At 42.9% G+C, this 288,358-nt stretch overlaps 4 protein-coding genes and 1 pseudogene across 7 annotated transcripts; all 5 read right to left on the reverse strand.

Moving 5' to 3' along the window:
- Positions 1-2,949: 2,949 nt before the first annotated feature.
- LOC139311779 (alpha-2-macroglobulin-like) lies at positions 2,950-81,833 on the reverse strand. Of its 4 annotated transcripts, none has more exons than XM_070936287.1 (37): positions 81,695-81,833; positions 70,361-70,544; positions 67,504-67,669; positions 62,891-62,943; positions 62,371-62,391; positions 60,957-61,125; positions 59,215-59,299; positions 56,153-56,270; positions 53,445-53,543; positions 51,266-51,380; positions 49,556-49,665; positions 48,108-48,269; positions 44,544-44,768; positions 41,773-41,836; positions 40,453-40,595; positions 40,083-40,232; positions 38,414-38,596; positions 36,059-36,131; positions 32,919-33,147; positions 30,951-31,242; positions 29,562-29,691; positions 28,285-28,406; positions 26,313-26,364; positions 25,461-25,544; positions 23,149-23,325; positions 21,178-21,259; positions 20,483-20,639; positions 19,136-19,210; positions 17,002-17,167; positions 14,584-14,810; positions 13,418-13,630; positions 9,462-9,589; positions 8,720-8,810; positions 7,406-7,474; positions 6,202-6,304; positions 3,979-4,020; positions 2,950-3,212 (listed from the first exon to the last, which is right to left on the reverse strand). In XM_070936287.1, the coding sequence occupies exons 1-37, from the start codon at positions 81,784-81,786 to the stop codon at positions 3,184-3,186; spliced, it is 4,680 nt and encodes a 1,559-aa protein (XP_070792388.1). In that variant the 5' UTR covers positions 81,787-81,833; the 3' UTR covers positions 2,950-3,183. The 4 variants fall into 4 exon arrangements, with proteins under 4 accessions (XP_070792388.1, XP_070792389.1, XP_070792391.1 ...); XM_070936288.1 differs by having other exon boundaries at positions 38,414-38,581; positions 81,695-81,832; XM_070936290.1 differs by lacking the exon at positions 53,445-53,543 and having other exon boundaries at positions 38,414-38,581; positions 81,695-81,832.
- Positions 81,834-94,383: 12,550 nt separating this feature from the next.
- Positions 94,384-177,568, reverse strand: LOC139311780 (alpha-2-macroglobulin-like). The gene is made up of 35 exons (XM_070936291.1): positions 177,444-177,568; positions 177,145-177,310; positions 166,238-166,290; positions 165,716-165,736; positions 164,074-164,242; positions 162,885-162,969; positions 158,163-158,280; positions 157,111-157,225; positions 155,588-155,697; positions 153,700-153,861; positions 152,439-152,663; positions 142,987-143,050; positions 141,670-141,815; positions 141,030-141,179; positions 139,134-139,295; positions 136,732-136,795; positions 133,786-134,002; positions 130,048-130,339; positions 127,855-127,981; positions 126,506-126,627; positions 125,753-125,804; positions 124,633-124,713; positions 123,595-123,777; positions 120,264-120,348; positions 112,951-113,107; positions 111,073-111,147; positions 108,747-108,912; positions 106,725-106,951; positions 103,015-103,227; positions 98,546-98,673; positions 98,170-98,260; positions 97,104-97,172; positions 95,888-95,990; positions 95,232-95,273; positions 94,384-94,645 (listed from the first exon to the last, which is right to left on the reverse strand). Exons 1-35 carry the CDS (start codon positions 177,561-177,563, stop codon positions 94,617-94,619), a joined length of 4,389 nt encoding a protein of 1,462 aa, XP_070792392.1. The 5' UTR covers positions 177,564-177,568; the 3' UTR covers positions 94,384-94,616.
- A 14,439-nt stretch (positions 177,569-192,007) lies between these two features.
- On the reverse strand, positions 192,008-202,047 carry LOC139309879 (zinc finger protein 420-like; annotated as a pseudogene).
- A 1,399-nt stretch (positions 202,048-203,446) lies between these two features.
- LOC139309880 (zinc finger protein 852-like) lies at positions 203,447-206,782 on the reverse strand. The gene is made up of 3 exons (XM_070934074.1): positions 206,719-206,782; positions 206,191-206,290; positions 203,447-204,206 (listed from the first exon to the last, which is right to left on the reverse strand). The coding sequence occupies exon 3, from the start codon at positions 204,170-204,172 to the stop codon at positions 203,447-203,449; it is 726 nt and encodes a 241-aa protein (XP_070790175.1). The 5' UTR covers positions 204,173-204,206; positions 206,191-206,290; positions 206,719-206,782.
- Positions 206,783-215,220: 8,438 nt separating this feature from the next.
- On the reverse strand, positions 215,221-230,089 carry LOC139311781 (major histocompatibility complex class I-related gene protein-like). Its single transcript, XM_070936293.1, has 6 exons — positions 229,912-230,089; positions 226,089-226,364; positions 218,929-219,204; positions 217,780-218,064; positions 217,333-217,413; positions 215,221-215,306 (listed from the first exon to the last, which is right to left on the reverse strand). Exons 1-6 carry the CDS (start codon positions 230,087-230,089, stop codon positions 215,221-215,223), a joined length of 1,182 nt encoding a protein of 393 aa, XP_070792394.1.
- Positions 230,090-288,358: the final 58,269 nt, after the last annotated feature.

Here is a 288,358-nt window from a genome sequence, read left to right on the forward strand (position 1 = left end):
GGCTCTCCTAGCTATCACTGCCACCTAAAGGACTTTCTTCCAAAAAGAAAAAAAAAATCCTCACAATATTTTTAAACTTCCTGCTGTGGAACGTGGTGACTCATGTGGTTAGGACGCTGGATTGACAATTTGCAAGCCCATGTTTGAGACCGGAATGCTGCTGTGTGACTGGATGAGCTCCCGTCTTTTGCTCCAGCTCCTGCCGACCTATTAGTTCAAAAGCATGCAAACATGAATAGATAAATAGGTACCATTTTGATGGGCTCATTAATGAGCACATGAAAGGAGCCCCCAACTGGGCAACCCCCAGGGAATGGTGATGTAGCTGGCTAATCCTTTCATCACAGAAGCGCCTCAGTGCTTCTGTTGCATAGTATAACTTCTTGTTCTGCAGCCGTCAAGTCTCATTGGTCACCCTCGGAGTTAAGGAAGCTGTTTTTCTTTTCTTTTTTCTTTATGCTTTGAAAACAGTGACTAGCTTATGCTAGATCAAGGGGTTCGTCCAGGTCACCTGCTATATTTCGTTTCACAGTAAGCAAAGATCCATAAGCCATTTGGCTCCTATGCTCCATTCCCTCTACTTCATGAAGGGCTTATTTTTTCTGCATATGCACTGATGGAGCAATGAAAGGATGGACTTTGGGTTTTGGGTTTTTTTTTAAAGCCATCTGAAATCAATAAGACTAACCCCAACTGGCAGTTTCCCGACAGCACTTGTGTGCCAGCCAAAGAACTTGGGGACAATTTATTTTTTCCGACCTTGCACCTTCAGACCTGTTGCACACAACTCTACCTTCTTCGATTAAAAAACATTAAAAACTGGAGATATGGGGGACAAGTTGTTAAGCAAATCATGCAGTTGTTAAATGAATCTACTTTTCCCCCATTGACTTTGCTTGTCAGAAGCCAGCTGGGAAGGTTACAAATGGTGATCATATGATCCCAGGACAATGCAACTGTCGCGAATATGAGCCAAGCATCCGAAATTTGATCATATGACCATGGGGATGCTACAACGGTCATAAGTGTGAAAAATGGTCATGTCCCTCTTTTCAGTGCCATTGTAACCTCGAACAGTCACTAAATGAAATGTTGTAAATCAAGGATTACCTGTAAAGAGATTACACAGTCAGAAAAAGAGAAAAAGAGAGGAAAAAATATATTGGAAATAGCAGTATAAATATATTTGAGAAGGTCCCACTCTCTTTGTACACATTTTCAAGTCTTTCTTCTGGATTTTTTAAAAGTGCCTGCAGATGCCTGGGCACTCTGTGTGTGTGTGTGTGTATGTGTGTGTGCCAGATTTTTTTTATAAAACAAAGTCTATCTTCTTTTTTTTAAAAAAAACTTTCTTTGCTGTCACTTCACTGACTTTCCTCATTTCAATCTAACTGTCAACATTCCGACTAATGAACCCAACCAAAGCAAGCACGACTGAGACAATCCAATCTCTGAATTCAAAACTTCATTCATTTTGAGTACATCATTTGGCACTGATTAAGGCAAAACCAGTTCTAGCTAATTCCCACACAAACCCACATAACTAAAGTATAGGATTCTCCCTCCTCCCATTAGTGCAGGTTACATTGTCCAATTGAGTCTCATTGCACTGTTGTGAGAAAAAGTCTTTGGCTTTGGCAAACACCTGCTGAAGTGTCCTTGGCTCTCACGCTCGTCTTCTTGATATCTGGAGCCTACATTCCATCTCCCCCTTCCTTCCTCCCTGATTCATTGGCAAGCCAAGAAGCGATAATGGTTGCAACAGCAAAAGCTCGCTTTGAATCTTGACACCAACCCTACAGTGGTATCTTATTACTGGGGGGAATGGGGGAAGCCAATGACAAATGTGCACTGCAATGTCCTAATGTCAATTCTGTAACTTAGAGACATGTGTCTAACATCAGTCAGAGAAAGAAACTTACGAAGGGCCCACCCTGATGGATGAAAGGGTTAAAAAGTGGCAGTGGGAGATTTATACCTTCAGACTTGCAAGACTCTATTAATATAGCATTACAATAAAGTAGAATAACAGAGTCATAGAAGATGTTATTATATTTCTCCTCAGACCTGCTTTTCTTTGTTTAAACATGTATAATAACAAAATAACATAGAAATTTCGAAAGGACCTTGTAGGTCATCTAATCCAACCCCCTATACCATTTCTGATAAGTAGCTGGTCACTCTCTTCTTGAAAGCCTCTGGTGATGAAGCACCCACAACTTCTGAAGGCAAGCTGTTCCACTGGTTGATTGTTCTCACTCTCAGAAAATTTCTCCTTATTTCTAGATTGAAACTCTCTTTGAACAGTTTCCATCCATTGTTCCTTGTCTGGCCTTCAGGTACTTTGGAAAATAGGTTGACCTCCCTCCTCTCTGTGACAGCCCCTCAAATACTGGAATACTGCTATCATGTCATCCCTGGTCCTTCTCTTCACTAGACTAGCCATGCCCAGTTCCTGCAACTGTTCTTCGTATGTTTTCACTTCCAGCCCCGATCATCTTTGTTGCTCTTCTCTGCACTCGTTCCAGAGTCTCAACATCCTTTTTATAGAGTGCTGGCCAAAACTGAATGCAGTATTCTAGGTGAGATGTAACTCATCTAGCTGTATTGCCTGTCCGGTTTAATTGGATGGGCTGACACTTCTTTTTCCTTAAATTATGGACTTTTTTTTACTATTGTACACATAGCAAAGAATTGTAGAATACTCAGTGGGAAAAAGCTGTCCAGCATTTGTAAGATATAGAAGTATTTGAGACACCCAATTGAACATAAAACTACATTTTTATTTTTACCTAAGAAAAGATCTCCCTGTTCCCCACCCCAAACTTAAGTCTTCAGCACTGCAGCATGCCATTTGGATTGCTGCCAGGACTGGTGAAAACACACATTTAATTCTCCTTTGGAAAATAATGAATAAGGTGCCCAGGTAGGAGAAGAAAAACAAAGAAATTGCCTTGGTTCTGAAAATTATTATTTATTTGTTCAGTTTCTATAGCCGCCCATTTCAGTCAATGACTCTCGGTGGCTTACAGTTCAAAAAAATATGTTACGATCAAAATATTGAAAACAGTTTAGTATTGAGCATTTATAATATGTTCGTACATAAAATCACGTTCCTCCTTAGTTTCCAGGAAATTCATTCTTTCTGAGCATGTGCTATTCCAGAAAACATGGCCTGAATCCTTATGCGTTATAGACTTCCTTGATATCATCTGTCATGGAGGAAAAGTTAGAAAATAGGTAAGAAACTAAGAAAGGTTCAGATCAACTGGTAAAAAACAAAGTTTAGGTGGGCATGAGGCAGAATGCCCAAATGAAATCACCTCTTCCCCATTTTCCCCATACACAAACCAAATGGACAAATTGTCATCCAGAAAGAAGCCAAAGAACTAACTATAGGTGGTCCTTGACATACGACCACAATTGAGCCCAAAATTTCTGTTGCTAAGTGAGTTAAGTGAGTTTTATGGCCTTTCTTGCCACAGTTGTTAAGTGAATCACTGCAGTTGTTAAATTAGTAATATGGTTGTAAAGTGAATCTGGCTTCCCCATTGATTTTGCTCATCGGAAGACCGCAAAAGGTGATCACATGACCCCAGGACACTGCAACCGTCATAAATATGAGCCAGTTGCCAGGAGTCCGAATTTTAATCACGTGACCATGGGGATGCTGCAGTAGTCATAAGGGTAAAAAACGATAATAAGTCACTGTTTTCTGTGCCATTGTAACTTTGAGCAGTCATCAAACGAATGGTTTTGGACCAGTGGTGAGATTCAAGTAATTTAACAACCGGTTCTCTGCCCTAATGATTCCTTCCAACAACCAGTTTGCCAAACTGCTCAGAAAGTTAACAACCGGTTCTCCCGAAGTGGTGCGAACTGGTTGAATCCCACCACTGTTTTGGACTCAATTATGGTCATAAATTGAGGAGTACATGTACCTAAAAACATTTGAGCCAATGGCAACTCATGCTTTACCTGAACTGCAGGGGGCAGTGTACTCGGCTGTTGCAAATTCATCTGGAACACAAAAAAGGAAAGTTTGTCAGGGCTGAAGTGTCTCTCTCAGTGGTGGGTTGCTCCCGGTTCGGCCGAACTGGTAGCGGTGAAGCTATTACATCACCGAACTGGTTCTCTTTCTTCGGGAGCTGGGCCCTCCCTCCCGCATTTTTCCGACCTTATATTTCTTCTTTTTTTGCCCAGCTGAGAGGTGCGGCAGAGCGGATTGCTGCACCTCAGCTGGGCAGATTCGCAACGTGCTTGTGCAAAGCGCGCAACTGAAGAGGCGATAGCGCACAAAGTGCGCACACAAAGAGAACCGGTAGTAAAGCCGGTTAGAACCCACCCCTGGTCTCTCTCCTCGACTTTGCTCTTCATCATATGGTTCATGATACTGACTTAGCTCCAGGAGTACAAAGGGCTTCTTACCCAGCCTGTTGTTAAATCTTGGTCAATGATCCACCCAGCGATGCAGTTGCAGACAAACAGCACAACCCACAGGGACTGGTGTCTGAATCGCAACTGCCAACTTTTATTTTTTGATACACACACCCTCCCTTTCCAGGTGGTTCTCTCCAAAGCATTCTCAGCGATGCAAATTTTTAAAAAAAAAAAACCCTACAAGGGATAGATGAATTGCCTAGAGAAGCTCTGTTCCACTCGCCCACTCTAGGGTCCCACTTCCCAGCCAGCAGCCCGATAGCATAAAACAACTCTTGCCTTCAGAAATCATCACTGGAGGTTTTTAAGAAGAGACTAGACAGTCCTGCTTCAGCAGGGGGTTAGACTAGAAGACTTCCAAGGTCCCTTCCTATTCTATTCTATTCTATTCTATTCTATTCTATTCTATTCTATTCTATTCTATTCTATTCTATTCTATTCCTGTTAAGGATATTGTTGTTGTGTTACCAACCAGCAGAGTGTAGAGCACAGAGAAACGTTGCTGAGAGCAATGAATAAGAGATGTGCAAACTGGTTTATCAAAAGTTTACTTTATAGTGAAAAAACAATCTCATAGTCTTTAAATCAATCCAAGTCTTTGCCAGTTAAATCAGTCCAGTGATACAAAAACTCTTCTTACCACACAAACAGTAGTTGGTTAGAATAACAAACTCACTCTGGTTCACAAACCACGATGGTAGCAGATCCATCCAACGATGATAGCACAATGGTAGCAACTCCACACACTATGGTAACTTATCATCAACTGAATACGTTACAGTACCTTCCTTAAATACGTTTACAACCAGTGATTATCTAATTACAGCATGACTCAGCATTACAATGAATCAGCAGTAAAACTTTAAAGTCACACAATACATATTCATATTAAAATCACAGAACACATATATTGCCTGGACAACTTGTTAGGCTCAAACCATATCCTAACAATTCCCATTCCCATTCCCATTCCATTCTAACCCTTGTTGGTTTGGACTTAATCATGATGCATGGAAATGCCTGAGCTGGGTTGTGAAACACAAGGTTGTTTTTAAAGTAAAACAACAAAATGCAAACCAGTCTGGGGACGGTGATTGTCCTTTAATTTTACACACAGTTTCAAATGTTGTGCAAGAAGAAATTTATCTGGTTAAAAATCCTGACATCTCCCCAAGGATCAGTTGTATTTTTCCCACCAAGTAGTGTTTTAAGGCAGCGATCCCCAACCTTTCCAGTGGGGGAGAGGGAAACCGGGCTGTGCGAGCAGTGGCCCAGCATGTGCACACGCACACACATACCGAGTTTTCCCGAAAATAAGACCCCGTCTTATATTTTTTTGAACCCTGAAATAAGCACTTGGCCTAATTGCCATGCGCTCAAAAAGCCCGATTGGGCTTATTATCAGAGGATTATTTGGAGGGGGGGGAACATGTTAGCTTAACTTGTGTGAGTTAAGCTGCATGTGCGTGTCCGCCGGCCCGCCACTCATGTAAATTGAGCTGCACACGCACTGATGTGTGCCAGCCCGCTGCTCACACAACCACAGTTTTGAATAGGCCATGGCCTGGTACTGGGCCATAGCCAGGGGGTTGGGGACCCCTGCTGTAAGGGCCAAACATATGCCCATCTTCAACAAAACTGAAAGCCGTTAATTTTGCCCCTTTTTGAGCCCTAAATCTCCCAAAGCAAAAGGAAGAAAAAATGCCGAGCAACCACATTTTGAAAAATAATTAAACAAGCTGATTGGAACTACCTTCTTACCAGTTTCATAGTAATCATAGACTTTCACCAAGGCAGGCTTCAGGCCCCGGACGGGTGTCTCCTGCTCCACTGTAAAGGAGAAAGTCTGGATTGTGTTGCGTACCTGCAGAGAAAAGTTGACTATGAGATTACAACAAGACGGAGAGCTTCTGCAGGCAACATATTGGAGAGCCCTTTTTGTTCTCTGACCTTGGTTGTTTGGATTTAGCTTGGTCTGAGCTACATATGAGCTACATACATCTTTAGAACCCTGAACTACATATATTTCCTTCTATTGGAGACATCACACTAGCAGGGATCTTAGAAAAGCCTAGATGTATTTTGACCATGTCTACCATAGGAGTGAGAAATCAAGCACTACTACAGGACAATGTCCACGGAAAAGAAACAGACTTAATAAAAGAGGAGGTGAAGTTGTGCTACGTATAAAAAAATAATTACAACTCTATAGAAATACAACAGAAGTCACTAAAGAAAAAGACTGGCTCCAGTAATCTCTTAACTATATCCTGTAGGGAGATGTCCAAGCTCTTTCAGCATCCTTAGGCTGAAAGGGAAAGGCCTAAAGTATACTAGCAGGGAAAGGATGGGCCTTGTAGTCCAATCTTTCTAAAGCCTTCAATCTTGCTTTTAATTTGTCTCTTAAAGCTGTGAGGGTTTCTTGTTCTCCTTGAACAGACGGAAGGCAAAAAAATTCTGAAGCTAGAAGAGGTATTTGAGGTCATTCAGTCCACCCCCTTGAACACAAATGTTATTTGAGCATCCTTAGGCCAAGAAGATATTGTCTATTATTTAATAGCGAGGGAATTCTAGAATTCTAGTAGAAATATTCTGATGATGTAGTGGAACTAAGCAGCATCATGACATATGAGTTTGTTCACATAGAATGGGATTTCTCAAGCTTATTGGCCAAGGAATTCTGGGGTTTGAAGTCCATGCATCTTGAAGTCACCAAGGTTGAGAAACCCCAACATATGAAAATATACCTGTTGTGTAGAGAGGGGAAGCTGTCATTGACCAGAAGTAGAGGATGTGGCACATTGTGGCAGCCACTTGAAAAAACTCAGCCCATAATAAGCTTGTGACTCCTTGCTTCCAAGAAAAATAAGGACAAGGAGAAAGGAAGGTGTCCTGCCCTGCATTTTATCCCTTTGATTGAATGATTTTGTTCCCTATTTGGGCTCCTCTCCTTATCCTTACTCACCTCATCCAAGTATAGCAGGACATGATTGATGTTCACTTCACTCCTCTTGATCTGACCTTGCTTTTCCAGCTTCAGGGGTGAAAACATTTGAAAAATGGAAAGAGCTTTAGTAACGTTTATAGTCATACTGTTGAACTAGGTGGCCATAGAAACAGAGTTAGAAGTGATCTTGTAAGTCACCAAGTTAAACCTCCTGCTCAGTAAAGAATCCACCACGAAGTTATGGCTAACTTTGGATTGTATGGAAAGTTGCAATATTTCATAACATGAGAAAGAATGGCAACTGCTATTTTCATTGGAGAAAATATCAATATTCAACAAATCTGTTTTAGCATTCTTAATCCCCATTTCGTATTACAGTTGTAGTTCTCGATTTACAACCAGCTGCTTAGCAACCATTCAAGGTTATGACAGACCTCTCCAGGGCCACTTACAACCTGGACTCAAAGATCTGATGATTGCCTTCCACCTATGGTCATGTGATCACATTTTAGGTGCTTGGCAACCATCTGCCTTTCTGGCTCTTGGAAGCATCCCACAGTCATGTGACCACAATTTACAATGGTTTTTACCAGAAACCAGCATTTACTTCCGGTTTCCACCAAAAAAACCCCAAATTGTAGAAAATAATGCACTGAATGCTCATACGAAAAACGGTTGTTAAAAGATACATACTTATTCATATGTATATATACACACATATATGTAAAAGGGGAGAATTTACTGCTTTTTCTTTTCTTTTTTTCAGTGCCCAGCTAGGATGGATCCTACATGTTAAATTTATTTGATCACTTTTTTCTCCTTTCTTTGTATGCTATTTTGTTGTTAGTGTTGAATGTATGCTTCTGTTTTGCTTTGTTTTTCTGTTTCGTATTTCACCTTTTTATGATAAAACAATATATACACTGCTCAAAAAAATAAAGGGAACACAAGCAGAAGACATCCAAGATCTGAATGAATGAAATAGCCTTATTAAATACTTTGTTCGTTACATACAGTAGTTTTGTGTTCCCTTTAGTTGTTTGAGCAGTGTATAAACTACTGTATGTAAAGAACAAAGTATTTAATAAGGCTATTTCATTCATTCAGATCTCGGATGTCTTCTGCTTGTGTTCCCTTTATTTTTTTGAGCAGTATATATAAAAAGAAAGAAAAAAGGTAAAATTAGGTGCAGTCAAATCTTGATCCATTTAGCGACCGGTACAACATGCGACCATAATTCCAAGTTTGATTGCAGTCATAGGTCGAGAATTCCCTGCATCAAGAAATACGGCACTGAAGGTTTAGCGGAAAAGGGAACCTGGGAAAAAATACCTTTTTTACACTGGATTTCACCGGGATGTATCCAGATAGCATCTTAATCTGGACAATTGCCATATTGGAAACCAGACGTTGGCCAGTGTAACTGAGAAACCAAGAAAGGAAAGAAGACATTAAAGCAACAGATGCATAGCTGGAGGCAAAATGCTGCATGCAGGTTCATAAAAGCTTGGCCGTGCCCTCAGGGCCTCCATCCAATGTTGCCATTGAATGGAATTTCTGGAATGCAGAACTGTGGCCTTTCAGAAGGTGGGGAAAGCTGAGTATCAGCCTTTGGACCCTCAGACATACAGATAAACAGAGTTGGAAGGTCATATAGGTCATCTAGTCCAACCCCCCCCCTCAAGCAGACCCTACACCATTTTTGACAGATGGCAGTCCAGTCTCTTCTTGAAAGCTTCCAGTGATGAAGCTCCCACAACTTCCGAAGCCAAGCTGTTCCATTGATTGATTGTTCTCACTCTCAGAAAATTTCTCCTTATTTCCAGGTTGAATCTCTCCTTATTCAATTTCCATCCATTGTTCTTTGTCTGGCCTTCAGGTGCTTTGGAAAATAGCTCGACGCTTTCCTCTCTGTGGCCTCAAGTATTGGAACACTGCTATCATGTCTCCCCTGGTCCTTCTCTTCACCAGACTAGCAACATCCAGTTCCTGCAACATGGTCCATCCTTGGAGGAGATGTGCTTGTATCTGTTCAAGGAAGCGAGGCTCAGCATCGATCTAAGAAAGAGATTACCTGACATTCATGGCAATGTCAAAAGTGATGTGAGCTTTGATTCCTGTGCAAGTCTCCGGAACAGTCTGCACATCCAGCCTAAATGGTGCATCTTCTTGCCTCAAAGGGACATTGTATTTCAAGGCGGTCTGGAATGGAAAGGCCATCATTTGGGGATGTTCAACACTCCCGTGACAGAAGGAGGTTTAAAACAAGTGGGATACATAAAAGTGCGAGAAAAATCTGTATTCAAATAGACACACTGATCTAGAGGATTTAAAGATTAATATACAATCGAGACTAGAGGCTTTTCTTTGGGGATTTGATGAGCAAACAGTTGGGGAAAAAGTCATGGAACTTTGTTGTTGTACATGGTAACTGCAGCTAGATCATTGTATGCACAAAGACGGAAAGATTCAGCACCCCCACAATGGAGGAATGGTTGGTGAAGAGGATGGAATTCACTGAGATGGCCAAATTGACTTACCTGATCAGAGAAAAGACAAATATCTATGTTTATTGCTGACCAGAAACTCCTAATGGACTTTTCATTTATTTTATTATTTTATCTGTAAAGGTAAAGGTTTCCCCTTTCTAGTCATGTTCAACTCTAGGGGGTGATGCTCATCTCTGTTTCTTAGCCAAGTGAGTCAGCTTGTCTAAATATTTCCATGATCATGTGGCCAGCATGACTATATGCTGAAGCATACAGAACACTGTTACATTCCCACCCAAATTACCTATTTACCTACTTCAGTGGTGGGTTGCCCCCAGTTCAGACCGGTTCACAAGAACTGGTAGTAAAACCAGCAGAAGGCCCTGCCCACCACCCCGGATGTCATCATCAGCGATCTGCGCATGCTCAGAAGCAAGGCATGTGCGCTTGCTTCGCTCATGCGCGCGTGCAATCCCATTGCGAACCAGTGGTAAAGGTAAGTAGAACCCACCCCTGATCTACTTGCAATTTCATGCTTTTGAATTGCTAAGTGGGCAGGAGCTGAGGCAAGAACGGGAACTCACCCATCATGCAGCCCTAGGTTCTTGAACCCAGGCCATCAGCTTTCAAGCTGACAAGCTCAACGTCTTTAACACTGAGCCATCATGCCCCTTTATTTGTATCCTGCCTTTCTTATTGTACAAATGAAATAGAAAAAATGAACATAATCTATGGTTTTGATGATTAGACATAATAGATTATAAAAAGAAGAGAGTTATGTTATAACCGTGGAGTAAGAGGTGTATTTATGGTTTTAATTATAACTGCTGTAAAGAAGTTCAGAAACTACTATTTCTTTTTATTTTTCTTTTACTTATTTATTTCTTGCAGCTTTAGCTTTCCTTTGATTTCTTATTTTTCTTACTTTGTATTATTTATTTATTTATTTATTTATTTATTTTTCATATTTCTATGCCGCCCAACTCTCTGAGGACTCTGGGTGGCTTACAACAAGGACAGTATGAATTTATTTAAATATTTCTATAGCTCCCCATCTTACATCAAACTCTAGCCAGCTCCTAACCAACAATTGAAACATCACTAATAAAACAATATTTTTATATATAAATGGGTTTTCTATCGAAGCAACCTGGTCTACATATATATATACATACATACAAAATTTAAAAGTAGAATAAAATCAAATTAAATAATTTTGGCCCCGACAAATTTAAAACCCCAAACTTTTAAAACCAATTTAAAATTGAATGTATAAAATACTAAAAGATATTTAAAAATTAAAAATCTTTTATAAAAGAGGGAGAAAATTAGGCCAGGCCCGCCTGGTGAAATAGTAAGGTCTTTAAAGCGCGGCGGAAGGTGCGCAGATCCGGGATCCTCCGTATCTCTGGGGGGAGCTCGTTCCAGATAGTAGGTGCCCCCACAGAGAAGGCTCTCCCCCTGGGGGCCGCCAGTCGGCATAGTTTGGCTGACGGCACCCGGAGGAGCCGCTCTCTATGGGAGCGTACTGGCCGGTGGGAGGCTATTGGTGGTAGTAGGCGGTCCCGCAAGTACCCAGGTCCTAAGCCATGGAGCGCTTTAAAGATGGTAACCAAAACCTTGAAGCGCACCCGGAAGACCACCGGGAGCCAGTGCAGCTCGCGCAGGAGGGGTGTTACATGGGAACGCCATGTCGCTCCCATTACCACCCACGCGGCCGCACTCTGCACCAGTTGGAGCCTCCGGGTGCTCCTCAAGGGGAGCCCCATGTAGAGAGCATTGCCATAGTCCAGGCGGGAGGTGACAAGGGCATGAGTGACTGTGCATAACGAGTCCCGATCCAGAAAGGGACGCAACTGGCGAATCAGGCGAACCTGATGAAAAATCCTCCCGGTCACGGCTGTCAAGTGCTCTTCTAAAGACAGCCGTGAATCCAGGAGCACGCCCAAGTTGCGAGCCCTCTCCGTGGGGGCCAATGATTCGCCCCCAATAGTCAGTGATGGTGTCAACTGACTATATCGGGACGTCGGAAACCACAGCCACTCGGTCTTGGATGGGTTGAGCCTGATATATATTAATCCTTTTGTCCACATCATACTACCCCAATATTTGGGGGGAAAGCCAGGTCTTCAGTGCTTTTCAGAAGGCTACGAGGGTAGAGGCCTGCTAAACGTCATGGGGAAGAGTGCTCCATTGGGCAGGGATTGCCACAGAAAAGGCACACTTCCTAGATCCCAAAGGTTGGCAAAGTTTAAGGAATGGAACTAGGAGTGTGTTCACCTTATCTGATCTGGTAGAATGAGTAGATGTCCTTAGGGAGAGACAGTCCCACAGATAGCCTGGCCCTGTGCCCTGTAGGGCTTTAAAGCTAATAAACCTTTTCATCTTTTGCAATGTTTATAATATTGTTCTATCACGATTTTAACATTTTTAATCCTAAATTACTCTGAATTTAATGTTTTTTTTTAATTGATTAAATTGTGCCGAGGGATGCTCCTTGATGCTCTCTGAGCTTGGTTGTTTTCTTGCAGATGTTTCATTCCCCAAACTTGGTAACATCATCAGTGATAGTAAGGAGTGGGGTTTTCTCTCAGTTTATATTGTAGTTGCTCGCCCTGTCAGAGTGGACTGGGGAGTTCTTTGGTTGAACTGTTTACTGTTAACTTTATGGGCAGTTTCTTGATTGGGACATTGTTTACTTCTTGTTTGTTGGTCTGATATTAATCTTGATATGCTCTTCTGGGTGTTGTTTGCTTTTTGTTCCCCTTCTGGGAACAAAATTAAATTGCACATCGCCCAGAGCCTTCTCCGAGGAGAGGGTAGTTAACTATGAAATATAAACATTCTGCGGCATTCTGGACCAGTTGTAGCTTCCAAATGGTCTTCAAGGGCAGCTCCATGTAAAGCACATTGCAGTAATCCAAACAGAAGAAGGAAATCTCCTGGGACAAGTGTTTCATTCATGTGTACAATTTAGTTGCTAGCAGCTCCCAAAAGACCCTGGGTGGGGGTGGGGGGGGTCTTGCTCGGCTAGTGTAAACCACCCCATCCTTTTCTGAAGATGTGTTCCCTAAAACACCAGTCTCTGATCATTTTTCTTCCCCAGTGCTTTTGTCCCTCCCTCTCTTCTCATGTCTCCTATATTTCATAACTGACATTTGGAATTCATTCCCTCAAGACCTGGTGATGGTGATTAACTTGAATGGCTTCTAAAGCAGGATTGGATGCATCCACAGGTCTCTCAAGTTATTTCTAAAATCAGGACAGCAGGGCCCCAAGTGCCAGATTGTGGGAGAATTATAAATTCTGTCTCCTGCATGTCATGGCTGGCTGCCATAAGAAGCAAAATGCTGATCTTAAATGGCCTAATCTGGCCTGGCAGCTCTTATGTTCTCAAAGATGTTCTCCATCCCTTATTTAACTTGCTGACTTTTCTTCATGCCTTTTCTTCTCAACTTGCATTCCCATACGTCCATTGGGAACCCAAAATAGATCATCGCTAGGCAGCAACACTGGTCTCTTCTCTCACCAGGGCACTCACCTGCATAAAGATGCAACCGGTCACCTCAGCCTTGTAGTTCCCTGGCACTTGGGGCAGATCCTGGCACTGGAGCAGCAGAGAGTTATTGCTGTCCACATGGAATTCTGCCAGGACAGCATCTCCTGAACTCAAGGTCGCTCTGGCATCGATGCCATCCTTCGAATAAGTAACTGTCCTGTATTGGGAGAGGGCCTGGAGAGCCACCACCGTATCCTGCAAGAGAAAGCAAAACTAAAATGGAATGGAAAAGAATGGAATGTCTATGGAGAGTCTCAGTCATTCATGTCATGGTTGTCCAAAAGGTGCTTTTTTCAAAAGGCAACTGGACTTTCTGGTTTTTCTTTGAAGATGTTTTGTGTCTCATCCAAGAAGCTTCTTCACCTCTTTCCCACCATCCAGAGATGAAGAAGCTTCTTCTTCTTCTTCTTCTTTTTTGCTTCAATTTATATGCCGCCCTTCTCCGGAGACTCAGGGCGGCTTACAATGCGTTAAGCAATAGCCTTCATACTTTTGTATATTTATACAAAGTCAGCTGATTGCCCCCACAATCTGGGTCCTCATTTCACCTACCTTTGAAAGGATGGAAGGCTGAGTCAACCTTGAGCCTGGTGAGATTTGAACTTGCAGTAATTGCAAGCAGCAGTTTATTTTTATATATATATATAACAACTATATATAGTTGTTAATAACAGTGCTTTAGTCCACTGTACTACAGGCATTCTTGGACGAGAAGTTAAACATCTTCAAACAAAAACCAAAAAGTCCAATTGCCTCTTGAAAAAAGCATCTTTGGGACAGGAGTGGAGTGGAGTGGAATGGAACAAAATAGAATAGAATAGAGCTGGAAGGGACCTCAAAGGTTTACTAGTCCATCCCCCTGCTTAAGCAAGAGAACCTATGTCATTTCAGACAAGTGACTGTCCAGTCTCTTCTTAAAAGCCTCCAGTGATGGAGCGCCCACGATTTCTGAAGGCAAGCTGTTCCACTGGTTAATTGCCCTCACTGTTAGGAAGTTATCTCTCTTGAATGACACACCTCAGCTGGAAATCCTGGGAATTGAGATTCAGCACATCTGGAGGCCATACCAAGACATATCAAATCACATCAGATTCATTTCCAGTTGCTCCTTCCTACATCCTCTGAGAATTTGTGAGTAGCGAACATACCTGTGTAGAGGAGTATCCTCCATTGGAATTCTGTTGTTTGAGCAACCATTTGACAATGGCAGTTGCTATCGTTAATTCTTCCTGGGACGGAGGCAGTTTGTTGGTGAGGAAAGCAAGGAGCCCGTAGGAGGTCATCTCTACCTCAGCAGAGGGAGCACGCAAGTAGAGTGGAAAATCAGATCTCTGCTTTGGCTTCCCAGGCCTCTCCCAGTGGATGGAGCCATCCTCTTCAAAGAGAGAAATTAACTTTGGGTTACACAAACAGTCCAAGCACCATCAGAGATATATCAAGTTACAACTGGTATCTGTACAAAAACATTTGGCCTTTCTGGTGTCAAGCCCTATGCAACTGGGCAACAGGAGAAGCACATTACAAGTAGTCTTCAACATACAACTGGTTATTTAACAATTGTTCAAAGTTATGACAAATCTCCCCAGAGCTACTTATGACCCGTTTTTGGAGTTACAATATTCAACTTGCGACCACAATTGAGCCCAAAATGTATGTTGCTAAGTGAGAAATTTGTTAAGTGAGGTTTGTTAAGTGTGAAAAATGGTCATGTCACTTTTTTCTGTGCCATTATAACAACGAACAAAGCGAACTGTTGTAAGTCGAGGACTAAGCAAACTGTTGTAAGTTGAAGATTACCTGTACTCATGCACACCTCTGTGGTCATGTGATCATATTTTGGGCGCCTGGCAACCGACTCACCAATATGACTGTTTGCAGCATCCTGCAGTCATGGAGCATGATTAATGATAGCTTTTGCCAGGTACTAGCATTTTTACTTCCAGTTTCTAGCAAAAAACTAGAAAATGGATTCTCTTAACAATCGCCATGTTTACTTAATGACTGTCATAACAAAATGATTATAACTTTGAATCCAGTCACCTGATGCCTCAATTTATGTCTGCAATGGCTTATAATCATGATTCTGGGTTAAATTACAGCCGTAAGTAGCAAGACTTCAATGACCCTCAAGCCAATAAACCACCTCATTACCATCATGATAAAGGGCAATAAGATGTTGAGTATTAATATGATGCCAATATGATGGGAATCATTCCATGATGGTCAGAATGCATATTATCTCCAGCTCATCTGCCCATTGATGTAAGGATCTGCCTTGGCTATCTTATCAGGAAAGCATGACTCTTGAAACAATTGGCATTTCAGAGAAGGCGGGCAGAGTCTGAAATTTGTGCGGGAATTTTTCCCTTCAGACCCCACTCCAATGCCCCATCTTCACTAGTAGCCAATAGGATGCCGCAAAGGTATTTTGAGAACTCTGAGGTGGGATGGTGATAGTCGTTCTTCCTGGGGATACTGCGACCTTGGTAATAGTCTGGAACCAGCTGTGAGGGAGTCCATCCTGACACTCCAGTCCCCATCCCTAATTCCCATCCAGATACAGCAAAAGCGAAAGCATTCAAAGCATTCACCTCATGAAATATCCCTCCTCCCCTTTGGAATGGCAGCATTCCAGCAGGGACCTGACAACTGATTTCCTTCCAGTGGTCATTAGTTAATTATGTGTGGAATCAGCATATGCTTCCATCCTTATATAGTGAGTTATATAAGGCAGCAAATACATTTAATAAATAAATAAAATATTTATTGTAGGTATGAAAAAAACTTGGGGCCATCATGATAAAGGGCTATAAGATGTTGAGTGTTAATATGATACTAATGTGAGACACCCAATTCATTCCATGATGGCCAGAAGGAATATCTTCTCCGGCTCATCTGCCCACTTATTTCCTTCCAGTGGTCATTAATTAGTTATTCATGGAATCAGTGTATGCCTCCATCCTTATGTACTGAAATGGACAACAAATATATTTAATAAATAAATAAATACAAACCTGTATTAAAAACGCTTGGTGTCAGCCCTGAAACCATTTTGGGAGCATCTTCAGGGTTGCCACAGCGAGGCTGGTGGAGCTGTGGGAACGTGAGGAGGGAGATAGAGATAGCTGGGGGGGATGTGTAGCCAAAATAACATTGTTTCCCATGGGAGCTAAGGACATTGCTACCAGGTGTTGGAGGGGCTTGGACAAAAGCCAGCTGGAGTTGGGACTGCAACCTGATTGGACCATGTGATGGATGTGTGACCTGGGAGAAAGAACTTTGGGTTTTGATTTGGGTGGGGAAAACCTTGGGTCCTTCAGAGTCGGGTTTTCACCAGCTGTGCCAATATGCCATTCCTAATAAATTCATACTTTGAGGAAACTCTAGGCCTCAAGGTTTTGATTGCTTCTGGTTTATTACTTGGAACTCTACACTTGGGGCTATAGGCACTTTTCTTGACCGGGGGTCCAATGAACATTATTCTTTGCATGCCAATAAGGTTTGTTGCACATCTCCAATTTCTTCGATGTCTACCTGATTTTTATAACAAAGAGCTCATTTCTCACCGTCCTTCACAGCTACTTTTAGAAGGGAGTCCAACATTTCTTGCCTCTTCTCCTCTTTCCCTGCCAAAGCAAAAGTGTATGCTAACAAAGCCCGGAGATAAATGTGGATCTCTTTTGCTTCAGTTGCCTTCTCCAAGCAAAGCAAAGCATTTTGCACCACAGAATGCTGCAGAGAAGAAGACGTTTAATGGAAGTCAATATAGCAGTATACAAAGCATATTCATCTTTACCCTATATTACCAGTGTCATCATCATTTGCAATAAAGCAGAAGCGAAAGTTAATCACCACTTGGAAATGAAATGTTTGAAGAAAGGTGCCGGAGTGACCAGAAGGGATAAAATAAAAAATGAGATGATAAGAGAAAGAAGTAGAATAGATCCAGTCTTAAACTACATGCAAAAACAGCAAGTTAAGTGGTCTACTCACTTAGAGAAAACGTTTTGGGATTCTATACCATACAAAGCATATACAAAAAGAGAAGGCCAAAGAATACAAGGCAGAACCAGAGAGACAACATCAAAGGCACAAAACAACAGCATCAAATAACAGTGATTGATGTCGCCAAAAGTACAAAAGCCAGAACTTTGTATCTCCCTCAACACTTGAAATGGAGAAAGGAGGAGGAGGAGGAAGTATTGTCCTTCTCCCACCAGTTAATTTGTAATCTAAATTGGTCAGGAGGAAAGTTCCTGAAGAGGAGATTGTGATAAGAAACACAGGATCTCAGCAAAGCCCTGGGATGAAGTTGGCTTTATTATTCATTTAAGTTGTTAACTTAAACAGTCTTCACAAATTACACCAACAGCAAACTGATGGTCTAACTGATGCAAGCCAATTGTTATTTTCTTCCTCCCAATGAGCAGACAGAACCCAAAAGCTCAGGTTGAATGAAGAGCACAGAAACCTCAACCCTTGGGCTGCTCATCTCCGTATTTCTGCTGCCTGAGCCACTGCCAGCTACTTGCTCTTCCTACATGCTCCTATGTTTTTGTAACGAGGCTTAGCAGTTCCTCACTAGCTGAGGTCCAAGATGAGTGTGCTGGTGGATCAAGCATGAGGAGAAGGAGGAGCAGGGCAAATCAGGACTGATAATATAAGGATTCAGGAGATTGTTTTGTAAACAACCATCTGCAGACTCCTCCATTATCTGCAAAAAGAAGCTCTTCCTTTCCAGTTCACACAAAAGCCCTTAGAAAGGAAGTCAAAAAGTCTTCACCCTAATGTGTTGAAAGACAACATGATCCTAAAGTGAAAGCTGCTGATGTTGTCATAACCCTTTCCCTCTCCTATCAATAAATCTTGCTAAAGAACACTGTGAACATCTTGCTTGGAAGAATTACTTTGGTGCAGTCAGCCGCCAAGCGTCAGAGTGGCCATTAGGAGCCAAATATGAAGAAGTAAGTTAGGTCAGAATTGGTTAGATTGTTATTAGTGTATGGCATTGTTACTGTAGCCAGGAGACCACAATGCTATTGCAAAGTAGTAATTTGGCTTGCCAAAGTACCAGCCCTGTTATAGGACACGCTTGTGTGCTTCCCAAGGTGCGCTACAGGAGGATAACCTTGCTTTGCACCAAAGAGAAAGATGAACGGTTCTTCCTGCAGCGTCACCCAAACCCCCCCTCCCTTCCCGGAGCTGCCTCGCAAATAGACAGCACAACCGAAAAGGTTCAAAGCCATCAGGAATCTGATTGCCTGCACAGAGCACCAGTTTGTCTCCTTGCCGAAGTGGTACCTATCTATCTACTTGCATTAAACAGGCTTTTGAATTGTTAGGTGGACAGAAGCTAAGGCAAATGACGAGCTCATCTTGCCACATAGGGCTTCAGCTCAAACCACCAGAACTGAGACCATCTCTGACATTAAGCCACTGAGCACCATGCCTCTTAATTGATTGGAGAGAGAAAAGGACAGAATTGATTGAAGGAGGGATAAGGAAGAAGTAATTTGGCTTATTCAGCTTATACAATTACATTGGGTTCACCAGATGGCTTTACATGTGCAGTGAAGCTAGTCAGATGTGGTCTATTTCATTAGCCTAAATGATTGTAAACTCCATGACCAAGTGGGAACTTGAACATGGGTTTCCTCACTGCTAGTTTACTGCAATCATGGTTGCACTTGGCACACTTACGGTGGGAGGTAGCGGCACTTCCAGCAAAGCAATGGTGATATAAGTTGAAAGAGTGGTCTGGTCATCAACTCCCCCCTGCAGGAGAGAGACAGATATCAGCTGCACCTATTATACAAAGAACTTCCACCATCTTCTACCATTCCTCCATTCTTTCCATATCTATATTATATCTCCCTCCCAAGAAATCATGGAATCTTGGGAACTGAGCAATACAATGGTGCTTTTTCAGGAGGCAACTGGACTTCCTTGTCTTTTCTTTCGAAGACGTTTCGCTTCTCATCCAAAAAGCTTATTCGGCTCTGACTGGATGATGGGGAATGGAAGGATTTATACTCCTTGCAGACATTTGTATTCTTTTAGAGAGTTGTTGGGGCCACTAGGAGGTTTATCTGTATCCTCCGGGTCACCTGAGTAGTGCCAATGGGTGTGGAGTCTTCTTAACTGCAGGATGTTTTTCTGCCCTGTGTCCCTTCCCTGTTGAAGACAGGTGCAGACTGTTGAGGATGAATCTGTGCTGTCTGCATCTCAAACTGAAGCGCAAACGGTTCTTGTAGTCTGCAATTTTTCTGGAAACCCATTCATACTCCTGCACCATTCAAAGGATGTTCATCCCAAAGTGAGTAGCTAAATATCTGTGTTTTCAAAGAAAAAGAAGGCAGTCCACTTGCCTCCTGAAAAAGCACCCTTGGGCACTACTGAAGATATTCTGTCAGTTTTTCGTGTAAAACATTTAATCCTGACTGCTGAATATTCATGAGTCTTTCTGTTTTGTCAATGCTGTCCTTGTTCATCAACAGAAAGACAACACATATTTTTTTCCAGATTAGAAATCCAGAGTAATTCCCAATCATTCTCTATGTGGCCAAACCAATTCAATCTGGATCAATCTTCAATTCACATTCCTTCTTGAGCTCATTCGTTTAATGATGGTCCAAAGCTACAACAATCTTGGAGAAACCAGATTTCAGTGCATCCTTGAAATTAACGACTCTCACACCAACCCTACAATCCCATGAACACAATTTGGGCACTTGGCAACTGGCTTGCTTTTACGACAGTTGCATAGTCTTGTGTGATCACAATATGCAACCTTCCTGACCAGTTTTGGACAAAAAAAAAAGTGAACTGGGGAAACCAGATTCACTTAACAACCATGGTGATTCGTTTAACAAGTACGGTAAAAATGGTCGTAAAATCAGGTCGATCATGTGATGACTTGTTTAGTGGCTATCTCATTTAAGGTCCAAAATTCCAGCCCCAATTGTGGTTGCAAGTCAAGTATTCCCAATATACCCAACTCTCATTTCGAAAGATATGTCGCCATTTTCTCCCACCCGCCTCTTGTACCTTGAGGGCATTGTTAAAAAGAGATCCGGTACTCCGAAAGCATCCAGTATTCTCCTGCCTTAGTGTCAGCGAGTTCTGGGCATCGTTGATGTGCTTGTCTTCCACAAAGATTATGGATCTCGCCCGAGCAAAAGATTTCAGTACAAAAGCCGTCAGCCTATAAAACAGCCCAGAGCAAAGGAGAATCTCATTTTTCTTTTTCTAGTTCCCAAGCTCCTACAATCTTTGGCTATCTTGGGATTGAAGAACCCATTGAAAGAAGGAAGGAAAGTTAGGAGGGCAGCTATAACTAGGCAGTCAAAGCCCCCCTTTTCACCAGCAATGTGATGATTGCACAGTTATAGGCAATTATCTTCACTATTTAACCATTCCTGAGTATGCTTCCACTTGGTATGGTTATCGTGTTTCTCTTCAATCTGTAAAACCAACCCCACCCCCACAGACAAGCAAGACACCAGAATATAAACTGACAGTAAACACCACTCCTTACCAGAACTGATGATATTACCTTGTCAGGGTAAAGAAAAGTCTGCAAGAAAAACAAGCAAGCTCAGAGAGCCCCACGGACCCTTCACGTCAACCCTGAGCTACAAATATTCTCCTTTATGGCTCTTGAATTTTCTGAATGTTGATTTGGTTAGTCCATCACCATAGAAAGTTTGAGAAACGTGACCTTAGGAACAAAGAAATCTTACCAAGTGTTCCCTTCCTCTGAACCTTTTCCAAAAGCGCTGTAAGAACCATCGGGATGCTTGTAGTTCAGTTGCCTTTGATAGCCTGAAGTGGAAGAGGAAATTTAGAGGTGAGCTGAGCAGCATGTGCGTTTCCAAACCCAAGTGAAATATTCCGTTCAAATTCGTGATTCATTTCCAAAAGTCAGTTTGACTTAGAAATTGAGCCAAACTTGCTTTGAATCTCCAAATTAAATTTGGAATATTATTCAGTATGCTTGACTACACCACGACCTCTTCCAAAGGTTCCCTTTATGATCCCATCCTGGATACTCATGGGAACAGTGGATAAATTAATTAAAAAGATCTATAAGTTTTTACTAGGCATTGAACTGGAGGAGGAACAAGTAAAGGAAACAATGATAGCCTGGGCAAAGAATTTTGGACATTCAATAGATCTAGATAAATGGCAACAGCTATGGGGAAAGGAATTATAAATTAACAATGTCCACTGCATATAAGGAAAATCAATATAAAATGTTTTATAGATGGCATATGCCCCCTGAGAAACTGGCAAAAATGTTTAAAGATAAATCAGCTAAATGTTGGAAATGTCGCCAGTTACCAGGTTCTTATTACTATATGTAGTGGACATGTCCAGAAGCAAAAAATTATTGGAATACAATTAAGATATGGCTGGAAGAAATGATACAACAACGTATTGATTTAAAACCAGAACTGTTCCTATTGGGTATCCTGCCAGAAAAAATTAGCAAAGAAAATATCTATTTGATTATACATGTAATAACGGCTGCAAGGATTGTTTATGCACAACACTGGAAAGCAGAGAGAATACCTTTGGAAGGAGAAGTAATAAAAAAAAATTAGATTGTACAGAAATGAATAGATTGACTTTGATGATTAAAGAGAAGATTCAGAATACTTCATATGGAATCAATTTTACTATTGGTTAGAAAAGAAATACAAATAAGTAAATTAATAGTTATATATAAAAATGCCATAATCAGAATATTTTGTTGGTGATGAATTGTTGTAATTGATTCGATGAGAACGAAGACAGAATAAATAACAAAAAGAAGAACGATTGGAGACAACACCGAGATGTCACACGGAAGGAATGTCTGATGAAACAGTTCCTCTGTATATTGTACCACAGACGGCAGAAAGGTCTACGGGTGAGGAGAGTTCACATAGGTGCAATCCTATCCAGAGCCTCAGTCACCAATTACATTTATAACCCTCTTTTCTCTTTGCATAAACACTCAACATCACTTACATATTTAAATTGTAATTCATTCTAATTCTTCTACAACAGAACAATTAATCAGTGGAACAACTTGCTTCCATGAATGGTCCAACACTGGAAGTTTTTAAGAAGAGATTGGATAACCATTTGTCTGAAATGGTACAGGGTTTCCTGCTTGAGCAGGGGGTTGGACTAGAAGATCTCCAAGGTCCCTTCCAACTCTGTTATTCTATTCTCTGCTACTGCAGGACAACTGGATTGTCCAGAAGAGCAAGCCATTGAGCAATATTTCATTCATTCATTCATTTGATTGTAATCCTTCATTTACTACTTTTTTATAAGGAATTCAAAAGGGCAAATATACATCATACTCCTTCCTTGTTTTATCTTCCCCCATAACACTTTTCTATTTTTCCTAACCAACCTTTTGAGGTGAGGTGAGCCAAAAGAGAGTGACTAAAATCATTCAGTCGTTCTTTCATGCTCAGGCAGTACTAGAACTCACAGTCTCCTGGTTTCTAGGTCAGCGTACACCAAAAGGTTCTCTATATTACTAATGTCTCTTGTTCCCAACATCTGGAAAGGTTCCAAGTGTCTCAGTCAGTCTAATCTGTTCAATTTACAACCTCCTCTATCAATACCAGTGACTGATCTGTCGAGTGAGCCTTTGAAAGTTCCCAACTGCAGTAGAGAAAAAGAGAGGAAAATTCCTGTGAGATGCTTCTCACCAGCCTCTAAGTATCCGACGGCCTTGGATTTGATCTCCTCTGTCAGTTGTCCAGTCTTTTTGAGATAGTTCAGGATGTAGATATTGGGGGCAAAGAGGGCCATGTTCTGCTCCCCACAGCCATACGGCATCTTGAGAAGCTGATGGAGGTTCTTTATTGCTCCTCCTAAAATGTCTCCTGAGAAAGGGAAAGAAGAGGACATATAATAGAAAGGATCATGCCAACTTTGATTCCCCCCTCAAAAGATGTCACTGTTTGAATATCCAGAGAAATCTACCCAGCCTTGTGTCAGGTCCCTGCTAGAACGCTGTTATTCTGAGGGAGAAGGGATTGTCATCTGAGGCAAGATTCTTTGCATGCTTTTGCTTTTGCTGTAATGAGTGGGATTTAGGGAAGGGGACCAAGTCGACATGATGGATGTCTCCCAGCCAGTTCTAGCCTATTACCAAGGTCACAACGTCCTGAGGATGAACCGTTATCAACCTAACACCTCAGAGTTCTCAAAACACTTTTGAGGCACTGTATTGGCTACTGGTGGACCGGGGGTGGGGTTTGAATGGGAAGAATAGCTTAATGCTTTGAGTGGGAACTTCTGATTCCACCTGAACTCTGTGCAATCACTTTCTCTCCGTAAAAGTTCCTTTTGAAATGCCAATTGTTTCAAGAGTCATGCTTTCCTAAAGAGATAGCTGAGGAAGGTCCTTACATTTAATCCGATGCCCTAAAACTGCCAACCATAGTGACTATCCAACATGCTGGAATACAGGTAGTCCTCAATCTACAACCATAATTGAGTCCAAAATTTATGTTGCTGAGCTAAGTGAATTTTGCCCTTTTCATGACATTTCTTGCCAGAATTGTTAAGTGAATCAGTGCCGGGGTTGGCTTAGAAAGCACCCAGCTCAGGCTTAATGTAAAACTGTCAATCATGGACCATACAGGTAATCTTTGGTTTATGACCACAATTGTGCCCAAAATTTCCATTGATAAATGAGATATTTTCGTGCCACAGTTGTTAAGTGAATCACTGCAGTTCTTAAGTTAGTAACATGGTTGTTAAGTGATTCTGTCCTCTCCATTGATTTTGCTTGTCAGAAGGTCGCAAAAGCTGAACACACGACCCCAGGGCACTGCAACTATCATAAATATGACTCAGTTGCCAATCTTTTGAATTGTGATAAATGCATGGCACAACATAGGATAACGAACACATCAGGACTTGTTTCAGAAGTCCATCTGCATTTAAAAGACACACCAGTGGTGGGTTCCTCCCGATTCGGCCCAATTCCGCCGAGCGAGTAGCGGTGACGATATGACATCACTGAACTGGTTCTGCCCCCCCGCCCCTCCCACCCATTATTCTTACCTTTTATTTGGCCCCACCCCCAATCTATTGCTGCCTCCTGAGTCCCAGCTGATGGGCTATAAGGAAAAAAACTGTTTAAACTCTTGCCACGGGGCTTCAAAGGGCCGCCCTACAACTGATCAGTGTTAAAAAGTGGTTTGGTGGTAGACCGGTGCCTCCAAAAACAAATGAGTAGACCGGTGCCTGCAAAAATAAATGGGTAGACCAGTGCCTGCAAAAATACATGAGTAGACCAGTGCCTGCAAAAATAAATGGGTAGACGGGTACAGCTCTGCAAGCAGTTAAAAGCCTGGTAGACCAGTACCTCTGCCAAATCCTAAAGAATTGTCACATGACCATCAAGCCACCCCCACGAAATAAGCCACGCCCACAGAACCGGTAGTAAAAAAATTTAGAACCCACTCCTGAGACACATGCCACTCTTTTGAAGACAACAAAGTCCATATTTTGGACAGAGAGGACCACTGGTTTGAAAGAGGGGTCAAAGAGGCCATCTGTGTCAAAATTGAACATCCCTCTCTCAACAGAGGGGAAGGGATACAACATCAGCTATCTCCAGTCTACAACACAGTCCTTTCAACAATTCTGCAAGAAGGCTCCACACCAATTTGTACCACTCAGGTGACCCTGATGTCACAGATAAACATCCAGGTAACCTTAACAACCTGCTAAAAGGATGCAAATAACAAGCTGTCTGCAAGAAGTATAAATCTTTCCATCCCCCACCATCCAGTCAGAGCTGAAGAAGTTTCTTAGATGAGAAGCGAAACATCTTCAAAGAAAAACCAGAAAATCCAGTTGCCTCTTGAAAAAGCACCTTTGTGGTAAATCAAGGACTACTTGTATATGGAATTGGAGCAGCTTCCAGATTGACCCAGGGACCTTATATGGGAGTACCCAAGGACAGAATTGATTTCCAAAATGAGTACCATGGTATCTCACTTACCCAGCACACAAAAGGAGGCCCTGGCTGAGCCTTCTACAACATTCTCCGGTAACATCAGAGGAAAAGATTTGGACTCGGGTTTTCCTATAAAAGAGAAACAACACTTTGATCATGGAGTTAGTTTTCTAACTCGACTCTTGATACACGTTCTGCTTAGAAGGTTGAGCTGCAATAGGGATTTTAGCAGGAATCAAATTGTTCAAGAGACCACATCCAATATTTATATCCTTTCCCCACTCCTTCCTCTCATCTAGGCTTTCATGAATGCCTGAGTTGGGGAGGTGGTGATCTTTTGATGGAGGGTTTTTTTTTAAAGAGCATTTAGAGTAAGTTAATATCTGTGTCTACATGTCAAATCTGCCATTCTTCGTGGAAGAAGGGGGGTGGGATTTGGAGTTGCCACATTTAGTTATTTTCCTATGTGTCCTAAGTATCCAATTTCTTACCTGATCCTCTTTGTATAAACTTTATCCTGATTTATAACCATTGCCTGGCACCAGGAATGCCTGGAGAATTCTCACACCTCGGGAAATGAAAGGGAAGGGGGTGGGGAACAAGTGGATTGTAAGATGACCCTGAGAAGCTCTTCATATCTGTTTCTCAGAGAGGTTGGTGCAATTCGTATTCACACAGCAGATTGGTTGGAATCCACATTGGAAGGTGGGAAGGGGGTTCCTAATTTCCTTTATCCTGAACTGCATGCCCTGAGGGACCCCAGAGCCTGCTTTGAGTTTTGACTTGCGTTCATCCCTTTCAATAAAAGGTTCCTTTTTGAAATACAAAATTCTCGAGAGTTCGTACTTTCTTGGAAGTGGGGGAGAAGCTGGTCCTTACACTACATGGGCAACGTACCTGGTGCACAGAGAAGAGAGTTGAACACCACTTCTTTCTCTATCCCTTCAGGCTTCACAGGAACAGGAAAGGAAAGAAAATGGGAGAGATAAACAGGAGTGTTAGAATCATTTAGAAAAATCGCTGTGGACATAACATTTGAGTTAAGTAGACGAGCACCAAGAGGAAATGCAGAGTGAGTGTTCTGCCAGTGAAAACGAGAGGTGAACCATCAAGAGGAGCATTTAGAATTCATATCACTGGATAGGTCAACACAGAATTGCTTTGTATTGTTTCCTAACAAGATAATTTCTGAGAATGAAGGTTCGCTCTCCGAGCTTGTGGTTTCTTTTCTGAATGTTTCATTACCAGGCTAGGTAACATCTTCAGTGGAGTTTAGGGGAGTTTTGTTACCCAGCCTGGTAGTTTCATTAACCAATCAACCCACAAGCTCGGAGAACAAACCTTCATCCTCATCCTACACCCGAGGATGTCCACCACTATTGCAAAGGTAATATCTGTTTTCAGTTTGAGATTGATACCCCTGCTGTAGAGCAATCTGCTATGAGTCTTTTCAAATGCACCATGTTCTTGCACTGCCCTCAGTCTGAATTTCTTGTTTCTTTTTTTTTTTTTTTTAAATTTTTTATTGTAAACAAACATACACATATAGACATAAACATTAAAACAAACTAGACATAAACTAACTATACAATGAAATCAAGTCGCATGACTTGAACTTTGAAAGTAGAGCTACTTCGGTAATTATATATCAATATATCTATATATATTATCTTTCATCTTGTATCAATGTTTATATAACGATATTTCCTGTTATTTACTTATTTTTGTAGTATTGGGTGGTAATCTCTTATTTCGTGTCTTTTTTATCTAACCATTTGTACCATTCTTGCCAAATTAAGTAAAAGTCTGTATCTTCTTTTCCTTGTATTTCTTTGGTCAATTTGTCCATTTCTGCACATTCCATTTTTATTTTACTTTTTAAAGTTTTTAATTTTACTTTATTCTTTTTAACGTCTCAAAAAAAAATAATTCTAGAATCCTCTAGTTTAGGGGTGTCAAACTCAATTTCATTGAGGGCTGCATCAGGGTTGTGTTTGACCTCAGGGGGCAGGGGTGGGCATGGCTGTGGTGGGTGTGGCCAGCTCAACATCACTCATGTCGGGGGGGCCTGCAGTGGCCCGAGCGCTCTGCCAGTGAAAAAAGGCTCCCAACCTCTCTTTTTGTCTACAACAACTGCCTACAATCCTCTGCAAGCGAAAAGAGAGCTCAGGAAGGCTGTGTATGACTCTCGTGAGCTCTGTTTTTACTGGCAGAGGCACCACGGGCCAGTCCTTCGTGTTTCCAGGGCGGCCCCGCAGGCCAGATCTAAACACCCCGTGGGCCGGATCTGGGCCCCAGGCCTTGAGTTTGACACCTCTGCTTTAGTTTTTTATCCACCTTTTCCCCCCAATGATTGCAAATCTCTTCCATTCCCTCTCTTAAATTAGTCAGTTTCCCGTTAACTGATAAAGTTATATTCTTCCTAATTCCTCAAACTTTTTATGTAAAATCTGGACTAATCCTTTTTTCTGTCATTTGCTGGCTTTCTAAAAAGATCCCCTTTTTGTTGTAGACATTTCTGTCGCTTTGGTTGCCTTTCTTATACTAGCCATGCTTTCTATTGTAAAATTTGTAATCCAAAGGAGAAAAAAGCGAAAAACGCGAGGGGGGGTAGAGTTAAACGGGTCACTGACAAGAACCCTTCAGATCTTGCCAGACTTCTCCCAAGGAGCAGCACTCAAGAGCTCAGATAGGTGATCTCACAGCTTCTTTTCTTGACCTGGAAAACTCTACTAAGTGGGATAAATAGCTGACTCTTGGTATTTTCCTCAGAATCATCTCTGACATTTAGCACAGATATCCACCATCACTTTACACAGCAGTCTGTGTCGTCTCATTACCCAGCCTGGGTTTAAAGCATCCCACATACCTCAACTAATAATGACTTGATCACGACGTCTTTGTTTCCAATGGTGGGCACTTCCACTACTTCATTCCCGCAGAGCTGATTTGAGGTCACAGCCTCTGCACTTGCTGTGAGGTTTATCTCCCCTGGAACAAAAATGGTTCATCTTATTACAATATGCTACTTTTATATTGTAGATTGAGCACAGAGACCTTGCCAAGAGTATGGTTAGATAAGGGACAGCAGAGCCTGCAGCTGGATAGTGGGGAGATGCAAGAGGATCAGAAGAGACCCTCCCTAGTTTCACAGGATGTAAAGAAGACAGCGGGAGAATTGAACTTTCAGACTTGTACGACTGATATCAACCTTACTAGGTAGATCAGACAGGAAACACAACCTGATGCGCTAATTCTATTCTACCGTAAATCTACATTAGTAGAATCTTGCAAGTTTGAAAGTACAGATCTCCCACTGTCTCCTTTACAGCCCAGGAAACTAGAGAGGGTCTCTTCTGAGCCTCTTGCCCTGCCTTCTGTACACCTGTGGGTGATGCAGTCTCCTAGCTGACCGTTCCCTAGGCAGTGTCTCTTTGTCCAGTCTCCCAAGGTCTTTCTCACATTCTCTCGGCACTCCTTGACTGCCTGTGCTGGCTCTGGGTGAGTTATACACACACACACATGAGATGTGCATCAAACCCGGTTTAATTAAAGTTACATGACAGATCTTAGTAAATGCCGGATCTGCTGGAACGGAATAAAGTCAGAGCTGAGCGATCAACCGCTCCGCTCCATTTTATAGGTCTTCCGGTTCCTTACCGTCAGTGTCCTTCTCATTGCACTCAGCTGCTGTGTGGTCGGTTTGAATTCCCGCCTATCTATCCCGCTGTCACAGTCCCATGATGTCATTGGCTTGTTTCAAGGGTGTTCTCATTGTCGCCGAGGTGTTGGCTGTGCGATGTCTCGTCTGCCCACATTTCGCCTTCCCGAACCCCGCTAATTCCATCACTCCCACTGTGTATCATTGTCCTAATCGTATCTACCCCAGCCTGCCACCATCACCATCACCTGTGCCTAATATTATCATTAGCGACGTGGCCCTTTTTGATGTTCTGGCTGGCGCTATTCCCTGATGTTTCCCCCCATGTTCGGTGATGTCTCGAGGGATCCTTGACGCTCGACACATACATTACAATCCTTAGGAGGAAATGATATAATTAAAACTCTGCTCCTTGATTTACTTTACACATGGAGGGAAAAGATCATCTTCTAAGTAATGGCTCCACTATTAGAGTTACCACTTACCTAGAATTTTAGGGGTCATCATCCATGACACCGTTTTTCTTCCATTTGCACAGATACAATAGGAATCCCCCTCCTCTTTCTCCATAGGAGATGCCTCAAAGTCAGCAGAAGGAGTCAGAGATATTCTGACCTGTCCATTTGGAAAAAATAATAATTCAATGGGAAAGCTATACATCCCCACCGCAGTGCCGAGAAAAGCTCATAATCATCATTTCCCATGAGGCCCCTGTGAGCTTTTCAAAAGGCCCTGAAATCATTGTGTCTTCAGCAACATTGGGGATTCCCATGGGGAGCCTGCACAATGGTCATACTATGAGTAGATGAATGTTCTTCTCCCCCAATTTTGCTTTTATTTATTTGTTAAGTTTTTAACATCTGTGATAGTGTTTGAATATTTGTTTGTTTGTTTATTGGATTTTTATGCCACCATCTCCCCTATACACATACACATACATGCATACACATACACATATACATATATGAATGAATGAATGAATGAGATAATGTACAGCATGTTCAAAACTCTTATTCTAGTACTTGAGGTAGGAATCCAACAAGCTTCTCTTTGCTATTCTTGGTAAAATGGGCAATTAAAGAACTCAACAATGGGGATCAACCCCATTCTGGCTAATGGTAAAGTCAACCTTTAAGAGCCTTGATAGTACAGTGGTCTAAAGCACCCTGTTATTAAGACCAGCTGCCTGCAATTACTGCAGGTTCGAATCTCGCCAAGGCTCAAGGTTGACTCAGCCTTCCATCCTTTCTAAGGTAGGTAAATTGAGGACCCAGTTGTGGGGGCAATAAGCTGACTTTGTATAAATATACAAAAGTATGAAGGTTATTGCTTAATGCATTGTAAGCCGCTCTGAGTCTCCGGAGAAAGGCGGCATATAAATCAAATTAAAAAAAAAAAAAAAAAACCACAATCTTCTGGGTACAACCTACACTCCCTCTTTAAGTTCTAGTTCATTTCCCCATATACACTCATTACTGTCATGGCTGTAATTTTCCATAGAAAAGTATCTGCTAGAGTAGTATTTTTAAACTCAGCAACTTTAAATTGAGTGGACTTCAATTTGCTGGCTGGGGAATTCTGGAAGTTGAAGTTCAAACATCATAAAATCATCAAGCTTGAACTAATGTATTAAAGGAAAAGAAGTATGGAAAGCCAGTTCTCTGGCAAAAATCAGAGTGAGAGAAATACACAGCCATTTGTCCAGAATGATCTAGGTTCCTGCTAGAAGAGGGAGGTTGAACTGGAAGACCTCCAAGGTCTCTTCCAACTCTGTTATTCTGAATTGGAGCAAATAGACTGGGCAGAGAAAGAGGATCAAGTAGTTTCAAGAATACAAAGGGAAGGTCCCACAGTAGCTGTTAAACACTCCTTACCCGGATGCAGTAAGTCAGGTAGGAGAAGACGGTAGCCTTGAGTGGGAAGGCTTCTCCTCGCACCACGGAGTAAGGCAAGGTGAGTTCAATGAAGAAGGGCTGGAAGGCCTTCAGAAAAGCGGGCTGGGCCAGGCCAAAGCCTGTGTCTGCTGAAAGGCAGAAAGCTCCAGCTTTCCATTCGGTGATAGTGTCCGGGATGGTCACAGGAAGAGCAATCTCTTTGGGTTCTTCAGATACATCCCTCTTTCTATTAGACTGATGGACTTGAGAATGGCTGTTTCCTTGAGAACCACTGAGGGACACAAGAGAATAGAAAGTGAGGGAAGCTATCCACCACAGGTAGTCCTCGATTTACAACCATTTGTTTATTGACCACTCCACATTACAACAGCACTGAAAAAAGTGGCTTATGTCCATTTTTCACGCTTGCGGTCAAAATTTGGACACTTCGCAACTGGCTCATATTTATGACGTGGTGTCCCAGGGTCATGTGATCCCCTTTCGTGACCTTCAGACAAGCACTGGCAATAGGGACGCCAGATTCACTTAACAACCATGTCACTAACTAACAAGTTGTAAAATGGGGCAAAATTCACTTAACTGTCTTGCTTAGCAACAGAAATGTTGGGCTCACATTTATGACTGTTACAGTGTCCCAGGATCACATAATCACCTTCTGACAAGCAAAGTCAATGGGGAAGCCAGATTCACTTAACAACTGTGTTACTAATTTAACAACTGCAAAGACCCACTTAACAACATATATTTTGGGCTCAATTGTGGTCATACATTGAGGACTACTTGTATTTTTTTTAAAAAAAAAAATCAGTATTACAATCAAGATATCAGCTGCTTGTCTTCACTGTCTTTGAAGCTTGCTAGCAACTGCCATAACCAAGGAGAAGGGGGCGTCTGGGAAAGGAAGTTGTTATGACTCTGACCCCCGAGCCTGTCCTAACAGAGGGAGAGGACTCAGAAGGTGAAGAAGAGGATTTGGCAAGGCCTCCCTCTTCAGGATCCTCCTCTCTGGCAATGCCTCAGGTTTCCTCCGAAGGCCAAGAGATATGCCAGGAGCAAGGCACTTCGGAGCAGCCACAGATAGAGAGCGAGGGGGAAGAGTGTTGGCTGGATCCCAGACAGCATCAGAAGGATAAGCGTGCGCAGCAGAGAAAGAGGCATGGGCGGGCCAGAGATTGAGCTGAGTCACTGGACCACACCCCACAAGGGATAAAAGGGGGTGTGTCGGCTATTCAGGCCTTGTGACGGACAAATTGAAAAGCTCGGAAGTCATATCGTGTTTCTAGAACCCTGTTAGAATCTCTTTTTGGGTTTCTTCGGACTGGACTTTGACAATTCTTTACTTTGAAGAATTAATTTGATGTATCGGACTGAGGAGAAAAAACCTCCCTTAGTGAGTAAAATCTCTTGGCAAGCAGTTCATGGTTCACTGCCAAGACTGTTATCTTAAAGGAATTCCTGACCATTTGATTCATTAACTCCTGGCTGTCTGTTTGTGTGTGTGCATGCGACGGGGACAGAACAGAAGTGTACTGAAGGTGTGAAAGGATGCTATGGGAAATTGGGGAGTATGGACACTAACAGAGGTGCCATCTGTTAGCCATCTGCTGAGGCATCTGCTGAGCTTCAAGGACGCCAGACCTGGGAAAGGAATTTATACTGGCACCTGAAACACCGAGTTCCCAAAACATCGGAACAGAGCCTGATTGGGGATTGCTTTCAATATACAATTTTCGCACAATTTTTCTGTAGAGCTTGCCTCATCCATTCTGCCCTCAGCATCTCCAATAAAAATACCTTTTCTCTACAACCTATGGAGTCAAGAGTCTTTCTTTCCTAGGGAGTAGCTGGGGCCAGACTGACACAGGATGAATAGCCATGCCTGGAAGCTCCCCTAGGTTGGAGAAATTGGTCTCCAGGGGAATCTCTTAAACTGTCTCATCCACTTACTTTAAAATAACCAGGTCCCATATCCACGTTTCAGGAAAGAAGCGCCGAGGTGTCCTTTTAGGGGCAGCCTCAACCAGAGGAGTGGGAAGCCGTGGAAGAGCACTACCAACACCAAAAGCCACTCCAGGGGCTGCCATACCGCCAACTCCCGGGGGGGGAGCGAAACCCTGAGCACCAATACCTGGAGGCCCTCCAGGCATTAATGCACCTCCAGGCCTGAATTCCATCACTGTAACACAGAAAGAAAGCCATTTGATGAGTTGTAGTCAAAGGATACTAGTCCCTCCCCTCTCAGGTCCAGTTTTGGTCTTTGACTGCATAAATTCATGGCGGATGACTGGAGGCTTCCAGACAATTGGACAACGAGGGAACGATGTCCTAATTTCACCCCTGGAAGCCTCAACCTTTCCATTTTCTTTGTTTCATGGAACTCTGCACCAGAGTTCAAACCACCTGGGATGTTTACATCACTTGGGGAATCTCCCTGTAAACTCCACCCTCCTTGTGATGGTTACTATCAACCCCTCAATTAAAACAGTGTTGTTAGATGTCTAAGTATATTGACTCATGTTGTATGGCTGTGGTGTTGTTATTATCCTTTTCATATTTTCTACTGCCCGTTCTTATTGGCATCGTATTGTGATTATTATGTAAATGAAGATTCAATCATCCAGGCCAAAAGTATGTAAAAAAGGTCAAATCATGGCAACTAGACCAAAATATATTAAACGGAGAGATTTCATTACTCATCCAAGTAACTCCTGTCAAAATGAAAATTTTTGATTAGGCATAGAGTCAGAGAGTCATTGGATTGTACTAACTCTTGCAGGGGTTTCTCCCAAAAATAAAAGGCAATATGTAAATGAAGACTCAATCATCCGGAGCAAAAGTATGTAAAAAGGTTAAATCATGTCAAATGGACCAAAGTCCTACTCAATTACTCTTTGACTCTATGCCTAAACCAAAAGTTTCCTTGTGACAGAAGGAGTTAAACTTGGATGAGTAATGAAACATCTCAGTTTAGTAAACTTCGGTCCAGTTGCCATGATTTAACCTTTTTACCTATTATGATTATTATTACTCTGTTGCTTTGCTTGTTCATTGAGAGCTTTCATACCGGAGACAAATTCTTTGTGTGTCTAATCATACTTGGTCAAATGAAGTATTCTGTTCTGTTCTACTCCATTCCATTCTAATTAATATCAACCTCTCAATTCCTCCCCTCACTTAACCTCAGCACCTAATGTGATGCGATTGGGGGAAGGGAGGAACTCAGTTTCTGATAAGGTGGTGGCTCCAATTGGGTGATCAAAGTCACACCTCTTGATATTGGCAGACATAAAAAAGGGACAGACTTCACACATGCAGGTCTGCTTGCCATCTTGACTTTAAAAAAAATGTTTCCTCAAATATCTTTTTACTGAGGGTTTTTTTCTTAACACTAACCCTGTGAATTATATTTTGCTTAGCGGTGGGCTTTTTTAGCCTATTGATGCTTCAATGGGAGGAGAATCTATTGCTTTATATTTATTCATGATTTTGGTTTCTGCCGCTGCCCTCTGATACATGTCTCTGTACAAGTCAGGATTTGGGTCCTCAACAAGTCAGGAATAGCAATAGCATTTAGATTTATATACCGCTTCACAATGCTTTGCAGTCCTCTCTAAGCCGTTTACAAAGTCAGCCTCTTGCCCTCAACAATCTGGGTCCTCATTTTTCCCGACCTCAGAAGGATGGAAGGCTGAGTCAACCTTGAACTGGTCAGAATCGAATTGCTGGAAGTCAGCAGAATTAGCCTGCAATTCTGCATTCTAACCATTGCGCCACCACGGCTCTTCTCAATTGCTTGAGAGTTCAGGACAAAGGTTTGGGGACATCAAGAGAAAGTAAGTGGCATTGCCCATGTGGTGACATCATTTGTAACAATGACATGGTGCAGATAATGTGGATTCTAGGGTACAGAAAAATGAAACAACAGAGCTGGAAGGGACCTTGGAGGTCTTCTACCCGCTGCTGAAGCAGAAGATCCTACCTATACCATTTCAGACACGTGGTTGGCCAATCTCTTCTTTAAAATCTCCAGTGATGGAGAACCCACAACTTCTGAAGGCAAGCAGTTCCACTGGTTAATTGTGCTAACTGTTGGGAAAGAGCTCCTCATTTCTAGGTTGGTCCTCTCCTTGATTAGTTTTCATCCATTTTTTTAAAAAAAATTGATTTATATGCCATCCTTCTCCGGAGACTCAGGGCGGCTTACAATGCGCTAAGCAATATTGATTCTTGTCCTGCCCTCAGATGCTTTAGAGAATAGGTTGACCTCCCCCTTCTTCTCTATGGCAGCCCCTCAAATTTTGGAAGACAGCTATCATGTTAACCCAAGTCCTTCTTTTTTTTTTTTAATAGTTTTTATTAATAATAAAAAGAAAAAACAAAACCAACATAAATACATTGAAACAACATACAAAACGAACACACATCAATTCAGTCCAATGACTGACTCTTAGAAGATATTTACAACGGTGGGTTATTTTTCATATTTCTATTTGTATCAATATCTACAGTCGCCTATTTACTTAGTTATATATGTACATATATAGTCGACTCCTTATTTACTTCTATGCATTTCTATTAAATAGTCGAAAGTCATCTTATATTCCTATTTTTGCCTCCAGCCAGCTGTACCATCTTTGCCATACTAAATAGTAATCAGTATCATCTTTCTCTTGTATTTCTTTTGTGAGCTTATCCAATTCTGCACATTCTGTAATTTTAGCTATTATTTTGTCTTCTGTGGGTAGCTGTTCAGATTTCCAATGTTGGGCAAAGAGTATACGTGCTGCTGTGAGGATATGGATAATCAGATACTTTATTTCTTTGGTATATTGTGCTGTGATTATTCCCAATAAAAAGGTTTCCGGCCTCATTTCCACCCAAGTCCTTCTTTTCATTAGACTAGACATGGCCAATTCCTGCAACAAAGGAACACTCCCTCTCAGCCCTCTCAGTGGAACAGAGGAATTTGGGATCAAATCTCAACTATCGGGGTCTCCATCCATGAAAGAGTTCCAGCATCAATCCTGGAAGTAGCTCAATTGTAAAGATCCCTTTCCTTATCACTTTCTCCCCATTCCAGGTCTTACCGGGGATGAATCCTCCAGAGCAGAAACGCGGGTTACGTAGCTTGGTGTTGGTAAAAATGCTCAAGCCGAAGTCCTACCAGATAAAGCAAAGAGCCATTGAGGAACAGTCCTTTCTGCTCATGAAAAATGATGATCAATGTTTATTTTCAGTACATTCTAATATACCCAACCATAAGGAATATATTATTGGCCAAACTTTCTACAGTATTTTTTTTTTCATAATGCTGCATCCAGTGGTGGGATTCAACTAATTTAATAACCGGTTCTTCCTAATGACTGGGTGGGCATGGCTGAGGGGGGTCATGTGACTGAGTGGGCATGGCCAACTTGATGTCACTCACGGCAAGGTGGGGTGGCATAGGTGGGGCGGCATAGGTGGGCCGAAGCAGCAGTGGTGATAGCCGGATCCTTAGACTTACCTTTGTGTAGCAATAGCAATGGTGATTCTCTGATGCCTCATCTCTTGCTGGGTCTCGCTGCCCGACACTCAGGGTTTTTAAAAGGTTTTTGCAGCAGGAAACGGCGAGCAGCTACTTCTGGCCTTTGTTGGTGCAGCTGCGCACAACTCTGCCCTGAGACACTGGCCTGCCGCCGCCTCCTCTTTGCTGCTGCAAATGGCCTGCAGCTGCTGCCTCTTTGCCAGCACAAAGTCTGCAGCCGCTGCCTGTTTGCTGACGTGAACAGCCTTCCGCTACTACTGCCTTGGTTCAGCCCGGCAAAGAGGCGGTGGCAACGGTTTGGGCTGGCAAAGTGGTGGCAGCAGAGCATTTGTGCAGGCAAAGAGGCTGTGGCAGTTTGGGCCAGTAAAGAGGTGGGGGCTGTTCGCACTGGCAAAGAGGTGGCAGCAGGCCAGTTGCAACAGCAAAGAGGCAAAGGAAGGCTCACCAGGCAGGCAGGTAGGTAGCTGGGCCACGTGGGAGGCAGCGGAGAATGGCGAAGGATGGCTTGGCAGGGAACTGGGCCACGTGGGAGGCCGGGGCGAAAGCACGCAAGTGGGCCGGGCTGCAGTGGCCACGTGGTTGAGGCAAGCGAGTTAGCAACTGATGGAGCCAGAGAGCAGCAGTTGCTATGCCGTGGCCAAGGCGGGCAAGGTGAGATAAGTAGTGACTGGGAGGGGAGGGGCAGAGTGGGGCGATTAGCTGGTTCTCCAAACTGCACAAAAATTTAGCAACCAGTTTGCACGAACCAGTCCGAAGCAGCTGAATCCCACCTGTGGCTGCATCCTCTGTACATATTGCTGCCCATTTGGGTGGCACTTAAAGGAACAGACAAGGAACAGATGGAAATTGGCATCTGTTAGCCATCTATAGCCAGAAAGCCAATACTTCGATGGGTCTGTAGCAGAGAAGCAGTGGGAGAGAAGTCTTCGCATACAGATGTCAAATTCGATCGTGTCACATGATGTCTCGGCAAGTATCACGATGTTTATTTATTTATTTATTCAATTTATATGCCGCCCCTCTCCGAAGACCCAGGTTTTCCCCTTTGTGGAGCTGGGGTATGACGCATCCAGCCTGCGGGCCGCCAGTTTGACAGACCCGTCTTAGCTGGTGGCAGCTCTTGGCTGATAGCAATAGCAATAGCACTTAGAGTTATATACCGCTTCACAGTGCTTTACAGCTCTCACTGAGAGGTTTACAGAGTCAACCTATTTTCCCCAACAATCTGGGTCCTCATTTTACTGCTCTCGGAAGGATGGAATGCTGAGTCAACCTTGAGCTGCTCAGAATCAAACTCCTGGAGTAAACAGTGAGTTAGCCTGCAGTACTGCATTCTAACCACTGTGCCACTACAACTCTTAACTCTTGGTGCAGTGATCCATTTAACAACTGTAACAAGAAAAGTCATAAAATGGGGCAAAACTCACTTAACAAATGTCTCACTTAGCAATAGAATTTTGGGCCTCAATTATGGACATAAACTGAGGACAACTTATAAGGTCAGATTAAATCCCAGGGCAGATGATTAGAAATGACAAACCATTAAGAAAATAAGGAAAGTATATCACGAATGAAGGCGAATATACGTGTCCCAGGATAATGTTGCAGGATCCAAACTGATTTTGTCTTCCGAGCTTTCAGACTCATGCTGAAGCCCATCTTCAGGGAACATCCCTACCAGAATGTATGCTAGTTTCCTGAGGATGGGCTCCAGCATGAGACCAAGAGTTCGGAAGATGAAACCTCTGGTCCTGGTGACCAACCCAGATTGGATCCTGCAAGGAAACTATATCTCTATGGATCTGCCCAGGAAGATACCAGACGTCTACTTCAGCTCAGCAGAGAACCTACTAGGCATTTCTCCTTACCTAATGAGAGCATCTCCCATGTGGGGAATCATAGCTTTGATGCTTACCCTGAATATGTTGTAAGAATCCCCATCTCCAGGGAAAAAATTTGGTGGGACGACGCCAATGTTTTCAGCCCTGAATGGTTGTTCTGCAGGACAGGGATGAAGATTGGTTTCATCCAAAAAGAGGTCATCGGAGAAGATGTAATTCTTCTTGGGAAGGAAGTTGTAAACCTGAAACCAGAAAGGCTGCAACTGAGGATGGAGATTTGGGCTAGACTAGAGGAACTTCCTGCCCATTAAGCTATTAGCCAATGAAACAGACTGTGCATAGCAATAGCAGTTAGTAATGGCACTTAGACTTATAGTATGCATCTATGTTTGTGTTCTGTCCCCGTCTCCACACACACACAAACACAGTCAGCCGAGGGTTAAGAAAGCACTTGGCACGCACACAGGTTGTTATCTAAAACTTGGCAGCTATACGAGCATCGACTGCCAAGGGCTTTACTTCATCAGATAAACAGAAAATATATACAAATTGCAAATAGTCCAGTTCCAAACAAGAAACCTTTCGGCAGCTTTAACCGTTGTTCAAGTGACTAGCCAGAGTTAGTTTTTGTCCGTCACAGAGTCTTAAATGGCCACCACACTCTCTTATATAGTCTCTGGGGTGTGGTCCAGTGACTCAGCCTAATCCCTGGCACGCCTCCTCAACTGCTGCAACCGTTTATCATGCCTTCGTTGGTGTGGATCCAGGAATGACAGATCGCCTCCATCGCTCTCATCGGAGACACCTGGCTCCTGGCTAATCTCCTCTTCCTCGGCCGGCACTTGAGGCAGAGCCAGAGGGGAGGGGCCTGGAGAGGGAGGCCTGGCCGACTCCTCTTCTTCATGTTCGGAGCCTTCTTCCTCCGATGAGATAGGCTTGGAGGGCGGGACCACAACAGTTTGATGGAGAACCAGAATTTGGCTTCTTGGTCTGTGTCCTTCCCCAGTACTCTACCCTGGCTCTGGGACTCTTTGTCAACTTCAAAGGGAGATTTTGCTGATTGCAGCCATTGCCACTTTTCAGCTCCCATAATCAGGGGGGAGGATGTCAGTTCCACACAGCAACAAGAAATCGTTGCATGGGAACAAAGGTCATCTAACCAGATGTTCTATTAAGACTTGGACAGTTTTCATGATCTGCATTTATTGGGAGGGAGGGAAATTCTATTCTTTAATTATGTGAAAACTGTGGGAACTAGTTAGAGTTGGTTTTGCTTCAATCTGTGCAGACACGAGTACTCAATAAAGTTTAGTGTAAAGAGATTGGATCGTCTCAAGCTTGCTTGCTTGGTTGGGTTTTTCAATCGGAACTTTGACACTCTGAGAAGGGGACTGACTCAAACTTCCTCAGGAATTCTACTCCTAATCCATTACTTTCACTAGTATAACACACTATTCACATTATGGCAAAATCTCTGGGCTGTGATATTGGGCTACCCTCGGTCTACATGCTTTGTCCTTCTATTTTTCCTACATTTTCTTCCCCTAAAATTAATTTATGAACAATTTTCCTTGCTTCTCCTTCCCTGCAGTCCTCTCCTAGCAATTTAGTAGTGACCGCTATCTTCTGGTGTAAATTGTAAATAAACGGCTGCAAGTGATCATATTTGAAATACATCTCTATGGACAAGTAAATTTGGGATGAATCCAGCAGGAGCCCAAATGAAATGCAGTTGGAACTCACCTTCTCAGGGGAGAGCTCGGCTTCAGGTTTCAAGAGAAAGACACTCTGGTCAACGGCATGGATGGCACAGAGGGAACCGGGGGAAGCTGAAAGATGGAGTTGGGCTTTCTGGCCAGGCAGACCTTCTTGATCAGAGAACCACAGTTTGGCCTGTAAACATAAACTGGGTCTTTGAAAAAGCCACTTCCTCTTGGTGTGGAATGAATGGAAGGAGAAATTAATGGAATGAAATCATCCTTGTTGTTATGCATACTGTAACCTTGAGTTGCCCTCTGTGACTAACCTCAAGCCACAGTTGAGGCTCAATGGAACTATTGGCCAACTCCCCAAAAATAGACTTAAGTTTAGCCGATGTTTAGCACAACTTTACCTTGTTGGAGAAGCACTTTTCTACAGTGAAGTCTCTCGAGTCAGCAACGAGTTCTCCACTGGGCAAAATGGTATAGAGGAGCAAGCGGGTCTTGGGAGCAGTGTCGACATCCACCAAGAGATTCAAAAGGAAGTCCCCGTTGGCTTTTAAAGGATGAAATTCCCAGGTGGAAGAAAGAGAAAGAGAGATCAAAAGAGACATATAAATTTCATCAGACAGACAGACAGACAGACAGTCAGTCATATATGATGACAGATATAGACAGAGATGGATGGATGAATAGAGAGAGAGGGATGGATGGATGGATGGATGGCTGGATGGATGGAATTAGGTCCAGTTGAAATACATCAAACTTCACCAGAGTGACCACAACAGGCTGGGAAATGTGAGTCAAAAATGGATTGTTGAAGAATCATAAGCTGAAGGACTTCAGCTGCTGTCTTCTTTTCAGTTGTGAGGGCTTGCCTTCTCCTCCAGAATAAATTTTAGGTTTGTGGTGGCAATGATTAAGTCGGTGGTCCCACTTGTTTCAGGGATCCATGAAGCAGCAGGTGAATCTCCCTCCAGTAACATCTCCCACTGCACAGGAGAGCAACGGACATAAAACAGGCCCCATCGCACATGCCATGGAGTCCTTCAACCCTCTGCCATCCTAAAAACCTCAAATGCTGCCTCAAACCCATGAGTCAGTGCTGTTAATAGTGCCTTCCCATGGCTCTCCAGGGTTTCTGGAGACTCTGGGTTGGACTTGGGGCCTTCTGTGTACCAGGTGATTGGGAACTGCATCCCATTCTCTATCCTTCCTTCTTCCACCTTGCATGTTTTGGTTATCCTTGAAAACCAAGTCACATCCAGCATGCCAGCCTGCTGACTACAAGAGACTGAGCCCCTAAACTCCTCTGTGGGTCTCCGAGAAGGGTCTGTCCCAGAGGAAATGAAGAACAGGCATCTGGGCAGCCTTCTACCGTTGTTGCAAAGAGACATCCCTGTGATGCTCAGCAAAAAAATCAGGATGAAGGAAACGGCTGCAGAGATTTGGGAGAAATGGCCTGTTCCTACTGCTTGAGACCATCCCTTTCCTCTGCCCAATGGCAGAGCTGGCTGTGTGTGCCCACCTTCCATGCCCTGCCAGTGTGAAATGGGATACAGTGAACCCAGCTGTGAGTGGGAAAAGGAAGAGAGGTTTTTCAGACGTGCAAGGGGCACCCAGCATTCAGCAAGAGAGAACTGGAGCCCCATAGATGGAGTCACCCCAGGAACGTCTGGGAAGCTTTTTGCCAAGCAGGAGGGGGGAGTGTAATTTGAAGGGCGAACATTTACCTTTTCCCTGATCCACTGGCTGCCAGTGTGTCCCTGTTTGTATGATGTCCCCCTTAGCTTTGATCTGCATGGAAAGAAGAAATTTCTGCTAGATATGCTAGGGCTTGGAGAAATTGATTGATTGATTGATAACTCTAAGCACTGGCTGTCATGCTAGATATATGGACCCCTAGAATTGCAGAGCTGCAATTGCCTAGTTTAACCTTTTGAGAAGTGTGTAAGATTAAAGGTGCCTGGTGGCTCAGCAGACTGATAGCACTGATTAACACCAGCTGTCTGCAATTACTGTAAGTTCGAATCTCACCAGGCTCAAGGTTGACTCAGCCTTCCATCCTTTCTAAGGTGGGTAAATTGAGGACCCAGTTTGTGGGGGCAATAAGCTGACTTTATATAAAATATACAAAAGTATGAAGGCTATTGCTTAACGCATTGTAAGCCGCCCTGAGTCTCCGGAGAAGGGTGGCATATAAATCAAATTAAAAAAACAACAACAACAGAATAATAATTCACCTATGGGGTTGATCAGGAATCTGGTGAATTTGATGATTGCCTGAAGGGAACATATGTTGAGATGGCAAGGCTAAAATTCAGGCCTATGCAGGCCTTTGAGGCCATGGAAAATCCCAAAGGAAATGACTAGCCTGTGGATTAGGCATGTGACCAAAACTACAGAAGGTGTGCTTGACTATTTTTATAATTTGTATATTTCTATACCTTATCTGTTGTGTGCCAGTTTCCTCTTATGTAACCAAGCAAAAGCAAAGAAATGTATAAATATCTGCCTCACATTGTGTTCGGGATTCTCCACCTTTAGGGAGCACCCATCTTTATTCAGCTGAATAAACGTGTTTGGCTTATCAAGACAAATCCGGACTCAGTCTTTTATTTTTTCACCGAGTCACATCTGAAACCCTGCATAACAACGGAATTGCAGTACTTTAGTTAGCAGCTGCAAGATGTGGCTTGAGCAATTGTTCTGAAGTATGCAACTCGAGGCAGCGCCAAAGGAATTGAGGAGCTGAAATGTCACATCTAGTTGTATAATTTAACACAAGTTCTCCACTTCTAGGAAAAGGACTCCGTCTTAGAAAAACCAACACCCTGAAAATTTCCACTGTTATCCACCAGATGCTGCCACAGCATTACAGATACTTCATTATGTTTCTGCAAGATAAACTATAAATAGGGAGTTTCCAGATTACACGTAGTCCTCAATTTACGGACAATTTCTGTGTCTAAGTAAAATAGTTGTGAAGTGAGTTTTCCCCATTTTATGACCATTCTTGCCAGCGTTATTAAGTGAATCACTGAAGTTGTTAGTAACATGGTTGTTAAGTGAATCTGGCTTCCCCATTGACTTTGCATGTAAGAAGTTCACAACAGTGATTTCCTGCCCCGAGGACACTGTAACCGTCATAAATATGAATTGGTTACAAGGATCTGAATTTTAATCACATGAACGTAGGGATGCTGCAATGGTCAGAAGAGAAATGGTAATGGCACTTTTTTCAGTGTAAATATAACTTCAAATGGTCACTAAAGAAATGGTTGTAAGTCAAGTTCTGCCTGTACAATATATATAAATCGGTTAGCAAATGAATCCATTTTTTGGAATGAAATAATTCAAAAATTATCCAAACCTTAGCCCAGGGGTCTCCAATCCCAGGGCCCCAGCCCACTACTGGGCTTTGGACTATTCAGAACAGGGCCACGGAAGTGGCAGGCAAGCAAATGCTTGTGCGTATCCACACTTCCACGAACAGTGCGCAAACATGTACATGTATGTTCCTACTGTCTGAGCAGTGAGAGCCCATGCCTGCCACTTGTGTAAATGGAATTGCATGCACACTTGCCCACCGTTCACACGGAACCAGCTTCCCTACCCCCTCCCACCAGTCCACATAGCTGGAAAGGTTGGGGAACTCTGCCTTAGCATGTTAAGACACACATACACACATATTAATCATGATTAGTATTTTCTGTGAATACAGGTTTTGGATCTCTGGGCCTTTCCTAAGTAGAAATGCATCCATGCCATCCTTGAGTTTTCCAAAAACTAACTTGATATGAATCTGCTCTTCCCAGTAGGGATCCCCCTCCTTTCTCTGTGGCCTCTGTTTCAGCTCATTGCAATCACCTTCCAAAATCATTGAAAACCTAATAGATGTTACACTTCTTGAGCACAAATACAGTACTTTTAAGGAAACCTTGGACAGTGGCAGAAGAATAAGAGAAAACATTACTTGGACATAGTTTAACTGGGATAATCACAAGTTGGAAGAAAACACAAAAGTGTAGCTTTGGATCTCACTGCTGACTTTTGCTATAGTGGTTAAAAATACCAGCCCAGAAACTTGAAGGCCGTGAGTTCTAGTCTGGCATGAAGCCAAGGGAGAGTGTGGGTCAGTCCCTATTCTAGGAAGAAGATAGAGACAAACCTCTTCTGAAAATGTTACCAAGAAAACTGTAGGGAATTGTCCAAGTAGCCACTAGGAGCCAAGATGGATTTACACCAAAAAAGAAAAAAAAAAAGCCCAATCAGGAGGTTTGCTTTCCCAGATACACTCACCCTAACAAGAGTACAACTAAGGATGATTTAAGCGGGACTCACTCAAGGATCATGGGTAAACAAAGGCAGCCCTTGGGGCAGAGTGAAAAAGGGAAATTGCCTCAATATATTTATGTTGTGGTTCAGTGCACATTGGAGAAAGGCTGTTTAACAGAGCCAAGCAAACATGCCTTGTGAATGCAGCCATCACCTGAGGACTCACCATGTAATAGAAGACAATCTCGTCCTCGTTCTCATCACCTCGGTTAAGGATATAACGCACCCGAACCAGCTCACGGTGGCCACAACTTAATGTCTCTGACACAGGCTCGATATGTAGATAACTTCGGCTTGGAGAATAAAGCACGTGTGCCGTGTGAAATGCGTCAATGTGACGGGGTGTAACCCAGTGGATGCTACCACACCAAGATAAAACTTGATACGTAGCCTGAGAGGAAAAACACAGATTTAGAGGAATTAGGTGAGAGACTGGCTGAGAACATTTCATTGGCAAGGGCAAGAGACATGGGCAGTTCAAAAATGTGACAGATCAATAGATGATAGATGTTAAGATATATATATACAGTAGATATTCAGTAGATATAGATAGATGGATGGATGGATGAGAGAGAGAGGAGAGAGAGAGAGATGATATATAGATACCCTGTTTCCCCCAAAATAAGACATCCCTTGATAATAAGCCCAATCGGGCTTCTGAGTGCATGGCAATAAGGCCAAGCGCTTATTTCAGGGTTAAAAAAAAATAAAACAGGGTCTTATTTTCAGGGAAACATGATATATACTGGGGGTGTCAAACTCAAAGCCCAGGGGCCAGATTCGGCCTGTGGGGTGCTTATATCTGGGAGCCCGTTTTCGCTGGCAGAGTGCTCAGGTTACCACAGGTGCCCCTGACACGAGTGACGTTGAATGGGCCATGCCCACCCTGGCCACGTTTACCCCGGCCCGCCAAGTTCAAACACAACCCTGATGCAGCCCTCAGTGAAATTGAGTTTGACACCCCTGATATATACAGTGGTGGAATTCACTAGTTTGGGCGAGCCGGTTGTTAAATTACCCACCCCCGTCTATCAAAGTGGATCCTGGGTGCTGCGTTGCAATGAAGAAATGAGAACGGAGCGGCTCGCACGAGGGAAGCAGAAAGCCGCTTTCCCTCTTTCTTCTCCCTGCTCCTCCTTCCCTCGTGCCAGCCACTCCATTTCCCATTTCTCCATTGCAGTACAGTGCCCAGGATCTGCTTCGATAGCGGGGTGGTGGTGGTAATTTAACAACCTGTTCACCCAGAGTCAGGTTGGCTGTCGCAGGAGGCTCGTCCCACATATGCGGCAGAGCTGGAGGACACGGATGGCAAGTGAGATGAAAAGGGGGCTGTGAAGAATCAACTGCAAAAGTCGTGGCACACAGCAAAATGCTCTGTGGGAAAGGGGGGAGGGTTGGCTTAGAAAGCGCCCAGCCCAGGCTTAATGGAAAACTATCAACCATGGACCATACAAGTAGTCCTCGGCTTACAACCACAATTGAACCCAAAATTTCCATTGCAAAGGTAGTTAGTTTCATGCCACAGTTGTTATGTGAATCACTGTCGTTGTTAAGTTAGTAACACCTTCGTTAAGTGAATCTGGCTTCCTCGTTGACTTTGCCTGTCAGAAGTTTGCCAAAGAGATCACATGACCCCGGGATACTGCAACCGCCAGAAGTACAAGCCAGTTGCCAAGCGTCTGAATTTTGATCACAAAACCTTGGAGATGCTGCAACGGTCTCACTTTTTTCAGTGCCGTTGTAACTTTGAACAGTCACTAAATTGATGGTTGTAAATTGAGGACTACCTGTATATGGGCCATAAGGCTTAAAACTTCTCCTTTGCACAGATCTACAGCCAGGTTCCCCTGCATATCCATCTCCTTTTGCCTGTTTTCACTCTTCCTGCCCACATTTTTCTGCTTGGATGGGGGGATTGGATTAGATGACCTACAACCGTGATGGTGAACCTATGGCACGCGTGCCACAGGTGGCACGCAGAGCCATATTGGTGGGCATGCGAGTGTTGCCCAAACTCAGCTCCAGCATGCATGCGTGCGCTGGCCAGCTTATTTTTGGGCCTTCTGGGCTCACTGGAAGTTGGCAAACAGGCTGTTTCCGGCCTCTGGAGGGCCTCCGGTGAGGTGGGGAAGGCTGTTTTCATCCTCCCCAGGCTCCGAGAAAGCCTCTGGAGCCTGGGGAGGGCAAAATAAAGGCCTACCCTTCCCACCATGCTGTCACATGCCAAAAATGGGTAGGGAGCATGGGGGGATCGCGCACACATGCATGGGGGGGCAGGGTGCCTAGAATTATGGGTGTGGGCATGTGCGCACGTGATTACCCCACACTCCCCCAGCTTTTGGCACGCGATGGCAAAAGTTAGCCATCACTGACCTACAAGGTCCCTTCCAACTCTGTTAATCTGTTAAATTTTCCCAGTTTCCTATCTCAACGCTTGCAAATTTCCCCCACCATCACCACCACCTGTGCGTTTACCTCCCTACCCCCACCCTACTTAACCAGTGTAGGACTCAAAATCCAGTTTTTGGGGAGGGAAGATCCCGTACACCTCTTTTATCCAAAATCTAGAACTGAGCAGGGTCAGTTGTTCTGTTCCATATATGGACAGAAGACCACAAAGAAATCTTCAGGCCTGTGGGCTAGACTGGGAAGTTAAAAATCCATTTGGAATTAAAGCCACAGGGGACCTTTCCTACCCTGGAAATGACACGGTCATGCCTGTGCAGGGATCTCAATGGTTGTGATGACCTGCTGCAAGGCACGGAGGCAACACAGTCAGCTGATAGTTCAAATGGCCCCTTTATTGCTCCAATTTTCCCCCAAACATTTCTGGCAAGTCCCAGAGCACAGTGATCACACACACACACACACACACACACACACACACACACACACACACACCTCCAGCAGCCTCTGGCTGCAAGTAGTCCAGCACAACACTGTGAATACAACGGCTGCAAAGCAAGAAATCCAGCAGGGAATAAGTCAATGAGTCCAGGAAGCAAAGGAACAAGGCAATTAATCCAGGAAGCAAGAAATAAAGGAAGGAGTCCAGGAAAAATTCAAACGTCAGCAATGGCGCACAACACTTCATGAATTCAGTGTTTGTTCCTGACAAATGCCCCTCCCCACAGCATCTCCTTAAGTCTCAGTCACCAGGTGTGCTTTGTGAAGAGGGGCAGGGCACTCTCCTCCTGAGTCGTTGGGTCAGCCTGCGCTGTTCCTGCCTTCTCTCCACTCTCCATGCTCGAGGATCAGGAGAGGGTGGACCTTGCTCATCGCCTGAGCTGTTCACTGCTTAGCTTTTCTTGGTCATCCTGCCCCTTTTCCTCCCTGCCTAAAGCCGTCCCAGTCCAGAAAGGCCCTGGCCTAACTCAGCCTGCTCCTCCCCATATTCCTCCAAAGCCAATGAAGTTGATCCAGTTCTGGTTCATCTTCCTCCAGATTCAGGCTCCAACGGGGTCATGACATTGGTGACTTTTGAAAGGATAATATACAGGATATTTTTGGAGTTAAACAACAGAACGAGCAAGATGGGAACTCACCTTAAAGGAGAGAAAAAAGACAGCGACAATGAGCAAAGAGAGACAGAAAAAAAGAGGAAAAAAGTGGGGAAGCCCTAAGTAATTACCACTGCTGATGAGCTTTTGTCTGTGTGTGTGTGTGTGTGTGAGAGTGTAGAGAATGTGTATGTCATAAAATACAGCCATCACAAATCCAGGAGACTAACCATAAGAGGCAAAATTCCGTGTGTGGAATCAGTGGTTTCTATGGAAAATTGAGCTCTTCCCTCAGCATCCGTCACTTGATTGAGCTCCTGCTGTCTTGACGTTATCAAAACCCGCACTGTTTCATTGTGGATTGGCACCTCGTTGCTGTCCACCAGCTTCACCTGCATATGAAAAACCGCCACATTGACCCAACTGGTTGCGGCCAAATATTTCAGGATTTACCAATGCAATTTCTATTCTGCCTGTCTTCCAGGGACGCCAAGCTTCCCCATCAAGCCATTCTAATTTATTCCCCATCGCTACAACTCTGTGAAAAAGGGGAGACTAGCAAAAGGGACTTGAGCCTGGGAGTAGGTTCTGGGGCTGCGGCTGAGAAAGAAAGGGGACAAGCAAGGAGCCACTGGGAGATGGCGTTACAGGTTGATTTGACAAACGGACTCTTTGTTAGGGAAAAAGGGCTTTGGAAGCTTCAAAGCAGAGCATCCAGAGGGGATGATAGCAATAGCAAAAGCACTTCTATACTGCCCCATAATGCTTTACATACTCTCTGGACAGTTTACAATGTTTGCCCACAACAATCTGGGTCCTCAGCTGCAGGCTAACTCACTGCTCACTACCAGCAGTTCGATGTCCTAAGCAGCACGACGTTGACTGAGCCTTCCAGCCTTCCGAGGTTGGTAAAATGAGGACCCAGATGGTTGGGGGCAATAGGCCATCCCTGTATACCGCTTAGAGAGGGCTGTACAGCACTGTGAAGTGGTATATAAGTCTAAGTGCTATTGCTATTGCACTGAGGCATGATTGGGACTTTATGGTGGTTGCCATCTTGAGTTTTTGGGGCTACCACCATCATTCCCATGGATACCCCTGCTTAATAATCCTGCTAATGAATAAAGGCTGAAAGGTTCCTATTGTAGACTCGTTTGCTTGCTTGCTTTCTCCTTCCCTCCTCCCTCTCCCTCTCCCCCACCTCTCTCTATCTATATCCTCCCTCCCTTCTTTCCTCCCGCACTCCCTCCTTTGTCTTAAATGGTATAAGATGATCTGCTTGAGCAAGGGATTGAAGTAGAACAGCACCACCTCCCCCCCAAAAAAAATCTTTTGGGCAACAGGGACTGGTTCCAAGGAGAGAGGTTTTTCTGTGGACCAGAAGGGGCATGGTTTCACATGGTTCTGCATCCCATGGATGTGACTTCCCTATTTCTGGCATGCCATGGCCCGGTACCGGTCCATGGACCAGAGGAAGAGGACCCCTGAACTACAAGACATCCAAGGTCCCTTCCAAGTCTGTTGTTCTGTATTCCTCAATGCTTTTACACTGCTTTTGATCGTTCTAGCTCAGAGCACCTGGCCAGCAGCTGTTAGGGTGAAGAAATGGCATTGGAGCAGACTGGAGGGGCCAGCTGGGCTGATACGGCTTAAATCCAGTTTTGCAAAGAAATCTTACCTTCACGACATAGGGAATGCCGGGTTTATAGTAACGGTCTGGGTTTTCAAAGGTAATTTTGCTCAACGTGGACGTGATCTCAATGGATTCTGTGCCATTCATCTCCACTCCTGTTGAAGAGAAGTGTCATCTGCAAAAGGCTGTTCCATTCCCTTCCTCTCCAATTTCCCAGAAACGCCTTGTCTCTGGAGTGCCAAGAAGCCTGACTCTTTTGACGGACATTTGCCCTGCCTTTCTGGATTTCTGCTTTGGACAAGGGGTTGGAATAGACAATCCCAGGGTCCCCCCATGTGCAGATTTCTCTGACGTGTCTATGAAGATTCTCAGTCATCCAAGTCATGGTTGTCCCAAAGGTGCTTTTTCAAGAGGCAACTGGACTTTCTGGTTTTTCTTGGAAAACGTTTCGCTTCTCAATTCAAGAAACTCCTTCAAAGAACTGAAGAAGCTTCCGGATGAGAAGTGAAACGTCTTCCAAGAAAAACAAGAAAGTCCAGTTGCCTCTTGAAAAAACACCTTTGGGATTTCTCTGACATACTAATTCCCTCTGTTGGTTTGAATTTGGCACTCAGTAGCCCTTTAAAGGTTTCCTCCTGTCCAGTCATGAGTGGCTCAAAGGGGTAATGCGCATCTCCAATTCTCAGCCTAGGGAATCTGTTGTCTGAGAGACACTTCCGTCATCATGTGGTCAGCACAAAAGTATGGAACGCAGTAACCTTTCTCGTTGAAAAGATATCTATTTTTCTACCTACATTTGCATGCTTTCAAACTGCTAGGTTGGCAGGAGCTGGGGCAAGGACGGGAGCTCACCCGATCCTGCAATGCTCAGGACTCGAACCTGAGCTGTCAGCTTTTCAGCTGATAAGACCAGTCTTAACCAGGGGTGGATTCTACTTATCTTTACTACCGGTTCGCAACGGGGGCACGCTCTTGCACTTCTGCGTATGCACAGAAGCGTTCTGATGATGCTGGGGTCGGTGGATGGAGCCTCCGGCCAGTTTTACTACCGGTTCTATAGAACTGGTGCGAACTGGGGAAAACCCACCACTGATTTTAACCACTGACCCACCACTCTCTTTATGAAATATCGAATTTGATTAGTATGTTTCAGAGTGCTTGCAACCAGCTGATTCCCCCCCCCAAAAAAAATCTCATCACTTCACTGTCTGTGAAATGGGTGTTGTTGGAGAGAATAGTTTTCTCATTTATAACTCAGATGCCAGACTTAGACAGGGGGTGTTTTTTTCTATCAAGGTTGACTCAGCCTTCCATCCTTCCGAGGTGGGTACAATGAGGACCCAGATTGTTGGGGGCTGACTCTGTAAACCACTTAGAGAGCACTGTAATAGCAATAGTCCTTAGACCTATATATCGCTTCACAGTGCTTTACAGCCCTCTCTAAGTGGTTTACAGAGTCAACCTATTGCCCCCAACAATCTGGGTCCTCATTTTACCCACCTCGGAAGGATGGAAGGCTGAGTCAACTTTGAGCCTGGTGAGATTCGAACTGTCAAATTGCAGGCAGCCAGCACTCAGCAGAAGTAGCCTGCAGTACTGCATTCTAACCACTGCACCACCAAGCACTGTGAAATGGTATAAGTGCTGTTGCGATTGCTTTTCTCCCAAACCTTCCTTGTAGGAAATGGAAGCTTTAGCTCTGGTTCTGGGCCATCCTGTCAGCCCGTTGGTCCTCTTCTGTTTCATGAAGGTTACCTGTCCCTTCCTCTGTGATTTTGCCTTCTACGGCGATGGCCATTGAAAAACCGAGCCACATCAGGTTGAGCTCTTCCGTGTTCACCACCTTGGAGAAACAGCCGTCTCCATCTGCCTGCATGCCACAACAACCAAGAAACAGCAGCCTGTGATCCCTTTGCAAATAACCTCTTGCGTTCCTTGTTTTTCAACCTGATGCCTTGTGTGTGTCTCTTTTTCCAGTGCTGCTGTAACTTCACACCCTCACCAAATGAACTGTTGTAAATTGAGGGCTATCTGTACTGAGCTCAACCTCCTTCTGAATTGATTGATTGGTTTTGATTGATTAATTTTACCAGAATCAGATCACCAGTAAAGGAAAATTAAGTCCTGAATATTAATTGGCTCCAGTTTCCAAGATACAGCTTCAGGTCAAAATTGAATCAAAACAATTCAAAATTGCGAGGGGGATGTGGAATTATGCTCCGTACCGTCTCTGCAAAATATGATATCGCAATGAGAATGGTGCCATCCCAATCATTACAAATGTATTATTTTTATTGAAACCAGTAACTTTCCATTCATGTATTGGTTTTTCGTATGACATTTTTTATGCTTTTTGCATGAAAAACTGACAAGCGCTAACATCAGATTAAAGAACAAGGTTCCATCTTTATTCAGTAGCTAAACTGGGCTTTTTAGCTTTTCTCTTGTGAACTGCAGTAGGATCATCCCTGGGGAGATTCCAGCAGTAATCGGAAAGCATGGACGGACTCCGTTTCCTTCGGTATCCTTTCTCCATGCCTGCGATATCCTGGTGGAATCTCTCCTCATGCTCCTCACTCACTGCCCCACAGTTCAAAGGGAAATAGTCTAAATGCGAGTGTAAGAAGTGAATTTTCAGTGACATGTTTGCACCAGGAGCTTTATAGGACCCAAGCAACGTGGTTTTCATAGCCGTCTGCCTTGCTGTTCTCAAAGTGAAGGTAAATTGATACACTGCCAGGTGGTACCATTTTCATTGTTCTACCGTACTTTGTCGAGAAGTTACGAGGCGTCATGAATGATCATGAGACACCTCCCTCCCTTGTTGGTAAATATTCTCGGCTGCACATAAATCTTCATTGTGAAACATCTTGAGAACTTTAGCTACCCAGCACCTTTATCACCTATTTTCTCGTTCATCTAATCAAAATATGTAAGAATTAACACATTTTATCTCGGAGGTTGATAATTTCCCAAAATTTGTAGACCAGTGTAAATTGATTATGTGCCTTCAAGCCAATTTTGCTAACTCCAACTTGTTCTTTCAGGTCTCTCAGCGGTGCCCCCGTCACTGTAACTGAGACCCACCACCTTCCTGCTGGACTTCCTCTTCTTCTCTTTCCTTACACCTTTCCCAACATTAGAGCATCTTTATCTCTTTTTCATTAGACCTTCTGAATGCTTTTCTGAATTTTCTCCCATTGCCTCAGTCATTCTCACCTTGATATAGAAGTCCTTGACTTATAACCACAATTGGGACTGAAATTTCCATCTCTAAGCAAGTTGGTTGTTAAATGAGTTGGGAAGGAGCCTTGGGGCTCTCTGAACTTGGTTGTTTTCTTTCAGACGTTTTGTTACCCAACTAGGTAACATCATCAATGCTAGTAAGGGTTTGCTCTCAGTTTATATTCTAGTGCAGGGGTCCTCAAACTACGGCCAGTGGGCCAGATACAGCCCACCAGCACAATATATCTGGCCCACTCAGTGGTTGGATTAAGCCCCGCTCCGCCCATCGCCTCCCACCCACTCCTTGCATGGCTGGCTTTTCCCGCCACTCTCATCACCCCTCCTACAGCTGTCGGCCTAATATATACCTTGCAGAATGCAGCCGTACTTCTCTGTACTTCTGCTCATCGCTGCCCATGCACTTCTGCTCACCACTGCTTGCAAAAGTAAGGCCGAAAGGTGCAGGTCGGCGGGTGGACGGGGGGCGGCAACCTGGGAGAGGGGTGATACCTGCGGCCAATGGACTGACGCACATGGGGAGAGAGGGGAGCGCATGGGAGATGGAGGAATCAGAGCCTTCCTGGGTGTTTGCAGAGCCTGCCCTGCCTAAGTGGGGAGGGAGGAGACTGTGTGCTCAGAGCCCTTCCTAGGTGTTTGCAGAAACCACCCTGCCTAAGTAGCGGCGGCTTGCTCTCACCTCCTACTTTACCTGCAGAGCCTGCATGCCGCCTGTGTTGTGATGCCCAGCCTCCCAGCTGGTCTTGGGCTCTCCACCGACCAGGTCATTGTCGGCGCCCAGCTCATCTGTCTTCAGACGTCAGATTGTTGTGGTGCCCCACCTCCCCACCACCAGTTCAGGGGTTACTCCCCACCCCATCAGAGACAGAGAGAGAGAGAGAGAGAGAAAGAGAGTTAGAGAGAAAAAGAGAGAGAGAGTGATAGACAGAGAGAGAGAGAGAAAGAGACTTGTTGATTGTAAGCTCCTTGAAGCTGAGAAGAATTGACAAAACTTGAGTTTACTGAGTTTTAAGGAGCCTGAAGCTGCTGTTGTAATGAAGTTAGGCAAGTGGCAAGACTGCTAAATTGGCCACGCTCTCCCAGTCACATGACCAAATAGCCACGCCCATCTGCCCATGCCCACCCAGTCATGTGACCACCTAGACATGCCCCCCCAGCTGGTCCGCCCCCCCCCAACAGTCTGAGGGACCGTGACTTGGCCCCCTGTTTAAAAAGCTTGTGGGCCCCTGTACTAGTGGCTTGCCTGTCAGTGCTGGTGGGAGTGGTCTTGTTGGTTCTTTGGCTGGGCTCTTTACTATTAGTTTCTTTGTAAGGTCTTTGATCGGGGTATTGTTTATTTCTTCATTGTTCGTCTGATGTTAATTTTGGAGTTAATCTATGCTCATCTGGGTGGTTCAATTAACAGCAAGTTTTGAACTTGTGACTATGGGAATATTGTGACAATCGTAAGTGCAAAGACTGGTCATAAATCACTCTTTTCATCACCGTCATATTTTTGAATGATTGCCAAACAAATGGTTGTAAGTCAAGGACTATCTCTGTTTACCTCTTCGCTCCCAGTTTAGAGCTACACGACCTATCTTCAAACAATATTGGCCCATAGCCAGAAATGGAGATCTCTTCTACTTGAAGATGTCCCTTTTTAGCCAAATGGTGTTTGTGTTAATATTGTTGAGTGGTTCAAACCCAGTATGAAAAAAAATATTATTTCAGAAGAAATAGTAAACAGGGGTAAGAGAAGAAGATGAGGAAGCTGCACAAAGAGATAACAAGAGAAGAATTACAGAATGCCGCAGAAGAGCCTTGATAGTACAGTGGTCTACGCACCCTGTTATTAACACAGCTGCCTGCAATTACTGCTGGTTCGAATCTCTCCAAGGCTCAAGGTTGACTCAGCCTTCCATCCTTTCTAAGGTAGGTGAAATGAGGACCCAGTTTGTGGGGGCAATAAGCTGACTTTGTATAAATATACAAAAGTATGAAGGCTATTGCTTAACGCATTGTAAGCCGCCCTGAGTCTCCAGAGAAGGGCGGCATATAAATCAAATTAAAAAAAAAAAAAAAAAGTGCACGGAGTTACTCTAAAGTGGGAGAAGCTGTGGATGAGTAGAAACGCAGATCAGAAAATGCTTGGTGTAAACCATGAGGATGAGAGAAAGATACTGTGTGGTATGTATATAGAGCAAAAGGTTTTGCAAAGCATATAATCAAAGAGAATGTGGAATGGTTAAGATGAAAAGAAACGGGGGAAATGCAGCAATTGGATATGTTGGTGGAATTGGGAATGTTTAAGGAAAAGAAAGACTAGGGGGTTACATGATAGCAGCTTTCCAATATCTCAGGGGCTGCCACAAAGAAGAGGGAGTCAAACTATTCTCCAAAGCCCCTGAGGGCAGGACAGGAAACAATGGATGGAAACTAATCAAGGAGAGAAGCAACTTAGAACTAAGGAGACATTTCCTAACAGTTAAAACAACTAATCAATGGAACAACTTGCCTCCAGAAGTTGTGGGTGCCCCAACACTGGAAGTTTGTAAGAAGAGATTGGACAACAATTTGTCTGAAATGGTATAGGTCAGGGGTATCAAACTGGATTTCTTTGTGGGCCGGAACAGCATAGTAGTTCTCCTCCATGGGCCGGAGGTAGGGGGGGACGGGACTGATGCCTCCTGCAACACCCTACCGGCCAAAACAGGATGCGGGGGGTCTGCGCACGGCCTCCCTGAACTTGTTTTCATCTTCCATGCCCTCCTGTGCTGGCCAAAAACAGGCCGTGTTGCCCCTTTTCAGTCCGGTTTCAGCTTGGTTTCGGCTGCAGTGCTGCAGGAAGCATGGAGGGTAAAAACGAGGTGCGGGAGGGTCGCACGCGGCCTATTTTAGCCGCCAGAGGCACCACAGGCCAGTCCTTTGATATTTCCAGGCCAGCCCCGCGGGCTGGATTTAAGCAGGCCTTGAGTTCGACACCCCTGTTATAGGTTTTCCTGCCTAAGCAGGGGATTGAACTAGAAGACCTCCAAGGTCCCTTCCAACTCTGTCCTGTCCTGTCCTGTCCTGTCCTGTCCTGTCCTGTCCTGTCTTGTCTATCTTATCCTATTCTATTCTTTAAATGCAGAGCAATTTTATTGAAAGAAACACGTTTGAAAATGAGGGAAGAATGATGTCTCTTTTTGCTAACTTTTCCCATACAGTTTCAATAGAGTGAGCATTATTTTCAATTGTCTGAACCATTTTCAATTGTCTCAACAATCAGTTGTCTGTATGATCACCCTCCCTACTGTTTGTCAGAATGATTCAAGAAAATATAATCCCCATTTAAAAAAAAAAAAAAAACCAGCAAAAAATTAGGTTTAAAATAGGTCTACAAAGATATCCCAGCTCTGGAAACTTGCTGGCCCTTACCTTGCCTTCAAATTCTTTACACATACTTTTACCACTATTACACTGGAAAGGCAGTCGTTCGGGATGCCGGCAGAAGCTCAGTTTCACCAGGCCAGGCACAGGTTTCCCATAGGTGTACCTGGAATCAGAACCCACCAATGGGAACAAAAACACAAATAGCGAGGTGGTTGCATAGAGAAAGAAGATCAATCTGAGTTAGTCACTTGGGTTAGTCTCTCTCTCCCTCTCCCTCCCTCCTTCCCCTCTCTCTCTCTCTCCAGAATGCATAGTATTTATATGGTGCCCAGTTATGTGTGGCTTTTTGTTGCTAATTGGGGTATTGATAGACAGATATTAAGTCATTGGTTGTTGTTTGGAAACAACAATTAATAATAATTAATTATGTTACCCTAACATGGTCGATGGAATTAACAATCTAGTTGAAAGACATTACAGAAGATACTATATGGAATACAAATTTAAAGTCATTTGAGGGTTTTATTTATATATGGAAATATCTTTTAGTGATATGGGCAGAAGAATAAGGATATTAAATATATTATGTATGGTAGACCTGTAGGATAGTGGGTGAAATAAAATTGATATGGTACAAGGTGATAGGTAACGTTACTGATTGCTTAGTTCAGGAAAAGGGATGTTATGTTTAGATATTAATATACTTAAAAGATTTGAGTTAAGAGATATACGTATGGGGGTGGATTATGAGTAGAATAAATGCCAAATCAGGATTTATTATATAGTTTCATAGCCGAATGTTGTTTGAAACGTATAGTATGCGGGGGACATAATAATAATGTTAGAAAGAAATGTTTAGCACATAGGGGGTGGTGTAAAAGGGTGGTAAAGTATTATATAATGTGATATTAATTTGGATTTCATCTTGCAGAAGCCAGGGGGGGAGGGGAGGGGGAGGGGGGGTTAGGGAGTGGGGGGGGAAGGGGGAAAAATTTGTATTTGAAAAACTTTTCAATAAAAAAATAATAATAATTAATTATTATTAATTAATTAATTAATTAAGGGAAATAATAACCAATGACTTAATAGCCAGGGAAACAACAACCAACAACTTAATAGCCAGATGTCAATATCCACAATTAACAACAAAGAGCCACACAGAACTAGGCACTACATAAATACTATGCATAGAACAGCCCGTTGCACACATTCTGCAGAGAAGTAGTTCCCTGAGGATGGAGCAGCACAACTTCGAAACTCGGAAGACTGAACCTCTGGTTCCGCTGACCAACTCAGATTGGATCCTGCAACATTATCCTGGGACACATATATTTGGCTATTTTTTAAAAAATGTTATTTTAATGTATATGGCTCATATATATCTAAGTTTGGTTTTCTTTCTTTCATAATTAGTTATCATTTTTTTTTAATTAGGTCAGGTTATCATTGATTTTATATTACCGTATTTTTCAGAGTATAAGACGCACTTTTTTCCCTCCTAAAAGAGTCTGAAAATTTGGGTGCGTCTTATACTCTGAATGTAACCTCGCCCAGCTGCTGGCCCCCACCCAGCGGCCTCTGCACATCCTCTTCCTGGCTGCAGAGATTGCCACTGAGAATGGCTTGTGTTTTGGGCTCCGCACATCACATTTTCAGCCTCTAAACGCTCTGTTTGAGAGCGTTTAGAGTTTGAGTTCAAGGCTGTGGGGATTGCCAAAGCACATCGCTGCCAATCGCCGCCCGAAAATGCAACACGTTTAGAGGCTGAAAACGCGCACAGTGCCCAAAATGGCTACCCGGAACAGCTGCTGCCTTCTCTTACTCCTTTCGTGCTTTGCCTGCTTTAGTCACTGGGGCTCTCTCTGACGATCAGCTGTGCTTTAGAATCTGTTTTTAGCCCCAATCAGCTGCAACCTCAAAACCAGTGAGTGAACTAATGTGCCGAAGCTGACCAGGCTAAGGACATTAACCAGATGAATACCTGGTAGGCAGAATTTTTTTCCCCTATTTTCCTCCCCAAAAACTAAGGTGCATCTTATATTCCAGGGCGTCTTATACTCCGAAAAATATGGGTATATTGTATATGTTATTTTTGCCATTTATCCATCATCTCAGACCAGTATGACTCTGGGCAATTTCCCGATACTTTTAAAGAGCAAATCTTGCAGCCAGGATTTTTTCATTCTTTCTGCTTGTTTCTGCTCTATTTGTTTAAACAACCCTTGTTCGCCCAGCCTTTCACAATAACAGCCTGACTGGGACTAGATTGCCTTAAAGGGAACTCTGCTTATTACTGTTATACTTTCTCTCTCACCAGCTTCATTAATATTTATCTATTAGGTTTATTACCTCCAGAGCCTCCATGTATATTTATTTCTATCTATGGGTTATTGTATGTTGTTATTTCTTATGAAATATGTTTTTATTATTCTGCTCCGATTTCCTTCAGAAGGAAGTAAATTATTACCATCATCATCATCACTATTATGATGATATTACCAAGAAGTGAGCAAAACCCAAACAGGAGCAGATTTTCCATCCTCCCTTTCTTCTGCTGTTGTGGCCCGTCGGCTGCCAGCAGAGCTAGCAGCAGAGTCAGACGAGGAGGAGGTTGAGGGAGAGACTGGGCCAGCTTCGGAGCCTTTGGAAGCCTCTGATAAGGAAATGGCATCAGAGGCAGAGCCAGGGCCTTCCATCATCCCCTAGGTGGAGAGGCAGCTGTCTTACATGATGAGTAAGGGAAGGAAGGAGAGGAGAGCAAAGAAAGCAATATGCCGGCTCTCAGGAAAAAGCTGACAACACTAGCCAGTCCTTCCTTGGCTGGGAAATAAATAGGAAGGCTTTGGGAGTGACCGGCTGTCACAGACAACTGTTCGTTTTCTAGTATACAACAAGCAATTCGGATTCCTTGGCCAGAGCCAGCTTTGTTGGGACTAATTCCATTTATTTTTTTGTTACTGTTCCTGCCCTGTTTTGGAAAGGGGTTTGTTTTACTCATGAGTAAGCACCCTATCATTACTTGCGAAGGCTGGATCAGAACACACACCAGGAAACTCCTGCACCTTCTGCTCACAATGGGAAAGGGAGAATAGATGAGCATCACGTACCTGCCACACACACTGACTTCTATTTCCTTAGTCACAACCTGGATGAGCTTCGGGGCCTTCACCAAAACCTCAAATTTGGGCAGAACTAGAAAGAGGAAAGGGAAAAAAAGAAAGTCATGAAAATATTAACTTCCTGACCCAGAGACTCCATATTCACCTGTGATCTGTATGTAATTAGTTGGTAAATCATTATCTCTAATCTCAGAAAATGGGTTAATTTTGCTGAGTAACCAGATCAGTGTTAAATCTGTTGGAGAAAGTGAGTCTTACAATTAAACTAGGGGTGGGTTCTAAATTTTTTTAATAAGAGGTTCTGTGGGCGTGACTTATTTTGTGGGCGTGGCTTGATGGTCATGTGACAATTCTTTAGGATTTAGCAGAGGTACTGGTCTACCAGGCTTTTAACTGCTTCCAGAGCTGTACCGGTCTACTTATTTGTTTTTGGAGGCACCGGCTTACCCATTTATTGTTGGAGGCACTGGTCTACTCATTTGTTTTTGGAGGCACTGGTCTACCCATTTATTTTTGCAGGCACCAGTCTACTCATTTGCTTTTGGAGGCACCGGTCTACCACCAAACTGCCTTTTACCACTGATCAGCTATAGGGCGGCCCTTTGAAGTCCTGCGGCAAGAGTTTAAACAGTTTTTTTCCTTCTAGCCGATCAGCTGGGACTCAGGAGGCAGCAATAGATTGAGGGTGGGGCCAAATAAAAGGTAAGAATAATGCGGGGGGGCAGAACTGGTTCGGTGACATCATATCGTCACCGCTACCGGCTCGGTGGAACCGGGCCGAACTGGGAGGAACCCACCACTGAATTAAACAAAATAAACAGAATTATAAGGTCTGCTAAATCCCTCATTGGCCTGCTAAATCCCTCATTGCCAAATATTTATTCATTTATTCATTCATCCATTCATTCTCTCCCTCCTCCTTTCCTTAATTCCTCCTTCCTTTCTTCCTTCCCTCCGTTCTTCCTTTCTTTCTTCTCCCTCCTTCCTTCTTTCCTCCCCAAATTTTTCAGACTATAAGAGGCACCTAGCTTTTGGGGAGGAAAACAAGAAAAAAAAAATCTGCCTCTGCCTCCCAGCATCCATCCGATATTCATCTGGCTCGTTCACCGCTGCCTGTTCGCCACCGGCGGCTGTTCCCCACGGCCCATTTGCTGTCCATTCTGCGGCAGCGCCTCTTCAACGCAGCCTGTTTGCCACCGGCCATTCGCCACCAATTCCTCCATGGCCCGTTGTCCACCACTGCCCATTCTAGAGCAGCTGATCGGCACTGCACCACCACCCCTCGCTGCAATATTGACTTTATAAAATGCACAGACATTTCCACCCACTTGGCGGGGGGGGGGGTGTAATGCATCTTATACTCCGAAAATATGGTACTTACTTCCATTTCCATCCTGCTTTTTTCATCATTAAAAATAATCCTAAATATGAATGTTCTAGGAGGAATGTTTTTTAAACCTACCAGCTCAACATGAAGAGGCATTTAAATCTTCAGTGTGCAGATTAAGCTGCTACAACTTCATTGCGACAAATAAACCTTAATTCAACCAGACAGAATAGGAAGGAAGGAAGGAAGGAAGGAAGGAAGGAAGGAAGGAAGGAAGGAAGGAAGGAAGGTTGGTTAGAGGGACAGAAGAGGGAGGGAGGAAGGAAGGAAGGAAAGAGGAGGGAGAAAGGAAGCAGGAAGGGAGGGGGAAGAAAGAAAAGAAGGGCAAACTGGATCTCCTTACCGTATTCTTCCACATCAAAGCTGTCTTCTGCAACTTTTGTGGAGTCTTTCTCTATGACCACTTTGTAGGTGCCCAAGAGGGGATCGGAAGACAGAGAATAGGAAAGCTGGATTATGCCCAATGGAACCTCCACATCTCTCCACTGGAACACCCGGTTCTTTTGGGGATCCTGGAAAGAACAAGATAGCAAGTTTGTCCATAAACCAGAATTGTTCTAGAATTAGTGGTTCATGACCCAGACAAAGTAGTCCTACAATCCCATTCTCTGAGTGGTATTCGCAGTATATTTGGATATGACAGCCTTCCAGAGGCCCACATATATTTTGGGCTTAAACTCTCAGGATCTGCACCCAGCAAGGACAATTGCTGTGCTGGGTGGAAATTCAGAGAGTTGTACTCCCTAATTTTCTGAAAGCCTCAATTTGGAGATGGTGGCTGTAGGTTTTAGAGTCGTGGTGGCGCAGTGGTTAGAATGCAGTACTGCAGGCTACTTCTGCTGACTGCCAGCTGACTGCAATTTGGCAGTTTGAACCTCACCAGGCTCAAGATTGACTTAGCCTTACATCCTTCTGAGGTCGGTAAAATGAGGACCCAGATCGTTGGGAGCAATATGCTGACTGTAACCCGCTTAGAGAGGGCGGTAAAGCACTGTGAAGCGGTATATAAGTCTAAGTGCTATTGCTTTTAGCAAGAAGGCTCTACCATTAGACAAAGGGATGTTCGAGCTCAGATTGTACAAGCTGAAGGAGGCTGGGACATAGTTCCTTGAACACTTAACTTTAGAGCAACTAATTTAAGAAAGAAAGGAGTGAAACAAAAAAAAAAACAAGCCTCTCGGCTGGTTGCCAGATAGCACTGCCTTACTCCAGAGGACCACTAGATGGAAGGAATGTGTTCACTGAGTAGCTCACCATTCTGCTGCCATCTAGTGGACACTTTGAGGAATTGCAGCCCAGAAATGGTAGCACTAAACCTATGAACTACTTTATGCAGGAAGTTGATTCATGTCTTTAATTGATTTCTTGATCGATGCTACTGTTTCTGTGATCAAATGCAAGGAAAGGACTCTCATTCAGCCCCATTCCTAGTAAAGAAGATAGGAATGGACCTGTCAAAGACAAAATATCCCTCGTTTCCCAACAGAATTAAGTTTGCTACTTTAAGGGACTCTGTAAAATAGCCCCATTCTTAACAAAGTGAAACGGGACTTGATATTAGCTACTTTAAAAATATCTCTCTCTCGCCACCAAGAGATCTCCTTGTGTCATTTTCTGGACAACGATCTGGAAATGGTTGCTCATTCTGATTTCCCAAGAGCCTGTAGCCCTCGTATTTCCTGGTGGCCTCCCATCCAGAGAGCAATGAGGTCCAATCAGCCATGGAGCTGGCACTGCTATGACCTTTCAGCACATACCTGGATGTACACAAATGGAAACTGTGGAGACAAAAAAACAAAACAAAACACAGGAATATCAGAGACACCAAGAAGTGAACATGAGGATAGAGAAAAAGAGTAAATAGATAAAAAAAGGGATATGGGAGATTCTTTTATACTGCATTATCATTTTGATATGTATTTATTTGTATCTTGCCTTACCTCAAGGAACTACTCTTAGAATTCCCACACACACACCCATAACAACCACCCTGTGAGGTTGGTTGGTTGACAGTGCATAGCCACAAGGTCACCCAGCCAGTTTTCATGACTAAGAGTAAATTTAAGCTTAGCACTAATCCAAAACCTGCAATTACTCCATCAGTCTTCGCTAGTTTTCATCCAGGGGTATCTCCACACACACACTGAGTTCAATGTTATATGTGAGGAGGGAGGGCTCCATACAATTCCCCTGGAGGGGAATTGACCCAGGGGAGAGCATGAATTGAATGTTTTCGCACAGAGATGCCACCATCTCTTAGTACCCCTCAAAATTTACCTTCTTCTTCGTAGGATGGAAATCTTTATCCATGGAGACGATGCGAAACTGAACTGCAAAAGACAAGAGGGAGAATATGTGGGGAAAGTAGCCACTAAATGTACAAATATTAAAATATAGAAGGGATCTTGGAGATCATTTACTGCAGTCCAGTGTTTTCTCGTACTTGACAATTTGAAGACGTGTGGACTTCAGCTCCCAGAATTCCCCGGCCAGCCATGGGATCTTTCCAGAAGATTCCGTGCTGGCTGTGGAATTCTGGGAATTGAAGTCTACACGTATTCAAGTTGCTACAGTTGAAAAATATTAGTCCGACCCCTGCCCAGGGCAGTAATAAACTGCTGCAGCACTCCTAGTAGGTGGCCATCCAGCTTTTCTTTAAATCCTTCTGCCAATCCTTCCTCCTGGGTAGTCAAGGCCATCCAGCTCCATTAAGACATTTTTTTCTGATGTCCAATCATAATGCACTTTTCTGACATTTAGACTATTGTTTCATGTCTCCTAGAAATTGCTCAATTCCCCCAAAATTGAGCAGCTAAGACATACATGATGACTGCCGTCAGACCTCCACATAGTCGTCTCTGCTCCAAGGTGAAGAGCATACCCACTATCTCCAATCATTTATCATAGATATTTTTATCCTCCTTCCCTTTGGTTGCCCTTCTCTGGAGACACTCTGGTTTGTCTCTTTTCCTTGATGAACTGCAGGGTCCAGCCAACCAGAGAAGAACAAGGAGGATTCCTGACCCTGAAGAAGTCAAGTGGTTATGTCTATCCTGGCTTTATTCCACTCAGTAGATAGTGTTGGGAAATGATTATGGGTCATCTCCAGGTTACGTATAAGTAGTCCTCGACTTACGACCACAACAGCCCAAAATTTACATTGTTCAGTGAGACATTTGTTAAATGAGTTTTGCCTCATTTTACGACTTTTCTCTCCTCAGTGAACCGCTGCAGTTGATAAGTTAGTAACTTGGTTCTTAAATGAATCTGGCTTTGAATTTGCTAATCAGAAAGTCCCAAAAAGTGATCACATGACTCTGGGACAGTGCAACTGTCAGAAATATGAGTCACTTGCCAAGTGTCTAAATTATGATAATAGGATTATGGGAAGGCTGCAAAGGTTGTAACTGTGAAAAATGGTCATAAGTCACTTTTTTCAGTGCTGTTGAAAAAAGTTGCTTACAGTGATCCTTCTGACCATCACAGACTCTTTATGATCACACGATCAAAATTTGGACACTTGGGAACTAGCATGAATTTACAATAGTTACAAGCAGTGATGGGATTCAGCCGGTTCGCACCTGTTCAGGAGAACCAGTTCTTAAGCAGAATTGATTTTATTAATTTGGAATAGGGTTGCAATGGTGTTTCTATGTTTCAACTTCTGAAGGCAAGCTATTCCACTGGTTGATTGGTGTCACCCTTAGGAAATCTCTCCTTAGTCCTAGGTTGCTTCTCTCTTTGGTTAGTTTCCATCCATTGTGTCTGTCTGTCTGTCTATCTCTATCTTATATATATATGTGTGGGGTGTGTGTGTGTAAAATTCAGTATCTACATGAACAGTGTATTGTCTGGGTACAGTTAATTTTGAGAATAATAAGTAATGATAACAATAATATTCATAGCATTGATAATAATCACATAATATTTGCCTATCCATACTAATTAACTTTCATTGTATAATTAATGATTCTCTTAAACTTTTAAATTTCTAACTTCTGTTTCTGTTAGCTAACCATTGGTAAAACGAATCCCATGTTAAAAAATATTCTGTTTCTTCCTTTTCCTTTTTAAGTGTTAATCTATCCATCTCTGCGCATTCTGATATTTTTTTATTACACTTTTATCTGTAGGGCTCTCTTCATTTTCCCACTGTTGTGCAAAAACAACTCTCGCTGCTGTTTATACATGTAAAATTAAATATGTATTCCTTTTATTGTACTTTTCTGGTAAGATACCCAACAAGAATATTTTTTTAGATCTATATGTTGCTTTACCATTTTTTTCTAACCATGTATGTATTTTTGCCCAGTATTTTTTTTTTTTTTTTTTTTGCCTTTGGGCATGTCGACCACATATACAAAATATACAAAAGTATGAAGGCTATTGCTTAACGCATTGTAAGCCACCCTGAGTCTCCGGAGAAGGGCGGCATATAAATCAAATTAAAAAATATATATATGATAGTACGAACCCGGTATCTGATTCCATTTCCAACATTTGGCGGACATGTTTTTAAACAACTTTGCCATTCTTGTTGGTGGTAAATGCCATCTATAAAACATTTTATATAAATTTTCCTTATATGCAGTTGACATTGTTAATTTATAGTTTCTATCCCACAGTTTCTGCCATTTATCTACCATTTATCTATAGTATGTTTGGCCCATACTATCATTGTTTCTTTTACTTGTTCTTCTTCCATTTTGATGCTCAATAAATAGTGTAGTGACCACTCACACAAAGGTTGAGGATGTATGTGGTCATTTTATTGTCTTACATAGTGACATTATATAGTTTATTACTTTCAAGTTACAGTGTACTTGGCAGCATCTCATTGGCTACAGAATCTTCCAGGTAACTGGAGTCTTTGGTTAACCATTACTGCTTTGCTTAAGCACTTATAATGTTATTTAGGGTTAACACACATCCCACTTCCTTTCCTCCTGTTCCTCTTGTTTATAGAGTTAGGGTCTTAATGCCATTTCCTGGCGCCTATATGTGAGTAACCTTCCTTATCTGAGGTTTGCCATCCAAGATAAGGAAACAGTCCTACACATAGCAGACTACAGGCTCCTACAAAATAGCTCAATAAATTACATTTTTTAAATTAATTTTTCATCTGTCCCTGCTAGTATCTGATCTAGTTCTATTGGTTCTTTATAGAAACCATACATTTTTACATCTTTCTCATATCTTGATCGTATTTGCATGTGCGGCCGCTATGCTAAGTCAACCCCTTAATTTTTCAATTCATGTTTAGTTTTAAGTTAGCAAAAAGAGACATCATTCTTCTCTCATTTTCAAATGTGTTTCTTTCAATTAAATTGCTCTGCATTTAAAGAATAGAATAGAATAGAATAGAATAGAATAGAATAGAATAGAATAGAATAGAATAGAATAGAATAGAATAGAATAGAATAGAAGTTGGAAGCGACCTTGGAGGTCTTCTAGCGCAATCCACTGCTTAGGCAGGAAAACCTATACCAGTGATGGCGAATCTTTTAGACACCGAGTGCCCAAACTGCACGTGTGCATGTGCGCACATGCAAGTGAACATGCACACGCATGAGCAACATGCGAACATGCATGCACGGACATACTCGTGCACATGCGCAGCAGAGACCTGAAGGCCAGCTGGCCAGCAGGAGGCGGGGCATTCCAACACCGGAAGCGCGGCAAGAGGTAAGACCTTTTTCTTTTGTGAGATTCTGTTTCGTCGTTTGCAGGGAAACAGAAGCTCACGAAAGAAACGCTGCAGAAAGCTGAGCTGGGGCGACGGCGGACGTGCCAATAGAGAGGGTTCTGCATACCACTTCTGGCATGCGTGCCATATGTTCGCCATCATGGACCTATACCGTTTCAGACAAATGGTTGTCCAATCTCTTCTTAAGAACTCCGAGTGTGGGAGCACCCACAACTTCTGGAGGCAAGTTGTTCCACCGATTAATCGTTTTAACTGTCAGGAAATTTATCTTTAGTTCTAGGTTGCTTCTCTCCTTGATTAGGTTCCATCCATTGTTTCTTGTTGTGACGTTTGGTGCTTTGGAAAATAGATCGACCCCCTCATTTTTGCAGGAGCCCCTCAAATGTCCTGACAGTGAGAACAATTAATCAGTGGAACAACTTGCCTCCAGAAGTTGTAAATGCTCCAACATTGGAAGTTTTTAAGAAGAGATTGGATAACCATTTTTCTGACGTGGTGTAGGGTTTCCTGCCTAAGCAGGAGGCTGGACTAGAAGACCTCTAAGATTCCTTCCAACTATTGTTATTGTATTGTTATTGTATTGTATTGTATTGCATTGCATTGCATTGCATTGCATTGCATTGCATTGCATTGCATTGCGTTCTGTTCTGTTCTGTTCTGTTCTGTTCTGTTCTATACTATTCTAAATACTGGAACAGTGCTATTTTATTGTGCTATTTTATTCTGAGTTGGATTAAGGAGAAATTTCAAATTGGCCATGCCCACCCAGTCACATGACCACTCAGCCACACCTACTCAGCTGGTCATGAGAGCAGAGAACAGGTTGTTAAATTATTTGAATCCCACCACTGGTTACAAGCATCCGGGAATCATGTGATCACCATTTGCAACCTTACCAGCCGGCTTCCGAAAACGGGATCAACAGAGGAAGCCAGATTCGCTTCACAACTGCACGAATCACTTCACAAATGCAGTGATTTGCTTAACAACCAAGGGAAGAAAGGTCGTAAAAGCTGGTGCGACTCGCTTAACAATTGCCTGGCTAAGAAATGTAAAATTTAAATTTGTAAAATAAAACCTGTAAAAATTGCAATGATAAGGGCTTGAAAGGGTTAGAAAAGCAAGAATTTCAGGAGCAGGTTTCCCACTGGAGTCGCAGGTTTCCCACTGGAGTCGCCCTTACCTTGCTGTCCCGCTCTGTAGATTGGTTTGTCCGTCTGGATGAAAAGCAGATTCTTTGGTTTCTCAATCAGCACTTTTTTGCGGCTCCAGAAATTCTGAGTCAACCCATTTGCTCTCATCACGAGAACGGCTTCCGATGGGGGCGAAATGTTGCTCCACCTGGGAATCTGCAGGAATGAAAAGAGACAAAATCAAATGGTTTGAGCAATATCGTTATCGTTATGTTCTATTGCTTGTGTTAGCATTATGTTGAATTCCAGTATGACATGGTCGCTCTCACCCAAGGTTCTTGCAATTTCAACTCCCTCTATCCAGAGGTGGGATTCAGCCGGTTCAGATTGGTTTGGGTGAACCGGTTTTTAAATTTTTGTGCAGTTTGGAAAACTGGCTAATCGCACCACTGGCTGGCCCACCCCTCCCCTCCCCTCCCAGTCACTCCTTATTTATTTATTTATTTATTTTTATTTTATTGAATTTGTATACCGCCCTACTCCCGAAGGACTCAGGGCGGTGAACAGCCATGGAATAAAACATATAAATACAAAATTTAAAATAGATTAAAACGAATTAAATAATTTGGCTGAACAAATTTAAAACCCCAATAATTTAAAACCAGATTTAAAATTTCCATTTAAAAAGGGGAGAGACTTAGGTCAGGCCGGCTTGGTGAAAGAGGAAGGTCTTAAGCACGCGACGGAAGGTACACAGATCCAGGATCCTCCGTATCTCCAGGGGGAGCTCGTTCCAGATACTAGGTGCCCCCACAGAGAAGGCTCTCCCACTGGGGGCCGCCAGTAGACATTGTTTGGCCGACGGCACCCGGAGGAGCCCCTCTCTATGGGAGCGTACTGGTCGATGGGAGGCTATTGGTGGTAGCAGGTGGTCCCGTAAATAACCAGGTCCTAAGCCATGGAACGCTCTAAAGGTGATAACCAAAACCTTGAAATGCACTCGGAAGACCACCGGGAGCCAGTGCAGCTCGCGCAGGAGAGGTGTTACATGGGAGCGCCACGTCGCTCCCGTCACCACCCGCGTGGCCGCACTCTGCACCAGTTGGAGCCTCCAAGTGCACCTCAAGGGGAGCCCCATGTAGAGAGCATTACAATAGTCCAAACGGGAGGTGACGAGGGCATGAGTGACCGTGCGTAACGAGTCCCGATCCAGAAAGGGACGCAACTGGCGGATCAGGCGAACCTGATGAACAATTAATCAGTGGAACAATTTGCCTCTAGAAGTTGTGAATGCTCCAACACTGGAAGTTTTTAAGAAGAGATTGGATAACCATTTGTCTGAAATGGTATAGGCCGGGTTTTCTGTCCAAGCAGAGAGCTAAACTAGAAGACCTCCAAGGTCCTTCTCAACTCTCTTATTCTATTCTAAGTTTTAAAAAGTGACCCAAATGGAGAGCAAGGTTGATTCGAGAGTTAGCACTGTACTCTGGCAGCTGCATTTTCTAGAATGACAAACGTTTCTAGAATAGAGGTACAGGTAGTTCTCGACTTACAACAGTTCATTTATTAACCATTCAAAGGTACAGCAGCACTGGAAAAGTGATTTAGGGTCGTTTTTTCACTTTATGACCATTGCAGCATCCCCACGATCATGTGATCAAAATTCAGACGCTTGGCAACCAACTCCTATTTATGACGGTTGCGGTCTCCCAGAATCCTGTGATCCCCTCTTGCGACCCTTGGACAAGCAAAGTCACTGGGGAAGCCAGGTTCATTTAACAACCGTGTTACTAACTTAACAACTGCACTGATTCACTTAAAGACTATGGCAAGAAAGGTCATAACATGGGGCAAAACTCACTTAAGAACTGTCTTGCTTAGCAATGGAAATTTTGGGCACAATTGTAGTCTTAATGTTGAGGATTATCTGTATAAACATATAGGTATAAAGGAAATGTTTTCTCTCTTTAAGAAATATACAAGCAAATTCACATCAAGTTCTGCATTGTAGATAGCAAGGCTTGAATCTGTGACCTTGGACTTAAAAAGCCAATGACCTTTTCCTGCTCTGCAGTTGTGTCTTCATTCATCGCTTTCCAGTGACATATTGACCCCCGTAGCAACATCTGGACCGTAACTTAAATTTGCCAAATTCATTTTCCTTGCATCAAGACATTGTGAAGGGGCAAAGAGTATTTCCAGGGCAATACTGAAGGAGAACTGACAATAATTTTCAAGAGCCCACCCCCCCCCCATTTTCTATTGCTGAAGCATAGAAGCCCAAATGCATTTTTTTAGAATAGGGCTTAGGAAATTTCTTGCACTGAAAGCTGGTACTGGTTAAGCAATCATGTCTTTAAAAGAGAAATAACCAAGCTGTGCTTCTTCCAAGCTGGATTTTTTTAAAAAATAGTTATTGATTCATGCAAATCAGGATTGTGATATTGTGCAATTAAATGGTCCTGAATTTAACTGTCTGACAATGTAGGTTAGAATCAGGGTGAAATCCAGCAGGTTCTGACAGGTTCTGGAGAACCGGCAGCGGAAATTTTGAGCAGTTCGGAGAACCAGTAGCGGAAATTTTGAGTAGTTCGGAGAACCGGCAAATACCACTTCTGGCTGGCCCCAGAGTGGGGTGGGAATGGAGATTTTGCAATATCCTTCCTCTGGAGTGAGATGGGAATGGAGATTTTGTAGTATCCTTCACCTGGAGTGGGGTGGGAATGGAGATTTTGCAGTATCCTTCCCCTGCCACGCCCACCAAGCCACGCCCACAGAATCAGTAGTAAAAGAAATTGGATTTCACCACTGGTTAGAATTAGAAAGCTTGCAAAAGAGAGGGGGGAGGGGGGAGAGAGAGGGGGGGAAAGAGGGAGAAAAGGGGGGGTGAGAGACTGACTGACTTACCTGGAAAGGAACACATTGAAATCCATCTTTCTCTTTTATCGTCACTTGATTCAGGATCAAATTCTGAGACCCGGATTCCAGAAAGATGGTCAAGGTGAGTGTTTCTTCCAGATGGTTCATCTGGATGCAGAAGTTCTCTGAGGTCTCCATGTGAATCGTGCTGGGCACCAACACCACATATTGCCTTGAAAAGAGGGACAAGGGCTCTGATTAAGAAATACGCAGAGCAAATACGGGAGGGTTTCCTAAGATTTAAGCCTGTGTTGGTGGAGATACATAACTATCACCTCTCTAAAGCAGTGTCAAAAGGTTGAATCATGGCAACTGGACCAATCTTTGTTAATCAGAAGCGTTTCGTTGCTCATCCAAGCAACTTCATCAGTCAGAGCAAATTAGTTAGGAAGAGTCAAAGAGTCATTGGAATGTACGAACTTTTGCCACACCAACTTCAGCAGTTTCTCCCCAAAATGGGTTGCAATCTGGGGAGAATCCCCTGGAGTTGGTGTGGCAAGAGTTGGTACGCTCTGACTCTCTGCCTAACTAATTTTGCTCTGACTGATGAAGTTGCTTGGATGAGCAACGAAATATGTTGGATTAACAAAGATTGGTTCAGTTGCCACGATTCAACTTTTTGACATCTTTGGCCAGGGGGAATGAGTCTTCATCGACACATATTTCTAATGCAACCTTAGCATCTTTAAGGTGTGTGGATTTCAGCTCCCAGAATTCCCCAGCCAGCTGATCTGTCCCCGTACCCACACACACACAAACACAGCCAGCCGAGGGTTAAGGAAACACTTTGGAACGCACCCAGGTCTTATCTCCCACTTGGCAGCGATAGACACACCGTCTGCCAAATGCCTTTATTTTCACAAACAGAAAGATAAGGTACTTAACGTGCAAAAAGTCCAAGCAGAAATAATATTTCTCTCCGCAGTTCCGAACGAGGCTTTAGTGACTATCCAAGGTTTACTTTTGTTCGTCACAAGGATCACTGACCACTACCCTCTATTATATAGTCTCTGGGGTGTGGTCCAGTGACTCAGTTCTAATCCCTAGTACGCCTCCTAAGCTGCTGCAAACGTTTATCACGCCTTCGGAGGCGTGCGTCCAGGAATGATGTTTCTTCGTCACTCTGATCCGAGCCAGCTGTCTCCCTATTGATCTCCTCTCCCTCGGCCGGCACCTGAGACAATGCCAGAGGGGAGGGGCCTGGAGAGGGAGGCCTGGCTGACTCCTCTTCCTCATGCTCGGAGCTTTCTTCCTCCGATGGGACAGGCTCAGAGGGCGGGGCCACAACACCAGCATGCTAGCTAGGGAACCACAGAATAACAGTTGGAAGGGACCTCGTAGTCCAAGCCCCTGCTCAAGCAGGAGACCCTATACCATTTCTGACAGATGGCTGTCCAGTCTCTTCTTCAAAGCTTCCAGGGATGAAGCTCCCACAACTTCTGAAGGCAAAAGCTGTTCCATTGGTTGATGGTTCTCTGTCAGAAAGTTTCTCCTTATTTCTAGATTGAATCTCTCCTCAATCAGTTTCCATCCATTATTCCTTGTCTGACCTTTAAGTGCTTTCCAAAATAGATTGACCCCCTCCTCTCTGACAGCCCCTCAAATATTGGAAGACTACAATCATGTCTCCCTTGGTCCAGTGGTGAAATGTAAAATTTGTTACTACCGGTTCTGTGGGCGTGGGGGTGTATGGTATTGTGGGGGGGGGGGTAATGTGACTGGGTGGGCATGGCCAACTTTTATGTTTAACTTTTCAAAGCATTTTTTCTACAACCTCTTCAGCTGAAGAGGTTGCAGAAAAAAATGCTTTGAAAAGCCTCATGATCAGGCAACTCAGCTGGGATCTCAGAAGTTTTTAAAAGCATTTTTTTTTTTTGTACAACCTCTTCGGCTGAAATTCATTCTCTACGATGAATTTAATTTTGTTAGGGCCCAGTGTTCAAGTCTGTCGACATCCATCTGGATTCTGAGCCTATCTAGGGCATGGGTCCTCAAACTACGGCCCGCAGGCTGCATACAGCCCGTTGAAGCCATTAATCTGGCCCGTGTGGGGCCACAAGGCTGCCCTGCCCACATCACCCCTGTCAGATGTAAATGCCTTATTCTCTAATGTGTAAATAGTATATGAATGGGGTATCAGGGGTTAACTTATTCTTCACTTCTTAATGTATTCATAATTCACCACTCCCACTTATAGCTCCACCCATTGTATATATAAGGAGCCACCTACACCCTTTTCCTTGCTTCTATCTGTGAATATTCAGTGAATATAGAATGCCTATTGTAAATAAAAGGAAGTATATTTAAACCTTTAACTCTCACTAATATTATTGAGTCTGATCCTGAAAATATTGCAACAAGCTGGTAGCAGAGGATGGTTAATTGACTCAATAAAAACTTAAAAATGTCTAAGAAAGATAGGCCCAACACCAGGGCCTACAGCAAAGAAATGGAAACAGAACAAGAAATGGTCAACGAATCCACAGACGCAATTTCGAGAGAGTCCGAAGAATACACCACTGAAGACGAAGAAATAATAGACGAAAATGATGACCAGGAGGAAATCGAAATAGAGAATAACGAACTCAGGTCAGAGATATTAAAACTATTAAAAAGCCAGAAGAATGATGAAAGCCTCATCGCGAACCTCCAAGAAATGCTGAAGAACAGCGGAGCAGCGAGAGAGAAAAACATCACTAATGAGAAGTCTAAAGACCCAAAAATAGTGAGTGATATGACTGCAGAGAAAGTCATTACGAAGAAGAAAAACAGTGATCCCGCGCGAAATTTTGAATGGCAGCCATCTTGGTTTCAACAGGCCTCCAAGGTGAGCGAAGCAGAGCCAATCAAAATGCTCGATTCAAAATTTCTGGCGCGAAAAACGTTATCAGACAACGAAAATGAAAAAGAAGATTCGAACTCCTCAGAAGAATCAGAATCAGAAAGTGAAGATGACTCAACAAAATCCCAAATAAAATCAGCAATGAAAACACTTTTTGCTGCATTTGGGCCAAAACTAAAAATTACCGAATTACCGAAGAAGCGAGCGAGCAAGCCGATACCTCAAGACCTGCCCGCTCCCATCCTGACTTCGAAAGCGCCGACGCCCGAACCCAGAGAGCCTTGTCGATTCCGCCCTACACCACAGACCGAAGCAAGTGCCAACGCTCCCAAAAGAAAAAGGAGAGCAGCCGCCGTCGTCAGAACTCCCAAGGTCGAACCAGAGACCGACTCGTCTGAAGCAGAGCAGAGCGAGCGAGCCGCAATGGAGAGAACCTTCCACGACGACTCCAAAGAAGAAATGGACAACGCGCATGCGCGAAACTACGCAGACGGTCCGGGAAGACATGAACTGGCGAGAGAACCACGCAGACTCGTTGCGAGCATCCCCATGCCGTTTTGCAATTTTCTACACTTGCGAGACCACGGACTGCCCCAGGTCGTAAGTAATGGACAAAATAATGTCGGAAATTTACCCAGTGACTTCCCAAAACTAAGGGTTGATGGCATTAATTTGCAAGAATGGTATCAACAACTCCAGGTTGTCTTTATGAAGGAAAATTTACTATTTTTTATCACTAGTCCCCCAAAAAGACCTTGGACTTTAAAAATAGATTGTTTACACCATAGAGCATTTTTCTTAATAATATCTAGTGTGTCTCCTGCAATGTATCATAGCATCAAACCTAATCTGACTGTTTCAGAAATTATTCAATGCATGTTTAATTTGTTTCACAGCGATAGTGTGGCTACCACCACAAGAATGTCTAAGGATTTCTTTTCATCTAGAGTGAAACCAGGGGTTTCCATAAGTGAGCATTTAATATCTTTAAACAAAATAAGAGCTGAGCTGCATTTGAGGGGGGAGGTGATTTCAGACCAAACAATGAAAAGTGTTATTATCAACTCACTTGATTCATCATGGGACAGTTTTATGTCACATTTAGACACTATCAATCTAGGATATTTATCCATAGAAAGTCTATCCAATAAATTGATAGCAGAAGACAATTCAAGAAGAAATCGTTCTAGCAATCACACAGAACACAAACCTTATAGGAAAGTAGCTTTCCAAGAAAAATATAATGAAACATTTAAATGTCACAATTGTGGATCCAGGGAACACAATAGAAGAGATTGTCCCAAAATTTCAAAGGAAAGACATAGGTCAGAATATAGGAACAAATACAATTATAGACAGTCTTCCATAGATAGACATAGATATAGAAGCCCACCAAATTACAAAGAGAATAGAGGGGGCAGAGATAATTCAAAGGATAGAAAATCTGGTTCACTGAATGGATTAAATAAACAAGACAACACTAAAATACAGCAAAATGAGAACAATAATTGGCTTATTGATTCTGGAGCAACTAATCACACCACTAATAACAAAAATATATTGTCTTCATTTACAGAAGATAAATTTGTAATAAAAGTAGCTAACCAAGAAAAGGTTCAAGTATTAGGCAGAGGAAATGTAACCTTGCCTGGTCTAGGAAAAATAGAGGGGGTATTGTTAATACCTGAAATACCTCATAACATACTAAGTGCCATAAAACTAAGTAGAGATTCAGACATTAATATAGTTTTCTCAAAGGGAAAAGCGACTTTGGAGAAGAATAAAATAAATATAGGCACTGTGATGATTAAAGGAGGCCTACCTTATCTGATAACAAAGGAAAAATGGTTGCATAACATTGATTCAAATATGGAAGATTGTATTGAAGCAGATGATGAAAATATTAGCAACAGTGACAATGATGAATGTAAAATATCTCATGATCACGCAGATGCACACAATGAAAAAAAACCAAAAATAGGTAAACCAATTCATGATGAGTGTGCTCACATCTTACATAGGAAGTTAGGACATGCCAGTTTTCCTGTAGTACAAAAAATGACTGAACACGCAGAAGGTGTCAAAATAAAAAATTGTGAAAACTATTTGGAATGCTCAGTATGTAAATCTACAAAACTAAAAACTAGTCCCAGACCAAGAAAATCTACTAGATCAACTAACAAAATTTTTGACTTAGTACACATGGACTTAGTTGGCCCATTAACTCCATCAATCACCTATAGAAAACGTTACTTCCTGACAATAGTAGACGATTATAGCCGTTATGGGTTTGTTTATACATTAAAACACAAAGATGAAACCTTTCAAAAATTTAAGGAATTTTACAAACGCATAGAAACACAACACAATATCAGAATAAAACAAATTATGACAGATAGGGGATGTGAATTCATGTCTAAAGAATTCTCCCAATGGTTAAAGGATAGAGGAATGCTACATTACACGTCTAGTCCATTTTCTGCGTTTCAGAACGGGATTGCAGAGAGAAAGAATTCCACATTACAAACCATGATTAGATGCACATTGGAGGATGCTGGCTTAAGCAAACAATTTTGGTCAGAAGCCTTACATTATTCAAATTACACACAAAATAGAACCTGGTCCAGTATTGTAAATAAGACACCATATGAAGTAATGTATAATAGGAAACCAAAATTAGCACACATGCACATATTTGGAGTCACTGCAGACGTACACATACCTAAACAGTTGAGAAGAAAGGGAGAAAACGTATCCAGAAGACTCAGATTTATGGGATATGAAACTGGCACCAAAGGGTACAGATTCATTGATAATAATAACAAATTTATAGTTTCCAGAACAGCTGTGTTCCATGAACAGGCCAACTGGTCTAAATTACATCTTAATGAAATATTTCCAAATAAATGTAAAGATACAAAATCTCATGAGAAAGGGACCATAGAAAAACAGAATATCAACAAATATAAAAGCAAAACCAAAACTTGGACAAATAGCCAACACAAAATAAAGACAGACACACTAACAAAAAAAGAAGCAAGATATTTGCATGATAACAATAGCAAACCTGAAAGAGTCATTAGAAACAACAGAAATCAAATGCCAAATAAATACAGAGATTACATAATGCATATGGATGGTGAGCCAATAACGCCTAATACTTATGAGGAAGTGTTAAAACTCCCTCATGAAGAAAAAGAAAAATGGGAATTAGCTATGAAAAAAGAGATGAAAAGTTTACAAGGATTAAATGTATTTACACCTGCAATTGCACCTAAAGATAAAACAATTATTGGTACCAGGTGGATATATAAAATTAAGAACTTAGAAGGAGGCAATACTCTATATAAAGCTAGATTAGTTGCACAAGGTTACGCACAGAAATATCCGGAGGACTATACTGACACGTATTCCCCCACTGTAAGAACAGAGAGTGTCAAAACAGCTCTAGTGGTAGCATCAGCACTCAATCTTGATGTATTTCAATATGACATACAGACTGCGTATCTACACGCAAAACTAGATAAGGAAATATACGTAAGAGCACCTCACAGTCAATACACCAACAAAAATGAAATTTGGCTGTTGAACAAGAGTTTATACGGATTAAAACAATCTGGTAAAAGATGGTATGATTGTTTAGTAAAAGTACTTAAGACCATGGATTTCAACGCTACCACTGCTGATAACTGTTTCTTTGTCAAAAAGGGTGATGATTACACTGAATTTGTGTTGATTTATGTAGATGACATTTTATATATAGGAAAACACAAAGAGAGAAGAGAAACTTTTGTAAATAAGTTAAATGAACATTTCTCGTTGAAATCTCTAGGTAAAGTGAACAAATATCTTGGTGTTCAAATTAATAAGACTAGAAGGGGATTCAAACTTAATCAGAGAGATAAGATTATAGAACTTTTAAATAAATGCAATTTAAACAATGCCAAACCCTGTGATACTCCTATGCAAACTGATTTTCTTAGAAATACTGATGAATCTTCACCTGAATTCAAGGATAACACATTTTATAGATCAATCATAGGTTCACTTCTTTATATATCTAATTGGACTAGACCAGATATCGCCTTACCACTCAATTTATTATCCAGACACGTCAGCAAACCAACAATGTATCACTGGGAAGCTGTTAAAAGAATTTTAAGATATCTGAAAAGTACACTAGATTTTTGCTTAGTATTAGAACCTAGTGATAATAAAGAACCAAAGCTTGCATGTTATGCAGATGCGGACTGGGCTGGAGACACATCATGCAGAAAAAGTACATCTGGTTATATTTTTCTCTTAAATGACTGTCCAGTTTACTGGTATACTGGTAAACAAGAACTAGTAGCCACTTCAATGACAGAAGCGGAATATGTTTGTTTATCCAAAGCTGCAAATAACCTTGTATGGTTTAATGATTTAATTTCAGATGTTTGGAAAAAACCTGCTTTGCCTTTTGTTATGCATGAAGACAATAAAGCAGCCATTGAAATATCTAGATCTGATGCCATTGGACAAAGGTCCAGGCATATAGATATAAAATTTAAACATGTGAGACAATTATCTCAGGATGGATTTATTAAAGCAGTGCATTGTGATACTTCAGAACAATTAGCTGACATATTGACAAAGCCTTTACCTTCTAAGCAACACAAATATTTAACATCTAAATTGTATGTCTTGTATTGTCCTGAATCTGAGTGTAATTGGTGTTGTATAACGAATCGGCATTTAGAGGGGGATTTGTCAGATGTAAATGCCTTATTCTCTAATGTGTAAATAGTATAAGAATGGGGTATCAGGGGTTAACTTATTCTTCACTTCTTAATGTATTCATAATTCACCACTCCCACTTATAGCTCCACCCATTGTATATATAAGGAGCCACCTACACCCTTTTCCTTGCTTCTATCTGTGAATATTCAGTGAATATAGAATGCCTATTGTAAATAAAAGGAAATATATTTAAACCTTTAACTCTCACTAATATTATTGAGTCTGATCCTGAAAATATTGCAACAACCCCACCCACTCACTGGCCCCCACCCTTCAGCTGAGCACAGGATTTACCTTTGCAAGCCCTGCGGGCTGGAACTGGAAGGTAAGGCCAACGTTTTTGGCCGGCAAAGTGCTACTAGAGGCAGGGGAAGCCAAAAATGGGCCATGTGGAGGCCCCGGGAGGCCTCTGTATGCCCCGCTTTTGGCTGGCAGAGTCAGCCTGGAGGCAGGGGAGGCCAAAAATGGGCCTGTTTTTGACCAGCAGAGTGCTTCTGGTGGCGGGGGAGGCCAAAAATGGAATGTGTAGAGTCCCCGGCAGACCTCCACATGCCCCGTTTTTGGCTGGTAGGTACTACTGGAGGTGGGGGAGGCCAAAAATGGGGTGCATGGAGGCCCAAGGAGGTCTCTGCACGCCCCAGTTTTGGCTGGCAGAGTGCTACTATAGGTAGGGGAGGTTGCTTCCCTCCCCCACCCCCCCCGCCACGGCTTGTCTGCCCATCCTCCCACTCAGTGCTCAGCAGTTCCAGGGCATTGGCTGGTGAGACTGTCTGTCCCCAAAGGAGGACAGCCGTCTCCGCCCCTGGAGAGAAAGGTAGACAGGGCTGGCTGGCCAGCAGATCAGTGCCGCTAAGCAGCCTTGGGGCTTCCTCGGCAGATCCACTCTGAGCAATGCCTACCAGATGCGTGGAGCCCTTGCCTGAGCCTGTTGCGCGTGTTCGGCATGTGCAGAGGGAGCTCCAGGGGAGCCAGCAAGATTCCAAAAGCGGATTGAGATTGCCGCGATGCGAATAGAATGGAATGGAAATAGGAGAGAATGGAATGGGAATAGGAATAGGAATAGGAATAGGAATAGGAATAGGATGGGATGGAATAGCAATAGCAATAGCAATAGCAATAGCAATAGCAATAGCAATAGGATGGAGTGGGAATGGGAATAGGATGGAATGGAATGGAATGGAAATAGAAAGGAATGGAATGGAATGGAATGGAATGGAATGGAATGGAATGGAATGGAATGGAATTCAAAGTGGTATCCCAGGGCACTGCCAGGATTGAAGAAGATGCCCCAGGATCCAGTCTCATCTCTGTACCTATCAAGCATTCCATGTCCTGGTTTCTCTTCCCCACCCCCATTTGCTTTTCAACTTTAGTTGTACTTGAATTTTTAATTTCTCCAGAGGGGCTCAAATAGTGGAAAGGAGAGAGGGGGGGGGAAAGACACACACACACACACACACACATGGAGGGAGGGAGGGAAAGAGAGGGAAAGAGACGAGAGATAGAGAGAGAGAGAGAGAGAAAGAAGACACACACACACGCACACATGGAGGGAGGGAGGGAGGGAGGGAAAGAGACGAGAAGAGAGAGAGAGAGAGAGAGAGAGAGAGGGAGAGAGACTTATTGATTGTAAGCTCCTAGGGGCTGAGAAGAATTTCTGCAAAACTGAGTTTTCTGAAGCGGACCACCAGACTCCTAATACAACTTTAAAACGATCTAGTAAAATGAAATCAACCAAAAGAGCAACATGCAAATAAAAGCAAATAAAACATCCCCAGGAGCAAAACAAAGTAAAGCTTAATTTGTGTGTACTATTTAATGGAGTGTTTAACTGGCCACGCCCACCCAGTCACATGATCGCCTAGCCACACCCACCCAGCCGGTTCGGCCCTTCAATAGTCTGAGGGACTGTGAATTGGCCGCCTGTTTAAAAAGTTTGAGGACCCCTGATCTAGGGTGTTAGTTATTTCGGCCAGCTTAGTATCATCTGCAAATTTGATAAGTTCTATTCTTCTATTCTCTCATCTAAGTCATTTATGAAGATACTGAAGAGTACTGGCCCCAAGATGGAACCTTGTATTACCCCACTGCTTATGTCCCTCCATGTAGACATAGTACCATTAAAGGCTACGTATACAGAGAGAGTAATGTGTACATGTGTGTTATGTATGTATATGAGAAAATATATATTTTCTTTTGAGAGCAGGCAACAGAATTTCATTTTTAATGTGGGCCAGTGTGCTCACAAACATGAGTGTGTGTATGTGTGTGTGTGTGTACCTGTGTTTCCCTGAAAATAAGACTGGGTCATATATTAATTTTTGCTCCGAAAGAGACATGAGGGCTTATTTTCTGATTAGGGCATATTTTTTTTTTATTTATTTATTTATTTATTTATTTATTATATTTCTATACTGCCTTTCTCCCGTAGGACTCAAGGCGGTGTACAACCAAGAAAAATATAGACATACAAACATCATAAAATTGCTAATTAAAATTATTACTTAGTTTGGCCAATTAAATAAAACCCAGAATTAGATAACATTTTAAAAATCATTCCATTCCAACACATTCCAACCACACTAAGAAGATCACAAGACAATCCAAGAACTTGGGAGAAGTCACACATTGAAAAAAATTAAACAACTACAAGCCAATGACTTTGAAATGGACAAGTGATATAATTCAATCTCATCTCATCACAAGATCAAAGCATAAACATTCTCTTCCCCAAAAGATATACAAATTAAATATTAGCCAGCATTGTAATGAAGCCAAGGGCCAGATTTGGTATGTGCCAATTGGAGCTAAGTATTGTTAGCCTTGAAAAATGATCAGGATAGATGACAGCACCTTTAAATTCCTGACCGGGATCTTTTCTGTCATTAGGAACGAATGGATTTAGTTTTCAGGAAGGGATATTCCAACTGGAAACTGTATCTTAAAATTTGAATTCTTGCCCTGAGCCAAGGAATAGACTGGATGTTCTCAAGGATTTCTTTCTTCTTAGTACTTGTACTTGTAAAATGGAAAGATGCACCTGTTTGTCTGCCAATGAGCAATTTGTGTGGTCTTTACACAAGTCCAGACTATATTCATATTAATTCATTTGTGCTCCTAGGAAACTCTTCAAAGGGAGGGAGGGAGAGAAGGAAGGAAGGAAGGATCAATAGATGGGGTACACAAATGAAACTACTATCTTTAAAATAAGCACTAAATATATGTTGCAGAAATGATCTTTCCATTTTCAGGAAAGGACTGTGGTCTTGTCTAGCATTATTTTATGTTATTTTTACTTATTTATTTTTCACACTTCTGAACACCCATCTCCCTCAAAGAGTATATCCTGTACATTATGCTCCAAAGTCGCATTGCATTCTATGGGGTCCTTTCTCAGTTATATAAATGAGATGGCTATCCCTCCACCTCCTAATGCCACCTCAGTGTCCAAAGGCAAAATGAAAACTAATCAAGAGGCAACTGGACTTTCTGGTTTTTCTTTGAAAAAAAGTTCTGCCTCCCCTCACCCCTCGGCACCATCCCACCAAGTATCTCTGGGGCATCGCTCCTCCTTAAGTTTCCTTTTGAAAATCCTGGACTGAGAGATGCTTACTTTAAAGATAAAACAGAGGAGTTTAAAGGCTAAATCTTTCCCAGCCAAAGAAGACAGAAAGGGAAGAAGCCTGAAGAAATCAACTTACAGTTTGGGGACAGGAGCAGGTACAGTGGTCCTGAGGACGGACAGCAGAAGAAGAAGGAAGAGGTTTTTTCCATGTTGCCAGCTTTCCCCCATAATATTGAAGAGAGAGGCTGGCTGCGAAGCTGAGCTGAAAAGTATGAGCTGTTCCCTCCTCAGGTCTGGTTGTGGACTGCCCCTCTGCAAACAGTGCGCAGAAGAGGTAAAACCTCCTGGGGACAGTTCTGATTTCCGAGCCCAATAGTGGGTCCTTGCCAATGTTCAAGGCCAAAAGAGGACACTGAGGTGGAGACTGAAACAACACAACTTTATTCTGCACAGAACAAGGATCTGGGGAGATTTCCTTTGAAGCCTGTGTAACCTAGTGGTTTACAGCTGGATTTTTTTTATACCTTCAAACCCCAAAACTCAAAAACCAGAATGTCACAGTGACATGTGTCGCTATGTTTTACTCTTACATACAGTTACAAAAGATGACATACAAGCTTTCCACCAGCTTTCCTAATACAGTATAACTATCATTTCAGCCAATGCTTTTGTGAGCTTTATTAAACTTTGTCTCAATATAAGACACAGAAATAAAGACCGTAGAAAACCGGGAGAGGTAAAAGTAGGAAAGTGAGAAAAAAAGTGGGAGATAAAGAGACAAAAAAGAAAAAAAGCAGACTTCCAACTTTTTTGGTGCAGTAAAATTCAGGTAGTCCTCGACTTACAACAGTTCATTTAGTAGAATAGAATAACAGATTTGGAAGGGACCTTGGAGGTCTTCTAGTCCAACTCCCTACTCAGGCAGGAAACCCGATACCATTTAAGTAAATGGTTGTGCAATCTCGTGGGTGGGTGGGTGTGTGTGTCATGTGTATGTATGTGTTATGTATGTGTATGAGAAAATACATACTTTCTTTTGAGAGCAGGCACCAGAATTTCATTTTTAATGTGGGCCAGTGTGCTCACAAACATGATTGGTATATGTGTGTGTGTGTGAGAGAGAGAGAGAGTGGGGGGGAGAGAGGGGGAGGGAGGGAGGAAAAGAGAGGGAGAGAGAGACTGACTTTGTTCCTTGTGTAATGGCTAAATGGAAAGAGGCTGTGAAGCAGGGGATATGAAAGTTTCCAAATTCTTTGCCTATTTTGACTTGCATTCCTGTATTGTCTCCCACAGTGCTGCTTTTGTTAGACTGGACTATTTTTCCTCCCTTTCATGTGAAAACAAAGGAATTAAGCTGTTCTGCTTTCTCCCTGCTGCCCATCACCATCTTGCCATCTTCTCCCATTAGTGAATCTATCATTTTCTTGATTTCCTTTTTATGTCTTAAAAGACTAAATGAAACTTGTTATCCTTCCTAAGTTCTTTCTTAGTTTGTTGAAGTAGCTGTCTTAAAAATCTAAAACACTAGTCTGACTTTGTTCAGTTACCTACATCATTATGATGAATTCCAGTACGACTTGGGTCACTCTCTCCCAAAGTTCCTGCCTCTTCAACCCCCTCTATCATTTCATCTCTGTTAATAAGAATTATAGAGCTGATCCACTAATTCCCTCCTCTACCTTTTGGATGATAAAAGTTGTCAGCCAGGCATGTCAGGAACCTATTCAATCTCCCACTCATGGCAGAGTTTGTTTCCCAGTTGAAGTCAGGAGAGCTAAAGTCCCCCATTACTGCCCTGGTGTTTCCTGCACACCTCAGCTGGCTGATTAGCAAAAAGTGCATCTATTGCCTCTGCTTGGTTGAGTAATCTGTAGTTCGCACCTATAGCCATGACATTTCTTTTTCCCTCAATATTCACCCAAATACTTTGAAGGCTTTCATCCCTGACATCATGTATTTCTATGTAGCTGTAGTAATTCTTTACATACATACATACATACATACATACAAACATACATACATACATACATGCATACATAATTTCTGTGCAGCTATACAGGTAGTCCTCGACTTACCACAACTGAGCCCCAAATTTCTGTTGTTATGAGACATTTGTTAAGTGACATTTGCCCCATTTTACAACATTTCTTGCCATTGTTGTTAAGTGAATCACAGCAGTGGATAATTTAGTAACAAGGTTGTTAAGTGAATCTTACTTCCCTATTGATTTTGCTTGTCAGAAGGTTGCAAAAGATGATCACATGACCTTGGGACACAGCAACGGTCATAAATATGAACCAGTTTCCAAGCATCTAAATTTTGATCACATGATCTTGGGGATGCTACAAAGGTCATAGCTGTGGAAAATGTTCATGTCACTTTTTTTCAGTGCGGCTGTAACTTTGAAGAGTCACTAAATGAACTATTGTAAGTCAAGAACTACCTATAGTAATTTTTTACATACATATTGTGTTTCCCCGAAAATAAGAAACTGTCTTATATTTTTTTTGAACCCCGAAATAAGCGCTTGGCCTTATTCTTGGGGAGGTCTTATTATCTTAGGGCGCGTGGAGGAAACCAGAGGAAATGGCAGGGACCGGCTGTGCATGCATTTAAATATTTTCGTGGAGGGCTTATTTTCGGGGGGGGAGCTTATTTTAGTGCATGCATTCAAAAGCCAGATTCGGCTTATTATCAGGGGATGTCTTATTTTAGGGGAAACAGGGTACATCTTTACATACTATGCATACATATAACTATTGTTACTCCTGTTGGATCTGTTTCTATTAAATAAATTATATCCTTTTAGTAATATAACCATGGGCTCCATCTCACCAAGTTTCAGTGATAATAGCAATGTTCATCCTCAGGTCTATTAAGTTTGTGGAGGGGGAAGGATTAAAATTGACTTGCAGTTCCAGTAAAATAGGTGATCATCCTGTCAACACAACCAGGGAAGCCTGCCAGTTAGGGGGGAAAACCAACAGATTTACTCTTGGCTTTGCACTCTGGCCAAGGAAACTGTGGCTCTTGTGAAAGACAGGGAGGCTTTGGAATGTAATTACTTGTTTGGTTGATTAGATGAACACAGTTGGAAGGGACTTTGTAGGTCATCTAGTACAACCCCCACCCCCACCCAAGCAGGAGACCTTACACCATTTCTGACAAATGGCAGTCTAAACTCTTCTTGACAGCCTCCAGTGATGAAGCTCCCACAACTTCTGAAGGCAAGCTGTTCCACTGGTTGATTGTTCTCAGTATCCGAAAATTTCTCCTTATTTCTAGGGTTATTGGTTCGATTTATTTATTGGTTCGATTTATATGCCGCCCTTCTCCGGAGACTCAGGGCGGCTTACAATGCGTTAAGCAATAGCCTTCATACTTTTGTATATACCTGCTTAGTAGGGCTTTCGCCCCCCCCCCAAGACGTGTTCTTTTTTATACAAAGTCAACTTATTGCCCCCACAATCCGGGTCCTCATTTTACCTACCTCGAAAGGATGGAAGGCTGAGTCAACCTTGAGCCTGGTAAGATTCGAACTTGCAGTAATTGCAGGCAGCTGGTGCTAGTTAACAGCACTTTAGTCTGCTGCGCCACCAAGGCTCTTCTTAAATCTCTCCTTGTTTAGTTTCCATCCATTATTCCTTGTCTGGCCTACAGGTGCTTTGGAAAATAGCTTGACCCCCTTCCTCTCTTTGGCAGCCCCTCAAATATTGGAACATTGCTATCATGTCTTTCCTGGACCTTCTCTTCACTAGCAATGCCCAGTTCCTGTAATCATTCTTTGTATGTTTTAGTCTCCAGTCCCCTAATCATCCTGGTTGCTCTTCTCTGTACTTTTTCTAGACATCTCAACATCTTTTTTATAGTATGGAAAACTGGATGCAGTTCTCTAGGTGTGGTCTTACTAAGGCTTTATACAATGGTATTGATGCCTCACTTGATCTTAATTGTATCCTTCTGCTAATGCAAATTGGGATTGCATTGGCTTTTTTGGCTGCTGCTGCTGTACACTGCTGGCTCATATTTAGCTAGTTGTCCACTAAGACTCCAAGATCCCTCTCATAGTCACTGCTATTAAACCTAGTTTCACCCAATCTATATGTGTACTTTTGGTTTTCTTGCCTAAATGTAGGACTTTACTTTTCTCTACATTGAATTTCATTTTGTTAGATAGGGCCCAGTGTTCAAGTCTAGATCCTGGAAAAATTAAAGGAGCTGGCCAACGTTACTTTAGCCTGGCCCAGCCCACCACATCCCAGTGGACATGCGCACTTGCAAAAACAAAGTATCAGGCCTAAGTGGCTTTGGCCCGGTCTACCTCATCCCAGCAGGTGCACATGCAAAAATGAAGCATCGGGTGAGGCTGAGCACTGTGGCGAGAGGCCCGGTGAAGAGGCTATGCGTCCGCAGGCTAGGCAAAGAGGTTAGGCGGCCTGAAGCCAACAAGCTGAAGCTGTTGCCGGGCAGACTTGTTCAGCCCCGCCCAGCCACTTTGCCTAGCCTGCACACACACAATCTCTTCACTGGGTCTCTCACCTCAGTGCTCAGCCTCGTGTCTTTGCTCTCCGGCCTGGTCTCTGTGCTGTCCAGCATCACCTCTTCACCTGGCCTCGTCAGGTGGCACCAGCAGCAGTCTTGAGGTAAGTGGATGCCCCCTTGGGGAAGCAGGCCTGGGCTGGGCTGAGGGATCCTGATGCTCGACGGCTGGACTGGATGCTTGGCCACTGCTGCCCAGGGCTCTGGAGTGAAAGTACAAAGTGGAAGGCCTTGAGCCTTCCTTCCAGTTTGTACTTTTACGTCAGAGCCCTGGGCAGCGAAGGCAATGGTGGGATTCAGCTAGCTTGCATCCGTTCGGGAGAACCAGTAACTAACTTTTTGTGCAGTTTGGTGAGCCAGCTGAAACTCACCATGCCCAGCCCCTCCTTGTCTCGTGTGCGCACGAGTGGCTAATTTGTGGCTCGGACAGTCCTCCCCAAGGTAAAACTCCACCTTGTCCCCTCCACAATTCCTCTCCCTCCTTGCTCCCCCCGTCTTCCCAATATTGTAAGGCGCCTGAGGCGTCAGCTCTGAGATGAAGATTCAACTGAGCAACTCCAGATTGAATTCTTGGCAAGTCGTGAGGTCAGGGAGGAGGGATGTTGGTGGTAGTCGCAGTGTCGTGGTTTTAGGGAAGCAATACAAGCAGCCAGGTAGGCACCACCTCGTCCGACAGCAGTGTTACCTCCCCCCCAAATACACACACACACACCCTGTATCTGAGAGTCTGAATGATCCATTCCAGTTTAGGAGGGAAAGCGAATGTGACCTCAGAGAAGTAGCCCTGTGCTCCTCGACGTCGTCCCTAAACTCCAGCCGCAGAGCTTGTGATGCAGGGCTGCGAGGAATCGCTGACGCGGGAAAAGAACACGGGCGCGTGGGCTTCCCGCCTTTTCCTCCCTGCTTCCTCCGAGGGACAGGGTTCTCCCCGGTTCCTCTCCCCTCAGCCAGCGCTCACCCGACCCCGCCGTCGCCCTTGGGGGCACCCACACCGCAGTAATGCCAGAGCGTGCCTCTGCAGGGAGCCCTCCTGAATCCCAAGTGGCTGCCTGCTTCAGGTTGCCGCATGGTTGTTAATCGAAGCTCCTCCGGGCTTTTGGGCGCCTTCGTTTTCCCCACCCTCCACCCCAATGGCTTCAGCCTGAGGAGGAAGCACTCGTTCCTCCCTCCCCCCACTCCGCCTCCCAACGGCTTCTGCCTGAGGAGAAAGCGCTCCAGCGTTTCGGGCGCGCTCGTTTCTCAACGCCCCCCCCCTCCCCACAACGGCTTCTGCCTGAGAAGAAACGCTCGTTTCTCTGCCTGAGGAGGAAGCGCTCGTTCTCCCCCGCCCCCAACGGCTTCTGCCTGAGGAGGAAGCGCTCGTTTCTCCCCCCCCCCCCAACGGCTTCTGCCTGAGGAGGAAGCGCTCCAGCGTTTCGGGCACGCTCGTTTCTCAACGCCCCCCCCCTCCCCACAACGGCTTCTGCCTGAGAAGAAACGCTCGTTTCTCTGCCTGAGGAGGAAGCGCTCGTTCTCCCCCCGCCCCCAATGGCTTCTGCCTGAGGAGGAAGCGCTCGTTTCTCCCCCCCCCCACGGCTTCTGCCTGAGGAGGAAGCGCTCGTTTCTTTCCCCTCCCCCCCCCACGGCTTCTGCCTGAGGAGGAAGCGCTCGTTTCTTCCCCCCCCCCCCAACGGCTTCTGCCTGAGGAGGAAGCGCTCGTTTCTCCCCCGCCCCCAATGGCTTCTGCCTGAGGAGGAAGCGCTCGTTTCTTCCCCCCCTCCCCCATGGCTTCTGCCTGAGGAGGAAGCGCTCGTTTCTCCCCGCTCCCAACGGCTTCTGCCTGAGGAGGAAGCGCTCGTTTCTCCCCCCCCCACAACGGCTTCTGCCTGAGGAAGCGCTCGTTTCTTCCCCCCCCCAACGGCTTCTGCCTGAGGAGGAAGCGCTCGTTTCTCCCCCCCCCCCACAACGGCTTCTGCCTGAGGAAGCGCTCGTTTCTTTCCCCCCCCCCCCCACAACGGCTTCTGCCTGAGGAAGCGCTCGTTTCTTCCTCCTCCCCAACGGCTTCTGCCTGAGGAGGAAGCGCTCGTTTCTTCCCCCCCCCAACGGCTTCTGCCTGAGGAGGAAGCGCTCATTTCTTCCCCCCCCCCCCAACGGCTTCTGCCTGAGGAGGAAGCGCTCGTTTCTCCCCCCCCACAACGGCTTCTGCCTGAGGAGGAAGCGCTCGTTTCTCCCCCCCCACAACGGCTTCTGCCTGAGGAGGAAGCGCTCGTTTCTCCCCCCCCCCCACAACGGCTTCTGCCTGAGGAGGAAGCGCTCGTTTCTCCCCCCCCCCACAACGGCTTCTGCCTGAGGAAGCGCTCGTTTCTTCCCCCCCCCCCAACGGCTTCTGCCTGAGGAGGAAGCGCTCGTTTCTCCCCCCCCCCCCCCCGCAACGGCTTCTGCCTGAGGAGGAAGCGCTCGTTTCTCCCTCACCCACCCACCCCAATGGCGTCAGCCTGAGGATTGTAGCGTGGTGAGAGCGGCGCAAACTGGTCCCATTCCCGTCTCTGCCGTGTGGGTGATAATTTGCTGCTTGCTATGCCTCCGAGTCGCTCACCCCTTAGGCTTTGCTGTACTGGCGAAGAAGAGGCTCTCCTGCAGTGCCAGCCGTCAAAGAAAACACCGTTCCCTCCTTCCCTCGGGAGGTTAGGTGGCCGAGCGGCCGGGAAGCGAGGTTAAAATGCCAGGTATCTCCAGATATTTTGCTGATAACTTTTTTTATTATAAATATTTTATTGTACATTTTCTTTATAATACATCACATTTCCAATTTTGCAACGACAGTGTGGTGGCTGTATCTGGTCTTGATTATAACCAATATTCTCTTAATCATAAATTTATAGTCTCTTTTAAATGCATAGTGTTGTACGTCATAGTTATAAGCATTATTTTCATAATTGTATCATATATCTCTATATATCTCTCTCTTTTCCCCTACTTCCTTCCCCTTCCTTCTCCCTTTTCCTCTTCTCGCCCCTCTCCTCTCTCCTCCACGTCCTTTTCCTTCCCTCTCTCCTACTCATCTCCTCTCATCCATTTCCCTCTCTCCTTTCCCCTCTCTACTTCCCTCTTCCATCTCCTTTCTTCTCTTCCCTCGACTTTTCTCCTCTCCTCTGCCCCACTCCACTTCCCTCTCTCCCTTCATCTCTCCACTTCCCTTCCCTTTCAACTTTTTCTTTTCCTTATTATATATGAATTTACATTTCCCTACAAGGTACAACGTATTTTCCAGGTACCATCTCTTTTAAGTATAACTACATTTGCTTGAAATTTCATTAGAAGACACAGCCACGGGAAGGGGCTCTCCTCCTGCAGGGCCAGCGGTCCCTGTCCCCCTCAGGAGGCTAAGCGAGCTGGGAGGTGAGGTTAAAATGCCAGGTATCTGCAGATATTTTGCTGATAAATTGATTCACATACAGAGACCCTCCCTGTTCATTTTGTAACTTTAGTGTTTCCCAACCTTGGCAAATTTAAGCTGTGTTGATTTCAACTCCCAGAATCTCCCAGCCAGCATCGTAGGGAGAATTCTGGGGGTTGAAGTCCACATAATTTAAAAGTAGTCAAGCTTGAGAAAAACTGCTTAAGAAATGATCAGCCCTAGCTGTCTCTCTGGATTGGGGCTAACAAGCCATCTCAGTTTACTCACATGACCACTCATGGGAGAGGATGCTGATGGGCATCCTCTCCCATGAGCCCTCATCCCCTTGCCCCCTGGGCCCCCAAAGCACACCATGCTCCAAGGCTTTGTGGAAAATATCTGGAAGTCAATGGAGGGGTGCTTTGGATTTCTTCCCACCCCCCAAAGGATAAAGTCACCAAGGGGACATGAGGGATCCAACTAGCATTGCCTACAAAAGCTAAATTTTGGATGGATATTTCAGGCATTTTGAACTCTATTTCTGGGTTTCTTGGATGTTGGAGAGTTGTTGGGAAAAATGGAGATTGTGGTGCCTTTCCTATTTGGGAAAGCTGGATTGTGTCTTGTTTTTTTCCCCCTACAATCAGAGACACTGAAAGACAGCTCTGAAAATACCTATTAATTATTATTAATAGATATTATTAATGAAAATATGCACTCAATAAAGTTTTGCATTCAGAGATTGGATTGTCTCGATCGTGCTTGCTTTGATTAGGTTCATCAGTAGGAACGTTGACAGTTGGACTGAAATGAGGAAAGTCGGTGGAGCGACAGCAAAGAAAGTTTAAAAAAAGAGGAAGAAGATAAACTTTAATATTTTATAAATGAAATTCTGGAACACACACACACACACAAGTACACACAGACTGTCCCCAGGCATTTGCAGGTACTTTAAAAAAATCCAGAAGAAAGGCTTGAAAAAACATACAAAGACAGTAGCACCTTCTCAAATATATTTATATTGCTATTTTCAATGTACTGTAATTTTCTCTCTCTCTTTTCTCTTTTTATGACCCTGTAATTCCTTTATAGGTAATCCTTGATTTACAACATTTCATTTAAGTGACATGACCATTTTTCACACTTACAATAGTTGTAGCATCCCCATGGTCATATGATCAAAATTCAGGTGCTCTGGCTCATATTTATGACAGTTGTACTGTACAGTTGTACTGTCCTGGGATCATATGATCACTATTTGTAACCTTCCCAGCTGGCTTCTGACAAGCACAGTCAATGGGGGAAAACTAGATTCATTTAATGATGAAGCATGCTTCGCTTAACAACTTGCAAAAAAAAGGTTGCAAAATGAGGCACAACCCGTTTAACAACTATCTAGCTTACAGTGGTGGGTTGCACCCGGTTCGCACTGGTTCTATAGAACCGGTAGTAAAACCAGCAGGAGGCTCCGCCCACCAACCCCAACGTCATCAAATGTCATCTGCGCATGCAAACCGGTAGTAAAGGTAAAGGTAAGTAGAACCCACCCCTGCTAGCTTAGCAATGGAAATGTTGGGCTGCACTGTGATCATAAGTCGAGGATACTGTATGTTGTCCCTGTTAGGATATGGTTTGAGCCTAACAAGTTGTCCAGGCAATATATGTGTACTGTAACTTTAATCTGTAAATGTATTATGTTACTTTAAAGGTTTTCTTGCTGATCATTGTAATGCTGAGTCATGCTGTAATTAGGTAATGACTGGTTGTGAGAGTATTTAAGCAAGGTATTGTAACGTGTTCAGTTTGGTGATATGCTACCAGAATATGATATGCAACCATTGTGTGAGGAGCTGAGATGATATGCCACCATAGTGAGGAGTTGCTAACATTCTGCTAATCATCGTTTGATGGATCTGCTACCATCGTGGTTTGTGAACCAGAGTGAGTTTGTTATTCTAACCAACTACTGTTTGTTTGGTAAGAAGATATCTGTAACTATTGGACTGATTTAACTGGCAAAGACTTGGAATTTGTTTAAAGACTATGAGATTGTTTTTCTACTATAAAGTAAGCTTTTGATAAACCAGTTTGCATAACTCTTATTCATTGCTCTCAGCAATGTTTCCTTGTGCATTTACTCTGCTGGTTGGTAACACAACACCAATATCCTTAACAGTCCCCAGGACTCCATTGATAACTTTTAAGAAATCCAGAAGAGAGGTTTGAAAGTGCATACAAAAAAGGTGGCACCTTCTCAAAAATATTTCTACCGCTATTTTTCAATAGAATTTGAAGCCTCCACAGAGGAAGCCAAGAAAATCAAGTTGGGATTTTGTCTCTGCAATTGAAGCCCTTCCCCATCCCCGTTTTTTTAGGAGTGTTGCAGTCTTCCATCTCATGGTCATGGCAGCCCTCTTGACTTTTTTAAAAGATACATGTGCATCCATGGTGGCACAATGGCGCAGTGGTTAGAACGCAGTACTGCAGGCTATTTCTGCTGACTGCCAGCTGCCAGCAGTTCAGCAATTCAATTCTGACTGGCTCAAGGTTGGCTCAGCCTTCTATCCTTCCAAGGTCGGTAAAATGAGGACCCAGATTGTTGGGGGTAATATATTGACTCTCTAAAACCGCTTAGAGAGGGCTGTAAAGCACTGTGAAGTGGTGTATAAGTGGTATTGCTATCCCTTGTACGTTGCCTCCAAAGGCTTCTCTGAGTTTAGTTGTGAATCATCCATGTATTTCTTGGAAATGGGAGTGGAAAGTGATGCGTGACATAAATCCTATGCCAGCTTCTATTATGTTGGTTATGAAAAATCTCCAAATCTTTTACAGAGAGGTGTCTGTCCCCCAAATCTCCAGTTTTTATTGTTTTTTAATCAAAGAAGGCAGGGTTGTGTGTAACAGGTCTGCAGGTGCAAGCCCTGAAAAAATAAATTTTCCCCAAGTTCTTTGGCTGACACACAAGTGCTGTTGGGAAACTGCCAGCTGGGGTTAGTCTTATTGATTTCAGCTGGCTTTAAAAAAAAAAAAAACCCAAAGTCCATCCTCTAATTGCTCCATCAGTGCATATGCAGAAAAAAACCCCATCACGAAGCAGAGGGAATGGAGCACAGGAGCCAAATAGGTTAAGGATCTTTGCTTAGCATGACATGAAATACAGCAGGTAACCTGGACAAACACCTTGATCTAGATAAAAAGGTGATCACTGATTAGGGCAAAACCAGATCTAGCTAATTCCCACACAAACCCACATAAAGTATAGGATTCTCCCTCCCCACCATTAGTGCAGATCATATGGTCCAATTGAGTCTCATTGTATTGTTATGAGAAAAAGTCTTTGGCTTTGGCAAACACCTGCTGAAGTGCTCTTGGCTCTCACGCTCCTCTTCTTGATATCTGGAGCCTACATTCCATCTCCCCCTTCCTTCCCCCCTGGTTCATTGGCAAGCCAAGAAGCAATAATGGTTGCAACAGCAAAAGCGTGCTTCGAATCTTGACACCAACCCTTACAGTGGTATCTATTACTGGGGGGAACGGGGGAAGCCAGTAACAAAGTGCACTGCACTGTCCTAATGCCTATCCTGTAAATTAGAGACATGTGTCAGAGAAAGAAACTTAGGAAGGACCCACCTTGATGGATCAAATGGTTAAAAAGTGACGACAGGAGATTTATACCTTAAGAATTGCCAGGTTTTATTTATTTATTTTTTTAATTTGATTTTATATGCCGCCCTTCTCTGGAGACTCAGGGCGTCTTACAATGCGTTAAGCAATAGCCTTCATACTTTTGTATATTTATACAAAATCAGCTTATTGCCCCCACAAACTGGGTCCTCAATTTACCTACCTTAGAAAGGATGGAAGGCTGAGTCAACCTTGAGCCTGGTGAGATTTGAACTTGCAGTAATTGCAGGCAGCTGATGTTAATAACAGTGCTTTAGTCTGCTGCGCCACCAGGGCTATATTATTAATATAGCCTTACAATAAAGTCAAATAACAGACTCATAGCAGATGCTATCATCTTTCTCCTCAGACCTGCTCTTCTTTGGGTTAAGCATGTCAGAATAACAAAAGAACAGAGTTGGAAGGGACCTTGTAGGTCATCTAGACCAACTCCCTGCTCAAGGAGACCCTATACCATTTCTGACAAGTGGCTGGTCAGTCTCTTTTTGAAAGCCTCCAGTGATGAAGCACCCACAACTTCTGAAGGCAAGCTGTTCCACTGGTTGATTGTTCTCACTGTCAAATAATTTCTGTACTTTGGAAAATGGGTTTACCCCCTCCTCTCTGTGACAACACCTCAAATACTGGAACACTGCTATCATGTCAACCCGGTCCTTCTCTTCACTAGACTAGCCATCCCCAATTCCTGCAACTGTTCTTTGTATGTTTTAGCCTCCAGACCCCTAATCACCTTGGCTGCTCTTCTCTGCACTCTTTCTAGAGTCTCAACATCCTTTTTATAGAGTTGTGACCAAAACTGAATGCAGTATTCTAGGTGAGATGTAGCTCATCTAGTTGTATTGCCTGTCCAGTTTAATTGGATGGGTTGACACTTCTTGTTCCTTAAATTATGGACAACATTTTTTTACTATCATATACACAGCAAAAAATTGCAGAATACTAAGTGGAAAAAAAGCTGCCCAGCATTTGTAAGATATAGAAGTATTTGAGATACCCAATTGAACATAAAACTACATTTTTATTTATACCTAAGAAAATATCTTCCTGGACCCCACCCTACCCCACCCCAAAATTAAAAAGACAAAGTGTTCAGCACTACAGCATGCCATTTGGATTGCTGCCAGGACTGGTGGAAACACACACTTGATTCTCATTTGGGAAATAATGAATAGATTCATTATTTCTCATAGCTCAGCTATGAGAAAAAAATAAAGGCACTACCTTGATCCTGAAAACAATTGTTTATTTATTTATTCCATTCATTCAGTTTCTATAGCCATCCATTTCAGTCAATGACTCTGGGTGGCTTAGAGTTCAAAAAAATGTGTTAAAATCAAAATATTAAAACATTTTAGTATTGAGCATTTAATGTTTGCATATAAAATCATGTTCTTCCCTAGTTTCCAGGAGATTCATTCTTTCCGATCATGTCCTATTCCAGAAAACCTGGCCTGTATCCTTATGCTTTATAGACTTCCTTGATATCATCTGTCATGGAAGAAAAGTTAGAAAGAAAGTAAGAAAGGTTGGTAAAAAACAAAGTTTAGGTGGGCATGAGGCAGAACGCCCAAATGAAATAACTCCCTCCTCATTTTGTCCACACACAAACCAAATGGACAAATTGTCGTCCTGAAAGAAGCCAGAGAAGTAACTATAGGTGGTCCGCGACATACGACCACAATTGAGCCTAAAGTTTCTGTTGTTAAGTGAGTTTTACGACCTTTCTTGCCAACAGTTGTTACGTAAATCACTGCAGTTTTTAAGCTACTAAAGTGTACCTGTGTATCTGCAGTTGTTAAGCTTGTAAAGTGAATCTGGCTTCCCCAGTGATTTTGCTCATCAGAAATCGCAAAAGGTGATCAGGTGACCCCAGGACACTGCAACCGTCATAAATATGAGCCAGTTGCCAAGTGTCCATGGTCATAAGGGTGAAAACGATTGTAAGTCTCTGTTTTCCATGCAGTTGTAACTTTGAACAGTCACCAAACGAATGGTTTTGGACTCAATTATGGTCATAAATTGAGGAGTACATGTACCTAAAACACATTTGAGCCAATGGCAACTCATGCTTTACCTGAACTGCAGGGGGCAGTGTACTCAGCTGTTGCAAATTCATCTGGAACACAAAAAAAGAAAGTTTGTTAGGGCTGAGGTCTCTCCTAGACTTTGATCTCCATCATATGGTTCATGATACGGACTTTGCTCCAGGAGTACAAAGGGGTTGTCCTCTAATTTTACATGCAGTTTCAAATGTTGTGCAAGAGGTAATTTTATCTGTCTTGTTAAAAATCCTGAACTCTCCCCAAAAATCTGATGGATTTTTCCCACCAAGCACTGCTTTAAGTCAACAGTTCCCAACCTTTGCAGTGGGGGAGAGGGGAACTGGGCCACGTAAGCAGTGGTGTGGCATGCACATGCGCACACGTACCAGTCCGCCACTCATGCAGGTTGAGTGCACGCACGCGCATGCATGTCAACCTGCTGCTCACACAACCACAGTTCTGAATAGGCCATGGCCTGGTACTGGGCCACGGCCAGGTGGGTGGGGAACCCTGCTGTAAGGGCCAAACATATGTCTACTTTCGGCAAAGCTGAAAGCCGTTAATTTTGCCCCTTTTGAGCCCTAAATCTCCCAATGCAAAAGGAAGAAAAAATGCCAAGCAACCGCACGTTGAAAAATAATTAATTAAACAAGCTGATTGGAACTACCACCATTCAGTCCCTTCTCACCAGTTTCATAGTAATCATAGACTTTCACCAAGGCAGGCTTCAGGCCCTGGACGGGTGTCTCCTGCTCCACTGTAAAGGAGAAAGTCTGGGTTGTGTTGCGTACCTGCAGAGAAAAGTTGACTATGAGATTACAAACAAGATGGAGAGCTTCTGCAGGCAACACATTGTAGAGCCCTTTTTGTTCTCTGAGCTTGGTTGTTTCCGTTATACCCAGGGGTGGGTTCTACTTACCTTTACTACCGGTTCACAATGGGAGTGCGCATGTGGCGCACGCACTTCTGCGCGTGCACAGATCATCCATGATGATGTCTGGGTCAGTGGAGCCTCCCACCGGTTTTACTATCGGTTCACAAGAAAGGACTGAACTGGGGGCAACCCACCACTGGTTATACCTGACTCAGTATCATCTTCAGTGCTAGTGATATGGAATTTGTTTATACCCAGTAGCTTGCCCTGCCTGTGTTGGAGGGGAGGGTTCTCCTTGATAGTTTTTTACTTGATTGCTTTCTGCTTGATTGTTTGTCTGGAATTAGTCTCTGCTTATCTAGGTGTAGGCTACTGGAGAGTATGTCTTCTGATCATTTTGTTTCCTTCTTAGCTTTTTATTGTCTTTTCTGAATGGTGTGTAAATGTGCTTGATTTCTGTGTCTGTTGAAGGCTGATTTGTCTGAATGCTAAGCTTCCAGGAATCCCGTAGTGCTTTTGGATTTAGCTTGGTCTGAGCTACATATGGTAGCTTGTCATGAGCTACATACATCTTTAGAACCTTGAAATACATATATTCCCTTTTATTGGAGAGAGATGAGAGAGATGCCGTTTGTTCACATAAAACAAGGTTTGTCAAGCTTACTGGCTGAGAAATTCTGGGGTTTGAAGTCCATATATCTTGAAGTCACCAAAGTTGACAAACACTGACAGGAAAATATACCTGCCCCAGAGTGTACGTCTTTGTGTAGAGAGAAGCTGTCATTGACCAGAAGTAGAGGAGTGGCACATTGTGTCAACCACTTGGGGAAAAAAAACAGCCCATAATAAGCTTGTGACTCTTTGCTTCCAAGAAAGATAAGGACAAGGAGAAAGGAAGGAGTCCTGCCCTGGATTTTTTTAATTTTTTTAATTTTTTTTCTATAATGTTTTAACCTACAATTGTTGCAATGGATTTTATCCCCTTGAGTGAATGATCTTGTCCCCTATTTGGGCTCCGCTCCTTACTCACCTCATCCAAATATAGCAGGACATGATTGATGTTCACTTCAGTCCTCTTGATCTGACCTTTCTTTTCCAGCTTCAGGGGTGAAAACATTTGAAAAATGGAAAGAGCTTTAGTAACATTCATAGTCATACTGTTGAACTAGGTGGCCATAGAAACAGAGTTAGAAGTGATCTTGTAAGTCACCAAGTTAACCTCCCACTCAGTAAAGAATCCACCACAAAGTTATGGCTAACTTTGGATTGTATGGAAAGGTGCAATATTTCATGTCATGAGAAAGAAAGGCAACTGCTATTTTCATTGGAGAAAATATCAATAGTCAACAAATCTGTTTTAGCATTCTTAATTCCCATTTCCCATCACAGGTAGTTCTCAATTTACAACCAGTTACTTAGCAACCATTCAAGGTTATGACAGACTTCCCCATGGTCACTCCACCTGGTTGCCTTCCTCCTATTGTCATGTGATCACATTTTAGGTGCTTGGCAACCACCTGCCTTTCTGCCTCTTTGAAGCATCCCACAGTCATGTGACCACAATTTATAATGGTTTTTATCAGAAACCAGTATTTACTTCCAATTTCCACCAAAAAAACCCCAAATTGCAGACAATAATGCACTGAATGCTCATCAGAAAAAAGGTTGTTAAAAGATACATATTTATACATATATACCCACATATATGTAAAAGGGGAGAATTTACTGCTTTTTCTTTCCTTTTTTTTCAGTGCCCAAGTAGGGTAGATCCTACATGTTAAATGTTAAATTTATTTGATCACTTTTTTCTCCTTTTTTTATACACGATTCTGTTATTAGTGTTTAATGTGTGCTTTTGTTTTGTTTGCTTTTCTGTTTTGTATTTTATCTTTTTATGATAAAACAATAAATAATATATATATAAAAGAAAGAAAAATGGTTGTAAAATTAGGCACAGTCAAATGTTGACCCGTTTAGTGATCAGCACAACTTGCGACCATAATTCCAAGGTTGATCACAGTCGTAAGTCGAGAATTACCTGCATCAAGAACTACAGCACTGAAAGTTTAGCGGAAAAGGGAACCTGGAAAAAATACCTTTTTTACACTGGATCTCACTGGGATGTATCCGGACAGCATCTTAATGTGGACAATTGCCATATTGGAAACCAGACGTTGGCCAGTGTAACTGAGAAACCAAGAAAGGAGAGAAAACATGTGACTCTTTTTAGAGCAAGAAATAGACAGCTTGAGGCGAAATGCTGCATGCGGGTTCATAAAAGCTTGGTTGTGCCCTCAGGGTCTCCATCCAGTGTTGCCATTAAATGGAACTTCTGGAATGTGGAACTATGGCCTTTCAGAAAGCTGGGGAGGTGAGTAGCAGCCTTTGGACCCTCGGACATGGTCCTGGAGGAGAAGGGTATGTATCTGTTCAAGGAAACAAGGCTCAGCACCGATCCAAGAAAGAGATTACCTGACATTCATGGCAATGTCAAAAGTGACGTGAGTTTTATTTCCTATGCAAGTCTCCGGAACGGTGTGCACATCCAGCCTAAATGGTGCATCTTCTTGCCGCAAAGGGACATTGTATTTCAAGGTGGTCTGGAATGGAAAGGCCATCATTTGGGGATGTTCAACACTTCAGTGACAGAAGAATTTAGAGGTTTAAAACAAGTGGGATACATAAAAGAGCAACAAACAGTTGGGGAAAAAGTCATGGAACTTTGTTGTGGTACATGGTAACTGCAGCAAGATTATTGTATGCGCAAAGATGGAAAGATTCAGCATCCCCCATAATAGAGAAATGGTTGGTGAAGAGGATGGAATTCACTGAGATGGCCAAATTGACTTATCTGATCAGAGAAAAGACAAATACCTATGTTTATTGCTGACTGGAAACCCCTTATGGACTTTTTATTTATTTTATTATTTATTTGTAAAGGTAAAGATAAAGGTTTCCCCTTTCCAGTTGTGTTCAACTCTGGGGTGTGGTGCTCATCTCAGTTTCTTAGCCAAGGGTATCAGCATTGTCCAAAGACATTTCCATGGTCATGTGGCCAGCATGATTATACCCCAAAACACATAGAACACTTCCCACTGAAATGGTACCTATTTATCTACTTGCATTTGCATACTTTCGAACTGCTAGGTGGGCAGGAACTGAGGCAAGAACGGGAAATCATCCCGTCATGCAACACTCAGTTCTTGAACCTGGGCCGTCAGCTTTTGAGCTGACAAGCTCAACATCTTTAACCACTGAGCCATCGTGTCCCTTTAATTGTATCCCACACTTTATTATTTTACAAATGAAATAGAAAATTGAACATAATCTATGGTTTTGATGATTAGACATGATAGATTATAAAAAGAAGAGAGTTTTGTTGTAACCCTGGAGTAAGAGGTGTATTTATGGTTTTACTTATAACTGCTGTAAAGTTCAAAAGCTACTTCTATTTTTCTTTTACTTCCGTATTTCTTACAGTTTTAGCTTTCTCTTTGATTTCTTTTCTTATTTTTCTTACTTTGTATTAGATTGTATAAATTATGTATTTTAAAAAATATTTCTGTAGCTCCCCATTTTACACTCTACCCAGCCCCCAACCAACAATTAAAACATCAATAATAAAATAATAAAATACATATACCTATTAAACCATAAACATTACAAATCTAGCACCAAAGCTAAATTTCCAGTCAATCATTAATCCTTTTGTCCACATCATCCTATCCCAATATCCGGGGGGGAAAGCCAGGTCTTCAGTACTTTTCAGAAGGCTAGTAGTGCTCCTGGTTCCTGTAGTCTGCAATTTTTCTCTGGAAATCCATTTCCACACCATGATTAGAATAGAATAGAATAACAGAGTTGGAAGGAGGAGCCTGGATAGCTCAGCAGACTAATGCATTGTAATTAACATCCAGCTGTCTGCAATTACTGTAAGTTCGAATCTCACCAGGCTCAAGGTTGACTCAGCCTTCCATCCTTACCTTCTAAGGTAGGTAAACTGAGGACCCAGTTTGTGGGGGCAATAAGCTGACTTTGTATAAATATACAAAAGTATGAAGGCTATTGCTTAACGCATTGTAAGCCGCCCTGAGTCTCCAGAGAAGGGCAGCATATAAATCAAATTAAAAATAAAAATAAAAAAATAAAAAAGGGACCTTGGAGGTCTTCTAGTCCAACCTCCTGCCCAAGCAGGAAACCCTACACCATTTCAGACAAATGATTATCCAACATCTTCTTAAAAATGTCCAGTGTTGGCGCATTTACAACTTCTGCAGGCAAGTTGTTCCACTTATTAATTGTTCTAACCGTCAGGAAATTTCTCCTTAGTTCTAAATTGCTTCTCTCCTTGATTAGTTTCCACCCATTGCTTCTTGTTCTACCCTCAGGTGTTTTGAAGAATAGTTTGACTCCCTCTTCTTTGTGGCAACCCCTGAGATATTGGAACACTGCTAACATGTCTCCCCTAGTTCTTCTCTTCATTAAACTAGACATACCCAGTTCCTGCAACCGTTCTTCATGTTTTAGCCTCCAGTCCCCTCATCATCTTTGTTGCTCTTCTCTGCACTCTTTCTAGAGTCTCAACATGTTTTTTTACATCGTGGCGATCAAAACTGAATTCAATATTCCAAGTGCGGCCTTACCAAGGCATTATAAAGTGGTATTAACACTTCATGTGATCTTGATTCTATCCCTCTGTTTATGCAGCCCAGAACTGTGTTGGCTTTTTTGGCAGCTGCAGCACACTGCTGGCTCATATCTAAATGGTTGTCCACTAGGACTCCAAGATCCCTCTCACTGTGACTACTATTGAGCAAGGTATCACATATATGGTACCTGTGCATTTTGTTTTTGTTCCCTAAATGTAGAACCTCGCTTTTTTCACTGTTGAATTTCATTTTGTTAGATAGCGCCCGATGTTCAAGTCTGTCAAGATCCTTCTGTATCTATTCTGGAGTGTTGGCTATTCCTGCCAGCTTGGTGTCATCTGCAAATTTGATGAGTTCCCCATCTATTCCCTCGTCCAAGTCATTGATGAAGATGTTGAAGAGCACTGGGCCTAAAACAGAGCCCTGGTGTACTCCACTGCATACTTCCTTCCATGTAGATGCAGTTCCATTGAGGACTACACGTTGAGTGCGGATGGTCAGCCAGTTACGAATCCATCTGGTGGTGATGCTGTCTAACCCACATTTTTCTATTTTATCTAGTAGTAGGTTATGGTCTACTTTATCAAATGCTTTACTGAAGTATATTATATCGACAGCATTCCTCTGGTCCACTAATTTTGTCACTTTATCAAAGAATGCAATAAGATTAGTCTGGCATGATCTGTTTTTGACAAACCCATGTTGGCTTTTGGTTATTACTTGGTTTGCTTCTAGGTGTTCGGTGATTCGTTGTTTGATTATCTTTTCCAGAATCTTCCCTGGTATTGAGGTCAGGCCAGAGGTGAAATGCTCCTGGTTTGGACCAGATCGCCCAATCCGGTAGCGATGGAGGCGGGTGGTTTGGAGAACCAGTAGCAAAAATCCCTGCCCCCCCCCAATGCCCAGCTGAGACGCGGGATCATCAGAGGCTTTTTTTTTATTTTTAAAAGCATTTTTTTGCCAACCTCTTCGGCCGAAAAAATGCTTTTAAAAGTTTTTTTTAAAAAAAAAGCCTCTGATGATCGCGCATCTCAGCTGGGATCGTCAGAGGCTTTTAAAAGAAAAAAAGCCTCTGCCGATCAGGCAACTCAGCTGGGATTGTCAGAGGCTTTTAAAAGCATTTTTTTACAACCTCTTCGCTGAAGAGGTTGTAGAAAAAATGGTTTTAAAAGTTAAAAAAAAAAGTTGGCCACACCCACCCAGTCACATTACACCCTCCCACCAAGCCACACCCACAGAACCGGTGGTAACAAATTTTAGATTTCACCACTGGGTCAGGCTGATAGGTCTGTAGTTTCCTGGATCTATTTTTTTTCCTTTTTTGAAGATGGGAATTATATCAGCTCTTTTCCAATCCTCTGGCAGTTCCCCTGTGCTCCAGGATCTTTGAAAGATATAGTTCAGTGGTTCTGAGATCTTGTCTGCCAGTTCCTTCAGAACCTTGGAGTGTAATCCATCTGGTCCTGGTGATTTGAACTTGTCTAGGGTAGACAGGTGTTCACTTACCATTTTCTTCCCTATTTTAACTTGTGTTCCTAATCTGTTTTTTGTGGTGCTGTTTTTGATAGGTTGGACTGTTTTCCTTTTGTGTAAAGACAGATGCAAAAAAATGAGTTAAGTAGTTCTGCTTGTCACCTTCTTGCCACTTTCTCCCAGCAATGGGCCAATTGTTTCCTTGACTTTTTTCTTGTTTTTAATATGTTGGAAGAAGCTTTTTTTGTTAAAGCCTTTGTTCAGGCTCGGGCTATTTGCTGATATTCTGCCTTAGTTATTTGCCCCTCTTTCCATTTTTTATGATTGTTTTTATGATTGATCATGATTGTTGGTCTGATGTTAATCTATGCTTTGGGTGCTCGTTGCTTTTTGTTCCCTTTCTGGGAACAAAATTAAATTGCACATGACAAACCATTCCCTCAAGACCAGGTGATGGTCATTAACCTGCATGGCTTCTAAAGCAGTATTGGATGCATTCACAGAAGACAGGTCTCTCACGGTTCCATGTTATATCTGAAATGGGAACAGCAGGCCCCCAAGTGCCAAGTTGTGGGAGAATTATAATTTCTGTCTCTTGCTTGTCGTGGCGGGCCACCGTGAGAAGCAAAATGCTGGCTTAAATGGCCTAATCTGGCCTGGCTGTTCTTCTGTTCTCAAAGATGTTCCCCATCCCTTACTTAACTTGCTCAGTTTTTTCATGCTTTTTTTCTCAACTTGCATTCCCATAAGTGCATTGGAAACCCAAAATAGATCATTGCTAGGCATCAACACTGGTCTCTTCTCTCACCAAGCACTCACCTGCATAAAGATGCAACCAGTCACCTCAGCCTTGTAGTTCCCGGGAACTTGGGGCAGATCCTGGCACTGCAGCAGCAGAGAGTTGCCGCTGTCCACTTGGAATTCTGCCAGGACAGCATTTCCTGAACTCAAGGCCACTCTGGCATCGATGCCATCCTTGGAATAAGTAACTGTCTTGTATTGGGAGAGGGCCTGGAGAGCCACCACAGTATCCTGCAAGAGAAAGCAATGGAATGGGATGGGAATGGGAATCGAATCGAATTGAATCTGGAAGGGACCTTCTAGTCCAGCCCCTGCTCAAGCAGGAGAACCAATATCATTTCAGACAAGTGACTTCTTAAAACCCTCCAGTGATGAGCGCCCACGATTTCTGAAGGCAAGCTGTTCCACTGGTTAATTGCCCTCACTGTTAGGAAGTTATCTCTCTTGAATGACACACCTCAGCTGGAAATCCTGGGAACTGAGATTCAGCACATCTGGAGGCCATACCAAGGCATATCAAATCACATCAATACAGTGGGTGGGAGGGGTAGATATGGCAGGAGCAGGGGGGCATATCGTGTTAGGGGAGTGCGCACTCACTGTGTACGAGCGGTGGTGTGCTCCAGCCCCCAAGGCTCTACTCATTCCCCAGGTTGCACAGACCCTCAGGACCCGGGCCTTCAGCTGATGTTGTGCAATGCCAGGCCCGTAGTAAATAAAGCCCCCCTCATTTGTTCAGGAGGGGGGAGCGGACCTGGCAGGTATTATGGAGACCTGGTTGGGCAAGGAGGGGGGGTTCCCCTCGTTGAAATGTGCCCACCAGGTTTCCACGCATTCCATCAGCTGAGATCACAGGGGAAGGGCAGGGGGTAGCGGTTATCATTAAAGAAGGTCTGAGACCGAGGGAGGCCACTGTTCCTCAGACGGCCGGCTGTGAATCCCTCCTTGTGAAATGGGGTCATGGGGTTCAGATAGATCTGCTGATCACGTACCTGGCTCCCTGCCACGTGGCAGCAGCCCTGCCTGAGCTACTCAACGTCATCACCGCAGTGGCGGTTGATACCTCTAGACTTATGGTCATGGGGGATTTCAACCTGCCGTCCGTGGGTGAGGCGTCTGAGGTGGCTCGGGAGTTCATGGCTTCCATGACAGCTATGGACCTGACCCAGCTAATTCATGGCCCTACCCACACGGGGGGAAACACGCTGGACCTGGTTTTTGTCTCTGGACAGTGGTTGAGTGATCTTGAGATAGGGGATATAGTTAATGAGCCCTTGTCATCGTCAGATCACTCTCTCCTTCGCCTCGACCTTCGAACCACTGCACCCTGCCACAGGGAGGCGGAGCCGGTAAGATGGTTCCGCCCCAGGCGCCTGATGGAGCCTGATAGGTTCCAGTTGGAGCTTGGGCCATTTCCTGAGGCTCTGGCACACACCTCAACTGGAGACCTAGTGGCCGCCTGGGATAGGGCAGCCACTGGAGCTCTGGATCAGGTCGTGCCTTTGCGGCCTCTGACCCGGCACCAATCTCACTTGGCTGAGGGAGTTGAAGCGCCGAAAAAGACGCCTAGAGAGTAGTTGGAGGGCCAGTCTTTCTGAATCCGACCGGACACTGGTAAGATCTCATATTAGCTAGTGGCGATAAAAGCAGCAAAATGTACTTATTTTGCTGCTCTTATTGCATCATCAGATAACCGCCCAGCCTCCCTGTTTAGGGTGACCTGCTCCACTAGGAAGCGCGGGAGGACCTCTTGGAGGGTAGAGCCGAGGATTTTGTTCAGTATCTGTATGACAAAATCACTCAGATTCGGGAAGATCTGGACTCCGACTGGGTAGTTTCAGGGGGAGGGACTGAGTCTGGTCTTGAGAATGTTATCTGGGATGAGTTTGATCCTGTGACTCCTGAGGACGTGGACAGGATTCTGGGCAGACTGAATGTGACCACATGTTTGTTGGACCTGTGTCCCTCCTGGTTAGTGCTGGCTTCCCGGGAGGTGACGCGAGGCTGGCTCCAGGGGAATATAAATGCTTCGTTGGGTGAGGGTGACTTCCCCGCCGCCTTGAAAGAGGCGGTGGTGAGGCCTCTCCTCAAGAAGCCTTCCCTGGACCCGGCACTGTTGGCTAATTGTCCGGTCTCCAACCTTCACTTTGCGGCGAAGGTTGTCAAGAGTGTGGTTGTGCAACAGCTCCCCAAGCACCTGGATGAAACGATGTATCTGGATGCGTTCCAGTCGGGCTTCAGGCTTGGGTATAGCACGGAAACGGCATTGGTCGCATTGGTAGATGATCTCTGGAGGGCTCGGGACAGGGGTTGCTCCTCTGTCCTGGTCTTATTAGATCTCTCAGCGGCTTTTGATACCATCGACCATGGTATCATGCTGCACCGGTTGAAAGAGTTAGGGGTGGGGGGGCACTGTGTTGCGGTGGTTCTCCTCCTTTCTCTCTGACCGGTTGCAGTCTGTGTTGGCAGGGGGGCAGAGGTCAACCCCGAGGCCCCTCATATGTGGGGTGCCACAAGGGTCGGTCCTCTCGCCCCTCTTGTTCAACATTTATGTAAAGCCGCTGGGCGAGATCATCCGTGGTTTCGGGGTGAAGTACTACCAGTATGCTGACGACACTCAGCTTACATCTCCACCCCAGGCCACCCAGCGATGCCCTTGAAGTGATGGCCCAGTGCCTGGAGGCCGTACGGATCTGGATGGGGAGGAATAGGCTCAGGCTCAACCCATCCAAGACTGAGTGGCTGTGGTTTCCGACGTCCCGATATAGTCAGTTGGCATCATCACTGACTATTGGGGGCGAATCGCTGGCCCCCACGGAGAGGGCTCGTAACTTGGGTGTCCTCCTGGATTCACGGCTGTCTTTAGAAGAGCATTTGACAGCCGTGACCAGGAGGATTTTTCATCAGGTTCACCTGATTCGCCAGTTGCATACCTTTCTGGATCGGGACTCCTTACGCACGGTCACTCATGCCCTCGTCACCTCCCGCCTGGACTATTGCAATGCTGTCTACATGGGGCTCCCCTTGAGGAGCACCCAGAGGCTCCAACTGGCGCAGAGTGCGGCCGCGCGGGTGGTTATGGGAGCGACATGGCGCTCCCATGTAACACCTCTCCTGCGCCTGCTGCACTGGCTCCCGGTGGTCTTCCGGGTGCGCTTCAAGGTTTTGGTTACCACCTTTAGAGCGCTCCATGGCTTAGGACCTGGTTATCTACGGGACCGCCTACTACCACCAATAGCCTCCCACCGGCCGGTACGCTCTCACAGAGAGGGGCTCCTCCGGGTGCTGTCGGCCAAACAATGTCGACTGGCGGCCCCTAGGGGGAGAGCCTTCTCTGTGGGGGCACCTACTATCTGGAACGAGCTCCCCCCGGAGATACAGAGGATCCCGGATCTGCGCACCTTCCGCCGCGCTCTCAAGACCTTTTTATTCCACCAGGCTGGCCTGACCTAATCTTTTCCCCTTTTCCCTTTTAAATATGTAAATTTTAATTTGTTTTTAAATTATTGGGGTGTTTTAAATTTGTCTTGGGCCAAATTGTTTAATTCGGCTTTATTCTGTTTTTAAATGTTGTATTTATGTATTTTATCTTGTGGCTGTTACTGCCCTGAGTCCGTCGGGAGTAGGGCGGTATATAAATCAAATAAACAAACAAATAAACAAACATCAGATTCATTTCCAGTTGCTCCTTTCTACATCCTCTGAGTATTTGTGAGGAGCGAACATACCTGTGTAGAGGAGTATCCTCCATTGGAATTCTGTTGTTTGATCAACCATCTGACAATGGCAGTTGCTGTCGTTAATTCTTCCTTGGACAGAGATGGTTTTTTGGTCAGCAAAGCAAGGAGCCCGTAGGAGGTTATCTCTATTTCAGCAGAGGGAGCACGCACAGAGAGTGGAAAATCAGACCTCTGCTCTGGCTTCCAGGACCTCTCCCAGTGGATGGAGCCATCCTCTTCAAAGAGAGAAATTAACTTTGGGTTATACACACAGTCTAAGCACCATCAGAGATATATCAAGTTTCGACTGGTATCTGTACAAAAACATTTGGTCTCCCTGGTATCAAGCCCTATGCAACTGGGCAACAGGAGAAGCACATTCCAGGTGGACTTCAGTGTACAACCAGTTACTTAACAATTGTTCAAAGTTGTGACGGATATCCACAGAGCTACTTATGACCTGTTTTTAGAGTTACAATAGTCAACTTATGACCACAATTGAGCCCAAAATTTATGTCGCTCTGAGAAATTCAGTTTTGCCCCATTTTACGAATTTCCTTGCCACAGTTGTTAAGTGTATCACTGCAGCTGTTACATTAGTAACACGGTTGTTAAGTGAATCTGGTTTCCCTATTGACTTTGCTGGTCAGAAAGTCGCAAAAGGGGATCCCATGACCCCGGGACACTGCAACGATCATAAATGTGAGTCAGCTGACAGGCATCCAAATGTAAATCACGTGCCCACAGGGATGCTGCAATGGTCATAAGTGTGAAAAATGGCCATAAGTCACTCTTTCCAGTGCTGTTGTAACTTCCAATGGTTACTGGAGGCTAAAACATATGAGGAATAGTTGCTGGAATTGGGTATGTTCAGTTTAATGAAAAGAAGGACTAGAGGAGACATGATAGCACTGTTCCAATATCTCAGGGACTGCCCCAAAGAAGAGTGAGTCAAGCTATTCTCCAAAGCACCCGAGGGCAGGACAAGAAGCAATGGGTGGAAACTAATCAAGGAGAGAAGCAACCTAGAACTAAGGAGAAATTTCCTAACCTTGGGAACAATTAATCAGTGGAACAACTTGCCTCCAGAAGTTGTGGCTGCCCCAACATTGGAGGTTTTTAAGAAGAGATTGGACAACCATTTGTCTGAAATGGGGTAGGGTTTCCTGCTTCAGCAGGAGGTTGGACCAGAAGACCCTTCCAACTCTGTAATTCTATTCTAGATTTCATTCTAGATACTAAGCAAACTATTGTAAGGCGAAGGCTACCTGTACCTACTCACACCTCCGTGGTCACGTGATCACATTTTTGGTGCTTGGCAACCGACTCACCGTTATGACTGTTTGCAGCATTCTGCAGTCATGTGAGAGCATGATTCATGATGGCTTTTGCCAGTTACTAGCATTTTTACTTCCAGTTGCTAGCAAAAAATTAGAAAATGGATTCCCTTACTAACCGCCATGTTTACTTAATGACTGTCATAACAAAATGATCATAACTTTGAATCCAGTCACCTGATGCCTCAACGCATGACTGCAATGACTTATAATCATGACTCTGGGTTCAATTACACTCATATGATGACTACCTATAGACAGATTTCAATGACCCTCAAGGCAATAAGCCACCCCATAACCATGATGATAGTGGGTTATAAGATGCTGAGTGTTAATACAACACTAATGTGAGAGAGAGATTCATTCCATGATAGCCAGAAGGCATATCTTCTCCGGCTCATCTGCCCACTTATTTCCTTCCAGTGGTCATTAATAAATTATTCATGGAATCAGTGTATGCTTCCATCCTCATATAATGAGATGGGCAGCAATTATATTTAATAAATAAATAAAATATAATTATACAATGAATTATATAATTCATAAAATATGAAAAAAAAACTTGAGGTTATAGGCTTCACTGGGGGGAGGGGTTCCAATGAACATTATTCTTCGCACGCCAATAAAGTTTGCTGCACATTTCCAATTTCTTTGGTGGGTACCTAATTTTCATAACAAAGAGCTCGTTTCTCACCATCCTTCACAGCTACTTTTAGAAGAGAGTCCAACATTTCTTGCCTCTTCTCCTCTTTCCCCGCCAAAGCAAAAGCGTACGCCAACAGAGCCCGGAGATAAATGCGGATCTCTTTTGCTTCAGTTGCCTTCTCCAAGCAAACTAAAGCATTTTGCACCACAGAATCCTGCAGAGAAAAAGACGTTTAATAAAAGTCAATATAACATTATACAAAGCATATTCATCTCCACCCTATATTACCAGTGTCGTGGTCATTTGTAATAAAGCATAAGCAAAAATTAATCATTAATCACGGAAATGAGATGTTTGAGGAAAGCTACTGGAGTGATCAGAAGGGATAAAATAAAAAGACGAGATCGTAAGAGAAAGAAATGTAATAGATCCAATGTTAAACTATATGCAAAAATAGCAAATTAAGTGGTAATTTAGAGAGAATTTCTTGAGATTCTGTCTATACTATAGAAGCATATACAAAAAGAGAAGGCCAAAGAACACAAGGCAGACCCAGAAGAAGATGAGAGACAACATCAAAGCCAAACAACAACAGCATCAAATAACAGTGATTGAGGCCACCAAAGATGCAAGAACCAGAACTTTGTATCTCCTTCGACACTTGAAATAGAGGGGGAGGAGATGGAGATGGAGGAAGGTTCCTGAAGAGGAGATTGTGAAGAAACTCAGGATCTCAGCAAAGCCCTGTGATGAAATTGGCTTTATTATTCATTTAAGTTGTTAAATTAAACAGTCTTCACAACAATACACCAACAGCAAGCTGATGGTCTAACTGATGCAAGCCAATTTTCTTCCTCCAAGGAAAAGAAAGAATCCAGAAGCTCAGGATGAATGAAGAGCACAGAAATGTCAGCCCTTGAGCTGCTCATCTTGATATTTCTGCCGCCTGAGCCACTACCAGCTACTTGCTCTTCCTACATGCTCCTGTGTTTTTGGAACAAGGCTTAGCAATTCCTCACTAGCTGAGGTACAAGATGGGAAAACTGGTGGGTCAAGCATGAGAGGAGGAGGAGCAGGGCAAATCAAGATTGATAATGGCGCCTCTGTTATTTGTAAAAAGAAACCCCTTCTTTCCAGTTCACACAAAAGCCCTTAGAAAGTCAAAAAGGCTTCACTCTAATGTGCTGAAAGACAACATGGTCCTAAAGTGAAAGCTGTTGATGTTGTCATAATCCTTTCCCTCTCCTTTCAATAAATCTTGCTAAAGAACACTGAACATCTTGCTTGGAGGAATTACTTTGGTGCAGTCAGTTGCCAAGAGTCAGAGCTGGCCATTAGAAGCCGAATCTGAAGAAACAAGTTAGGGCAGAATTGATTTTTTAAAAAATTTGATTTATATGCCGCCCTTCTCCGGAGACTCAGGGCGGCTTACAATGTGCTCAGCAATAGCCTTCATCCTTCTGTATATTTATACAAAGTCAGCTTATTGCCCCCACAACTGGGTCCTCAATTTACCTACCTTAGAAAGGATGGAAGGCTGAGTCAACCTTGAGCCTTGGCGAGACTCGAACCTGCAGTAATTGCAGGCAGCTGGTCTTAATAACCAGCTTAATAACAGGGTGCCTTAGACCACTGTACTACCAAGGCTCTTATTGATTGAATTATTATTAGCGCATGGCATTGTTACAGTAGCCAGGAGACCACAATATTATTGCAGAGTAGTAGTTTGGCTTGCCAAGGTACCAGCCCTGTTATAGGACACATTTCTGTGCTTCCCAAGGTGCGCCACAGGAGGGTGAGCTGGCTTCACACCAAAGAAAAAGATGAGCATTCTTCCTGCAGCGTCACCCAAGGCCCCCTCCCTTCCCAGAGCTGCCTCATAAATAGGCACCACAACCGAAAAGGTTCAAAGCCAAATCTGATTGCCTGCACAGAGCACCAGTTCATCTCCTCACCAAAGTAGTACCTATCAATTTAGTTGCATAAAACATGCTTTTGAATTGTTAGGTGGACAGAAGCTAAGGCAAGTGACAGGAACTCATCCTGCCACATAGGCTTCAGCTCAAATCACCGGAACTGAGACCATCTCTGACATTGAGCCACCATGCCTCGTAATTGATTGGAGAGAGAAAAGGACAGAATTGATTGGAGAAGGGGAGGAATAAGGAAGAAGTAATTTGGCTTATTCAGCTTATATAATTACATTTTGGTTTCACCAGACTATGACATGGCTTTGCATGTGCCATGAAGCTGGTCAGATGTGGTCTATTTCATTAGCCTAAATGATTGTGAACTCCATGACCAAGTGGGAACTTGAACATGGTTTTCCTCACTGTTAGTTTACTGCAATCATGGTTGCACTTGGCACACTTACGGTGGGAGGTAGCGGCACTTCCAGCAAAGCAATGGTGATGTAAGTTGAAAGAGTGATCTGGTCATCAACTCCCCCCTGCAGGAGAGAGACAGATATCAGCTGCACCTATTATACAAAGAACTTCCACCATCTTCTACCATTCCTCCATTCTTTCCATATCTATGTTATATCGCCCTCCCAAGAAATCATGGAGTCTTGGGAACTGAGCAATACAATGGTATTTCTTCAGGAGGCAACTGAACTTTCTTGTCTTTTCTTTTGAAGACGTTTTGCTTCTCATCCAAGAAGCTTCTTCGGCTCTGATTGGATGGTGGGGAATGGAAGGATTTATATTCCTTGCAGACAGCTGGACATTTGAATTCTTTTAGTGAGTTATCAAGGCCATTAGGAGATTCATCTGTGTCCTCAGGGTCACCTGAGTAGTATAAAGGAGTGTGGAGTTTTCTTGGCTGCAGGATGTTTTCTGCCCTGTGTCCCTTCCCTGTTGAAGATAGTGCAGGCTGTTGAGGATGAGTCTGCTGTCTGCATCTCAAACTGAAGCACAAATGGGTCCTGTGGTCTGCAATTTTTCTGGAAATCCATTCATACTCCCACACTATTCAAAGGGTGTTCATCCCAAAGTGCATAGCTAAATGTCTGTGTCTTCAAAGAAAAAGGAAAAAGTCCACTTGCCTCCTAAAAAAGCACCCTTGGGCACCACTGAAGATATTCTGTCAGTTTTCCTGTAAAATGTTAAATCCTGATTGCTGAATATTCCCAAGTCTTTCTGTTTTGTCAATGCTGTCCTTGTTCATAAACAGAAAGACAGCACATATTTTATTCCAGATTAGAAATCCAGAGTAATTCCCAATCATTCTCTATGTGGCCAAACCAACTCAATCTACCTGTATCATCAATTCACATTCCTTCTTGAGCTCATTCGTTTAATGATGGTCCAAAGTTACAACAGCCTTGGAGAAAACAGCTTTCAATGCATCCTCAAAAGTACGACTCTCACACCACCCTAAGAATCCCGTGAACATAATTTGGGCATTTGGCAACTAGCTTGCATTTCCGACAGTTGCAAAGTCTTGTGTGATCACAATATGCAACCTTCCTGGCCAGTTTTGGACCAAAAAAGTGAATTGGGAAAGCCAGATTCACTTAACAACCATAGTGATTTGTTTAACCAGTGCCGTAAAAACGGTCGTAAAATCAGGTTGGTCATGTGATGACTTGCTTAGTGACTATATCATTTAAGATCCAAAATTCTGGTCCCAATTGTGGTTGTAAATCAAGGACTACCTGTAATCCCAATATACCCTACTCCAGTGGTGAAATTCAAATTTTTTTACTACCGGTTCTGTGGGCATGGCTTGGTGGGCGTGGCAAGGGAGGATACTGCAAAATCTCCATTGCCACCCCACTCCAGGGGAAGAATACTGCAAAATCTCCATTCCCATCCCACTCCGGGGGAAGGATATTGCAAAATCTCCATTCCCACCCCACCCTGGGAGCAGCCAGAGGTCAGGGGTGAAATCCAGCAGGTTCTAACAGGTTCTGGAGAACTGGTAGCCAAAATTTTGAGTAGTTCAGAGAACCAGGAAATACCGCCTCTGGCTGACCCCAGAGTGGTGTGGGAATGGCGATTTTCCAGTATCCTTCCCCTGCCATGCCCACCAAGCCACGCCCACAAAACCAGCAGGGAAAAATTTTGGATTTCACCCCTGCCAGAGGTGGTATTTGCTGGTTCTCCGAACTACTCAAAATCTCCACTATCAGATCTCCGAACTACTCATAATTTCCGCTACCGGTTCTCCAGAACCTGCTGGATTTCACCCCTGCCCTACTCTCATTTCCAAAGATACGTCTCTGTTTTCTTCGATCTGCCTCTTGTACCTTGAGTTCATTGTGATAAAGAAATCCAGTGCTCCGAAAACATCCATTATTTTCCTGCTGCTGTGTCAGGAAGTTCTGAGCGTCGTTGATGACCTTGTCTTCTACAAAGATTATGGATCTTGCCTGAGCAAAAGATTTCAGCACGAAAGCCGTCAGCCTATAAGAGAGTCCAGAGAATAGGAGAACCTCATTTTTCTTTTTCTAGTTCTCAGGCTCCTACAATCTTCGGCCGTTTTGGGATTGAAGAACCCATTGAAAGAAGGTATCAAGAAAGTTAGGAGGGCAGCTATAACTGGGCAGTCAAAGCCCCCTTTTTCACCAGCAATGTGGTGGTTGCACAGTTGCACAGTTATAGGTAATTATCTTCACTTTTTTTAAACCATTCCCAAGTATGCCCCTGCTTGGTATGCTTACCATGTTTCTCTTCAATCCTGCACATGTGCAGGACCCTTGGTAGGGAGGAATGGACCATTTCCCTGCTGTATGAATTGCATCCTCTCCTTTTTAAAAATGTCCCTCACGAAATTGGTGAAGTGTCCCTTGGGAACCACATGAATATGCCTGTGTGATGTTCTTGGCGGCAATATGGCACTGTCTTCCCATTGCCTTCTTCTGAGATGCTGTTTCAACTTCCAAGTTTAGCCTAAAGCCATGGGATTTCCTAGTAGCCTCCCATCCAAACACTAAACAGAACCAACCTTACTTAGTTTTTTAGGACAGGTGCATAGCCAAGGCCAGTTAGATGGTGGCCCCTGCTGCCTTTCTCTCTAATACAGTGTTTCTCAACCTTGGCAACTTTAGAATAGGTGGACTTCAATTTCCAGAATTTTAAACAGGTTAAGGAATAGGAGAAATAAAACTCTTCTGCCTTCAATTTTCCTAACCAACATATGTTCACTTGCTAATAAGATGGATGAAATACTCCTTTTAAACAGATACAATTCTGATTTTTACAATTCAGCAGCCCTATGGTTCTCTGAAACCTGGTTAAATGAATCAATTGAAGATAGCAGCCTGCGTATCCCAGGGTTTCAGATTCAACGATCAGACAGAATTGCAGAAACATATGGTAAAAAGAAGGGAGGAGGCTTATGCTTATATATCAACAACAGCTGGTCTCAGGATATAACTATAATATATAAATTTTGTGACGAAAACTTAGAGACATTAATTATCAACTGCAAATCATACCATTCACCTCGTGAATTTTCCTCATTTCTTCTAATTGCTGTTTATGTCCCACCACAAAGCTGTGTAAACAAGACATTACGAACTCTAGCTGACCAAATTATGGAGGCTGAAGCCAAATACCCTGATTCACCGGCCATTATTTTGGGAGATCTAAACAAGGCAAACTTAAGGAAAGAGCTACCAAAATACTTTCAGCATGTCAATTGTCCCACTAGAGGCAAGAATACTTTAGACCATTGCTACACAACACTAAAAAATGCTTATCGGTCTTTACCACGAGCAGCTGTGGGACACTCTGATCATTGCATGATTCACCTTGTACCTGCTTACAGGCAAAGACTTAAAAGCACAAAACCAACAAGCAACGCTCTCTACATGGGGCTCCCCCTGGGGTGCACCCGGAGGCTCCAGCTGGTCCAGAACGCGGCCGCGCGGGGGATTATGGGGGCGACGAGGCGCTCCCATATGACACCTCTCCTGCGCGAGCTGCACTGGCTCCCGGTGGTCTTCCGGGTGCGCTTCAAGGTGTTGGTGACCACCTTTAAAGCGCTCCATGGCTTAGGGCCGGGGTACTTACGAGACCGCCTACTGCCACCAATAGCCTCCCACCGGCCAGTACGCTCGCACAGAGTGGGCCTCCTCAGGGTGCCGTCCGCCAGACAATGTCGGCTGGCGACCCCCAGGGGGAGAGCCTTCTCTGTGACGGCGCCCACCCTCTGGAATAACCTTCCCCCAGAGTTACGTATAATAACAGACCTCCGGATTTTTCGTCGGGCCCTGAAAACTTATTTATTTCAACTAGCTGGGCTGGCTTGAGCTAAATTTTAAATTGATTTTAAATTGGGTTGTTTTAATTTACGGCCAGAATATCTAATTATTTTAATACTGTTTTTTAAATTTTGTATGCTTTGTTTTTACTTAGGCTGTGCACCGCCCTGAGTCCTATTTGGAGAAGGGCGGTATAGAAATTTAAACAAATAATAAATAAATAAATAAATAAATAAATAAATAAATAAATAAATAAATAAATAAATAAATAAATAAATAAATAAATAAATAAATAAATAAATAAATAAATAAATAAATAAATAAATAAATAAATAAATAAATCAATCAATCAATCAATCAATCAGTGAAGACCTGGACGGAGGAGGGAAAGTTAAAGCTTCAAGCTTGCCTTGACTGCACTGATTGGAATATTTTTGAAGATACCTCTGCAGATACTGCAGAACTCACAGATGCTGTAACATCATATGTCAGCTTCTGTGAAGACCTATGTGTACCAACCAGGAACACAAATATACTGTATTGCGAATATACAGTAACAACAAACCTTGGTTCACAGCTAAACTTAAGCAGCTACGTTGTTCCAAAGAGGAAGTTTACAGAAAAGGTGATAAAATGCTGTACAATCAGGCCAGAAATTTATTAACAAGGGAGATCAGAGCAGCAAAAAGAAGCTATTCTGAAAAGCTAAAGAATCAGTTCTCAACAAATGAACCAGCAAACATGTGGAAAACTCTTAAAAATATCACCAGCTATGGCAAACCTCCTTTCCAGGCTGAAGGAAATCAACAACTGGCAGATGACCTGGATATGTTTTACTGCAGGTTTGAAAGGAAACTACAGCCACCTATCTCCACAACCCCCATCTCAGACACACCAACAACAGCCAAGCTTCCTACAACTGACCCAATCCCATTGGATTCACAACCCCTAGTGATCACAGAAAAGGAAGTGCAAGACCTATTTCACAGACAAAAGCCAGGAAAAGCTCCAGGCCCAGACAAGATAACTTCTTCTTGCTTAAAAGTCTGAGCTGACCAATTGGCCCCCATCTTCACCCGTATCTTCAATAAATCACTAGAGATGTCCTATGTTCCTTCTTGCTTCAAACGCTCTACTGTCATCCCAGTGCCAAAGAAGCCCACCATCAAGGAACTGAACGACTACAGACCAGTTGCTCTAACATTTGTAGTCATGAAAACCTTTGAAAGGCTAGTGCTGTCCCACTTGAAAACCATCACGGATCCGCTGTTACACCCCTTGCAATTTACATACCGACCAAATAGACGAACAGATGATGCTATTAATATGGCTCTGCACTATATCCTACAACATCTTGAATCTCCAAAGTCCTATGCAAGGGTCCTCTTTGTAGACTTTACTTCAGCATTCAATACCATCATTCCTGACACACTTCTAACTAAGCTAAACCAGCTACAGGTACTTGAACACACTTACAAATGGATCATAAGCTTCTTAACAAACAGGAAGCAGCAGGTGAAGCTAAGCAGAATCGCATCAGATACCTGTACAATTAGCACAGGGGCCTCCCAAGGTGCTCTCCCCACTTCTCTCTGTATACCAATTACTGCATCTCTAACGATCCATCTGTTAAACTCTGAAGTTCACAGATGACACAACGGTGATCAGTCTCATTCGAGACAATGATGAATCCGCATACAGATGGGAGGTTGAACAACTAGCCTCATGGTGTGACCGGAACAATCTGGAACTGAACACACTCAAAACCGTAGAAATGGTAGTAGACTTTAGGAGAAATCCTTCCATACTTCCACCTCTCACAATACTAGACAACACAATATCAATAGTAGAGACCTTCAAATTTCTAGGTTCTACCATATCGCAAGATCTAAAATGGACAGCTAACATCAAAAATGTCATCAAAAAAGCACAACATCTCCACCCCGGACCACCCCAACGATGCCCTTGAAGTGATGTCCCGGTGTCTGGAGGCCGTGCGGATCTGGATGGGGAAGAACAGGCTCAGGCTCAACCCATCCAAGACCGAGTGGCTGTGGTTTCTGACGTCCTGATATAGTCAGTTGACGCTATCACTGACTATTGGGGGCGAATCGCTGGCCCCCACGGAGAGGGCTCGCAACTTGGGCGTCCTCCTGGATTCACGGCTGTCTTTAGAAGAGCACTTGACAGCCGTGACCGGGAGGATTTTTCATCAGGTTCACCTGATTCGCCAGTTGCGTACCTTTCTGGATCAGGACTCCCTACACACAGTCACTCATGCCCTCGTCACCTCCCGCCTGAACTATTGTAACGCTGTCTACATGGGGCTCCCCTTGAGGAGCACCCGGAGGCTCCAACTGGTGCAGAATGCAGCCGCGCGGGTGGTTATGGGAGCAACATGGCGCTCCCGTGTGACACCTCTCCTGCGCGAGCTGCACTGGCTCCCGGTGATCTTCCGGTGCACTTCAAGGTTTTGGTCACCACCTTTAGAACACTCCATGGCTTAGGACCTGGTTATTTACGGAACCGCCTACTACCACAAACAGTCTCCTACCGGCCGGTACGCTCTCATAGAGAGGGGCTCCTCCAGGTGCCGTCAACCAAACAGTGTCGACCCCCAGGGGGAGGACCTTCTCTGTGGGGGTACCCACTATCTGGAACGAGCTACCCCCGGAGATACGGAGGATCCCGGATCGGCGCACTTTCCGCTGTGCTCTTAAGACCCTCCTATTCCAGCAAGCCGGCCTGGCCTAATTTTCTCCCCTTTCTTTTAAATTTTTAAATTGAAATTTTAATTTGTTTTAAATTATTGGGATTTTTAATTGTCTTGGGCTAAATTATTTAATTTGGTTTTAATTACGTTTCTAACTTTTGTATTTATGTATTTTATTTTGTGCCTGTTCACCGCCCTGAGTCCTTCGGGAGTAGGGCAGTATATAAATTTAATAAAACAAACAAACAATAAAACAAACAACAAAGAATGTTCTTTCTGTGCCAACTCAGAAAGCTTAAACAGTCCAAGGAGCTGCTGATACAGTTCTACAGAGGAATTATTGAGTCTGTCATCTGCACCTCTATAACTGTCTGGTTTGGTTCTGCAACCCTACAAAACAGACACAGACTTCAGAGGATAATTAGAACTGCAGAAAAAACAATTGCTACCAACCTGCCTTCCATTAAGGACCTGTATACTGCACGAGTCAAAAAGAGGGCTGTGAAAATATTTACAGACCCCTCACATCCTGGATATAAACTCCTGCCCTCAAGACGACGCTATAGAGCACTGCACACCAGAACAACTAGGCACAAGAACAGTTTTTTCCCGAATGCCATCACTCTGCTAAACAAATAATTCCCTCAACGCTGTCAAACTATTTACTAAGTCTGCACTACTATTAATCTTCTCATCGTTCCCACCACCCATCTCCTTCCACTTATGACTGTATGACTGTAATTTTGTTGCTTGTATCCTTACGATTTATATTGATATTGTTTCCTGATTGCTTATTTGTACCCTATGACTATCATTAAGTGTTGTACCTTATGATTCTTGATGAACGTATCTTTTATTTTTATGTATACTGAGAGCATATGCACCAAGACAAATTCCTTGTGTGTCCAATCATACTTGGCCAATAAAAAATTCTATTCTATTCTATTAAAGTTGCCCATGTTGAGAAACTCTGCTTTAAAAGGTGAGCTACAGTCTATTCACCATCATTCAGGTGCTCAAAGTCCATTGCTGCCTCTAGCCTTCTTTCACCATCGGTGAGTTGGTTCAGGAAAGTGGAGCAATGGCTGGAAACTCATTTCTTGAAGTTGCCAAATAATACAAGGATTAGCATTCAGAGAACCGACAACAGTAAACAGGGCACCTCTGAATTGTAACTCTGCATTTGTTTCACTAGGAGGAACTGTAATTTTACACCAGAAATCCAAAACACAAAAGCATCAACTGGAAATACAATGACGAATATCTAAAAAAATTAGACTGGGGATATTCCTGCTCTTAGCCCTTTGGTGATGTCCTTCCAGGTCCTTCTAGGTAGACCAGAATTGGAAAGCCAAATTATGAATATTAAAATAACTTTTAGTATTCATAATTTACAGTTTTAGTGCTACTGGTGTTACAGTAACAGAATCTTGCAAGTCTGAATGTTCCTGTCGCCTCCCTGCCTTAATCTACAAGAGAAGGAAGGGCAAGTCTGAGACATTTTTCTAAAATTACACTTCTGCTTTGGACTAAGATTTCCTTATCTGACTGTTGTCTTGATTGCAACTCTTCCTCCTGTCCCTCAAGATTATTCTCATAGCCCATTATGGGTAGTCCTTGACTTACAACCATTCGATTAGTGAGCATTCCAAATTACAATGGCACTGAAAACAGTGACTTGTGACCATTGCAGCATTCCCATGGGTCACATGATCAAAATTCAACACTTGGCAATTGGCTCATATTTATGACATTTGCGGTATCCCAGGGATCATCCCCTTTTGCGACCTTCTGACAAGCAAAGTCACTGAGGAAGCCAGATTCACTTAACAGCCATGTTTCTAATTTAACAACTGTGACAAGAAAGGTTGTAAAAGGGGGCAAAACTCACTTAACAACTGTAACAGAAGTTTTGGGCTCAATTATAGTTGTAATTCGAGGACTATCTGTAGAGGTTTCTACTGTATAACATTCTCCACCAGTACATCTATGCTAAAAGATATTGTCATGATATGACCCATGGTACATAAACTAACATCTAATTTTTGATTAAAATTACAGAACTCAGAAAGATAGAATCATCACTCATAATTTATGGAATCACAGAATCATGGAATCATAGAATTAGATGATTGTTGGTCTGAGATTGACTTTGGAGTTGACCTATGCTGATCGGAGTGTTGATTACTGGTGGAGAGGTGCCACCAGGCTTTTGGGGTGGTTGATTCTCTTTTGTAGAATCTATAGATGTTGTTAATGTCTATGTGTCTATTGATGGCTCATTTGTCAGAGTGCCAGGTTTCTAGAAACTCCCTGGCATTTTTAGATTTGGCCAAGTAAACAGCCAACCAGAGAATCTCTAAGACCTCCCACCCACCCACCCAGACAGACAGGCAAGACACCAGAATATAAACAGACAGCAAACTGCACTCCTTACTAGCACTGATGATGTTACCTAGTTAGGGTAATGAAACGTCTGCAAGAAAACAACCAAGCTCAGAGACCACCAAGGACCCCTTATTTCAACCTGGAGCTACAAATGTTCTCCTTTATGGCTCCTGAATTGTTTGAATGTTGATTTGGTTAGTCCATCATTGTAGAAAGTTTGAAAAATGCAACCTTAGGAACAAGGAAATCTTACCAAGTGTTCCCTGCCTTTGCCGGATAATGTATATAAGCGCTGTAAGAACCATCATGATGCTTGTAGTTCATTTGCCTTTGATAGCCTGAAGTGGAAAAGGAAATTTAGAGGTAAGCTGAGCAGCATGTGCATTTCCAAACCTAACTGAAATATTTCCTTCAAGTTTGTGATGCAAGATACAGAAGGATCCTGACAAAATGAAATTCAGTGGTAAAAAAAGTACATTTAGGCAAGAAAAACAAAATGCACAGGTGCGGTATGTGTGGTACCTCGCTCAATAATGATAACTGTGAGAGGATTCTTGGAACTCTAGTGAACAATCATGTAGATATGAGCCAGCTGTCAGCATTCTGATGCTACCATAAAAAGACGAGGCTTGACTTTTCACCTACTTATTTCTTTGTAGATAATATCCCCTAGGAGATGAGATGGTGGGGGGGAACATTCCTATGGGGTGAAGTCAGAAGCTGAGGAGACTGACTTGGAAGATGGCCAATGAGAAGATGAGAATTGGGGAACGGAAAGGGAAGGGTTTTAGGGTCAGAGGGTTAGGTGGCAACACATTGATCTGGACTGTAATAGACTTATTCTCCAAACAGGCACACTTTATACCCTGCAGCGGGCTACCCTCAGCCCACCAATTATCCAAACTGTTCCTGAAACACATCTACCGCCTGCATGGAGTACCCAGAAGAATCATCTCCGACCGAGGGGTCCAGTTCACAGCAAAATTTTGGAGGGAGTTCCTACGATCCATAGGTTCATCCCAAGGCCTCAGCTCAGCGTTTCACCCGAGCACCAATGGGGGGGCGGAGAGACTGAATGCCATGATAGAGCAGTATTTAAGATGCTACATCAACTACCAACAGTCCAATTGGGCAGACCTCCTATCGTTTGCGGAGGTCGCGTATAATAACGCTGTCCACAGTAGCACGGGATTAACCCCGTTTAAAATAGTGAGTGGTATGGATTTCGTCCCCATGCCAGAGTACTCAAGGGAGCCCCCTTCCTCAGTCAGCTTGACTGATTGGATGGATATGTTGAGGGAAACCTGGGAGAACGTTAAGAGGGCATTGGCCAAGGCGGCACAATCCTATAAGAAACAAGAACACAAGCACCGAACTCCCCAAAGACCATTCAGAGTGGGGGAGAAGGTTTATCTCTCCACCAAGTATTTGAGACTTAGACTCCCAAGCAAGAAATTGGGCCCGAAATTTATAGGACCTTTCCCTATAGAAAAAATAATCAACCCGGTTACAGTACAACTGTGGTTGCCCCAGCTACTAGGAAGATACACCCCGTTTTCCACAGCAGCCTCCTGAAGCCTGTGGTGGGGTCAACTTTAAGGCCGGTGCCACGTGACACCCCACCCCCTGAGCTCTGGTTGTTGGGGGCCATACTCACTACGAGGTACAGCAAATTCTCGATTCGAGGTGGCATAGGGGGCGCCTCCAATACTTAATTAAGTGGAAGGGTTACCCCTTGTCAGAGGCTTCCTGGGTGAAGAGCACAAATATCCAAGCTGATCGCCTTATAGCCAAATTCCATGCAGATCACCCGGGCAAGGCGGGAGGGGGTGGGACACACCCTCGGACGGGGTAACGGTACTAAATTTGTTTTGTTTTTCCCCTGAAACAGGCCTCCCTGGAAAAATGAAGGGAGGGGGGCCGGATGTCAGCATTCTGATGCTGCCATAAAAAGACGAGGCTTGACTTTTTCACCTACTTATTTCTTTGTAGATAATATCCCCTAGGAAATGAGATAGTGGGGGGGAACATTCCTATGGGGTGAAGTCAGAAGCTGAGGAGACTGACTTGGAAGATGGCCAATGAGAAGATAAGAATTGGGGAACGGAAAGGGAAGGGTTTGGGGGTCAGAAGGTTAGTATCGGCTACGACTAAGTCGGGGCCAGATCTGTCATACTCAATAAATGGAATACTTCAGCAAAGATTAATTGTTTGGGAGTGCAATTTATTTGAGATGACATTGAAACCTGACACCAGCAGTGTGCTGCAGCTGCCAAAAAAGCCAACACAGTTCTGGGCTGCATAAACAGAGGGATAGACTCAAGATCACGTGAAGTGTTAATATCACTTTATAATGCCTTGGTAAGGCCACACTTGGAATATTGCATTCAGTTTTGGTCGCCACGGTGTAAAAAAGATTTTGAGACTCTAGAAAGAGTGCACAGAAGAGCAACAAAGACTAGAAAGAGTACACAGAAGAGCAACAAAGATATCTTCATTGCTCTTTTGTGGACTCTTTCTAGAGTCTCAAAATCTTTTTTATATTGTGGTGACCAAAACTGGATGCAGTATTCCAAGTGTGGCCTTACCATGGCATCATAGAGTGGTATTAACACTTCATGTGAACTTGACTAACTGGAGGGGACTGGAGACTAAAACATAAAGAATGATTGCTGAAACATGGAAAAAAAGGACTAGGGGTGACATGATAGCAGTATTTCGATATCTCAGGGGTTGCCACAAAGAAGAGGGAGTCAAGCTATTCTCCAAAGCACCAGAAGGCAGGACAAGAAGCAATGGATGGAAACTAATCAAGGAAAGAAGCAACATAGAACTAAGGAGAAATTTCCTGACAGTTAGAACAATCAGTGGAACAACTTGCCTCCAGAAGTTGTGAATTCTCCAACACTGGAAGTTTTTTAGAAGAGATTGGATAATCATTAGTCTGAAATGGTATAGGGTTTCCTACCTAAGCAGGGGGTTGGACTAGAAGACCTCCAAGGTCCCTTCCAACTGTGTTATTCTATTCTATTCTATTCTATTCTATTCTATTCTATTCTATTCTATTCTATTCTATTCTATTCTATTCTATTCTATTCTATTGCAGGTTAACTGGATTGTCCAGAACAGCAAGCCATTGAGCAATATTTTATTTATGTATTTATTAGATTGTAATCCCTCATTTACTACTTTTTTATAAGAAATTCAAAAGGGAGAATATGTATGATATTCCTTTTTGTTTTATCTTCCCCACAACACTTCAATTTTCCCCAGTCAGATGAGGTGAGTTGAGCCAAGAGAGAGTGACTAACCCAAAATCACTCAGTCATACTTTCATGCTTAGGTAGGAGTAGAACTCACAGTCTCCTGGTTTCTAGGTCAGCGTACACCAAACTGGTTCTCTATATTACTAATGTCTCTTGTTCCCAACATCTGGAAAGGTTCCAAGTGTCTCAGTCAGTCTAATCTGTTCAATTTACAACCTCCTCTATCAATACCAGTGACTGATCTGTCGAGTGAGCCTTTGAAAGTTCCCAACTGCAGTAAAGAAAAAGAGAGGAAAATTCCTGTGGGATGCTTCTCACCAGCCTCTAAGTATCCGACGGCCCTGGATTTGATCTCCTCTGTCAGTTGTCCAGTCTTTTTGAGATAGTTCAGGATGTAGATATTGGGGGCAAAGAAGGCCATGTTCTGCTCCCCCTCCCCCCAGCTGTAGGGGAACTTGAGAAGCTGATGGAGGTTCTTTATCGCTCCTCCTAAAATGTCTCCTGAGAAAGGGAAAGAAGAGGACATATGATAGAGAGGATCTTGCCAACTTTGATTTCCCCCCCTCAAAAGATGCCACTGTTTGAATATCCAGAGAAATCTACCCAATTTTCTCCCAGCCTTAATGTTAAGTTGGGGTCGAATCGAAGAGGCAGGACTCAATATTGTGACTACAGCTCTTTATTCAGTAGACCGGTACAGCAAAATGTGCCTAAAGGGAGCTGTCAGGTAGTCCAGTCACTGAGGTTTCTCTGTTTTCCCACCTTTCGTGTGAACCAATGATTTTAAACTGACATTGCTTCCCACGTGGAAGGTGGACCTGAGTGAAGCCTTTATCCAAGGCACCCAACCCAGGCTTAATGGAAAACCGTCAACCATGGACTATACAGATAATCCTCATCTTATGACCACAACTGAACCCAAAATTTCCATTGCTACGTGAGATGGTTTCTTGCCACAGTTGTTAAGTTAATCACAGCACTTGTTAAATTAGTAAGCAAGTTGTTAAGTGAATCTGGCTTTCCCCATCGACTTTGCTTGTCAGAAGGTTGCAAAAGGTGATCACATGACCCCGGAACACTGCAACCGTCATAAATATGAGTCAGTTGCCAAGCATTTGAATTTTGATCATGTGACCACAGGGATGCTGTAACGGTAGAACAGTAAGTGTGAAAAGGGGTGATAATTCACGTTTTCCAGTGCCGTTGTAACTTCAAATGTCACTAAACAAACTGTGGTAAGTTAAGGAGTACTTGTACATGGAATTGGAGCAGCTTCCAGACTGACCCAGGACCTTATGTGGGAGTGCCCAAGGACAGAATTAATTTCCAAAATCAATAACACGGTATCTCACTTACCCAGCACACAAAAGGAGGCCCTGGCTGAGCCTTCTACAACATTCTCCGGTAACGTCAGAGGAAAAGATTTGGACTCGGGTTCTATAAAAGAGAAAGGGAGCTTCAATCATGGTACACCTGTCACTGCTGTTCTAACTGGGCTCTTGGTGCATGTTCTGCTTAGAAGGCTGAGCCGCAGTAGTGATTTCAGCAGGAATCAAATTGTTCAAGGGACCACGTCCAATGTTTACATCCTTTCCTCCCCACTCCTTCCTCTCATCTAGGCTTTCATGAATGCCTGAGTTGGGGAGGTGGTGATCTTCATTTGAAGAAGGTTCATTAAAAAACAGCATTTACAATAAGTTAAAATCTGTGTCTACAGGGGCAACCTGTCGATCCTGACATATGTGCAGCCATATTCTATTGTAGCCATTTCCTATACTTTTCTAAGCTTTCTATAGAACAGGGATGGCTAACCTTTTCCAGACTAAGTGCCCAAAGCGAGTGAGCGTGCACGTCCGAACTCCCAACATGCAATGTGTGCGAGGCGCCGCGCATGCCCCACTCCCAGCGCATGTGCGTGTGCCCCCTCTACAGGCTTCACGCTCCCTGCGCATGCATGGCAGACCAGCTGGCTGGCAGGAGGCACATGTGCATGCGCAGTGAAGCTGAACTGGGGCAACAGCTCGTGTGCCATCAGAGAGGGTGCTGCGTGCCACCTCTGGCACGCATGCCATAAATTCGCCATCACAGCTATAGATATTCTGCAAAGGGATTTAACGGCGCTTCAGGCTCGCCACATTTCAGTAGTAGGAAGGGGGGTTGTCGAGGTAAGGATGGTTGTTATGGCTAGGTGACATTCTTTCCCAGGGAAACTAATAATGTACCTGCAGAGGGCTGAAGGTGGAGTTGGAATCACTAGACAGATCGACTGTGAGCAGATTGCAGAATGTGACTATGGGGGGAAGTTTCAGACATTTGCTTTCTACTGGGTATTATTCCGGGGTTTGGTCAGAGCCGGAATTACACCAAGACCTTGCCAATTTAATAGGTTCCTAATAAAGAGACTTTGAAGAGAAAGATGGATGCCTTGCATTTTTTAGATTGAGAATGTATTACTTGGAATCTTGATACAACGTACCTGGTGCACAGAAAAGAGAGTTGAACACCACTTCTTTCTCGATCCCTTCAGGCTTCACCAGAACAGAAAGGAAGGAAAAAGGGAGAGGTAAACAGGAGTGTCAGAATCATTTAGAAAAATCGTTATGGACATAAATCTGAGTAACATCTACTGCTCAAGTAGACGAGCACCAAGAGAAAATGCAGTTGAAACAAGTAACAAGAGGTGTGAACCATCAAGAGGAGCACTTAGAATTCATATCACTGGATAGGTCAGCACGGAATTGCTTTGTGTTGTTTCCTAAGAAGGTAATTTCTGAGGGTGAAGGTTCATTCTCCGAGCTTGTGGGTTGGTTTCTGAACTTTTTGTTACCAGGCTTGGTAATGTCTTCAGCAGAGTCTAGGGGATGTCAGTGTCATAAAAACCCTTTTTATGTTAAGTCTTGACTAATCCCTTTTTCTGTCATTTGCTGGCTTTCTAAAAAGATCCGCTTTTTGTTATAGTAATTTCTGTCGCTTTGGTTGCTTTTCTTATAGTAGCCAGGTTTTCTATTACAAAATTTGTAATCCAAAGGAGAAGAAAGCGAAAAAGGGGGAGGGGATAAATAGCTGACTGACAAGATCCCTTCCGATCTTGCTAGACTTCTCCCTAGGAGCAGCATTTGGTATTTTCCTCAGCTTTATCTCTGACATTTAGTACAGATATCCACCATCGCTTTACCCAGACATCTGTGTCCCCTCATTACCCAGCCTGGGTTTAAAGCATCCCACATACCTCAACTAATAATGACTTGATCACGACGTCTTTGTTTTTAGTGGTGGGCACCTCCACTACTTGATTCCCGCAGAGCTGATTTGAGGGCACAGCCTCTGCGCTTGCTGTGAGGTTTATCTCCCCTGGAACAAAAATGGTTCGCCTCATTATAATATGCTACCTTTATGTAGTAATGGTATGTGAGTGGTGTGGTGGTCTAGAGGTGGAGCTCTTGCCTCACTATCAGGAGGCTGTGAGTTTGATCCTAGATAGAGGCAGATATTTCTCTCTTTGGGCACAATGAGAATATATCTGCTGAAAAAAAATCCACATTGGCGACAGGAATGGCATCCGTCCATTAAACACTCAGCACCATTAAGTTGCCCTGACTCCACCCTGCAAGGGATTATGGGGTCATTAAAAGATAAGATCAAGGTTGATTCAGCCTTCCATCTTTCCAAGGTGGGTAAAATGAGGACCCAAAATTGTTGGGGGCAATATGCTGACTCTGTAGACCGCTTAGAGATATACTGTTTACATAAAGCACTGTAAAGCGGTATATAAATCTAAGTGCTATTGCTATGATGATGATGATGTAGTAATGGTATGTAGAAAGGACCAAGAAAAGATTGGGCAAAGAGAACCTGCCAAGGGAATGGTCGGATAAGGAACAAGAGAGCCTGCAGCTGGATAGTTGAGAAATGCAAGAGGATCAGAAGAGACCCACCCTAGTTTCTCAGGCTGTAAAGGAGACAGTGGGAGAATTGAACTTACAGACTTGTAAGACTGATGTCAGTCTTACTAGACATCAGTCTTACAATAGATCAGACAGGAAACACAATCTGATTCGCTAATTCCACAGGTGAAATCCATTTACCTTCGCTACCGATTCAGGAATGGGAGCATACAGGAACACCTCTTCTGCACATGCGCAAACGGTAAAAAAAGGGACGTAATGATGTCCTGATGGGTGGGTGGAGCCTCCCACCGCCATCGCTACCGGTTCAGCGAACCGGATAGAACGAGGGGGATTTCACCACTGGCTAATTCTATTTGACTGTAAATCTACATTTGTAGAATCTTACAAGTTTGAAAGTACAGATCTCCCACTGTCTCCTTTACAGCCCAGGAAACTAGAGAGGGTCTCTTCTGAGCCTCTTGCCCTGCCTTCTGTACACCTGTGGGTGATGCAGTCTCCTAGCTGACCGTTCCTGTGTCTCTTTGCCCAGTCTCCCAAGGTTTTTCTCACATACATTACAATCCTTAGGAGGAAATGATATAATTAAAACTCTGCTCCTTGATTTACTTTACACATGGAGGGAAAATATCATCTTCTAAGTAATGGCTCCACTATTAGAGTTACCACTTACCTAGAATTTTAGGGGTCATCATCCATGACACTGTTTTTCTTCCATTTGCACAGAGACAATAGGAATCCCTCTCCTTCTCCATAGGAGATGCCTCAAAGTCAGCAGAAGGAGTCAGAGATATTCTGATCTGTCCATTTGGAAAAAATAATAATTCAGTGGGAAAGCTATACATCCCCACCGCAGTGCCGAGAAAAGCTCATAATCATCATTTCCCATGAGGCCCCTGTGAGCCTTTCAAAAGGCCCTGAAATCATTGTGTCTTCAGCAACATTGGGGATCCCATGGGGAGCTTGCACAATGGTCATACTATGATTAGATGAATGTTCTTCTCCCTCAATTTTGCTTTTATTTACTTGTTAAGGTTTTATTTGTTTGTTTATTGGATTTTTATGCCACCATCTCCCCTACACACATACATACACACACACATATACATATATGAATGAATGAAAAGGATAATGTACAGCATGTTCAAAACTCTTTTATTCTCCTAGAAGCTAGGCAATATGCTTTGAAAGATTTTATAGATATAGGACTTTACCTATATCTATATTTTTGTCAGGCTAAGCTCAAGATCAATTCAGCCAGAGTTCAGGTCTTTATCTGCTTATACACGTTACACAGAAACTTGCCAGACCAAACCTTACCATTCCCAGTCTGAGAGGTATATCCTAGGAAATTCTAGGGAGTGGCTATCCAAAATCTCTGTCTCCTATCCAGCTCCAAGCTGTTGTGCCTCATCTCCCCCACTTTCTAGAATGTGCTCCTCCTTCCTGGGAAACTGCTACTTCACTATAACCCACCTCCCCAACTCTCCCTCCATATGTACCATCTCGCATAGTCTTTTGGAATAAATTAACCTTTGGAACTGGTTGAATTAAAAATTAATCATACTTCCATATTGTAGGCATGAATGTATGAGGAAGGAAACAGCCAGGCTAGTCCAAGTATTTTGTTGCAAAAGATAAAGAATGTCCCAAGTCTTGACATCATAGTACATACATACAGAGAGCACAGTTATTCTAGTACTTGAGGTAGGAATCCAACAAGCTTCTCTTTGCTATTCTTGGTAAAATGGGCAATTAAAGAACTCAAAAAGGGGGATCAACCCCATTCTGGCTAATGGTAAAGCCAACCACAATCTTCTGGGTACAACTTACACTCCCTCTGCAAGTTCTAGTTTATTTCCCCCTATACACGCATTACTTTCATGGCTGTATTATTCCGTAGTGGAGCATCTGCTAGAGTAGTGTTTTCAGACTCAGCAACTTTAAATTGAGTGGACTTCAGTTTGCTGGCTGGGGAATTCTGGAACTTGAAGTCCAGTCATCTTAAAATCATCAAGCTTGAAATAATATACTAAAGGGAAAAAAAGTATTAAAAACCAGTTCTCTGGCAAAAATGGGAGCGAGAGAAATACACAGTGTCTTAAAGAAATATGAAAGCTTGAGATGTGTATAATCCAGTGGGTAGTGGGGTTTTTTTTGTTTGCAAATTGGGGTAGGATAATTTCAGGTGGTTTTGAGACCTTGAATGCAAACAATGGACATGCCCCAGCATATAACTTTTATATACTATTGTTGCTCTCTAGCAACATCTAGTGGCCGGAGAGACAATTACCAATTATATTGTATGAAGCTGATCCAACTTCTTTATCCATCAGCTCGCACTCTCAAAACAAGTGCACGCTGGGAAGCCAGACTCCATTTTCTTTAGCATTTGGAGAAGGCAGAAGCACAAAGAAGAATCCATCTTAATCTGTGGCACATGGTTATCCAAGGACAAACCCACATCTCACACACAGAGCATTGTTGATGAGATTTTAATTCCTTGTATTTATTGTTATGTTCAGCAGTAACTCAATACTGCCTATCTTGTATTTGGTTCTCATTGTATGTATTCCTATTTTCCCGTGTTTCACTATATCCTGTTCTTTCAATAAAGCATTTAGACCTACACCCATGGTCTGTTTTGTTGGAGGATAGGTGGGTTTAGCTGCATGTCTAGCTGCACACAGACTAACATGTAGTAAGGACAGAACAGTGGGGTTGGCCTAGAAGAACTCCAAGGTCTCTTCCAACTCTTATTCTGTTATTCTGAGTTGGAGCAAATAGACTTGGGCAGAGAAAGAGGACCAAGCAATTTCAAGAATACAAAGGGAAGGTCCCACAGCAGCCATTAAAAGTTCCTTACCCGGATGCAGTAAGTCAGGTAGGAGAAGACGGTAGCCTTGAGTGGGAAGGCTTCTCCTCGCACTACGGAGTAAGGCAAGGTGAGTTCAATGAAGAATGGCTGGAAGGCCTTCAGAAAAGCGGGCTGGGCCAGGCCAAAGCCTGTGTCTGCTGAAAGGCAGAAAGCTCCGGCTTTCCATTCGGTGATGGTGTCCGGGATGGTCACAGGAAGAGCAATCTCTTTGGGTTCTTCAGATACATCACTCTTTCTACTAGAACGATGGACTTGAGAATGGCTGTTTCCTTGAGAACCACTGAGGGACACAAGAGAATAGAAAGTGAGGGAAGCATTTCATTTTTGGGAGCGACTGGGCGCTCCCATGTGACTCCTCTCCTGCGTGAGCTGCATTGGCTTCCGGTGGACTTCCGGGTGCGCTTCAAGGTGTTGGTGATCACCTTTAAAGCGCTCCATGGCTTAGGGCCAGGGTACTTACAGGACCGCCTTCTGCCACCAATAGCCTCCCACCGGCCAGTTCGCTCCCACAGAGAGGGCCTCCTCAGGGTGCCATCGGCTAGACAATGCCGGCTGGCGACCCCCAGGAGGAGAGCCTTCTCTGTGGTGGCACCTACCCTCTGGAACAATCTACCCCCAGAGATACGAGTGATCTCCGACCTCCGGACCTTTCGTCAGGCCCTAAAAACTCATCTCTTTCAGTTAGCCGGTCTCTCTTGATTTTATGATTTTATGGTTGGTTTTAAATTTTGATATGGATTTTAAATTGATAAATTTTAAACTATGGGCCAAATTTAATTATTTTAAATCTATTTTTAATCGTATTTATGTATAAATGTTTTTATTTTGGCTGTTCACCGCCCTGAGTCCGAAAGGAGAAGGGCGGTACAGAAATTCGAATAATAATAATAATAATAATAATTTTTACTGTTACTCCCAGCAAAGTCCTCTTTATTTTGCTGTCCTCCCCAACATAGTCATTTTTGTTTTTTGGCTGTTAAACACAGCATAATCATAGTTAGTTTTACTATTAATCCCAGCATAATCCTCTTCTTTGTTGTTTCCATCCATCTATACATTTCTTATTTCAGTTAATCATATTTATCATTATCCTTTTTTATGACAATTTGACATTGAGACATGGTTCTTGCTTAAAACATACCTTTGTATATATTTATAATCTCTTTTAACATGCTTAATTTCTCTTATATTCTAATTTCCATCAGTATTTCAATTTTATATATCTATATCATATTCTTCTCATATTCTTATTCATCCATCATTATCTTATAAAAACCTCCTTTTTATTATTACTATCCACCTATCCATTATTTCATTTTTAATCACATTGTTTTAATCTTTTTTCTTCTTCCAGCCGTGTATACCTCATTTCATCACTTTCTCGCCTGCTAGCATATATTTCCTTCCATTTTCAAAGTCTTCAAATTTTGTCCACCATATGTCATATTAAATCTTTTTTTTTTTTAATTCCGGATAAAATGCATCAAGTTCCCTTCTCTTGAGCCTGTGCTAGATCCTTCTTTTATTCCTGCACCAGTTTTTTAAATTATTATTATTCCAATTATAGGAATTCCATTGTAATTTCCTTTTCTTTTCATCAAAGTCAAACTGCCTGCAGTCAAGAAAAAAAACCTCCTCCACAAAATCCCATGGCTGTTATCTGTAAAGTTCAAAATTTTCCATAACAAAGACGAGTTACAATGTTCCTTTTTGAACCAGAAGGTGTCCCTCTACAATCCACATTTTCCATTAGTCATACAAGTATCCATTTTGTTTCAATTATATAATAGTCCAATTTAATTACTGTTCTTCCTTTGATTTTAAAAATATCAAGTCTTCTTCTTTTTTTAAGATCCAGTTCAGATTTTAAAATATCCAGTCTTTTCACCATGTCTCAATATTTAATTCCATTAGTTCTGTTCAAAAGTTAGTTGCTTGTCGGGTCTTTGTCTCTTTAAAGTTACATTTTAAACTTTCCATAGCCCATTTTTTGTTCAGCCGCTGTTTTAAGGCTAGAGGTCTTATAGTTAGTAATATTGCTCTAAGCGTTGTTACAAGCCTAGGTTGGTTGTCACTCACCCGGCTTCAAAGAGTTCCGTTTCAATCCACTTTCCTCCTGCACATCTCTTAATCCGGTTGTCCCAGCTTTGTGGCAGTCGCCATGGCTACTGCCCCCCGCCGCCGACTCACAGAGGGTTCCCTCTGACCTCCGAGGAACTTACCTGTTCCTCTTTTTTTTTTTTTTAATTTGATTTATATGCCGCCCTTCTCCGGAGACTCAGGGCGGCTTACAATGTGCTCAGCAATAGCCTTCATACTTTTGTATATTTTATACAAAGTCAGCTTATTGCCCCCACAAACTGGGTCCTCATTTAACCTACCTTAGAAAGGATGGAAGGCTGAGTCAACCTTGAGCCTTGGAGAGATTCGAACCAGCAGTAAATTGCAGGCAGCTGTGTTAATAACAGGGTGCTTTAAACCACTGTAGTACCAAGGCTCTTTCTTGGTCATCCGAGGTGCCCCTCTTTCTTCCCTGTCCCTGCAGGATGGTTCCGGTCCGAAGACCCATCGGTGGCGCTCATCGGAGCCCACTATTTCCCCGACTGTCTCGCCGCAACGCCAAGATAATGATGTTAGGTTTAACAGTAAAAATAAAATGACTATGCTGGGATTAACAGCCAAAAAATAAAAATTATTATGCTGGGTAGGACAGCCAAAATAAGGAGGAGTATATTGAGATTAACAGTAAAAATGAAATGAATAAATCGGGTTTAACAACTGAAATAAAGATGATAATGCTGTGTTCAACAGTAAAATAAAATGATTATGTTGGAATTAACAGCCAAAAAATAAAAATGATTATGTTGGGAACAGTAAAAATAAAATGAGGATTAATTGATAATAGATTAAAGTAATGAAGATGATTATATTGGGAGCAATAGTTAAATATTTTTTTAAATGTTTACAATAACTGTAATGATTTATATTGTTAAAATATATCCATCTAAGCAAAAAGAAAGAGAAAAATGGAATGATATTTGGTTAGGATTTAAGATTTAAGTAACGGGTTTTTGGGATAATGGCATAATTAAATTGATAGAATTTAGGGAAATAACTGAGTAAAATATTAAGTTGTGTTAATTGAAAATTAAGATTTGTTAGTGATTTGTACTAATTTTTGACCAGATCAATGCTTTGTTTTGGAAAAGATGTGTTTTATGTTTATGATTTTAAAAAATTTAAAAAAACTTCTTTAAAAAAGAAAAGAGCGAGGGAAGCAATCCACTACAGGTAGTCTCGACTTACAACTGTTTGTTTACTGACTATTCCACGTAACAACAGCATTGAAAAAAGTGGCTTATGATCCTTTTTCACACTTACGACCATTGCCACCTCCTCGTGGTCACATGATCATTTGGGGAATCTCTTAGGCCCGTGATGCCATGATGGCGAACCTATGGCACGCAAACCAGAGGTGGCACGCAGAGTCCTCTCTGCGGGCACACAAGCTGTCGCCACAGCTCAGCTCTGCCGCGCATGCACATGCCCTTCCCGGCGGCCATCTGGTCTTCGGGTCTCTGCCGTGGACGCACGGAGGACAGGGTGCATGTGCGAGGGACGTGTACGGGATGCACGCGCATTGCATTTTGGAGATGCGCACCTGCATGCACACTTTGGTGCCGAAATGGTTAGCCGTCACTGTTTTAAGCTGTGCCATCCACTTACTTTATAATAACCAGGTCCCATATCCACGTTTCAGGAAAGAAGAACCGAGGTGATCTTTCAGGGGCAGCCTCAACCTGAGGAGTGGGAGGCCCACGAAGAGTACCACCATCAAAAGCAACTCCAGGGGCTGCCATGGAGGTAACTCTCTGGGGAGGGAAATGCCCACGAAGAACAGACTCTCCAGGTAGTCGTAAAGCTTCAGCCTTCATTTCCATCACTGTAACACAGAGAGAAAGCCATTTGATGAGTTGCACTCGAAGGATACTAGTCCCTCCAGGTCCAGTTTTGTCTTTGTCTGCATAAATTCATAGCGGATGACTGGAGGCTTCTAGACAGTTGGACAACAGGAGAACGATGTCCTAATTTCGCCACTGGAAGCCTCAACCTTTCCACTTTAGCACTAGCAATAGCACTTAGACTTATATACCACTTCATAGTGCTTTTACAGCCCTCTATCAGAGGTTTACCGAGTTAGCATATTGCCCCCAATAATCTGGGTCCTCATTTTACCCACCTCGGAAGAATGGAAGACTGAGTCAACCTTGAGCCGGTGAGATTTGAACTGCTGAACTGCAGCTAACGGTCAGTTGAAGTAGCCGGCAGTACTGCACCCTAACCACTGCGCTACCACAGCTCAAGGAGGTTGCTTCATGGAACTCTGTATCAGAGTTCAAACATCGCCTGTTAGATTCCCCCGTAAACTCCATCCTCTTTGTGTGGGTTAACCATCAACCCCTCAATTAAAACAGTGTTGTTTGATGTCTAACTATTTTCACTCATGTTATATGGCTATGGTATTATTACTATCCTTTTCATCTTTTCTACTGCCCGCTCTTATTGGCATCGTATTGAGATTATTATGTAAATGAAGACTCAATCATCCAGGCCAGAAGTATGTAAAAAAGTTAAATCATGGCAACTGGACCAAAGTCCTACTCAATTTCTCTTTGACTCTATGCCTAAACCAAAAGTTTCCTTTTGACAGAAGGAGTAACGAAACATCTCAGTTTAGTAAACTTTGGTCCAGTTGCATGATTTAACCTTTTTACCTATTATGATTATTATTACTCTGTTGCTTTGCACGTACATAGAGAGCTTTCATACCGGAGACAAATTCCTTGTGTGTCTAATCATACTTGGTCAAATGAAGTATTCTGTTCTGTTCTACTCCATTCCATTCTAATTAATATCAACCTCTCAATTCCTCCCCTCACTTAACCTCAGCACCTAATGTGATGCGATTGGGGGTGCAGGGGGAGGAACTCAGTTTCTGATAAGGTGGTGGCTCCAATTGGGTGATCAAAGTCACACCTCTTGATATTGACAGACATAAAAATTGGACAGGCTTCACACACACAGGTCGGCTGTCATCTTGTCATTTTTTTAAAAAACCCTTTTCCTCAAATATCTTTTTACTGGGTGGGTGGAGGGTGTCTTAACGCTAACCCTGTGAATTATGTTTTGCTTAGCGGTGGGCTTTTTTAGCTTATTGATGTTTCAATGGGAGGAGAATCTATTGCTTTATATTTATTCATGGTTTTATTTATTTATTTATTTATTTATTTATTTATTTATTTATTTATTAAATTTTTATACCGCCCCCTCTCCCGAAGGACTCGGGGCGGTGAACAGCCAAAATTAAAAACACACAATACAAATATTAAAATACATTAAAACAAAATTAAATTATCTTAGGCTTCTCCAATTTAAAACCCCGTTACCCATAAAATTCACCCAATTAAAATTTTTTTAACCCAGCCCGGCTTGCTGAAATAAAAAAGTCTTCAGGGCCCGGCGGAAGGTCCGGAGGTCCGGGATTAGTCGTATCCCTGGGGGTAGCTCATTCCAGAGGGCGGGTGCCCCCACAGAGAAGGCTCTTCCCCGGGGGGTCGCCAGCCGACATTGCCTGACAGACGGCACCCTGAGGAGACCCTCTCTATGGGAGCGTGTTGGCCGGTGGGAGGTTATCGGAGGCAAAAGGTGGTCTCGTAAATGATTTCTGCCGCTGCCCTCTGATACATGCCTCTTTACAAGTCAGGATTTGGGTCCTCAACAAGTCAGGAATAGCAATAGCACTTAGACTTATATACTTCACAATGCTTTGCAGTCCTCTCTAAGCAGTTTACAAAGTCAGCCTCTTGCCCTCAACAATCTGGGTCCTCATTTTTACCGACCTCAGAAGGATGGAAGGCTGAGTCAAACTTGAGCTGGTCAGAATCGAATTGTTGGCAGTCAGCAGAATTAGCCTGCAATACAGCATTTTAACCACTCCACCATCACAGCTCTTCTCAATTGCTTAAGAGAGTTCAGGACAAGGATTTGGGAGCATCAAGAGAAAGTAAGTGGCATTGCCCACGTGATGACATTATTTGTAACATGATACGGTGCGGATCATGTGGATTCTAGGATACAGAAAAAGGAAACAACAGAGCTGGACGGGACCTTGGAGCTCAAGCAGATCATACTATACCATTTCAGACAAGTGACTGTCTAGTCTCTTCTTAAAAATCTCCAGTGATGGAGAACCCACAACTTCTGAAGGCAAGCAGTTCCACTGGTTAATTGTGCTAACTGTTGGGAAAGAGCTCCTCATTTCTAGGTTGGTCCTCTCCTTGATTAGTTTTCAACCATTGATTCTTGTCCTGCCCTCAGATGCTTTAGAGAATAGGTTGACACCCCTCCCCCCTTCTCTATGGCAGCCCCTCAAATATTGGAAGACAGCTATCATGTCAACCCTAGTCTTTCTTTTCATTAGACTAGACATGGCCAATTCCTGCAACAAAGGAACACTCCCTCTCAGCCCTCTCAGTAGAACAGAGGAATTCGGGATCAAATCTCAACTATCGGGGTCTCCATCCATGAAAGAGTTCCAGCACTCAATCCTGGAAGTAGCTCGATTGTAAAAGATCCCTTTCCTTATCACTTTCTCCCCATTCCAGGTCTTACCTTTGTCGGAGCAGTATCCCGGGATGGTTAGCCTGGTGTTGGTAAAAATGCTCAAGCCAAAGTCCTACCAGATGAAGCAAAGAGCCACTGAGAAACAGTCCTTTCTGCTCATGAAAAGTACTTATCAATGTTTATTTTTCAGTATGTTCTAATATGCGTTCTAATATACAGTATAAGGAATATATTATTGTTCAAACTCTCTCTAGTAATTTTTTTTTTTCATAATGCTGCATCCTCTGTAAATATCGCTGCCCATTTGGGTGGCACTTAAAGGAACAGACAAGCAACAGGTGGAAATTGGCCTCTTCAATAGCCATCTATAGCCAGGAAGCCAATCCTTTGATAGGTCTGTAGCAGAGAAGCAGTGGGAGAGAAGTCTTTGCTCACGGGAGTCAAACTTGATCGCGTCACATGGCATCTTGGGATGTATTGCGATGTTTTTTGCCTTTGCAGAGCTGGGGTGTGACGCATCCAGCCTGTGGGCCAGACAGGTCTTCCTTAGCTGGTGGCAGCTCTTGGCGGATAGCAATAGCACTTAGAGTTATATACCGCTTCATAGTGCTTTACAGCCCTCTCTGAGAGGTTTACAGAGTCAGCCTATTGCCCCCAACAATCTGGGTCCTCATTTTACCGATCCCAGAAGGATGGAAGCTGAGTCAACCTTGAGCCAGTCAGGTTCAAACTCCTGGAGTGAGCAGTGAGTTAGCCTGCAGTACTGCATTCTAACCACTGTGCCACCATGGCTCTGATCCGATATCAGCTTGGAAATTAAATTAATACAGGTAGTCCTCTACTTACAACAGTTTATTTAGTGACCATTCAAAGTTACAACATCACTGAAAGAAATGACTTATGACTGTTTGTCACAGCCAATTGCAGCATCCCGATGGTCATATGATCAAAATTCAGATGTTTGGCAACTGACTCTTTTTTTTATTTATTTATTTATTTATTCATTCATTCATTAGACTTATATGCCGCCCTGTCTCCGAAAGGACTCAGGGCGGCTCACAACAATAAAACACACAAAGTCCAATTTTTAAAAATACCCAATAAACTATAAAAACCATTAAAACCCCCTCTAAAACCCCTTCAGTCCAAACCGGCCAGGCCGAATAGCCATGTTTTAAGGCCACGGCCTAAAGAGGGAAGGTCAGGGGCCACCCAGAGGCCCAGGGGGAGCTGATTCCACAGGGTAGGTGCACCCACAGAGAAGGCCCGCTCCCTAGGGGTCGCCAGCCGACATTGTCTGGCTGATGGCACCCCAAGGAGGCCCTCCCTGTGGGAACGCACCGGGCAATGGGGAGCAGTTGCTGGCCGCAGATGGTCCGCCAAATACCCCAGGCCTAAGCCATGTAGGGCTTTATAGCTGATTACCAGCACCTTGAATCTCACCCGGAGGGCAACTGGTAGCCAGTGCAGGTCCCGCAGGAGGGGTGTAACATGAGAGTGTTGGTACACTCCCATCACTACCCGCGTGGCCGCATTCTGCACCAGCTGAAGCCTCCAAGTGCAATTTATGACAATTGCAGTGGCTTGAGGTCATGTGATCATTTTTTGCAACCTTCTGAAAGTCAATGGGGAAGCCAGATTGACTTAAGAACCATGTTATTAATAGCAATAGCACTTAGACTTATATACCGCTTCAAAGTGCTTTAGTCTCTCTAAGTAGTTTACATACTGCTCCCAACAATCTGGGTCTTCATTTTACCGACCTCAGAAGCATGGAAGGCTGAGTCAACCTTGAGCTGCTCAGAATCGAACTCCTGGAATAAACAGTGAGTTAGCCTGCAGTACTGCATTCTAACCACTGTGCCACTATGACTCTTAACTCTTGGTGCAGTGATCCATTAAATAACTGTAGGAGGAAAAGTCATAAAACAGGGCAAAACTCACTTAACAAATGTCTCACTTAGCAATAGAATTTTGGGCCTCAATTATGGTCATAAATTGAGGACCACCTGTAAGGTCAGATTAAATCCCAGCAGATGGTTAGGAAGGACAATCCATTAAGAAAATAAGAAAAGTATATCATGAATGAAGGCGAATATACGTCTCCCAGGATAATGTTGCAGGATCCAATCTCGGTCAGTCACCGGGATGAGAGATTTTGTCTTCCGAGCTTTCGGACTCATTCTGGAGCCCATCTTCAGGGAACCTCTCTACCAGAATGTGTGCTAGTTTCCTGAGGATGGGCTCCAGCACGAGACCAAAAGCTCAGAAGACAAAATCTCTCATCCCGGTGACCCACCCAGATTAGGTCCTGCAAGAAAACTATATCTCTATGGATCTGCCCAGGAAGGTACCATAAGTCTACTTCAGCTCAGCAGAGAACCTATTATGCACTTCTCCTTGCCTAATGAGAGCATCTCCCAAGAGGGAAACATAGCTTTGATGCTTACCCTGAATATCTTGTAAGTATCCCAATCTTCAGGGAGAAAATACACTGGGTCATCAATATTACCCCTGGATGGTTCTTCTGTAGGACAGGGATAAATATTGAACGAAGCTACAAAGAGGTCATAAGAGAAGATGGGATCCTTCTTGGGAAGGAAGCTGTAAACCTGAAACGAGAAAGGCTGCAATTGAGGATGGAGATTTGGATTAGAGGAACTTCCTGCCCATCAAGTTATCAGCCAATGAAACAAACTGTGCAATAGCACTTGGCAATAGCACTTAGACTTATATACCACTTCATACTGTTTTACAGCCCTCTCTAAGTGGTTTACAGAGTCAGCCTATTGCCCCCAATTATCTGGGCCCTCATTTTTACCAACCTCAGAAGGATGGAAGCCTGAGTCAACCTTGAGCCGGTCAGAATTGAATACCTGGCGTGAGCAGTGAGTTAGCCTGCAGTACCTGCATTCTAACCACTGTGCCACCATGGCTCTTAATGCAATGGGAGAAAGACCTTGGGAGATGAGGGAAGGAAGAGAGATCAGATGAAAGAGGGATGAACCTGAAGCTGAGCAATGGACAGAGAAAGAAATGTAGAGAGGATCCACCCTAACCAATCAGGTGATAAGAAGAGACAGCAGGCGAGTTGTACTTTCAAACCTGCAAGATTGGTATCAGCCTCTCAAGTACAGCAGACCAAACAATAAAACACAATAAGGTTAGTTAATTGTAAGGCCACATTAATAGACTCTTGCAAGTCTGAAAGGATAGTTATCCTGCCACATCTTTTTAGCAGTGGATCAATTAGGGCAGATCCCTTCCACATTTCTTTCTTTGCTCATTACTTCATTTCGAGCTCTTTAGGCAGCATCGCTTCTGTCTGTCTTCCAAGGTCATTCTCACATTCCATTACAGGCCACCACATGAAATGATGTTCTCTTTTACTGGAAATCTCAAAGCAGAGACCACCTTGGTCTTCTGGCCAAGATGATCCAAATGTTTTTACACTGAGACATCTCTGAGACAGACTGGGTTAAGAATTCAGGAGTGATCCAAGCAAGCATCTATGTTTGATGGAGAACCAGAATTTGGCTTCTTGGTCTGTGTCCTTCCCCAGTACTCCACACTGACCCTGGGACTCTTTGTCAACTTCAAAGGGAGATTTTGCTAATTGCAGCCATTGCCACTTTTCATCTTCCACAGAGTCAGGGAGGGAGGATGTCAGTTCCACACAGCAAGAAGAAATCGTCCCATGGGAACCAAAGTCATCTAACCAGATGTTCTACTAAGACTTGGACAGTTTTCCATAAGAATACTGGACATTTAATTGGACAACGTGACCTGCGCTTATGGGGAGGGAAGGAAATTCTATTCTTTAATTATGTGGAAACTGTGGGAACTAGTTAGAGTTGGTTTTGTTTCAATCTGTGCAGATACGATGTACTCAATAAAGTTTAGCATAAAGAGATTGGATCATCTCAAGCTTGCTTGCTTGCTTGGTTGGGTTTTTCAATCGGAAACTTGACACTCTGAGACGGGGACTGACTCAAAGTTTCTCAAGAATTCTACTCCCAATCCATTACTTTCACCACGATAACATACTACTTCACATTATGGCAAAATCTCTGGACTGTGATATTGGGCTACCCTCAGTCTATATGCTTTGCCTTTCTATTTTTCCTACACTTCTAAAATTAATTTATGGACAATTTTCTTTGCTTCGTCTTCCCTGCAGTCCTCCCCTAGCTTCTTAAATTTAGTTGCGACCCAATATCTTCTAGTGTAAATTGTACATAAATGGCTGCAAGAGATCCTCTTTGAAGTACATCTCTATGGACAAAATGAAACCAGCAGGAGCCAGGACATATCTGGACCCGAAATGAAATGCAGTTGGAACTCACCTTCTCAGGGGAGAGCTCGGCTTCAGGTTTCAAGAGAAAGACACTCTGGTCAACGGCATGGATGGCACAGAGGGAACCGGGGGAAGCTGAAAGATGGAGTTGAGCTTTCTGGCCAGGCAGACCTTCTTGATCAGGGAACCACAGTTTGGCCTGTAAACATAAAACAGGTCTTTGAAAAAAATCTGTTCCTCTTGGTGTGGCATGAATGGAAGGAGAAATGAATGGGATGAAGTCATCCTTGTTGTCATGCATATTGTAACCTTGAGTTGCCCTCTGTGACTAACCTCAAGCCACAGTTTGACAGGCTCAGTAGAACTACTGGCTGACCCCCCCCCCCAAAAAAAATAGGCTTAGTTTTAGCCGATGTTTGGGGGTTTTTTTCCATTGCAACTTGGTTATGACCCACTGAGATACTGGCATTCAAGGGAACAGGTCTGGCCAGGACATAACGGATTACATCAGCCTGCACAAGCAGATAGCAAAAGGGTAACTCAAGAACTATTTCTCAAAGGATCAGGAGCAAAGGAGATTTTGTGGATATTAGCGCCAGTAGAGTTGAGTAGCACCAGCTTAAAACCTGTTCTGGAACATTAAGATTCTGCCTTTCTTTAACACCAGAACACAAAATGCAAAACTTTACTTTGTTGGAGAAGCACTTTTCTACGATGAAGTTTCTCGAGTCAGCAACGAGTTCTCCACTGGGCAAAATGGTGTAGAGGAGCAAGTGGACCTTGGGAGCAGTGTCGAAATCCACCAAGAGATTCAAAAGGAAGTCCCCTTTAGTTTCTAAAGGATGAAATTCCCGGGTGGAGGAAAGAGAAAGAGAGATCAAAAGAGACATATAAATTTCATCAGATAGATACATACATACATACTTACATACATACATAGATAGACAGATAGATGCATATATAGATACATAAATAGAGAAAGAGGGAGAGATGCATAGATAGATATAGACAGATGGAATTAGTTCCAGTTGGAATACATCAAACTTCACCAGGGTGACCACAACAGGCTGGGAAATGTGAGTCAAAAATGGATCATTTAAGAATCAGAAGCTGAAGGACTTCAGCTGCTGTCTTCTTTTCAGTTGTGAGGGCTTGCCTTCTCCAGAATAAATTTTAGGTTTGTGGTGGCAATGATTAAGTCGGTGGTCCCACTTGTTTCAGGGATCCATGAAGCAGCAGGTGAATCTCCCTCCAGTAACATCTCCGGCTACATAGGAGAGCAATGGACATAAAACAGATCCCTGGCACATGCCATGGAGTCCTTCAACCCTTTGCCATCCTAAAAACCCCAAATGCTGCTTCAGACCGAGAGTCAGTGCTGTTAGTAGTGCCTCCCCATGGCTCTCCAGGGTTTCTGGAGACTCTGGGTTGGACTTGGGGCCTTCTGTGTACCAGGTGATTGGGAACTGCATCCCATTCTCTATCCTTCATTCTTCCACCTTGCATGTTTTGATTATCCTTGAAAACCAAGTCACATCCAGCATGCCAGCCTGCTGACTACAAGAGACTGAGCCCCTAAACTCCTCTGTGGGTCTCCGAGAAGGGCCTGTCCCAGAGGAAATGAAGAATAGGCATCTGGGCAGCCTTCTACCGTTGTTGCAAAGAGACATCCCTGTGATGCCCAGCAAAAAACTCAGGATGAAGGAAGCGGCTGCAGAGATTTGGGAGAAATGGCCTGTTCCTACTGCTTGAGACCATCCCTTTCCTCTGCCCAATGGCAGGGCTGGCTGTGTGTGCCCACCTTCCATGCCCTGCCAGTGTGAAATGGGATACAGTGAACCCAGCTGTGAGTGGGAAAAGGAAGAGAGGTTTTTCAGACGTACAAGGGGCACCCAGCATTCAGCAAGAGAGAACTGGAGCCCCATAGATGGAGAGACCCTGAGAACATCTGGGAAGCTTTTTGCCAAGCAGGAGGGGGGAGTGTAATTTGGAGGGCGAACATTTACCTTCTCCCTGTTTCACTGGCTGCCGGTATGTCCCTGTTCGTATGATGTTCTCCCTAGCCTTGACCTGCATGGAAAGAAGAAATTCCTGCTAGATATGCTAGGGCTTGGACAAATCGATTGATTGATTGATTGATTGATTGATTGATTGATTGATTGATTTGCAACTCTAAGTTGCAATTGTCTAGTTTAACCTTTTGATTAAAACAATAGAATAATAATTCATCCATGGGTTTGATCAGGAATCTGGTGAATTTGATGATTGCCTGAAGGGAACATATGTTGAGATGGCAAGGCTAAAATTCAGACCTATGCAGGCCTTTGTGCAGTGGTGAAATTCAAATATTTTTACTACTGAATCTGTGGGCGTGGCTTGGTAGCCATGGTGTGGCTTGGTGGCCGTGGCAGAGGAAGGATACTGCAAAATCTCTATTCCCACCCCACTCCAGGGGAAGGATACTGCAAAATCCCCAATCCCGCCCCCCACTCATGGGGGAAGGATATTGCAAAATCTTCATTCCCACTCCACTCTGGGGCCAGCCAGAGGTGGTATTTGCTGGTTCTCCAAACTACTTAAAATTTCCACTACCGGTTCGCCAGAACCTGCTGGATTTCACCCCTGCCTTCGTGGTCATGGAAAATCCCAAAGAAAAAGACTAGCCTGTGGATTAGGCATGTGAGCAAAACCACAGAAGGCGTGCTTGACTATTTTTATAATTTCTATATTTCTAGATCTTATCTGGTGTATGCAAGCTTCCTCTTATGTAACCAAGCAAAAGCAAAGAAATTTATAAATATCTGCCTCACACTGTGTTTGGGATTCCTCCACCTTTAGGGAGCCCCTGTCGTTAGCTGGGGCTCAGCTGAATAAACGTGTTTGGCTTATCAAGACAAATCCGGACTCAGTCTTATTTTTTCACCGAGTCACACCTGAAATCCTGCATAACAATGGAATCGCAGTATTTTAGTTAGCAGGTGTGAGATGTGGGTAAAGCAATTGTTCTGAAGTATGCAACTTGAGGCAGCACCAAAGGAATTGAGGAGCTGAAATGTCACACATCTAGTTGTATAAGGGGCTTGTTAACACAAGCTCCCCACTTCTAGGAAAAGGACTCTTAGGACTCCGTCTTAGAAAAACCAACGCCCTGAAAATTTCCATTGTTATCCATCAGATGCTGCCATAGCATTACAGGTACTTCATTATGTTTTTGCAAGACAAACTATAAGCAGGGAGCTTCCAGATTACAGGTAGTCCTCAACCTACGACCACAATTGAGCCCAAAATTTATGTAGCTAAGTAAGACAGTTGTGAAGTGAGTTTTCCCCATTTTACAACTTTTCTTGCTACAATTGTTAAGTGAATCACTACAGTTGTTACGTTAGGGACACGATTGTTAAGTACATATGACTCCCCCATTGACTTTGCATGTCAGAAGTTCACAAAGACCCCTAGGACACTGCAACCGTCAAAAATATGAATCGGAAGCCAGAAAAGTTGGAGAACTCTGTCTTAGCATGATAACACACACACACACACAAACGCATTAATCCTGATTAGTATTTTCTGTGAATACAGCTTTTGGATCTCTGAGCCTTTCCTGAGTAGAAATGCACACATGCCATTCTTGAGTTTTCCAAAAATTTAACTTGGTGTGAATCTGCTCTTCGCTGTGGGGATTCCCCCTCCTGTCTCTGTGGCCTCGGTTTCAGCTCATTGCAATCGCCTTCCAAAATCATGGAAAACCTAATAGATGTCATGCATCTTGAGCACAAATACAGTACTTTTAAGGAAACCTTGGACAGTGGTGGAAGAATAAGAGGAAACACTACTTGGACATAGTTTAAACTGGGATGACCACAAGTTGGAAGAAAACACAAAAGTGTAGCTTTGATTCTCACTGCTGACTTTTGCTATAATGGTTAAAAATATCAGCCCAGAAACTTGAAGGCCATGAGTTCTAGTCTGGCATTAAGCCAACTGGGAGAGTGTGGGTCAGTCCCTATTCTAGGAAGAAGATAGGGACAAACCTCTTCTGAAAATGTTACCAAGAAAACTGTAGGGAATTGTCCAAGTAGCCGCTAGGAGCCAAGATGGATTTACACCAAAAAAGAAAGACCCAAAAAAAGCCGAATCAGGAGATTTGCTTGCCCAGATACACTCACCCTAACAAGGGTACAACTAAAGATGACTTAAGCGGGACTCACTCAAGGATCATGGGTAAACAAAGGCAGCCCTTGGGGCAGAGTGCAAAAGGGAGATTGCCTTGGTATATTTATGTTGTGGTTCAGTGCACATTGGAGTAAGGCCACACCTGGAATACGGCATCCAATTTTTGTCACCACATTACAAAAAAGATGTTGAGACCTTGGAAAAAGTGCAAAGAAGCGCAACTAAAAGCCTGGAGACTAGAACGTATGAAGAACAATTGCAGGATTTGGGTTTGGCTAGTGATAGCAGCCTTCCAGTATTTGAGAGGCTGCCACAAAGAAGAGGGGGTCAATAAGGGGCGTGCATAAGTGCACCAACGTGCCTACCATCCCTGTCCTAATGTCTCCTTTTACTTGTATCCCTTTCATGTATTAATAATCATGTTTATACTTACATCTGTTATCTAATATATGCTTGACAAATAAATAAATTAAAATAAATAATAAATAAATTTATTTTCCAAAGCATCAGAAGGCAGGACAAGAAACAATGGACTGAAATTAATTAAGGAGAGAAGCAACCTGGAATTAAGGAGAAACTTCCTAACACTGAGGACAATTGACCAGTGGAACAGCTTGCCACCAGAGGTTCTGGGTGCTTCATCACTGGAGGTTTTAAGAAGAGACTGTACAGCCACTGTCAAGTATTTGCAAGCCATTGGCACATATATCATACAGACATTAGTGGAGGCAGGAAGTGCCCCCACCCCTATGTGGAGAGGAGGGGCTTACACTGAGTATAAAACCCCCTCTAACCTTTCCACCTTGCTCTCTTTTACGTTTGTTCTCCAGGAGACATGATCTTTGATAGGGGTAGTCACACACGCTGTGTGCCCCCTACCCTAATGGATATTAAGACAGCCTTTGTATATAGTTAATATGTTTTGTTATATGAATAAATACATTTATCACATTTATTCATGCATCTGCCTTTGGACTCTTCTATGCTCCTGGGTGTTTTCTACGATCCCAATTTCCATAGAATGGTAGCAGAGGGAATGGTAGCAGAACTCCACTCCAGGAGCTGTTGAAAAGGCGAGATGCCCTCCAAAATAACCTGTGAGAGAAGCTCCCCTGTTGTGACCAGAGGCCTTCAACGGAGGAGAACTTCACAGCAGCCCCAGACTGAATCAACGATGGAAAACATTGAAGGGGGTTTCCATCCTGCTACACCCTGGCAGCCAGAGGCCACCCAGATGCAGCAAGAGATCCCAGGGGCCGAGCCAAGCGATGCTGGAGAAGGCTTCTTCAGCACTGACGAAGAGGGGGCAGAAGGACCAGATGAAAGCCTGGACAGGCAAGTGGCTGAGATGTCAGAAGAGGAGTGCAGAGCAGCACTCGCCTGCCTCCTGAAGACAAGGGCAGCAGCCAGAAAGAGGCCTGAGGAGGCAGCACCAGAGATGCCTGCCATCCCGGTAAGGACTCCCCTGCATGATCTCTCCAAGATGGCGCCTGCCGCCAGAGAGACTGCCCCCCCACCCGGTTTCCCGCCAAACAAAATGGCCACCAGGCCACTTCCGGAGGCAACTTCCTCCAAGATGGCTGCTCCCCTGGGCACTTTGCCAGAACCACGAGCCAGGCCCTCCCCAGCTCCACAGCCCAGGCCTACAACGCCAGCCAGTCAGTTCAGCCTTCCAGCGGCCCAGAGGACCACTCCGAGCCCACAAGGCCCTTGCCAGGCCCCGCCTGCCATGGCAAACATCAAAGAGGCCATAGAGGCCCTGGTCGCTGCCCTGCAACTTATGGAGCAACCACCCACTGGCCCCCCCGAGGCCCCAGACCCAGCTGCCCACTCAAGGAGGGCCCCAAATCCAACCTCCCACCCCCGGAGGAACCCAGATGGACCTGCAGCCCCCCACCCCCCACTGCAGAGGCGCTCACCATTCACTGAATGCTCCAGGGAGGCCCAGGCTGAGGCCTCCGCACCTTTCCGGCCCTGCTGGGATGATCCGGAGCTGCAATCCTGCTCCTCTGATGGAGAAGAGGAGATCCAGAGACATTTCCAGGCCTACCCAGCCCATGGACCTCATCTGATGGACCTCCAGTCTCCAGAAAGATCTCCAGGCCTTCTTCCCACTCCTCCAAGGCTTCCCCACCACATCGCTGATGTCCGGCCCTATTCTGAGGCTCCAGCCAGACCTGACTTCAGAGCTCAGAGAGGGAGATCGGAGCTCCAACAAGAAAAGGCTTTGGAGCATGCTCCATTTCCTGCACGTGCCCAGTTGCTTCAAACTACAGAAGGACTACAAAAAGGAGCCAGACCTAAGCAATCGATCCCAGGCTTAGGGATCCCAATGCCATTCACAACAGGATCTCTTCAGCCATTTGAACAACTCCCCATGCAGTTTAATGGCAATAATTTTGTAACTTTGCCAAATAATTTTGAAAAATTACATTTAAGTGGTCAGAATTTTAAAAAATGGTGTAAAGAGATTCAGATAATTCTCTTAAGAGAAAATACTCTGGACATGATCAAAAGACCACCCCCTTTACCTTGGAGCCCTGAAATTGAGTTCCTGCATAAAAGAGCTTACACAACCCTGTTAAGTTCTATAGACACAGCTCTGTATGCCAGTCTTTCAGATGGCCTCACAGCTCAGGAAGTTTGGACTGCCCTATATAATTTGTTCCATAGTGACAATATGGCTGCAACCAGCAGATTGTCAAGAATTTTCCACAACTATAAACTCAAACCTGGTGTCAAAATGGGGGAACATTTGGCAACGCTTAAAGCCATGAGGGATGAGCTTATACAGAGGGGGGAGCCTGTTTCTGAATCCACTTTAATTAGTGTGATGTTGAACTCCCTAGACAAATCCTGGAGTCCCTTTATTATTTCTCTAGAAGGGGTTTCTAGGGAACAAAGAAATATAGAATACTTTTCTGGCCGCTTTATTGAGGAAGATTTAAGACGCAGAGATGAGGAACAACAAGAAATGAAGGAGGCATATCACAGGCCTAGGCCTCAGAGGAGGCGCCAGGACACAAGTGAAAGGATTAATACCCTTCCCACCTGCTTTGACTGTGGCATACAAGGTCACTTTAAAAGGGAGTACCCTCGCTCTAGGGCCAGCACGGCTGGACTTAAGCCCAATAAAAATAAAAGAGGCCGTGGAAGAGGGGGAGGTGGTCATAAAGGATACCAATACTGTAGTGTCACTAGTGACAATCACACCTCCCAGGTAAAGGATGCTGAGGGGCTGTGGCTTCTTGATTCAGGTGCATCAACGCATATAGCCAACACGAAGCAACGATTTAAGGTTTTACACCCACTCAAATCCTCAGTAAAAGTTGCCACTGGGGACAAGGCAGAGGTAACTGGGGAAGGCATGATCAATGTGCCTGGTATAGGAGATGTCACAGAGGCACTGTATGTTCCCTCAATCAAGAACAACCTTTTAAGCATCTTAAAATTGACTGAGGATAAAAATGTAAAACTGGTTTTTGAGAAGGGTGGAGGTTATGTTTCCGAAAATGGGAGTGTTGTTGGCGATATTGTAAAAATCAACAATTTGCCTTATTTTTCCCCAAAAGCACAGGTCAAAAGGCACAAGAAACCTAACAAGAGGGCTCAGGGAGCTAACGCCCAGATAGAGCAGAAAGCTTCTGTGCCAGCCCCCAGGTTGTCCAAACTCAAGGACCCTGGACCTAAAACCAATGAAGCTTTTAAACCAGCTCCTAGGACATCCAAAGCCATTAAGGCTGAGCCCATTAAGGTCACAACTCCTCAGCCAATCCTGAGGAACTCTAAGGTGACCATTAATCCAGTGCCTACTCTCATTACTGAACAGACCAAAGCTTGTAATGGTAAGATACATAAGGTTGACAAAGTATGCATGGGTAAACCTTTACATTTGGATTGTGCTCATATATTACACCGCAGGCTTGGCCATGCCAGCTTCCCGGTTATTAAGAAAATGCAAGATTTTTCTGATGGGCTTAAGATAAAGAATTGTAATACCTATTTGGAATGTGCCATCTGTAAGGCAGCAAAATCTAAAACTGCTGCTATACCTAAGGTCTCTTCCCGTCGTGCAAGGTACCCTTATCAGCTGGTACACATGGATTTGGTTGGTCCTTTTAGACCCTCCCTTGGTAGGGGGCGTTATTTTTTAACGGTAGTAGATGATTACTCTCGTTATGGCCATGTATTTATTTTAAAGGACAAAACTGAAGTCTTTACCAACTTCAAATATCTTTACAACCAGATCCAAACGCAACACAAGGTGTGCATCGCTCAGGTGCAGAGTGATAGGGGGACTGAGTTTACATCCAAGATTTTTGAAAAGTGGATGAAGGAGAGAGGTATCCTCCATTTTAAATCATCCCCTCGAACTCCGTCCGAGAATGGTATTTCAGAAAGGAGAAATGGAGTGCTGCAGAATGTCATGAACTGCCTACTTGCAGATGCTGACATGAGCCAAGTTTTTTGGGCAGAAGCGGTCAAAATGGCTAATTATCTAGTCAACAGGACGTGGAGTAGTGCCATTAACCAAACCCCATACTTCCTGGTCCATGGAAGGAAACCTAGCCTCTCACACCTGAGAATTTTTGGTTCCTATGCCTGGGTCCATATTCCCAAGCACCTCAGAAGAAAGGGGGGCAAGGCATCAAGGAGGCTCAGATTTATAGGTTATGCAACCGGCAGCAAGGCCTCTAGGTTTGTAGACAAAAATAACCTTGTCATTGTCTCTAGATCAGCTTCCTTTGAGGAGGGGTCAAATTGGTCAAAAATTCATTCCAATGAACCCGGTTATTCCCCTATTAGAAGCGACACTGAACAAGCAGCACCACCTGAAGAGGATGAACCAACAAACTCCAAGCAACTGACCAGCGAAGATCCAGATGGTGATGAATCCCTACCTGACTCTGACGATTCAGACAAGGAATCCCTGGGTGACTTCACACCTCCTGCCTCACCTAAACGACCATATCTTCGCAGCGCCTGGGACAGAGGCCCGCCCCATTTTGATTGGAAAGATACCTCCGGCAGCTCCAATTCTGACACCGATGCTCCGGATGACAATGATGATGGTGAGTGGCAATTTCCCAGACGATCAAAACGCTCCAATAAAGGGGTGCCACCCAAAAGGTTGGACATTGGCTGTGTTGCCTCGGTCAACAGCGTTACCATGGCCCCTAAAACGTACTCAGATGTCCTTCAGCTTCCCGAGGAAGAACAGCGCAGGTGGAGGGTGGCAATGGAGCGGGAAATGGACAGTCTCAAAAAATTGAAAGTCTTCATCCCCATGGAAGTCCCCAAAAAGAGGAAAGCAATTGGCACCCGTTGGGTCTACAAGGTCAAGCCAATGCCCAACAACAAACTCCTCTATAAGGCCCGGCTGGTAGCACAAGGCTACGCACAGCGCTACTTGCAGGACTTTGATGAAACATACTCCCCCACCGTGAGAGCGGAAAGTGTGAGGGCTGCTTTGGTCACCGCAGCAGCACATGGGGAACACATTTTTCAATTTGATGTGCAAACTGCTTATTTACACGCACATCTAAAACAAGAAATTTACGTCAGAGGTGCCCCCGGATTTCAACGGCAGGAAGGCCACACCTGGCTTCTGAAGAAAAGTTTGTACGGCCTCAAACAATCAGGCAGACTGTGGTACAAATGCCTGACTAAAACTCTCAAATCACTGGGTTTCCATCCATCTCCAGCTGATAAATGTACCTTCACAAGGGATACCAAAGGGGGGCTGGAGAAAGTCCTAGTGTATGTCGATGATCTTTTATATATAGGGCCTGACAAGGGGGGAAGTATTATATTTGCCAGGACCCTACAAAAAAAGTTCACTCTAAAGTCTTTAGGATATGTGGACAAGTACCTAGGCGTACAAATCATCACTACACCAAAAGGTTTTGCTCTCTCCCAAAAGGAAAAGATAGAGGAACTCTTGGTGAAATGTAAAATGGAAGATAGCAAGCCAACGGCTATCCCAATGCAGACCGACTATTATGGATTGGCACACAAGGATAGCCCAGAGTTCCAAAATAATACTCTATTTAGGTCAGTGATTGGCTCATTACTATATATAAGTAACTGGAGCCGTCCAGATATTGCCCTGGCCGTAAACCTGCTATCTAGACAAGTGGAACATCCTACCCAGTTCCACTGGTTAGCCATTAAAAAGCTATTAAGGTATCTCAAGACCACAGCAGATTACGTGCTTCGCTTGGAACCTGAGAATAGAGACAAGGCCCAATTAAAATGCTTCGCAGATGCGGACTGGGCCGGAGATACCAAGACACGTAGGAGTACTTCGGGCTTCTTGGTACTATTAAATGAGGCACCCATCCATTGGCATGTGGGGCAACAGAAATTTGTTTCGTGCTCCACCGCTGAGGCCGAATATGCATGCTTATCAGAGGCAGGGAACGATCTGATATGGTTTGATGCCTTAATTTCTAGCATCTGGACACCACCGACTTTGCCCATCCAAATTATAGAAGACAACACCGGGGCCATAGGCATTGCCAAAGCCTATGCGGTGGGAAAAAGGTCCAGACATATCGATATCCGCTATCAAAATGTTAGGCAACTAGTAGAGATGGGGTTTATATCTTTATCACATTGTCAGACCAAATATCAAACAGCTGATATTTTCACAAAACCTCTACCAGCAGATAGGCACAAAGATCTGTGTAAAAAGTTATGTCTCACAGGGTAAAATCTGTTGTGCATTGCATTTGTATGTTTGCATGCCATTGGCTCGCAAGGAGGGGAACTGTCAAGTATTTGCAAGCCATTGGCACATATATCATACAGACATTAGTGGAGGCAGGAAGTGCCCCCACCCCTATGTGGAGAGGAGGGGCTTACACTGAGTATAAAACCCCCTCTAACCTTTCCACCTTGCTCTCTTTTACGTTTGTTCTCCAGGAGACATGATCTTTGATAGGGGTAGTCACACACGCTGTGTGCCCCCTACCCTAATGGATATTAAGACAGCCTTTGTATATAGTTAATATGTTTTGTTATATGAATAAATACATTTATCACATTTATTCATGCATCTGCCTTTGGACTCTTCTATGCTCCTGGGTGTTTTCTACGATCCCAATTTCCACAGCCACCTATCTGAGAAGATGGTATAGGGTCTGCTGATTGATCAGGGGGTTGGACTAGAAGACCTCCAAGATCCCTTCCAGCTCTATTCTGATTGATCGATTGATTGATAGCTGTTTAACAAAGCGAAGCAAACATGCCTTGTGAATGCAGCCTTCGCCTGAAGACTCACCATGTAATAGAAGACAATCTCGTCCTCCTTCTCATCACCTCGGTTAAGGATGTAATGCACCTGAACTGGCTCATGGTGGCCGCAGCTTAACATCTCTGACACAGGCTCGATACGTAGGTAACTTTTGCTTGGAGAATAAAACAGGTACGCCCTGTAACTTGCTTTACCATGATGGGGTGTAACCCAGTGCTTGCTATTACGCTCAGTTTTGTCTTGATACGAAGCCTGAGAGGAAAAGCACAGATTTAGAGAAATTAGGTGGGAGGCTGGCTGAGAACATTTCGTTGGCAAGGGCGAGAGAGATGGGTGGGTTGCCCCCAGTTCGGACCGGTTCGCAAGAACCGGTAGCAAAACCGGCAAGAAGTTTTACTATCGCTCTGGATGTCGTCATCAGCACTCTGCGCATGCGATCCCGTTGCGAACCGGTGATAAAGGTAAGTAGAACCCACCCCTGACCCCCACCCTCCTTAAGCAGTAAAGGACTCGAAGTCCAGCTTTGGGGGAGGGAAGATCACTTGCACCGCTTTAATCTAGAACTGAGCAGGGTCAGTTGTTCTGTTCCATACACGGACAGGAGACCACAAAGAAATCTTCTAGCCTGTGGATTAGACTTGTCAATTGAAAACACATCTGGGAATAAAGCCACAGGGGACCTTTCTTGCCATGGAAATGACAGGGTCCAGCCTGGGCCGGGATCTCAATGGTGACTTTTCAAAGGATAATATACAGGGTATTTTCGGAATGAGCAAGATGGAAAATCACCTTAAAAGTGGGGTGGGGGAAGACCGTGACAATGAGAAAAGAAAGACAGAGGGGAAAAAAGGGAGGAGCCCTGAGTACTTTTAACCAACTAACTAGAATAACTTTAACTTTATTGTCACTTTAAATCTATACTAATCAGCATACATTAAAATGAAATTTTGTTGCATAGAGCTGTCGAAGGGTCACCATCTCCAAAATACACTACACATAAACATGACAAAAATATAAGTAAATAAATAAACAAAAAATATACATATACCCACATATATTATATAACACAGAGAAACAGCACAGTCTAGTTCAGATGTATAAATGTACATGGCGAGAAAAACGAACCTTGCAAGTTTCCCAGACGGATGGCCTAGGGAACAAAGTTGTTACAGAATCTGATAGTCCTGGTAAAAATATTTTGAAACCTCCGCCCAGAGGGGAGCAACAGAAACAAACCATCAAGTGGGAATGTCATAAAATACAGCCGTCGCAAATCGCGAAGACTAACCGTAAAAAACAAAGAGTCGCTTGTGATATTAGTGGTTTCTATGGAGAATTCAGCTCTCCCCTCAGCATCTGTCACTTGATTGAGCCGCTGGTGAGTTGCCATTATCAAAATCTCCACTGTTCCATTGTTGATTGGCACCTCGTTGCTGTCTACCAGCTTCACCTGCGCACGAAAAACCGATTGACACATTGATTCAACTGGTTGCGGCCGAATATTTCAAGATTTACCAATGCAATTTCTACTCTGCCTTTCCTTCAGGGACGCCAAGCTTCCCCATCAAGCCATCCTAATTGTTTCCCCATCGCTACAACTCTGTGAAAAAGGGGAGACTAGCAGGAGGGACTTGAGCCTGGGAGTAGGTTCTGGGACTGTGGCTGAGAAAGAAAGAGGACAAGCAAGGAGCCACTGGGAGATGGCGTTACAGGTTGGTTTGATCAACGGACTCTTTGTTAGGGAAAAAGGGCTTTGGGAGCTTCAAAGCAGAGCATCCAGAGGGGATGATAGCAATAGCAAAAGCACTTCTATACTGCCCCATAATGCTTTACATACTCTCTGGACAGTTTACAATGTCAGCACATTGCCCCCAACCATCTGAATCCTCAGCTGCAGGCTAACTCACTGCTTACCACCAGCAGTTCGATGTCCTGAGCAGCTCGACGTTGACTCAGCCTTCCGTCCTTCCAAGGTCGGTAAAATGAGGACCCAGATGGTTGGGGGCAATAGGCCATCCCTGTATACCGCTTAGAGAGGGCTGTACAGCACTTTGAAGCAGTATATAAGAGTAAGTGCTATTGCTATTGCTCTGAGGCATGATTGGGGCTTTGTGGTGGCTGCCATCTTGACTTTTTGGGGCTACCACCATCATTCCCATGGATACCCCTGCTTAATAATCCTGCTAATGAATAAAGTCTGAAAGGTTCCTATTGTAGACACCAGCTTGTTTGCTTGCTTGCTCCTTCCTTCCTTCCTTCCTTCCTTCCTTCCTTCCTTCCTTCCTTCCTTCCTTCCTTCCCATCCATCCATCTAACTAACTAACTAACTAACTAACATCTGTTGGAAGAAATGTCCATCTGGATTCAGTTCCAAGTGGAGAGAAAGACACTGGAAACATGGAAGCTGCTTGGAAAGGTGGTTTAATGGTGGACAGGACCACATGTGTTTTTTGGGTCCTGAGCAAATGAGCATATGGGGGAAGAGAGAGATTTATACCCTCTCTTGGGCTTTGAATTTGAGTTTCCTGTTCCTGTGGCAAGGGCATGTATTCTGATTGGTTGTAGACTCCCATGTGGCCATGTGGGGTCATGGGTTATGATTCAAGTTTGGTTGACACTTTACGTTGATACAATGATGGGGCTTCGTTTGTGGCTGAATGGCTTTGCTCTGAAGGATAATCCCACCATCCTGGAGCAGAGGTCATTTGTCCCTCCTTCCTTCCCTCCCACGCTCCCTCCCTACTTCGATCGAAATGGTATAAGATCTCCTGATTGAGCAGGGGATTGAATTAGAACAGCGGCCACCAACCTTTGGGGCACCAGAGACCCATTCGAAGGAGAGAGGCTTTTCCACGGACCAGAGAGGGTGTGGTTTCACATGGTGCCTGCATCCTACGGATGGGGCTTCGCTTGTTTGTGCAGCCCTGTTTCTGGCATGCTGAGAGCCGGTACTGGGCCATGGACCAGGGAAAGGGGATCCCTGAACTACAAGACTTCCAAGGTCCCTTCCAAGTCTGTTATTCTGTACTCCTCAATGCTTTTACACTGCTTTTGATCATTCTAGCTCAGAGCACCTGGCCAGCAGCTGTTAGGGTGAAGAAATGGCATTGGAGCAGACTGGAGGGCTGATACGGCTTAAATCCAGCTATGCAGAGAACCCATAGCTCTCATCTTACCTTCACGACATAGGGCATGCCGGGTTTATAGTAACGGTCTGGGTTTTCAAAGGTAATTTTGCTCAACGTGGACGTGATCTCAATGGATTCCGTGCCATTCAGCTCCACTCCTGTTGAAGAGAAATGTCATCTGCAAAAGGCTGTTTCATTCCCTTCCTCTCCAATTTCCCAGAAACTCCTTGTCTCTGGAGTGCCAAGAAGCCTGATTCTTTTGACGGACATTTGGATTTCTGCTTTGGACAAGGGGTTGGAATAGACGATCTCCAGGGCTCCCCATGTGCAGATTTCTCTGACGTGTCTATGAAGATTCTCAGTCATCCAAGTCATGGTTGTCCCAAAGGTGTTTTTTCAAGAGGCAACTGGACTTTCTCGTTTTTCTTTGAAGACGTTTCGCTTCTCAATCCAAGAAACTCCTTCAAAGAACTGGAGAAGTTACTTGGATGAGAAGTGAAAGATCTTCAAAGAAAAACAAGAAAGTCCAGTTGCCTCTTGAAAAAGCACCTTTGGGATTTCTCTGACATACTAATTCCCTCTGTTGGTTTGAATTTGGCACTCAGTAGCCCTTTACAGGTTTCCTCCTGTCCAGTCGTGACGGGCTCAAAGGGGTAATGCGCATCTCCAATTCTCAGCCTAGGGAATCTGTTGTCTGAGAGACACTTCCGTCATCATGTGGCCAGCAGAAAAGTATGTAACGCGGTAACCTTTTCCGCTGAAGAGATATCTATTTTTCTACCTACGTTTGCATGCTTTCAGACTGCTAGGTTGGCAGGAGCTGGGGCGAGGATGGGAGCTCACCCAATCCTGCAATGCTCAGGACTCGAACCTGAGCTGTCAACTTTCCAGCTGATAAGCCCAGAGTCTTAACCACTGAGCCATCACACTCTTCATGGGATATCAAATTTGATTGGTATGTCTCAGAGTGCTTTCAACCAGCTGATTTCTTTCCCCCCACAAAATCTCATCACTTCACTGTCTGTGAAATGGGTGTTGGAGCAGAGAATAATTTTCTCATTTATAACTGAGATGCTACTACTCTCTTATACTAAGACAGGGGGTGTTTTTTTTCTATCAAGGTTGACTCAGCCTTCCAGCCTTCCAGCCTTCCGAGGTGGGTAAAATGAGGACCCAGATGGTTGGGGGCAATAGGCTGACTCTGTAAACCGCTTAGAGAGGGCTGCAATAGCAATAGCCTTCAGACTTATATATTGCTACACAGTGCTTTACAGCCCTCTCAAGCGGGTTACAGAGTCAGCCTATTGCCCCCAACCATCTGGGTCCTCATTTTACCCACCTCGGAAGGATGAAAGGCTGAGGCAACCTTGAGCCTGGTGAGATTCGAATTGTCAAATTGCAGGCAGCCGGCATTCAGCAGAAGCATCCTGCGGTACTGCATTCTATCCACTGTGCCACCAAGCACTGTAAAAACTGTAAGTCTAAGTGCTATTGCTATCTCTTGTAAGAAATGGAAGCTTTAGGTCTGGCTCTGTCAGCCCATTGGCGCTCTTTTGTTTCATGAAGATTACCTGTCCCTTGCTCTGTGATTTTGCCTTCTACGGCGATGGCCATCGAAAAGCCGAGCCACCTCAGTTGGAACTCCTCCATGTTCACCACCTTGGAGAAACAGCCGTCTCCATCTGCCTGCATGCCACAACAACCAAGAAAGAGCAGCCTGTGATCCCTTTGTAAATAACAACCTGCCTCCAGAAGTTGTGAATGCTCCAACACTGGAGGTTTTTAAGAAGTGATTGGACAACCATTTGTCTGAAATGGTATAGTGCAAGGATGGCTAACCTTTTTGCCATCGCGTGCCAGGAAGGGGGGCAGGGGGTTGCGCACATATGCCCACACCCGTAATTCTATGCGCCCTGCCCCTGTGCACCCCCCCTCCCGCTGTCCCCCGCTTCTGGCACGCGATGGCCCAGTAGGCCCCTTTTTCTCTCTCACCTGGCTCCAGGGCCTCTCTAGGAGTCTGGGGAGGGCAAAAACAGCCTCTCCTCCCCCCCCCGAGGTCCTCCTGAGACTGAAAATGGCCCATTTGACAACTTCTGGTGGGCCCAGAAGAGCTGAGCTCTCATGCCCACTGATATGGCCATCGTGCCACCTGTGGCACGCATGCCATAGGTTCACCATCATGGGTATAGGATTTCCTTCCTGAGCAGGGGATTGGGCTAGAAGACCTCCAAGATCCCTCCCAACTCTATTATTCTGTTCTGTTCTGTTCTGTTCTGTTCTGTTCTGTTCTGTTCTGTTCTGTTCTGTTCTCTTCCCTTCCCCTCCACTCCACTCCACTCCACTCTACTCTATTTCAATGCAGAGCAATTTAATTGAAAGAAACATGGTTGAAAATGGGGAAAGAATGATATCTCTTTTTGCTATTTTTTTCCATACAGTTTCCATAGAGCGAGCATTGAATATTTTCAATTGTCTCAACAATTGTCTGAATATGACCCTCCCTACTATTTGCCGGAGTGAATCAAGAAAACATAATCCCCATTTTTAAATAACAACAGCAAAGAAATAGGTTTAAAATAGGTCTACAAAGCTATCCCAGCTGTGGAAACCCGACGTCCCTTACCATGCCTTCATATTCTTTACACAGACTCTCATCAGTTTTACACTGATGAGGCACGCTTTTGGGATGCCGGCAGAGCCTCAGTTTCATCAGGCCAGGCACTGGTTTTGCATAAGTGTACCTAGAGTCAGAACCCACCAAGATGGGCAAAAACACAGAGAGGGAGATGGTTTGCATAAAGAAAGAAGATCAAAGGAAAGGAACCTGCAGGATCCAAAGGAAGCCATGTGGGTATTTATTTATTTTTTTTTACAGGATCCAATCTGAGTTAGTCACCTGGACCAGAGATTTAGTCTTCCAAACTTTCGGTGCCAGGCTGGAGATCATCCATAAAAAAACACTCTCACCCTCTCTCTTTCTCCCTCTCCCTATTTCTCTCCCTCTCTTTCTCTCTTTCCCTCTCCTTTCTCCCTCTCTCCCTCCCTCTCTTTCTCTCTTCCTTCCTCTCCCTCTCCCTCTCCCTCTCTTTCTCTCTCTCCCTCTCTTTCTCTCTCTCCCTCTCTTTCTCTCTCTCCCTCTTTCTCTCTCCCTCTCTTTCTCTCTCTCCCTCTCTTTCTCTCTTTCCCTCTCCTTTCTCCCTCTCTCCCTCCCTCTCTTTCTCTCTTCCTTCCTCTCCCTCTCCCTCTCCCTCTCTTTCTCTCTCTCCCTCTTTCTCTCTCCCTCTCTTTCTCTCTCTCCCTCTCTTTCTCCCTCTCTCTCTTTCTCTCCCTCCCCCTCTCTCCCCTCCAGAATGTGGCCACTGGGCTCTTTTCTACGTGTACTATTTATATGGTGCCCAGTTATGTGTGGCTTTTAGTTGTTAATTGGGGTATTGATGGCCAGATATTAAGCCATTTTTGTTTCCAAACAACAACCAACCAGGGAAATAATAACCAATGTCTTAATAGCCAGAGAAACAACAACCAGCAACTTAACAGCCAGACGTCAATACCAATACCAGATGCAAACAAAAACAATTGTTGTTTGCGATTAACAACAAAGAGCCACACAGAACTAGGCACTACATAAATACTAGGCCTAGAACAGCTTATTGCACACATTCTGGAGAGAGAGAGAGTACTTCCCTGAGGATGGACTCCAGCATGACTCCAAAACTTGGAAGACTGAACCTCTGGTCCCGGTGACTGACTCAGATTGGATCCCACAACATTATCCTGGGACACAGATACTTGCCTGCATTCATTTTTTTTAATTTATTATTTTAATAGCACATATATATCTAAGTCTGGCTTTGCTTTAGATTGCTTTAACCTTCTGTGTTGTCATGTATTGTATTTCTTATTTTTCTTTCTTTCATAATTAGTTATCTTTTTATTATGTCAGGTTATCATTGATTTTATATTATATTGTATTATGTTATTTTTGCCGTTTACCCATCATCTCAGACCAGAATGACTCTGGGCAATTTCCCGATACTATTAAAGAGCAAATCTTGCAGCCAGAATTTTTTCATTCTTTTTTTTTTGTTGTTCTTTCTGCTTGTTTATACTCTCTTTGTTTAAACAAGCCTTGTTCACCCAGCCTTTCATAATAACAACCTCACTAGGACTAGACTGCCTTAAAGGGAACTCTGCTTAATACTGTTATACATGTTCTCTCACCAGCTTCATCAGTATTTATCTATTAGGTTTATTACCTCCAGAGCCTCCAGGTATATTTATTTATACCTATAGGTTATTTTATCTTGTTATTTTTTTTATAAAATATGTTTTTTTTACTGCGCTCCGGTTTCCTTCAGAAGGAAGTAAATTATTACCATCATCATCATCACCTTCATCACTATTGTGCCTTTCTATCTATGCTCCACAAGGGGGCAATGCAAAGCCAACCTTGGCTGATCTCTGAGCCTGAGCAGGATATGGCCTGTTCAGTATTTGGATAGGAGGCCACCAGGAGATCCTAGGCTGGGATACTGAATATGACATTCTCAGAAGAAAAGAACATCAAACCACTCCCGTGTCTCTGTCAAGAAACCTATATGGGCATGAAAACACCAAGAAGCGAGCAAAACATCTTGAAAAAGCTTTCCACTGCCATAGCCGAACCTCTACCCTTTTTCCCCAAAAATAAGACATCCCCTGATAATAAGCCCAATTGGGCTTTTGATCGCATGCACTGAAATAAGCCTCCCCCCGAAAATAAGCCCTCCTCGAAAATATTTAAACGCAGAGCTGGAAATCAGATAAGATGGCAAGAGGAGCTCCATCTTGTTCCACGCACCCAAAAATAATAAGACATCTCCGAAAATAAGGCCAAGCACTTATTTCTGGGTTCAAAAAAATATGAGACAGGATCTTATTTTCGGGGAAACATGGTAAGCACAATCTATAAGGTATCTTTCAGAACCAGTTCCTTGCCCAACCTATGGTCATTAACCACTGTCATTCCAATCTTGGAAAAAGGAGACCCCAGTCTAGTAAAAAAAATTACAGACCAATCTCACTGTGTTGTATCACCTGCAAAGTCATGGAATCAGTTATAAACTAATCCATCACCCTCCACTTAGAGACAAACAATCTACTCTCTAATAAGCAGTTTGGTTTCAGGAAAAATTTGTCCTGTAATCTGCAACTCCTACACTGCAGAAACATTTGGACCACACAACTTGACCAGGGTAAAGCAATAGACACAATTTATATAAACTTCTGCAAAGCCTTTGATTCAGTGGTACACGACAAATTACTGTTAAAACTAAGCTCTTATGGCATTTTCGGACCCCTACACAAGTGGATAGCCACATTCCTGTCAAATAGACAACAAGTAGTCAAAATAGGGAGCGCCCTATCAGACCCTGCAACAGTTAATAGTGGTGTCCCCTAAGGCAGTGTTTTAGGACCCACACTCTTTCTGCTTTACATAAATGACCTTTGCGATCATATTATAAGAAGCTGCATCTTCTTCGCTGATGACGTAAAACTATTCAACACAGGGGTGAAATCTACTTACCTTCCCTACCGGTTTGGAAGTGTGCGCGCACCATCATCACATCCAATTTTTGACCCTCTGTGCATGTGCAGAAGGCTTTGTGCATGCACAGAGGATTAAAAACCAGGAAGTAACTGCATGTGGGTGGAGCCTCATGCTGCTGCCGCTACCGGTTCACCAAACCATGCACCACCACTGCTATCGGCTTGTGCGAGCCGGACAGAACCGGCAAGATTTCACCACTGATTCAACACCACTAACAATACTGTTGCCCTACAAAGTGACCTTGACTATGTATCTGAATGGTCAAACAATTGACAGCTCCAAATCTCAACCAACAAATGTTTTACACATTGGCAACAAAAATCAGAACACCAAATACAAGCTGGGCGGATATGACCTCGTAGCAACCCTCACTCTGTCAAGGACCTAGGAGTACTCCTCTCAAACAATCTAAGCCCCAGATGCTGTAACAGTATTGCCAAAAAGGCATTAAGAGTTATTAATCTAATTTTGTGAATCTTCTTCTCCAGTAACATTGTACTGCAAACTAGGGCATATAAAACCTTTGCCAGACCAATTCTCAAATACAGCTCATGTGCCTGGAATCCACACTATATCAGACATTAACACAATTGAGTGAGTCCAGAGGTACTTCATGAGAAGAGTACTCCACTCCTCTGCTCACAACAGAATACCTTATGCCATCAGGCTCAAATTTTTGGGATTGGAAAACCTAGAACTACGCTGCCCACGGTCTGACCTAAGTGTAGTACACAAAATTGTCTGCGACAATGTCCTACCTGTCAATACTACTTCAGCTTCAACTGCAATAATACACAGGGAAACAATAGATACAAACTCAAAGTAAACCACTCAAAACTCGGTTGCAGAAAATGCAACTTCAACAACAGAGTGGTCAATGCCTGGAATGCACTACCTGACTCGATTGTTACATCCTCTAACCCCCACAGCTTCAACCTTAAGCTGTCTACCATGGACCTTACCACGTTCCTAAGAGGTCCGTAAAGTGGGCGTGCATCGTGCCTATCATCCGTGTCCTACTGTCCCCATTTACTTGTACTCATTCCTGGTTCATGTCCATGTTAATACTTATACCAGTTATCTAGTACATGTTCGACAAATTAAATAAAAATAAAACCTGAACAGGAGCAGATTTTCCATCCTCCCTTTCTTTTGCTGTTGTGGCCTGTCAGCTGCCAGCAGAGCTAGCAGCAGAGTCAGATGAGGAGGAGGTTGAGGGAGGGCCTGGGCCAGTTTCGGAGCCTTTGGAAGGCTCTGATAAGGAAACAGCGGCAGAGGCAGAGCCAAGGCCTTCCATCATCCCCCAGGTGGAGAGGCAGCTGTGTTCAGGGCCTGAGCTGAGTGAAGAGGAAGAACAGATGGGGCCCATTCCAGATGCTCGTATGAGTAGAGAGAAAAGGAGAGGAGAGCAAAGGAAAGCAATAAGCCAGCTCTCAGGGAAAAGGAGACGCAGATGCTAGCCAGCCTCTCCCTGGCTGGGAAATAAATAAGAGGTGTTGGGGAGTGGCCTGTTGTCACAGACAACTATTTGTTGTTCATATACAGCAAGCAATTCAGATTCCTTGGCCAGAACCAGGTTTCTTGGGACTAATTAACATTTGTTTTTTGTTCCTGCCCTGTTTTGAAAAGGGGTTTGTTTTACTCGCGAGCAAGCACCCTATCATTCCTTGTGAAGGCTGGATCAGAACACACACCAGGAAAATCTTGAGCCTTCTGCTCACAATGGGAAAAGGAGAGTAGATGAGCATCACGTACCTGCCACACACACTGACTTCTATTTCCTTAGTCACAACCGTGATGAGCTTCGGGGCCTTCAACAAAAGCTCAAATTTGGGCAGAACTGGAAAGAGGAAAAGGAAGAGAAGAAAATCATGAGGTGAACCTTATGGAAGCACAAACTGTCCAGTTCTCTCCTGTGACCTCCCTTGCGGGGAGATGGGAGAAATTGGCCAGACAACTGAGGTCTGAAAGGAAAAGTAAACTGTAAATCTAAGTAAGACAAATTAAACCTTGCATTAAGAAAGCAGTAAACATGATGCCAGAATGAATTTAACAATTGCATTTGGACAATCTTCTAATATGTTTGGCTTCAATCTTAGGTAATTAGTCCTTGTTTTGGTGGTTCATGTTTTGTAGAAGTTCAACCCATTGAATTAGTTTCACGGTGTGTGTGTGTGTGTGTGTGTGTGTGTGTGTGTGTGTGTGTGTTTGAGTGAAGCTTCAATCCCACTGTCCCAACCACTATCTTAAATTCCTGGCCCAGAGACTCCATATTCATCTGTGATCTGTATGTGATTAGCTGGTAAAACATTATCTCTAATCTCAGAAAATGGGTTAATTTAGCTGAGTAACCAGATCAATGTGAAATTTGTTGGAGAAAGCGAGTCTTAGAATTAAACTGAAGAAACAGAATTGTAAGGTCTCTGGCCTGCTAAATCCCTCATTGCCAAATATTTATTTGTTTGTTTATTTACTTACTTAGCCATCCATTCATTCCCTCCTTCTTCTTTCCTTTCTTCCCCCTCTCTCCCTCCTTCCTTCCTTCCTTCCTTCCTTCCATTTCCATCCTGCTTTTTCCATCCTTAAAAATAATCCTAAATATAAATGTTCTAGGAGTATTGATTTTTTAAATCTACCAGCTCAACATAAAGAGGCATTTTTTCAAACTTCAGTGTGCAGATTAAGTTGCTACAAATTTATTGGGACAAATATACCTTAATTCAACAAGATAGTATAAGCCAGACTGTCAGGAAGGAAGGAAGGAAGGAAGGAAGGAAGGAAGGAAGGAAGGAAGGAAGGAAGGAAGGAAGGAAGGAAGGAAGGAAGGAAGGAAGGTTGGTTAGAGGGACAGAAGAGGGAGGGAGGAAGGAAGGAAAGAAGAGGGAGAAAGGAAGCAGGAAGGGAGGAGGAAGAAAGAAAAGAAGGGCAAACTGGATCTCCTTACCATAATCGTCCACATCAAAGCTGTATTCTGCAACTTCCGTGGAGTCTTTCTCTACCACCACTTTGTAGGTGCCCAAGAGGGGATCGGAAGACAGAGAATAGGAAAGCTGGATTATGCCCAACGGAACCTCCACATCTCTCCACTGGAACACCCGGTTCTTTTGGGGATCCTGGAAAGAACAAGATAGCAAGTTCCAAAGTTTGTCCATAACCCAGAATTGTTCTAGAATGAGTGGTTCATGACCCGGAAAATGTAGTCCTACAATCCCATTCTCCAAGCACTATTACTGTGTTTCCCCAAAAATAAGACCCTGTCTTATATTTTTTTGAACCTTGAAATAAGTGCTTGGCCTTATTTTTGGGGAGGTGTTATTATTTTGGGGCGCATGGAGCAAAAAGGGGCTCCTCTTGCTGTCTTACCTGATTTCGAGCTCTGTCTCCTTAACCCTAACCAGAGGAAATGGCGAGGACCAACTGTGCATGCATTTAAATATTTTTTGGGAGGGCTTATTTTTGGGAAAACATGGTAGCAGTGTATTTAGATATGACAGCCTACCAGAAGCCCACATATGTATTGGGATTAAACTCTCAGGATCTGCACCCAGCAAGGACAATTGCTGTGCTGGCTAGAAATTCAGGGAGTTGTACTCCCTAATTTTCTGAAGGCCTCAAGTTGGAAATGGTGGCTGTAAGTCGTAGAGCCGTGGTGGCGCAGTGGTTAGAATGCAGTACTGCAGGCTACTTCGGCTGATTGCCAGCCGCCTGCAATTTGGCAGTTCAAATCTCACCAAGCTCAATGTTGACTCAGCCTTCCATCCTTCCGAGGTCCCAGATTGTTGGGGGCAATATGCTGACTCTGTAAACCGCTTAGAGAGGGGGGGGTAAAGCACTGTGAAGCGGTATATAAGTCTAAGTGCTATTACTATTAGCAAGAAGGCTCTACCAAAGGGATGTTCGAGCTCAGATTGTACAAGCTGAGGGAGGCTGGGAGATAGTTCCCTAAACACTTTAACAACATTAGAGCCACTAATTTAAGAAAGAAAGGAGCGAAACAAAACAATCCTCTCAGCTGCTTGCCAGATCAGCACTGCATTACTCCAGAGGACCACTAGATGGAAGGAATGTGTTCACTGAGTAGCTCACCATTCTGCTGCCATGTAGTGGACACCTTGAAGAATTGCAGCCCAGAAATAGCACTAAACCTATGAACTACTTTATGCAGGAAGTTGATTCATGTCTTTAATTGATTTCTTGATCGATGCTACTGTTTCTGTGATCAAATGCAAGGAAAGGATTCTCATTCATCCCAATTCCTTGTAAAGAAGATAGGAATGGATCTGTCAAAGACAAAATTTCCCTCATTTCCCAACAGAATTAATTTTGCTACTTTATGGGACGGTGTGAAATAGCCCCATTCTTAATGAAGTGAAACGGGACTTGATATTAACTATTTTAAAAATATCTCTCCCTCGCCACCAAGAGATCTCCTTGCATCATCTTCTGGACAACGATCTGGAAATGGTTGCTCATTTTGATTTCCCAAGAGCCTGTAGCCCTCATATTTCCTAGTGGCCTCCCATCCAGAGATCAATGAGGTCCAATCAGCCATGGAGCTGACACTGTTATGGCCTTCCAGCACATACCTGGATGTACACAACTGGAAACTGTGGAGACAAAAAAAAACCCACAGGAAAATCAGAGACACCAAGAAGTGAACATGAGGATAGAGAAAAAGAGTAAATAGATTAAAAAAGGGATATGGGAGATTCTTTTATACTGCATTATCATTTTGATATGTATTTATTTGTATCTTGCCTTACCTCAAGGAACTACTCTTAGAATTTCCGCACACACACCCATAACAACCACCCTGTAAGGTTGGTTGGCTGACAGTGCCTAGCCACAAGATCACCCAGCCCGTTTTCATGATTAAGAATAGATTTAAGTTTAGCATTAATCCAAAGCCTTCAATTACTCCATCAGTCTTCACTAGTTTCCACCCAGGGGTATCTTCACACACACACTGGCTTCAATGTTTTAGGTGAGGAGGGAGGGCTCCATACAATTCCCCTGGAGGGGAATTGACCCAGGGGAGAGCATGAATTGAATGTTTTCGCACAGAGATGCCACCATCTCTATTTGTCTTAGTACCCCTCAAAATTTACCTTCTTCTTCGTAGGACGGAAATCTTTATCCATGGAGACGATGCGAAACCGAACTGCAAAAGACAAGAGAGAGAATATGTGGGGAAAGTAGCCACTGAATATACAAATATTAAAATATAGAAGGGATCTTGGAGATCATTTACTCCAGTGTTTTCTCATACTTGAGAATTTGAAGACATGTGGACTTCTGCTCCCAGAATTCCCCGGCCAGGCATGGGGTCTTTCCAGAAGATTCCGTGCTGGCTGTTGAATTCTGGGAACTGAAGTCTAAACGTCTTCAAGTTGCTACAGTTGAAAAACACTAATCTGACTCCTGCCCAGGGCAGTAATACACTGTTGCAGCATTCCTGGTAGGTGGCCATCCAGCTTTTCTTTAAATCCTTCCTCCAATCCTTCCTCCTGAGTAGTCAAGGCCATCCAGTTCCATTAAGACATTTTTTCCCCTGATGCGCAATCATAATGTACCTTTCTGACATTTAGACCATTGTTTCATGCCTCCTAGAAATTGCTCAATTCCCCCAAAATTGAGCAGCTAAGAGATGCATGATGACCGCCGTCAGACCTCCACATAGTCTTCTCTACTCCAAGGTGAAGAGCATACCCAGTATCTCCAATCATTTATCATAGATATTTTTATCCTCCTTCCCTTTGGTTGCCCTTCTCTGGAGACACTCTGGTTTGTCTCTTTTCCTTGATGAAGTGCAGGGTCCGGCCAACCAGAGAAGAACAAGGAGGATTCCTGACATCAAAGAAGTCAGGTGGTTATGCCTATCCTGGCTCTATTCCCCTCAGTAGATGGTGTTGGGAAAGGATTATGGGTCATCTCCAGGTGGCATACAGGTAGTCCTCAACTTACGACCACAATTGAGCCTAACATTTTCATTGTTCAGTGAGACATTTGTTAAGTGACATTTGCCCCATTTTGCAACCTTTCTTGCCTTGGCTGTTAAGTGAACCCCTGCAGTTGATCAGTTGGTAACCTGGTTGTTCAGTGAATCTGACTCTTCCCCGTTGACTTCGTCCAAAAGTCCCAAAAAGTGATCACATCACTTTGAGACACTGCAGCCGTCATAAATATGAGTCAGTTATCAAGCATCTAAATTTTGACCATAGGATTATGGGGAGGCGACAAATGTTGTAACTGTGAAAAATGGTCATACGTCACTTTTTTCACTGCTGTTGTAACTTTAAACGGTGACTAAATGAACTGTTGTAAGTCAAGAGCTACCTGTAGTTTGCACACACCAAGATCAGAGCAAGCAAACAAATTCTTCCACCGCTCAATTCACCGAGCAAAAATGTCCTTTGATGTTTATTTATTACACATCAGCAAAGCTGAAAAACAGTTGACTGGCCAAATTGAAAGATGCCACAGGCAAAATTGGGGACACCGTGAACAGTGTATAAGAATGAATCTTATTTCCATTTCTCTTGCTATTCATCAAAAGGCATAGCGCCTTCCAAAGCCACTCAAAGCAATATGAGTCATTCCCAAAGACCCAGAGTATGTTTGATGATGTTAAAGTTTATTGTTATTGTTTTTATTATTAATGTTTTAAATCAGGGGTGTCCAACTCGATTTCATTGAGGACTGCATCAGGGTTGTGTTGACCTGGGTGGGGGGGAGCAGCTCGACATCACTTGTATCGGCGCCTGTGGTGGCTAGAGTGCTTTGCCAGCAAAAATCGGCTCCCGAGCTCTGTTTTCGCTGGCAGAGCACTGCAGGTTAGTCCTTCTTTGTTTCCAGGGTGGCCCCTGGGGCCAGATGCGAGGCTGTTATTTGTGGATTATAGCTCTGCCTTTAATACCATTTTACCCAACAGGTTGTTTCTTAAAATGTCCAATTTGGGTATAAATCAGAGGAGAGGATTGGTAGTTTTAAATTTCTCGGCATTTATATCTCGAAGGACCTCTCATGGACTATGAATGCTAACATGCTTGTGAAGAAGGCACAGAAGAGGCTGTAATTCCTGAGAATGCTCAAGAAGATAAATCTATCTCAGCATCTACTTCTGTCCTATTATTGCAGCACCATTGAGAGTGTCCTGACATATTGCATTCTTGCATGGTATGGGAGCAGCTCTGCAGCGGACAAAAAACCTCTACAGAGAATCATTAAAACTGCCCAGAATATCATCGGACTCCAGCTACCAGCCCTGGATGACATCTTCGAATCTTGCTGTTTGAGAAAGTTGCATAACATTTTCAGAGACTCTTCCCATCCTGCTTACAATCTTTTTGGACTGTTGCCTTCTGGCAGAAGATACAGAACAATTAAAACTCGGACCACACGTTTTCTGAATAGTTTTTATCCCAGAGCTATAATTGCACTCAACAATGAACTAAAAAGCCACCATCAGTGAGCTGTTGGACAGCATTACTTGGTCTGTTGTGTGAATGTTTGGATGGTTTAGGGGTGGGGAATTGTGATGGGTGGGAGTGTGTTTGGGGATTGTTATGTGTGTTGGACCTGGTCTTTGGGTGTTAAGCGAATTTCTTTGTATGGGTATACTGTGTATACATGTACAATAACAATAAAGTTGTTGTTGTTGTTGTTGTTGTTGTTGTTGTTATTATTATTATTATTATTATTATTATTATTATTATTATTATTATCTAAACACCCCATGGGCCGGATTCGGCCTGCAGGCTTTAAGTTTGATACCCCTGTTTTAAATGATACTGCGCCCTTCAAAACCAACTTTCCCAAGGAGATGGCATTAATTTTATTAGCTATTCATCATTTCCATTTGTTATCCCCATATTGTGGGTAATTGAGCAGGGTGTACATGCTTGCTCTGATCTGGGCATAGGGTCTGACATAGAGGAGGTGGGGTGGGTGTGAACGAAACTGAAAATGCCCACAGTCATTTTCCAACATTTTCTGCCACATTGGCGAATACCTGTAGCTCGAGTATAGATTCGTTCTCCGAGCTTGTGGGTTGGTTTCCAAATGTTTCGTTACGAGGCTAGGTAACATCTTCAGCCATGTTCAGGGGATGTCAGTGTCAATGTTCTTCTGTTTCTAAGGGCTTCCGGTGTGGGGGTGTCAAGTGAGGGTCTTGTGATATAAACACAAGAATACTGACATCCCCTAAATTCGGCTGAAGATGTTACCTAGCCCAGTAATGAAACGTTCAGAAACCAACCAACAAGCTCGGAGAATGAACCTTCAGCCTCAGTTTCTGCTACTTTTTGTGGCAATAAGTAGGCTGCATTGAATATTGTAAAGCTCTTCTGTACTCAATGCATTGATACATAATTATTCTTCCCCACCAGCTTTGGAGGCTCCCATGGAGGGAGTTCACACTGGGGACACATCCCATTCCCTCCCCTTCTCATCTTTTTAGCTAGGTTGAATTTTATCATATTATATTTATATCATTAAGTTTTATACAATTTTAACTTTTAATATTGTAAGCCGACCAGAGTTATGATGTGGTAAGATAGGCAGCTAATAAAGTTTACAATAATTAATTTTTTTTAAAAAAAAAAAACCCAGCTTCAGGTTATGCTCACACGGAGGCGAGAGGAGAAACAGGGAATGAATACGGGAATATTGGAACTTATCCTCACAGTTCTGACCATCACAGATTCTTCATGATCCCATGATCAAAAATTGTACATTTGGCAACCAGCATGCATTTATAATAGTTACAAGCATCTGGGAATCATGTGATCCCTATTTGCAGCCTTCCCAACCGGCTTCCGACAAAGGGATCAAGAGAAGTCAGGAGGGGGGCGGTACAGTGTGGATTCCAGAGCTCCGGGAGAACACCAATATCTCAACCAATTTTGGGGATCCCCAGGGATCATGGATGTCCTGTAGGGACAGCAAAGAATGGAGGCACAGGCTGGCACAGATAGGGAAAGCACAAGTTCCCTGAAGTGCCGGCATCAGTCTCCAACCCAGCGGCAAGGGAAGGCAGCCTTCGGAGCTGTCAAAAGCTGGGGCAGCCATAAACAAGAAGAGGAAGAAGAGCGAGGTTATCATCTGGGTGAGAGAGTGAAGTCTTGGAAACAAGGTTCCTTTAATTTTTTTTCTCCTGAACTTTTAAAAGTATCTAAATTAAAGAGAATTGGCAAAGAGGAGAGGGGAGGGAGAGGAATAAAGCTATCTCCCCACTTCCAGAATAGCAAAGAAGCAGAAGCCATTAATAAGGACTAATTAGTAAAGGGGGGAGTAATTTAACAAATTTAACAAATTGGAAGCAATTGGGAAAAGAGGCTTCTCTGGGTAATGAACTGTATTTTGAAAATTTGAAGTTTTTGCAGCTGGGAGTTTAATGCTGAAAGAAGAAAAGTAAATTGATATTTTAAGACTATTTTAAGGGAATTGCAGTGCCATCCAGTGGTGACAGAAGAAATTAAAGAGAATAAAGGAACAGAACAAAGTGAAATGGCCTTGGACAGTGTTTTGGAAACTGGCAAGAAGATTTTGATAAGAAGTAGTCTTGTGACTTTGTAACAGAAGGAGAAAGATACAGAAGGAAAAAAAAAGTTGTCTCTCTTTTTTTTCTCTTCACTTGATGAATTTATAAATTTTGGAAGATTTTGGAATAGTGATATTTTGGAATATTATTTTTTCTTTTCTGTTTTCCTTTTGTTCTCTCTCTCTCTCTCTCTCTCTTTTGCAGAAGCGTCTTTCTGAATTTAAAATTTTTATGATTGTCATGGTTTTCGTTTTTTCTATTTTTTTAATTTTGGGGGGAGATTATAAATAATTATAAATATAAAGGAGCTCTGGTGGCTCAGCAGACTAATTAACATCCACTTACAACTGCTGCCTGCAATTACTGCAAGTTCAAATCTCACCAGGCTCAAGGTTGACTCGGCCTTCCATCCTTTCTAAGGTAGGTGAAATGAGGATCCAGATTATGGGGGCAATAAACTGACTTTGTATAAATATACAAAAATATGAAGGCTATTGCTTAACACATTGTAAGCTGCTCTGAGTCTCCGGAGAAAGGAGGCATATAAATCAATTTTATATATATTGCAGGCTGGATATTTTGAGCAAATACTTGGGCTTTGAATTTTCATTTTTGTTTTGAGTTGGGTTTTTTTTTCTCTTCTTTTTTTTCTCTGTTTTTCTTTTTCTTTTTTTTTATTCTTGCCTTTTTGGGGCATTTTGGCTGCTTTTGATTTTTTATTTTTTGGGGGTGTTTCTTCGGATACAGTCTTTCCACCTTTTTTTTCTCCTATATGGAGTATGGATTAAATCTATGTGGATTAGGGGAGCAACAATCTGAAGAGTCTGAGTGGGCAGTTTGAATTTGAAGAAATCAAATATTTGGATTATAAATTGGGCAGTAAGATTTGAAAAAACAAAATGAAGAAAGCAACACAACTTTCATCATCACCATCAATATCTGCAGCATCTGGTACTACTGGGCAGAAGACAACAGAACCCACGCCACAGCAAGAGAAAATAAACAGAGAATTTAAAAATATGCTACAGACTATATATGAACATCTTAAGACAAGATTAGATGGGAGAATGGAAAAAATGGAAGGAAACATGGAAAAAATGGAAGGAAAATTGAAGGAAGTTAAAGAGGTGATAGGGAAAAATTAACAACGATTGCAACAAATGGAAGAAAAAGCAGAAGCAACAGAGAAAAAAGTTGAAGAGGTGGACTATAGACTTACAATTACTGATAAAAATCAGGGAAAAACAATTATAATTCTGGAAATGGATAAAGCTGACTATTATTTAAGATTTAAAAATCTTAAAGATGAAGAAGAAAAGGGAGAAAATTTGGCAGAGAAAATTGCAGCGATACTAGCAGACGCAATGGAAGAAAGTAAGGAAGGGATATTAAATGGGATTGATGAAATATATAAAGTGCACACAAGATATGCGATGAGAAACAATCTGCCTAGAAAAATTCATGTTACTAAGAAAACACTGAGAACAGAGATATTGCAATTGATGAGAAACACGACGATAAAGCACAAAGGATAAGAAGTGGTGGCACTGAAACAAATTCCAAGAGAGTGAGAGATCTGAGAAAAGAATATCATTTTCTCATGAAATGTTTGATAAAGAGAGGAATAAATTTTAGATGGTTGATTCCAGAAGGAATATTGGTGAACTGGCAAGAGCAAAGATACAGATTAGATTCAATAGAGAAAGCGGAGTTATTTTATAAACAATATATAGATGTCCAAGAAGAGGAAAGATTGAGAAATGAAAGTGGGGATGGACAACAGGAGGAGAAGAAAGAACAGCTAAAAGAGACAAGAAGAGAAAAAGAAGAGAGAGTATTGAGAGAAGGAGCAAGAGCAAAAGAAGTTAAAGAACAGAGGGAGATAAGAATGACTAGATCAACAAAGCAAATAAATAAATAAGAAATGGAAGAAGAAATTAAAATAATATCTTTGAATATAAATGGATTGAATTCGGCAATAAAAAGAAGAAAAACATTTAATAAATTAGTGAAGCTAAAATTAGAAATTATATGCCTACAAGAAGTTCATATTAGAAAACAACATAAAAAACTTTTGGAGTGAAGAAAATTGGGGACATTGTATACAACATTGGCCTGCCAAAGTAAAAGAGGAGTAGTATTTTACATTAAACGGACAATACAATCCAAACAAATATTTGAAGATGAGGAAGGAAGAGTATTAATGGTAGAAATTGTAATGAACTACAAAAAGTATTACTTGTGGGTATATATGCTCCAAATGAAAAACAAGAAGAATTTTATGCAAAACTACACAGGAAAATACTAGAATATGAATATGAAGAAATTTGCATAATAGGAGACTTTAATGCGATTGTTGATAACGAACTAGACTATAAATCTACAAAAATGAATAAAAATCCAAGAAAGACACTTCCGAAAACATTTCACACAATGATAGATGAACTAAGCTTGCAAGATGCTTGGAGAAAAAGAAATCTAAAGGAGAAACAATATACATTTTTTTCAAACAGGCATATGTCATGGTCAAGAATAGACATGATGTGGATGTCAACAGATTTAATATCTAAGATAGATAAGATTGATATAGAAGCAAATATATGGGCAGATCACAATCCAATAATGATGATATGGAAAGGACAAAAAAAAAAGAATGAGATGGACATTAAATCAAAGTTTAATCCACAAGATAAAAAAATCAACATATTGAAAAACATAAATTGAATTTAATAGAAAATGAAGACCTGGCAAGGAAAATAAAATCATCAAAGCAAAACTTTTTTGAAAATGCAAATAAACCAGGAAGATGGTTAGCATATAAAATGAAGAAGGAAAAAGAAGGGAAATTTATAAGCCAATTATTAGATCAAGAGGGAAAGATATGCTATTGAAATGAGGAAAAGAAATAAATAATTGAGGAATACTGTAAGAAACTATATCAACAAGAGCAGGCACCAGAAGGAAAAATAGAACAATATTTGGAAAAAGTAAAGACTCCCAAAATACCAGAACAATTTAAAAAAGCATTAGAAGAAAGAATATCAATTATGGTATTGATTGAGGGAATTAAAAAGCAGAAGAATGGAAAAACCCGCGGACTTATATAAAAATCCACAGAATTATATAAAAAGTTGCAGGATGTACTAAGCAATACACTGCTACAAATATTTAATGATTTACTAACAGAAGCCAAGGTACCGAACTCATGGATGGAGTCATATATAACTCTTATACCAAATGAAGAAAAAGATTTACAACAAATGAAGAATTATCGACCAATTTCACTATTAAATGCAGATTATAAAATATTTGCATCAATTATGGCAGAAAGATTGAAGAGGTTGTTAAATGAATTTATACATTTAGATCAAAATGGTTTTCTTCCTAAAAGACAAATTAGAGACAATATAAGAATTATATCGGATACATTGGAATACTACAAGGCACATTCAGAGCAACAAATGGCACTGTTATTCTTAGATGCACAGAAACCGTTTGATAATGTGAATTGGCAATTCATGATTTTACAACTACAAAAGATGGATTTTGGGGATAGATTTATAAATATGATTAAGACTATATATAAAGACCAATCAGCAAAAGTAATAATAAATGGTGAAAAAACAGAGAAAATAGAAATAAGAAAAGGAACTAGACAAGGATGTCCACTATCTCCACTATTATTTATTTTGACTCTAGAAATTTTAAATAGAAAAACAAGATAAGATAAAGAAATAAAAGGGTTTAGAATTTAAAAAGAAGAAAATAAGCTACAAGCATTTGCGGATGATTTAGTATTCATTATGGAAGAACCAATAGAAACCAGCCCAAAGCCAACTGAGCAAATAGAGGAATATGGAGAAGTAGCCGGATTGAAAATAAATAAAGATAAGACAAAAATTATAGTTAAAAATATGAGAGAAAAACAAAAGAAGCAACTAACGGAGAAACTAGATATTCAAATAGTGAAGAAAGTGAAATATCTGGGCATCCAATTAACTTCAAGATGCATTACAGTGAAGGAGGATAATTATTATAAACTGAGAAATCAAATTGAAACAGACTTGGAAAAATGGAAAAAATTCCAATTATCTTTAATGGGAAGAATCAAAATGAATGTATTGCCAAGACTGTTGTTTGTCTTTCAAACAATTCCGATAAAGTTGGAGAAGAAATATTTTGAGAATTTGAATAAAATGATGTGGAAATATATACGGCAAGGGAAAAAAGCAAGAATTAATCTTAAATTGCTCCAAGATTCTAGAACTAGAGAAGGGTTTGGTCTACCAAATTGGGAAGTGTATCACAAAGCGGCGATGCTAACTTGGATTAAAGAATGGATTTTATTGAGAAATACAAGACTATTGACTTTGGAAGGACATGATTTACAACTAGGTTGGCATGCTTTCTTATTTCATTTCATTTTCATTTCATTTTATTAGATTTCTATACCGCCCTACTCCCGAAGGACTCAGGGCGGTGCACAGCCAAACAATAAAAACACATACATACAAAATTTAAAAATAGAATAAAATCAAATTAAATAATTTTGGCCCCGACAAATTTAAAATTTCCATACCATAAATTTAAAAAAATTTATGGTATGGAAAAAATAGGATACATGGATACTTTCAGAGACATTGCGTAAGGAATGGTTGGTTAGTGATATGGGAGAGAGTAAAAGAAAAACAATCTATGGAAATACCAATGTGGCTTTCAACAATAGAAGTGTTGACACATTCAAATATGATTAATATGGACAAGATTGTAAAATATAAAGACATTTTAACAGAGAAGGGAGAATTAAAACAGAAGCAAGATTTAGAAAAACAAGGGATTGAGACTGATTGGTATACATGGCTGAAGATACAATCAAGATATGATAAAGATTTGAAACAATATGGTTTTAATTTGGGGGAATCAGAGTTTGATCAGATAATGACTGGTAAAGATGAAAAAATGATTAAAAGACTGTACAATTATTTGTTGCAAATTAGACTAGAAGATGAAGAAGTTAAAGAGACAATGATAACATGGGCAAAAAACTTTGGTTATGCAATAGCATTAGAGAAATGGCAACAACTATGGGAAAGGAATTATAAATTGACAATGGCAACTGAGTATAAAGAAAATTTATATAAAATGTTTTACAGATGGCATATGCCACCGGAAAGATTAGCAAAAATGTTTAAGGATAAATCAGCCAAGTGTTGGAAATGTTTGCATTTGCTGCAATCGTATTATCATATGTGGTGGTCATGTACAGAAGCAAAAAATTATTGGTCTAGAATACAGACATGGTTGGAGGAAATGTTACATAAACCTATAGAATTAAAACCAGAGGTTTTTTTATTGGGTATTCTGCCAGAGATATATAGTAAAGAAGATGTGTATTTAATTATACATAGAATAACAGCCGCAAGAATTGTATTTGTGCAAAACTGGAAGACAGAAAAAATCCCGTCAGAAGGTGAAGTAATAAAAAAGATTTTAGACTGTGCGGAAATGAATAGATTAACTAAGAATAAAAGATAGAGAGGAATCGGTGTATTTCAAGACATGGGGAAGATTTTATGAATGGTTAGAAAAGAAATATGAATAAAAAATGATAGATGAATAATGGAGATAATAGAAAGATAAATGATGGAGAGATCAAAAAAGAAATAAAAATCTAGAGGACACCAGAGAAAATGAAAAAGGGGGAGGGGGGAAACAAAAGAAGAGTATAAGTATAAATGTACAATTACAATGATAAAAGTGACAAGTTGGTTAAAAATGAAAAGAAATTGAAAAGAAAGTATATGTTATTAGAATATTGGAGTTGCTCAGTTACCAAAGAGGAAATATATTCCACAAAGGAGAGAGGAATAGAGGGTATGAAGAGGAGAGGGAGTGAGAGGAAGGGAAGAAAGGGGAAAGGAGGGAAAGAAAGGACAGGGGAGAGAAGTAAGAGAGAAAGGGGGAAAGAGGGGAGGAGTGGGGGAAAGGAACGGGAAGTAGGAAAGAGGAAGGAGAGGAGGTGGAAGAAAGGAGGAGAGGAGAGGAGGGAGGGAAGGGAAAGGAAGAAAGAGAAGAAGGTTTGTTGTGAAATGAGGGAAAAGAAAGGGTAGAAGAGCAACACCGAATGCAATAAAAATGTCTTATTTGTATGCTCTCTTTAAGAAAATATGTATATGTATGATTAATTATGTATAAGAGAATGTACATTTACATTATTTGTATAAAAAATAAAAATTCAAAAATCAGAAGTCAGATTCGCTTCACAATGGTACCATTCACTTCACAAATGCAGTGATTCGCTTAACAACCAGGGGGAAGAAAGGTTGTAAAAGTCAGGCATGACTCGCTTAACAATCACCTGGTTTAGCAATGGAAATTCTAAAATTTGTAAAATAAAACCTGTAAAAATTGTAACGATAAAGTTTTGAAAGGGTTAGAAAAGCAAGAATTTTGGGAGCTGGAGTCGCCCTTTACCTTGTTGTCCCGCTCTGTAGATGGGTTTGTCCGTCTGGATGAAAATCAGAGGCTTTGGTTTCTCAATTTGCACGTATTTGTTGACTGGGAAACTGTGGGACACGAAGTTTACAAATAACTTGAGAATGACTTTTGATGGGGCAGAAATTGTGCGGTCCCTGGGAATCTGCAGGGTGAAAAGAGACAAAATCAAATGATTTGAGAGGTATCGTTATCATGATGTTCTATTGCTTTGAGCTTGCATTATGTTGAATACAACAACTTAAGGGGGAGAGGGAGAGAGAAAAAGAGCAACTTACCTGGAAAGGAATACATTGAAATACATCTTCCCCTTTTACCGTCATTTGATTGAGGCTCAAATCCTCGATTTCATTGTGCACCGAGAGAGTCAAGTTGACTGCTTCCTTCAGATTGCTCATCTGGATGCAGAAGTTCTCAGTGGTCCCCAGGTAGATTGTGCTGGGTACCACCGCCACATATCGCCTTGAAAAGAGGGGCAGGGGCTCTGATTAGGAAATACGCAGAGCAAATACAAGAGGATTTCCTGAGATTTGGGCCTGTGTTGGTAGTGATAGATCTGTGTCAAAAGGTTGAATCTGGACAACTGGACAACTGGACAATCACGACAACTGGACAATTCAGCTCTGAGCTGAAGAAGCTTCTTGGATGAGAAGCGAAATGTCTTCAAAGAAAAACCAGAAAGTCCAGTTGCCTCTTAAAAAAATACCTTTGGGACAACCATGAACTGGATGACTGAGAAGCTCCATAAATCTTACAGTCCATATTTTTAAAAAGAAGTTCTGTCTCCCCCTGCCACACCACCACTATCTCTGGGGCATCGCCCCTCCTTAAGTTTCCTTTGGAAAATCCTGGACTGAGAGATGTTTACTTTAAAAATAAAACAGCAGAGTTTAAAGCCTAAATCTTTCCCAGACAAAGAAGACAGAAAGGGAAGAAGCCTGAAGAAATCAACTTACCATTTGGAGGCAGCTACAGGGGTCCTGAGAAGGACAGGCAGCAGAAGGAGAAGGAAGAGGTTTTTTCCACGTTGCCAGCTTTCCCCCATAATATTGAAGAGAGAGGCTGGCTGCGAAGCTGAGGAGAAAAGTATCAGCTGTTCCCTCTTCAGCTCTGGTTGCTGACTGCCTCTCTGCAAACAGTCCGCGCGGAAGAAAAGGTAAAACCCAGGAACCCAGGGGACAGTTCTGATTCGCCAACAGTGGGTCCTTGCCAATGTTCAAGGCCAAAAGAGCACACCGGGGCGGAGACTCAAATAACACAACTTTATTCTGCACAGAATGAGGATCCGGGGAGGTTTCCTTCGAAGCCTCTGTAACCTAGTGGTTTACAGCTGGGTTTTTTTTATACCTTCAAACCAGGGGTGGCTTCTACTTACCTTTACTACCAGTTCGCATCGCGCCCGCGCTCTTCTGCTCATGCGCAGATCACCTATGATGACGTCCAGATCAGTGGGCAGAGCCTCCCACCAGTTTTACTACCAGTTCTTGCGAACTGGTCCAAACCAGGGGCAACCCACCACTGCTTCAAAACCCAAGACTCAAAAACCTGAATGTCGGAGTATAGTGATGGCGAACCTTTTAGAGACCGAGTGCCCAAACTACAAGTCTCTCTCTCTGCGCATGCGCAGCAGCAACCCAAAGACCAGCTGGCCAGCGTGAGGCAGGGCATCACAACTATCATTTCAGCCAATGCTTTTGTGAGCTTTATTAAACTTTGTCTCAAGATAAGAGACACAGAAATAAAGACCGTAGAAAACCGGGAGAGGTAAAAGTAGGAAAGTGAGGAAAAAAAGTGGGAGATAAAGAGACAAAAAAGAAAAAAAGCAGACTTCCAACTTTTTTGGTGCAGTAAAATTCAGGTAGTCCTCGACTTACAACAGTTCATTTAGTAGAATAGAATAACAGATTTGGAAGGGACCTTGGAGGTCTTCTAGTCCAACTCCCTACTCAGGCAGGAAACCTGATAACCATTTAAGTAAATGGTTGTGCAATCTCGTGGGGGGGGGGTGTCATGTGTATGTATGTGTTATGTATGTGTATGAGAAAATATATACTTTCTTTTGAGAGCAGGCACCAGAATTTCATTTTTAATGTGGGCCAGTGTGCTCACAAACATGATTGGTATATCTCTGTGTGTGTGTGTGTGAGTGAGTGAGTGAGAGAGAGAGAGACTGACTTTGTTCCTTGTGTAATGGCTAAGTGGAAAGAGGCTGTGAAGCAGGGGATATGAAAGTTTCCAAAATTCTTTGCCTATTTTGACTTGCATTCCTGTATTGTCTCCCACAGTGCTGCTTTTGTTAGACTGGACTATTTTTCCTCCCTTTCATGTGAAAACAAAGGAATTAAGCTGTTCTGCTTTCTTCCTGCTGCCCATCACCATCTTGCCATCTTCTCCCATTAGTGAATCTATAATTTTCTTGATTTTCTTTTTATGTCTTAAAAGACTAAATGAAACTTGTTATTTTTGGCAAATTTTTTAGCAAGACTTAGTTCATTCCGAACCTTTAATCTTTCTGACTCCATCCTTGCAGATTTCAGATATTTACTGGTATTTTATTTGAGTTTATATGCCCTTCTTTCTCTTTTTCATACTTGTCCTTTTTGTTTCTCAATTAGTCAGAAAGCTCTTTGTGCAGCCATGCTGGTCTTGTCTTGGGTTTATCTTTCTCTGTGATGTTGGCTAATTTTTCAGGTTCCCAAGCATCCTAAATTGTTTTTCCTTTTAGGATTTCCATCCATTGAATCCTTCCTAAATTCTTTTTTAGTTTGTTGAAGTAGCTGTTTTAAAAGTCTAAAACACTAGTCTGACTTTGTTCAGTTACCTACATCATTATGATGAATTCCAGTACGACTTGGGTCACTCTCTCCCAAACTTCCTGCCTCTTCAACCCCCTCTATCATTCCATCTCTGTTAATTAGAATTATAGAGCTGATCCTCTAATTCCCTCCTCTACCTTTTGGATGATAAAAGTTGTCAGCCAGGCATGTCAGGAACCTATTCAATCTCCCACTCATGGCAGAGTTTGTTTCCCAGTTGAAGTCAGGAGAGCTAAAGTCCCCCATTACTGCCCTGGTGTTTCCTGCACACCTCAGCTGGCTGATTAGCAAAAAGTGCATCTATTGCCTCTGCTTGGTTGAGTGGTCCGTAGTTTGCACCTATAGCCATGACATTTCTTTTTCCCTCAATATTCACCCAAATACTTTGAAGGCTTTCATCCCTGACATCATGTATTTCTATGTAGCTGTAGTAATTCTTTACATACATGCATGCATGCATACATAATTTCTGTGTAGCTATAAAGGTAGTCCTCGACTTACCACAACTGAGCCCAAAATTTCTGTTGTTGTGGGACATTTGTTAAGTGAATTTTGCCCCATTTTACATTTCTTCCCATCATTGTTAAGGGAATCGCTGCAGTTGATAAGTTAGCAACATGATTGTTAAGTGAATCTGGCTTCCCTATTGATTTTGCTTGTCGGAAGGTTGCAAAAGGCGATCACATGACCTTGGGACACAGCAACGGTCATAAGTATGAACCAGTTGCCAAGCATCCAAATTTTGATCACATTATCGTGGGGATGCTACAAAGGTCATAGCTGTGGAAAATGGCCATAAGTCACTTTTCTCAGTGCCGTTGTAACTTTGGTCACTAAATGAATTGTTATAAGTCAAGGACTACCTGCAGTAATAGTTTACATACATACATCTTTACATACTATGTATACATACAACTATTGCTACTCTTTTGTTGGATCTGTTTCTTCTGAACAAATTATATCCTCCTAGTAATATATTATAATCGTGGGCTCCATCTCACCAAGTTTCAGTGATAATATCAATGTTCATCCTCATATCTATTGAGAGTTTGTGGAGGGGGGAGGATTAAAATTGACTTGCAGTTCCAGCAGAATAGGGGATCATCCTGTCAACACAACCAGGGAAGCCTGCCAGTTAGGGGGAAAAACCAACAGATTTACTCTTGGCTTTGCACTCTGGCCAAGGAAACTGTGGCTCTTGTGAAAGACAGGGAGGCTTTGGATCGTGATTAATTATTTGGTTATTTCATCAGCCTTCCTCCGGATCCGTCAGATTAAAGAAAAAATAACTGCCCCCCAGCTGTGGCAAAAGAACAAATTGATTCAGGGGGAGTAGGTAAATAACCAACATTCCCTAAAATAATATTTAATTACATGGACTTTCAGCCAAAAGTTGGGCAACTGTTGGCATCCTTCCCTTTTCTTTTCAATAAAGTTTTTTTATTTTATAACATAAAAAACTCCATTTTTGGTTAAACAGTGTGTTTTCTGGGTACAAATAGTTTTAAGAAATAATCATCTAAGTGTTTACAACAATATTCATTCAATATTGATATTCATTCTATCATAATGATCATAATGATACTTTTAACAAGCTTCCCTTTTTTCATTGTTCCTTTTCTTATACTTCCATGTTTCTAACTTCTGTTTTTGTCAGCTAACTATTGATAAAATAAGTCCCAAGTTAAAAAGTATTTAGTTTCTTTCTTTTCCTTAATTGTAAGTGTTACTCTATCCATTTCTGCACATTCCAATATTTTTTAAATTACATTTTCATCTGTAGGGGTCTCTTCACTTTTCCACTGTTGTGCAAATAGAATTCTGGCTGCAGTCAATACATGTAAAATGCTTTACCATTTTTTCCAAACATGTACGTATTTTTGTCCAATTTTTTTTTTTTTTTTTTTGGGCATCTCCATCAAGGAACTGAATGGCTACAGACCAGTTATGAATCTGTAGCAGTGGTAAAATCCAAATTTTTTTACCGGTTCTGTGGGCGTGGCTTGGTGGGTGTGGTGTGGCTTGGTGGGCTTGGCAGGGGAAGGATACTGCAAAATCTCCATTCCCATCTCACTCCAGGGGAAGGCTACTGCAAAATCCCCATTCCCTCCCCACTCTGGGGCCAACCAGAGGTGGTATTTGCCAGTTTTACAAACTACTCAATATTTCCACTACCGGTTCTCCAGAACCTGTCAGAACCTGCTGGATTTCACCCCTGATCTGTAGTTATGAAAACCTTTGAAAGGCTAGTGATGTCCCACCTGAAAACCATCACTGATCCCCTGAATCTTAGACCCCCTGAAATTTACATACCGAGCAAATAGATCAACAGATGATATAGATCGACAGATGATGGCTCTGCACTACATCCTACAACATCTTGAATCTCAAAAGACCTACGCAAGGATCCTCTTTGTAGACTTTAGTTCAGCATTCAATACCATCATTCTGGACATTTCATAGAAGTTCAAAGAGCTACACTGTTTAAAAAGGTTCAATATTTCACTCTCTGTCTGTTATCCCATATAAACAATTTGCCAGTGCAGGTGTTATTTGTAGCAAACAAGATAATCTCCAGCAGACATTCAAAGTCATCCTTTCACTCACTTTCACTTCTCGGTGTTTTTCTCTGAACTATAGATGTCACTGTTCCTCTATTTCTCTCCTTTTCCTCTCTCATTAACTTGTATTTGTTATCCAATCCAATCCAAAACTTTTTAAAAGTCCCAGGGGTTAGAATTTCATATTCCCAAAAAGTTTTCAACTTAGTCAATATTGCAGTTAAAATCTCCGGTCCAACTTTCCTGGCTTTAAACTTTTTTCTCTTTCCTGAAAGGTTCTCTTTTCCCTTTTTCCGATTCTATAGATAGCTCTCAGGCTTGCTCACCACTATTCTTGGGGGGTGTCCCACTTTCACCCAGACTAGCTGTCAAGCTTCAATGCTATCTCAAAATAAATGACCTTCCAAACTGCCAATCTTTAAGGAAATTTTCTCTTTATTCGAGTACGGCAACCGGATCATGACTCTGTGCGGTCAGTACTGACCTTTGCCCCCCAATCCCTCCCTTTCCGATCCCCAATTCTCTGCTTCTCATTGGCTATCTTCCAAGTCACTCTCCTGACTTCTTTTCCTGTCAGTTCACAGAAATGTTCCCCCTCCTCTTCATCTCCAAGGAGACTGAAACTTCAAAAGGATTTAGTAGGCAAAAGTTCAAGCTTCATCCTCCCTTTTCTATATCATCGCTGAGACGCTGACATCAGCATTAAGTGGGCAAGTTCCTGAACAGAAGTTGGGAAAATCTCACACCACACTGTTCCTCAGTTTTTTATGCTTGCTTCATCGGTTGGCTGTCACAGCTTTATTCAGGCACACAATGGCCATTTTTTTCTTGCCATCAGATTGAGAGTTTCCTCTGGATCAAACAAGGAATTTGCAATATCCTTGTGATCGCAGGAGTGTCCTCTCTATCTTCATCACCTCTCCAGGGTGACTTGGGTCCCGCAGAACCTCCTGGCAGGTAGAATTTGGCGCAATTTGGAGATGCGTCATATTCCTGCGTCATCCCCACCTCCTACCTGTAATTTTCCACATACATTTCTACATACATAAACTTTTACATACTATGCATACATACAGCTATTCCTACTCTTTTGTTGGATATGTTTCTTTTGAACAAATTATATCCTCTTAGTACCGTGATAGCGAACCTATGGCATGCATGCCACAGGTGGCACGTGGAGCCATATCTGTGGGCACACGAGCGTTGCCTTAGCTGAGCTCCAGCGCGCATCCGCGTGCCGACCAGCTGATTTTCGGGCCTTCCAGTCCCACCAGAAGTCGGGAAACAGGCCGTTTCCGGCCTCCGGGGAGGTGGGAAAGGCTATTTTTGCCCTCCCACCTCCCACCCAAGAAAGCCTCTGCTAACCTTTTTGGTGTTGCGTGCCAAAAGCGGGGGGAGGTCGTGTGTGCATGTGCAGGGGCACGGGGGGGCATTGAATTATGGGTGTGAGCACACGCACACTCCCCCCCACGCACTCCCCCCGCTTTTGGCACGCGATGGCAAAAAGGTTAGCCATCACTGTCCTAGTAATATATTACGATATAATCATGGGCTCCATCTCAAGTTACAGAGATAATAGCAATGTTCATCCGCAGGTCTATTGACAGTTTGTGGAGGGGGGAGGTTTTGGATTGTGATTAATTGTTTGGTTATTCCATCAACCTTCGTCCAGATCCGTCAGATTAAAGAAAAGTAACTGTCTCCCAGCCATGGCAAAAGAACAAATTGTTTCAGGGGGAGTAGGTAAATAACCAACATTCCCTAAAATAATATTTAGATTACATGGATTTTCAGACAAAAGTTTGGCAACTGTTGGCATCCTTCCTGATCACCATTTAAATTCTACTTTCATTGCTCCTACTTTAAAGAAGAGACTAGATGTACCTATTAAATGTAACCACTTTTATTCTGGAGGTGAGAAGACCCACTGGAATTGAGCAGCCAATAAATTTAAATAAATCAACATTATCATCAAAAAGCCATTAAAGGCACCATGGATGCTATACATACCAAATTGGATGCTGCGAAGAAAAGAATATTTCATTAGCAGAAGTTATCAGTGAACTTCCGTGTATTAAAGGCTAACATTTTATTTGCAAGTCAATCATAACAAACAACATTGGCTTGTCAAAAAGAAAAAGGAAACCCAGAAAGTAGAATACTTTAACTTGGAAAAATGCAATCTTTTCATCCACTTTTGCTTATGTGTGCAGAATGTAGTACACAGATCTATCTAAATGCATGAGAAGTTCTAATAGAACAGAAGTTAACTTATTCTGGCTCCTAATGATCAGTAGTAAAATAACCATCTCTACATTTATTTATTTATAGTCATGATGTAGATTGTGTGCATGAGTACGTGTGGAAGGCAGCAAAATCCCTTCCACTTTCACATTCTGTCCCTGCATAAATATGTGTGGCCAGAAAAGAAACCATCCCATAATATTCTGGCATGATTTCCTTGTAAAAAGCCCACTGGACAGTAAACAACTCCTCCTCCCCCATGTTGAATCAAATAACCTGGGAAAATGGAAGGCGGAGAAAATAACAGGTAGTACGAATACTGCTACCATTCAAAAAAAAACCACACACACACATTTGAGGGGCATGCAATGGCCATCTTTTTCTTTCCGCCGGATTGAGAGCTTCCTTTGGATCAAACAAGGAGTTTGCAGTCTCCTTGTGATTGAAGGAGTGTCCTCTCTATCTTCATCACCTCTCCAGGATGACTTGCAAGTCGAATTCGGCACGATTCCATGGAGCCCCGTGGAGATGCGTGGTATCACCAAGACGTCAGCCTCACCTCCTGCCTGTAGTATTTTTTTACATACATACATTTTTATATACTATGCATACATACAACTATTGCTACTCTTTTATTGGATCTGTTTCTTTTGAACAAATCATATCCTCCTAGTAATATATTATAATTGTGGGCTCCATCTCATCAAGTTTCAGTGGGAATATCAATGTTCATCATCAGGTCTATTGAGAGTTTGTGGAGGGGGGAGGATTAAAATTGATTTGCAGTTCCAGCAGAATAGGGGATCATCCTGTCAACACAACCAGGGAAGCCTGCCAGTTAGGGGGGGAAACCAACAGATTTACCCTTGGCTTTGCACTCTGGCCAAGGAAACTGTGGCTCTTGTGAAAGACAGGGAGGCTTTGGATTGTGATTAATTGTTTGGTTAGTTCATCAGCCTTCCTCCGGATCCGTCAGATTAAAGAAAAGTAATTGTCTCCCAGCCATGGCAAAAGAACAAATTGTTTCAGCGGGAGTAGGTAAATAACCAACATTCCCTAAAATAATATTTAATTACATGGACTTTCAGCCAAAGGTTTGGCAACTGTTGGCATCCTTCCTGATCACCATTTAAATTCTACTTTCATTGCTCCTACTTTAAAGAAGAGACTAGATGTACCTATTAGATGTAACCACTTTTATTCTGGAGGTGAGAAGACCCACTGGAATTGAGCAGCCAATAAATTTAAACAAATCAACATTATCATCAAAAAGCCATTAAAGGCACCATGGATGCTATCCATATCAGATTGGATGCTGCAAAGAATAGAATCTCATTAGCAGAAGTTATCAGTAGATTTCTGTGTATTAAAGGCTAACATTTTATTTGCAAGACAATCATAACAAATAACATTGGCTTGTCAAGAAGAAAAAGAAAATTGAGAAAGTGGAATACTTTAACTTGGAAAAATGCAATCTTTTCATCCACTTTTGCTCACGTGTGCAGAACGTAGTACAAAGATCTATCTAAATGCATGAGAAGTTCTAATAGAACAGAAGTTAACTTATTCTGGCTCCTAATGATCAGTAGTAAAATAACCATCTCTACATTTATTATTTATTTATTTATTTATTATTTATTTATTTATTGTCATGATGTAGATTGTGTGCATGAGTACGTGTGGAAGGCAGCAAAATCCCTTCCACTTTCACATTCTGTCCGTACATAAATGTGTGGTATTTTGACCCAGAAAAGAAACCATCCCATAATATTCTGGCATGATTTTCTTGTACAAAGCCCACTGGGCAGTAAATACCCCCCCCCATGTTGAATGGACAGTCTCCTCCTCAAATAACCTGGGAAAATGGAAGGCGGATAAAATAATAACAGGTAGTACGAATACTGCTACCACTCGAAAAAAACATTTTTCATCAGGGACAAAAAGGACAAAATCTAATCAAGAATGGTTAAAAGCATTTTCATGAGCATCAATGAAAAATCACTGTTTGTTTTGGAAGATTCTTGGGAGCTGAAAGTCCAGCTTAAAAAGGAAGTGATGAAACTGCACTTTAGTCTATGATCTCCCTATTTGCAATCCATGTTTTTGAGTCAGTCCCGATGCCCGATAACCGCTTGGATGGGTCCCTGCAGTTTTATGAGGGCTGCAGTGTCCTAGGATTATGTGATCAGCTTTTGCTACCTTCTGACAAGCAAAATCAATGGGAAATCCAGATTCACTTAACAACCAGGTTACTTGCTTAACAAATGCAATAATTCACTTAACAACTGTGGCAAGAAAAGTTGTAAAAGGGGGCAAATTCACTTAACAAATGTTTCACTTAACAACATACATTTTGGGACCCATTGTGGCTGTAACTTGAGGACTGTCTGTAAAGAGAACGGGCTCTTCTTTCTACAAGATCCATGCTCGAGGGAAAGCATGTATGCAAGTCTAGGCCACAAGCTTCCTCCATTTCTTTTGGTGTGATTGTCAAGGGGATCTTTGCACTCATGGCCATTATTTCCCCTTTGTTTTAACGGATTTTTACATACGTCATGTTTTTCCTATATATCATCACATGCTCTTTTTGTACAGCACTTAACTCTGTTCTTTGTGGAAGTTCATGTGAAAATTATTAAATCAAACTCCTGCAGAAAAACCACCAAATTTGGTTCCTTCCATAAAAAAGTAATTCGTTTAGTAAATCTTCCACTGAATCTCAATTCCTCTTGGATCTGGGATCACTTTGGAATCATATAACTGTGGGGCTGGAAGAGGCCAAAAGGAATAGCCACAATTCTCTGCAATGCCTTGGAAAATCAGTTAACCCCCCCCCCCCTCTCCAAGAAATAGTTGCCCATCCTTTGGAATATCCCCCGAGATGGAGAACCCACAACTTCCACAAGTAGACTGCACTATTGTTGTACAAATCTTACCATTATTAAGTTTTTTCTTATAGTTAAACAAAATTTAATTACAGGTAGTACTTGCTTAACCACATGTCATTTTGCCAGGATACTTACAACCATAATTCTGGGCTCAATTATAGTAGTAAGTTGAGGACTACCTATATCCGTAATGGCAAACCAATGGCATGCGTGCCACATGTAGCCATATCAGTGGGCATGCCAGCTCAGCCCTGGCGTGCATGCGCATGCCAGCCAGCTGATTTTCAGGCCTTCTGGGCCCACCAGAAGTAGGGAAACAGGCTGTTTCCTGCTTCCGGAGGGCCTGGGGGTGGCGTGAGGAAGGCCCATTATTCTTTCTCACCTGGCTCCAGATCCTCTCTATGCATCTGGGAAGGACGAAAACAGCCTTTCTCACTCCCTCAGAGGCCTGAAAGGGCCCATTTCCCAACTCCTGGTGGGACAGGAAGTGACATTTTTTGCTGTCCCCAGCCTCCAGAGACTCTTAGAGAGGCCTCTAGAGGCTGGGGACAGCAAAAAATGTCACTTCCTGTCATACAGGGAGTTGGGAAATGGGCCCTTTCAGGCCTCCGAGGGAGTGGGAAAGGCTGTTTTTGCCCTTCCCAGATGCAGAGAGGATCTGGAGCCAGGTAAGAAAAAAGAACTGGCCTACCGGGCCACCACATGCCAGAAGCTGGAGGGGGTAGTGGGTGTTGCGCATGCAGGGCAGGGCACATAATTATGGGTATGGGCACACGTGTGTGCAAATCTCCATCGCCACCCCCACTCTTGGCACGCGATTGCAAAAAGGTTAGCCATCACTGACCTATATTGTCAATATATACCTGTTATTTCTAGTCCTAGTTTTTGTGTCCATGGAAAATATATCTTAATCATCTTCTCTGAAGCTTCTCTTTAGCCATCTGAATACAGCTATCATGTCTCCTCAAACTCGTTTCCTCAGATGAATATTCCAAGCTCCTCCCCACGGAATCCCTGGTATGAAAATGTCTTTGCAGCCTGAGAGAGGGATGTTGAGGAAATAACCATGATCCAGTTGACATGACCTTTTACCATTTTTGGAGCACCCAGACCCAGACTTAAAGCATATTTAAGACAACCATGACCTGGATGACCGAGAATCTCCATGGACTCAGTAAAGAATCCAACTTTTTCTAAGAGTACAATCTGCCCTACAGCTTTTTCTATTTATTTCTGTTCTGTTGAAGTCTTTTTATTCATCTTTTCTGCTTGATCTTTCCTGCTGAGTGGATTCCTGAAGAGTTGATCTTGTTTCAAGGGGCTACATTACCAAAAAATTGACTTCCTGAAGTGGGTTTGTCCCCCTAGAATAGATGGACTCAAATATGGGGTTCGGTATTGCTGACCATGATGACAGGATCAAATAGTGAAAAACAAACATGGCAGGGGACTATAGAATTACAGGTCATAAGAGTTTATTAGTGAAGTTTCAAGACGCATAAAGTGTTTCTTCCTCAAAACATGTTGGGAAGCTCAAGTGGTGAGGAATAATTGCCTTGGCAACTGCTCAGAAAGAAGTTGTCTTTCTGCGGCTGATCTCACTTCTCCTCCTGGTCAAAAGATAACAAAGGAAAATAACAAGCTTTCTTTAGCTAAATCTTAAGACGAAAGAAAAGAATATGGGCAGTATTTTGTGGGAATTAACAGAACTCTGCAAATTGAAATGCCTTCTAAATTTGATAAACACATGTGAATTCTGTTTTATATAGATTTTTTTTAATACATTAAGAGGGAAGCAAGGAAGCCCAGTCCCTCCCCCCCCGCTGTAGAAAAGATAGAAATAGTGATGGGCAGACAGTAGGAAACTAACAGCTTAATTCATATTTTGCAACCCCTTTTCCACATCATGAGGAGGAAGAAGAAAAATGCAGGTCAAAGTAGGCACTGGAAGACCTGGCTGCTCTTAATGAATTCAAATATTTAGGACCAGGATTATTCTGAAGCTCCCTTCATGGATTTATATGGTTTCTTCTGTGGGCATTTTTTATGAGAACTATGCAGGGGTGAAATGCTCCCAGTTTGGACCAGATCGCTCGATCCGGTAGCGATGGCGGCGAGTGGTTCGGAGAACCGGTAGCAAAAATCCCTGCGGCCACCACCCCCTCCACCATGCCCAGCTGAGCCCACGATCATCAGTTTTTTTTTTTACTTTTAAAAGCATTTTTTCTACAACTTCTGCTGAAAAAATGCTTTTAAAAGTAAAAAAAAAAAGCCTCTGATGATTGTGCGGCTCAGCTGGGATCGTCAGAGCCTTTTCAAAGCATTTTTTAAACCACCTCTTCCGATGAAGAGGTTGCAGAAAAAAATGCTTTAAAAGTCTGACAATCCCAGCCGAGTTGCCTGAGCGTCTTATTTTTTTAAAAGCCTATCTGACGATTAGGCAACTCAGCTGGGATCGTCAGAGACTTTTAAAGCATTTTTTCTGCAACCTCTTCAGCGGAAGAGGTGGTTTAAAATATGCTTTGAAAAGGCTCTGACGATCCCAGCTTTTTTTTTGCATTTGCAGAAAAAATACTTTGAAAAGTTAAAAAAAAAAGGTTTTGGGGTGGGTAATGTGACGCCCACCCAGTCACATTACCCACCACCATCAAGCCACGCCCACAGAACCGGTAGTAACAAATTTTACATTTCACCCCTGGAACTATAATAATAATAATAATAATAATTTTATTTCTATACCGCCCTTCTCCCGAAGGACTCAGGGCGGTGTACAGCCTATTTAAAAACACAAACAAAACAATGATATAAAATTTAAAATAATTAAATAAATGGCTCAAATTTAAAACCCCAATAAATTTAAATACCCCAATTTAAAACTATTGTATTGATAGTCCGGCCTGGCGGAACAACAGGGTCTTCAAAGCGCAGCGAAACACCCGGAGGTCAGATATCTTACGAATTTCCGGGGGCAGTTCATTCCACAGGGCTGGGGCTCCCACAGAGAAGGCCCTCCCCCTGGGCGTCGCCAGCCGACATAACTTGGCTGACGGCACCCTGAGGAGACCCTCTCTGTGGGAACGAACTGGTCGGTGGGAGGCTATTGGTGGCAGAAGACGGTCTCGGAGGTACCCGGGTCCTATGCCATGGAGCGCTTTAAAGGTGGTAACCAACACCTTGAATCGCACCCGGAAGACCACCGGGAGCCAGTGCAGCTCGCGCAGGAGGGGTGTCACATGGGCATAACGGGTTGCGCCCATAACCACCCGCGCGGCCGCATTCTGGACCAGTTGGAGCTTCCGAGTGCTCTTCAAGGGGAGCCCCATGTAGAGAGCATTACAATAGTCCAACCGGGAAGTAACAAGGGCATGAGTGACCGTGCGCAGGGCGTCCCGATCCAGAAAGGGCTGCAACTGGCGAATCAGGCGAACCTGATAAAAGGCCCCCCTGGCCACGGCCGTCATATGCTCTTCTAAAGACAGCCGTGCATCCAGGAGGACACCCAGATTGCGAGCCCTCTCCGTGGGGGGCAAAGATTCACCCCCAATAGTCAGCGATGGCACCTGCTGACTATATCGGGGCGCCGGGAGCCACAGCCACTCGGTCTTGGAGGGGTTGAGTCTGAGCCTGTTCCTCCCCATCCAGGCCCGCACGGCCTCCAGGCAGCGGGACATCACATCAAGGGCATCGTTGGGGTGGTCTGGGGTGGAGATGTACAGCTGGGTATCGTCAGCGTACAGATGACACTTCACTCCAAAACCACGGATGATCTCACCCAGCGGCTTCACATAAATGTTGAACAGGAGGGGCGAGAGGACCGACCCTTGCGGCACTCCCCATGCGAGACGCCTCGAGGTCGACCTCTGCCCCCCTGCCAACACGAACTGCGAGCGGTCGGAGAGGAAGGAGGAGAACCACCGCAAAACGGTGCCCCCTATTCCTAACCCCCTCAACCGCTGCAGCATGATACCATGGTCGATGGTATCAAAAGCCGCTGAGAGATCTAATAGGACTAGGACAGAGGAGCAACCCCTGTCCCGAGCCCTCCAGAGATCATCCACCAACGCGACCAATGCCGTTTCTGTGCTGTACCCCTGCCTGAAGCCCGACTGGTACGGGTCTAGATAGATAGCTTCATCCAGGTGCCGGGGAAGTTGTCGTGCCACCACGCTCTCAACAACCTTCGCCACAAAACGAAGGTTGGAGACTGGACGATAGTTGGCTAATTCAGCCGGGTCCAGGGAAGGCTTCTTGAGGAGGGGCCTCACTACCGCCTCTTTCAAGGCAGCAGGAAAGGCACCCTATGTAACTATGGTATACTTTACAAGTAAAACTCTATCCACACTTCCTGCAATTACATTTCTCCAGTGTGAATCCTCTAATGGTGAGTCAGATAGGAGTTTCTGCTGGAGGTCTTTCCACTTTGTCCATTTACAAGGTTTCCTCCCTGCGTAGATCCTTTCATGATGAATAAGATGTTCTTTCCCAGTAAAACTATATCCCCACCCCATGCATTATATGAATTTTCCTCAGCATGATTCTTTTGTGAGTAAATGTCTTGTGATTGTTAAAGCTTTCTTCACACTAGATGCATTTATATGGCCTCTCCTTCATGTGGATTCTTTTATGAGAATTAAGTGGCCCACTTTGAGTAAAGCTTTTTCCACACTCTGTGCATTTATATGGTCTCTCCCCTGTATGGATTCTTTCATGATTAATAAGAGCACTTTTCTGAATAAATTGCTTTCCACAGTCCATGCACTTGTATGGTCTCTCCCCAGTGTGGATCCTTTCATGATGAATAAAATCTCTCCTCCAGTTAAAGCTTTTTCCACACTCCAAACATTTATATGGTTTCTCCACTGAGTGGGTCTTTTTATGAGAATAAAGATGTCCTGTCCAAGCAAAGCTCTTTCCACACTCTGTGCATTTATATGGTTTCTCCCCTGTATGAATTGTTTGATGTCGAGTAAGACATCCTTTCTGAGCAAAACTCTTTCCACACACCAAGCATTTATATGGTCTTTCCCCAGTGTGGATCCTTTTATGAGAATTAAGATGTCCTTTCCAACAAAAGCTTTTTCCACACTCCATGCATTTATATGGTTTTTCTCCCGTGTGCATCCTTTGGTGTAAAATAAGGTGAGAGTTGTCAATAAAGCTCTTTCCACAGTCCATGCATTTATATGGTCTCTCTCTTGTGTGAATCCTTTTATGAGATTGAAGGTTTCCTTTCTGAGTGAAGCTCTTTCCACATTCCAAGCATTTATATGGTTTGTCTGCTGTATGTATCGTTTGATGTCGAGTAAATTCACTGTTGTAAAAAAAGTTCTTTCCACATTCCAGGCATTTATATGGTCTGTCCATGGTGTGAATTTTTTGATGGGAAATAATATCACTACTCTCAGTGAATCTCTTTCCACACTCCTTGCAATTATATGGTTTTTCAATGTTGTGGATCCTCTGATGGTAAGTCAGATTTCGCCTTGTAATATAGCCCTTTCCACATTCTGTGCATTTATATGGTCTCTCTCCCAAGTGGATCCTTTCATGACCAGTTAGACATCCTTTCCGAGCAAAGCTCTTTCCACACTCCAGGCATGTATATGGTTTCTCCCCAGTGTGGACCCTCTTATGATGAATAAGTTCTGAGTTCCGACGAAAGCTTTTTCCACACTCCATGCATTTATAAGGTCTTTCCCCTGTGTGAATCCTTTGGTGAACAATAAGGGGCCATTTGTCAATAAAGCTCTTTCCACACTCCATGCATTTATATGGTCTCTCTCCTGTGTGGATCCTTTTATGAGAATTAAGTTTTCCTTTCTGAGTGAAGCTCTTTCCACACTCCATGCATTTATATGGTTTATCTACTCTGTGGAATCTTTGATATTGAGTAAGATCTCTGTTGACAATAAAGTCCTTTCCACCTTCTAGGCGTTTATATGGATTGTCCCATATGTGGATCCTTTGATGGGAAGTAATATCACTACTCTCAGTGAATGTCTTTCCACACTCCTTGCACCTATATGGTTTTTTACTTTTGTGGATCCGCTGATGGCGAGTCAGATTACAGTTTGTACTGAAGGCTTTTCCACATTCGATGCATTTATAAGGTCTAGCCCCCGTGTGGATCCTTTCATGACAAACAAGATGTCCTTTCTGAGTAAAAGTCTTTCCACACTCTGTACATTTATATGGTTTCTTTCCTATGTGGATCATCTGATGGTAAAGATTGCTCTTGTTACTGAAGCTCTTCCCACACTTCATGCATAGTTTCATCTTTTTGCTTAGACTGAAATCCCTCTGTGGTTTTCCAATTGTATGTGATTTGTGTTTGCTATGCAGTATTTTAGGCAAAGTAAAAGAGAAGGAATGGCTCTTTGCAGATACTGCGCTTTGCAGTGTCAATAACCTTAGCTGCTTGTCATTCTCATTCTCCAGCTTATCACAGTCACCATCACCTGCTTGGAAAAAAGAAAACAGGAATTCTCATTAGAATTTATAATGATGGCAAAGGGGGTGGGGGGCTCTCCCCCAGTCAAAAATACACCCATCTGAGCATCAAGCTTGGCACCAGCCATGTGTCACACTTGGAGGTGTTGGGTGCAAATTTTTATCCAGGAGATTCTAATGGTATCCAAGGGATTTTTCAGACCAAAAACATTGCTGTTGATAGGTCTATCTGCCCAGGCATTTCCGTTTGAGCATCTAAGGCCTTCCCCAAAGCCATGGTGAGCATTTCTGCCAAGGCCTTAGTTGTGTTTTAGAAGAGTGGCTATGGTGACAACCTTGGACAAAATTGCCCAAGAAGTGCCTTGGCTGATTTGTCATCCAGGGTGGCCCTGGCAGAGCAGAATCAAGGGAAATATCCTCCACTAGGTATTAGCTACACACGAAACATTCTGACCCAGAATTTCCTGAGATTAGGAGGGGTTTTAAAATTAGTGGCCAGGTAGAGTTCTGACCACCTTATGCAACTTAATGCAGAGATCTTCCCTGTTTACCTGCCACTGAAAACACCTTTCCCAATAAATGAAACCCAGAACAAAGAGTATCCTTACCCAGAGCAGCCATATTCCTAGAAACCTCCAGCATGACTTCCCTGTACAAGGCCTTCTGGCCAGAATCCAGCAGTGCCCACTCCTCCTCTGTGAAGTCCACAGCCATCTCCTCAAAGGGAGCAGAATCCTAGAAAACAAAAATCTTTCCCAGCAGACAATCCTCTTATGTTTTCTTTCTTACTTTCAAAACAGAAAACAGAGCTTTGCAAGAGACCATATAGATTATTTTTTCTAGGACAAACATAGGCCCTCCACGTCTACATATAGTCTTTAGGGCTGAGAAATCCCCCTCTATCTCCTCTATCCTGTTTTTGTAAGGATAGAAAACCCGGCTTAGATGCATCCAAGTTGTAGAATGGCACCCTTGGGGAACCCCTCACTGGGCTGAAATAACTCACCAAGGTTTTGGGCAGGGGAGTTCCCTGGCCTCAACCCCCTGGATCAGCAAAATACTAATTTCTTAGAAAACAGGACATAGCAACTGGAAATCTCTTTCCTGGCCTATTTTAAAATGTTAGAAATGAGCCTGGAACTCTTAGATCATCAGCCTTACTGTTACATCCGCTTAGCATTGATATAGGCATTTTTACACAGGAAATCTGTCCTTCATATGATTTATTTTTAAGAGTCTATGCTGGCATATTTCTGAAGTTTTTATATTTGCTGTTGTTTCATTTCATGGCTTTTATATTTCAACTGGTTTTTAATTTTTTTTAAAAAGATATTAAGAAATATTCAACTTTTGCAACCCTTCATTTGTATCCCCAGAACAATCTTGAAAGTTGAATGAGTGAAACTCATTGGATCGTTTTATGGAGTCACCATGTTCACCACTAAAAATTTGGTTGCCAAAGTAGCTCATGAACTGAATGAGTTTAAACTTCTTACAAGAAACCTACTTACCTGACAAGGTATCCCCAGTTGGATCCTCCTAAAAGGACGCTCATCAGGACTGGATTGATCTCCTCTTCCCTGGAGTTCTGCTGAGAACTCCCTCATGAATGGCTTCTGCAACTGAAAAAACAGCCTGATTTATGATCCACTTTCAAATAACAGTAAACATGTTAGTTTGCTTGCCTTACCTTTTTCATCTCCAATTGTACTTTTCCAACCCAAATCAAAATGAAAGAACTTGAGAACTCCTGTTCTGTGGCTGGCTGCTATTTCTGGATAAATGCCAACCGCTTTTGTGAAATACTTTATTGCTTCTTTTTATTTCATTTCCTTCTGATCAGGAGCTGCTTCTTTATTTTCGCCCCTTCACTTGACAAGTGTGGCCTTTCACTCTATATGGATATAGTTATGCCTGTTCTATATTTTGCTACACAAATATTTTCTTTTAGATTTAAGGACCTTTATTTCTAGAGGGAGACAGGATCAATCTCTTCCATTTGGCATGGCTTCTCTGTGCCTCTTACAGTGCAAAGGCCACCAACCTGGCAATTCAGGAAGAAACTTTGTGATAAAAACAGAGATGCTTTTGGGGGTGAAATGGACCATTTGAACATTGTGACTACTAATAAAGGCAATTTGCATACATTTTTTTCTCATCTCAAATTCTCAATCGGGTTTAATTATGTTTTAATGTCATCTGCAATCTACAGAAGGATGAGCTGAACTAGAGGATTTGTATTGAAATGTGTGGGAAGGATATCATATGCATCCTTACACATTCTGCCTTCTACAGTTCAAAAGCACAAATCAGAGTAGGCCCTAGAGAAAGACTAAAGTGCAAAGGGAAACAACAAATGTAATACTGTGCAAGATTCCTCCTAATCTGGCCATAACCTGAAATCTCTTTGATCCCGAGATCTCTTTGATCAAATACTAAAATGGGCCTTTTTCCCATTAGTTTTCAGTGAACAAATGCTAAACCACGTCAGCAGGGTGCCTGAACTGCAGCCATTTCTGTCATGGTGGCTAATCAGATGCTTGTGCTACTCTCAAATACGTTCTGCTGAAACTGAAAAATGCAGATAACTATATTCAAGATGTGATTTGGTAAAGTATTCTACTGGATATCATTCCTTTCTGAAGTGATTGTGCTTACTGGAGACAAAAACCTTGAAGAGGAGGGAAAAAGGGCTCTCCATCTTTTTGCTCCTTAACATGGGTTTTCAAATAACAGCAAAATTGAATTTGGACCATATATGTATAACTTTCCTCTTTTACTTAAAATTTTTTTTGTCATTGTTTGTCGCTTCTTTGGACTAAATTGCAGCTACATACAGGTAGTCCTCAATGTACAATCACAATTGAGCCCAAAATTTCTGTCCCTAAGTGAGACATTTGCTAAATGAGTTTTGCTCCATTTTATGACCTTTCTTGCCACAGTTGTCAAATGAATCGCTGCAGTTGATAGGTTTGGTAACCCGGTTGTTAAGTGAATCTGGCTTCCCCATTGATTTTGCTTGTCCAAAGTTCGCCAAAGGGGACACAACTGCCATAAATGAGTCAATTACCAAACATCTGAATTTTGATCTGATCAGGGGGATGCTACAAAGGTTGGTAACTGTGAAAAACGGTTGTAAGTCCCTTTCTTTTAATGACACTGTAACTTTGAATGGTCACTAAAGGAACATGTTGTACTCTGACAATAAAGATTTGAATTTGAACTGCTATAAGTCATATACTTGTCCTTGTTTCCTGCTTCTTCCAGAACAAAACAAAAAGATTTATCTAAGAGGGAAAAAAGAACAATATAACTTTTGAACATCTGATCTAAGTCCTTCCTAGGGAATTTTCACCAACTGAAACAAGAAGGGTTTGCCTGAAAAGGAAAAAATCAAAATATGAGAAGGTCCAGAATAGCCTGCTCTGACTTCTTCCTCTTCTTCATATCTGCGATTTCTTAGAGGCTGCGAATCCCAGGATGAAAGAGCCTCACCTGCCGCCCCTTTGCCAGCATTTCCGGGGCGGCTGCGGGGCCGAGGAGGCAGCCTTCGGCCAGGGCCACCGCCTGGGCGCAGCTCTCGGCCCCGCACTCCCTCAGCCAGCCCGCCAGCTCCGGGGGCAGCAGGGCCAGCAGCTGCTCCAGCACCACCAGGTCCAGCATCTCGGCTTTGCTGCTGCGCTCGGGCCGCAGCCACCCCCGGCACAGCCCGTACAGGCGGCTGCAAAGCGCCCGGGGCCCCTCGCCGCTCCCCGCCTGAAGGGGAAAACCCCGGGCCTTCATTCCGTCTCCGGATTCAGCGCAGCCCCAACGGGGGGAAACTATCTCCGAGGCCACCTTCGGTCACGGCGGACCCTCCCCCTCCCCTTTCCCGGCTTCACGGGGGGGGGGGGGAGAAGTGGGGGCTCCGCTCCCTCAGTGTTTCTGAGGCGGAGAAGAGCGGCTGCAAGTCTCTCCCGCCAAAATTTCTCCCGCCCTCCTATCCTCACAGAATCTTGGTCAGAGAGTGCTACCTCCTAGAGAGGCAACACCCTATAGCCCCTTGGTTTACTGACTTTGGCTAGAGCGTCTCCTAAGGCAACATACTGCCTCTGCTCGGCATGGAGGGCTGGAAAAGTCTACTGCGCATGCCGTGTTCCGTAATACTGATAACTTTATTGTGATTTTTTTTTTACGCTTAAAAAGTCTTCCCAGGTTCCCTGCTGGGGAAATACAGGTAGTCCTCGATTTACAACCGTTAGTTTAGTCACCATTCGAAGTTACAACGGCTCTGAAAATTGTGACCTGTGACTGTTTTTCACTTCCCACCTTTGCAGCATCCCCCTGATCATGTGATCAAAATTCAGATGCTTGACAATTCACTCATATTTATGACGGTTGCTGTATCCCAGGGTCAAGTGATCCCCTTTGGCAACTTTCTGACGAGCAAAGTCAATGGGGAAGTCAGATTCACTTAATGACCGGGTTGCTAATTTATCAACTCCGGTGATTCACATAATAACCGTGGCAAGAAAGGTCATAAAATCGGGCAAAATTCACTTAAACGTCTCAGGAACAAAAATTTGGTGCTCAATTATGGCCGTAAGTCGAGGACCATCTGTATTTCGCCAGGGAGTGAGAAGGGGATGCCCGTGTGAATATGAAGTATTGCTTCTAAAATAATGTTTCATTATAACTTTCGCATAATAAAATAAGGAACTAGAAAGTTAAGGAACCTTTTGAAAAATTAGTTAAAACAGTATTGTTCTTACAGTTAACAATCTGGTTCAGAAAAGTCTAGAAAGAAAGGGGAGGTGCTTCCTGAGCAATAGGTTAACTGACACATTTCAAAATATAACCAATTTATGCAAAAGAGCAATGGAAAGTTAGGGTTTATGCTGTGATGCATAATCACCAGTGGTGAGTTGCCCCTGGTTTGCACCGATTCTATAGAACTGGTAGTAAAACCGGCGGAAGGCTCCGCCCACTGATCCCATCATCAAAATGCTTCTGGGCATGCGTAGAAGCTTCTGCGCATGTGCAGAAGAGTGTGTACGCACGTGAGCCACCCCGCTGCAAACCGGTAAGTAAACCCACCCCTGATAATCACACTACATGTTGGTAGGGAGTTTCAGGGGAATATTGTTAATAGGCGCTCTGGATAGGTTGTGAGCTTGATAGTACCCAGCCAATGGGGAAACAGGACTATGTTGAGCATCGGGTAAAAGGATATAAAAACCTGTTGCATGCTTTGATCTGGGTCCACCTCGTGTGCACCCATATTTGCAAATACGTTAATAAACTTTTGCTACTTTTTGGTACCAGATTGCCTTCATTTATTGTTTGATTCCTATTTCCAACACCAGGGTGTGGAGGAGAACTACGGGACCAATTATGATGGGCACAGCAGAGGTAGAGCAAGGCTGGAATAAGCAAAGTGCCTTTGGATGGAACCTGGTTTGATTGCTGCTTCTCGGTACCTGGATTTCTCTTCCCAGAATCCTCTTAGAAATATGGATGTGTTCCTGGGATAGGTGCAATTTCTGCTTTATATAGTTTTTGGCAGTAAATTAAGAGGGGAATCAAGGAAACCATCAGTCCTCTGGCTGGAAAAGATAATAAGGTGGTGGTGGGCAACAGGGAGGAAACTGAAGGGCTCAGTCCCTTAATTCCAGCTGGCTGGGGAATTCTGGGAGTTGAAGTCCACAAGTCTTAGTTGCCAAGGTTGGAGGATCACAGGTGAACACAGAACCTCTGGGGTTATAAGAGCTGTGGTGGCGCAGTGGTTAGAATGCAGTACTGCAGTCTACTTCTGCTGACTGCCTGCAATTTGGCAGTTTGAATTTCACCAGGCTCAGCTTCCATCTTCTGAGGTCGGTAAAATGAGGACCCAGATTGTTGGGGGCAATAGGCTGACTCTGTAAACCTCTTACGAGAGGGATGTAAAGCACTGTGAAGCAGTATATAAGTCTAAGTGCTATTGCTATAAGAAATCTTCCAACACTAAAGTCATTTTTCAGAAGGTTCCTCACACTTCATCCCAGTTTGATTGCAAATCCCCAGAAAACATACAGATTTTGTAGAAACTCCCGTGTTAAATCAGGTGGGCACATTTTTTAAAATATATCTATGGTCCTAACTCACACACACAGGTGCAACGGATGCTTTTATTCACAAATCTGATTGGTGTGTTCCATATGACCCATCTCAGGTCACCAATCTGAAACTTGTGAGAATTTTGCCCTCTCCTGCTGCAGTTTGATTACTGAAACCTTCTCGATTTAAAAAAAAAATGAGTGCCTTTCCAACAGCAAAGCCCATATGTGTTTAAGCACAGATGGATGATCTTCAGAGAAGATACAGGTATGATGTGGAAGAGGGGAACTCTGGGTGTCAGCGATAGTCATAGAGGCGAGAGATGGCAATATGGCTGAACATGAGGAGGGTGGGGCCCCTTCACTCTCTCACTGGTGGGGCATCCAGGTCAAATAATTGCAACGCAGGCCACTGTTCAAACTTATGACAGTGCCGATCAAGTAGTATTTATGATGGATCCTTGTCTTTAGTCACAACAACTTTGCAGTCACATGATCATGATCCAGGCATTCAGAGACTAGCTTGCAATTACAAGGTAACAGCATCCCACGGTCCAGGGGTGAAATGCTGCAGGTTCAGACCAGATCACCTGATCCGGTAGTGATGGCGGTGAGTGGTTCAGAGAACTGGTAGCAAAAATCCCTGTCCCCCCCCATGCCCAGCTGAGTCACACAATCATCAGAGGCTTTTTTTTTAAAGCATTTTTTCTACAACCTCTTCGGCCGAAAAAATGCTTTTAAAAGTTAAAAAAAAGCCTCTGATGATCGTGCGGCTCAGCTGGGATCGTCAGAGGCTTTTAAAAGCATTTTTTTTACAACATCTTCAGCTGAAGAGGTTGTAGAAAAAATGGTTTTAAAAGTAAAAAAAAAAAAATTGGCCACGCCAACCCAGTCACATTACCCCCCACCAAGCCAGGCCCACAGAACCGGTAGTAACAAATTTTACATTTCACTACTGCCACGGTCCCTTGATTACTATTTGCAATCTTTACTGCTGGCTTCTGAGAAGCAAAGTCAATGGGGAAACCAGCAGGAAGTCACAAATGGGTGATTACATGACATCATGCTTAACAAATGTTAATACATGATAACCGTCCAGGAAAAACTCGCAGCCTGGTCACCTGGACATTTCTTTTATCAATCAAGAGAACAACTTTCTCACCAATTCAGTGAGCATGAGAAACTTTCTGCTGTAAGAGAGAGACTCGGGATAACATCCTTCCAAAAGTGACAGGATACATTGTTTCAATTTCTGCAACTATTTGTTTATTTATTTATGTTTGTTTATTGAATTTATATTGCCACCTATTTGCACATGGTGACTCAAGGCATCTTACAGAATATAAAATCTCATTTAAAACAATAAGACTAATAAAAAAGAATCAAATTAATATAATAAAATCACCCCCCACCCTGGAGACAGCAGATCACGAGCCTTTTAATGGCCTCCATCACGCTCTCGGTTCCCCAGGCCCGCTGGCAGAACCAGGTCTTCAGTGCCTTCCAGAAGAGCGTTAGAGTGGGGTGCATTCTAATCACTGGGGGAATGATGTTCCAGAGAGAGGGAGCCATCACGGAGAAGGCCCTTCTTCTGGATCCCACCAGGTGTATCTCTCTAGGTGGATGGGATTCGCAGCATTCCCTGCCTCCCCACTCTGATGGGTCGAGTAGATGTGACCGGCAAGAGACGGTCCCTCAGATCATCTGATCCCAAGCCATGAAGGGCTTTAAAGGTGACAACCAGCACCTTGAATTGCACCCGGAAGCAAATCGTTAGCCAATGCAGTTCCCGCAAGAGGTAATACATGTGCACATCGGGGTCTGCACAAAACCATGCGGGCCGCTGCATTTTGCACCAACTGGAACTTCCAGATGCTCTTCAAGGGCAGCCCCATGTAGTGCTCATTGCAATAGTCAAGATGGGAAGTGACCAGGGCATGAGTGATGTGAGTAGGGATTGTTGATCCAGGAAAGGGCATAACTGGTGCACAACCCGCAGCTGCACAAAAGCTCTCCTGGCCACGACCACCACCTGCTCTTCAAGCAGGAGTCATGAGTCCAGGAGAAACCCGATTACACACAGGGTCTGTTTGGCGTAGTGCCACCCCATCCAAAACCAAAGGTGGCAATTCTCCCTGAGCCAACGAACACCAAATCCAGAGCCACTCAGTCTTGCCAGGGTTTAATTTCAACCCGCTGCTCCCCAACCAGCCCCTAACAGCCTCCAGGTACTGCGAGAGGGAGGACAAAGCATCACTTAACTCACCACGGGCCGAGACATACAGCTGAGTATCATCAGCATATTGGCGATACCTCAGTCCATGGTGGCAGATGATCTCACTCAGTGGTTTCATATAAATGTTGAACAGGAGCGGAGAGAGTACCGAGCCCTGCGGAACCCCACAAAGCAGTGGGCAAGGGCTGGATCTCTCTCCTCCTATCAACACTGACTGAAAGCGGCCGCAGAGGAAGGAAGTGAACCAGGATAGCACAAGGCTTCCCACTCCATCCCCTGAAGCCGCTCCAGAATACTACAGTCAATGGTATTGAAAGCTGCCGAGAGGTGAAGTAGAGCAAGGATGGATGCACTACCCCCATCCCACTCCCACCAGAGATCATCCAGACGTGCGACCAATGCTGTTTCTGTCCCAAATCCAGGCCTGAATCCTGACTGATAGGGATCAAGATCATCTGTTTCATCCAGAAACCTCTGGAGCTACCGTGCAACCACCTCTCAACATCCTTTCCCAAAAAGGGAAGATTGGAGACAGGTCGGAAATTATCCAATAGGGTGGAATCCAGCAATGGCTTCTTAAGAAGAGGGCGGACCACAGCCTCCTTAGAAGAGGCTCACCTTAAAGAGGGTCGCTGGGCTATTAACTGCAGATGCAATTAGTGTGAAGTATTTACACTTCACCGCATGAATTGCCACAAGGTAGGCCTTAATAGCAGCTCTTACCAGTGTTCGATCGAGTTAATGTCTTGTCTTCTGCCAGCGGCGCTCTAGACGTCTCATGTATTTCATCCCACTCAGTTCCTCTGTATACTACGCATATCTCACCCACCAAGCAGAAAGCCACTCCTCCCGCCCCCCAACTCTCACCCAGAGGAAAGGGACCAAAATACTCGCCTCTCACCCAACTTTCCGTTCCCGCCCCAGGATTCCCCAAGCAGCCTTCCCAGGCCTGATTACAGAACATTTAGAAGATTGCAGAAGCAAGATTGCAGAAGGTAGCTAAAAGTAGCTATCATATTTTATGTATTGTAAGATTGCTGCTTGTACCAAAGCTCTTTCTACACTCAGTGCATTTATATGGTTTCTCCCCTATATGGGTTCTTTTATGATGAACAAGGTCTTTGTTCCCAGTGAAGGGTTTCCCACACTCCAAGCATTGATATGGTTTCTCACCAGCATGACAAATAAGAATATTGTTTCTATGGAAGGTCTTATTATGCTTCACACATTTATATGGTTTTTCATCCGTGTGGGTTCTTCGATGGAAAGCAAGGGCACTGCTGTTACAAAAGCTCTTCCCACACTCAGAGCATTTATGTGGTTTCTGTGTTGGGTGAAATCCTTCAGAGGAACTCTGACGACTGCAGTTCAGACTAAAATTCTTTCCAGATTTTAGAAACGTATGTGTCTTATTTTTCCTACAAAATTGTTCAGGTACATTAAGAGAGAAGTAAAGATCGATACATTCTTCATGTTGTCTATATTTATATTGTTTCCATTTAGTCTGGGTTTTGCAATAGTTATTTAAATCAAATTTATGTTGAGCTCTGTTGTCACATTCTGAGTATTTTCCCTTTCTTTTCAGATCTGCCTGGATCGGGAAGTTATGGAGTTCAACATATAGAGGACATTTCTCCTCTCCATTCCTTGAGTCCATTCTGTCTTGCTTTCTTTGTTTCCCTTGCTTTTCAATCATCAGATTTTCCACCTCCTGCTTGTTTGCAATGGCACTTCCCATGACTCCTTGTCATGCTCGTTCTCTTGCTCATAACCTTTGAAGAAAAAAAAAATCTGTTATGAATTGTATGCAGAAATTGAGACAACACAAACCATTAACTGTATCTGTAATTCATCGTTATTAAGAGTGTCTCTCTTTTATTGAGATATTTGATTGTGAATGTATTAACAGCGGCTAGAATTGTGTTTGCTAAAAATTGGAAAAATGAAAAAATGCCAATGCAAGATGAAGTTATTAAGAAAATAATGGAATGTGCAGAAATGAGTAAATTGACATTTGAAATTAGAGAACAAGAAGATAAACATTAAATTATAAGATATGGGATCTATTTTACCAATGGTTAGCTAAAAAGACATGGAAATGAAATATGGTAGAGATTTTTCCAATGCAAGAAATGTACAATTATATAAAATACAATATAAAGATGTACTGTTATTGGAATGATTTAGGAGAATGAAGGGCATAATACAAATTAACTTAAATCTTAGATTATTTTGTATGAAATGAGGGAAGAAACAGCCATAGTTAAACATATGATTAATGAGGATTACAATACATGGATATATATGAACAGAGTGAAGATGCACAAAAGACTTGTAACCAGCCGACACACTGTTTGTATTTACATTGAAGATGTTTTTTTATTTGTTTTTTATGTATTTGTTTAAAATTAATTTTTTGTCAACAAAAAAAAGTGTCTCTCTTTTGTCTTTGTATTCTTTAATCAAAATAAACGGGGCTAATTAATGTTGAAAAAAATCCTTTCCATGCTGCTTCTTTTTAAGGAGCTCCTTGCTTTTAAGATGTCTCTTTAAGAGGAACAAATACATCAAACTTTGTTGGCACCTAGGCAGGAAAAGGGAGTAGTCTCGCAGCTATCACAGGTGTCAAACTCGCAGCATCACATTGCCAACACATGATGTTTTGCGACGTTTTCCCATTTGCGGAGCTGGGGTGGGCGTGGCATGCATGTGTCGCATCCGGCCCAGGGCCGCCAGTTTGACACCCCTGCTATACATTAAAAAAACCTTTTTTATTCTAAACAATACAGGTAGTCCTCAACTTACAACAGTTCATTTAATGACTGTTCAAAGTTACAATGGCACTGAAAAAATTTATGATGGTTGCAGTGTCCTGGAGTCACGTGATCCCCTTTTGTGACCATCTTATTAACAAAGCCAATGGGGAAGCCAAATTCACTTAATAACTGCATTATAAACTCAACTGCAGTGATTCACTTAACAACTATGACACGAAAGGTCATAAAATGGGGTAGATTCACTTAACAAATGTTTCTCTACTGGAAGAAGGAAGATTTACCTACTATTCAAGAATGGACATTAAAAGTAGTAAATTTAGCAGAAATGGCGAAAATTTCAGCATATCTGAAGGACCAATCAAATGAAAAATATATGTTAGAATGGAAAAGATGGATTGATTATATTCAAGGCAAATATCGGATTAAAAAATTTCAAATAGCTTATGAATGATCAAAGAGATTTTATAAAGTACTTAAATTTAGTTTAGTAAAAGGGGAGTTAAAAGTTCAAGAGGGGGATAGGAGACTATAGATAATTAGCTTATGTTAGCTTATGATTGTCAAATGTTATACCCTGTATTTTGCTCTGGGAAGTGGGGGGGGGAGGGAGGGGAAGGGGAGTAGGGAGGGGGAAGGGGAAATGTTTGTAAAAAATTTTTTAAAAACTTTTCAATAAAAAAAACACAAATGTTTCTCTTAGCAACAGAAATGTTGGGCTCAATTACGGTCATAAGTCAAGGACTACCTGTATTAATATTCTTGCCAGTCTTTCAGAAACAAGCCTTCAGAAAACAGCCCCTGTTCAACAAAGATTAGATCAAGCAATAATGAAATCTAAATGAGGGAATATATTGAAGGATAAGACAGGAAAAAGGACATCGGGATAACAATTCTGGGAGTACAAGGTACAAGTTAAACCCATTCAATTTTCACATGATCCCAATTTCACATTTGGCTCGCCACATGTTAAGAAAATTACCTTTCCATGAATCTATGCCCCTACTTAGGAACAGATACATCTGTAAATGAAGCTGCTGGATGAAGCCGTTGATTAACTTGGTCTTGATAAGAATAAGATGCTAAATGAGAATAATAACATAAAGGGATATATATATAAAATTGTCAAATAAGAGAAATTAAATAATTTGTAATTTTGGAGGTGGGATTATGCACAAAAGACTCTTAACCGATTGACGCACTTTCTGAGATTGTATTGAATGGTGGTTGTTTTATGTTTTGTTTTGTTTTAAAAAAAAATTAAAAAAAAAAAAGTCAGACGCCCCTCCAGCAGCCACGAGGGCCCTCCAGGATCAGGAAAGGTCCCAGGGAAGGAGGAAGAGGAGGAGTCGGGGATGGGGAGCCACCGGCTTCCCGACACCCAAGCGGGGCCCTTGGATAGGTGCAGACGCCGAGAGACAGCCAGGAAGCATCACTGCAGCGGCCAGGCGGCCTCCTCCCTTCTGTTATACACCCGGGAGGCCATAGAGTCTCGCCTCTCCCAACTCACCTGCCTTCCTCTCGCTCCTCTCGTTACATGCGGGTCTCCCTTCCGGCGGAAGTTCCCGCGGCCGACAGAAACCTCGGGAAGAGGATAAAAGAGCGAGTCTTCCTAGAAAGGCTCCCTTCCTTCTGGATCCTGTCTTCAGGGTGAAGACCGTTGGCCGCGTTCCCCCGCGCATGCTCAGTTTCGTTCAGAAACTCAAAAGTTGGGGTTTTTTTTCCCCCAAAGCAAACACAGACTGGTCCCCGGCTGTTATTCAGTCATGCGGGGAATCGCAGTGGGAGTGTGGGTTAGAGGAAAGTTGGGGCCGTTGACATTTCAGACAAGAGACTGGACAGTTACTTGTCTCGAAATGGATCTCCTGCTTGAGCAGGGAGCTGGACTAGAAGACCTCAAAGGTCCCTTCCAGCTCTATTCTGATTCATTGATACATTTCTTCCTTCCCAAGGGGGAAGGAAATGGGAAAGTGAAGCCCCCAAATTCCCAAAGGGGGTTCCCGAAAAATCTAAGCTACAATCAATTAGAATAGAACTGGAAGGGACCTTGGAGGTCTTCTAGTACAGGGGTCTCCAACCTTGGCAACTTTAAGACTTGTGGACTTCCAACTCCCAGAATTCCTCAGCCAGCTTTGCTGCCTGAGGAATTCTGGGAGTTGAAGTCCGCAGGTCTTAACAGTTGCCAAGGTTGGAGACCCCTATTCCCTGTTCAAGCAGGAGACCCTATGCCATTTCAGACAAGTGGCTGCCCAATCTCTTCTTGAAAGCCTCCACTGATGAAGCACCCACAACGTCTGAAGGCGAGCTGCTCCACTGGTTGATTATTCTCACTGTTAGGAAGTTTCTCCTTAATTCCAGGTTGCTTCTCTCGTCGATTAGTTTCCATCCATTGTTCCTTGTCTGACCTTCAGGTGCTTTGGAAAATAGGTTGACCCCCCCCATTCCTCTTTGTGGCAGCCTCTCAAATACTGGAATACTGCTATCATGTCACCCCTAGTCCTTCTTTTCTCTCGATTAGCCATACCCAAATCCTGCAACTGTTCTTCATATGTTTTAGTCTCCAGGCCTTGAATAATCTTAGTTGCTCTTTGCTCTTTTTCAAAAATCTCAACATTTTTTGTAATGTGACCAAAACTGGATGCAGTATTCCAGGTGTGGCCTTACTAAGGCTTTATAAAGTACTAATACTTCACGTGATTTTGATTCTATGCCTCTGTTTATACAACCAAAGATTGTATGAGCTTTTTTGGCTGCTGCCAACTCATATCTAAGTGACCTGCCGCATTCTCCTGTGCCTTTTTTTTTAATCATGTGAATGCAATGTCATCCGAAACTAACTTGCTCATGGTTTGCTACAACTTGTTCCCGTTTTAACCTTATGAAAGAAGTAAAGAAGTGTGAGTAAAAACCCACCCATGTTTTGCCACAAACAATGATTTAAAGAGAAAAAGATGCTTTTAATCCCCCAAAGAGGCAACCTCCTCCAAGGAAGAGAAACAGTTCTTGAAAAAGTTCAAAGACTTTCGGTAAACAAGAGTTTTAAAAAATGACAGTGCAACTAAGAGATCTGCAGGGGAAGTTTGAAATTTAGTGCACAGAGAGAGGATTTTTTGGGGGGTGGTGCGGAGACCAAAGAAACTCCCTTCCGTGTGAAATAACATTTGTCTAACTGACACAACTTTGCAACTAAAAACAACAAAACATTTCAGGGGGGAAATTCCGGAGCCTGGAAACGGGAGGCGAGCGACCTGATGCACCTGCACCGCTAGAGCACATCAAAGTATTGCTTTCAACACAAAATTGAATGTCTCATGCCCACGCTTCCCCTGATCTCCCACGAAAATATAAACGGTCTTCCAGCATTTCCTTCTGGAAAGGAAGAAAGAAAGAAAGAAAGAAAGAAAGAAAGAAAGAAAGAAAGAAAGAAAGAAAGAAAGAAAGAAAGAAAGAAAGAAAGAAAGAAAGAAAGAAAGAAAGAAGAAACAGGGGGAAAGAAAGAGGGAAACGGGGAAAGAAAAGAGTGGGAAAGAAGGAGAGCGAGAGAAAGAAACAGTGGGAAAGAGAAAAAGAAAGAAAAAGATGGAGGAAAAAAGAAAAAGGGAGAGAGAAACGGGGAAAGAAAGAAAGGGGGAAAGAAAGAAAGAAAGAAAGGGAAAGAGAGAAACGGGGAAAGAAAGAAAGGGGTAAAGAAAGAAAGAAAAAAAGATGGAGCAGGAAAGAAAGAAAGAAAAAAGAAAAAGAGGAGGAAAGAAAGAAAGAAAGAAAGAAAAAGAAAGAAAGAAAGAAAGAAAGAAAGAAAGAAGAGGAAGGACCGTTTGAATCCCCTCCTCCTTCGCTAACGGGAGGAATTTCCCGCACCAGTGAACTTTCGCTTTCGGCGGTTCGGACAAAGCTTATTAAGCCAAGACGATGCAACCGCAGCTTGTTTTGGTTTTTTTCGATTGGATGCACTTTCACGGCCAGGTGCTTTGCGGTTTTCTGCTGCCTGACAGAAAGAAACACCAGAAGACCCGAGCGAGAGCCGTGGGGCTCGACAGCGGCTGTCTGATTTGGGAGAGGGAGGAGGCAGGCGGGTGATAGGGCTGCCTTTATGCGGGGTGCAGAATCTCGGCCCGCCACTAGATGGCAGCAAGTTGTATTTCCTCTATCGCCTTGCGGATTCAGATCCGCCTGGAAGATTTTCAGGCAACTGAGTTGGGATTTTCTTAAGGGAAGGGGATTTCTTTCACTTTCATCCCCTTCAGATCCTGGCCAAAATATGCCCAGTTCAGGATGTAGAGCCAGCGAGGAGATGGTCTTGTGGGAAATCCCGGCATAATACAAAGCACAACGTTGAGGGAAGAACCGTTGTACACGCAACAATTATTGCCTGCCTTACCAGAAAGAGGAAATCAGAGTTTAATTCGCATAGTTTTATTTGCATATGGGAAGTCTTCATCTTATGACCACAATTGGGCCCAAAATTTAATCAGATTTAATCAAGACAGTGGTTAAATTAGTTTTGCCTCACTTTATGACCTTGCCTGCCACAGTTGTTAAGTGAATCGCAGTTGTTCAGTTGGTAACAGGGTTGTTCAATGAATCCGGCTTCCCCGATGAAGTTGCTTGCAAAAGAAGAACACATGATTTCCTTACCTACTTTCCCTACCGGTTCGCAAATGTGAGCGTGTGCTTTGGGGTCACTAAGAGTCAACCCCAATTTGATGGCACCTAATCAAATGCAAACGAAAGATTTACCATATAAACATTCATAATCACGACTTAAACGTTGCTATTATAAAAAAAAGGTATTTGCCAAATCACTCTGACCACTGCCAAAGGTATGACACAGACTCGTAATCCATACTGATTAGCTAAGATAGTGACATTGCATAGAACCAGGGAGTTCCAAATTGGTCTAATGGTTAGCGCACCAGGCTTGAAAGCAGGAGGCTGTGAGTTCAAGTCCCGCCTTAGCCATGAAAGCCAGCTTGGGTAACTTTGAGCCAGTCACTCTCTCAGCCCAACATACCTCACAGGGTTGTTGTTATGGGGGAAAATAGGAGGAGGAAGATGTGTTGGAATGTGTTCGCTGCCTTGGGTTATTTGTAAAAATAATGAAAGCGGGATATAGATAAATAAACCCCCGTGTCTGAAAATGTGCAAAATAAATTTTATTTATTTATTCATCACCTTTATATGGCTGCTGATATTTAAAAAAAAAACCTCACAAGTAGCCGGTTTTATCAAAGATAATTTATTTGTCGACACTTTTGTACATTTTTATTCTGGGCTTGTGATAACTTACCCAAAGAAAAACTTCCACTACATGAAACAAGTATGAAAAGAGTTAATGCTTTGTATTCAAAATAACTTCAAAATTGAGTGAAACAATAACAAGCAATTTACAACTCATAAACATATCGGATTTCAAAAATTTAATCTAGTATTAAGAATACATGAAATACTCAGGAAGAAAATGTACGTTTGCTAACAAATTGCAAAGTACAGATTTAACCATATAAATATCACAGTCACAAATTAAATAGCTGCTACAACAATAAAAAATATCTTAGCCTGGTAACGAAATGTTAGGAAACCAACCCACAAGCTCGGAGAACAAACCTTCAACGTCATCCTGTACAGATGTTTGCCACCATTGCAAAAAAGTCTTTGCCAGGAAACAAAGTTGTGAGATATAGCCCGTAAGACACAATGCTAAGGTAAGTAGTCCCACTTGAAAAGGCACTTGAAAAGTTACCTATGAAAGGTTATTCATGTATTCATTGTATTTACCATATTTTTTAGAGTATAAGACGCACTTCTCCCCCTCCCAAAAGGGTGAAAATTTGGGTGCATCTTATATACTGAATGTAGCCCCACCTACCCGCTGACCCTCAACCTTTGGCCTCTGCCTCCCAGCAATTTGCCTCCTTGCAGCAAGCAGCCGGTTTCAGCTTCAGCACAGTCTGATTAGCAGTTGATTGTCGGTTGGATCGGCCTCCCGACCCTCAGCTGTTTCAGGCTGCAGGGTTGCCATTGCCTATTGCCGCGTGGGCCTCCACTGTTTGCTGCAAGGAGGCAAATTGCTGGGAGGCAGATTTTTTTTTCTTGTGCTAATCAGACTGTGCTGAAAATGAAACTAAAGCAGGTTGTTTGCTGCACCGAGGCAAATTGCTGGGAGTTAGAGGCAGATTTTTTTTTCTTGTTTTCCTACCCCAAAAAAGGTAAGTGCGTCTTATAGTCCGGAGCGTCTTATACTCTGAAAAATACAGTATATAAGTGCTCATCTTAGAGACAAAATGACTTTGGGCGGCGTACAAAACAACTGAAATCAATATATACAAACAACTTTAAATATTAGTATTAAAAACTTTTAAATCATAAGAGACACATGATTATTTATTTGTCCTGTTTATATGGCTGTGCATCTGTTCGTGAGCCGCCTAGTTATCTGACCGCCTTTCCAAAATGCACTACTTTAGAGATAGTCCTTGTTTAACAACCCAACTTGGACCAGAATTGCGGTTCCTCGGTGATGTCATTAAGCAAAAGATCAAATGACTACACTGTTTAGCAACATCAGTTTCAAGTAATCCCAATTGTGGTCATCATGTATTTCTTGCCCTGCCATGTTCTTCTTCAATTCAAATCCCCCCCACATCCCCCAATATATCTCCCTCCTATCTGGGTCCTTGTGGCTGCCCTGCACTAACATGGCTCTGTGAGCTGCTGCCCCCTGCTGGCATTTGCTAACTTTTTCCTCCTACTATTGATGGGAGGCATGAGGCCTAACCCTTCCCAAGCTAGGTCTGGCCCCACCCCAGACACAGAGACACAAAAACACGTGTAGACACCATTATAGAAAATCCCAGTGATGTTTCCTTCAATTAAATGGACCCAAAGTTCCACAGTCTCTTATCTTTCTCATGGTTTATGTTAGGTGTTTTGTGCCAGCCATGGCAGTCTCCTCAAAGGCCACCAGATGGAAGCAAAGAGGCACCTTTGATCCCAATGGTGGGTAAAGGGGCTCCAGTCCCTGCAGCCCCATTGGGGAAAGTTAATGGCCCTCCGGCCCCCTCACACACCTTGTAAGGGAGTGGCCAAGGGCCCCTATAAGAACCCCTGCATAGGGGCTGCTCCCCCCTTTTTCCCTTTTTGCTTTTTGCTTTTGCCCTTTTGCCCTGCTCTTGTTCTACTCTCCTATGGGACTGATCCATCGGCAGGGCCGGATTTTCCTATAGGCTAACTAGGCTTCAGCCTAGGGCCTCAAGATCAAGAGAGGCCTACACAGTGGTGGGATTCTGGGGGTTCTAGGGGGTTCGGCCAAACCCTTTGTTAAATTGCTGGCTCGCCTGCCCCTCGCCTCCCACCCGCGCGGCGCCAGCCTACCATAGCCAGGGGTAGGCAATTGTGGCTCTTTTACAACCTGTGGCCTTCAACTTCCAGAATTCCTGAGACAGCTTGGCTGTCTCAGGAATTCTGGGAGTTGAAGGCCACAGGTTGTAAAAGAGCCACAATTGCCCACCCCTTCCCTAGCCTGAGTTCCGCTACCTGGGATCCACGTGGGCTGCCACGTTCCCCACCGGCTCCGGACGCAAGAGAGCAGGATGGAGAAAGCAGCTTCCACGCCTTCATTCACCCTCACTCTCTGCTCTGTTGGATCGCGGGCCGTTCGCTTACCCCGCCCACTCCCAATCTATTGCTGCCTCCGATGTCTAGAGGAAAAAAAAACTTCAAATTCTTGCCACGGGGCTTCAAAGGGCCGCCCTAGAGCCAGTGGTGCAGCCGAACCCTTTGTTAAATTGCTGGCTTGCCCCGCCCCTCCGCACCACTATTTATTGCCAATAAATAGTGGTGGGCGAGGGGCGGGGGAGCCAGCAATTTAACAAAGAGTTCGGTGTTTTTTTTTGTAATTTTATTGGCCCACGGAGCTTCAGCATAGGCTAATTGGCCTCCCGGCTCTCAGCTGATTTGTCTCAGCTGTTTTGCTCAGGGCTCTTCTGCTTCCTTGCAAAGAGTGATTTTTCCCCCCTAGCTATGCTGAGAAACGAAACTGAAACTGCTTTGCTGTTGCTGCAAGGTTGGAAAATTAGGCAGGCAATTCTTTTCTTTTTCCTCACCAAAAAAGGTAGGTGCAAACAATGGGAAATTTAGGAAAAAAGAGGAGAGTTCAGGATTTTAAAACACAAAAGAAAAAAAGCTCTATTTAACTAGGGAATTGTAATAATTGAGATACTATTAATTGTATATTTCTGAAAGCAGAAATGGTTAAGTTGTGGTTTGGAGGAATATATGGGGGAAATTATTTGGTTTATTATTATTGGTAAATATAATTAATGGATTTGTAAGAAATTGGATTGCATGGAAATAATTGGAATATTCATGTTCATATTGATTAATATACAAAAAAGGTAGTTATATAACTAATTGATTTATATTAAAATGTTGAATTTATATTAAACAACTAATATTACATAATTAACCAATGTGAGGATGGATATAAAAATAGATGACAATGGGAAGGGGTATAATATAGAATAGAAGGGAAAAATTGAATTTGATTAAGATTAGAGATGAGGATGAAGGGTAATATTGGTTTTTTATAAAAATAGATGAGGAATAAATATGGCAAAAAGGAAATATAGAAATTGTAAATTTAACTGAAATGACTAAACACTGTTTAAATTTGTGAACCGGCCAAATACTCTGTTCAAAGAAAATACATTGTATGTTTGTATGTGTGTTTCTAATTATTGTTATTTATTCATATTTGTCCTCTTTTATTCTTTAAAGTTTAACAATTCATTCTTTATCTTTATATCTTTATATTTGTTTGGGGTTGGCTTTCTTCCCTTTCATCTTTTTTATTGTACAGCAATCTTTCTCCTCAAACCTACCACCTCTCTCTTTTCTTTCCTTCTTACTTTGTCTTCCTTCCCCTCTTCTTCTCCTCCCTACTTCCTCTTCCTTTCTCCTTCTCCTCCTCTCTTCCTCCCTCTCTTACCCTCACTCCTACTCTAATTTCCCTTCCCTTCCTTCATCCCTCTCTATTGCTGTATCCTTTATGCATATGGACTACTCGGAGGGCTGAAAAAGTTATTTCTGACTGGTCCTCGCACTTTTGACCAGTCCTCAAACTTACGACTGTCCTCACATTTTACGTTTTTGCCCTATCTTGTCACCATGGTGAAGAGAAGCAGTTGTGAAATGAGTGACATGGTTGTTAAGAATGCTACAATGGGCATAAATGATGACCAGTCATAAGTGCGAAGACCGGTCAAAAGTGCGAGGACCTGTCAGAAATCACTTTTTTCAGCCCTCTGGGTAGTCCTTTTGTGCATATGGACTACTCAGAGGGCTGAAAAAGTTATTTTTGACTGGTCCTCGCACTTTTGACCAGTCCTCGAACTTACGACTGTCCTCACATTTTATGTTTTTGCCCTATCTTGTCACCATGGTGAAGAGAAGCAGTTGTGAAATGAGTGACATGGTTGTTAAGAAAGCTGCACGGGCATAAATGTGAGGATGGTCATAAGTGTGAGGACCGGTCAAAAGTGCGAGGCCCAGTCAGAAATGACTTTTTTCAGCCCTCTGAGTAGTCCCTATGCACATAGCCACGCCCACCCCGGTCACATGACGAGCTACCCATGCCTATAGTCACGTGACCAGCTAGCCACACCCACCCAGTCACAATTGCCAAGCCACACCCCCAACTAAGCCACGCCCACAGAACCTGTTGTTAAAAAAATTGAATCCCACCACTGGTGAAAGGGCCTCATAAGTGGAATAGCCTAGGGCCTCTTTTCATCTAAATCCGGCCCTGTCCATGGGCTCAATCCAGGCATGGATGCCTCCATGCCTGGGACCTTATTTTACTCTACTTTTACTTCTAAATAAAGACTTAATTTGATTGCAACCTTGTGTGCTGACCTTTTCTTGGAAGGGCCCTCAACAAACCATCGTTCTTCGTGAGATCCCTCACAGTTTAGTGGTACAAATTCTGGTCCCAGTTTCGGTTGTAAGCCAAAGACTACCTGTAATGCATCACTGTTTCAAGATCATCATCCGAAGTGGTGGATTCTTCTTCTTCTTTTCCCTTTTTCTTCGCCCAATATCCTGAAAGGACAAAAAGAAAAACACTCAAGATGGTGTTCCTCCCTTCACCACCAAGTCTGAGGTGTCATCGGAAAGAAAGGACAGCAGAATTTTTCTTGACCATCCCAGAAATTCCATGATCAGTGACCAAAAGACAGACTACAGTCCAGTGGTGGAATTTTTTAAAAATTTACTACTGGTTCTGTGGGCTTGGTGGGCGTGGCAGGGGAAGGATACTGCAAAATCCCTATTTCCACCCCACTCTGGGGCCAGGCAGAGGTGGCATTTGCCGGTTCTCCAAACTACTAAAATTTCCTCTACCGATTCTCCAGAACTTGTCAGAACCTGCTGAATAGTACCCCTGCTATAGCCCTAACCAAGAATGAAGGACATGACATTGTGTATTAAGTAGAAGAGCCAACTTGGTGTATTGATTAAGGCGTTGGGACTAGAAAGTGAGAGATTGTGAGATCGAGTCCTCCTTTAAGCCGGTTGGGGAACGTTAGGCTAGTGGTCCCCAACCTTTCTGGCTTGATGACCTGGCTGGGGAGGGGTGGGGAGAAGAGGGAAATCAAGCTGTGAAAGTGGTGGGCCAGCACGCACAGCTCGACTTGCACAATGTGTTGTGGCCCCGCCCTCTGAGCCTATCTCATTGGAGGAAGAAGGCTCCGAACATGAGGGAGAGGAGTCAGCCAGGCCTCCCTCTCCAGGCCCCTCCCCTCTGGCACTGTCTCAGGTGCCGGCCGAGGGAGAGGAGATTAGCCAGGAGCCAGGTGTCTCTGATGAGGGCGAGGAAGGAGAGCCGTCGTTCCTGGATGCACGCCAACGAAGGCGTGATAAACGGTTGCAGCAGTTAAGGAGGCGTGCTAGGGATTAGAACTGAGTCACTGGACCACACCCCAGAGACTATATAAGAGAGGGTGGTGGCTGGTAAAACTCCATGACGAACAAAAACTAACTTTGGCTAGTCACTTGAACAACGTCTGAAGCTGCCGAAGGGATATTGTTTTGCTGGACTATTTGCAATGCGTATGTAATTTTATGTTATCTGTTGCAGTAAAGCTCTTGGCAGACAGCGCTTATATTGTTGCCAAGTTTGAGATAACGACCTGTGTGCGTGCCAAGTACTTTCTTAACCCTCGGCTGGCTGTGTTTGTGTGTGTGTGTAGACGGGGACAGATCACAATGCGCCTGCGCACATTGGCCAGCCACTCACGCGGCCTGATGTCCACAGCTCGGTAGTGGTCCACAGCCCACAAGTTGGGGACCCCTGTTTTAGACCTCTTGTGGTCTACAAGTCACCTTCTGGTGAGATAGGCAGCAAAACTAAACTAAACTAAACTAAACTAAACTAAACTAAACTAAACTAAACTAAACTAAACTAAACTAATAAAATTAAAATTATTAAAATTAAAATAATAAAATAAAATAATAAAATAAAAATAAATAAAATATAACATAAAAATAAAATAAATAAAATAAATAAAATATAAGATAAAATATAAGATAAAATATAAGATAAAATAATAAAATAAAATAAAATATATAATAAAATAAAATATAAAATAAAATAAAATAAAATAATAAATATCTCTTCAGTTCTCTAAATTTTGAGTGGAGATTTTGGAAGCCACGAATCCTCTGAGAAGTCTCTCTCTCTCTCTCTCACCTTAGAATACTGTTTTCCAACACTGGCAATTTCCAATGTGTGGACTTCAACTCCCAGAATTCTACAGCCAGCATGGTCACTGATGAGAATTCTGGGAGTTGAAAACCACACACTTGGAACAGTAGTGGGATTCGAATACCGTTACTACCGGTTTGCTCGCGCACACGCGCAACGCTTCTGCGCAGAGATGTCTGGACAGTGGGCAGAACCTTTCGCCGCAGCTGCTACCGGTAGCAACCCGCAGCAGATCGGGCGAACCGGTAGCAACCCGCCACTGTCCTGGAAGTTTCCAAATTTGGAAAACAGGGCCTTCAAGCCTAAACCAGAATGGCAATTCCACCTTCCTACAAACCCCTCTGTAGATGATAGCATACTTACCAATATATCCAATGAATAATGCCACCAACAGAATTACAGAAACCACCATTCCTCCCCTTCTGAAATACACACCAGTTGAAGCTGCAATGGGAAGAGAGGAAAAGAGTGTTTCCTTCCTGAAATGTGACTGAAATATTTGCATCTGTTTCTTTTTTTCTAATGTTATATACTCCATTTGGAAGTATGAAAAAGTCAAAGAACTTTAGGTTTGTAATATCCACATCCTACATTCTAATTAATATGGGTACAATATTCTTTCTCTTTTTGTTATTTATAATCCCACGTTAATAAGTCCCTTGTGTCTTTCAAGACCTGTTCCCTCCTGTATAACATCTCTTGTATTATACATATTCCCCTGTTTAGGTTTTGTGTTGCTGTAAATATCCCCCACCCAGATACTTCCATGGGGAGTCTGCCAGACCCCCCAGTCTTTCTCCAGCCTCTCACCATCATCTTCCATGGCTATGTCCAGTGGCTCTTGCAGGCCATCATGCTCCACATGACACCGGTAACGGCTCCTCTCCTTGGGATCAATCTGGATACTGAGCCAGTAGTAGAAGGTCCCATCTGAGTTGGGGGCCACGGACCCCTGGCGGGTGTCTTCCAGCCAGACCTCTCCATCCCTCCTCCAGGAGGCATCGATCTCCTTGGGGTAGAAGCCATGAGCTCGGCAGAGGAGGCTTTCCATGCCGTCAACCTCAGTCCTGCTGCTCATCGTCACCACTGGGGGCTCTGCTCCAGTGTAGAGAATGCAGAGAATTGTCAGAAAGAAATGTCATTTGTTCACAATGTTTGATCCCGAAATTTGCCATCCCCAAATATCTGCATCCTGGTGATGCACTTATGGGTCTGCTCAAGGGAAGCCCTGGGGAACTGCCCCCAAAGAATGGAAGGATGCCTGGGACTGCAATACCTCCAGAGAAGCCATTTCCATTAAGAGGCTTTTTTTTTCTCTGAAGTCAAGCACAACTCCTGGGGCCTACAAGGAAACAACCATTCAGTTTTCTTGACAACAGCATTTAGTTATATAAAAAACTTAGGCACCACCCATCTCACTATCTAAACAATAGGAGCGCGGTGGCTTACATGGTTAGGACTCTGGGTTGGAGGTTAGCAAGCTTGCGTTCGAGACCCCGCCCCGCTGCATGGTGGAGTGAGCTCCCGTCATTCGCTCCAGCTCCTTAACAGGGTATGAAAGGAGCCCCCATTTGGGATGTTCCCTGGGCAACGGTGATATCATTGGCTAATCTTTTCAAGCCAGAAGCACTTTTTTTTTTTTAAGCACCTTTAAAAAAAGGTGCTTTCAACACCTACGGGGACTATCTAACTGAGTAAGGATGTGTTTTTGTCCTTTTTTCTTTTGCATTTTTTCAACCTCCCTAGTGGTCTCCCATCCGATGGCCAAGCAGGCCCAACACCAAAGAGGAGGAGCTTCCCAATTCTTTTTTCCTTAAATAACCTGCCACCTTTTTTTCTGGTTATTCTGCGAATGAGACAACCAGCTCTTTCTTCAGTTGCAGTATTTCATGCCACCCAATTAAGACTCTGGACCGTAAATAGACACCCTCTCCTCATATTCAGCGTTGCCATCCTTACCCTTCCTTCCCCGAGCTTCTGTGTCGTAGTCCAGACATTTCTTCAGCCAGGCAAAGCACTCCCCTTCCAGGTAAATCTTCTTGCGCCAGCCTCTGTCCAAATCGGCATCCCATTTCTTCTTGGTCATTTCGGCCTCAGTGTTGGCTGCCGTCCAGTTGAGGGTGGCCTTGTTGAAGCTGAGAAAGTCCTTCCCATCGTAAGCATAGAGATCGTACCCTCTTTCGCTCCCATCGTCCGCCAGCTCACAGCCATATAGCCGCTGCCAGACATGAAGCTCTAAAAGAGAGCAAGATTAGTGAGCCCTCACCGCACACTTATGAAAGGTCCATCAAACAAGAAAACTTCTCCATCCCTGCTTTAGCTCCGGTTTCCAGATTCCCTGACCAACCTAGAGGAAGGCAAAGGAAAGGGATCTTCGTCCACTCTTCCCATCACCAATGAGGCAATATGCCAGGTTTTTTAGAAAAAGTTTATTTCCAAAGTTAAAATACAAAATAAAAGGGGAGGGGGGGAAGGAGGAAACAAATTAATAACCATCCGACCCTAATAATAAAAATAGAAAACCACATGTACAAAAAAAGGAACAAACAATGAATATATTATTCACACGGACATTGAACGTAGAAAGTCCACGCTGCTTAAATGCTGATAAATTTATCAAAAGTATCGGATGTCTTCTCTAGGTATAACAGCCCTACAAACTCTTATAAACTTCCCCATCTTTCAGAGAACTTTGTAAACCCGGAGAAAGGGTCTGTTTTCTAGGATCACGATGGCCTAAATCTCTCTCCTTCAAAACGGGTAAGTGAGTGCATGTATAGAAACCGATACAAATGCATCCAGACCCAAGGACAAGCTTCCCGATTCCGACTGAAGCAGGACGAAGACACACGATTTGCAAAGTTTTATTCAAGCTTAGAAAGAAAGCAAAAAGCAGGATGGGGGTCAGCCAAGCCTTCTCAAAGCAGGCAAGTTCTTTGACTTTCTCTTAGAAGCAGTGGTGGGTTGCTACCAGTTCAGGCGAATTGGTAGTGGCAGTGGTGGGAGGCTCCGCCCACCCGCCCAGACATCATCAAATATGCTCTGCGCATGCGAACTGGTAGCAAAGATAAGTGAACCTCACCACTGCTTAGAAGTGAATCTCCTCCCTCCTCCAGGTGTTCTCCAGAATATTTTAGGTAAGCAAATTATAACACTGTACGATAGTGTGTCATAGCACAGGGGTACCTAACCCCCGAGCCGTGGCCCACTACTGGGTAGCAACCCATTCGGAACTGGCTCGTATGAGCGGTGGGTGAACGCCTGCCCATGAGCAGCTCCACCTGCATGAGCAGTGAGCGAGTGCCTGCATGTGCGCAACTCCACTTGTGCTTGCACACAGAGCTCCATTTGTGCAAGCGGCAGGTGTGTACACCTGCCCCTTGCACACATGGAGATGCGTTCACTTGCGGGCATGCCTCTTGCTCACACAGAACCGTCCCCTTCCGCCTCCCACCTGCCGGGCCACTAAGCTGGAAAAGTCGGGGACTGCTGGCATAGCGTATTTGCACCCCCTCCTTTGATCTCTAATTACTGGTCCTATCCCCCATTTACCATTCTAGGGCTCAGAAAAAGTTTATGAAATGAATTAGCATTACCGTTCATTAACCTAGACGGGGGGGAAAAATGGCAGATGACCGGCAGGTAATTCTCTGGCTTCTAAACCTTTGATCTTGGTCTGGCTGTTGACCAGAAACCAAGATAGCATAGTTCATCCATCAAAAAACACAGCTTACATGCTCCATCGACTTTGTAGAATATTTAGCTGCCGGTCAGAATTTCATTGTTCAGCTTCTTCTCCCTTTATAATGGATTAATTCATTTATCACTAGGCAGCAAACAAAATAAGAGACAACATTCCATTAAAGCAAATCGACACACACAGCTAAAAAGAAGTCAGATTAGGCCCCCATAAAATCTGAAATCCCACCCTGCATACAACCCCACCAGATTGCCACTAATTTATAGCTGAGCCCTAGTATTTGGGGGAAGTGCCTGAGATAGTGGTTAGCCTTAATCCTAACCATCCTAGTTTATTTTCTTATCGGCAGAGCAAATACCAACTGTTTTGGTTGATGGTTTTGAATGGATAGAAAGATGTTGGAGAGTCAACCAGATGCCACGAGATGGGAAGATGTAACTTCCCAGAAGTCAGGGGTTCTATGGCACTTAGAACAATTCTTGTCTAGATGAGCCGTCTCCCAAAGTTGGCAACTGTAAGATTTGTGGACTTCAACCACGCTGGCTGAGGAATTCTGGGAGTTGAAGTCCACAGGTCTTAAAGTTGCCAACTTTGGAGACCTCTGGTCTAGCTCATTCCATACCGAGACAGAAAATCAGATACAGGTACTCCTTGATTTATAACCATTTGTTTAGCGACCATTCAAAGTTACAACACCACGGCAACAAGTGACTTTATTTAATTTACATATTCATTCATTCAATTTCTGTAGCCGCCCAAGTCAATCAAGGGACTCTAAGCGGCTTACAATTCTAAAATTATAAAACAATTTAAAAGACATTAAAACAGTAAAAGCATCCACAAAATAATAAGCATAAACGACAGCTGTGATGATTAACGAACTAATAGTAAAACCAAGTAACGGGACCCTTAACACATTCCGAGCCCCAAGTACAGAGCCAAGTTTTTAAAGCTTTGTGAAAAGCCAACAAGGTTGGGACTATTCTAAACTCTGTTGGGAGAATATTCCATATTGCAGGGGCTGCAGCAGAAAAAGCCCATTTTCTAGTTCCTGCCAGTCAACATTCTTTGGCTGATGGGATCTGCAGCATGCCTGCTCTGTAGGATCTGATCGGCGGGATAGAAACTCTTGGAAAAAGACAGTCCCTTAGGTAACCTGGTCCCTTGTCACACAGGGCTTTAAATGTGACAACCAGCACATTGAATGGCATCTGGGAACACAATGACAACCAGTGCAGCTCACGGACTGGCGTGTCACATGCGCCACGTAGCTGGCGACATTTTGCAGCAGCTGAAGTTTCCAAAGGTTCTTCAAGAGCGGCCCCATGCAGAGAGTATTATAGTAATCTAAGACAGGGGTCCCCAAGTAGCTTGCTGATATGCATCTGTGTGCGCACATGCACCTCCCCACTCGTGCTAGCATTGCCGCTAGTGTTGCACAGGTGCTCGTGGCCCCGTTTGCATCACATGAGCACTCGCGGTCCCCATCATGCACTCGCAGTTTGCGTGCACACACAGGGGTGCGTAAAGACGCCTGTACCTTCCCCCGCCCCTCCCGGCCCACCAACCCAGAAGGATTGGGAAACTCTGATCTTGAGCGTCCCCAACTCCCAAAGGAAGCCCTTCCACTCCTGACTGACAGTCCTAGTAGCAGCTTATTGGAGGCCAATTCCAGTTATCAGCTTCTGCAGACTCTGGAAACCAGTTGCTGGGCTCGTTGATTCAGCCATTCAGTTCTGGACCGGTTGTCCCATCCACTCCTCTCCCAGCATTTCCTCTTCACTATATTTCCATTGCCACTGCCACCATTGTCCTCGGTCTCGGCTTAGCTCCTCTGTTCTCCTAACCAGGGTAAGTCCAGATTCCGCCATTTCCCCGCTTCTCCCTCATCAGTCTTTGCTAGTGTTATGGCTGCATGGACCTTTGGCTTTGGCTTGGTGTCTCTTGTCTCTGACCTCCTGCTGAAGGTCCATCCTTAGGAATTCTTCAGCATCGCTGTTGCTACGGATGTAAACACCACTAGTTCTGGGGCTTGGCTCGGCACCTCCAAGCTACAGCTGGAGGTCTGACCTCATTATGCCTTCGCCTTCGCCCCTGCTCTGGGCCTTGTGTCCACATTTCCAGCCCCAGCTCTGATTCCCAGCTGCAGATCAGATCCTGCTGTGCTTTCAAACTTGCCTCAATGGCATTTGACACCAGCTCCATGCCTTCAACCATCAGCCTTGCCACCGGGCAAGCAGACCTGGACAAGCAAATGGGTGTGCAGTGGGGTGATAGGGATTCATCCTCTTTTAACGACCCCATAATCCCTTGCAGGGTGGAGTCTGAGCAACTGAATGAAGCTGAATGTTTACTGGCCGGATGCCCTTCCTGTTGCCAATGCGGAGTTATATTCAACAGACATATTCGCAGTGTGCCCAGTGAGAGAAATATCTGCCTCTACCTAGGATCGAACTCACAGCCTCCTGATTAGAAGACGAGAGCTCCACCTCTAGGCCACCATACCACTCTAGTGGAAAGATAGGGGTTCCCCCACAGAATAAGAGAGTTGAAAGGGACTTTGGAAGTCTTCTAGTCGAACCTCCTGTTCAAGCATTTCAAGTAGAAATGATCTATATCATTTCAGTCCACTGGTTGTCCAATCTCTTCTTAAAAACCTCCAATCTCTTTCTTAAAAACCTCCAATGATGAAGCACCCACAACTTCTGAAGGCCACTTCTGTTCCACTGGTTAACTGTCCTCACTGTCAGGAAATTTCTCCTTAATTCCAAATTGCTTCTCTCCTTGATTAGTTTCCATCCATTGTTTTTTGTCCTGCCTTCAGGTGCTTTGGAGAATAGGTTGACCCCCTTTTCTTTGGGGCAACCCCTTAGATATGGGAAAACTGTTATCATGTCACCCGTAGTCCTTCTTTTCATTAAACTAGAACGTCTCACAACACTCCCACACTCTCAACCCACTTCACGGCAGGGAGCCTCACACTCTGCAGCGGCTCTCCCCCCTTGCCATTTTCTCTCGAATCCTCAACTTACAACCGTTCCTTGCGTTTACAATCACTGCAGCATCCACACGATCTTGTGATCAAAATTCAGGCCCTTGGCAACCGTTGTGTATTTACGATAGTAAAGTAGCATCCCAGGGTCCCGTCATCACCCTTTGCTGCCTTCCCAGCTGGCTTCTGACAAGCGAAGTCAACAGGGGACGTTGAATTTCTTTAACAACTGTGTGATTGACTTAACAACAGCTGCAGTGATTTGCTTAACAACCATGGTGAAAAGGTCATAAAATCGGGCGCAACTCACTTCACAATCGCTTTGCTGAGCAGCAGAAATTTTGACCTTAATTGTGGTTATAAATCGAGGACTCCCTGCAATCTAATGGAAGATTTGGCTTTGTTGCCTTGAACTGCTTTCTTATTTTATTCTTCTTATTTTATGTATTTCATGATTCACGATGAATGTATTTATGAAGACTATGATCGTGATTTATCACTTATATCTTTATGTACACTGAGAGTTTATGCACCGAAGGCAAATTCCTTGTGTGTCCACTCATACTTGGCCAATAAAGAATTCTATTTAATTTAACAAACAAGAGCCACTTTGGTACCAGGCGATAAGCAGGGAGGCCCTGAGTTCTAGTCCGCCTGAGGTACAAGGCCAGCTAGATAACCTTGAGCCGGTCACTCTCTCTCAGCCCTGGAAAGGAGGCAATGGCAAATCCTAAATCTGGCCATAAAAACTGCAGTGGCTTGTCCAGGCAGTCGCCAGGGATCAACAAAAACATAACACCCTTCTCAGCAGATTTTCATGACAGACCTCCCCAAATATTAAGATCTAGATGGGAAGAAAAAATGTTTATTTATCACATTTATTTGTTGCCCATCTGGTAATGAAACAAAATATCAGGGAATGTTAAGATTTTCTGTGCCTTTCTCCCCTTCCTGTTGCTCTAGTTCTTGAGGCTGTTTTGTTTCCGGTCTGAAGATTCCTGCAACTATTCCTTTCTCCAGCTCATCTTGCAGAGTCAGCCTCTCCTGTATGCAGCCCAATCCCCTGCCTTCAAATTAGAATTCATTAGCACCCCACAGATTCATTAACTAGAAAAGATTAGCAAAGAGTCCCATTGTGAATCACTTTATATCTAATACAAGAGAGTTTATCCCTCTGAACAACAGATTAAAGAAAAACATCAATGATGAAAGCCAAACACGACAGGATAGGCTGCCTACAAAATGATCACTCTCTGGGCTGCTGGTGTCCTGTCCCTTTAGGACCTCCCTCTATGATGGTGACTTTATTGTGGTTTTAAGTTAATATTTAACTTGCATACTGAACTGTCCACATATTTTTAAAGAGAGAGAGAAAAAGAGAGAGGAGAGAAAGAGAGGGAGAGGGGGGGTGAGGAGAGAGAGAGGAGAAAGAGGAGGGAGAGGGAAAACAGAGAGGGAGGGAGGGAGGAGAGGGAGAGGGAGAAGAGAGAGGGAGAGAGAGGGAGAAGAGAGAGGGAAGAGAGAGAGAGGGAGAGGGGGAGAGAGGGAGGAGAGAGGGAGGAGAGAGAAAGGGAGAGAGAGGGAGGGAGGAGAGAGAAGTGGGAGAGAGGGGAGAGGGGGAAGAGAGAGAGAGGGAGGAGAGAGAGGGAGGAGAGGGGGGAGAGAGAGAGGGAGGGAGGAGAGAGAGAGAGGAGAGAGTGAAAGGAGAGAGGAGAAGGGAGGGAGAGAAAGAGAGAGGAGATAAATATAATGATAGATGACAGATGTTAGATAGACAGATAGACAGATATAGATAAGATAGATGATCGATAGATGATTGATAGATCGATAGACAGACAGACAGATTGTTGTTGCTCTACTTAAACGTATATTTGTGTTTGTGTGTATAATGAATTTTATTAGTGTTGTATATCAATGGCTGCATGACCCCTGCAGATGCCATACGCTAAATTAATAAATAACAAATAAGACCCCTAGCCAATCCAGCAACTGGTGGCTATAAAAACTGAGCAGAGAGGTGGCTGGGTGTGGTGGTGTTGGAGTGGGTGAGAGAGGGGAGGTGTTTGTTTGGGAAACTAAAACAGCCTGAATCGGCCTAAGTTAAGTAGAAGAGTTACTGTTCTTCAGAAGGTGGGCTCAGAAACAGAAGTAGTGGAGGAACAGAATTATAGTAGCTATGGGAAAGAATAGTATGGTGAACAATATTAGCCTTTGAATACTTGTAGGTGTGTGTTGTCTATAGGCCAGATGGGGTTATGTTGGCTCTCTGGGGTTTTGGAGTCCACTAACCTGAATATAAATAAAAGAACCAGTGACATCAACTAATATGATGTTTTTTAAAAAAAAAAGCATATGAAGGATGAAACCATGTTTTTCCCTGTGTGTAAATCAGACTGGCCCCAAGGATGTAAGATTTCCTGGTCTTACCTCGGCTCCGGTTACTCTGCTGCAGGATATTCTCCAGGTCGTTCCTGAACCGCTGTCCAGAATGGGAGGCTCTCTGGGTCATCCAGTTCCAGAAGTCGGAGTCCTCTTCCTCGATCTTCTTCATCCAGGGGGCTCGGGACATGGCCCGCTCGGTGATGCTGTTGTAGGAACCAACAAGGAAGCTGTCCCCATAGCCCAGAGCAGTGAACTGGGGCAGGTCTCCAATGGGTTCTGATAGGGCCGTGTACAGATAAAGCAGAGAATGGGTGTGTCCATCTGGAAAACAAGGGCAGAGTTTCAGGTATGGCAGGAAGGGGCACTTCCGCACCGTTTAATGGGGTCATTTGTTGACGGCCATCAATTCAGTCTTTTATGATCTCAAATTTTCTGGAGACAGAAAAAGGTTACAGGAAGTCCTCGACTTCCTGTATGTGTTGCCTTCTGAATGCGTCACTGTGTGTTGTGCCTTGTGATTCTTGACGAGTGTATCTTGTCTTTTTATGTACACTGAGAGCATATGCACCAAAGACAAAATCCTTGTGCGTCCAATCACACTTGGCCAATAAAGAATTCTATTCTATTCTATTCTATTCTATTCTATTCTATTCTATTCTATTCTATTCTATTCTATTCTATTCTATTCTATTCCATTCCATTCCATTCCATTCCATTCCATTCCATTCCATTCCATTCCATTCCATTCTGTATTCTTGTATGCTACATCCTTCTCTCTGCTACCGGAAAGATGGACTAAAAGGCCCTGGGGGTGGAACATTATCCAACATGGAAAATAAATATTAGAAGAGAACAAACAAAAGAGAAAATATTTTTGCAGTTCAGGGCGTATCTAAACATACATCTATGGTTGTCCAAAGTCCACATTCTATTGTTCTGGCTAGATTCCCAGATCTTTCTCTTGCCTTTTGGGACTTTCCAAAGCCACCTGAGATCCGCCCAATAACAGGTGCTTTTTTCTTCTGTTCTTCCATTGGTTGTTCCTCCAACACACCACCGACACACCTGACAACCAAGCACCTGACTGTCATTCATCAGGAAGTGCTAGAGGGCGAGGCCCCACATTTGATCCATGTGAAAATATTTACAGGCCCTTATCTATTCTATCTATCAAATTTAAATGGCCACCCATCTCACCAAAAGTTAACTAACTCTAGGCTGCCTCTAAACACCAATGAACATATCAGAAACAGAATAGAGCTGGAAGGGACCTTGGAGGTCTTCTAGTCCATCCCCCTGAACAAGCAGGAGATCCTAAACCCGTGCTGACGAACCTATTGCATGTGTGCCACAGGTGGCACGTGGAGCAGTACCTGTGGGCATGTGAGCGTTGCCCTAGCTCAGCTCCAGCATGCATGCGTGCACCGGCCCTTGATTTTTGGCCTTTCCAGGCCCACCGGAAGTCAAGAAATGGGCTATTTCCGGCCTCCGGGGCTGGGGGAGGCAGTTTTTGCCCTCCCCAGGCTCCTAGAAAGCCTCTGGAGGCTGGGGAGGGTGAAAAACGGGCCTTCCGGGCCCACTGGACGTGGGGAAATGGGCTGTTTCTGACCTCCGGAGGGCCTCTGGGGGGCCGGGGAAGCCGTTTTTTGCCCTCCCCAGGCTCCAAGAAAGCCTCTGGAGCCTGGGGAGGGTGAAAAAACGGGCCTACTGGGCCCATCATGCCATCGCGTGCCAAAAGTGGGGGGAGCGGGGGGGGGTCACGCGTGTATGTGCGGGGGGGGGCAGGACGCATTTTTTTTTTTTTAATTTGATTTATATGCCGCCCTTCTCCGAAGACTCAGGGCGGCTTACAATGTGCTCAGCAATAGCCTTCATCCTTTTGTATATTTATACAAAGTCAGCTTATTGCCCCCACAAACTGGGTCCTCATTTCACCTACCTTAGAAAGGATGGAAGGCTGAGTCAACCTTGAGCCTTGGCGAGATTCGAACCCTGCAGTAATTGCAGGCAGCTGGTCTTAATAACCAGCTTAATAACAGGGTGCCTTAAACCCCTGTACTACCAAGGCATTGAATTATGGATGTGGGCACGCACACGCATAAACCCCCGCGCTCGCCCTGCTTTTGGCACGCGACAGCAAAAAGGTTAGCCATGACTGTCCTATACCATTTCAGACAAATGGCTGTAAAATCTCTTCTTGAAAACCTTCAGTGTTGGGGCACCCACAACTTTTGAAGGCAACTTCTGTTCCACTGGTTAATTGTCCTCCTCACTGTTAGGAAGTTTCTCCTTAATTCCAGGTTGCTTCTCTCCTTGATTAGTTTCCATCCATCGTTTGTTGTCTTGCCTTCTAGCGCTTTGGAAAATAATTCGACCCCCTCCTCTTTGTGGCAGCCCCTCAAATACTGGAATGCTGCCATCCTGTCCCCCCCTAGTCCTTCTTTTCTCTACACTGGCCAAACCCAACTCCTGCAACAAATCCTAAAACATTCTTCATATGTTTTAGTCTCCAGGCTTCTTAGTTGCTTTCCTTTGCACTTTTTCCAAAGTCTCAAAATATCAAAGGACATCCATTTATAAAATGTAAAATAGAATCCAGGCATACAAAAGATAAGATGTTAACAGCTCTAATGACGGTTGCAAGATCTCCTCGGTCCCTGAGACCTCCCTCCCCTGATGACCCTATCACAGTGGTTCTCAACCTGTGGGTCGGGACCCCTTTGGGGGGTCGAATGACTCTTTCACAGGGGTCACCTAAGACCATCGGAAAACACATATTGAATAAATGTCAAATTAGGATTTATTATATAGTTTTATAGTGGAAGGCTGCTTTGAAATGTTATATTAATATACACAAAAGATTAAATATTAAATTAGGATTTATTATATAGTTTTAAAGTGGAAGGTTGTTTTGAGATGTTATATTAATATACATAAAAGGTTTGATTTAAGAGATATATGTATGGGGGAGGAGAAAAAGGGCAGATTATTGCTAAATTGGGAGTTATAATAATATGACTATGTCAAATCAGAAGTTATTATACAATGTTACAGTAGAATGTTATTTTGAAATGTATAGTAAAAGGGGGATATAATAATATTATTAGAAAGAAAGGGTCAGTATTTGGGGGATGGAGTAAGGGGATGGTAAAGTATTATATAATCTGTTATGAATTTGGATTTTACTTTGAAGAAGTCACAGGGGGAGGGGTGGCGAGGGGGGGTTAGGGAGGAGGGGGGAGAAAAAAGGGGGGGAAATCTGTATTTGAAAAACTTTTTCAATTAAAAAAAAAAGGAAAACACATATTTTCAATGGTTTTAGGAATAATTTTAATGGTTGAGGGTCACCACAACATGAGGAACTGTATTAAAGGGTCGCGGCATTAGGAAGGTTGAGACCCACTGCCCTATCGGATCTTGAAGGACCTTTGGAGGAAAAAAAACTGGATTTAAGCTAACTTCACGGGGAAGGGGAGACTGTTTCCTAAGACAGAGTAAAAGAGTAAAAGTAAAAGAGGGTAAAAAGGGTAAAAGAGATGTTTTGCAAGCGGGGAAGCCAGCGCGGTGGAACGCTTGGGCTGAGACTCATAGACGTTGCAGCCCGGCTCCCTTTTGCGGGCTCCCGTCGCACCTGCCCACCTGCTCCACGGCGATCGCGGCTTTCCCGATCCGTGGCTCGTGGATTCGTCCCTTCCTCTCACCCGTGGCTTTAATCCTCGCAGCAGCAGCAGCAGCAATCCAGGCGGGGCGAGAGGAGAGGAGAGGAGATCGCCCCTAGCCGAGCCCACGCGGCGAAGCCCCCCACTCCCCCCGCCTCTTTTCTCCGCCGCCCACGGTCGCCACGCGCGAGCTTCTCCCCGCTACTCACCGGAGCAGCCGCTGCGCAACAGGAGCAAAAGAAGCGCCGGGAGGAGGAAGAGGCGCTTCGTTGTCCCGCCGTCTGGAGCCCCTCGGAGCTCGGCCGCCCTCCGCTCCCCGAACCCACGGGGGATCCTTCCTTCGGCGAAGCTCCAGAGGATCCCGAGGAAAAGATACCGGCGAGCCATAAGATCGAGCCCCCGAGTGGCTCTCGCGAACAACCGGCTTTAGGACGAGCCTCTCGGTTCTGCAGAACCGGAATAGCGCTGCGGCTGATGCAAAAGCCACAGTGCGGCGTGATAACATCGCTCCGCCTCCCGCGATTCGGCGAACCGCGCCCGAGTGGAAAGTACCAGGACGCCGCGGGGAAGGAGACGGCCGGTTCTCCCACCCCTAAGAGCTTCTTCTCGGGTTTCGGCTCTTTTGGCGGCTTCCTGGTTCGTGAAAGTGTTTCTTTCAGGGACAGGGTAGTCCTCGATTTCCAACAGTCCGTTTAGTGACCGTTCCAAGTTACAACGGCGCTGAACAAAAGGGATTTATGAGCGGTTTTCATCCTTAACGATTGTGGCAGGAAATAGCCACCTGTTTCAGCTCCGAGCTGGGAAAAAAGCACTCTGCCCCCTCTCCCAAGGATGAAATTCGTTCTGACAGGTTGAGTAGTTTGGAGAATACCACCTCCGCCTGGCCCCAGGAGTGGGGAGGGAATGGAGATTTTGCAGTATCTTTCCCCTGGAGTGGGGTGGGAATGGAGATTCTGCAGTATCCTTTCCCTGGAGTTTGGTGGGAATGGAGGTTTTGCAGTATCTTTCCCCTGGAGTGGGGTGGGAATGGAGATTTTGCAGGATCCTTCCCCTGGAGTGGGGTGGGAATGGAGATTTTGCAGGATCCTTCCCCTGGAGTGGGGTGGGAATGGAGATTTTGCAGTATGCTTCCGCAGGAGTGGGGTGGGAATGGGGATTTTGCAGGATCCTTCCCCTGGAGTGGGGATGGAATGGAGATTTTGCAGGATCCTTCCCCTGGAGTGGGGTGGGAATGGAGATTTTGCAGGATCCTTCCCCTGGAGTAGAGTGGGAATGGAGATTTTGCAGGATCCTTCCCCTGGAGTGGAGTGGGAATGGAGATTTTTGCAGTATGCTTCCGCAGGAGTGGGGTGGGAATGAAGATTTTGGAGTATCCTTCCTTTGCCATGCCCACCAAGCCACGCCCACAGAGCCAGTAGTAAAAAAATTAAATTTCACCACTGCCCTCTCCTTAGACTAGAGCTGCCCTTCTCCCTGGGTGCCAGTTTTCCTCTGGAGGAAAGCTGCCACTCTGTGGACAGAAAGCTTCCTTGGGATTGACCCCAAGGAAGCCATTTCCATCTTGCTTCCCCACCCACCAATGCAGATAAAACCCCCGTTTTGTTTCAAGGGGCTTCCTTTTAAGTAACTTCAACTTTGTAGGGGCTTCCACACTGGAAAGGAGCCCTTTTATCAGGGCTGTGTGGAAGAGCACTTTAATATGTGGAAAGTGAAGATAAGACTGGATTAAACCATTTAATGGTGTTTGGATTGCTGAAAAGTGTCTCTTTCGGGGCTACCCTTGAAGACAAGGCAGAAGCTACAGCTGGTCCAAGATGCTGCAGGAGAATAATTATGGGCGCATCCCAGTTTACTTGGAGAATGCCTCCAATGGGAGAGCAACACTGGTTGTCTGTTGTGGCCCGTCAGCGGCCTGTGCAGCTAGTAGTTGATTCCGACAGCGAGGAGGCTGGTGTGGTGCTGCGCCAGCAGCCTGTGCAGCTGGCACTCAAGTCAGACAGTGAGGAGGCTGGAGAAGATGTGGTGCCAGAGGCAGGGACTCAGCCAGGGCCTTCAGAACCTCCAGAAGCTCCCATAAGTGAAGAGGAAGAAGAGGAGGAGCCTCTTCTTGATGCATGGGTGCGCAGAGCTGCCAAAAGGTAGGAGTGGCTCCTCAGGAGGAGGTCTCCTCAAGAGTAAGGCTTGGGGCTAATTGGGCACTCCCTTAGCCTATATAAGGAAGGATGATGACTGAGGCAATTTGCAAGGAACAAGTTCGTTCACTCTCCTTCGAGTCCTTGATCTTAGTTCTCTTATCGGTTTCCTGCAAATTGCTTCTGGGCTTTCTGCCAACCATAGTAAGATTACGATTATTTATTCTTTGGATTCTTGTAGGCTGTTAAGAAAGTTAATTAACAGCCTTTATTTGAAAAAGACTGATTTAATTTAGTAAACTAAGGTTTGTACAGACTGTGTGTGCTGCATTCTTTGGGATCCGTAGCTGGGGCAGAACAGTTGTCCATTGGATTTCAGGGAAAGACAATGATTTGAAAAAGAGTTTTAATAGAAACAAATACTTTTGCACTCCATGAACGGATTCACACAGTAGAGACGCCATATAAGTATGCAGTGTGAGAAGAGTTTTAAAGTGAACAGTAGACTTATACTGACCCTCAAAGAATTCACCCAGGGGGAAAAAACCATATAGATTTGTTGAGTGTGGAAGGAGATTCCTTGAGAACAGCTGTTTTATGAAACACAAATCCACAGGCAAGAAACCACATTTATGTGTGTTTGTTTAGAAAATTTATATGGCCACCTATTCAGTGACTTTGGGTGCTTACAAAAAATAAAAATAATATATAAATTATATATTAACCCCCATCCCTCTGGCAACAGTAATCAGTCAAATGAGCCGCTCGTTGGGCTCCATCCCACTCCAGGTTCTCCAGGCCCACCCATGGACAATATCAGGTCTTCAGGCCTTGCAAAAGAGTGTCCAAGTAGGGGGCAGTTTAATTTCCATGGGGTTGATGTTCAAAAGAGAGGGAGCCTCCACAGTTATGGAGTCACAGTCACATCCTGTCAACAAGACTGACATGATTTACGTATGAAGTGTTCGTGGTCAGCCCCTTAGCTCTTTGCTAACAGAGGCCAAAACCAGTACTGATTTACAGCAAAAGCACAAATAAAGTGATTAAGATGGGGAAGCTGTGGCTGAAGCTAATTCATGCCTCACTTGCAAAAGCCCTTTAACATTTTGCTAATAATTAACAGGCCAGGGCCTTAAGCCCTCACACCTCTAGTGTCCCAATTTAAATCATAAGATGTTTTGTCTTTGTTATGACTTACAGTAGACAAAGTAATTCTGGTTCCTATGTAAATTATATGATTTTATTTCATATAATTAATTCCAAAATTTTATAGTAAAAGTTTCAAATTTCTAAATTTGGACCCTTAATTCATTTATAACTTTCTCGCTTAAAATTTTTTAAATAAAATTATTTAATATTAAGCTTTTTTCCTACCCGTGTTTCCCCGAAAATAAGACTGAGTCTAATTTTCTTTTGGGCCCCAAAATAAGCCCTAGTCAGGGGTGAAATCCAGCAGGTTCTGGAGAACCGGTAGCAAAAATTTTGAGCAGTTTGGAGAACCAGCAAATATCACCTCTGGCTGGCCCCAGAGTGGGGTGGGAATGGAGATTTTGCAGTATCCTTCCCCTGCCACGCCCACCAAGCCACACTATGCCCACCAAGCCATGCCCACAGAACCGGTAGGAAAAAAAATTGGATTTCACCACTGGCCCTGGTGCTTATTTTGGGGGGCTGTCTTATTTTTTTTCCCCCATGTACAGGAGGCCCACTTCTATTTGCTTGCGGAGGAGCAGAAGGCTACACAGTATGCCAGTGCTGCTGCCATGAAGCAGGGAAGGGTGGAGCTGCCCCACGCGCCCTGCATTGGCTTACCTCAGGGCCCCAGCAGCCAGGCCACCCACGCCCCGACACCTGCCTCACTCCATAATCGTAGCTCTGGCAACCCTGTCCAGCAGGATCCTGCGTGGTCCCCAGCCCACTTCTTCTGCTTGCTCATGGCTGCAACTGAGGAGGCGGCTGAGTAACACACTGCTGCCACGAGGCAGGTGTTGGGGCGTGGGTGGCCTGGCTGCTGTGGCCCTGAGGTAAACTGGTGCGAGGTATGTAGGGCAGCTCCACCATCCCGCCTCATGGCCATGGCACTGAGCAACCATATGGAATAGGTGGGCTGCCAGCTGTGCAGGCTCTTAAGTAGGGCTTATTTTGGGAATAAGGCTGATATTAGGCGCAGGTGTAAAAAAAACGCTAGGTCTTATTTTCGAGATAGGTCTTATTTTCAGGGAAACAGGGTATTTATTTTAAATTCTTTGAATTCCTAACTTATTAATCCTTCTAATTATTTTTTTCTTTTCTTCAGAAATGAAGATAGATTGGAAGGCGATTTTTCAAGCTTGTCATTCGGAAAATCTCTAGTACCTTTAAGATGGTTAGATAAGCAATTTCTGAAAGTGATTAGGAGTGAGGTTAGCAAACTCAGTGTCCTTTAAAAGGCTCTACCACAATTGTGAGTGTGGGATGCCCCCGCCCCCAGAATGAAATATTTTGGGGGATATTAAAAGAGGCAGAATATTATATTTCCCCTAAAGGAGAAGAGGACATGTTCTTATAGGGCAGAAAGCAGCCCCAGTCTTCCTGCTACAGGAAAAAGGCCTCAAGCAGAAGCCTGAAGTCTTTAGGAATGGAGATTTTGTACCCATTCAAAAAGACTGGGCCAATCTATTCATAAGCAGAGACTCCAAATAAGCAACACAATCAGGCAAGCCAAAACTGACCAGATTAGCTCAGACAAACAAACACCTTCCCGATTTTGCCTATAGAGGGGGCACATGAGCTTGATGATTAATCCCTTTGCCTCCTGGCATTCAAACCCATGGAAAACAGCTCCAACTGTGATTTCTTTGTATGGAACTGCATTCTGGAGCACATGTGGATAATCTCCCATCCTCCTTTTCTGGAGAACTGGTCTATAAGTTGAAAGCCTTCGGAGAGAAATAACCATCATTCTCTCTGTTTGTCTTAGGCTTTGTAGTTCATCAGTATCAGCTCCCAAATCAAATTTCACCATCCTATCTTTAAAGTTACCATAAGTAGCTTTTTATCTAGTCCTTGGAGCTCCACCTGGAAATAAATGCATGATACTTTAGGATCTGCCTTACACAGTAGGACAGCCAGCCTAACAGATCATGAAACAAAAGGTTTGTCCCTTAGGGCAATTTCTTCTGAAATGTTTTTTTTCCCTGCCACTTTTGTGCCTGCTTGAGTCCATTTTAGCGCTCAATCTTCCTTTTGAGTGCTTCTTCAAACATCAAATTTGATCGAGTTCCATTTTGAGAGTTAGATGCTTATTTGATGGTTCTCAGGAGGCTGTTTTTTTCCTCTCTGATGCCCTAGAACAACAAGATGAGAAAAATCAGAGCTGGAAGGGACCTTAATAAACTAACCAATACCCATTTCTCTTGAACCAGCATAGTGAGATGGTGAATGAAAAGAGGCAAAGGTGTTTGGAGGTATAACTCACCTGAGAAGTTGGGATGTCTCCATTGCGTTCTTCACCAGCAGTGTTGTTGAGGGGTGGGACTCCTCCTATTTCTTTCAATGGGCATTTTTCAGCACTATCCAAGCTGGAATTGGGATCACTCTCTGAAGGAAAAAAAGGACACGGAGTCCATGTTGAGAAATGGACCTATTCACCTATTCTCACACTTATTGATCTGCAGGTCGCCTTTGTACTGGTCCCAGAAATACACCACCAGGGTCCCTTTTGCACCATCCATAATCTCTTCAAAGCTGACCTGCAATTGCTTTCATTACTGTGGTTCTCAATAAACAAATGAACAAGTATAATATTTTGGATTCATTAGTTTAATTGGGCACTCTTTATTTAGTTTTAGGACTTGGTAGAAAATGCATCACATCTGTGGTCATATTTATGCAGAAATATTGGAAATTCAAAGAAGTTCTCAAACTTTAGGTGAGTCAGAGGAAAAAATGGGTCCATCACCTCGTGGATCACCATTCCTGGGATTCAGGGCACTCTGCTCTTATCCCTAGTTCTTGGTTGCTTCTCTCCTTGATTAGTTTCCATCCATTGCTTCTTGTTCTGCCTTCAGGTGCTCTGGAGAATAAGTTGACTCCCTCTTTTTTGTGGCAACCCCTGAGATATTGGAAGACTGGCTATCATGTCTCCCCTAGTCCTTCTTTTCATTAAACTAGACGTACCCAATTCAAGCATGTGTTCCTTATATGTTTTAGCCTCCTAATCATTTTTGTTGCTCTTCTCTGCACTCTTTTTAGAGTCTCAACAGTTTTTTTACATCGTGGTGGCCAAAAATGGATGCAGTTTATAAAGTGGTATTAACACTTCACGTGATCTTGAAGTGGGAGGGTCCCTCCTGTTTTACTGATCAGCTTCCATCCATGCTAAAGCTCCGTGTTCTTGGTACAGAGTTTGGTCAATTGTTAAAATTAAGGATACAAAGTTGCACTCTGTGAATTTGCATTATTTCCTACCAGTTGGTGATATTTGAAAGACTGAGGGTAACAAAGTCAAAAGAGTTTTGACTTTGTATGCCGCCTTGAGTCTTCGGAGAAAAGCGGCATACAAGTTGAATAAATAAACAAATAATTTTTTCAGTCTTTCCTTAGCCTATCATCCACACTTCAAATGAGGACAAGTCAGAAACACGTCTAGAGAGATACAATGAGGATCAGTATTTGGGACAGCAAATATATGCCTATTTAGATGATCCTCGACTTACAACCATTGGTTCAGTGACCATTTGAATTTACAACGGCACTGAAAAATGTGACCTATGACCATTTTTCACTCTTACCACCGTTGCTGCATCCCTATGGTCAAGTGAGAAAAATTCGGATGCTTGGCAACTGGCAGGTATTTATGACGGTTGCAGTGTCCCAAGGTCATGCGAACACCATTAGCAACTTTCTGACAACAGAATTAATGGGGAAGCCAGATCTACTTAATAGCCGTGTGGCTAACTTAACAACTGTTAAGATTCCTATTTTCTTTCATATTTTGTGTCTTATTTTATCTTATATCTCAATAAAAATGTTAACGATTAAAAAAAAACAACTGTTAAGATTCACTTAATAATTGTGGCAAGAAAGGTTGTAAAATGGGGCAAAACTCACTTAACAAATGTCTCACTTAGCAACAGAAATCTTGCGCTCAATTGTTGTGATAAGTCGAGAACTACCTGTAGATTTCTGCCTACTCAAAGGTGGACATGGAGCCCATGGAGGAAAAACTCTTATGGGAGGGTATTTGAAGCCTCTTTACTGAAAATATTCCTCTGTATGTCTTCCCGATTCTTTCACTGTCTCAAGATCATCCTCAGCATTTAAATCACAGAACATCCCTAGGTTTTGTTCATATTTAACAGAACAAAATACTGTACTTTTTGGAGTATAAGACGCACCAGACTATAAGACGCACCTACCTTTTTTGGTGAGGAAAAGAAGAAAAAGAAATCTCCCTCTGCCTCTTGCCTCTCAGTAACTTTGGCTCTTTGCAGCAAACAGCAAACCGCCTGCTTTATTTTCATTTTTGTTTTCAGCATAGCTTGATTAGCACAAGGAAAAAAAAATCTGCTCCAGCAATTTATCTCTTTGCAGCAAGCAGCAGAGCTCTGCGCAAAACAGCTGAGAGCAAATCAGCTGAGAGTCGACAGGCCGATCCAATCAACTTGTGCTAATTAGGCTGTGCTGAAGCTGAAAGGAGCTGTTTTTTCTTGCTGTTTGCTTGCAAGGAGTAACTGCTGGGAGGCAGAGGCCAAAGGGTGAGGGCCAGTGCGTGGGTGGGGCTACATTCGGTGTATAAGACGCACCTAAATTTTCACCCCCTTTTAGGGGGGGAAAAAGGTGTGTCTTATACTCTGAAAAATATGGTAGTGAAGTTGGAAGGGATCTTGTAGGTCATCTAGTTGGGGACTTTCAGCCTCCTGGTATTGGATGCTCCTGAAGTTGCAGGGCCAAACTTCTGAAGGGATGATGGTTTCCTCCTCCAGCATCTTCTGCCCAGTTCTTGCCCAAATCTGCCCATAACTCTGGAGCTCCGCTCCCCCCCTGCATGGAAAGGGCAGTTGCATGGGATCTGGGACTAAAACCGGAGGAAGGCTGGCCACGGTGCTCACCCTCCTCTGCCTCCCTTTGCACAGAAAGAGCCTCCCTTGCTCCCATTTTTCTTCTGGGCCAAGTCCTGTAATTTCTCCTAGGCTTCTAGCAATGACATAGAAAGATACTGTATATATGGCATGTACTTTTTCAAATATTAATGGTATGAGCCCTTCTGTCCCTTTTTTGGCTTCTGACAATCATGCAAACAGGCAAAGAGATCACTCACTTGCAGCTGGTCTGTAGTCACGCCGACGCTTCTCTGCAAGAACAAATATCGGAGAGTTAAAACTAAAAAGAATCCACCGGAGACCATTCAATCTCTTTCTTTTTGCCAGAAAATGCCCCAAGAGACCTTGCCATAGTTGTCATGCCTTACCTGATAAACTACCTTAAGATAGTTAAACTATCTTATAAACTGCTCACTCCAGCAGTTTGAGCCCGACCAGCTCAAGGTTGACTCAGCCTTCCATCCTTCCAAGGTTGGTAAAATGAGGACCCAGATTGTTGGGGGCAATAGGCTGACTTTGTAAACCGCTTAGAGGGGGCTGTAAAGCACTGTGAAGTGGTATATAAGTCTAAGTGCTATTGCTATTAAGCAGAAATAGGAAGCTCTTCAAAATACAAATGTACCTCCTTTGCTCCATGGGAAACCTACTGCCTCTGGAAAGGATTGAGTACAATTGGTAGAAACCGCTGGGTAAAAAGATATATTTTGTTGAAATATTTTTCTGCTGCTTTTTGACCCAAAACTATTGAAGAGTAGAATTGCAATGCCTCTTCCCAATTACGAAGAGAACATGGAGCTGTCCTAACCTTCGACCAAGCTAAGTCCTTACTTGGGGTCCTAGCAAGAAGCTAAGAGTTCAGAAGCTCCTGAGGAGAACTGAGGAAATGTGGAAGGAAGACGCACAGAGGTGCCCCAAAGGGAAACTTAGAAGGAAAATAGCTTTCACAGCTTACTACCCACAACAGCAAAGATATTTACAGGATACTTACTGTAGCAAAAGATTCCAATAATTATAGACAGTAGGATAAGGATGCCAAGAACAGCAGAGCAAAGGATGAGTACTAGCTGGAAATTTTCCTCAGTTTGAGTTATGACTGTTGGAGCTGAATTGGGGGGAAAAAAGCAAAGTAGTTAAAAGGAAACCAAAGTAATATTAGTGTTTGTGGAGAGGATTAAAGCAGGCCCCTCAGCTTGAATTTGCTGGAAAAACAGTATGGGAGACAGGCAGCCCCTCAAGGGCCCTATACCATGTAAGGCAACTCATAACCAGCATCATAAAGATGGTAATAAAACCAACTCAGGTCATGTGGGAACTTGTCTAATGACTACCCCATCTTATAACTAAGTCTCCATGCCCAATTGTAATACTAAGTCAATGACTACCTATAATGTGAACGTGCTTGGAAACAAACGCGTAGAAGACAGTAAAACCATATTGAATACCGCATTAGTGGCACTAAATTGGGAAGAGAACATTAGAGATCCAAGAACATCTCATCACAATTAGCCTATATTAGTGTGATGGAATTTTTCAGCCATCTTTAAATAACTTCAGGCAAATTGTACAGACTCTTCACTGAAAGTCCACAAATGAAAATGAATGGGAGTATTAATAAAATCAATGCAGGGAACTGCCAGGGCGAAATTCATCATCCACAATTCTCCCCCTCACTGCAATTTGTCACCTTTTACACTGAGTGGTTTCTGCAAGCCTTCATGTTCAACATAGCAACGGTAGCGGTCCTCCTCCATGGGGTTAATGTCAATGCTGATCCAGGTGCAGTAGGTCCCGTCCCAATTACGGATGGGATCCCCACGAAAAGTCTCTTGATCCCAGTTCTCCCCATCCTTCATCCAGGTGGCATCTATGTCTTCAGGATAAAAGTTGCAGATAGAGCAGTTCAAGAGGGTCTCATTAACACTCAGCACATGAGTAGTTACTTCAGCTGAGGGGCCTGTAGAAACAGAAGCATCAGAAAACAGAGTCATTCCTATGGTTGGCAATGTAGGACAAAGTACATATCTGCTCCTATACTGGACATTCTCTATTCCTCATTGGCTAAATACTTCAGATGTAAAAAATTCCAAAGAGATGTCTTGTAGAGAAATATGATTTTGCGTAGACTACTGGCAAATAAACTGAGTGGAAATATTCAATGGGTGTCCAATGTCCAGTGTTAGTGATCTCTTAGATAGCCTAGTTAAGGATCCCCAAAACCTCCCAGGGCATGGTCGACTACTGGGCCATGAGCCATTTGGAGACGTTTGAAGTCGTTTGGAACTGGTAGGGAAGCATGCACACACAGATCTCCACTTGCACAAACAGGGGGCGAGGTACAATGGTGGGTTTCAAAAATTTTTACTACTGGTTCTGTGGGTGTGGCTTGGTGGGCGTGGCAGGGGAAGGATACTACAAAATCCCCATTTCCTCCAGATCAGCTGGGACTCGAGAAGCAGAGAATAGATGGGGGCAGGGCCAGTCAAAGGTGGTATTTAACTACTCAACATTTCTGCTAGCGGTTCTCCAGAACTGGTCAGAACCTGCTGAAACCATCTCTGCTGAGGTAGTCCTCAACTTAATACCATAATTGAGCCCAAAATTTCTGTTGTTAAATGAGACATTTCTTAAGTGAGTTTTCCCCATTTTACAACCTTTCCTGCCAGTTGTTAAAGTAAATCACTGCAGTTGATAAGTGAGTAAACCAGTTGTTAAGTGAATCTGCTTTCCCCATTGAATTTGCTTATCAGAAGGTCACAAAAGATGATCACATGACCCCGAGACACTGTAACAGTCTTAAATATGAACCAGTTGCCAAGGGTCTGAATTTTGATCACTTGGAATGCTACAATTGCAGTAAGTGTGAAAAATGTTCGTAAGTCACATTTTTCATTGCCATGGTCACTTTGAACAGTAACTAAATGAACTGTTATAAGTTGAGGACTACCTGTACCTTTCCAGCTGGAACCCAGACCTTTTCTCTATTGTGATTTCTCACCAGTTTTCTGCAAGACAAAATCCAGGGGCTCGCTGGAGCTGACATGTTCCACATGGCATCTGTAGAGTTTCCTCTCCTTGGGATTGATCTGAATACTCAGCCTGGCATTAAAAGTCCCATCTGAATTTGGGACAATGTGCACAGAACTGTTGGTTTGGTTGAAGATTTCTCCATCCTTCCTCCAACTGGCACTGATCTCCTTGGGATAGAAGCCATAGGCCTGGCAGGTGAGGGTTTGAAGGTTGTTGATGCTGACCTCCTGATGAGTCACTTTCACTATTGGAAGTTCTGTAAAATAGCAATAATGGTCTGTGTGAAAGGACAGCCCTCCTCTGACTGATACAAAAATCCTAAACATAAATGGTGGAAAGTTTCCCAGAGGACCATCTAAATTGGAGATATTTAAGATTGGTCTGAAATGATATAGGATCTTCGCTTCAGCAGCAGACCCCAATATTTTGGGCACCAGGGACTAGTTCCTTGAAGAGAGGTTTTTCCATTGTAGAAAGTTAGCACCCACTCCTCTCCTACAAGAATGAAATATTTTGGGAAATATTAAAAAAGGCAGAATATTATATTTCCCTAAATGAGAAATGGAGAAACATGATTTTTAGAGACAGAAAGCAGACTGCCCCCAGCAAATATTTTGTGCCCATTGAGAAAGACTGGGCCATTCTATCTACAAAACAAAAGAGATTCAGCTTCAGGGTGATGGGATTAAAACATGACCCTTAAGTTTAGGACATAATATGATTAATCCACTACCATTTAGCAGAAGACACAGAGCTCACTACATTGCACAATCTTCTAAGGGCATTGCATCACCCTCAGAAACTTCAACCAAACTTAGCTCAGACAAACACCTAAGATTTGTACTTTGCCTATAAAGCCAGATATGATCCCTACATAAACTCTACACAACCCCGTGGGAATCTGACAACAGCCAATAGAATACATGTTCTTGCACAGGAACAGGAAGCTCAAATACAGAGTCCAGAGAAGGTATAAAAGCCACTCACTCTCAACTCCATGTGGTCAGCTACCCAGAGCCGCATGTGGAAGGAATACCTGCTTTATCAATAAACCATCTTTCCAATCAGCCTCCATGTTTCCAGTGTCTTTCTCCCAGCTTGGAACTGAACCAGATGGATATTTCTTCCAACAATTTGGCTGCCCAGAATCACATGTGCTTGGTGGTTCTGCTTCATCAATAAATGGTCCCTATTTCCAATCAGCCTCCACCTCCATTTTGTCTCCAGTGCCTTTCTCCTGGCTTGGAACTGGAACTGGATATTTCTTCCAACACCACAGACAGGAGGGAGCATGGTTTCAGATGCTGCTTCCATTCCACGCCAGTTTCTGGCATGCTGCAGACCAGTGCCAATCTATGGACTGGGGGTTGGGGACCCTTGAACTATAAGATCTCCAAGGTCCCTTCCAACTCTGTTATTCTGTTTTCTAGAGTTCATAACACTCTATCTAACTGCCTCCTTGCAAGTACCCATCATTTGGGATAGAATGGCTTCAGCTGCACAATCCAGATGTAAGTTGGGCACAAGGACCACTCTGATTCCCTTCCCCTAAATGCCAGGAGCATCATTTACAAGCAGTAAAAGCTTACCTCCTCCCTAACCAATGTGGGGGTTATTGGTTTCTATATTGGGATTTTATATTTGTAAACTACCCAGAGTCACTGAGAATAAGTTGGGTAGCCATATCAATTTTCTAAATAAATAAATGCAGAACAAGGGAGGATTGGCACTACCCAAAAAATTTGCAGACTTTACAAATGAGTTTGGGGAGAAAAAGGCAGCTATGATACACACACACACACACACACACACACAGACACACACACACACACACACACACACACACACCAAGCATTCAACCACACTTTCAATTTGAAGCCAAACCCCAGCAAAGAGAGCAAGCAGCATTTCAAGTGTTAAAACAATTATTTGTTTCTCAGCTTTCCCTCCTTGTTTTTTTCTTTTTCTTTTTTAAGTATTTTATTAGTTTTAAAAGTAAAACAATGGACATTGCTCAACGTCTCCGGTTTCTAACATTTGCGTCAAAATCAAGTTAATAAGTAATCTATTCCTTGCTCTATATACAAATTTACATATCTCCTATTTCATTATATATCAAGTATGCAGTATTTTACTTCCTAAACAACTATGCATGTATTTAATAAACCTATATTACATTCACAAATTCAATATACATTGATATATTGATATACATTGATATATACATTTCCAGACATTTGTTATCTCTTGTTTTTGGCATTCTTCCTCTTATCTAACCAATTATAAAATTTATTCCAGACTTCATAGTATGTTGATTCACTTTTGCCTTTGAGTTCTAAAGTGAGTCTGTCCATCTCTGCAGAGCTGTAAATTTTGTGTATTACTTCTTCTTCTGAGAGTATTTCTTTACACTTCCATTTTTGAGCAAATGCTAGTCTTGCCGCGGTAAGTATATGCAATATTAAATAGGTTACATTATTGTCATATTTGCCATCTGTCATGCCCAGTAAGAAAAATTCTGGCTTAACTTCTATTTTAAACATTAATATCTCTTCTAACCAGCTCCTCATTTGCTGCCAGAAACTTTTGGCTTTTGAGCACTCCCACCACATATGGTAATATGACCCTAGATCCACCTCACATGTCCAACAAATTGGGGAGTATTTTTTACTAATTCTTGCCAATGTTGTGGGTGGGAAGTGCCACCTGTAGAACATTTTATACAGGTTTTCTTTATAAGAAGCCGCCAGTGTGATTCTAATATTTTCCCCCCACAAATTTTGCCAATTGTCCAAATTGATACTGTACCCAAAACATCTACTTCCAAGTTATCATTGTCTCCTTAACTTGTTCTTCGAGCATACAGTGGGGCAAAAAAGTATTTAGTCAGCCACCAATTGTGCAAGTTCTCCCACTTAAAAAGATGAGAGAGGCCTGTAATTGACATCATAGGTAGACCTCAACTATGAGAGACAAAATGAGAAAACAAATCCAGACAATCACATTGTCCGATTTGGAAAGAATTTATTTGCAAATTATGGTGGAAAATAAGTATTTGGTCAATATCAAAAGTTCATCTCAATACTTTGTTATATATCCTTTGTTGGCAATGACAGAGGTCAAACGTTTTCTGTAAGTCTTCACAAGGTTGGCACACACTGTTGCTGGTATGTTGGCCCATTCCTCCATGCAGATCTCCTCTAGAGCAGTGATGTTTTGGGGCTGTCGCTGGGCAACACGGACTTTCAACTCCCTCCAAAGGTTTTCTATGGGGTTGAGATCTGGAGACTGGCTAGGCCACTCCAGGACCTTGAAATGCTTCTTACGAAGCCACTCCTTCATTGCCCAGGCGATGTGTTTGGGATCATTGTCATGCTGAAAGACCCAGCCACGTTTCATCTTCAATGCCCTTGCTGATGGAAGGAGGTTTGCACTCAAAATCTCATGATACATGGCCCCATTCATTCTTTCCTGTACACGGATCAGTCGTCCTGGTCCCTTTGCAGAGAAACAGCCCCAAAGCATGATGTTGCCACCCCCATGCTTCACAGTAGGTATGGTGTTCTTTGGATGCAACTCAGCATTCTCTCTCCTCCAAACACGACGAGTTGTGTTTCTACCAAACAGTTCTACTTTGGTTTCATCTGACCATATGACATTCTCCCAATCCTCTTCTGGATCATCCAAATGCTCTCTAGCAAATTTCAGATGGGCCCGGACATGTACTGGCTTAAGCAGGGGAACACATCTGGCACTGCAGGATCTGAGTCCCTGGCGACATAGTGTGTTACTGATGATAGCCTTTGTTATGTTGGTCCCAGCTCTCTGCAGGTCATTCACTAGGTCCCCCTGTGTGGTTCTGGGATTTTTGCTCATCGTTCTTGTGATCATTTTGACCCCACAGGGTGAGATCTTGCGTGGAGCCCCAGATCGAGGGAGATTATCAGTGGTCTTGTATGTCTTCCATTTTCTAATTATTGCTCCCACAGTTGATTTCTTCACACCAAGCTCCTTGCCTATTCAATATTCAGTCTTCCCAGCCTGGTGCAGGTCTACAATTTTGTTTCTGGTGTCCTTCGACAGCTCTTTGGTCTTCACCGTTTGGAGTGTGATTGTTTGAGGTTGTGGACAGGTGTCTTTTATACTGATAACAAGTTCAAACAGGTGCCATTAATACAGGTAATGAGTGGAGGACAGAGGAGCCTCTTAAAGAAGAAGTTACAGGTCTGTGAGAACCAGAAATCTTGCTTGTTTGTAGGTGACCAAATACTTATTTTCCACCATAATTTGCAAATAAATTCTTTCCATATCAGACAATGTGATTGTCTGGATTTGTTTTCTCATTTTGTCTCTCATAGTTGAGGTCTACCTATGATGTCAATTACAGGCCTCTCTCATCTTTTTAAGTGGGAGAATTTGCACAATTGGTGGCTGACTAAATACTTTTTTGCTCCACTGTATGTCAGGTCAGAGTTTTCCTTCAGGATCAGAGTAATTATCATTTCTTTCCATGTGGTTGGAATTTTTGCCTCGTTTAAAACATCATTATAGACCTTTAACAAAATAGGGCTTAATATTTCCTGATGATTTTTGTATATCTCTGACGGTAATCTGTCGGGACCTAGGGGTTTATTTATCTAATGATGTTACCACTTTATTTAATATCTCCTTATTTTCTTCCGGGACTTTGGGCAATCCCGTTTTCTGAAAGTATTGCCAAATCTTATCTTCCCCTATCTCTTCTTCGTCTTCATATAATTTTTAAAAAAACTCATAGACTACCATTCTCTTCTCTTCGTTTTGGTACATTAATTCTCCCTCATCATTGTGCAGTTTGCTAATCCATCTTTTATCACTCTGTTTCTGCAATCTATATGCTAGCTACCGTCCTGGCTTATTCGCATTCTCAAAATTTTTTTGTTTGATTTCTTTTATTTTGCTGGGCCAATTCCTCCTTCTCAATAATATTTAGTTTATGTTTAATTTCTCCTAATTGCCGTTTTAGCTCTTGCTTTTGCGGCTCTTTTTGCAGTCCCTTCTCAACTCTACTCAATTCTCTTTCTAGACTTTTTTGTCTTTGTTTCTTTTGTTTATTTTCCTTGGGCATATACTCTATCACAACTCCTCTCATAAAGGCTTTTGCAGTATCCCAAAGATTTTGATTGTTTGTATCCTCTTTTTTGTTGTCTTGGAAGAATAAGCCCATTTGTCTGTTCATTCTCAATTTGAACTCATTTTGATTTAAGATTGCCTTTTTCAACGTCCATCTTTTCATTTTCTTTTGCCCATTTAATTTAATTAAGGAATAGCCTCATGCACATGATCAAGATGGCGCCGCCTCCCTGAGCCCCGATAATGATGGGGGTGATTTTGGGCCATCTGAAGTCTTCGGGGATTGGACGGATTGTCATTACCCCCGACCCGGCTGTCTGAAGTTCCTGCCGGCCAGCTGAGAGCTTTTCCGCTCTCCGTGGTGCCATGGCTGGGACGGGACCAGCATTTCTTTTGTACCGACGTTTCCTCTGTGTCGCGAGGATGAGGAAACCAACGGCTGCAAGGTCGGAGGCAGCAGCGGCGCCCAAGTTGTGGTGGCTTGCTGCCTTTCTTCCTGTTGGCGATGGCTGGGTTGCTGGCAATGCTGTAGTTGGCGGCGACCACATCGGCGGCGAGGCGGTCCTTGTCGAGGCAACAGAAATGTCCTATTACTTTTGGAGCCTCCATTACAAGACTACACCACCCTGGACAGCGGCAACGGTAATGGCATTGGAAGAGTGCTATGCTGGCCATTAAACAACATGGGAAAACCAGTAACCGCTTTGCAGCCCTTGATTGATGCTGCAGGGATATTTTTCTATAATTTACCACCACAGAAAAAAAAAACCCTGGACTGTCATAGGACACTTATTTTTACTGAAGGGGCGGTTCCCATAATGACATGTGATCTATATAAAAACCAGTTGAGATTAAAAAAAAAAACCCACTACCTTATGACTTGAAAAGGCGAGCGGACGATTGTAGAATTATAATCTCAGCCGCCTCATATTACACACACACCCCTCATCTGGTCTCAGAAGATACATCTATCACTGACCATCTAATTGATTATCCCACAGCAAATACATCTTCCTAGTATTCCATTGCTAATACATCTCATCTTCTCATAACATCACCACCAACAGGATCCTACAAACCGGCCCTATAATCCATCAACCTTTCAGTCGGACGGAGAGTTTAACAACTAGGATGCAGATATTGCAGGAGTCGGTACATCGCTCTTCACCACCAGATGGATTGGCACATCAGAGCATTTATACTCTAGTCAGCCACTGTGAGAGGGTGGCCTTGACATTATTTCCTTGGTGTTCTTGAACAACATAAGACTCCTCCTACTGTTATTAGAGGACAATATAGCATTTTCTACCAACAGCTAGATTTACATCTTCCTTCTCTCCAGGACTTTCAGAATTTATGTCATCTTCTTGGCCATTTTAAGATCACCCCTTGGTCACCGGATGTACTCAGCGGCTGAGCTTCTTGCTCTGCGAGACTCCCCCCTCTCGCAGACCTGGCCCTCCACATTATCGAGGGCCTACCTTGATGACGGATTTTGGAATCCCGAGAGGTGGCATGTTGCAAAGAAGGGGTTGAGGGTCTTTTTATCTAATTTCTTATCCAATATTTTAAAGTTTTCTAAAAAGGGGGTATATGGGAGCGGGGTGGGTCATGTGGATTTGGGGGGCAACCCACAGAGGGAGGGGTTAAAATATGATTTTTTAAAGAGGATGCCAGATTCGGCACAGAGTTATACCATAGGATGTGCGGATCTGGGAATGGAGGGGCTTAATACCTGTATGGAAAGAGGTTGCTCCATCAAGGTCATGGTTGGGAGGGGCAGATATGGTGGGAGCAGAGGGCCACATCATGCTAGGGGAGCACGCAACCGCTTTCTTCAAGCGGTGTCATGCTCTGACCCCCAAAGCTCTTCTCGTTCCCTGGGTTGCTCAGAGTCTCAGGGCCCGAGCCTTAGGCTGATGTTATGCAATGTCAGGTCCGCGGCTAACAAAGCCCCCCTCACTTGTGAACTAATTCAGGAGGGGAAAGCGGACCTGGCAGGCATTACAGAGACCTGGTTGGGCCATGAAGGGGGAGTCCCCCTCGTAGAGATGTGCCCACCAGGTTTCCGCGCATTCCATCAGCCAAGGGCTCAGGGTAGGGGTGGAGGGGTGGCGGTTGAGACTCCTAGGCTTCTTGTCATGGGAGATTTCAATCTGCCGTCCATCGGTGAAACATCTGAGGTAGCTCGGGAGTTCATGGCTTCCATGACGGCCATGGACCTGACCCAGTTAGTTCATGGTCCTACTCACACGGGGGGACACACTCTGGACTTGATTTTTGTATCTGACCAGTGGTTGAATGGCCTAGATATAGGGGATATAGTCATCGAATCCTTGTCATGGTCAGACCATTCTCTCCTTAGGCTTGACTTTCTGTCCGCTACACCCCACCGCAGGAAGGCAGAACCAATTAAATGGTTCCGCCCCAGGCGCCTGATGGATCCTGACAGATTCCAGATGAAGCTTGGGCCATTTCCTGAGACTCTAGCTCACAACTCGATTGAAGACCTGGCGGCAACTTGGGATAGGATGGCCACTGGTGCCTTGGATCGGGTTGTGCCTTTGTGGCCTCTGACCCGGCGTCGAAGTTTCCCGGCTCCGTGGTTTTCCGAGGAGTTGAGGGAAATGAAACGCCGGAAAAGATGCTTAGAGAGTAGTTGGAGAGCCAGTCGTTCCGAATCTGACTGAACACTTGTGAGGTCATATATTAAGATCTACTTAGTGGCGATAGTAGCGGCAAAATATAACTATTTTTCCACTATTATTGCATCAGCAGATAATCGCCCAGCCGCCTTGTTTAGGGTGACCCGCTCCCTCCTCCATCTGGGAGCACGGGAAGACCCCTTGCAAGGTCAAGCTGAGGATTTTGCACAATATCTACACAATAAAATTGCTCAAATTCGGGAAGACTTGGACTCTGACTGGGTAAGTTCAGACGAAGTGATGGAGGCGAGTCTTGAGGATGTTATTTGGGATGAGTTTGACCCTGTGACCCCTGAAGACGTGGACAGGTTACTGGGGAAGTTGAACGCAACCACATGTTTATTGGACCCGTGTCCCTCCTGGTTGGTACTAGCTTCCCGAGAGGTTACATGAGGCTGGCTCCAGAGGATTATAAACGCTTCTCTGTGTGAGGGTTTCTTGCCTTCTGCCTTGAAAGAGGCGGTGGTGAGGCCCCTCCTCAAGAAGCCCTCTCTGGACCCGGCTATTCTAGCAAACTACTGTCCTGTCTCCAACCTTCACTTTGTGGCAAAGGTTGTTGAGAGTGTGGTGGGACAGCAACTCTCGCAGTACCTCGATGAAACTGTCTACTTAGATCTGTTCCAGTCCAGCTTCAGGCCTGGTTACAGCACTGAAACGGCATTGGTCGCATTGGTTGATGATCTCTGGAGAGCTCGAGATAGGGGTTGCTCCTCTATCCTGGATTTATTAGATCTCTCAGCGGCTTTTGACACCATTGACCATGGTATCTTGCTGCGCCGGCTGGAGGGGCTAGGAGTGGGAGGCACTGTTCTATGGTAGTTCTCTTCCTATCTCTCTAACCGGTCGCAGTCTGTGTTGGCAGGAGGGCAGAGGTCGACTTCAAGACACCTTATTTGTGGGGTGCTGCAGGGGTCGGTCCTCTCACCTCTTTTATTCAACATTTATGTGAAGTCGCTGGGTGAGTTCATCCGTGGTTTTGGGGTGCAGTGCCATTTTTATGCTGATGATACTCAGCTGTACATCTCCACCCCAGACCACCCCAATGATGCCCTTGCAGTGATGTCCCGGTGCCTCGAAGCCGTGTGAATCTGGATGGGGAGAAACAGGCTCCGACTCAACCCTTCCAAGACCGAGTGGCTGTGGCTGCCGGCGTCCTGATATAGCCAGCTGATACCATCGCTGACTATTGGGGGCGAGTCATTGGCCCCCACGAAAAGGGCTCGCAACTTAGGTGTCCTCCTGGACACGCGGCTGTCTTTAGAAGAGCATATGACAGCCATGGCCAGGGGAGCTTTCTATCAAGTTCGCCTGATTCGCCAGTTGCGACTCTTTCTAGATCGGGACTCCTTACACACAGTCACTCATGTCCTCATCACTTCCCGTCTGGACTACTGTAATGCTCTCTACATGGGGCTCCCCTTGAGGTGCACGCGGAGGCTCCAACTGGTCCAGAATGCAGCTGCGCGGGTGATATTGGGAGCGACATGGCGCTCACATGTAATACCTCTCCTACGCGAGCTGCACTGGCTCCCGGTGGTCTTCCGAGTGCGCTTCAAGGTGTTGGTTCTTACCTTTAAAGTGCTCCATGGCTTAGGACCTGGGTACCTACGAGACCACCTTCTGCAACCAATAACCTCCCACCAACCAGCACGCTCCCACAGAGTGGGCCTCCTCAGGGTGCCGTCACTAAAGCAATGTTGACTGGTGGTTCCCAGAGAAAGAGCCTTTTCTGTGGGGGCACCTACCCTTTGGAACAGGTTACGCCCAGGGATACGAATGATCCCAGATCTTCGTACTTTCCATCGTGCACTTAAGACCTTTCTGTTTCACCAAGCCGGGCTGGCATAAATCTCTTCTAATTGTTCTAAATCTTTATGCTGAAGATTCTTAACCGATGAACCAAATTAGCTTAATCATTTTATATTCACATTTTATATCTTTGTTATTTTAGCTGTTCACCACCCTGAGTTCTTCGGGAGAAGGGCGGTATAAAAATTAAATAAATAAATAAATAAATAAATAAATAAATAAATAAATAAATAAATAAATAAATAAATTCCAATAGGATTAAGATCACCCCATGAATTTGTGTTTATTTTAATTTCCTTGATTTCTGAATCAAGTTCTCATGATACCCATGCCATATCAATCCTGGACCATATATTATGTCTACCCGAGTAGAAAGAGTATTATTTCTCTTTCCAACTATCTTTGATACCTAGCTCCTCCACCATTTGAAAAAATGTGTTGGGCAATATCCTTCTAGTACTTTTCCTCTTTTTGTCACTCTTATAAACTAGATCTCTATCTACTATTGCGCTGAGGTCTCCGATTATGCAAATGTTATCATATTCCAATTCTTCAATCATATTGTGTAATTTGTTATAGAATGTCATTTGGCCCTCATTCGGCACATATTCTCCCTCCAAAATTGTTTGGGCTGCCTGTCTTTTCCCTCTGCTGATTCTCGCTAAATTCGGTATACTCGTCATCTCTACAGCCAATTTAAACCAACCTCCCTACTTATTCATAATCCTCTTGCTTCCCTCCAGTACTCCCTAACTATTTCTTAATTTATTCCTTTCCTATTTATCACCAGATCTATCTTATTTCTATATCTATTATACACTCTCTTAATGCATTAGGACCAATAACTTGTAATTTCTGAGTACTTATATCAATCCATGGTTCAAAATTATCAATCTACCACATCAGTCAATATCCAAAATTCATTAGCAGTAACATATATGAATCCTAATCTGTAGCATTAATACCATTAATATTAATATCTATTAATGATATTGATATCATCAATAATTAATACAAATAATAATAAGAGAGCTTTCCAATATATATTAAAATAGCAAGTTATACAGTTATAAATATTACTACTACCATGATTATGTTCACTATGACTTATGGAGTGATTGGTAGCAAACTCTTTCTCACAGTTCTTTTTTTTTCCTTCTTCTTCTTTCTTAAATATACTTTCCTTTAATCAGTCCTTCTTACAGACCTTCTTACAATATTCTCTTTCCCTCTGCAAAACTTCCTGTTTCTCTTTAGCCAGCAAACATCTCCCTGCCTCCTTCTGCATTATTCAGCATTTCAAAGTCTCTTCATAATGTCAGTAACCTCCAAGTTATTGGCTCTTTACTCTTAGTCTCCGCCTTCTAATTGTCAAATTTTGTCTCCAAGATAGTAGTAATCATGTTACGTAGATTCAAGGATCAAGCCCAATAACTCATAGAAGTCATTCCTTTTCTAATAAATATATTTATTGTTTCTATTAAACATCTTAACAGGTATCATGACAGGAGAGAGAGCAAGGGATGAAGGAGTGGGATGGGGCTTATATACTAAGGAGGCAGAGCAAAGGTAAGGAGGAGGGGGTGGTTATTGGAAAAGGGAATTAATATTTACATCCTTTTGATATATACATCAATCAATCACAGGGTTAGTCATTTACATGTGACAAATCAGAAAAAGAAAACTCCGTAGTCTTTTAATCCTTCTTTATCAACCCAACCTGTTCAAGTGCAGAGGTCTCTTTCACGCCCATGCTTGCCTTCGCTGCTGTCTTTTGAAGGAGGCTACGTATATCCTGCGTCTCCCTGGGGCCTCTTTCTTTCTCTATTCTTTTAGAAATCCTATGAGTCGATCTTCCCCTCAGATCACTCCTTCAAGGTTGCCAGAAATACTTTTTACCAGATCGGTCTTGCCTTTGTCCCGCTAGTTCACTGCTATCGTTGTTCAACTGCCTGCTGTTATTTCCTTTCAGCCACATTACAGGCTGCCTCCTTTCCCTGATCAACTTCTCCGAGGTTTCCTTGCCGCCCGCTATCTTGGCTGCCACCGAGAGCTACACTGCAGAGCACCTCTTTCTTCCGATCCCCCTCCAAGAAGTCTGGGACTCCACAAAGTCTGCTGATCGAAAGGAATTCGCTGTAAAAGCAACTCTCTCTAACGGAGATCCACTTTCCATAGCTTTCCTCCTTGACAGCTGGCCCGTCCCCCTCCCCCTCCCCCCCTCCTTGTTTTTTTCAAACATGACCAGGATCAAACCCAGTTCCGCTCTTTACCTAATACCATCAGACCCAAATTTAGAATAGAATAGAATAACAGAGTTGGAAGGGACCTTGAGGTCTTCTAGTCCAACCCCCTGCCCAGGCAAGAAACCCTACACCACTTCAGACAAATGGTTATCCAACATCTTCTTAAAAATTTCCAGTGTTGGAGCATTCACAACTTCTGCAGGCAGGGAGTTGCTTGCTGATGGAATGGATTCAGGCAAACGAAGCAAGGCAAACGTTGCGACTAGCAGCTAAGATAAGCAAGCTGGAGGGGGAAAACTTTTCCTTTTACATGGCTCTGGCGATCCAAGCTGAGTTGCCTGATTAGGAGGCAACTCAGCTGGGATTGTCAGAGCTTGGATTGCCAGAGCCATGTAAAAGAAAAAAAGTTTTTTCCTTTTAAATGGCTCTGGCGATCCCAGCTGGGATCGTCAGAGCTTGGCTCATCAGAGCCATTTAAGGCTCGTCAGAGCCTTTCAGGCTGGTCTGCCTAGTTACAGAAGAACGACACCCGGCGTATAAGACGACCCCCGACTTTTGAGAACATTTTCATGTGTTAAAAAGTCGTCTTATATGCCGGAAAATACGGTACTATTTTTCTTCTTCATTGGTATTGTGCTAGACTGGGCTTTTATAATCTCACTTTTCAAAATTTCCCAAGCTTCTGGAGTTGTTTTCCCCTTGAGAATTCTCATCCATGGAATCCTTTTCAAGCTCTCTCTAAGTTTATTGAAATTAGCTCTCTTAAAGTCCAAGACTCTAGTTTGACTTTGTTCTACTACTTGTGTTTGCATAATGTTGAATTCCAATATTGCGTGATCACTTGCCCCCAAGATTCCTGTAGCTTCAACACCTTCTATCATTTATGCTTTCATTGTTTGTTATTGTTCTTTTAAGATGTTGTAAGCCACCCAGGGTCCCTAGACAGGGAGATGAGCAGCAAATAAATTTAATAAATAAATATGCTTGTCTTTATTCAGGGAAATTCACCCCAGTTAAAATTTAGTTTGTGATACAAGGGACATTCTACCACATGTGGTGGACTTGTCCTAAGATTAGGAAATTTGGGGGCAAGATTAAAAAATGGCTGGATGAAATAACAGGGCAGAAGATAGAAAGAAAGCCAGAATTGTTTCTCCTGGGTATTCTGGAAGGGAAAATGCAGAAAAGTATACAATATATCATATTACACATACTAACAGCAAGTAGAATTGTGATAGCACAAAATTGGAAACAATCAGACACCCCTCCAGATCAAATCATAATAAAAAAATATACGAATGTGCAGAGATGGACAGATTATCTATGGAAATGAAGGAGAGGGAGGACATTGAGTACTATTTAATATGGAATAAATGGTATTCCTGGTTGGAGAGTAAACATAAAACTTAAGGGATGTTTTTGTTACGAGATCAAATTGTAAATAGAAGTCAAGATTATTTAGATAAAGATGTAAGTTTAAGATAGAATTATTTAGAGATACAGTATTTAGAAGTAGAATTTGTGTAAAGATACCATCGACCATGGTATCCTACTGCGATGGCTCCGGGGGTTGGGAATAGTGGGCACTGTGCTACAGTGGTTCTCCTCCTACCTCTCGGGCCATACTCAGTTTGTTTGGGCAGGGGGTCAGAGATCCTCCCCTAGGCCCCTCATGTGTGGGCTACCGCAGGGGTCGGTTCTCTCCCCCCTGCTCTTTAACATCTACATGAAGCCGCTGGGTGAGATCATTCGTAGTTTCGGGGTGGGGTATCATCAGTACGCTGATGATACCCAATTGAATATTTCCACCCTGGACCAACCCAGGGATGCCCTTTCCGTGATGTCTAAGTGCCTGGAGGCGGTACAGGTCTGGATGGGTAGAAACAGGCTCAGACTCAACCCTCCAAGACTGAGTGGCTGTGGATACCAGCATTGCCTCATCTAGCTACCCCATCACTTTCGATGGGAGGGGAGCTACTTACTCCCTCTGAAAAGGCTCGCAATCTTGGCGTCCTCCTTGAGTCACGGCTGTCCTTGGTGGACCATCTATCAGCCGTGACAAGGGGGGCCTTTGCACAGGTTCGCCTAGTGCGCCAGTTGCGCCCTTTCCTAGATAGGGATGCCCTCCGTACAGTCACTCAAGCTCTCATCATCTCTCGGCTGGATTACTGCAATGCCCTCTACATGGGGCTGCCCTTGTGGTGTACCCGGAGGCTCCAGCTAGTCCAGAATGTGGCTGCGCGGGTTATGGGAGCTTCCCGTTACTCTCGTGTAACACCTCTCCTGCGTGAGCTGCACTGGCTGCCGGTGGCCTTCCGGATCCGCTTTAAGGTGCTGGTTTTGACCTATAAAGCCCTACATGGCATGGGCCCGGGGTACTTGCAGGACCACCTCCTACCGGCCTCCCACTGCCCTGTGCGTTCACATAGAGCTGCCCTCCTCCGGGTGCCGGTGGCTAGACAGTGTCGGCCGGCGGTTCCCAGGATGAGGGCATTCTCTGTGGCCGCACCGACCCTTTGGAATGGGTTACCCACTGAGCTCCAGACGGTTCCCGATCTCCGCACTTTCCGCGCTGGGCTGAAGACATGGCTGTTCCAGCAAACTCCCTGATCATTCTACGAGGTTTTAAATTTGGGGATTTTAATTTTCGATTGGTTTTAGATATTTATTGTTATTGTTTTTTTATTTATGTGAGTTATTAAGGATTAAATATCCTTAATAGGTAAGAAATTATTTCTCCAATTAGAACATTTTTCAAGGGGAAGAAAGATTTAGATCCTTTTTGCTTTTCTGGCTACATGGAATAAAAACAGAAGGGATATTTTTTTAAAAATTCTGAGCTGTTTACAATAATTACAATGTATTATTTGACTCCAGAGCCTATTATTGAGAGTTTAAGGAGATTAAAAGTGGGAAGAATATAGAAGGGTTGCTGTCTACCTCCTGCCAAGCCTACCTTTCCTTTGTGGCTTCATGTCCAGGTACCTATTCAGCCACCGAAAGCAGTTTCCGTTCAAGTACATTCTTTTTACGTGAAATTCCTCTCCCTTCATCTCTTTTCCATCAACAGCATCCTGATGAATTTCTATTTCCTCTCCATCAGCTGTGCGTTTACAGCCCTCAATGCACTGCAGGGTGTGAGCTGAGAAAAAGACAGATGTGTACCAGCTTAGTGAAACAGAAAATTCACACCCCTCATCTCTGCCATTGTGATCTCTTAGTGTTTTACTAAATTCACAAGATAATCAGGAAACAATTACAAAAATCTGAAGCAGAAATAACAGAAACAGCACTATTTTTCCTAATTATGGGAATAATAGAACATACCTCCTTTAGATATGGAAGATCATATTTATCCTAGGTAACATCATCAGTACTAGAAGGGAGTAGGGTTTCTTATTTTTATATACTAGTGGCTTGCCCTGTCAGTGTTGGTCGAACTGTTCTTGGAGGTTCCATGATTACTGTTAGCTTGTTTGTCTGTGTAGTTAATTCCTTGATTAGGGTATTTATTTGATTGTTGGTTTTATTAATCTGGGTATTAACCTCTGCTCATATGGGTGTTGATTGCTGGCTAGAAGGTATTTTTTAAAATTTCCTTTTGGGTTTTTTGATTGTCTCTTTTAAGTAGTATGTAAATGTTTATCTCTATGTGCTATTTATGGTCTATTTGTCTGAGTGCCAGGCCTCCAGGAATTCTCTGGCACTTTCGAGTTTGGCTTGATCTAGGATGCTCACGGTTTCCCAGTTGAATATCTTATGTTATGTGCTTTCAAGTGCAAAATGAAGAAGAAACTATAATTGATAATATCATTGTGGGGGAAAAAACCCACTGATCTAGTCAGCAGTGCCATCAAAAATGGTGCAGTTTGGAAGCCAGTAAGATATAGGTAGTCCTCAACTTACAACCATAATTGCCCCCAAAATTTATGTTGCTAAATGAGAAATTTGTTAAGTGAGTTTTGCCCCATTTTATGACTTTTCTTGTCACATTTGTTAAGTGAATTGCTGCAGTTGTTAAATTAGTAACATGGTTGTAAAGTGAATCTGGTTTCCTCATTGATGTTGCTTGTTAGAAGGTTGCAAAAGGAGATCACATGACTCTGGAACACTGAAACAGTCATAAATATGAGTCAGTTTTCAAACATCCGAATGTAAATCATGTGACTGTGAGGATGCTGCAATGGTCTTAAGCGTGAAAAATGAGAAGTCATTTTTTTCAGTGCCATTGTAACTTTGAATGGTCACTAAGTGAACTGTTGTAAATTGAGGATGACTTGTATGGGATTTCTTTTTTAAAAAAAGGAAGGCTATAAATTGTACCATAATGGGGATTAAAAGAACCAGCTGTGTCTGTGGCCAGACAATTCTCTACACTTGTTGTGAATCTGGAAATCAGCAATAAAATCTACATGGATATTCAGTCTGTAATTCTTTATTTTTATGTTTGTTGTAATGTACACCACACTACACTGCATAAATCTAGTTGGTATACAGACAGCTTTTGGGGACTTTCGTGAGTCTCTGATGTGTAGTTTACATGAGGCTTTGGTCACTTCCTGGAATGAGAGATGGCAGTGTCCTAATAGAACTATACCCAAGCAGCCTGTCTCTGTATATTGAGTTCCTTGGTTTTCTGAGGAGCTTTGGGAGATGAAGCATCAAAAGAGATGGCCTGAGCCTCCTGTAGTTAGTCTATCGAAACATTTGTATAAATCCATAATGGAGTCTGAAGAGTGATTATAAAGGTGGCAAAACAGAATAAGTTTTCTGTTCTTATTGTGGTTGGAGAATTCTATCCAATTTACAGTTTTTATAGTAACCTGATCCTTATAGAGAAGAAAAGGCCTGGTTAACATGTAAAGGCCCTCTATGAAGAATATGCTAGTCATTTGACAGATTAAAGTTACTCAGACTCCAAGTGGAGCAGGTCCTATGGAGTTGGAGGAGTTTTTCTCTGTTATCTGGGAGCAGTTTGAAGCTGTATCAAAAAAAGCGGACAAGGTCTTTGAGGGTGTGAGAGGTACCATCTCTATGTTAAATCCTTGTTCTTCTTGGATGGTCAAGTGTTCCCAAGAAGTTACCAGCAGCTGTGTTCAAGAGATATACATTGAAAGAGGTGGTGGTACATCTCTTCCTCAAGAAGCTATTGCCAGACTTAGCAATGTTGGATAATTTTTTATTAGTCTCCAATTTTCTCTTCTCTTTCTGAAAAAGTTTGTAGAGAAGGTGGTCAGGTGACAGGGCACATACCAATTCATTGTGCCTTCCAGAGACACCATCTCAAGGTCAAACCCTGAGAATGGAATGCAACGGCTCACTGCTGTTGAAAAGACTGTTCCCAAAACAGTCTTTTATATATTCAATTATATCTGAATATATCTTTATTCAGATATAATTGGACAATAAGGGAATAGGGGAGGAGAGGAATTGTATGGGGAAAGTTTAACTGGGAGATTTTGGTGTGTGAACTTCAGTTTTGGCTTTGCTATATTGTAATCCACTTGGCTTTTAATAAAAACATACCTTTCACTACAAATGGAGTTGAGGGTTTTCTTTAACTAAAGGACCAAATTGGGGCAAGTCTGACAGTTATAAATATTTACTTTTATTAACTTCTAGTATTATGGAAAAATATAGTTAAATGACATATGACTGAATAGGCTGGAGTAAAATAAGGTTAGGGTCACAGTTAGGGTATGAATCCTTTCTTAAAAACTGTTTTTGCCAGTTGAATATCTCATTCCATTTTTAAAAATTACTTAAATAATTTCCCAAATTTTGAAAAATATACAAAAGGAATAGTTTTTCTTCCAAGAAGTCATGAAGCCTCCTTTCTTGTATTGGAATGGCCTCCTGTAATTCTGAATATCATGACTTTAAAAAGGATATCTAAATAAACCCAGAAAAAGAAGTCCAGTTTAGATATTTGTACAAGTAGATCTCAGTTTCGTCACTGTAACATGGCCATAAAGCAGAAGTTCACATGATAACCACGATTTATGACTGTAATTCCAATTGCAATCATTAAGCAACTCATGCATTAGCAACAGCAATACCAATTAGACTTATATACTGCTTCACAGTGTTTTATATTAACTTTGCTTATTGGAAGTTAGCTGTGCAGGTCGCAAATGGTGATCACACGACTGCGGGATGCTGTAATATTTGTAAATATATGCCAGTTGCTAAGTGCCCAAATTGTAATTGTATGACTGTGGGGTGTGTGATGGCCACAACTTAGAAGATTGGTCATAAGTCTTGTTCAGCATCATTGTGGCTTAACAAGTGTTCATTAACAGAGGATATCAGTAGTCAAATCAGGTAATATTAAACTCAATTGAATAAATTCAAATAAAGCAGTATAGGTAGTCCTCAATTTACAACAGCCGGGCTGGCCTAATTTTTTTTAAGTGTTTTTAAGTGTTTTGTTTATTGTTTTTAATTAACGGGGCCAAATTTATATATGTATATTTTTAACTGTATTTTAATATTTGTACTTGATGTTTTTACTTGGCTGTTCACCACCCTGAGTCCTCAGGGAGAAGGGCGGTATACAAATTCAAAATAAAATAAAATAAATAAAAATAAACAGTTCGTTTAGTGACCATTCAAAGTTACAATGGCACTGAAAAAAATGAGTTATGACTAGGGGTGAAATGTTCCCGGTTCGGACTGGATTGCCCGATCTGGTAGCGATGGCGGTGGGTGGTTCGGAGAACTAGTAGCAAAAATCCCTGCCCCCCCTCCATGCCCAGCTGAGCCGCGCGATCATCAGAGGCTTTTTTTTTACTTTTAAAAGCATTTTTTCTACAACCTCTTCGGCCGAGGAAGATCACAGCTGAGCAGCGTGATCATCAGAGGCTTTTAAAAGTAAAAAAAAAGATTGTGCACCACAGTTGATCACCCCCCCTCGTGCACTGTTCTACTTACCACATGCCTCCTTTTGGCCTGCACTGTGCGTGCGCACCTCACATTTGGTGCGTGGTGTGCACTGTTCATGCGCAGCCAGCAAACCAGTAGTAAACTGGTTCAGATTTCACCACTGGTTATGACCATTTTTCACAGTTACGATCATTCCAGCAAACCCATGGTCATGTGATCAAAATTCAGATGGTTGGCAACTGATTCATATTAATGACTATTGCTGTGTCCCAGGGTCATGTTATCACCTTTTGTGACAAGTCAATGGGGAAGCCAGATTCACTTAACAACCAGGTTACCAATTTTATAATATATAAAGCAAAGAAGTAAAGACTATTTCTTTTTCAATCTAAATATTTCAGTTGGATTATTCAGAATTTTAAAATGATCCTACTTGGTTAAACATAAAAAATATTCTGTATTAAACAATGTATGTAACAGATATATGTACTTTGTTTTAGGGTTTGTATAAAAATAGAGATTTTCCCTTTCCCTTTCCAAAAGCAATGGTCACCTTTCTTCCTGGAAAGTATAAAAAACATGCATGGTTATCACAATCTATTTTAATCTTAACCCACTCCTGTAATGCAGGCTAGGTTGAGAGACTGAACAACCAGGAAGGATGCATTACCCTTATCATGAGCCCACCAAGGGTTATCCAAAAGTGTGATAAATGCTACTCCAGTCCCATGCCCAGACCTGAATCTTGACTGAGATGAGTCCAGATAATATATTCTCTCCTGAATCAACTTGGCATCAGCCATTTCTTCCACCCAGACCCATTACCCACACAACAAAAATCTCCACCTGGTGAAAGAAGGAGGCCTCATTTGTCAACAGAGAAAATGGGTCATTCCTTTTCTTTTCCTGATGAGGGTCTTTCCTTTCCTTTCCTAAAAGGAAAGGAGGGTCAGAAGAACCACACTGGATCAGCCCCTGAACCTCTGCCTCAAGCCTCTGTTTGACATTTCTTTATTTATTTTATTTTATTTTATTATTATTTTATTATTTTATTTTATTATTTTATTATTTTATTATTTTATTATTTTATTATTTTATTTTATTTTATTTTATTATTTTATTATTTTATTATTTTATTTTATTTTATTTTATTATTTTATTTTATTATTTTATTTTATTTTATTTTATTTTATTTTATTTATTTTATTTTATTTTATTTTATTTTATTTTATTTTTTTATTTTATTTTATTTTATTTTATTTTATTTTATTTTATTTTATTTTATTTTATTTTATTATTTTATTATTTTATTTTATTTTATTTTATTTTATTTTATTTTATTTTATTTTATTCAATTTATATACCGCCCTATTCCCGAAGGACTTAGGGCGGTGAACAGGCACAAGATAAAAATACATGATACAAAAGTTAAAAAACCAATTAAAAATACATTAAATAATTTTGGCCCAAAAAAAGAATTTAAAAACACCCAATTTATATAAAACAAAAAGCAAATTAAAAGGGAGTCAAGCCAGTCCAGCCTGTTGGAATAAAAATGTTTTGAGGGTGTGGTGGAAAGTGCGTAAATCTGGGATCCTCCGTATCTCTGGGGGGAGCTCATTCCAGATGGCAGGCGCCCCCACAGAGAAGGCTCTCCCCCTGGGGGTCGCCAGTCAACACTGTTTGGCCGACGGCACCCTGAGGAGCCCCTCTCTATGGGAGCGTACTGGTCGGTGAGAGGCTACTGGTGGCAGAAGGCGGTTTCGTAAGTATCCTGGTCCTAAGCCATGGAGCGCTTTAAAGGTGGTGATCAAAACCTTGAAGCGCACCCGGAAGACCACCAGGAGCCAGTGCAGCTCGCGCAGGAGGGGAGTCACATGGGAGCACCACGTCGCTCCCATAACCACCCGCATGGCTGCATTCTGGACCAGCTGGAGCCTCCGGGTGCTCCTCAAGGGGAGCCCCATGTAGAGAGTATTACAGTAGTCCAGGCGTGAGGTGATGAGGGCATGAGTGACCGTACGTAACGAGTCCCGATCCAGAAAGGGACGCAACTGGTGAATCAGGCGGGCCTGATAAAAAGTCCTCCTGGCCACAGCCGTCAAATGCTCTTCTAAAGACAGCCGTGAGTCCAGGAGGACACCCAAGTTGCGAGCCCTATCCGTGGGGGCCAACGACTCGCCTCCAATAGTCAGTGATGGCACCAACTGACTATATCGGGATGTCGGAAACCACAGCCTCTCGGTCTTGGATGGGTTGAGTCTGAGTCTGTTTCTCCCCATCCAGATCCGCACGGCCTCCAGGCACTGGGACATCACTTCAAGGGCATCATTGGGGTGATCCAGGGTGGAGATGTACAGCTGGGTGTCATCAGCATACTGGTGGTACTTCACCCCGAAACCACGGATGATCTCACCCAGCAGCTTCACATAAATGTTGAACAGAAGGGGCGAGAGGACCGATCCTTGTGGCACCCCACATACAAGGGGTCTCGGGGTCGACCTCTGCCCCCCTGTCAACACAGACTGCGACCTGTCAGAGAGAAAGGAGGAGAACCACCACAGCATGGTGCCTCCCACCCCCAACCCTTCCAACCGGTGCATCATGATACCATGGTCGATGGTATCAAAAGCCGCTGAGAGGTCTAACAGGACCAGGACCAAAGAGCAACCCCTGTCCCGAGCCCTCCAGCGATCATCAACCAATGCGACCAATGCCGTTTTCGTGCTGTACCCAGGCCTGAAGCCCGACTGGAACGGATCTAGATAAGCCGATTCATCCAGGTACTGAGGCAGCTGTCGCGCGACCACACTCTCAACAACCTTCGCAACAAAGCGAAGGTTGGAGACTGGATGATAATTAGCCAACACTGCTGGGTCCAGGGAAGGCTTCTTGAGGAGAGGCCTCACCACCGCCTCTTTCAAGGCGGCGGGGAAAACACCCTCACTCAAAGAAGCATTTATAATCCCCTGGAGCCAACCTCGTGTAACCTCCCGAGAGGCCAGCACCAACCAGGAGGGACACGGGTCCAATAAACATGTGGCCGCACTCAGTCTGCCCAGTATCCTGTCCACGCCTTTGGGAGTTTTTATTGAATCGTCAGTGAATGAGTGAATGCTTAGATTCAAGCTGCTCAGTTGGGCTTTTGATTTAATGTGGGAGGGATTAAGAATGCTGTTTTCCTCTCACCCTTGCTCTGATTATGGTGTTTCTGTGGAAGCATGGAGTCTGGCCATTTTTCTAGAAAAAATTCCTCCAGGTAGTGCATATCTGACTCCCAGTTCCAGTAATATTCATCCAGCGTCTGGTTAATCCACAGCGTTAAAGGCCTCATTCTTTCTGTATTGCTGTCATAAAGTTGGATAGGCTGGCTGTCCAAGTAGGTTACCTCAACGAATTGGGGCTGCCCCTCAAGGAGCACAGCATGGCGGAAGTAGAGCAGAGAATGTGAAGAGGAGGCAGTGCCTGCAAGAGAGGAAACAAAGAAATGATTAGAGGGTTGATACCCAGGAAACTTTCCAAGACAAATGTAACTGTATTTGCTCACTTATATATACCTAGTGTCTGCTACCTTTCCTCCAAGCTCTTAGAATTCTGCAATTTATTCTCCATACAACCTGGTTAAGGAAAGTTCACTCTTGGACAAATATCACTCAGAGGAGCTTCAGTGCTTCCACTCACTCCATAAGTGTGAGGGAATAGAACTGGGGTAGAAATAGCTGCCTGCAGCCAGGCAGAAATCCTTCTATCTGATTTCCCTCATCCATTCAAAATGTAACTTTACTCAAAAGCATCCAAGCCAGCTACCTGTGCTAATGTAACCACAGCCTGGCATTTTCAAGGATGTGCTGGCATCCAGAGGCATCCTCACCTCACTCAGAGGCTGTTAAGTGAATCAATGCAGTTGGTAAATGAATCTGGCTTCCCCATTGACTTGGCAGGACAGAAGGTCATAAAAAGGGATCATATGATCTTAGGACACTGCAACCGTCCTAAATACATGTCAGTTTCTAAGTGCCCAGATTTTGATCACATGACCATGGGGATGCTGCAACAATTGAAAGTGTGAAAAACGATCATAAGACAACTTCTTCAGTGCTGTTGTAACTTTCAACGGCTACTAAATAAATGGTTGTAGACTTCCGGCGGTGACGTAGGTCGAAACGGCACGGGGAAAGATTGCTCCATACCCAGTGTCGATTTTCCAGCGCTTCGGTGCCTGATAAGGGACAGGATCGGTCTTGGTGGGACCGGCAAGAAAGAGGGGAGTCTTCAGAGGAGGTATGGAGAGGTGCAGTCTCCCACCACACCAAGAAGGACCCTTAATTCGAACGTGGAAGTAAACAGCCGCCATGGCTGGCTCAGAGGTCTGACGCACCGAACGAGAACATCAGGAATCAGAGAGTGAGTACGGTGTGAAGATCGGCAGTGAGAGAGGAGGTTTAAAATGTTACAAAACTTTTGGATAAATGAGAGGAAGAAGAATTTAGATCCCGGAGGGGCAGCTGAAAAGGAAGAAAGACTCAGAGTGGGAGCGGGCGGCAAACAACGAGGAGAGCAAAAGTGGCAAGGGTGAAACTAGACCAGCAGGAAACACCAGAGGAGCGGAAAAAGGACAATTGGGAAAAACGAGTGTTTCGGAAAGCAGGGAAGTGAAGAGAACTGAATATGAGGTGTTAGTTTCACCCTTAGTATAGCTGCTCCAACGGGGGAAAAAAAAGTGTGGACCGGCAAAAGTAAGGATATACAAAAGTGACATTGCAGATTTGGAATCACCATTTTGATATATCAGAGGGAGGAATAATTCTCCAAAATAAAGACTATACTTGATTTACATTTGAACTTTGTATTGACTAACCAAAAAAAAAAAAAAAAGGAACAAGTAAAAAACAAGCAACAAGCAAAAAAAAAAAAAAGACATTGTGAATAACTTTATATTTATTAACCAGTTGAACAGATAAATAACCTACATTTATCTAATTTATTTGATAATTAATTATAATAGTAAATAGCAAATTAGAATATTTAGTAATTATTGATTGTTTATTACTGTCCACATTTCTATAGCTCCTTTTCTTTTTGTATTATTTGTAGTATTATTATACGTTTTTTGATTAGATTTTGATAGTTGACTATATCTCTTCTTTATAGTAATTTATTGTTTATAGTAATTTATTGTTTATAGAAAGTATATAACAAGTTAATTTCAGAAAATTATAAGTTGATGAATTGATAACAATAATAGCATAAGATTATTAGTAATTAGAATATTAATCAAGGTATTTTAGTAAATGTTTTAGGAGGATTTTATTTAATTATTTTAGTATTGTACTGTATAAGAAAAGAGAGAGAAGAGAAGGGAGAAAGGAAGAAAAAGATAGAAGGGAAAGAGAGGAAGAAAGAAAATTGAGTTAAAAGCGGATGCTGATTTGGGAAAAAATAGACAGGATTCTAGGAGAACAATATAAAATTTTGAAGGAAATGACTAGCACAACAACTACCGTGAAATCAGGAAAGAAAATTACCTCAACATTAACTGGATCAACAGCCTCTCCTGTAGCACAGAGAACTATAGAGGGGATGTTCCCAATGGAAAAGCAGACCCCCACCTTGAGTATACAAACTGTCCAGACTACCCTAGTAACAATCCAAGAGATGATGTTAAAGATGCAAGAACGCATGTCTAAAAACCACAAAGAATCTAGGAGAGATCTGGACGAGGTCAAAAAAGCAGTTAAAGAGGATATACAAAAATTAGATGAAAAAATGGACTCAATCCAAGAGATAATACAAAAAAACGATCAACGAATTATGGCCATAGGAAAAAAAAAGGAAGATAAATTAGATCTATTGGATCAGAAAATGACAGGACTTAATAAGGAGTTGGAAAACACGGTGGCACACTTAGAGATGGAGAGAGCGGCATTTTATTTAAGATTTCAAAATGTGAGAGAAGAAAGAGATGAAGATTTAACACTAGTGATGGCTGAAATGATCGCAGAAGCTCTTCAACGAGATAAAGACGAGATTATTAATGAATTAGATGAAGTCTACAGAGTACATATGAATTATGCTAGACAACACAAATTGCCACGGGAGGTTCATGTACGATTTGTACGATGGAAAGTGAGAGACATTGTCTTTAAAATAACAAAAGAAGAACCTATGTATTACAGACAGAAAGAAATAATTACATTAAAACAAGTACCAAAAAGAATACGAGAATGGAGAAAAGACTATTGGTTCCTAGCCACGATATTAAATAAGAAACAAATACCATTTAGATGGATAATACTGGAGGGGATGTTGGTGTCGTGGCAGGGGAAAAAAATAAAAGTTGATTTGCAAGATAAAGCACAAACTCTACACAATCAGGTGATGGGCATAGAAGGAACAAACAGTAGAAGAGTAGAGCCGGAATGGAAAGTCAAAGGAAAACAAAGGCAAGAAGGACAGGAAACGGTATGTGAGGAGGGAAGTATAGATAAAGAAGAAGAGGGAGAAATCCAAGAGGAAGAAGGAGTACAAACAAGAGCAAAGAAGAAGGACAGGAAGTAACAGGAAATAGAAGACAGGACAAGCATCAAAGAATGGATTGGAATTTAAAAATCATATCATTAAACATAAATGGACTTAATTCACCAGCCAAAAAACACCAATTTTTTAGGAAAATAATTAAACAAAAAATGGATATCGTATGTCTTCAAGAAACACATATAAGAAAACAGGACGAAAAATATTTACAATGTAAAAAATTAAGAAAATCATTTGTATCGTTAGCAGATGAAAAGAAAAGAGGAATAGTAGTATATATTAAGGAACAGATAGAAAGCAATTTGAAGTATGCAGATTTGATAGGAAGAATTTTGATGATTGAAGTAAAAGTTAAATATAAAAATGTATTATTAGTGGTTATTTATGCACCAAACAGCGAACGAAAAGACTTCTGGCGGTGACGTAGTTCGAGGCGGCACGGGAAAAGAATCACTCTGTTCCCAGTGCCGAATTTCTAAGTTTTTGGTGCCCCTTTGGGCGAAGATCAGTCCTGGAGGGATCGGCAATAAGGAGGGGAATCTTCGAAGGAGGCGAGGAGAGGTGCAATCTCCTGCCACACCAAGAAGGACCCTCAATCCAAGCTTAGAAGAAGCCAGCCGAAGCGGCTGACTCAGAGGCCTGACACCCCGAACGAGACCAACGGGAAGCAGAAGAGTGAGTACGGTGCGAAGATCAGCAGTGTGAGCAGATTATAAACAATTTAAGCTTCTTTTTTCTCAGTGGAAAAACTGAAGGGGGAGAAGTTGATTTTTGGAGGGGCAGCGGGCAGAAAGAAAGAAAGACTCAGAGTGTAAGTGGGCGGCAAATGACGAGGAGAGTAAAACGGAGGAGGACGAATCTCAGACCAGCGGAGAGATTTAAGAGGATTGAAACACTGGAATATTGAAATATTGAGCGTGGAGAGAGGTCGATCTAGATCAGTGGTTCCCAAAGTGGGCGGTACCGCCCGCTGGGGGGCGGTGGGATGCCTTAGGGGGACGGTAAGAGGCAAGGGGGCGGCAGGGGGGCGCTAGAGGCAAAAGGGGGTGGCAGGGGGGCGCTAAGTGGCAAGGAGGGTGGCCCCCACCCTTTGGCCTGTGAAGTTACCTCCTTGCAAGCAAACAGCAAGAAAAAATAACAACTTTCAGCTTCAGCATAGGCTAATTAGCCCGTTGATTAGATCCGCAACTCTCAGCTGATTTGCTCTCAGCTGTTTTGCAGCAGGGATCTGCCGCTTGCTACAAAGAACTAAATTGCTGAAGCAAATTTTTTGTTTCTCCTTGTGCAATTCAAGCTGAAAATCAAAAGTAAAGCAGGTTGTTGGCTTTGCTGTAACATTGGAAAATTAGGCAGAGGCAGATTTCTTTTCTTTTTCCTCATCAAAAAAGGTAGGTGCAAACAATGGGAAATTTAGGCAAAAGAGGAGAGTTCAAGATTTTAAAACACAAAAGAAAAACAAAGCTCTACTTAACTAGGGAATTGTAATAACTGAGATACTATTAATTGTATATTGTGTTGAAAGCAGAAATGGTTAAATTGTGGTTTGGAGGAATATATGGGGGAAATTATTTGGTTTATTATTATTGGTAAATATAATTAATTGATTTGTAAGAAATTGGATTGCATGGAAATAATTGGAATATTCATGTTCATATTGATTAATAAACAAAAATATAGTTATATAACTAATTGATTTATATTAAAATGTTGAATTTGTATTAAACAACTGTAATATTACATAATTAACCAATGTGAGAATGGATATAAAAATAGATGACAATGGGAAGGGGTATAATATAGAATAGAAGGGAAAAATTGAATTTGATTAAGATTAGAGATGAGGATGAAGGGTAATATTGTTTTTTTAAAAAAATAGATGAGGAATAAATATGGCAAAAAGGAAATATAGAAATTGTAAATTTAATTGAAATGACTAAACACTGTTTAAATTTGTGAACCGGCCAAATACTCTGTTCAAAGAAAATACATTGTATGTTTGTATGTGTGTTTCTAATTATTGCTATTTATTCATATTTGTTCTCTTTTATTCTTTAAAGTTTAACAATTCATTCTTTATCTTAATATCTTTATATTTGTTTGGGGTTGCCTTTCTTCCATTTCATCTTTTTTTATTATACAGCAATCTTTCTCCTCAAACCTACCACCTCTCTCTTTTCTTTCCTTCTTACTTTCTCTTCCCCCCCTTTTCTTCTCCTCCCTACTTCCTCTTCCTTTCTTCTTCTCCTCCTCTCTTCCTCCCTCTCTTACCCTCACTCCTACTCTAATTTCCCTTCCCTTCCTCCCTTCTCTTCCTTCCCTCTCTCTCCTTCCTTCTTCCATCTCTCTTCTCCTTCCTTCATCCCTCTCTATTGCTGTATTCATTTTCAATTTTATATTTTTCACTATGGAGTCCAGGCAACCCCGGTCTTTCTTTCATTTATCAAGTATATTTCTCAAAATTTCCCCTCATCTTTTTAATTATTAGCAGTATATTTCATCTTATTCCATTTTTTCTATTGAACCCAGTGTAATCATCTTTATCTTTTTTTTCAGTTATTTCCTTTTCAATATTAGCTCATTTCTCTTGCTTCTCATTCATCTTTTCTCTTTCTTTTTTTGCAAGCTAACCAATTCTCTGCTTCATTTACCTTAAATGCCTCCCTTACGTTTTGAAACATCTCCCTTGGTGTCTCATATTCATCCTCCCAATTCTCCATATTTTCAATTTTAAAAGGCTAGGATTTTTAAGCTTATTCTTTTCATTTACAAATGTGTGTGTGTGGGGGTGCTTTTCAAGGAGCCACAAGGGGGGCTGAGAGCAGAGTCATTCTGACACTATCTTTTAAAATTGCTTGGAAGACCCATTTTTTCCCTAACAATAATGGTTTGTATACTTTGGAATAAAACATATACCTGGAAAAAGTATTTGCAAAACTTGGACAGAAGGAAAAGAAAGGCAGGACTGGACTTTATCAGTAGCTAGTTAGTTCATTGTTATCAGTGACTCCCACTGATTCTAAACTCATTTTAAGACTGGGATTGGTGACTACTGAAATTTAAGTATTCAACATTGGTCTCAGAAATCTTTGATTTGAACTATCAAATCTTTGATTTGAACTTTGATTTGAACTATGGCAAGAAAAATCGTAAAATGGGGCAAAACTCACTTAACCATAATAATTTCTAGATATTTTAAGTGTAGAGAATTCAAGTGTTGAGAATGACCCATTATTTCGTCTCTTTTTCTGCATTAGGTACCACTATTTGATTTCTTTTCATTTTATTCAAATAACAACAGAAAACCCAATATGAATTGGGTTCAGTATGAATTGGCCTTCCAGTCCTTCCTTGATGCATTTTTTCACATTGGTTATCTAGTTTAAATGCCAAAGAAAAATCAATAATATATTTTTCAGACCTTTGGAGGATCACACTGTCAATTGTTCACACTGCTGAAGCAAAATTAACAGGTGTGAATTAAGTTTTAGCTTAAAAATGGAGCTTTAATTCCAGAAGTCCATTCTTTAAACTTGGACTTCTGGAATTAAAAGGTTCTGGATTAAATGGTACTCCAGACAAAAGATGGAGAAGAGTATCTTGCTTTTAGACATGATAATAGCTGTCTAGAAAGGTGAATTATGAGCTATTTTTATGTCATCAGAAATTTAATTTATTACCAGTTAAAAATGCAAAGACAAGGAGTACAAGGAGCAAATAAAAGACCTTCATGTTGGGGTTGGTTCTGGTCCAAATCTTACTTGAGGGACAGAAACCAGCTCTCAGCCCTCCTTGTGACTTCTTGAAAAGCATCCCACCCCCACACACTCCACCGCCTGAGAAGGCAGGGGAGGACTGCAGGTTGATCCCAAGGGGGTCTGGGAATGGGTGTGAATTCATCCCACAGCCCTCTCCATCCCCTCCTCTGTGAAATTGCTTTCTCCCACTCGATGGTGGTCAGCAAATTCAAAAGGAACTCCCAGCTGAGAATCACTGCTCTAGATTGGTTGATTCAGGAGATTTCTTTAGTGTTAACTAATAGCGTTAGCTATTTTTGTTAGAGGGATAGATTTGTATTGGAGCAGCCTGCAGGCCTCCCAAAGGCTCTGCGCACCCTGTTTTTGTGAAAAACGGGCCCGTTTTTCACAAAAACGGAACATGCGGGGCAAGGCTTCAAGACGCCAAAAAATGGCTGTATTCTGTGTATTTTACTGTTACTATCTTCCTTAGTGGGTTGTGCAAACTGCTGTTCCAAACAATGCTATTTATAGAGGGTGGGGGCAGTGGTAGGTTGCCCCGGTTCTCACCGGTTCTATAGAACCGGTAGTAAAACTGGCAGGAGGCCCCGCCCACCGACCCCGACATAACCAAAACACTTCTGCACATGTGCAGAAGAGCGCGTGCATGCGTGAGCGAAGTGAGCGTGTGCGCATGGCCCCGCTGCAAACCGGTAGTAAAGGTAAGTAGAACCCACCCCTGGGTGGGGGGCACTGAGGATGAGTTTGTAGTACCAAGGGGGCGGTGGACTGAAAAAGTTTGGGAACCACTGATCTAGATAGCTGGATTGAGAAGTGAATTTGAAACTATTTTCTCTCCACATTTTAGCTGCCCCAACGGAAAGAAAGAGGTGGTTTGGCAAAATAAGAGATGCTTACGATTAACAGTACAGATTAGAGATCGCGATATTGGACTTTACTTTGGAACAGAAACTAAAAACGTGGAAGAAGAAAGACTACAATTGAAATATATTGGACCCTTTTAAAACATATAAAACTTGGATAAACAGAACTCTTGACAATATTACTTTTTTTTTCTCTTTTCTTTCCTTTTGACAAACCTATATATATCTTGGAATTTATTCGGTATTTATAACTATATCTATTTAGTTTGAAGTAAGCTACTATTTAAAACGTTATATAAACATCCATAGCTTATATTTTATATATAATCTATAATTATTTTTAGAAATATTTAAACCTATTTAAACTTTATATAATTAATCACTGCAACTATTATTAACTGTTTCATAATTAAGTATTGACTTGTAGGTCAGTAGGTCAAAGGTCTCAGTGCCAGGCTGTATCTTTTGTCTCCTTGTGTAATACTGTATAAAATAAAGTTCTCTACGAAGTCGAGAGAGATCTTGGAGACTTCTTGGAACAGAGCAAAAGCCTGGATCTCTGATTTACAACATTGACTATTTAAGAGGGTGAAAGAAACTTCTCCCTCCTGTTTGCTTGTGCTTATTCTGCCATTTTACTTTTAGTATTTTCATAGTAATAATTAATTATTCAAAGTAAACAGATTAGTTAATTGATTAATTAATAGATAGGAATGTTGATTTTGGAGGAATTTTAAAGTTATTAATGAATTGAATTTGTTAAAGAATTAGAAATTAATTGAGTATTGTGATATAGTAGAAGGATAGTAGAAGGATAGAGAAGGAAGGAAAAGAAAGAAGTCACATAGAAATTGGATGGTGATTTGGGAGAAGGTAGATAAAATCTTGATGGAACAATACAGAATACTAAAAGAGATGACTAGTACCACCACAACGACGGTGAAAACAGGGAAGAAAACTGCATCAATATTGACTGGACCATCGGCCTCCCCAGTGACACGGAGGACCTTAGAGGGAATGTTCTCATCAGAGAAGTAACCTACCACTTTAAGTATGCCAACAATGCAGGCCACACTTATGACAATACAAGATACTATGGTTAAAATGCAGGAATGCATGACCAGGAACAATGAAGAAACAAGGAGGAATATGGATGAGGTTAAAAGAGAGATAAAAAGTGTTATTCAGAAGATAGATGAAAAGATGGATTCGATACAAGAAATTATTTTTAAAAATGATCAAAGGATAATAGCTATAGAAAAGAAAACAGAATTGACAGAAGAAAAACTGGAATCTCTAGATATGAAAATGATGGGACTAAATAAAGAATTAGAAAACACTGTGGGGCAATTGGAGATGGAAAGAGCTGCATTTTACTTACGTTTTCAAAATGTAGTTGAAGACAGAGAGGAAGACTTAACGTTAGTAATGGCGGAAATGATAGTAGAAGCCCTCCAAAGAGAGAAAGATGAAATAATAAATGAATTGGACGAAGTATATACAGTCCACACAAATTATGCTCGACAAAATAAACTACCCCGGGAGGTGCATATAAGATTTGTGAGACGGAAAGTTAGAGACATTGTATATAAAATAACAAAAGATGATTCTATGTTTTATAGGAGCAAAGAAATAATTACATTGAAACAAGTTCCAAAAAGAATAAGAGAGCTAAGAAAAGATTACTGGTTCTTAGCAACATTACTAAACAAGAGATACATACCTTTCAGACGGATAACACCAGAAGGAATGCTGGTAACGTGGCAGGGGAAGAAAATAAGGGTGGACTCACAAAGTAAAGCACGGAATTTGCATGATCAAGTTATGGGTATTGAAACAACAAGTAGTAGCAAAGAGGAGTTAGGATGGAATACCAAAGGAAAACAGAGACGAGAACGTGAAAGAACGCCAAAGGAAGGAGAAAAAGAGGAAGAAGGAGAGATTCAAGAGAAAGAAGGAATACAAACAAGAGGCAAAAAAAAGGAACAGGAAGAAACAAAAAAGAAACAACAGGAAAACCACTAAGAAATGGAACAAAATTTAAAAATTTTATCACTGAATGTAAACTGTCTCAATTCACCATCCAAACGACATCAAATTTTAAGAAAAGTCTGGAAACAAAAAATGGATATTGTGTGCCTCCAGGAGGTATACATAAGAAAACAAGACAAAAAATATGTACAATTTAAGAAGTTAGCTAAATCATATGCAGCATTAGCTGAAAAGAAAAAAAGAGGGGTTGTAGTATATGTCAAAGAAGGAATAGAGAGCAATTTAAAATGGACGTTGTCCTACCTGAACGTCCCTTTTATGCTCGCTGCTCCGGCAATCCTACTCCTGGGTTCCTTCACTGTGATTGGTTTCGCTGAGTGCCAATAAGTCTGCTCTGCAGCTCCGCTTTCGCCCCCTTGTCTCTATCCTGTCAGTCTTTTCACGAAGAAACCAACAGCTGAAGACCAAGATAACCGCATGAAGAATGACTTGACCAACACTGAAGTCTGCAGAGGGAAAGAAAGGAAGACACACCCAACCCACGGGCAGAGGATGGACTACCAACAGGTGGGCTGGATTGCCGGAGCAGCGAGCATAAAAGGGACTTTCAGGTAGGACAACGTCCATTTTCCTGACTCGCTGCTCTGGCAACCCTACTCCTGGGACATGCCCAAGCTCAATCCTTCTGGGAGGGGCCTGGAGACATCCCCTGACCATGGGAGGAAATTACTGATTGCAAAACTCATCTGCCGAATGAAGCATCAGCAGAGGCATAAACATCTAAACAATAATGTCTAACAAAGGAAGTTATTGACAACCAGGTGGCCGCCCTGCAAATGTCATCTATGGACGCCTGGGTAGCCCAAGCCGCAGATGTGGCTGCACTGCGGGTGGAATGTGGCAAAATACCACCCGGAAGAGGACTTCCCCGTAATTCATAGGCTTTGGAGATACAAGCTTTAAGCCAGTGGCCTACTGTAGCAGAGGACACTTTTTGTCCCATTGAGGATGGAAGGAAGGACACGAACAACGCTTTTATCCTAGTGCTGACACCATCTTTCTAAAGGAGGCAGTACGTTTGATGTAATGTCTCAGCGCCCTGCGGACGTCTAAGGTATGCCATCGTTTTTCTAAGGGATGATGGGGATCCAGGCAAAAATTTGGCAACACAATTTCTTGGGCATGATGGAATCTTGAATTAATCTTAGGCACGAAAGCAGGGTCGAGCTGAAGTACCACACGGTCTGGGTAGAAAATGCAAAGATCGTTTCTAATGGAGAGCGCCGCTATTTTGGAAACCCTGTGCGCCGACGTCACCGCCAAGAGAAAGGCCATCTTCAAGGACAGGTATCATAATGTAGCTGTACCCAGTGGTTCAAAAGGGTCCGAAGTGAGAGCTTGCAAGACAAGGGTAAGATCCCATGTAGGGTAATGGTGGATGACACGTGGATGTAGGTTGACAGCACCATGCAGAAAGGACCTAATTTTTCATTTATGAGAGAGAGGCTCTTGGCCATCCCACCTCCCCCAGGATGGTAGCTAAAGCTGCCACTTGATGACGTAGTGTAGACGGCGACAGTCCTTTGGCCAGACCCGCCTGCAGAAATTGAAGAACGTCCGGGATGGTCGCTGACGTAGGATCGATGTGGTTGGAGGCGCACCACTGAGCAAAGGCTCTCCAAGATGCATTGTAGATGCATACAGTTGAAGGCCTTCTGGCCGATTGAATGATGGAGAAGACTTCGCTAGAAAGGTTATCTTTACTCAAGATGATCTTTTCAAGTGCCAGACGGTCAACTGGAGCCACTCTGGCTCTGGATGCTGGACGACCCCTTGGGATAGAGAAATCAGCTCACGAGGAATGCGCCAAGGGGGTTCAAGAGATAGGTCCATCAGGTCGGTGAACCACGTCCTTTGCGGCCAATGAGGCGCCACCAGAAGAAGATTTGCCTGTTCCGCAATCACTTTCCGGATGACATTTGGAATGATTGGAATTGGCGGGAATGCATAGAGGAGACCCTTCGGCCACGGGCTCGAAGGGCGTCGTAGTCTTCCACACCCAGAGTCGGGAAGCAGGTGAAGTACCTGGGCAACTGTGTGTTGTGAGGCGTTGCAAAAAGGTCGACCAGTGGAGGCCTGAACCTGGTGCAGAGGAGTTGAAACAAATGGGGATGTAACTTCCATTCTGAATGATCCAAGCATGCACAGCTGAGGTAATCCGCTTGAAGGTTGGATAAGCCGGATATGTGCTCCGCTTTCAGTGAGAGCGTATGTTTCTCTGCCCAGGACATTAAACGCTTTGTCTCCTCCATTAGAGTCCTGGAGCGAGTGCCCCCCTGTCGGTTGACATGGGCCTTTGTGGCCTCATTGTCTGTTAAAATGAGAACATGTTTGTTGAGAACTTGGAGACGGAATTGAAGAAGCGCCAAGCGGACCGCTCGTAACTCCAGCCAATTGATACTGTGTTTCTTTTCCAGGGGAGACCAAGTGCCCTGTGCCAGGTAGGAATCCAGATGTGCACTCCACCCATAAAGGCTGGCATCCGTCGTTAGGGTAACACGGTCGGGTTCCAGGAAGACAGTCCCGGCTTGAATTGCGGCTGAAAGCCACCAGCGAAGAGCCAGTCGTACCCGAGGTGGCACAGATACCTTGGTCAGAGAATCTCCTTGACCGTGCCGCTGGAAAGGAAGGAGAAATCACTGTAATTGACGTGTGTGGCGGCGAGCCCATGGCACAATCGCAATGCAAGAAATTAGTTTCCCCAACTAACGGGATAGAAGAAGGATACAAGTGTCTTCTGTGTCAGTACTTGGAGCACAAGGTCCCGAATGCTGGTTTGACGATCCGGAGAGAGATTCACCAGTCCCTGAGCGGAATCTATTATTGTGCCCAGGTGGAGGATATGCGTCGTGGGAGAAAGATGGCTTTTGTCCAGATTGAGAGTAAAGCTGTGACTCTGTAGGGAGCGAATCACCTTCATTTTGTCCTGATCTGCCTGGGCCTTTGATGATGAGAGGATCAATATATCGTCCAGGCAACAGACCATGCGGACGGAAGCTTCCCGGACAGACGCCGCCAAGGCCGCTAAGATCTTTGTGAAGGTTCGAGGTGCCGATGATAGTCCAAACGGCATGGCCTTGTACTGAAAATGGTGCTCTGCGTAGGAGAATCGAAGGAAGCGCCTGTGTATTGGGTGGATCGGTACTGTTGTGGCTCCGTTGCCTGAGCCTGGGCTATCGACAGATGCAGACTCTGAGAGTGAGGGGGAGGAGTTGGCAAGGCCTCCCTCTCCAGGACCCTCCTCTCTGGCAATGCCTCCGGAGGACACCAAAGGCCAAACGATAGGCTCAGAGCCAAGCACGTCCCCGCAGCCACAGATGGACAGCGACGAGGAAAATAAGTGCTGGCTGGACCCTCGCCAGAGGCGCAGGGAGAAGCATGCGCAGCAGAGGGGAAGGCGTGCCAGAGATTAGCTGAGTCACTGGACCACACCCCACAGGCTATAAAAGGGAGTGTGGTGGCCATTCGGACTCTGTGACGGACAAAGCTAATCTCTGGCGAGGCACTTTGCACCTTCGGACATACCACCTATTTGCTGTGGATTTAATTACAAACTGGACTATTCAAACTGTGTGTATTTTTGTCTGTGTTATCGGAGTAAAAGTTTTTGGCAGGCAGCCACTTGGAGATAAGTTCCTTATCACTGACGTTGAGTGTTTGAAGAGTTTATTTAACCCTCGGCTGGCTGGTTGGGTGTGTGCATGGTACGGGGACAGAACAGGTACATGTAGATAGGCCTCTTTGAGATCCACCGACTGCATGAGGTCTCCTTTCTGGATGCATCCCAGGATGGTGCGAAGGGAATGCATCTTGAAGCGCTGATATAGCACATGCAGATTGAGCTGTTTTAAATTGAGAATTCCCCTCCAGCCCCCCGAACTCTTGGGTACGAGGAATAATATTGAATAAAACCCGGTCCGTATCTGATCTTCCGGAACCGGCTCTATGGCCTCGATGTCCAACAGACGTTGAACTTCGAGGTCCATGAGGTGTCTCTTTTGAGGATGGTCGGACAATGGACACTGAATGAACCGGTTTGGGGGGGGTGGAGGTGAATTCCAAAGTGAGGCCTTGGGAGATAGTTCGTAGAATCCAGGCATCCGTGGTGGAGAGTTCCCACTGATGGTAAAACGACTGGAGTCTGCCGCCAATGGGTGGTAGAGACGGCGAGTCACTTACCCTGAGGGAAAGAACGGGAACCAGCACCACGGAAGGGACGTTTGAAGGTGGTAGAACGTTGGCCTCGGTCATGGAAGGCAGCCCAGTCAGATGACGGGTAATATCGTTGAGATGCATATCGTGGAAAATAGGACCCACTGGGCCCTGAGTCTGCCCGAAAGGGCTGCTGGCTTTAAGGTGAGAACCTGCGATATGACCGTCAATAGGATGAGAGGAGCACTTTCTTTTTATCATGACCTTCCACCAAGACAGGGTCCAGAGCTGCTCCAAAAAGGGAAGATCCTTTATAGGGAGTAGCGGTAAGCCCCCATTTGGACTTTGAGTCAGCTCTCCAATGACGAAGCCACAAGAGGCGCCGAGAAGTCACAGTAGATGCCAGCACTCGGGAGGTGAACTTTGCCGCATCAAGCCGAATACTCCGCAGCAGCCAAGAGTTTGGTCACATCTTGATGAAGTCACGCCTCCTCCGGAGGCAATCTGTCCCGCAGCTGACGAAGCCATATTAGGGAGGCCCTGTTAAAAAAGGATGGCGAAGTCGCTGCCCTAATAGCCCAAGCTGCTGCTTGGTGGGTTTTACGAAAGGACATCTCTGCACGTTTATCCTCCATTCTAAGACCTTCACCCACATCACCTGTAAGAACTGAAGATGAAGTGAGAGTAGCTACAGGGTCATCTACAGCTGGCAATTGCAACAAGGCATCTAGTTGTGGAGCAGAACAATACATTTGTTTATCATGGCTGGTAGGACCTGAAAGAGACCGTGGATGTTCCCATGGCCTTTGAATCACCTGGGAGAAGAGATCTGGACAAGGCACAAAGTCTTGATCCGGCTTGGGTAACATGAACAAGGAATCATTAGGATTAACCTGATCCTGAGATTGAGAAGAAGGGTCTAGGGTTTTGCCCATATTTGTGGCCACCTTAGCCTTATGTAAAAGAGATTTAAACAGAGAAGGTCTGAATAAACCTGGAAAGGAAGGCTTATCTGGTGTCATGTCCTCGTCCTCAGAAAGTTCAAAGTCATCAACATAATCATTGTCTTGTACATGCTCATCGAATTGGTGATATACCTGCCTCGAAGGAGGAGCATGAGCAGTAGGCGCAGACGAAGACGTGCTAGCGCCAGTGCTGGATAGCTGTAAAAGGGTATGTTGTTGTAACCCCACTTGAAATATACAAGTGATTGCCTGTGAAACCAGTGACTGGAAGTCCAAGGGCTGTCCCACATTCTGGCAATCTCCAGTATGGATACTGTCTGTATTGGGGAAAATTGTGGCCTCTGGAACTGTCTGCGACATCTGAGATGGTACAGATGACTGAGGTAAGGGCGCCCTATGAACATAAGGTAAGCCCTGCTCACGAGGAACAAGAATAAAGTCACCTTGAGGCCAAGTCACCAAATCAGGGCCCTGAGAATTGGAGTTAGGGGAAGGAGGTTGCTGGGCCACTGGGACATCAGTAGACAATTCTAGGGAAGGCTGAAATTGAGTTAAACATTTTGCTTTATTAAACTGGCGTTCTAAGGCATTATGTCTACGCAAGGCATCCTTGTCAATTGTGACAGTCTTTTTAAGAGACCTGGCCTTGGACTTGCCTGCCTCATCCAAATACTTAGTTTTAGACTTCCTTTTCCCTGAGGATTTGGGAGGGGAAGGTCTAGGAGGAGAGGCCTCCTGCTCCATATCTGAAGACAAAGGCGAATTTGCCATTGTTCTGAGGGTTGACTAGGAGAAGTCAGGAAAGGTACAAAAAAGTTCACACTATGCCAAAACCCCAAAAGGTAAGTAAAGGTGTTTTTTTTTTTAACTTTCCTTATATGAAGCCGAAATCCAGACAAGGAAGAGGCAGGCTCGAGGAAGGTCTGTGAGGAGGCTGTGCCCTCAACACCTCTCTTCGCTGAAAGGCTGAGGCTGCTGTCAAAGAAGAGCCTCAGAAAAAGGTGGGCTGTCAAAAGTCTGTATGAAAAAAATGGGCATTAACAATTCCCTGTCAGCGGAGCCGCCCTTTTAAGGCAAGGAGGCTAGGCTCAGAGGCTGCTTCCTGACAAGCTGCAAACGAAAGAATGCTGGCCGGCGCTGACTCTCGCTCCTGTCAGCCAGCAACGAAAGCCTCGAGACAGAAAATGGCGGGAACTGTCAACCGCCGCGAAGCTATCTCCAAGCTTCACAGAGTATGCCTTCAATTGGCAGGGACTCCGTTGCCGCAAATCAATTCTGGAAAGCTGCGAGGGTGGAGGCGGTTATACCGGCACGCCGGAAAACCAGCTCTCTCACCCGCGGCAATAAAGCGAGAGGCGCCCGAAGGCAAACCTCCGCAAGCTGTCAAAAAGGGTTAAAAAACAAAATGGCGAATCAGCAGCTAGCGTCCCGGAGCCCCAGGAGCGCTAACTCACTGATGACAGCTGTCAAACTCTCCCCCGGTGCGCAGCTCTCCGATTCAATTGCCAAAATTTAAAGTAATTTAAGAAAATGAAAAAAAAATTATGAAATGAAGGCAAGATACCAGAAAAATGCACCAAAGGTAGTAGACAAAAGGCACTCAGGTCTGAAGCCAATCGCTGAGTGAAAAGACTGACAGGATAGAGACAAGGGAGCAAAAGCGGAGCTGCAGAGCAAAATTATTGGCATTCAGCGAAACCAATCACAATGAAGGAACCCAGGAGTAGGATTTCCGGAGCAGCGAGTCAGGAAAATATGCAGATTCGGTAGGGAGAACAGTGATGATAGAGCTAAAATTTATAAAAATATCTCATTGGTGGTTATATATGCTCCAAATAGTGGACAATTAGAATTTTATAAAAAGTGCATCAAAAAATTATAGAACAAAAAATGGAGAATATATGCTTGATTGGAGATTTTAATGCAATTATGGATGTAAGAAAGGATTATAAAAACGGTAAGGGAAATAAAAACAAGAAAAATGTATTGTCCAGAACTTTTATGGATTTGGTAGAAGAATTAAATATGGTAAACAGTTGGAGATTTTACAACCCGGAAGTTAAAAACTTTACATACTATTCTAACCCTCATAAATCCTGGTCCAGATTAGATATGGCATGGGTAACAAATACATTGATACCAGAAATTGAAACAGTAGAAATACTGTCGAACCAGTGGGCCGATCACAACCCAATAATGTTGATATGGAAGGGATGGCAAAGGAAAAAAAGTAGATGGACTGTCAGATGTAAATGCCTTATTCTCTAATGTGTAAATAGTACATAAATGGGGTATCAGGGGTTAACTTATTCTTCACTACTTAATGTATTCATAATTCACCACTCCCACTTATAGCTCCACCCATTGTATATATAAGGAGCTACCTACACCCTTTTCCTTGCTTCTATCTGTGAATATTCAGTGAATATAGAATGCCTATTGTAAATAAAAGGAACTCTATTTAAACCGTTAACTCTTACTAATATTATTGAGTCTGATCCTAAAAAATATTGCAACAAGCTGGTAGCAGAGGATGGTTAATTGACTCAATAAAAACTTAAAAATGTCTAAGAAAGATAGGCCCAACACCAGGGCCTACAGCAAAGAAATGGAAACAGAACAAGAAATAATCAACGAATCCACAAACGCAATTTCGAGAGAATCAGAAGAATACACCACTGAAGACGAAGAAATAATAGATGAAAATGATGACCAGGAGGAAATCGAAATAGAGAATAACGAACTCAGGTCAGAGATATTAAAACTATTAAAGAGCCAGAAGAATGATGAAAGCCTCATCGCGAAACTCCAAGATATGCTGAAGAACAGCGGAGCAGCGAGAGAGAAAAACATCACTAATGAGAAGTCTAAAGACCCAAAAATAGTGAGTGATATGACTGCAGAGAAAGTCATTACGAAGAAGAAAAACAGTGATCCCGTGCGAAATTTTGAATGGCAGCCATCTTGGTTTCAACAGGCCTCCAAGGTGAGCGAAGCAGAGCCAATCAAAATGCTCAATTCAAAATTTCTGGCGCGAAAAACGTTACCAGACAACGAAAATGAAAAAGAAGATTCAAACCTCTCAGAAGAATCAGAATCAGAAAGTGAAGATGATTCAACGAACTCCCAAATAAAATCAGCAATGAAAACGCTTTTTGCTGCATTTGGACCAAAACTAAAAATTACCAAAGAACTACCGAAGAAACGAACGAGCAAGCCGATGCCTCAAGACCTGCCCGCTCCCATCCTGACTTCGAGAACGCCGACGCCCGAACCCAGAGAGCCTTGCCGATACCGCCCTACACCACAGACCGAAACAAGCGCCAACGCTCCCAAAAGAAAAGGAAGAGCAGCCGCCGTCATCAGGACTCCCAAAATCGAACCAGAGACCGACTCGTCTGAAGAGGAACAGAACGAGCGAGCCGCAATGGAGAGAACCTTCCACGATGACTCCAAAGAAGAAATGGACAACGTGCATGCGCAAAACTACGCAGACGGTCCGGGAAGACATGAACTGGCGAGAAGACCATGCAGACTCGTTGCGAGCATCCCCATGCCGTTTTGCAATTTTCTACACTTGCGAGACCACGGACTACCTCAGGTTGTAAGTAATGGACAAAATAATGTCGGAAATTTACCCAATGACTTCCCAAAGCTAAGGGTTGATGGCATTAATTTGCAAGAATGGTATCAACAGCTCCAGGTTGTCTTTATGAAGGAAAACTTACTGTTTTTTATTACTAGTCCCCCAAAAAGACCTTGGACTTTAAAAATAGATTGTTTACACCATAGAGCATTTTTCTTAATAATATCTAGTGTGTCTCCTGCAATGTATCATAGCATCAAGCCAAATCTGACTGTTTCAGAAATTATCCAATGCATGTTTAATTTGTTTCACAGCGACAGTGTAGCTACCACCACAAGAATGTCTAAGGATTTCTTTTCATCTAGGGTAAAACCAGGGGTTTCCATAAGTGAGCATTTAATATCCTTAAACAAAATAAGAGCTGAGCTGCATTTGAGGGGGGAGGTGATTTCAGACCAAACAATGAAAAGTGTTATTATCAACTCACTTGATCCATCATGGGACAGTTTTATGTCACATTTAGACACCATCAATCTAGGATATTTATCCATAGAAAGTCTATCCAATAAATTGATAGCAGAAGACAATTCAAGAAGGAATCGTTCTAGCAATCACACAGAACACAAACCATATAGGAAAGTAGCTTTCCAAGAAAAATATAATGAAACATTTAAATGTCACAATTGTGGATCCAGGGAACACAATAGAAGAGATTGTCCCAAAATTTCAAAGGAAAGACATAGGTCAGAATATAGAAACAAATACAATTATAGACAGTCTTCAATAGATAGACATAGATATAGAAGCCCACCAAATTACAAAGAGAATAGAGGGGGCAGAGATAATTCAAAGGATAGAAAATCTGGTTCACTGAATGGATTAAATAAACAAGACAACACTAAAATACAGCAAAATGAGAACAATAATTGGCTTATTGATTCTGGAGCAACTAATCACACCACTAATAACAAAAATATATTGTCTTCTTTTGCAGAAGATAAATTTGTAATAAAGGTAGCTAACCAAGAAAAGGTTCAAGTATTAGGTAGAGGGAATGTAACCTTGCCTGGTCTAGGAAAAATAGAGGGGGTATTGTTAATACCTGAAATACCTCATAACATACTAAGTGCCATAAAACTAAGTAGAGATTTTGACATTAATATAGTTTTTTCAAAGGGAAAAGCGACTTTGGAGAAGAATAAAATAAATATAGGCACTGTAATGATTAAAGGAGGCCTACCTTATCTGATAACAAAAGAAAAATGGTTGCATAACATTGATTCAAATATGGAAGATTGTATTGAAGTAGATGATGAAAATATTAGCAACAGTGACAATGATGAATGTAAAATATCTCATGATCACGTAGATGCACACAATGAAAAAAAACCAAAAATAGGTAAGCCAATTCATGATGAGTGTGCTCACATCTTACATAGGAAGTTAGGACATGCCAGTTTTCCTGTAGTACAAAAAATGACTGAACACGCAGAAGGTGTCAAAATAAAAAATTGTGAAAATTATTTGGAATGCTCAGTATGTAAATCTACAAAACTAAAAACTAGTCCCAGGCCAAGAAAATCTACTAGATCAACTAACAAAATTTTTGATTTAGTACACATGGACTTAGTTGGCCCATTAACTCCATCAATCACTTATAGAAAACGTTACTTCCTGACAATAGTAGACGATTATAGCCGCTATGGGTTTGTTTATACATTAAAACACAAAGATGAAACCTTTCAAAAATTTAAGGAATTTTACAAACGCATAGAAACACAACACAATATCAGAATAAAACAAATTATGACAGATAGGGGATGTGAATTCATGTCTAAGGAATTCTCCCAATGGTTAAAAGATAGAGGAATGCTACATTACACATCTAGTCCATTTTCTGCGTTCCAGAACGGGATTGCAGAGAGAAAGAATTCCACATTACAAACCATGATTAGATGCACACTGGAAGATGCTGGCTTAAGCAAACAATTCTGGTCAGAAGCCTTACATTATTCAAATTACACACAAAATAGAACCTGGTCCAGTATTGTAAATAAGACACCATATGAAGTAATGTATAATAGGAAACCAAAATTAGCACACATGCACATATTTGGAGTCACTGCAGACGTACACATACCTAAGCAGTTGAGAAGAAAAGGAGAAAACGTATCCAGAAGACTCAGATTTATGGGATATGAGACTGGCACTAAAGGGTACAGATTCATTGATAATAATAACAAATTTATAGTTTCCAGAACAGCTGTGTTCCATGAACAGGCCAACTGGTCTAAATTACATCTTAATGAAATATTTCCAAATAAATACAAAGATACAGAATCTCATGAGAAAGGGACCATAGAAAAACAAAATATCAACAAATATAAAAACAAAACCAAAACTTGGACAAATAGCCAACACAAAATAAAGACAGACACACTAACAAAAAAGGAAGCAAGATATTTGCATGATAACAATAGTAAACCTGAAAGAATCATTAGGAACAACAGAAATCAAATGCCAAATAAATACAAGGATTACATAATGCATATGGATGGTGAGCCAATAACACCTAATACATATGAGGAAGTGTTAAAACTCCCTCGTGAAGAAAAAGAAAAATGGGAATTAGCGATGAAGAAAGAGATGGAAAGTTTACAAGGATTAAATGTATTTACACCTGCAATTGCACCTAAAGATAAAACAATTATTGGTACCAGGTGGATATATAAAATTAAGAACTTAGAAGGAGGCAATACTCTATACAAAGCTAGACTAGTTGCACAAGGTTATGCACAGAAATATCCGGAGGACTATACTGACACGTATTCCCCCACAGTAAGAACAGAGAGTGTAAAAACAGCTCTAGTGGTAGCATCAGCACTCAATCTTGATGTATTTCAATATGACATACAGACTGCGTATCTACACGCAAAACTAGATAAGGAAATATACGTAAGAGCACCTCACAGTCAATACACAAACAAAAATGAAATTTGGCTGTTGAACAAGAGTTTATACGGGTTAAAACAATCTGGTAAACGATGGTATGATTGTTTAGTAAAAGTACTTAAAACCATGGACTTCAACGCTACCACTGCTGATAACTGTTTCTTTGTCAAAAAGGGTGATGACTACATTGAATTTGTATTGATTTATGTAGATGACATTTTATATATAGGAAAGCATAAAGAGAGAAGAGAAACTTTTGTAAATAAGCTAAATGAACATTTCTCGTTGAAATCTCTAGGCAAAGTGAACAAATATCTTGGTGTCCAAATTAATAAAACTAGAAGGGGATTCAAACTCACTCAGAGAGATAAGATCATAGAACTTTTAAATAAATGCAATTTAAATAATGCCAAACCTTGTGATACTCCTATGCAAACTGATTTTCTTAGAAATACTGATGAATCTTCCCCTGAATTCAAGGACAACACATTTTATAGATCAATCATAGGTTCACTTCTTTATATATCTAATTGGACTAGACCAGATATCGCCTTACCACTCAATTTATTATCCAGACATGTCAGCAAACCAACAATGTATCACTGGGAAGCTGTTAAAAGAATTTTAAGATATCTGAAAAGTACACTAGACTTTTGCTTAATATTAGAACCTAATGATAATAAAGAACCAAAGCTTGTATGTTACGCAGATGCGGACTGGGCTGGAGACACCTCATGCAGAAAAAGTACATCTGGTTATATTTTTCTCTTAAACAACTGTCCAGTTTACTGGTACACTGGTAAACAAGAACTAGTGGCCACTTCAACGACGGAAGCGGAATATGTTTGTTTATCCAAAGCTGCAAATAACCTTGTATGGTTTAATGATTTAATTTCAGATGTTTGGAAAAAACCTACTTTGCCTTTTGTTATGCATGAAGACAATAAAGCAGCCATTGAAATATCTAGATCTGATGCCATTGGACAAAGGTCCAGACATATAGATATAAAATTTAAACATGTGAGACAATTATCACAGGATGGATTTATTAAAGCAGTGCATTGTGATACTTCAGAACAATTAGCTGACATATTGACAAAGCCCTTACCTTCTAAGCAGCACAAATATTTAACTTCTAAATTGTATGTCTTGTATTGTCCTGAATCTGAGTGTAATTGGTGTTGTATAACGAATCGGCATTTAGAGGGGGATTTGTCAGATGTAAATGCCTTATTCTCTAATGTGTAAATAGTACATAAATGGGGTATCAGGGGTTAACTTATTCTTCACTACTTAATGTATTCATAATTCACCACTCCCACTTATAGCTCCACCCACTGTATATATAAGGAGCTACCTACACCCTTTTCCTTGCTTCTATCTGTGAATATTCAGTGAATATAGAATGCCTATTGTAAATAAAAGGAACTCTATTTAAACCGTTAACTCTTACTAATATTATTGAGTCTGATCCTGAAAAATATTGCAACATGGACAATGAATATACAGATACTGAAAGAAAAGGTATATATGGAGAAAGAATTAGAATTGTTCTATAAGGAAAATATAAAACAACATACCTCCCTACAAAATTTATGGGACACAACAAAGGCGTATGTGAGAGGTTTAACGATAGCCTATACCGCAAAACGGAAAAAAGAGAGGGAAAAAGAATATAATAGAATACAAGAAAAAATTAAAAAATGAGAAGAAAACTACAAGAAAACCCAGGAAATGAACAAATTAGAGCTAATTGGACGGCAGCGAAACACAATTTGAATATATTAGAACAGGGGAAATACGTAATGGCATTGAAATACATAAAGCAGAATTATTTCGAACATGCAAATAAGCCAGGGACGTGGCTGGCATATAGGCTGAGGAAAGAAAGGGAAAAAAGAACAATTCAGCAATTGTTGACAAAACAAAAAAGGTAAAATGCAACAGAGTTTAGAGAAGAAAAAGGAAATAATAATTCAATATTACCAAGAATTTTATAAGCAAGATAAAGTGACAGTGGAGGAAATAGGACAGTATTTAAGTAGGGAATGGATGTAATATTAACAGAGGAAGAAAAAGAGCTATTAAATAGAGAAATTACTATAGGTGAATTAAAAGAAGCACTGAAGAGACAAAAAAATAATAAAACGCCGGGGACCGATGGCCTACCAACGGAGTTTTATAGAAGTTTAGGGGAATCACTAAATGGGATATTATTAGAAACATACAATGAGGCATTGGCAGAGGCAAAGCTACCAAGTACATGGAGGGAAGCATATATTTCCCTGATACCTAAAGAAGGAGCAGATACAACATTAATAAAAAATTATAGATCGATCTCCTTATTAAATACTGACTACAAAATTTTTATGAACATATTTGCAAATAAGATGAAAAAAATACTAAACAATAGAATACATCCGGATCAAAATGGTTTCTTGCCAACAAGACAAATAAAAAACAATATAAGAATGGTAATTAATGTTCTAGAATACTATGAGATGCATCCAGAGAGAGAGGTAGCACTGGATTTCTGGATGCATTTGACCAAGTTAATTGGCAATTCATGATGCATCAAATTAAAAATATGAAATTTGGAGAGAAATTTGAAAGAATAATATCGTCAATATATATGCATATTAGTAAATGGGGACCCTACAAAATTTTTTGGAATAAATAAAGGAGTATGGCAGGGCTGTCCGCTGTCGCCTTTACTTTTTATTTTGACTCTGGAAAATTTGCTAATTAGAATCAGATCAAATAAAGAAATAAAAGGATTAAGCGTAAAAAAAAGAAGAATACAAGGTCCAAGCATTTGCGGACGACCTTGTCTTCTTCATAGAAGATCCAATAAAAACAACACCAAAATTAATAAAAGAGATAAAGGAATTTGGAAATGTAGCGGGCTTAAAAATTAATAAAGAAAAGACTAAAATGATAACCAAAAATATAATATCAAAAGAAGTAGAGAAATCAGCAGAGGATTCAGGATTAGAGGTAGTCAAGAAGGTGAAATACTTAGGGATAAATCTGAAAGCAAGAAGTGCAACAATAAAAGAAAATAACTACAGATCTTTGGTCCAAAAAATAAAAGAAGATTTGGAAAAATGGGGGAAATTAAAACTGTCATTGTTGGGGAGAATCACAGCAATAAAATCAAATATACTGCCAAGACACCTTTATTTATTCCAAACAATCCCAATAAAATTAGATAAGAATTTTTTTAATAACTTGGACAAAATAACTACAAAATTTGTGTGGGAGGGGAAAAAACCAAGAATTAAATTAAGTATATTACAAGAAGATAAAATTAGAGGTGGATTTGGATTTCCGGCATGGAAAAAATATTACAAAGCAACAAGCTTAACATGGATTAGAGAATGGGTAACCTTGGAAAATCAAAGATTATTAAAACTAGAAGGACACGATTTAATGAAGGGATGGCATGTCTTTTTATGGAGCCCTCGAAATAAAACATACAAACATTTCAATAATCACATTATTAGGAAGTCATTAATTGGTGCATGGCAAGAAATCAAAAACAAACATTACATGAAAGTTCCCGGCTGATTATCAACAATAGAAGCAATAACATACCCCAACACATTAGCAAAGCAAAAAATGATAAGATACAGAGAGATATTAGATTCACAAGGAGTATTGAAAACATGGGAAGAACTTAAAGAACAAGGAATATTAATAGATTGGTGGCCCTACTTACAAATAAAAACAAGGTAGTTGTTGTGGCTCTTTTGATGTACCAGGAGTGGGGAGAAGTTACCTCTCCTCTTCGTAAAT

The sequence above is a fragment of the Pituophis catenifer genome, unplaced genomic scaffold (genome assembly GCF_029215685.1).
Source record: "Pituophis catenifer annectens isolate HBS135680 unplaced genomic scaffold, rPitCat1.0.hap2 SCAF_2, whole genome shotgun sequence".
NCBI classification, from domain to species: domain Eukaryota; kingdom Metazoa; phylum Chordata; class Lepidosauria; order Squamata; family Colubridae; genus Pituophis; species Pituophis catenifer.

Coding starts and splice junctions, on each gene's coding strand:
- LOC139311779 (XM_070936287.1), bottom strand. CDS start 81,786: ATGGGGGAAAGCTGGCAACATGGAAAAAACCTCTTCCTTCTTCTTCTG. Junction 67,670..70,360: donor TTCAATGTGTTCCTTTCCAG/GTAAGTCAGTCA, acceptor TCATTCCTGCAG/ATTCCCAGGTGGAGCAACAT. Junction 8,811..9,461: donor GACATTGCCATGAATGTCAG/GTAATCTCTTTC, acceptor TTGGTTTCTCAG/TTACACTGGCCAACGTCTGG.
- LOC139311780 (XM_070936291.1), bottom strand. CDS start 177,563: ATGAGCAATCTGAAGGAAGCAGTCAACTTGACTCTCTCGGTGCACAAT. Junction 164,243..165,715: donor TTCCAGTTGTGTACATCCAG/GTATGTGCTGGA, acceptor TGTTCTTTCCAG/GATCCCCAAAAGAACCGGGT. Junction 124,714..125,752: donor CTCTCTTTTCTGTGCACCAG/GTACGTTGTATC, acceptor TCTCTTTTATAG/AACCCGAGTCCAAATCTTTT.
- LOC139309880 (XM_070934074.1), bottom strand. CDS start 204,172: ATGGGAAGTGCCATTGCAAACAAGCAGGAGGTGGAAAATCTGATGATT.
- LOC139311781 (XM_070936293.1), bottom strand. CDS start 230,089: ATGGCTCGCCGGTATCTTTTCCTCGGGATCCTCTGGAGCTTCGCCGAA. Junction 219,205..226,088: donor GCAGAGTAACCGGAGCCGAG/GTAAGACCAGGA, acceptor GCTCTCTTTTAG/AGCTTCATGTCTGGCAGCGG. Junction 218,065..218,928: donor AGAAGCTCGGGGAAGGAAGG/GTAAGGATGGCA, acceptor ACACTGGAGCAG/AGCCCCCAGTGGTGACGATG.